The 223,326-nt window shown below is 37.8% G+C and overlaps 1 protein-coding gene, 1 long non-coding RNA gene and 2 pseudogenes across 12 annotated transcripts; 2 read left to right on the top strand and 2 right to left on the bottom strand.

Moving 5' to 3' along the window:
- Nucleotides 1-3,724: 3,724 nt before the first annotated feature.
- CDK19 (cyclin dependent kinase 19) lies at nucleotides 3,725-183,782 on the bottom strand. Of its 9 annotated transcripts, none has more exons than XM_082404792.1 (14): nucleotides 183,355-183,420; nucleotides 151,232-151,293; nucleotides 125,109-125,184; nucleotides 54,272-54,382; nucleotides 52,660-52,800; nucleotides 27,533-27,590; nucleotides 21,905-22,036; nucleotides 17,819-17,962; nucleotides 17,585-17,654; nucleotides 13,503-13,575; nucleotides 13,006-13,103; nucleotides 12,147-12,225; nucleotides 11,266-11,532; nucleotides 3,725-4,008 (listed from the first exon to the last, which is right to left on the bottom strand). In XM_082404792.1, exons 3-14 carry the CDS (start codon nucleotides 125,130-125,132, stop codon nucleotides 3,742-3,744), a joined length of 1,464 nt encoding a protein of 487 aa, XP_082260918.1. In that variant the 5' UTR covers nucleotides 125,133-125,184; nucleotides 151,232-151,293; nucleotides 183,355-183,420; the 3' UTR covers nucleotides 3,725-3,741. The 9 variants fall into 9 exon arrangements, 7 of the variants coding, with proteins under 7 accessions (XP_082260918.1, XP_082260919.1, XP_082260920.1 ...); XM_082404793.1 differs by lacking the exon at nucleotides 183,355-183,420 and adding an exon at nucleotides 151,653-151,703; XM_082404794.1 differs by lacking the exon at nucleotides 183,355-183,420 and adding an exon at nucleotides 151,648-151,666.
- LOC309634602 (proteasome maturation protein pseudogene) lies at nucleotides 39,040-41,134 on the top strand (annotated as a pseudogene). Its single transcript has one exon. The product of its transcript is annotated as a proteasome maturation protein pseudogene (transcript).
- On the top strand, nucleotides 71,122-74,047 carry LOC309634643. The gene is made up of 2 exons (XR_014248276.1): nucleotides 71,122-71,391; nucleotides 71,843-74,047. It is a non-coding gene; the product is annotated as an uncharacterized lncRNA (long non-coding RNA).
- A 14,205-nt stretch (nucleotides 183,783-197,987) lies between the features above and the next one.
- LOC309634588 (small ribosomal subunit protein uS5 pseudogene) lies at nucleotides 197,988-204,201 on the bottom strand (annotated as a pseudogene). Its single transcript has one exon. The product of its transcript is annotated as a small ribosomal subunit protein uS5 pseudogene (transcript).
- Between the last annotated feature and the right edge of the window lie 19,125 nt (nucleotides 204,202-223,326).

The raw sequence follows: 223,326 nt of genomic DNA, 5'->3' as shown, positions 1-223,326 counted from the left end.
AAATGGTTTTTTTTAAAAAAATATTTATTTATCTTACTCAGATTTTAATTTATAATATGTAATTAAGTTATAGAAATACAGTAACAAGTACACAGGCATAAATTGGTTCTGAAACAAGCATGACTTTCAGAGAGTATTCTCTACCTCCTTGATCTGAGTTACGTGCCCTTCTCTATATTTATTTATATTGTTGGTTGCATTGGGTCTTGTGGCACACGGGATCTTTCATGGCAGCACGCGGGCTCCAAAGTGCATGGGCTGTGTAGTTGCGGCACACGGGCTCAGTTGCCCTGCAGCATGTGGGATCTTAGTTCCCCAACCAGGGATTGAACCTGTGTCCCCTGCATTGGAAGGCAGATTCTTAACCACTGGACCACCAGGGTAGTCCCTGAAATGTTTAAGGTGCGTCTTCTTCCTCCTCAGTATGCCTTCCAACATGCTTTCTGTGTGTTGGACCTACCCAATCCATCTTCCCCACCACCGCAAGAGAGATCTTTTAAGAGCAATTTTGTTGCTCAAAAATTCTACCTTCTACAAAACACTAGAGCACAGTTCAGCTAAGTTCTTTGCCACTTTGTAACAAGGATTGCCTCTTCTCCAGTTTCCAATGACCTGTTTCTTATTTTCATCTGAGAGCTCACCAGAATGTCATTTAATGTCCATATTTCTACCAACATTCTGTTCATGATTATTTATGTTCTTTATCCTAAGAAGATGGAAGCTTTCTCTCCAGCTCTCTTTTCTTTCTGAGCCCTCACCAGAATTGCCTTTAACGCTTTTATATTTCTAGCATGCACACCTTCCAGCTTCTACCCACTACCCAGTTCCAAGGCCCCTTCTACATTTTTAGGTGTTTGTTACTGCAGCACCCTACTTCTTGGTCCAAAATATGTATTAGTCTGCTCAGGTTCCTATAACAAAATACCATAGACTGGGTGGCTTAAATAACAGAAATTTGTTTTCTCACAGTTCTGGAGGCTGTGAAGTCCAAGATCAGTCTGGCAGGGTTCAGTTTCTGGTGAAGACTGTCTTCCTGGCTTGCAGATGCCACCTTCTTGCTGTGTCCTGACATGGTGGGGCGGGGGGAGGGGGGGTCGGGGGGAGAGAGAAAGAGTAGGGAGAAGGGAGTGGGGAGAACGAACGGAGAGCATGAGCGCGTTCTCTTGTGTCTCCTCTTACTGGGACACTAATGTTATTGGATCAGGGCCCTACCCTTGTGACCTCATTTAACCTTAATTTTATGTCCATAAACATCCCATCTCCAAAATAGCCACACTGGGGATAAGGGCTTCAACATAAGAACTGGGGGGAGGACACAAACATCCAGTCCTTAATAGCATCTTTGTGTGAAAAAAATTCAGCAGTACTTTCCACAAGTCTGAAGAGCAGAAAGTGTGAAAAATCAGGAGGAATGTGCTAAATATATATTAATGTTTTAAGTCAGTATTTTCATTTCTTTCCCCTATATTATATTCTCTCATTTAGATCAAATGAACAAATTTTCCTGTTATGTTTGTGTGTTGCTTGTCCAAGCTCGCTTTCTACTGCCTGCTAGATAAATGCTATGTGAGGCTTTAAGATGCCCTCCTCTAGGAGGACCAAAGGAAAGATGGCATCTAAAGAAGATGGCAAGTATGACTAACTTGGTTTAATCTTTTATTCAAATGCAGTTTGAATTGTTTGTTCCTCTGGGGTGCTATTTTATTATGACTTTGCAGCCAAAAAATATAAGAAATGAACCTATTTTAAGAAAGTAATGCCCCAAGGGAACCCTGTACACTGTAAATTGGTGCAGCCACTGTGGAAAACAGTATGGAGGTTCCTCAAAAAGCTAAAAAATAGAACTACCTTATGATCCAGCAATCCCTCTCCTGTGTATATATCCAAAGAAAATGAAAATGCTAATTCCAAAAGGTACATGCACCCCAATGTTCATAGCAGCATTATTTACAATAGTCAAGATATGGAACCTAAGTGTCCATCAACAGATGAATGGATAAAGAAGATGTGATATATATACACACACGTATATATCCCATTATATATATATATAATGGGATACTACTCAGCCATAGAAAAAAATGCAATTTTGCCATTTGCAGCAACATGGATAGACTTGGAGGGTATTATGCTTAGTGATATGAGTCAGACAGAGAAAGACAAATACTGTATGTTATCACTTATATGTGGACTCAAAAAAATACAACAAACTAGTGAATATAACAAAAAAGGAAGAAACTGACTCACAGATATAGAGAACTAGTGGTTACCAATGGGGAGAGGAGAGGGGAGTAGGGAGGGGCAAGATAGAGGTAGGAGATTAAGAGGTACAAACTACTCTGTATAAAATAAGCTACAAGGATATATTGTACAACACAGGGAATATAGCCAATATTTTATAATAACTATAAATAGAGTATAACCTTTAAAAATTATGAATCACTATGTGGTACACCTGAAACTTATATAATATTATACATCAACTATACCTCAACAATAAATAAATTTTTAAAAAGAAAAAAAATAAAGTAATGCCTATTTCTAGCATTTTCATTATTCATGGAACAAAAATATATTGGTTCATCCCTGTCCATATACAAATACAGCATATCAAGGAATTCTGTGCCAGTGTACAAAACTGATGCTAATGACTCGCCATATTAATTGTCTGCTCTGTGTTGGGCACCATGCCAGGTGCTAGGAGTGCAGGAGGAATAAAACCCAGACCCTTCACAAAGAACTTACAGTTGGCTAGGGAGATAGACCCATACTTTCAAGCTATTTTCCCAGGAGTGGTAAGGGGTTTGTGCAGTCGTCTGCTTTCTCTTACCCAGGTGGCTGCTTAGAAAGGCAGCTGTGTGGTCAAAGAAGTTTTCCAAGAGAAGCTCTATCCTATAAGTATCACAGTATTAAATATACACTCTGTGTCAAGCAGTGAAGCATTTGGACATGTGCAATATCTATTTTAAATAGAAATGAAGTTTTGTGTGTATGTCACTTAAACATTCTTCAGTTCACTCCATGATGCCTTTAACCATTGGAATAACCATAGAAGATTCATCAAGTAAGTTGTAAGAAGGGGCAGCCAGGTACAACAGAATGTCCTTATAAAAGGAGAAACTCCGAATGCCACTCTACCCACAAAATGCTGCCTATTTGTTTTTTCTAAAACATTCTAATTTTCTTTTTTTTTTTTTAATTAATTATTTATTTTTGGCTGTGTTGGGTCTTCATTGCTGCACGTGGGCTTTCTCTAGTTGCGGCGAACAGGGGCTACTCTTCATTGCGGTGTGTGGGCTTCTCGTTGCGGTGGCGTCTCTTGTCGCGGAGCACGGGCTCTAAGCGCACGGGCTTAGTTGCTCCACGGCACGTGGGATCTTTCCGGACCAGGGCTCGAACCCGTGTCCCCTGCATTGGCAGGCGGATTCTTAACCACTGCGCCACCAGGGAAGCCCCATTTTTTTTTTTTTTAAAAAGGATATCTCCCCTAGAGATGTTTAAAAAACTACTTTTGCTTCTGAGGTATTTGCAAGCCTTGCCTCTTTGGTTTTTTGACGTCATAAGCATCCTGAATAAAATAACATACTGCAGCTCACAGGGAGACTCTGCATCTCTGCAGGACAAGTGTAATCTGAAAAGCTTCGAGGCACACACATAAAATTTTAACATTAAAAGTTGTTGTAACAGGAGTTTTTCCTATATTTAAAAAATCCACACTGAAACGAAGTCAATTAAATTTTATTACAACCAAGAATATAAAATAAATGCAATGTAATTTATTTTTGTCTTAACAGTCATTTCAGGAAGGATGTCAGGACAACTCAAAAGCGGGAAACACTCGGCTCCAAAGCAGCAGCTCATCCTGCAGCCCGCGGAGCGAGCCTCGCTGGAAGGCGGGGGTGGGGGGCGGGGGGTGGCTGGCTCTGAGTGCACACCTCGCAGCAGTGTGTGGAAAGCACACACAGTCATGTCTGTAGTCGTATAAAGAGGGACGCGTGCAGAAAATGACTGAAAAAAGAGACAACGACAGGTACACTTCACAAACAGGAATTATGGGAAATACAAACTAGGCAGTTTAGAGAAGATATGCTACATAACATATATAAAAAGTACTTTAAATTGTTAAAAAGGACATCTTCAGTCCAGATTTTGTGTAATACTTTTAGTGTCTACACAGACAAATCTTTAAAAAAATTAAATAGTATTAATTTACTAAATATTTAGGAGATAACAGTGCATTAAGGATTTTTTTTTCGTATAATACATACGTATCACTCCTTTGCAGTGATAGCACAGAAGAGTAAGTATGGCCTTAGGTACAACACATTTTTAAAAAATCCTAAAACAATGAACTTTGCTTTATGATATTTGTGACTATTCTTGAAGATTAAGGAAACCTAAACAGCTATGTTTTATATAAAATATTATTTATACTTGAATCCTTCAAGCCTCCTTTAGTCTAACTGCCATTTCACTGCCTTTCTCCATTCCCCAGAAAGATAACACCATAGAAGTTAGGATTCATAATTTTCATAGAATATTCCTTCATTGTATAGTTTCTGTTACATACAATTATTCAAAGCAGATTAAGCTGCAAGTCTTATTGTCCAACTATTTTTTCTTTTCTTTTATCTTTAGCAGAGAAAACGGCATCATTTTAGAGGCATACAACTAGCAGTTGCTTCACCAGGAATGAGGCAGTGAACACGTAAGCAAATGCCATCCCTTTCCATTCTTAAATGTAAATTGCGTTTACAAGAGCAAAAGAGTAGTGCAGAAGGCCAAGGTTCTAAGTACTAAAGTTTTAAAACCACACAGATATAAAAATATACATGTCCTTGGTTTTTGTGTGTTACTGCATGATCTACTTCATCATAAGGATTGTTTCAGCCTCATGGTATCAGTCCTGCCACCAGGCTACTTTACCCTTGACTCGGCTGTCTTGAAACCCTAGAATCCCTTTTCCCAAACACACAACTTACCAGAAAGCTGACTCGAAAGCTGATTTGTACTATGGAGCGCAGAAGACCTTCACTCTGATTCCTTCCTTCCTTCCCATAACCTCCCCTGCTTTGGAAGTCCACCCTGCATTCTCAGGGGACATTGATGGTAATAAATTTTTAAAGAGGAATGGGGTCATTTGGGGACCAAAAAGGTAAATTTTAACCTCAAAAAGTTTCACAGGTCTCCTTCGAGGTCCCACAGTTTTAGGGCCCACAAGTATGTTAAAGGCTTTGTTCCCCTTTACAGGGAAAAGGAAATTATGAACCAAAATTATTTCAAAGGGTAATGAGCACCAGTGGGCATCACCAACTCTCAGGCAAGAGCACAGGAGGAAAGGGCCAGTACCAGTGCAGTGACCAGAAACCCAGTCACATGTGTAATTGGCATATCTGGCTAGATCCTGTGTGGAGAACACTGGGAGCAACTGAAAAAATCCCCTCACAGTTTCTATATCAGTTCTGCCACTAAAATTCACTACATACAAGGAAAGCAGGGTAGTCCCATGATCATATAAGCGCATATCACAAGGATTTATATCAAAGTTGCTTATAAAGTATTAAGGGGCATGATATTTTGGTTCATGCACATATTTGGGTTCGTCTTTTACTAAATGTAAGCTCTCCTTGAGGGCAGGAACAGAGCTTCTATTTTCATCGTAATTTCCTACAAACACTTAGTTGTGTTCTGCCTACAAGGGCCACCCAATTGTTGAAAGGCTGCTGTGAACATTTCAAATATATATTAATGCCTGTGGTGATATTAATTGCTGGCTTTCTTGAAGGTAGATAAACATAGAAACCTCTCCATGACACTTGTTTATTACAGAGCAAAATTTGGAATAATAACTAACTCTCTCCAAGTGGGTTTAGAAGTAAACGAATAGACCTTCATGTTCTAAGATGGTTTCATTTATAAGCCTGTCATCCCAGGAAAGCTTCCTGTCATGGAATCAATCATAAGCTCTTCAAGGACAGGAAGTATGTCTTGCCCTTTGTGTCTCACCCCCCAGCATAATGCTGGGCACGAGGTGAGGGTGCAGTGAGCATCTGATGACAGTGAGGCTTCAGGTCACAGGACAGAACTTTACTTCGGTAGCTACATTATGCACAGGGCTACTAACTTCTCATTTGCAAAAATGGAAGGGGTAAATTACTATGGAGACAATCAGAAATTCCTTCCAGTGGAGCATGTCAACAGTTTCATCTTCAGTGTTGATGAGTGTCACTGTATAGTCTTTGTTATTAATAATAAGCATTATAATGCTGAGATCAGTAAGGTCCTTGCTGGCTACAGGATCACATCAATAGTGCAAAATATATACTGGCTTCTGTCTAAAACTTATTGTACTTGTATATGGACCCAGAGTATCATAACCAGGTAGATAAGTTCACAAAGAAGAGTTAAAAAATGCATATAACTTGCATATACAACAATCAGCTATTTCTTCTAGCTCAAGAAAACATTAAAACGAGGCTGGTGCTGCTAGTAGCATTTAGAAGAACACAAATTTCTTGCCCCTTACATTACAATGGGAGCTCTAAGTCTTTACATTTCCTTGTGACTCTGGGGAGCTTCCTTACGCTGGCTAAGAAAGAACTCAGCCTCTAATTCATAGATCATAGAAATGCAAATAGCACTTATCTAATATGTCGTATACTATCTGCCCATAGTTTAGGCACAATTATTAAGTTTTCTCCTAGGGGCAAAAGAAAGCATTCAGTGCAATGAAAAGATTCTTGATAGCATTAAGTTTCAGTAATAACAGCAAAATTATGCATACATAATACATACTTTAAACATGAACAAAACCTAAATTTTTAACATGCTTTAAAAATAGTCACTCTATGTCTAATGCAAATACGAATGGAGAACACTGCTGTTTATTTTAAAAGCAGATTAATTTGCAGGCTTCTATTTGAGTACCCTTGATTATGTAAGAAAGTTACTCAAACTGACCCAGATGTGAAGAAACCAACAGTTCTTTAGAGAAGCCCACTTTATGTACAATACACACTAAAAGCTTTTCCTTCCCTTTGATCAACATTACTCCTTAAAGAAATCCTAGTGCAGTTAATATTCTCTTCAGTTTTCTGGTGTGGGTCACCAGAGGACTGTATTTCATCAAAGCTCTTGAAACCCTTTTTAAAGTAGACGTAAGCTACATGAAGGTTAAAATTATAATTCTTAATTACTGGATACTATTCAGAATAAGGTGATTCTGGGAACTAAGTTCCATATGAATGGTTATATAAAAATTACCACATACTTTAGTTCTTCATAGCATAAAGCATAGTAGCTGCAAAGATCTAGGCTGTTTTTGGTTGCAGGTTCCCTCTGTACCACCACTTGTCTTTTTATTAGACCTTCCCTGAAACTAGAGAAATAAAAACGTAATAGTAAAGTACTGTGGGACAGTAACAGTTCCCATTTAAGACTTCCATGAGCAAAAGAGTTATATTCTGTGAAAACAACATAGTGCTTTAAAAGGTGCATATTTACCTGTGTTGCTAGATCAGTTCATGAAGTACAAAACTATACACCACTGGAATCCTGTTTCTAAAACATTAAAATCCTAGTAAAAGAGCTTTGAAAAGATAAATCATAGAGATTGCTACAGCATGAGAAAGGTGCACCAGGAAATCCTTCCCCAAAATGCTGAAGGTTACAGAAGTTAAGTGCTGGGATTAGATCAGACGCTTTATCAGAGAAGTCACAATGGAACACATGCAGGGAAAGGGTGCTGGGGAAACTTCACAAAAATCTTCTTTAAGTCAATAAAGACATCAGTCAGTCCTGCAAAATGCTCAGTAAATAGTTTTCCTCCTAAGTGGATGAGTTTTAAACAGCATCAGAGTTTGCAATTTTGGTTCTCTTCAATGCAGACGTCATATTGCTGGGGTCTGTGCTCTGGCTGTAGCGGGTCAGTAGCGGTGGGCCTGGTGAGATGGGTGGTACTGTGCGCTCTGCTGAGATGAGGAGGAATAGCCTAGTGAGCTCTGGGACTGAGAGGATCCCTGAACACTGCTTTGGTAATTCAGGCGCGAACTGGAGTGCTAGGAGAAGGAAACAGGAAAAGGGAGTGACTGATGGAGGAAGGGAACAGCTCAAGATGCTAATCACAACAGGACGGAGAGATGAGCCATTCTCATCAGAGGCTCCGGGTTCTGACCCATCGTAGCGACAGTTAATTTAGTTTGTTAATACATTTTGCTGACTTGACATCACAGCCTGCCACCACTGTTCTGGCATGCACGAAAGTTGGCTGGATTTCTTTGGGAGATAAGCTACACTGGCAACGAAAGGTAGAGGGGAAACTTAGGCTAATTCTGGTTAGTTTTTCTTTGCATGACTGAGATTTGCAAACAGGAATAATCAGTTTGGCATACTGAATCGGCGGTGTTCATAATGTACACTGACGTGCTGTTAGTTTTCTCATTATAAATAACAAAGTTGTTGTGATTAAGAAATCATCTTTTAGAGAAAAGAGTTTTCAGAGGGAGAGGCTACAGTGGCATCAGCAGCATCACCTACATGACAGAGCCAGGCAAGGTTGGGTAGGGGTGGCAGCAATAAGTGCTTTTGATAAACTTCAGGTAACATTTATTTATTTTTTAAAATTATTTATTTATTTATTTGGCTGCACAGGATCTTAGTTGCGGCACCTGGGATCTTTAGTTGTGGCATGTGGGATCTAGTTCCCTGACCAGGGATCGAACCCAGGCCCCCTGCATTGGGAGCGCAGAGTCTTAGCCACTGGACCACCAGGGAAGTCCTTCAGGTAACATTTAGAATTTTAAAAAATTTCGTATGTGAAAATTCTCTCAAGAGAAGGCTGAGACAAATGTATTTCAGTTCAATGTACTTTTACTACCTTAAATGAAACATTCATCTTCATAGTACCAAGGGCAAATATGAAAAAAATATGTAAAAGAAAAATTCACCTATAGAATAAGAACATGGTGCCTGGTTAAATATAAGCATAGCTGGAACCAGCGTCCTTGGCTATGCCCAGAAGGCTGGTTCTTCCTGTGAGCAAAGTGGGAAAGGTCATATGTAATAAAGCTACTACTTGGAGTTAAAAATGTAAATGACCTTGAGGTGGCACTGGCGGTTTACGGAAGGACAACTCAGCAAGCGTGCCCCACTCAGCGCACAAGAGGCAGCCAAGCTGGACTTGCAGCATCGGGTCCAAGACAACAGAGCAGTAAGGTAGCCTTGGTTAAAAATAATCCCACTTAACTCCTTTCTGTGTTACACAACTCTGACCAGTTGTGTTGTTGTAAGAAGCCTTTCCAGATTCTAACTATGTTTTATTGTAAGTTTATTATGGAAAAAAAAATGTTCTTTCCATTCACAAAGCCTACAATTGCTGGGCTGGCTACGACTGCTTTTACTTTAGCTGATTAGACTCAGCATAATAGCTCCTCCGTACTGGATAAAGAACAAATGTGTCGATAATATGAGAGTTGCAGACAGGTGCAATGGGACTCCCTCACCCCTCATGCTAGTCTTCCCGACTAACTAGCTGAGAAAGCCACCCATTTCACAGATATGCTATTTTATTTTTAAGTAGACAGCTCAGTATGGACAAAGAAAAGCATTTGAAGAACTCCTGGATTTGAAAGGAATAAATACAATAGCTAAGTAATCTGTCCATGATCGACTATAATCAGGTTAATATAACACAATCAGAGACACAAAGATGAGCCAGTATATAGTAGAGGTTTGTTGCTCATATAATAAGAATAAACTAATGTTAGGGGGAAAACTGACTTTATAGTAAAATTCAAATATGTTCATGACTACTACCCAAATAGCAAGCTGTTTTTAGCAGATCAAACTGATGCCTTGATTACTTTAATTGGAACCAATGGAAGTGCTATTATATACTCCTTTGCTTGCAGGGAATCTTCCAAGATAAGTTTTCAAAGTAGTTGTGCTGAGATATTCAAAATGTAAAGCCAGTTAGACAGCTATTTATTATGTCTTTCTTGTTAATGTTTCTCTTGTTTCCAGTTCCTAATCAGTGAGTTTATATCTTCCTTGCCCGTGGTTTTGTTTTCTGTTCTCTCTCTCCTATGTACTCCTTCTCCACCAGTTCCCTGAGGGACTGTGGTTCTAAACCTTTTTTTTTTTTAAACCTTTAAGTGTCTTTCCCTTCTTAGATCTTTTCTTACCTTGTTACTACCTTGAAAACTATTTTTTCCCCCAAGAATCCCTACAGTTTTCACCAGTATTTTTACCTCTCTCTCCAAATACCAATCCTTAGACTTTTTCCCTTTAATTTCCTGAATTGGTAATACAATTGTAGTTTTCTTTTAAATCTTAATAACAAAATGTATTTTCTAGTCTCAAGATTATTTCTAGTGAGATTTAACAGTTATTCCTGAGAAGTCTCAATCTTAGTCCCTTTCTCTTCTATGTTTATGTGGCTACTTACTGATTATTTCCTCCCAGTGATGGCAGATCCTTCTGAAGTATGCTGCTTACTTTTTTCAAAATAAGCAATTGAAAAGGGAGAGGAATGGCGGCTTATCTATCTAGGTATCTTTTTTTGACCCAAACCTGATAGGCAGCTGTAAGGGTAAAATGAGACATTTTCTTTGAGGAGGAGCTGCCTGCCTCACCTTCCCTCCTCAGGGTTTTAGGATAATCAAGTCAAGAAACAAAATATCTTGCAATTACATGAAATGACAACAATCTTCATTTTCATATAATGCCCTAGAAACAGGATTGTACAGTTTGTATAGTCAAACTTTAGAGTTAAGTACCACTTAATTCTAAAAGGATCTACTATAAAAGTCTACTTCCCATTTTATAAAATGTATTGTTAAAAAAGAGACAACAGGCTCAAAATGGAGTCACTTGTGCTAAGCCCACATCACCAAACTGAGACTTAGTGCCTAACCTAACTGCAGTTTCAGCTCCTCCCAGGAATGTACTCCTCCCCAGTCAGTCTGGAATCTCGTCAGCAGTAGAGAAGTAATCTACTTGGTAGACTCCTGTAGTCCCCAAAGAAAGGTGCCCGGGCCTGAAACAATCAGCTCTCTGTTAGAGCAGTGTCCTTGTCCCACCTCCTTCTGCCTATAAACGTCTTCCATGTTGTACAGCCCTTCAGAGCTTCTTTGTATTTGCTAGGGGAGATGCTACCTGACACATGAATCACTGAATATAGCCAATAAGACCTTTAAAGTTTACTCAGTTGCATTTAGTTTTTTAACAGTATATGAACATTAAGAAGTACAAAATTCAGGGGAGTACCTGATAATCTGACGGCATTACAGGCCCGCCTGAGTTTGTGCCTGAAGGCCCTAGCCGCGGTTTCTTGTTTGGAGGCACCTGATTAAGGCCGGAGTCCTGACTGTGCTGCAGCCCTGCTCCGGCGGCCCCGGGCCCCGCCCCGGCCCCTCCTGCAGTCCCGTTGGCCTGGGTGCTGTTCTGCTGCTGCGGGGCTGCCTGTGGAGGGGCTGCTGCCTGCTGCGGCGGGGCTGCGGGCTGCGGATGTTGGTTCTGCTGCTGTTGCTGATTCTTGTAGAGAGGAAAAAAAAAGCAAGCTTGCTGTGGAACTAAATTACATCTTCCATGACACGATATGCACATGAGACTGCTGACCGACCTGGGGAGGGGCCTCTGTGGGACACCAAAGTGACTGGAACGACCGGAGAATGGAGCAGCCAGGGAATACAGCAGCTCCAGAAGTCAAAGTCCTGAGCCCCGAACAGGACCCGTTCTCTGACGTTCATTTAGATTGCACAGTAACCCTCCAAATCAGTCACAGACATCCCACTGAAGAGCACAGGCACACAGGAAATAGCAACTCATTAAAACAGCTATAATAGTCTTTTCAATCAATTTGGAAAAGTAGGGCTGTGTGGGGAGGAGTCAACTGCAATCAAAGAATAGAGTGATGCTTTAAAAGCAGCCTGCATAAAGTGACGGCAATGACACTGAACAAACAAAAAGCAAGAATTAAGAATCAGGGAATAAGACAGGCAATAAAACAAATCAGGAAGTTCATTTATCTGTGAATGCATATTTCAAATCGCAAAGTACATCTACAGTAAAGTAAATACATAATTAAATAAAAGGCAGTTAAATATATAGGAATTATTAAATTATCCATTCCTAAGTGCAGTATATACCTTGTCACCTTTCTCTTCAGGTTCATCTTCATTAAGGAATTCTCGTTTGGGGTATGGAATCTGGCAGCCAGCAAACACACTAAAAACCATTAAAAGAAAAAAAAAGAATTCATGTCATGACGTAAAATCTACAATATCACTGACCTTGTTCATTTAAAATTCCACTTTTTTTCTTTAAAAAAGTTAAGAAAATTTTTTTCTTAAAATTCCACTTTTTTTTCCCTACTCTTCATCTGTGGCTGGTTGTGCCTCTCAACACAATTTAAGCAATAAGAAAAGAACAATTTGTCATCTAAGTTTTACACTAATTGCCACTTTCCATAACAAATCTTAACTGTGGTTAGCTAGTTGACATATATGACATAGAAATTTCTCCACACAAACTTCATCAGCACTAATAACTGAATGTGTATTTGCTTCAACAATGAAAATAATTTTCTCAAGAAAAGCTGCACCTCTGATAAATCCAAGCACAATTTATATGTGGGTGTAACAAGGATGGGGAAATGGAGGAGTCTGGTTGTACAGCAGACACACAGAATTTTAAAATCTCAGTTCCCTACTGATTTGGTGTGAACTGTTCTGGCTGACCAATCTATAAAAGTCCCATCTGTTCTCAGCTTTAGTTTTTATCTGTAAAACGGATTAATGGTCATTCCTAAAATTCTTGTTTTCATTCACATCTCTCTACAGCTTTGCCTGTTTCAAAATACAGGACCTCTCTCTTGACTAGTTTTTCTCGGAGGCGGTATTAACAAAGAAAGTAAAATACTTCAGTAACAAGTGCTTCTCTTGCTTTCAGCCTCCATCCAACATCCTCAGCCTGGAGCAAAGCACACAGAAAAGGAAGGATACATACTCTAATGTCGGCAAGGGGTCCTCCTGAAAATAGGGATCCTGCAGAGCCTGCTCTGAGGTAATTCTCTTGGTTGGATCCATAGTAAGGAGTTTCTGAAGCTAGAATAACACATAAGAAATTGACAGCACATGAAAAGTTTGTTTCCAAGTCAATGTTTTGACTTTTGTGTTAATGTCTAATAGAATTAATATCAAATGCCATTTTGTATAGCTCACCACGATATTAATACACTAGACACATTTATGTGAGACTAGCAGAAATCATTAGCATTAAAGCCCTTTTAGAATTTAAATTTTTTTCTGCTGATAAACCACTGGACAAGGCTAAAAGTCAAGGGTGACAGCTCAAAAGAGAAAGATTTAATTTTGCCCCAGCATCCACCAATTTCTTTTCTTTCTAAAAGAGGAGGAAGAGCTGGGACAATTCCGTGGTAAGCAGGGTCGGGTGAGGGCTGTGCTAAAGGATCCAAGTTCCCAGTCTGGGAGAGATGCACCTACCAAGAGGAACACTTTGCTGTCAGGCTTGACCTTGTGTTTCTCCATGTACTTTATGAGGCTACTGTTGGCGTACCTGCAAAGACATGAGAATCACACGCTATTAAGAACACTCACACAATTTACAATTTTTAATGGGAAGTTCCAAGATTGGTTTTCCTACATGGTATGTGTTAACTTAAGCCATTGTTTTTTCTGATTAAAAAGGAACACATAACCAAATGTTGGTAAATGTGTGAAGAAATAAGAATTGTTACACACAGCATGTAGGAGTTTATATTGTTACAATTACTTTGGAAGATAATGACTCATGAACTATAAGAGTTGAAAATGTGAGTATCCGGTGACCCAGCAATTCCTTTCCTAGGTACATACTCTATATCAGGAATATCAACCCCTCAGGCTGAAGGGTGAGTAAATGGGTATTCATTTTATTATTCTAAATAGACTACATATTTTCATCACATATATTCTTTCCTATATATGAAATATTTCAAATTAAAAAGGTCAAAAAATAGGTAATATATGTTCATGGTAGAAAATTTAGAGACTATAGAAAAGCATAAAGAAAAAAATTGAAACACTCATAATCAACCTAGCAGCAATAAAAAAACACTGTCATCAAGATTTTGATAATTTTCTTTTGGCATTTTTTCATGCATATATATGGTACAAACACAGAGGCATTTTTGTTTTGTTTTTATAAAATTAGAATCATACTATATAAATTGTACTTTCTTCACTTAATATTGTGTTTCATAAACATTTTTCCTTGCCAAATGCTCTTTAAACTTATTATTTGTACTGAATGTATATTTTCTACTGTTACTAATGATGTTTGTTTCACAGCAGTTGTAAAACGCAGGTTCTTGAAGGTCAATCCTAGTACACATTGTAGGGAGACAATACTGCATGGCAGGTGAGAATCAGAGACCCCTACCAGACCCTGGCACAATCATTTACCAATTGTGTGATCTTGGGCAGTTAGTTAACCCGTAGGAAAGCCTTAGGTGCCTCATCTTAGCTATGTGTGGCTGCTTTGATTGCCTTCTCAGGATAAATTCTTAGAATTATTAGGTCAAAGGGTATGTACAGTTCAAAGCCTTCTTGCTACACAAACCTGGCCCTCAGACCAGAAGCATGGGCACCAGAGAGCCTGCAGTAGGAATGCATATACTCAGGCCCTATCCCAGATTCTGAATCACAATCTGCATTTTTAACAAGGTCTCCATGTGATTTGTAGGTACATTAAAGTTTGAGAAGCATTCATTCTCACCAGTAGCATATAAGTAAGCGTGCCCATTTTATTATATACCCTTGCCAACACTAGGTATTTTTATTTTAAAAAATCTTTGCCATGTATATTAATTTAACAATTATTTTCCTCCAATACCAGGAACATTTTTATTGGCAAGGTAGCCATTAAGTTTGGTAATGGAAAGAAACTTGAAAGTTTATGTAGAAATGGAGTCTGTCAACATGGCTTTAGTCTTTATGTTGAATCAACTGATTTCTTGGGTTAACTCCAGATTCTAGGTTATTTGTTTCTATCATAATATAAAGGTCTTGAAGTTGAGATTGCTCAATTGAGCAATTGATATTGCTCAATTCCCATTTTGGTTTCTTATTTTTCCTAGTATTAAAGCTAAGATAAATTCTTTGTCATTTTCTGAATTATCTTCTTCCAGATTTGCTACAGTTTAAGAGCTGAACAGTTTTCAAAGTAATTCAAACTTTTTATATACATTATAAAGCATTTTATCAGACCATGTTTATTCGAACATTCAATTTTTAAAGTCAACTTACTTATTTCCTTTTAATTCTATTTTCACCTTGCCTTCTAATGAGCTAATAAGAGCTGACACATTGGAAAGATTACAGCATCTTCTGTTGTTATCCTTCACAGTTCACTTTAAGAGTAATTTTTTTGGTTCTTTTTATCTAATATAATGAAAACAAGTTATTATTCGTTTACTTTTTATGTCATTTGAAATAACATTTTCTGGAATTTTTTTCTTTATTATACTTTAGTGACATGTATGTATTGTATTAGATTTAGCTAATTTTTAATAAATTCCTTCTTGTCTTACGCATTAGTAGCCTGATTTTACGTGGATAAAATTGTCTGCTTAGGAAGTATGGGCTCTTATCTCTGAACTTTTCCTATTACCTTTCTAACTGAATTTCATTTATCTTTTTAAATTTCTCTCCTTTTATTTCTGGTTATTGTAAATACTATGATTTTATGTAAAATTCTTCCTCTCGCCTTTAAATACTAAGATAAAATGTTAAGTGCCTTCATTAATTTTCTCTATCTTTTATATTACTAGTGTATCGTCAATTACTTGAACCACTTTCAGTTAATACCCATTTGACAAGTAACTAATGAGACTGCACTAATGTACCAGGCCCTGGGGATACCTATAATGGTGTATAAAACAGGCACCATCCATATTCTAGAGGGAAAGACGGTAACTTGTTCAAAAGCCAACTGCAGAGCAAAGTGATCAGTGCCAAGAGAAGCAGCACGGGATATGCTATGGGAGTACAGAGGGGAAGCACCTAACTCAGACTAGAAGGTCAAGGGGAAATCTCGTCAGGACAGAAGGGAAAAATAAAGGAGTTAATCTGATGAAATGGGTGGGAGGAAGGTACATCCCAGACTGAAGGAACAGCATGTGTAAAAATCCAGAGGTCAAAGAAAACTTAGGGGTTTTGAGGCTCTTAAAGAAATTCATGATGTCTAGGCTATAGAGTACAAAGTGGACAGAGGTTTAGGAGATGAACTTGGTGATGTAGAAGCCAAGGCTCTGTAAGCCATATTAAGAAATTGAGAGCAATGGTGAATTAAGAGCAACTTGAAGACTGACATGCTCAAATGTGCTTCTGGCAATGACTGCAGTACACACAGTGAGGTGGAATGAAGACTGAAGGCAGAAATCACTTAGGAGGCCGCTGCAGGATTCCAGGCGAGAGACAGTGGTGGTCTGGCCTACAACAGTGGCAGGGTAGACGGAGAGAAATACAAAGATCCAAAGGATATTTAGAACAAAGCATTTACTAGATTTGCTAATTGTTTAGACACTGGGGGGTAAAATGGAAGACAGTGAGATAGAAGAAGGATCAGGGATATCTCTCAGGTCTTTGGCTTGAACAATCAGATGAATCATGGAGCCATTTCCTAAGATAAGAAATATAGTGGGAGGAGAGGTTTAGGAGGACAGATGATGAGTTCAGTTTTGGACATGTATTTTGAAGTATTTATGGGACATTCAAGTTGGGATTCCATAAGGCAATTAGATAAATGGGTCTGAAACTTGGGAAAGAGATCTGAGTAGGATGTATAAATTGGGAGCTATCAGCATGACTGATGGTACATTGTGGCCATCAAAATCACAGAGACTGCCTGGGGAAATGTCTAGAGTGAGAAGAGAGCCCAATTCAGACCCTTGAGCAATGTCAGTGCTCTCTTTAAGGGATGAAAAGAGGCAAGGACCCTACCAAGGACTGTGTAAAAGAGAGGCCCAAAATGATTAGTGCCATTCTCTGCTCCTCTTTATGATGTCTGCTTTTGTTCCTACAAGCCATCCTGTCCTGAAATTTTTCTGTTAAGTTGCCCAAGAGAGAACCTCTTCCATCTTTTCCTCTAGGTGTGCACATTTATAACAAACTCCTCTCACTTCTACTCAGCATACATGTCCCCACCAGTTTGTTTTACACAAATCCCAGGCCATGTGTTCTTCCTCCTGCCACCCTTCCTGGTTGCCTAGCCCAGCGTTTCAGTCACCAGTCATTACTTAGATAAAGACACAATCATAGTTGTGGCCTTGAACTGAGCCTTTATAAAGCTAAAACAGAAGAGACATTTAAACTATCCACTGACCCTTAAATTCTTAAAAGTTTTTAAATACTACAGCCTAAGCCTGGAATATATGTTAACATCTGGAATATCTTCTTTAAATCATAAACATAATTAATACACTAAAATCTAAGTTTCTGGTTTAAATAATCTCTATCTTTTTAGAAAAGGATTAATTTAAATATTCCCATTGAATATTACTTATATGTAATATGGAATTACTTACGTTGTTCTTCTAAAGTCTTTTTGAAGTGTGGGGTATTCTGGCATCTTTCTAATATCTTCCCAGTCTTTATCTTACAAAAAAATATTGAATGTTGTTATAGGAAATAATGTGTTACTTATCAAAAATCTAGTTATTTTAGCTTAAAAATATACATTAAAAATACTTAAAATATGCTTTTCAAAAAGAATGTTTTTGAACTATGACTCATTAATTTGAAATAAATAAATAAATTACCTGCAGGAAACCCCATGACACTAAATATCCGATCTAGTTGATCATGATGAAAGGGATTGCTTGTTTTTATATCTTCCTGACGACAGTGAAAAATAGGTTCTGAAGTCAACAATTCAGCAAATATGCAACCTATTGCCCATATGTCTATAAAGGAAGAAAAACAAGTTTTTGCACACATTTATTATATTTCTTTGGTTATAATTTCTGGGTATAATCACAGCCTACATATAAAAATACTTTTTGGGGTAGGGGTATGGACGAAATAGGTAAAAGGGATTAAGAGGTACAAACTTCCAGCTATAAAAAAGTCAGAGGGATGTAATGTACACATAGGGAATACAGTCAATATACTGTAACAAGTTTGTATGGTGACAGATGGTAACTGGACTTATTGTGATTATTTTATAATGTATAAAAATATCAAATCACTATGTTGTACATCTTAAACTAATATAACATCGTATATCAAGTATAACTTTTATAAAGAATCCCCAAAATAAAAAAATTTTTAAAAACTTTTCAGTGAAGCAATACACAAAATACAATAAGTATATTAAGAAAACATCTATATCACATGAAATAGCTGTATCATCACATAGCATATTGAAAGCCAAATAAAATACATTTTCTTGTAAATTTCCTGATCAAGATAAGCTTGGGAAACTCAATTTAGCAAGCAATGAATTTACTTTACATTTAGGCAAAAGCCTTTCAAACCACTATTAATAATTCAATTGCCAAAGGAGTCAACTGATAACCTACTACAAGGCATAATACTCAAGATCTGATAGACTGAAATAATATCATCGTCAGGTATGGTGATACATTTCTTTAAAGCAATCAGATGCATAATGACAGAGCAGAATTTCTGAGTTGTCAGTCTAGACAGACAGTACAGATCACACAAGATGATCTGGAAAAACTCAACTTTTGTCTGAAATACACCAAATTCAGTTTTGTCAACAAACAGTAAGCTCTAGAAGCTGATAAATACAAGTATATATAGACATTGCACGACACCAGTAGAGAAAGATGTGATCCGAACATATTCACTTAGATGGTGCCCCAACTCTCCAACGTGCCAAGATAAAATTAGGCATCTTTCAAAGTTTTATTAACTATTTCAAATAACCAGTTATGGATTATTCTATTTGGATTTTATACATTGAAAGACTATAATATAGTTTTAATTTAGATTCTGAGTATAATGTTATATTCACAATGTTTTGCCAAATGTACATGTGAATTAATTTTTGTGAGATGTATGTTCATACTCGCCCACTTAAATAAATGCTGTTTAATAAGTATTTTTTTTAAAAAGAACACACAGGACTTCCCTGGTGGCACGGTGGTTAAGAATCCACCTGCCACTGCAGGGGACACGGGTTCGATCCCTGGTCCAGGAAGATCCCACATGCCGCAGAGCAACTAAGCCCCTGCACCACAACTACTGAGCCTGCGCTCTGGAGCCCGTGAGCCACAACTACGGAGCCCACGTGCCATAAATACTGAAGCTCATGCACCTAGAGCCCGTGCTCCACAACAAGCCACCGCAATCAGAAGCCCGCGCACCGCAACGAAGAGTAGCCCCCCCCTCGCCACAACTAGAGAAAGCCCGCGCGCAACAACAAAGACCCAACACAGCCAAAAATAAATAAATAAATAAATAAACTTATTTATAAAAAAGAAGAATGAGTGAATGTGTGTATTTAATACGTCTGCTATGAATACATTTCAAGCCTAAAGATAACTAATGTAGGGATTACTCTTTTTCTATGTCTTAGGTTTTTTCTTAACTTCTATCCAGAATAAGTAATTGGGACTTGACTAAAATTAGAAATTAGCAATTATGTTTTTATCTTTAATTCGTAAATCTTATTTTTACTGAGTAAGTAAGTCGCAAGCTGGTTAAAATTCAATTTCAGTTCTCTTTACCCTGAGGAAATAAGAAATATAGTTGGTTTCCAATTCATACCCAATTACCTTTATTTCCAAAAAAACACATCTATTTTTTATTCCAACAGTAGAACAGTTAATCAGAAAATATTCATAAAACTATGCTTCTCAAAGTGTGGGGACCACATACAACAGAATCACCAGTGGCACATGTTAAACACAGGCCTCACTACCATGGGTTTGCTAAGAATCTCTGAGAGTGAGACAGATTTTGGTGGGGCATTATTTAGTTTAACAAGGTTTTTGGCTGAACCTGCCTTTTCTTACTGGAACTCTCCCTTCTAGACATAGACTGCATAGTGCTTGGTAAGAGCCCAATGCACATGGGTGTCTGCTGTTATCACACCCTGTACTCCCACCCTATGCCCTGGGTTATCTCACCATCAGTCCTGTTCTAAGGCACCACCTGTTGCTTCCAACTGACACTCCCCTTCTCTCTGGCTTACATTTGGTTTCTTCCTATCCTCTGGTGCCTTCTGAGATTGTCTAGATTTTACTGTTCTCAATAGAGAGACCTAATAACAGAAAAAGCAAACATAATTCTAAATGTCTCAAAAATATAGCCCCTCAGTAAAAGTCATTCACTGGAATGTAAATAGAGTCAGGGTCTGATTTTCACTCCTCATTCTAAGGACCGCTCCATCTCTTCCATTTGCTTTTTGTAGTTCTCCTTCATTCAAAGACAGCTGCCACTGTCCTTGGCAGACAGAGTGGCAGCCTCTGGTAAGGGGCCTTATTACTGTAAGCTCAACTGCCAGGGGACAGGTCTAAGTTCAGTCTCACACTCCTCTACTATCAAACACAAACTGGTTTTCCTCACAGTGCTGTGGCTACTCATAGCCTTTTTCACTAATTTAACAAAATCCTTTAGCAGTATTTATGAAGAATTATAATATTCCACACTGAGCTAGTGTCTCAATCCCTAGACAAAGAAAGTATAAATGTGTTCTGGGTATCTGAGTTTTGCAGAAATCAGACCTCCTGACGAATGAGGACATTACTATATTTTAATTTTTGTTTCCCTTTTTACCCATGAATAATAGGTTAATTATGAGTCTAATCTTTTCAAACGTGAGAACTTCATTTATAGTTCTTTGGCTGCCAGGAGGTTTTTCATAAGCTTAACAGAAAAAGGATTGAGCTTACTTGTCTATTTTTAATAATTTTATAGCTTAAGTGCCTTTATCAAATAGAACTCAACAAAAGCACCTAAATGTAGTCAAAACAGATATTAGTCTAATACAAGTAAACAGAAAATTCAAGAAAAGGAAAATTTAAAGAAACACACTTAGCAAATTTAAGTACCTTACAGAACTAGCCCTTCACATTAACGGTACTATTTACTCCCTCCCTACCCTCTCTTTTTACCTCCTTTAAAGCAATATCTAGGTCTGAGGACAGCTCTCTCTTCCTGACTCCCTCAATTAGCAGCTGGGACCTCTGAGGACACTGTAATGACAGGTAGCAAAATCTCTGATGCCTCTGTTCTGAAGGAGACTTAAAATTTTACGGAGTATGTTTGTAACAGGTTTTCTTACTCAGTTCTTTCACTTGGTGAGATGGCAAGATGCTGAGCACAGCTAATCTACCCAGGCTCTATTTCCTACCTTAATGGAGAAACTGCCATTCTGAAAACTGTAATGGCAAGAGAGAAAGATTAGTCATATTGTTTCTTGCTTAGGAAAGGACTGACTGACTAACTTTTCCCCAAATAGAAGGGGCTCTCTCCAATAACTACACTACTCCCGTTTTTCTGTTTTTCTTTTTGTGAAGGAAACAAGTCTAAACCTCTCTCCAGTTCTTCTGATCGATAGTAAGTAAAAAATAACATTTGCATGTTATCGTTTCTATAGCAACTCAACAAGATCAGATACTTCTATCCTCTGAAAGAAAATGATTTCTTTTTTTAAAGGAATCATATTCTATATAGTTAAAAATCCAAATCTACCAGAATATAAAATCTGGGAATATAAACAACAACAGGACTTTTACAAAGAAATTTAAAGTGGTTTTAACAAAGCAGCTTTATTATTATACCATTTAGTATTTATGATAATGCAATATCATATGATAATGATATGATAATGCAATACTTACCAATTATAAGTAAATCATTTTAGACTAACTTACCAATGGCCTTTGTATAATGCCTTGCACCAAGCAAAAGTTCTGGAGCCCGATACCAAAAAGTCACAACTACTGGATCCAAATCTGCTAGTGGCTTTAGAGGAGAATTGAATAATCTGGCAAAACCCATGTCAGCTAAAAAATAAAATAAGAAATCAGGTTGGCAAGCTATTATAACCATGCAAGGTTGATGACAATAGCCACTAACCTTATAAAGCAATCCTTTTTCCTCTCTTTTCAACCAGTGGTCTGTATCAGGCACCAGATCTCCCCTTCTGAGGTAGATACTATTATTGTGCCTATTTTACTGATGAAGAAACTGAGGCTTAGAGATATTCTGACTTGTCCAAGGTCATAGAACTAGTAACTACAGAGTCAGAATTAAAATCCAGGTCCTACTTCAGATTCCTGGCTTTCAGAGACAGAATAATATTCTTAAATATTTTTAAAATAGAAAATAGTCTAAAAGTTTCCATGATTCATTATGACTTCTGTATGCCTATATATCGAAAAAAACCTGACTATATCTTAGTTCAGTGTGTGCTAGAGTTGGTTGGCTCTTATGGACCCAGCAGAGCCGATTTATACACATCTTTTGAACTCAGTGTTCAGTAACGTCATGTTTGTGGCTTGAAATTGGCTATGGTGGGAGTATTTACATCATGGAAAACAGCAAATGCTACAAATTGGGGGTTATTCCCCCAGAGAGCCAGTTGTTGTATAGTTACCAGCACATCACATACATGTTTCCAAGAACATATATAGAACACATAAGAGAGAATGTTATAATTCAGCATTTAACAAAGGTCTGTACCAAAGCTAACTAAAATATTAGAGGTACACAAAAGTAGTAAAAAGACTATTACTATAATAAGGTGTTGGTGACTAATTTTCTTAAGATTTCCTAAAGAATAAATACCTTATACCTATAAAGCACTTCGGAGTTTACAAATGATTTTCACATACATCATAAATCACTTCGTCTAATCCTCATAAGAATGCTGGTTTAATAAGTACTGCCCCTGCCACACTTCTGTGATGAAGAATCTAAGGCCCAAAGCAGTTCAATGACTTGCCCAGAGTCACAGGGATAGGAAATGAAAATGCCAGTACAAACAAAAAGCATGTTACAATTTAGCAGCTACATTCTTAACCATGGAACTGATATCCAATAGATTATACCTATGATAACTGCATGTCACAAAGGCAAAAATCACAAAAATGATAAACCTCTACAATATGAAATATATAATATACACAGTATATTTTGATTGTTAAGGGTCGCTAGTATACTATACAATGCACAAATAGTACACTAAAGTTTCAACTACAAAGTATCATTTAATCTAAAACCAATATGCTATGATATACATTAAATTTTTAATTTACAGTGATTTTGTTTCTTTAGAGTTTGAATAATTTACAAGACTTTCTGAGAATGCTTTGGAGGACCCAGATCTTAAAAAATAAAGCTACTCAAGGATGCCTATGCTGATACCTACACTTTCTTAAGCAAATTTCCCTATAGCAAATGCAAATATTCGAAACCATTCTACCAATATTACACCTACCTCAAAGCACTGCTCTATATATTTAGTAGATGCTGATTGTTGCTGATGGCAAAGTAATATGATGGAATACTCTTTCATACATTGAAAAGCATGCTATTTTTAAGTAAAGGCTAAAGCCAGTATTTCTCCCCTTATTCTCCACCTTCTTAGTTTTATATAAGCCACATCTATTCACTGAAAAATGAAATCAAGGCCAAACGAAACAATAGATATTCTTAAAAACAATTCCCATCTATTGTATGAACTTTAAAGGAGTTTCAAACCATTTTTCAAATAATTACTAATTTAGACAAAAGGTAATTAGCCTAAACATTCCTAACACCTATTTTCCTACAGTTAGATATGAGTGAAATTGTTCAATTCAACAGACAGGGGTAGTAAAATTCTGATGTGGGTGCTAATTAGACAGTATCAAATGATAGAAAAGCAGCAGAAGGCAATGTCTACTGCCAAGGAGCTTACATGAAGGTGAGATGACAAAATACATGGAGTAGATAAAAATAAAAAGGATAAGTACTGTAAGACTAAAGGAGAGTTGCTGCTGGTTTCTACTAGACTTGAAGTCCCTTGAGGGAAGAGGTTATGTCTCCTTCACAGTTTTACCTGGAACAATGTGTGATAAACATTTGTAGGAGTGGACTAAATCGCAAGTGGAACTTGAGCTGGATTCTGAAGGATGGATCATTGTGAACAGTAAAGGCGGCGATGAGCATTTTAGGTAAGGCCTGAAAGTCTTCAGGTTGCTGGGGAGGGGAAGCCTCAGATACAGGGAAGGGTACAGTATGTTTTCCACTTGACTATACTTTCCCTTTCAGTCAAAAAAGAACTGTTATAAAGTGTGAAGCATAGACATCAGAGCATTACTGATTTTTTAAAAAAATAATGTGCTATTAAAACAAAATTTAAAAACAATTTAATCAACTAGATTAATTGTTCACTAGACCTTTAATACCAATTATTGCTTACTTTTAACCCTGATTTTATCTCTAATCTTGGATAGAATTATAATCCTAAAACTCTTAACAATAAGGCAATTAACTGGCCTGGCTAGAATACAGAGTTTATGTTGAGGAGTAGTAGGACTATTTGGGAGAGTAAGAAGACATTAAGTTTGGTGACTGGGATAAATGTGATGACTGGTACAGCATGGGAGAGTATAAGATGATGATGATGAATTTGGTTTGGAATTAATACAATATAGGTTGCCAGCAGAACATCCAAATAGAGATAAACATTTCATCTAGGGTGAGAGAATAGGATTTGAGATCCAGATCTTAGAATCATTTTCATAGAACCCAAGCTTTTGAGGCCACAACTTATCAATTCCCTAAAAAAGTAATTGTAGAGGGAGGCCATGTCCCAAGCCAGTGCCTAGGCTGTCTTGAAACAAAAGGATAATAGGAATAAGAGGCAAAAATGAATAAAATACAGAAGTAACAGCAAAAGTAGTAGATAGAATTACATGATGTCATATAGACCAAAGGAAAAGACGGTCACAAGGCCAGACTAGCCAGAAGAACAAATAACAAGACAATAAAGGAAAACAACAACTAAACACAGGCCACTAGATTTGGTAAGACAGAGATCATAGATGGCCTTTTAGAGAGCAGTTTCAATAGAGGGGCGGAATTAAGACGTCAGATAATAACAAATTAGGGTAACTGAAACCAATGCGTAAACATCATGTATTTTAGAAGTGGAGGAACAAGGGGAAAAACTGAACAAATGGTAAAGAAAACAAAATGGATATGAGAAAATTTATGTTAAACTGGGGTGAGGACTACGGAGAACAGTATGGAGGTTCCTTAAAAAACTAAAAATAGAACTACCATACGACCCAGCAATCCCACTACTGGGCATATACCCTGAGAAAACCATAATACAAAGAGTCATGTACCACAATGTTCACTGCAGCTCTATTTACAATAGCCAGGACATGGAAGCAACCTAAGTGTACATCGACAGATGAATGGATAAAGAAGATATGGCACATATATACGATGGAATATCACTCAGCCATAAAAAGAAACGAGATTGAGTTATTTGTAGTGAAGTGGATGGACCTAGAGACCGTCATACAGAGTGAAGTAAGTCAGAAAGAGAAAAACAAATACTGTATGCTAACATATATATATAGAATCTAAAAAAAAAAAAAAAAGGTTCTGAAGAACCTAGGGGCAGGACAGGAATAAAGACACAGACGTAGAGAATGGACTTGAGGACACGGGGAGGGGGAAGGGTAAGCTGGGACGAAGTGAGAGAGTAGCACTGACACACACACACTACCAAATATAAAATAGGTAGCTAGTGGGAAGCAGCTGCATAGCACAGGGAGATCAGCTCGGTGCTTTGTGACCACCTAGAGGGGTGGGATAGGGAGGGTGGGAGGGAGATGCAAGAGGGAGGGGATATGGGGATATATGTATACATATAGCTGATTCACTGTGTTATACAGCAGAAACTAACACAACAATGTAAAGCAATTATACTCCAATAAAGATGTTAAAAAAAAAATTGGGGTGAGGATTATGAATGTTTAAAGGTGAAGAGGAGAAACTTGAGTAGGGGAGAATGGAGATACTGTAATAGGAAGGGCTCAAGTACAGCAGGAGATACTTAGAAGCTAGGAAGGACATCAGATAGGACTTAGGAGAAAGAGTCACTCTCTCTCTGAGACTGTTTGAAAGGCAGAGCTGTGCTGACAAAAAGTGGTCAGTGAGGTCATACCAGATAACTCCGATATCACTAGGTAGCAGTGTTTGAAGGGAAAGAGACCCCAGACTTGGAATTCAAGTTCTTCCTTTGAAAGGCTGAGTAAGCTACAGTCTCTCTAAATCCAGCTTTCCTTATCTGCAGTATCTACCATAGAGGGTGGTTGTGTAAAGCAAATGAGATAACGTTTGAAAGTATCTATCTTAGTATCCCCCATAGAAGGACTATCCTTTATTTCCCTTTCATGAGGGTCTAGCAAAAACTAGGTACTCAATAAATGCCTCCAAGTAAAAGTGTGAGAGTGAAACAGAAAAGTGAGGAGTGGTAGAAAGGGGATGGGAGGGAGGAGGGAGGAGGAAGGAAAGTGGAAAGGGAAGGAAAGCAGCCACCTGGTTCTTAACATCAACAGAATTTTTTTATGACTCAATCTCAGTAAACTCAGAGTAGAGGTTTAAAGAAAGAAAAGTTGGTTTAGAACAGCTTCTTCAGGAACTGGGCTAGTGAATTAATTGAAGAACTAGAAAACCAAGCAGCAGGGCACGCTTGGTTGAAGCAGAACAGAATGAATTTGTAGTACGTCAAGTTAGCACAATTCCGCATCACTTCGAGCATGATATATTGTAACAGCAAAGAAAGCAGGTTGATGAAACAAAATTTACTTTAAGATCTTTCTAAAAAGCATTGGACATTCAATAAATGTTAAGTTCTATTATAAGAAATTAGAACAAAGCATTTCTTAGCTCATTTTCTCCCCAAATATGTCATAGGTATAAATGATGCCAATTTCTTTCAGAACTTTCAAGTTGCAAAGAAATTTTTAATACAGAGACAAGACTTCTGCCAGTGCCTTAATCTAAGACTGGCAAGCAAGAGAGTCTATAAACATATACATTCATTTGGAAAAGGTATGTTAGTACCTGGCACAGGACATGTGGTGGAGGGAGGGGAGGGCGGGGGGAGGTATCTGTGAAGATCTGTATGTACTAGGTCAGGGTGGGAGGGATGTATTCCGGGAAACAACATTTGGTAAAGCTGAGACAAAAGTAAGATTCAGAGATTATGTTTAGGGTGACTGTGCAGGACAGTAATAGTAGCATAAACACATGCTCGGGGTATTGTATGGGAATGAAGTTTTTGCTTGCTTCAGCTTAGAATTATAGAGCCTTATTTTGGGAATAAATCTGAGGGATTTTACAAACTATCTATCTACATTTCCCAACATCTTTTCTACAAATATTATGAGGAATTAATTTTTAAATTAACTACTTAAATAAGAGTATTAAAAAGGGAAAACATCTTTGCAGTCACTTCAATTTCTTAGTAAATTATTTTAGAAATAATTACCTACCTATTTTGACTCTCCCCCTCTCAGGACCTTCTCCCATTACTAGGATATTTGCTGGTTTCTAGAAATAAAAATAGAGCATTCAAATTACTATATTTATTCTTTTGACATGCTCTAAAATGGAAAAAAGTTCTTATAATATGAAAATATCACTTTTGGATTTTCATCAAAACTATAATTGAATATCAAGTACCCTCTATATAGTTAAAGCATTTGACATACTTGAAGTTAGCACTAACTTTCCAAAAACATCCTTGCTATAGAAACATCTTATTTTCAAAATCATATCATACCAAAAAATCACAAAGGAATTAAAGCTGTCATTTCTATTTACCCCACAAAAGTAATGAGTAATAATAATTCTTAAACCTGCACAAATTATAAGCTGTCCTATTGCTGCCCACAATAAAGGGCTTTTGTGGTTGAAAATTTTTACATAAAATTTCCAGCCACAATATAACTACCTTCATTTAAATGAATCAAGTGGAATATTCCTTGCTAAATATTTCTAAGCTACTATAGGAAAACATGGTCAACATTCAGCAGACTCCATTAAAATTCATACACATTTTCAGCCATAGTTCATGCAAAAGTGAGAAATTCCAAATATAATCTCAAGATGTAGGAAAATAAAAACCAAGGCTAATACAGAGCTATATAAAGAAAAGAGTAGGCTGCAAATGTATCCCGCGTCTTTTAAGTCATCCTTTTTTGTAGACATTTGGAAACAGAAAAACTGTGAAGATACACGCTTTTGGGCAAGTAAGTCTCCTCTGTAAACTCTTTGGAGAGAAAAATTTATGATTCATTTATTTAATCAATGAATATATTTTTAGTGTCTTCTAGGGAGAAAGAACCATACTAACCATACTAAGAATTAAGAGGAAAAATAAAAGCACAGTAAACCAAGTTCCTAACCTCCAGATGCTCACTACATAAGTAGAAAGAAATATCAGAAGTTTTGTATAATTCTAGAAGCTAATGCTAATTATGAGTTATGGAGAGGACTGAGATCTTGGGTTAGAGGTTAAACTAGATTACTTTTAAGATCTCTTCCAATTTTCCAGCTCTTTTTAAAGTTTCAATGAAAACAATAAGCATTAAAGAAAAAAAAGTTCAAAGAAGGAACTGATTAACAAGAGTTTCCATCGTTAAGGGAAATGTTCACTGGAGGTGGGGCAGCGGCAATGTCCATTATCCAGATCCTGAAAAATGAACAGAAGCTAGAATGGCAGAGCAGAAGAAAGGTAAGGGCTATGAATGAAGTAAGCTTAGGAGAGAGTAATAAGTCTGACTTGACAGAAGGCAGAGGACTCATGTTGGAGGTGGTAGAATGAACCTAGACCCTGCAGAGTCTTAATTGCCAGGTGAAGTAATCGGACCTTTATACGTATTACAGGCAGTGAGATTACAGGAAAGACGGAGGTATCAGAACTGGGTGTGAGGTGATAAGTACTTCATCCAAGGACTTCTCAGCTGAAATGAAGAGGGAGTTATGGAGCTGAGGAACATTTTAAAGGAGGAATTAACAGGACTTTGTGAATAGTTGAAGGCAGAAAATTAAGACAAAGGGTGATAAAGGTTTCATTAACGTTTTGAGTTTATGGGACTGGAAGAACGATGCCCTTGTGATAGAAAATTTATGAGAGGTACTGATTTGGGAGGGGGAATAACAAAGAGAAAGAGATGGCACATTGAGTTTGAGTGATGTGAGAGGCCTAGTTGTACTAGCCAGGGGAGTGGAAATAGGAAGATTTAGATTTTTTTAAAAATAAATTTATATTTTATTTATTTATTTTTGGCTGCGTTGGATCTTCACTGCTGCATGTGGGCATTCTCTAGTTGTGGTGCGGGGGCTACTCTTCGTTGCAGTGAGCGGGCTTCTCATTGTGGTGGCTTCTCTTGTTGCGGAGCACGGGCTCTAGGTGCATGAGCTTCAGTAGTTGCAGCACGCGGGCTCAGTAGTTGTGGCTCGTGGGCTCTAGAGCGCAGGCTCAGTAGTTGTGGCACATGGGCTTAGTTGCTCCATAGCATGTGGGATCTTCCTGGACCAGGGCTCAAACCTGTGTCCCCTGCATTGGCAGGTGGATTCTTTTTTTTTTTTTTTTTTAATTTATTTATTTTTATGGCTGTGTTGGGTCTTCGTTTCTGTGTGAGGGCCTTCCCTAGTTGCGGCAAGCGGGGGCCACTCTTCATCGCGGTGCGCGGGCCTCTCACCATCGTGGCCTCTCCCGTTGCAGAGCACAGGCTCCAGATGCGCAGGCTCAGTAATTGTGACTCACGGGCCCAGTTGCTCCGTGGCATGTGGGATCCTCCCAGACCAGGACTCGAACCCGTGTCCCCTACATTGGCAGGCAGACTCTCAACTACTGCGCCACCAGGGAAGCCCGGCAGGCGGATTCTTAACCACTGTGCCACCAGGGAAACACAAAGATTTAGATTTGAAAGTTATTGTCACTGGAGTGTGATAATTGAAGACATGAGACAAGATTAGTTTACTGTAGCAGAAAGAGAAAAATAAAATCAGACAAAAAAACAAACCTTCAAAATTCAAGTTTAACAACTATTTATCAAAGATCCATTATGTATAAAACACTGTCCTGCAGACTTTCAGGAAACAAAGAGAAATAAAACATGAAGCCCTTGACTTCAAGGAGCTTAATATCTAGTAGGGAAAGACAGACAGAATACTTTTTAGAGTACAAGGCAGATTACAGAAAGTACCAAAACAGCAAAATAAATTGCCAGGAATAGATCATTCTTCCCAGTGAGTATCAGGATAGTCTTTAGGAAGGAGGTGACTTTAGATGAATTTAAGAATGACTAAGATTTTGATAAGCATAAACAGAAGAATGACTTTTCAGGCTTAGAGAATCCTAAAAGTAAGAGCCTGGTCACAAAGAAAACCCATGGACATGACAGACGGGGAGAGCCTACAAGTATTTTGATTATGACTAGAGCATAGAATGTTCAGTATAGAAATAAGGCTAGGAACTATGTTGGAAATTAAACGTCACATTAAAGAAACTACAATTTACGCTATAGGCTAAGCCGAGACAAGACAGTGAGATAATCAGATCTATATTTAGGAAAAAACTCTGGTAGCACTGTGAAGGATGAACTGAGAAGGAAAGATGGACCACAAAGCAGAGACAGAGACCAGCTGGAAGTGGGCTACAATAGTCAAGGGAAAAGTAAGGGGTCCCTAACTTGTGACAATGGTCATGGAGCAACACATAAGAGCATTTCAAGGTAAAAGTTCAAGATTTGGTATTGCTTTTTTTGCACCGCCTTCACTACCCTCCACAGTCACTCATTCAACAAATATTGATTGAGTATCTAGCAGTGATTTAGATGCTAGAGATACAGTAGTAAACAAAACCAGGCAAGATCCTTGACCTCATGGAGCTTACATTCTAGTGGGAAGAGAAGGGCAATAAATAACAAATGTATAGTACATCAGTATTGGTAAGTACTGTGGAAAACAATTAAATAAGGAGAACACAAAGAGATTTCCGCATCTGGTATTATGGTTGAATAGGTGCTCTAGGAGACCCTGCCATTACAGAACAACAATATATATGCTGCCTAAGAAACATTCCTTGAAGGATCCTTGGTCTCACAAGAGATAAGGCAGGGGTCCCCAACCCCCGGGCCGCAGACCAGTACCAGTCCGGCTGCACAGCAGGAGGTGAGCGGCAGGCAAGTGAGCAAAGCTTTATCTGCCGCTCCCCATCGCTCCCCATCAATCCCCATCGCTCACATTACCGCCTGAACCATCCTCCCCACCCCAATCTGTGGAAAAACTGTCTTCCAAGAAACTGGTCCCTGGTGCCAAAAAGTCTAGGGAACCACTGAGATAAGGGATATCTACAACAACCCCGGCCACACCCCCAAATAAGGGCTGGAGAAGGAAGGAAAGGCAGGATGGACCTGGGAGCAGATGCCAGTAACACACTTCACTGGGGACACTGAACCCTGGACCACCAGCAAGGTGAAGAAACTGAGCCTGTTACCTGACAATCAGTCAAGACTCCCATGGGGACTAAAGTAAACCAGAAGAAGCAAAAGGAAACCCTCTCTGTAGGAAAAACTTCCTAACTTAGGCCTAAGGACTAAAACAATACATTTTCCTGCTAAAAGCATACTTTAATCCATTCACATACTATTTACAAGAGATCCATCTAAGTGGAAGGACCATAAAAGCTGAAAGTAAAAGGCTATTAAAAGATAGAGCAGGCAAACTGCTAAAAGAATCAACTATAGCAATGTCAGACAAAATAGCTTTTAAGACAAAAGCATTATTAGGAGTAGAGATGGTCACCATGTAATGATACAAGATCAATTCACCAGGAAGAGAGAACACTCCTAAAACTCATTATGTACTTGAAATATATATGTATTTGATATAATTTCAGGGAGGGAAAAGACCAAGGATAACAAACTTTTCTCAATAATTGATATGTCAAGCAGACAAAAGATTAGTAAGATATAGACCATCCAAAGGACACAATTAACAAAGTTGATCTAACAGGCATATACACAACTTTTTACCCAATAATTAGAGAATACACATTTTTTTTTCAAGCATACATGGAACGTTTACAAATGTTGTTAGTGTACTAGCAGGTCTCAAGAAGTTTCAAGGAATTGTTATCAAACAGACTATGTTCTCTGACCACAATGAAATTAAGTTAAAAGTCAATTACAAGGACTTCCCTGGTGGTGCAGTGGTTAAGAATCAGCCTGCCAATGCAGGGGACACAGGTTCGAGCCCTGGTCCAGGAAGATCCCACTTGCCGTGGAGCAACTAAGCTTGTGCGCCACAACTACTGAGCCCACGCTCTGCAACTACTGAAGCCCGTGTGCCGCAACTACTAAGCCCACGTGCTGCAACTACTGAAGCTCGCATGCCTAGAGCCCATGCTCCGCAACAAGAGAAGCCACCTCAATGAAAAGCCCACACTCGTCACAACTAGAGAAAGCCCACGCACAGCAATGAAGACCCAATGCAGCCAAAAAAAAAAAAAAAAGTCAATTACAAAAGTATAAATCTAAAACTCCATATATTTGGAAATGTAAAAATACCTCTAAATTATTCAAAGGTAAAAGGAGAAAGTATGAAGAAATTTAAAATACTCAGAAGTGGAATAATTAAAGTACGACCTATCAAAACCTGTGGAACTTACAAGGGAAATGTATAGCCTTAAATATTTATGTTAGGAAGAAAGGCTGAAAATAATTATGTGCCTAAGTTAAGAAGTTAAAACAAAACAAAACAAAATTCAACAGACTAAAACAAAAGAAAGTAGAAGTATAAAGATAAAGGTTAAGGGCAGGAATTTATGAACAAGAAAGGATTTATGAAGCCTTTAGGACAACTACATCAAAAGGAGAGAAGGTGCAAATAGACGATATTACAAATTAAAAAAAGGAACATAACTATAGATTCAGTGGAGGTTAGAAAGATAAAAGAACCCTATTAAAAAACTGTATCTATTAATTTAAAAATATATACAAAATAGGCAAATTCAAGAAACTGTAACCTACAAATTGACTCAAAATGAATTAGAAAACCTTAAGAAACCAAGAAGTAGTAAATAAATTAAAACTGTACTTAAAAATCTTGCTACCAAAGGGTAAGCTGGGACAAAGTGAGAGAGTGGTATGGACTTATATATACTACCAAATGTAAAACAGATAGCTAGTGGGAAGCAGCCGCATAGCACAGGGAGATCAGCTCAGTGCTTTGTGACCACCTAGAGGGGTGGGATAGGGAGGGGGGAGGGAGACGCAAGAGAGAGGAGATATGGGGATATATGTATATGTATAGCTGATTCACTCTGTTATAAAGCAGAAACTAACATACCATTGTAAAGCAGTTATATTCCAATAAAGATGTTAAAAAAAAAAATCTTGCTATCAAGAAAACAGATGATCACAGAGGCAAGTTCTCCAAATTTTCAGTGAAGATTGTTTCAATCCGATTCAAACATTTTCAGAGAATAGAAGAGGGAATACTCCCAACACATTCTAGAAAGCCAGTATAACCTTGATAGCAAAACCAAGCAAAGTATAAGAAAAACTTCAGGCCAACTCCACTCAAAAATATTAAACAAAATAGTAATAAGCCAAGTCCAGAAAAAGGAATGCCAGGATGGCTTAATATAAGAAAATCTAGGGCTTCCCTGGTGGCGCAGTGGTTGAGAATCTGCCTGCCAATGCAGGGGACACGGGTTCAGGCCCTGGTCTGGGAAGATCCCACATGCCGCGGAGCGACTAGGCCCGTGAGCCACAATTACTGAGCCTGCGCGTCTGGAGCCTGTGCTCCGCAACAAGAGAGGCTGCGATAATGAGAGGCCCGCGCACCGCGATGAAGAGTGGCCCCCGCTTGCCACAACTAGAGAAAGCCCTAGCACAGAAACGAAGACCCAACACAGCCAAAAATAAATAAATAAAATTAAAAAAAAAAAAAAAAAAGAAAATCTATATAAGTCCATCACCACAGTGTCAGATTAAAAAAGAAAAATAATTTAATTATCTTGATAGAGGCTGAAAAAGCAGCTCATAAAATTTAACACCCAGTCATGATAAAAACTCTAAGCAAGTTAGACTAGAAAAAACTTCCTTAACCTGATAATGGGTATGTATCAAAAACTAAGAAAGAAACATTGAAATCATTCCCTTTAAAATCAGGATTAATGTAAGAATACCCACTATTAACGCTTCTAAAATCAACACTGTACTATAAGTCTAGTATATAAAACAATAATTAAAGACATATGCATTAGACAGGTAGAAATAAAACTACTGTTATTTTCCGATAATATAATTATCTACATAGAAAAAAGTATTTACAGGCAAATTATTAGCAAAAGTAAGAGAGTTTAGAACATCTGGCTACTTGAACAATATGAACAAGCCAACTGTATTTCTGTATATCAGAAAAAAAAACGCTAGGAAATATAATTTTTCAAAGGCAGCATTTCTATAGCAACAACAACAAAAAACTATAAGGTGCCTAGGAATAAATATATCAAAAGATTTACAAGATTTTTATACAGAACACCTTGAAACCTTGTTTTAAATGATATTAAGAAGCTCTAAATAAATTAAGAGCTCATGTTAATAGATAAGAAGACTCAATATAGTAAAGACATCAATTCTCCCAGTACTTATCTGTATATTCAATGCAATTTCAATCAAAATTCCATCAGAGTTTCCTTGTGGAACTTGAAAAGCTGATTTTAAAATGTATGTGAAAGAGCAGAGAGCTAAGAATAGCCAAGATATTCACAAAGTGTTAGGGGTAGGGGATGAGGAGAGGAATCTGGCTCAAAACATTATATCAAGATTTATTTTAAAGCTATAGTGATTAAACAGTGTAGTTCTAGTACAGGGATAGACAAACTGATCAATGGGAGAGAATGGAGAACCCAGATGGAACCACGATACTGAGAGAGAACTTCAGGTCAGTGGAGAAAGGAAGAACTAATCAATAAATGGTGCTGGCACAACAGGTTATCCAAACGGGAAAAAAATAAGTAAAATGAATCCTCACCTCATATCATATAAACAACAATTTCAGGAGGATTAAGGAATTAAATGTGAAAAGCAAAACTTTAAAACTTTGGAGGAAAAAAAAAATTCAAGAATATCTTTCTGAGGTGAGGAAGAATTTCTTAAACAAGATACAAAGAATAACCATAAGAGAAAAGACTGATAAATTTGTCTATTAAAATAACTTCCAGTTATCAAAGATAAGGAAAATAAAAAGACAAAGCACAAACAGGCAGAAGTATTTGCAACACTTATCAGTAACAAAGGTTTAGTATCCAGAATAAAGAACTCCTACAAATCAATATGAAAAACAAACTAACAGAAAAATGGACAAAATGTCCGAACAGGGATTTAACAAAAAGAAGAAAATGTTTAACCACTAAGCTATACCTCATCAATAATGGGGAAAATGCAAATTAAAATCACAGTGAGATACCATTTTACACCTAGCAGATTGGTTAAAAATTAAGAACAGCTGAGTAGGAAGTAGGTCAGGGGAACTCCAATACACTGCTGGTGGGAGAATAAATTGGTACAACTTCTTTGGAAAACAATTTGGCATCATCTTGTAAAACTGAACAATTGCATACCCTTTGACTCAGTAATTCCGTTTTTAGAAACACCAAAGAATGTTCATAGCAGCACAGTTTGTAATAAAAAAAAAAATCGGGATGCAACCCAAATTTCTAGCCAATAGGAAAATGGAGAAATTAATTGTGGTGGAGTCACACAATGAATTTTAAAACAGCAGTGAAAATCACTGAATTACAAATAAAAGTAAAAAATGTTCAGATCTTGGAAGCATTATGTTGAGAGAAAAAAAAGCAGGTTTTAGAAGACTATATACAGCAGGATGCCATTTTCATAAAACTTAAAACCGAGCAAAGCTAAAAAATGTTCTGTTTAGGCATATGTACAAATGTGATAAACCTATTTTTTAAAAGGAGTGAATAATAGGTTCAAAATTCGGGATATCTGTTACCTCTTGGGAGGAGTTAAGAGGACAGGATGAGGGAAAAAACATATATAGAAGCAAGCTATTGGTAATATTCCAGTTATTGAGTTAAGTGATAGGCTCTTGACTGTTATGCTTTGTAAGATAATATATAAAGCAAGGAATGGGGATAGGTACTGTTGGGAGTGGGTTGGCAGGGTGTTATTTTCAACATTATTTAAGCATAATTTTAAATTACTTACATAATGCCTCTTTGAGAAGGTAACATCTGGGATAAGACCTGAAGAAAGTGTAGTAACAAGGGAAGAGCAACTTGAAAGGCTTGAGGCAGGTAAAGCAGAGACACGCTAAGGAGAACAGTGGGCATCGGGGAGAACAGAGTGATAAGGCACTGATGATTCTAAAGAGAAGGAAACCCTAGGTAGGGCCTGCTTGCTGTTTCCAGTGGTTCTGCTTTTGGCACAAGTCATTTGGGTAGCAGAACTGGATGGGTTCTTGAGCACTGTCAAGCCTGTGCTCTGAGAGCTGATGAGGGCTGCCACGAGATTTGCAGCAGAGCAAGATCATGGTGTTCGGAGCAGTGAGGAAAAACCTTGGTGAGCTGGCAGGCTGGCTCACTGGAGAAAGAGCAAGGAGGTCAATGCGGCTGCAGTCAACGTGAGAGGAGGGGAGTTAGCCCAGGGGCAGCAGAGGAGGGGTGGGGCAAAGGTTAGGGAGGGGTGCCGGTCATACAGAATGACGTGGGGACTCGGAAAGACTAGGTTTTTCATGACTAGAATTAGCATCGTTTTGTTATATTATCTATCTTACCCATAATTTTTACAAATTGCATAATTTATTTTATATATAGCCTGCCCAATCTCTGATAGCAGGGTTTGGAGAGATTATCATTTTCTACTACATTATATATTTCCATAATGTTTGATTTTGTATATTTTGGTATTGTTTACAATTAGATAAATGGTATTTTAAAAATATAAGAAAAAAATAATGCTGAGAGGAATAAAGGGTAGAAGAAAAAGAGCCAATGAAAGAACTGGTGAAACAGCATCCAAGGTAAGAAAACAGTCAGCATAGGGTTCTAGAAGCTAAGAGTTTAAAAAGGAAGAGGTAGCCTTCAGGTGCAACAGAATGAAAGCTGAGAAGAGGCAACTTTGGGACAATTAGAAGGTCATTGGTGACTCAGAAAAAATAATTTCTGTGCATCTACAGAAGCTAGACACAGTAAATGAGACCCAAATAAGTGGAAAAAAGGTAAAGGCAGATTTAGAGTACATTTTTCAAGGCCTTATTGAGAATGGGAATCTCTGGGATATAACAATTTTTTAAATTGTAAAATCATCAAATAAACCATTTTATGTACCATTTGTTACACTGTTCACAATTCCTAAATTTTGGATTTAGGAATTAAATCCTTTTAAAATAAAGATATAAGATAAAAGCACAAAGTATGATATAAGGGAACAAAAATTGCTTCATATAAGAAATGAAAATAGATTATGAGCTGCTGAATGGGAGAAAAGCAGGAAGTTCATCTTGGATCACTGTTAGCTCTTATTAGAAGTTCCTGCAGTCACACTATGTGGAAACAGAGAATATGAATATGAGCACCACAATGGAATGAGGATAGAGAGAGAGAGAGAGAGAAAAGAGGACCTAGCTAGTTCTGAAGTCAGTAGAGAATACCTTTGACGTGATCTACTTGAAGCCCATGGAAGCTCTAAGTGTAGGGCCTGAGATGAGAGCAGCAGTGGTGACATGGTTTAGGGGAGCAGCGACTGTGAGCTCTTTTGTACAGTCTGAGAAAGGAACCCAGAGCTTGGGCAGTATCCATAGGGAAGGGTTCCTGTAGTCAAGTAAAAATCTAGAATCACAGAGGGAATCATTTTTTAATGTACACCTCTTAACTGGGATTATCTGTCCCCTTCAGGACAAGTGAATGTGTTATGGTCATAAGATACTTGATGTTTCAAAATAACAATAATAACAAAATAAATAACATGATCACCATGAAAATACATTTAACTTAGGGAACTATATTCAATATCCTGTAATAAATCATAATGGAAAATAAAATAAATAAATAAAAATAAAATGCATTTAACTTTTCGAAGCATTTTCACATCGATTTTCTTCTTAAGGGAAATACTCAAGGACCTACAGGGCTAGGGGCAAGTCTCAGAACAACTCCATATAACCCTCAAGATTCCACACTGAGTTGTGTTTACAGATATTATGCTGAATTTTCAAAAGACTAACTTTGACAGTGATTAATTAAGTGAAGGTATATGCTATTAAAAAAACAAAGGAAACTGCAGCTCATGCACATACACCCACACCCACACATACAAACCTAAAAGAATGAAAAAAGGATACCAAAATTGTTCTGACCTAGTTACATCCCAGTTAACAGACTATGCTTTACTAAAACCCCTCTTCTTACTGTGAACACAAAATGCCAGCTGTGAAAGAAAGTGATACTGCTGGGTTTGCACACTTTAGTTACCATAGAAACAGTAGAAATGGCAGGAGTTGGATGTCTCATATTCAAGTTATCAGCAATAAAATTGGACAGACAAATCAAGGCTGCAGGATTCATTTTAGTTAAATTGTATTTTAAAGGCAAAAGTCAGGGAATTAATGTGATAAACAGTATGGTTACTCAGAAATTATTCTTGAAATATCTGTATTTTAGCAGAATTTAGTTAATTCTTGAATGTACATTCATGATGTTTTGCATGTATTCTAGATTTGCTTTTTCCTTTTATAGAATCAATTTTTTTCACAGGGTTAAATTTATTTCAGTTAATTGGCACATCATAAATAGAACAGCCTAAAGATATACAATTATCCTACTACATTTGCTTTACACTTCCTACACCAGGACATTTGGAACAAAAATATGAAACCCACAAGATGACTCTCATCAGCACCAGTAAAGAAGACAGAAAAACAAACACAACTGTCTACAATCCTGAATAATAGGAAAAAACCAATCAGATATCAACTGGACTAGTTTCTGAACAATGAACAGCGCTAGCCTAATATTAATGGCTACAAACTATTCTTTTCTTTAAATACAGAAGTGGCATGACTCTCCTCACATTTGATACAGAAGTACATTCCCAGGAGAAAATTTTTAGTTTATGTTCCTTTCTCTACACTGTTCTGCATTGTTCACCTTGAACAAATAAGATTCTGTATTGTAACAAACAGGACAAAGAACTAAGAGAGACATGCTTTTTTTCTTAAGCACAATAGTCATTTGCAAGTAGCACCAGTCTATCATAATTTTACCCCTTAAAATAACTTCATTGATAGTAAAGGATTGAAAAATATAGAGAATCTGATTATTGTGACTGCAACTTCCTAAAGGGCAGGGAAGATATTTCTATCACCACTTTATGTATCTGCTGAAATCCAGGCATACAGCGTTTAATAAATATTTGTTGAATGGGTTCGCAGAGCGAGTTGAAGGTGAATGCCAGAGGACTTGGATCTCAGCTAAAGGACAGTATTCCAGTTACTGAACTTTCAGCAAGTGGACCTTTTGAAAGTCATGATCTTCTTCAAAAAGGTTTTTCTTGTGTGAAAAATGAACTTTTGCCCAGTCATCCTTTTGAATTATCAGAAAAAAATTTCCAGCTCAACCAAGATAAAATGAGCTTTTCCACAATGAGAAACATCCAGGGTCTATTTGCTCCACTAAAACTACAAATGGAATTCAAGGCAGTGCAGCAGGTTCAGCGTCTTCCATTTCTTCCAAGCTCAAACCTTTCATTGGATATCTTGAGGGGTAATGATGAGACTACTGGATTTGAAGATATTCTTAATGACCCGTCACAAAGTGAACTAATGGGAGAACCACATTTGATGGTTGAATATAAACTCGGTTTACTGTAATGCAGTGTGCTGTTCATGGAAATAGAGGGGCTGCATCTTTATTGTCGTTTTTTACTATAATTCAATGTGCACAACATTAAAAGTACTAACACATGAGAATTTTTGCCTAAATAGTATCTGTGATCATTTGAAATTATTTGGGTCTTTGGTTTATGTGATAACTGAAAGCACTAAAGGGAGATGGTTTTAAAACTTCTAATTTATATTAAAACAATAGCCTTCTATGTCTTTAAAAAAATGTTGCTAATTAATATCGTAAAACTATCCACAGGTTCCAATTCAGCCTACTTTCTAGTTATTCCATAAATTTACTTTTGAATAACCATTATCAGTATTTGAGTATGCAAACTTCATAGTAGCATCTTTCAGAATAAACATCTGTTCAGTGGCAGCATTTCAAAGTAAGCACAAAATAAGAGTATTATATTTTACCTTCTTTCAGTATAGTCCATTAATACTCATAAGAATAACACTTGCTTTATTGATGCTACTTTAGAATTATAACTATATTCTTTGATTCTTTCAGGTTGAAAAGTGTAAGTTCAGAGGTTTTGATTTTGGTCTTGTCTTCAAAGTGAAAAATTAAATAAAACAATCAGCAGATGTCAATTAAAAAAAAATATTTGTTGAATGAATGAACAATTAAATGAATGAATGAAAATTGCCACTGGTCAGTATTCATCGTCCTTTGGTAGGCAAGTTCTCAATTTTGAAAGAAATTGTAAGAAACCAGAGTAAGCACTTACCATGAAATATGCCAAGCTCACTTCTGAATATAGATTTTTTTAAAGTCCTAATTTTAATTCAGTCCAGGGTTTCAACAATCACTCATATGCCAATGACTCCAAAATCTATACCTCTAGGTCTCTAAACTTCTATATATCTAGAGATATGTCAACTGTATGCTGGCTATCTCCACAATCATCTCAAATTCAACTTGTTCAAACTGAATCTTCACTGCCTCTCTTTCTGATAGTATTCCCTTCTCAGTCACTCAATCAACAAAAGCAGAAGTCTGAACACCTGTCCTTTACTCCTAAAATCTAACCAATCCTCAGGCCTGATTATCTTACCTCTTAAAGATTTATCTATCTCCCCCCCTCTCTATCTTGATTACCTCTGACCTGATTCAGGCCTTCATCATTTCTCAACCAGCTCATTACAACAGCCTGAGAAAGTTGCTATCCCTGCACCCTCAAACCAATTCTCCACATCCCTGTCTCAGTAGTGTTTCTTTTTTATTTTTTATTTATTTATTTTTTTTCCTTTTTTGGCTGCATTGGGTCTTCATTGCTGTGCGCCGGCTTTCTCTAGTTGCGGCGAGCAGGGGCTACTCTTCATTGCGGTGTGCGGGCTTCTCACTGCGATGGCTTCTCTTGTTGCAGAGCACAGGCTCTAGGCAGCGGGCTTCAGTAGTTGTGGCTTGTGGGCTCTAGAGCGCAGGCTCAGCAGTTGTGGCGCACGGGCTTAGTTGCTTCGTGGCACGTGGGATCTTCCCGGACCAGGGCTCGAACCCGTGTCCTCTGCATTGGCAGGCGGATTCTTAACTTCAGTAGTGTTTCTTAAGCAAAAACCTGACCAGCTCAGCTCTGACTGACCACAGGAAAAACCCATGCTTCTAAATGTGACAATTAAGATCCACTGTAATCTGGTCCCTACTTCTTTCTTCTTCCTCTTCTTTCACTACTTTTTTGCTTTGTCCCAGTAATATCAAAGTGCTCACAGTTTCTTACCGCATTCCCTTATTCATGCTGTCCCCTCTGCCTGGAATGCTCTCCCCACCCACGTCCCCCAAGTCATTCTTATAAATTTCTCCTCATCCTTTCAGATTCAGCTCAGTGTGAGTCCTCTAAGAGAGCCCCATCCCAACTGGGTAGGTATGCTTCTGTGCTCTCAGTACCTTATGCATAGCTAATCCCTGAATATACTTTACAATTTCTCTTTTAAACCTTACTATTTTATGATTATCAACTTATGTGTGTCTTCCCCCAGCACGCATTCATGAGGAAAGGGACTGTATTTTATCTATCCCTGTATTTCCAGTGCCCAGTATACTGTCTGGAACACCTTAGAAGGACGAAATATGTTTATAAAGCAAACATTCTAAGTCCAAAAACCAGTACTTCCCCCACAGAAATCCAGAAAAATGGACATTAGGTTCCACAGTTCTATTAGTGTCATACTTTAGGTGTATTGTGGGTTAAATAGGCCTTTGTATTCAGAGAACATAACCACTATTTAAAGTGCTCTTTCTCAGCGAAGATTCCTTCCCAGTTAGAAATTATGTATCAATAACTAGATGTAGGCTGTCTTAAAATGAGCAGTCTATAATATTAAATGCTGTGATTAATTTCATTTTACCTTAAAATGGTCTAGAGGTATCTGTAACGGGTACCTATGTTAATTAAACCTCGGTATTCATGGTAAACAGCTGCCAACCCAGCACTGCACAACAGTTAACAATGCACTTCTTTGTCTTTGCCTTTTAGGAGTGGTTACAGGCCTGAACAGCAGAGATAAGGTTTTCTTTTCTCTAACAAGAACCAATAAAAAGCAGCCTTTATAAAAAGCTTTATGCAAGACAAACACATGTATCTAGAAGGCAATTTACCTAACAAACTTCAAGGTCACCAACAGTATAATCAACATATATTCCACATTGACAGCAAGGCCAGGAAACAAGGCTACAAAGACATTCAGATGCTATCCTGTTCATTAACTAGTACAATCCATCTGCAGAGAAGCAACAGTGGTAGAAAGTAGTTTTCCATTTACATTTGTGACAGTCACATTCAAATCAAACAATTCATTCTTATTATCATGAGAAATTTAGAATGTCAGAGGTAGAAGTTATCAAACTGAGCCCTCTCATTTTACTCATGAAGAAACACAAAAAACCTATAACCTCAACTAAGTCCACTGTCCACAGTGGCAGACCCAGGCTTAGAACCTAAGTCTCTCAGAGATGCACTCCAGGCAAGGGTTATGAGAACAAAAGCACACTTGGCAAATAAACAATACTTAATTGACTTACAGTCCTCACCAATAGAAGACTTCTACCCAGATGTGTGCTTAGTTGAAAATACGATCACACAAAATAACCATCATAAATAATCTCCCAGTGAAACGAATCATCAGTGCTTAAATGCAAGATCCCCTCTTGATGAAGATACCACCATTCTCAGTAAGGGATCTTGAATCATCCTACAGTGCTGGTCAAATAGAATGCTTGTGGTAGCATACACATTTGTCCTAATTCATCAATTTGTAATTAAAATGGGTACATTTTATTGTATATAAATTCTACTTCAATAAAATTAATTTAATAAAACAGTATGCCTGAATTGATTCTTCAGTTTTAAACACAGGCCTCATAGTACTGGGGCTCCTTCTGTAGGCCTTGGCTCCTAACCAGTTCCTGCCATTGCTGTCACTGTGGAATATATCTTGACTCTATACCCTTTTAGGGACTATGAAGTTAACTTGGCAAATAGCCTTCTAGAAATGTGTTTGTCAGTACAGGCTAATAAAACTATACTGAAGTCAGGATCATCAAAAGAGCCCTGTCGCTGAGCTGAACCTTCAGAGGCCTCATAAGCCACTGTGAGTCAAACCACGTCCCCTTTGAAGCTGGCCCTCTTAGAAGTGTGATTCTTAGTGTGTATCACCTGCCTGTCAAACAGATGGCAGAGCACTATGCTCTAACTCAAACCGACAGATGTGCAGGACTCTGCTGCAAGCTCCGGTTACTGGGCCATGGGTATGGATGATGGAAAAACTGACATGCCAGAAAGAATCACAGCCCCGTATCCAGAAAACACTTCAATAATACCTTCTTACGTTTGTAAGATGTGTGTCACAGTATCCAGAGCATTGTAAGAAACATTACCATACCTATCTTTACAAGGCCTTGTATAGAAGCAGTAGAAGCATCTGTACACAGATGACATGACTACCATCAAAGGCCTTCATGCTGCCATCATAAGCAGCTGAGCCACAGACTGTGGAGGACCAGCTCTAAGGAACTAGTTAGGAACCAAAGGTCACCAGCAAAAGCCCTTGTGTGATTCTTCAGCATGACAAGATCTGTAATTGTCCAAAATCACCTAAAATTGAAGGTTAGAAGATAACCAGGCCATACTTAACTTTTTTCATTGTTAGCTCTGCATTCTGAAAGAAATTAGGGTGACTAAATCATATTAAAATAAATGCTGCTTTCTGTCACAATTCGTCAAGTAAAATGTTAATAAATCAAATGAAAATTATAGTCATTTGATTAGCATGGAATTGTTAGAATGAAAAGTTAAGTGAAACGCTAACTTTGATCTCATTTAAGCCAGTTTTTAAAAACTTTTTAAAATATAAAATATTTAGCAACATTTAAATATAAACCAGATGAAACATGGCCTACTTTTTTTTTTAAAACACCAAGAAGCATGTTTCACATATTTATAGTAGGACTCTACTCTTTAAAGCAGAAGTGGCTAGGAGGAGTATCAGGCTAAAGGAATTCTGGGGAAGCAAGTGGTTAAAAGAAAGGGCATCGCTACACTGCTGATGATATTCAGAAGAATGGACAGAAGCTTCTACAGAAAGGAAATCAGGAGGAATTCAGGAACTCTGGAGCTAAGACAATGGAATCAACAACAATATAAAGCACCTATCATTATTGCCATTTTACAAATGAGTAAACTGAGGCTTAAGTAGCAAGATTAACTATCTTGGAAATAATTTTTTTTTTATTTATTATTTTTGGCTGTGTTGGGTTTTTGTTGCTGCACGTGGGCTTTCTCTAGTTGCGGTGAGCGGGGGCTACTCTTCATTGTGGTACGTGGGCTTCTCATTGCAGTGGCTTCTCTTGTTGCAGAGCACAGGCTCTAGGTGCGTGGGCTTCAGTAGCTGTGGCCCGTGGGCTCAGTAGTTGTAGCTCGCAGGCTCTAGAGTGCAGGCTCAGTAGTTGTGGCGCACGGGCTTAGTTGCTCCGTGGCATGTGGGATCTTCCCGGACCAGGGCTCGAACCCGTGTCCCCTGCATTGGCAGGCAGATTCTTAACCACTGCACCACCAGAGAAGTCCAGAAATAATTTTTTTTTTTAATCTAGGATCTCAAAGCTCCCATATCATAAGAACTAAGCAAGGCTAAAACTCTAAAACATTATTAAAATGCTTGCAAAATGCTGCCATGATGGCTACAGTAAGATTTTAAGGGTTTCTTTGAAGTATAAACATTTGCCTTATCAGGCCCTGTTTAGCATAGACAAAATTAAAGACTTGATGCATCTCCTTGTCACACAAGTTATGAAGAGAAGCTGTGAGGCAAAGAGAGATTTCTAGACAATTCTCCAACAACCAAGCATTTATTTTAATCAAACTTTCACAAAGAAGAACAGCACAGCACTTTTTTTCCAGCTGAGTAGAAACCAGAGGGCCATCTTTGATTTCATATATTGGATTTTCATACAGTGCTGTTCCTAAAAAGTCTTCAAATGCTCTTTTTGGCTAAAGGACTATATTTCATGCTGTCCTTTCACTGCTTGTCAGCTAGCTGTTACAACTCAGCAGCATTACCAACCTTGGAAAACAAAGGTTTTGCTATTTAAATTTTCCTTTGCATTTTTACTTTTGCTTTACACAAATGTGTGAAAAAGAAAAATAGAAATAAAAAAGTAATAATATTAGTGATAAGCATATACCTCAGACTGCATAACAAAGAAAGAATCTCTAGGTATGTTCAAAGTGAAAAATCCTGGATCTCAATTGAACACACCCTCCAGATTTAAGTGGATTAAACTTGTGGTTCAATGCAGGGTGGGAAAGGAGGGAGGGAAGAGAAGAGGAGGGGAAAAGTAAGGAACATATACCAAATTCTGGGAATAAATCACTGAAGAATGTAAAAGGGAAGGAATAATTGGTACATTATAATGTTTTTTCACTCTCTAGAACTATCCCAAAACTCTTACTACACAAGCAACTTTTATACATGGAAAAAATTATATATGAAAGGAGGGGACTTCCTGCATTTTCTTTACTATATTATAACTAAATAAAAAGGACAATAACAGGATCCAAACATCATTTAAAAGCCTCTCAGACTCTATGGTAGGCAGCTTCAGACACGGTTTCCAATCATCCCCACCCCCAGTGTACACACTCTTACGTAACTACTCCTCTTGAGTGTAGGCTATACCTAGTGACTTCTAATGAACAGAATACAGCAAAAGTAATAAGGCGTCACTTCCATGATTAACTTCATGTTTGCCACTCTGGTAAAGAAAACTGCCATGTTTTGAGATGCTCTATGGAGAGGTCAACGTAACAAGGAACCAAGGAGACCTCCACCCATCAGCCTGTGAGGAAATGAATCCTGCAAATAACCACGTGAGTGAACTAGAAGTGGACTCTTCCCAATCAAGACTTGAGTTGACTGCAACCTTTTAGAGACGCTGAAACAGAGAATCCAGGTAAGCCACACCTAGATTCCTGACCCATAGAATCTGTGAGATGATAAATGTTGTTTAAAGATACTTGGGACTTGCTGATTAAAGAAAATGAAGCGACAGACATTCTAGCTACAGAGAAATGTATAATAAATGACTCTGGGTGATTTTGGCATATTAACTGGCAAAACTACATAGTTTTGGTTTGGTGATATTTTTTTTTCTTCCTATGACACACCGTTTGTTCAGGCAGAATTTTTACTGGATTTTCAACAGCGCTGTAGGTTGTTTATGACATGTTGGCTATGTATATTTTACGTGTCCATTAATAAAAAATTGCCCCCACATGTAGTATCTTTATTTTTTTAATTAATTAATTGTTTATTTTTGGCTGCGTTGGGTCTTTGTTGCTGTGCACGGGCTTTCTCTAGTTGAGGCGAGCGGGGGCTACTCTTTGTTGCAGTGGGCGGGCTTCTCATTGTGGTGGATTCTCTTGTTGCAGAGCACGGGCTCTAGGCGTGCGGGCTTCAGTAGTTGTGGAACGTGGGCTCAGTAGTTGTGGCTTGCGGGCTCTGGAGCGCAGGCTCAGTAGTTGTGGCGCACATGGGCTTAGTTGCTGTGCGGCATGTGGGCTCTTCCCGGACCAGGGCTCTAACCTGTGTCCCCAGCATTGGCAGGCGGATTCTTAACCACTGCACCACCAGAGAAGCCCAAGAAGCTCATAATTTTGAAAAAGAGATAAACTATATCTTGGCATTCTTCCAACCTACCAGAATAGTAATCTCATAAAAATGAGTCATCTTGTATTTCATCTTCTTACTCTTAGCTATATCCTGCTGTAAAATTAAAATACATCTTTCCTCCCTTGGTGTTTACAAGCTCCAAATATTTATAAACTTATGTCTCTACTGTCTCTCTGCTAAGATGAATATATTTAGCTCCTTTTCTCCTTTCCTTTTAAAGTAATTCCTCAATATAAGTCATCTTTTTGGTAACTTTATTTAAATTCTCTATTTCTGTATTAAATTCTAGGATCCAAATGACATAATTAAAATACTGTTCTAGATATGAAATCAATCACAATGAAAAACACCAGCCTCATGATGATGTAATGCTTCTTTGTGTGAAATCCAAAACACTGATTTTTATTTACTTTTTAAATTTGTTAGGTTATACTATTACTGCAAATTTATATTTACTCTAACACCTTTAATTGTATGGGTTTTCTAGGTTTCTCACACCAAATGAAAATTTAGAGATGGTATGCACTCTGAAACAGTTGTGACTAACAAATAGTGTAAAGCCAGATTCCCTATCGTAATAAGAAATGAAGCATTTACAAACCCTACTCATTGACTAAAACTGCAACTCTACTCTTCAGCTCACATACAAAATAATAATTTTTCAAATGTCTCCAACATATCCCTTTTAACCATATTCATACTTGATATACTCTATCTTTCTGTATCTACCACAGAATGTATCTATAAAGTAAATATACAGTTTAAATCTTCTACTCCTGAAAATACTTTGGTAAAACCATGACTATATGACAACATGGTCCAGATAGCAGGCCTCATGATCAGCGAAAGAATTGAGTAGGCTATCACAGACTATATTCCTACTGGTTTAAAGTTTCAAATCCTATTAGAGTTACTTACTTAAGCAGTAGAGGCACTAGGGGAATGTATAGGTAAAATACAAACAAGTATTATACTAGGTCAGAACCACCTTCAGAACACATCTTCAATATTGTATCCATGCTAATACAGATGGCCAATAGGCACATGAAAAGAGGCTCCACCTTCCCTGGTGGCACAGTGGTTAAGAATCTACCAATGCAGGGGACACGGGTTCAAGCCCTGGTCCGGGAAGATCCCACGTGCTGCGGAGCAACTAAACCCGTGCGCCACAACTACTGAGCCTGCACTCTAGAGCCCGCACGCCACAACTACTGAAGCCCGCATGCCACAACTATTGAAGCCTGCGCTCCTAGAGCCCATGCTCCACAACAAGAGAAGCCACCACAATGAGAAGCCCACGCACTGCAACGAAAAGTAACCCCCGGTCGCCACAACTAGAGAAAGCCCACATGCAGCAACGAAGACCCAACACAGACAAAAATTAATTAATTAATTAATTAATTAATTTAAAAAAAAAGAGGCTCCACATCACTAATTATTAGAGAAATGCAAATCAAAACTACAGTGAGGTACCACCTCACACCAGTCAGAATGGCCATCATTAAAAAGTCTACAACTAACAAATGCTGGAGAGGGTGTGGAGGAAAGGGAACCCTCTTATACTGTTGGTGGGAATGTAAGTTGGTGCAGCTACTATGGAAAACAGTATGGAGGTTCCTTAAAAAATTAATTTTATTAATTTTTTACCGTATGATCCAGCAATCCCACTCCTGGGAACATATCCAGACAAAACCATAATTCAAAAAGATACATTCACCCTTACATTCATAGCAGCACTATTCACAACAGCCAAGACGTGGAAACAACCTAAATGTCCATCAACAGATGAATGGATAAAGATGTGGTACATATATACAATAGAATACTACTCAGCCATAAAAAAGAATGAAATAATGCCATTTGCAGCAACATAGATGCAACTAGAGATTATCATACCAAGTGAAGCAAGTCAGAAAGAGAAAGACAAATACCACATGATATCACTTATATGTGGAATCTAAAGTATGACACAAATGAACCTATCTATGAAACAGAAACAGAATCACAGACATAGGGCACAGACTGGTGGTTGCCAAGGGGGAAGGGGTTGGGGGAGGGACGGAGTGGGAGGTTGAGGTTAGCAGATGTAAGCTATTATATATAGAATGGATAAACAACAAGGTCCTACTGTATAACACAGGGAACTATATTCAATATCCTATGAGAAACCATAACGGAAAAGAATATTTTTAAAAAGAATGTGTGTGTGTGTGTGTGTGTGTGTGTATAAGTAAATATAAATATAACTGAATCACTTTGCTGTACAGCAGAAATTAACACAATGTTGTAAATCAACTATACTTCAATTAAAAACATACATATTGTGTCCATGCTATGGATGAAGTAATAATAATCAATGGTGGCTTCTTCTTTTTTTTTTTTTAATTTACTTATTTTTATTATTTATTTATTTTTGGCTGTGTTGGGTCTTTGTTTCTGTGCGAGGGCTTTCTCTAGTTGCGGCAAGCGGGGGCCACTTTTCATTGCGGTACGCGGGCCTCTCACTATCGCAGCCTCTCTTGTTGCGGAGCACAGGCTCCAGACACGCAGGCTCAGTAGTTGTGGCTCACGGGCCTAGTTGCTCCGCGGCATGTGGGATCTTCCCAGACCAGGGCTCGAACCCGTGTCCCCTGCATTAGCCGGCAGATTCTCAACCACTGTGCCACCAGGGAAGCCCAATGGTGGCTTCTTTAATGGGGAAAAATAATTTCATTTGGGAAAAAAAAAAACCTTCATTCTGTTGCTCACAAACTTTTAGCACTTAAAAACAAACTCCCTAGCCTGATATTTAGGGCCTTCCTCGATCAGGCTCCAACCCATATCTTCCTAGTCTTACTTCATACTAGCCTAATTCAGCTTATCCATTTTTGAGCCAGACAGAACTACACACTCTTTCTGGGATAATTCAAGTGCTTTCTCACCTCAGAAATGTTACATCCAACACTCCATTAGGTTACCCTCATCTCTCAAATCTCTATTTAAATTCTACTCATCCTTCAAAGTCCAGCTCAAATGGCACCTCTCTGAAGCTTGTCTTTATTCCCCCACTCAGAACCTCTTCTAACCCTGAATAGCATTTAGTCTGTACTTCTCACATTGCCATGTTCACATTCTCTCTCGTCTATCGTATAGTAAAATTGTTTGTGTACATGTCATTATTTCTTCTCTCAGACTAAACTCCTGAGAAGGTCTTGATACAGTCATGTTTGTACTGTCCTCATCCTTTCATGCTTTGCATATACAAGGAAATAATAAAAATTTATTTGGGAAGTGTGCTGAATACATATGTTACCTGATCCAAAAACATTCCGTAGTAATTAATATTCTTACTGATATTCATTCACTAAGGAAATATTTACTCAGTACCTATTGTGTACCGGAGCAGTAGTGTACCAAAATGAGTCATAGACCCCACTCTCTCAATAAGTTTATGGTCTAGAACATCTTCTAGACATCTATATAAATTACTATAGTACTAATAGGCAAATGCCAGAAGAGAAGTAAAGATGAAGTACAACAGCAACCAACAAGGAGGAGAGATTATTTCTAGGTAATGACGGATATGAGGATAAGTTTTAACATTTGTGCAGGTCCTGAAAGACAGGTAATATTTGAATATGTAGAGATGGGGTAAGGAGTTTTAACAGGAGAAATAAAGGCCACTGAGGCAGGAACTCTCAGGAGGATCCAGGGAACAATCAATAGTTAAACAGTACAGTGTAAGTAAAAGATTACAGGGATATAGAAGAAAATTTTTAAAGGCAGTTGGAGCTATACCTTAGAAGACCTCAAAAGCCAAAAAAAGGAACTATAGCTTTAGTCTGTAAGCAATGAGGAACTGTTTCAAAGTTCTTAAGCAGGGGCTAAGTAATTATTCAGAAGATCTAAAGTGGACTGAAAAGGAAAGAGATTGTTGATAAGGAGACAAGTTAAGAGGCTAGCACCATACTACAAGAAAAAGATAATAAAGGCCTGAACTAGGAATGAGGCACTAGGAATGGAAACAGATGAATGGAAGAGATATTTTAGAGGTGAAACTGACAGGACTAGGCAAGTTCTGGATGTGGAGTACAAGGGTCTGCAAGTGGTAAAAGAAGTTTCTAGGCTAGGAGGCGGGTGCTGCCATAACCAAAACAGAGGACACTAAAGCAGCAGCAAGTTTGGATGGGAGAAAACTGAGTCCTGGTTATATTAGGTTTTAGTACCACTGGATATTCAGGCAGTGACATCACAAATAAAATGTGTTAATCTATGCTATTTAGAACAAAATATACAATTTTGTGACAAAAAGAGAAGAGTTGAGATCAGTTAATCTTCAGTAAAGGATTCTGATCAATGATTCAAACATGAATACGACCTCAAAAATATAACTCACAAAGGCTATGTTATATACAGCAAATTAAAATCTAAAACCATTTATGAAGGAAGGTTTGACCTAGAACAACTTCATGTACCCAAGAATCATTTTAAAACATGCTGATTCATGGGTAATAGTAACATGGATAAGTGGAAGGCTTTGAGAACCTTAGTTTAAAATTATGAGGTGAAATGCTTCTGTTGAAATGGTAAATGCATCTTTGTGGTCCCTGTCATTTGGCCCCAATGTAACTTCAATGCCACATCAAGAGATGCTCAAGCCAGAAGACTAGGCCTGACTGACAAGGTAGCAAGGGGTACTATCTAGATCCCCTTATGTATTCATTCCTTTCTATAATAAATACTTCTCCTCAATTAAAAAAATTGAGTCGACCTAGATCTATCCCTACTATATCCCTAGAATCTGCAAAAGCCTAAGCAAAATAAAACTTGCAACTATAAACTCAGTGGTATTACAGATATTAAGTACCCATATTTCTTAAGAACAAAAAATCTCATCAACATAAACTAAAATGATAACAGTGAAAAGATGAATAAAATAATTTGACATTAATAAATGTTATATGTGTACTGAGTAAAAAAGTAAAATCAAACATCAAACATTTGAATTATGGATAATATGCCTAATAAGTATTGATATATATCCTCTGTTAGATTTACTTATTTACCTATTGTTAATACTAATAACATTCTATTTACTGGATGCAGTGTCATTATTTCAGTTTAGCTTTGAAAACAATGTGAACTCAGTCTTTAATTATTAAAGTTTTATTAATGGTGAGCAAAATTACGAAAAACAAAATGGATCAAAAGGTACTTGTTTCACATATGGCCATCCCATTGAGATTATGCTCATCGTAAATCAACTATACTCCAGTAAAAATTAAAAAAAAAAAAAGATTATGCCAATCATTTGTTGAAAATCACAATGACATTTTATAGTTGTGCGTAAATGTATGGGAAGAACATACACCAAAAGTTAATAATGGTAATCTTTTGATCATAGGCTTATGGCGATTTTTATTTCCTTCTTTTTTGCTTATGTGTATTTTCAAATTTTTCTATAATTCATGTTCATCATAACTGTACCAAGAAGAAAAGATATTTTTGAAAAGAGAAAGACACATATTGAGCGATTTAAAAGAAACATACTTACCAGATCTCTGTGAAGCACCCAATTTGCATGGAGGTAATGGATACCGTCAAGAATCTGGTAAAGTAATGATTTAACCATAGATCTTGGCAACTGCATGGGCTTTTTATTTGCTTTTGATGCACGATGAAACTTAATAATATGCTAAAAATTAAAATATATATATTATAATAACATAGTCTTTGCCTGTGTCAATAAAACACAATCAAGGCTGCAATAAATTCTCTACATTTTAAGATTACTTATTAAAGGCCAATAATGACACAAAGAAAAATAATTTGAATAATAAGATCAAACCAAAACAGAATCTATATTGAGGGTAAATATGACAGTATTAATGTGGTTATAATGACTAGATTTACTGAAACCATTAAGATTTTCATTAAATAAAACCAAGAAGTAAAAAGGGTTGGTATTTAAAAACCTGCCTAACAAATAGTATTGGTTGTATTCTCTACTGACAGAAAGAGTAAACAAAAGAAAAAAAAACCCTGTAAATCTTTCCTATTCTATAAAAAGTTAGTGCATTTGTGTAACATCACTGGCTATATGTATTATTAGAATTATTGGAAAGTTCACCTTCTTTGGCACATAATGAAATTAGGATATATTCTTAGTAGTCAATATTAAATAGCAAATCACTACTAGAAAGGAGCAGGGAGAAAAAAAAGGAGAATTCAATCCCATTGAAATAAATACAACCAGATCATCATATTCAAATTTTTATGTACACATGTTACATTGTGGGTTATAAAAACTTTGTAATGAAGGGGAAGAAATTCTACCTGCGCCCACCTCTCACATCCACCTCCATCTCCACTCCACCCTTGTCCAAAACATGCCAAAATGGGTACTAAATATCCGCGGCAGAGGAGATTCTTGTCAATATCTGCTATAAGAGCATAAACTGAAATTTCCTTCAAGACCTATGAGTTTGCTAAAGTTATTCCTAAAAAGATTTACAATTTTTATAGATGACAAACCACACTATATTGAATCAAAATTTAATTATCCAAAATTTGAACTTACTGCCAAATTGGAATTTTTTTACTTTTGGCAATTCCTGGGATAAAATGTTTAAATGCCTTGATTCCTAACTTTAAACACTTGGAATTAAAAATTTTGGCTTCTTTTATATATTGATAAAAACAACCCTAATATTTGCAAAACCGTAGGTATTCTTCTATTTGGTGGAGTCCATTTTAAATGGCAAAATGCTGCAAGAGATTGACCTTAATTTAGACAGAGGAACTATTCACAAGTACATAACTGGTTAAATTTGAACTACTGTGTGGACCACAAAAGAAAGCAATTTTCACTACACATATTAGTAAACTGCCATTAATTACTTGCATAAAATTACAATTTCCCACTCAGTAAGATTTTTTGAAGTGAAATTTCTGAATGTTACAAATACTATCTTCTCAGTAAAATAGGATGTTAATGTTTATTGCTCTAATTCTTTTAAATCAAAATTTACATTTAGTATATTTATTTTGAACTATGGTCAACAGAGCAAGTTTTCCTTTCTGTGCATTAGCAGTATGCAGCACATACATTTGTTTCTTCATACCTATATAAAATTACCCTAAAAATAAAGTGAGTTTAGACTTACCCATAAATCATGCTCGGCATAATCAAACAGCAGCCACACCTTCCTGTCACTGTGAGAAAGGAACACCTTCTGCAGGGCGATCACATTAGGGTGCTTCAATTCTCGCAAAAGCTGAATGCAAGAGGAAGAGAGGGGTCACTATCCTGTTAGCAAGGGGAGGGGGGGATGATGCACTTCCCATAACTTCAAAATGAAATTTTTGAAAATTTAGACAATCCAGATAAGCAACATTAAACACACACACACACACACACGTGCACACCCAAATACCGCTACTCAGAGATAAGCTTTGTTAACATCTTGATGCATTTCTTTCCAATCCTTTTTCTATGTGTATGTGTGTGTTTTAAAAATGGGATCCTTTTACATGGTAAAACGTAAAATAGTAAAAGCAAAAGTAATATCATATTGCTAAATAATTAAATATATTTTGACATGCGCATATTTTTTTTTTTAAACTAGAGGAAAACTTCTTGGGAAGCAGAAATACTGTTTGTATCCACTCCAGCACAGTATGTGCTCAATAAATATTTGACAAAAGAAGGAAAGATATTTAACAATCCCTAACTTATCCATGCCTAGAGCATGAGATTGAGGTTTTTTAGAAGAGTAATGAGCATAAGGGAATGACTCTCAAACCCACTGATAAAAGTTGGTGTGGAGAAGAGGTCCTGTAAATAGGGAAAAGAATAGGCCTACACAAAGCAGAAAGCTTCAGGCTGGACTCTGATACTAAGAAGGAAAGACAGACCAGATCAGCACGTGAAAACTTAGTACTTGGCACATAACAGGCAGTTGCTTGATAAAATACTTAGCAATGATAACGTTAGCTGCTCAAGGTGAAAGCCTTATAAATATGCCTGCCTCACGCTGTCCTTAACCAGGGTTCAGACTTAATAGGTAGAAACATACTCAGTTTGATAAACATTTCAAATGCCTTTAAAATGTAAAGCTCTGTGGAAGATACAAAAAGGGAAAGTATATAAATTGTTTTTCTCACACTTAATCCTCCTAACAACACTATGATGCACACAGAAGCTGAGGTTCAGTGTAATAAAAATAACTTGAGCAAAGTTCAACATTAGAAAGAGAAGAGGTTTGGATTTAAATAGATCTGCCTGATTCCAAAGTCCATGTTTTTTCCAATCCAGCTAAAGTCCTTGTCTTCGATTCCTACGATGTGGTAGGGAAGACAGACATACAAATAGATCAATGAGGCAGAGAGAAATAAATCACTTAGCTATCCTAATAACTTTAAATGAGTAGCGCATACCTTGAATGCTTGTACTCGAATCATGTCAAAGTCATCTGAACTCCACCTCTGGAACTTTTATAGGCCACTTCCCAGTTGTGTATTTCTTCACTACTCTCAATGACAGATTTCTCAATTCTCTCATTTTGCCTCTGTCACTCAGCTCTTTCTCTTCACATACACCTTGACAACCTTGCTGGAAAGTGATCTACCAGCTATAACTTGGGCATGATTCCCAGATGGGACTCCCTGGGTTCTCCCTCCAAACCCTATGCCCTGGAACACAGCTAAGAAATTAAGGTAGGATGGGCTGAGCTGACCCTAGCAGGCCTTTACTTCTCACAGCCTGCCTCAGGATTCTACCTGTATTTCCTGTTGGATGTAGGTGGGAAAGGAGGAGCTGGAAGAAAAATGACCAGGGAAGATACAACAGTCCTACTCCCTTGCTGAGGGGTAGGGTTGGGGGGTGCAGAATTAGGTGGGTGCTCAGCTATCAGCTACCGTCTCTGCTCCCATGGCCTAAGAAATCTTAAGCAGTCCTGCTTCTGGCTTCAGATGCAAATGTTACACATCATATGTTCCTAATTAATGATGGAATCAGAGAAAGCGGCATTTTGGTGGAATGCAGAGCTATATTCAGACAGTTTCCTGCTTATTGAACGCTTTAGGCTCCTAGACTCAGTCAAATAATGTGTTTAATGATGACCCCACTTGCCATGGTCAACCTTGCTATTGATGAACTTAGAGAGTTTGATTTTATTAAGTGTCTACCCAGAATATATGTTCTCTTTCCTGCTTGCAGGGGAAGGAAAGGTGAAACTCACTTGTGCACCTAAACCAGGCTCTTGAAACACCAAACACTGGCACAGACCCCTGAACCCTGGACCCCACTTGTCTGGGAGAGGGCACGTCACATGTAGCAATATTTAACCAATACCTCTAAAAAACTAGGGTTTTTGTGACTACAAATTACTGATCCCTCTACAATGAATCTACCTTAAGTCCTATGTTTGAACATTATTTTGAATAGGTTATACATCTACATAGTTCAAAAATCAAAAGTACATAAAAGGAGATATACTGAGATGTCCCATTACCACTCCTGCCCCCAGTGACCACAGGCCCTCTTGCCTCCTAGAAATAACAACTTTTATTAGTTACTTGTTAATCTTTCCAGTGTTTGTTTATGCAAATAAAAGCAAATATGAGTATTTACACAAAAGATAGCACTTATTTTTTACTTTATCCTGTAAATCTCTCATTACCAGTACAATATTAGTTTATAGAAATCCTTCTGTTCTTTCTTACAGCTCCATGGTATTTCCAGGTCACTTTTTTTGTGGTAAAATATATATAACATAAAATTTACCATTTTAACTATTTTTAAGTATGCAGTTCAGTGGCATTAAGTACATTCATATTGTTGTGCAAGAACCACCACTGTATCCTTTCTCCAGAATGTTTTCACAAACTGAAACTCTGTGCCAGTATGCATCTCCCATTCCCAGCCCCTGGTATCTGCTATTCTATTTTCTGTCTCTATGAATTTGACTATTCCAGGTACCTCATATAAATGGATCTGTTCAATATTTTTCTTTTGCGTCTGGCTTTTTTCACTAAACATGTCTTCAAGATTCATCCATGTTGTAGCATGTATCAGAATTTCCTTCCTTTTTAAGGCTAAGTAATATTTCATCATATGTACACACCACATTTGCTTATTCATTCATCCCTCCTATCATCCCATGGACATTTGGGTTGATTCCACCTTTTGGCTATTATGAATAATGCTGCCTTGAAGACTGATGTACAAATATCTGTTTGAGTCCTTGCTTTCAATTCTTTTATCTACTCAGAAGTAGAATTGCTGGACCCTACAGTAATTCTATGTTTGATTTTTTTGAGGAATTGCCATTCATTCAGGTTACCTTTTAATATGACATACAGAAGGGAAGAGAGTAAAGTTTGCAACTGCATGCATTTACTAGGAAATTTCCCCTTACCCCCAAAATTGCATTATATAGCAACATACATTTTCCATTTCTGCATACCTATTATGCCTTTTCTACCCTACAGGTCTTTTTTTTTTTCGGCCACACCACACGGCATGTGGGATCTTAGTTCCCCAACCAGGAATCAAACCCGTGCCCCCTGCAGTGGAAGTGCAGAGTACTGACCACTGGACCACCAGGGAATTCCAACCCTTCAAGTCTTTATAAGTCACTAAATATCAATGGGAAGGCAGGCTGAGGCTAAGAAATAGCAAACTATGTCTGTTTCGTTCCCTCTCCTAATTCATTTTTCACTCTATAGCCAGAGTGGTGTTTCAAAAATACAGAGTTGCAGCCATAAAAAAAGAAGGAAATTTTGCCATTTGCAGCAACATGGATGGACTTGGAGGGTATTATGCTAAGTGAAATAGGTCAGACAGAGAAAGACAAATACTGTATGATATCACTTACATGTGGAATCTAAAATATACAACAAATTAGTGACCACAACGAAAAAGAAGCAGACTGGGGCTTCCCTGGTGGCGCAGTGGTTGAGAATCTGCCTGCTAATGCAGGGGACACGGGTTCGCGCCCTGGTCTGGGAAGATCCCACATGCCGCGGAGCAACTAGGCCCGTGAGCCACAACTACTGAGCCTGCGTGTCTGGAGCCTGTGCTCCGCAACAAGAGAGGCTATAATAGTGAGAGGCCCGCGCACCGCGATGAAGAGTGGCCCCCGCTCGCCGCAACTACAGAAAGCCCTAGCACAGAAACGAAGACCCAACATAGCAATCAATCAATCAATCAATCAATAAACCTTTAAAAAAAAAAAACATATATTCAACAACAAAAATAAAAATGATTTATTAAAAAAAAAAAGAAGCAGACTCACAGATATACAGAACAAACTAATGGTCACCAGTGCAGAGAAGGAATGGGGGAGGGGCAATATAGGGATAGGGGATTAAGAGGTACAAACTATTATGCATAACATAAGCTACAAGGACATATTGTACAACACAGGGAATACAGCCAATATTTTATAATAACTATAAATAGAGAATAACCTTTAAAATTGTGAAAGACTAATATTATACGCCTGTAACATATAATATTGTACATAAGCTATACTTCAATCAAAGAAAAAAAATCGATCATCTCTGTCACTAGGGACAGAACTGAGGAAGTAAAGCAAGAGATAATGCAAAGGGCAAATAAAAAGGAGGCTTGTAAGCCATGCAGAAGTGTCACCAGCGAGGTTCTCCAATATCACTAGAAACATGCTGGGTACAGTGGGTTAGTGGAGAAGTCAGCTGATATAAAAGGTACCATGCTGTGACTTTCTTCCGTGCACGTCTCATGGTTGGGCCACTGAACGAGTGACTTTGGGGGTGATGGAGTTTAGAATGACTCAGATTTGACTTCCCTGAATCATCTGTACTTGATATGTATTTATCTTAGTATACTTGATATGTATTTGTATTAGTATACTTTTATACAGTTTTAACTGTTTACATCCACCTCCCCTAGTAGACCATAGGCTCTTTGAGGACAAAGACAATTTTAAATTTATCTCTACAGGGACTAGCACAATGTGTGGCATGTAGAAGGAGCTTTTTTAAGCGATCTCATCCAGTTTGGAGGCTTTAAATGTCACCTGTACGTATCAACTCCCAAATGTTTATTTCTAGCCCACACATATTCCCTGAAGTGCAGCTACGCATGTATATATAACTGCCTCAACATCTCTCCTTGAATGGCTAAATGCCGATACTGAGGTTGTGATCTCCACCTCCCCTGCCCTCTTCCCCAACTGCTCTTCCCCAATCTCAGTTAGAAGCAACTCCATCATTCCAGTTACTTAGGCAAAAAAATCTCATCTCCTTTAGTTCAATCCTTAATATCACCTCCTCAAGTCTTCTACAGTCCTTCTATTTAAAATGATAACCACCCCTCTGCATCTTTATTTTTCTGCAAAGTACTATCACTAACAAATATACTATAGCTCTATATCCCTTATCTATAATTCTAGAGAGCTCAGAAAACCAAAAGCTTTCTAGTAACTCAGGTAGGAAAAAAAATTTACACTTCAGTGGAAAACATGCATTGTCGAAGGCACATCATTTCAGTTTATCTGATTCTGATTCTATGGAAGCTATTTTACAACTCTGTACATTATAGATAACTGACAATGATGCAGAATAAGTCATGTCTATCTACATGCAAATTCTGTCCTGTCCAGAAGATGTTCGTTGACTTCCCTCTCCCATTGTGGGAGGTGCTAGTTTTGCCTTAATTTGCACATCATTTTAATATTCCTGATCTATAAATGTGTCTGTCCTATGGATTCTTCTTTGAATGGGTTATAACATCTATTTAGTTCCTTCATTTAATAAGTTAAATAAAATCTTTAAAATGTGTTCATTTTACATCTGGATCACAGTCATAATTTTACCTATTTTGAAAACTACCCTTTAATACTCATTTTATAGAAGTATCTCATTTGCACTAACATGAAGCAGCTATAGTCTTTATTTAGTCCATTGAGTGTGAATGCTCATACTTTTATTACAAAAGAAATATTAATAGGTTTGGTTACTGCATCAGAATTCCCCCTGGGTGTTAGGTAATACATAATATATATACCACATTATCTTTCTAACAATAATTTACTTTATGTTGTTTATTGTCTGTTTCTCTCCATTAACATATAAACTCCATGAAGGCAAAGTTTCCACTGGTTTTATATCCCCACTGCTTAAAATGGTACCTAGCACACAGTAAGTACTCAATAAATATTTGTCAAAAGAATTAAATCTACTGAACTTACCTGGTTCTTACGAAATCAACCAGTAAATAGCTTGGAATATTACAAAACGTTTCTATCCTTTCAAAAGGCGTTTTGAGAGATTTTGTTTTTAATAAATTGAATAGACTGTGTCTAAAATAGTTCTTCTAGGGGCTCTAACTTTCCACAAGCTCCATTTACTTTAGGCTTAAAAAGGAATTTTTCTCTCAACTGGCACCCACTCTAGCAAAAGTATGAGTGCTGGCTTGATGTGAAGAGCAGAAACATAGCTCTTAATAGCTCAGGGTGAGATAGTTAACCTGGTACAGAACCGGAAGAGCCAAGGGGTACTATGAAGGCGTTCCTTGAAAGGGCTGTGAATGCAATAAATGGTACAAAATCCTGAAGAAAATGATACATAGGAACAGAGAACAAAGGGAGGCACACTGAGGAACTAAAGCACAGATTAATCAAATCACTGTTTACTTTCAAGGCTAGCAAAAATAAATATGCGAGGCCCTAGACAAATGCCACATGAAAGTGTAGTCTCTGTCTCTATTTACTGAAACAAACAAATAAAAAGTAAATTTCTCTACTGCTATTTACTGAAGAAACAAATGAACAAAAACAGTAAACAACACAAATGGCCAGCCAATAGTCAGAAAACTGATAATTATGGTATATCGACATATCACAGTCTCAAATATATATGCCAAGAGTTTTTAAATACATGAGAAAAGACTTTTGCTCTAATGCTATAATAAAAAGCCGTGTGGTGATCGTTTTGTAATGTACAGAAATATCGAATTACTATGTTGTGCACCTGGAACAAAGATAGTATTGTAGGTCAATTATACTTCAATTTTTAAAAATCAGAGAAAGGGAAAAAATGTGTTTTTTTCCCTAGCCAGGCACACTGGTACAGAATTTCCCATTTATTTGCCTTCATCAGATTTAAATTTCATCTTTTATTTTGGAGGAGGGTGAAGGGGATCAGAATATGCCACTCCAAAATATGACACTTTGGCATACGAATGATTTTGAGCTGAAGGCATTTGAGATTCAACAGATGCAGAAAGGAGCCTTCCTGCAGCTTCCCTTATCTGACTAAAAGTAGAAACTCTAAGAATTGAGGACTGCCATAAATCCCCTCTCCCAAGGAAGTTTTATGACCACGAAGAAGACAGAAAGTCAGCATTGCATTGGACCAGCACAAACAAACCATGCTAAGATAGCCCTTATCTTCCATTGGTTTCCCCTATACATTTACCTTCCCACAGTTTGCAGCCCCTAGAAGTCTAAAAACCCTTTCCTTTGTCTTGTAATGTCTCTGAAATTTATTGCTCTTTGTTAAAAATGACATCAGGTCTCAGGCCTACCCATTTCTTGGCATCTTCATTTCTTTTCTAGGAAAGCCCCTGTGTCACAAAAAACTTAACATTAAATAAAATTTGTATGCTTTTCTCTTGTTAAAAAATAAATAATTAAAATAAATCAAGGCTGCAAAATATAAAATATGTTTATAAACCAGGAAATATACCAAAACGTCAATGTAGTTATTTCTGGGTGGTGGGATTATGTGTGATTTTTCTTTCTTCCTATTTTTCTACTTTACAAGTTTTCTAAATGAGTGTTACTCTTATAATGTACACATACACGTGAGCACGCACACACACACACACACACAGAAAAGATAGCTCTTTCTCTCCAGAAATCTACCTGCTAAGAAATCAATACTATCATGCTAGCTAAGCTTCTTACACAGTTGATCTGAGAAGGGATAAATGAAAGGAGATGAAAAAAAAAAAAAAAAGAAAGGAGATGATCATGCTTGTACTTTTCTGAATTCTTGGCAAAATCAGATTTTACCAATGGAGTTTAATCTCTTGTCACACAAATACTTGTTCAACATGACATCATGCAACTACAAATATGCTTTAATCACATAAAGAGCAGTTAAGTACAGCATGATTTTCCTGTGAAAATCCCACACTAAGTGATAACATCCCCTGTGCCAGACACTTACAGAGTACTAACGTGATCCAAAAGAAGCCTAATGAAGAATGTGCAGTGGGCATGCCAAGACTTTTATCTTATCTCCCTTCCAAGGCATCTAAGTGACTATAAGAAGCGTCTACTTTTCACTATCCTAAACATAAAACAATCTAAAGCTATAATCCTAAACTTTTTTCTCTAAAGCACTATTTAGGATCCTGACTCCATTGAGCCTTGTGCTAGACTAACATTTACAGAATCCATTTGTATTTTTATCCACACATCTTTCTTTCTCTTTCATCTGTACTTTCTGTTCTCCAAGTCTCTGATGCCCCCAGGGCTTCCAGATTTTTCTTTTTCAGGGTATCTAATTGGAAAGGGTCCTCTTATACTTCAATAACTCACTTATCTCAAAGTAAATCCAATTTTTTATTCTTATTTGATCTGTTATAAGTAACGGTATGATTCATTTGACCATTGATCTTTATTTTTAGAAAACTTTATTTTAGAGACTTCCCTGGGGGCGCAGTGGTTAAGAATCCGCCTGCCAATGAAGGGGACACAGGTCCTGCCAGTGCAGGGGACACAGGGTGGATCCCTTGTCCAGGAAGATCCCACATGCCGCGGAGCAACTAAGCCCATGTGCCACAATGACTGAGCCTGCGCTCTAGAGCCCGTGCGCCACAACTACTGAAGCCCGTGTGCCACAACTACTGAGCCCGCATGCTGCGACTACTGAAGCCCGCACGCCTGGAGCCCGTGCTCCGCAACAAGAGAAGCCACCTCAATGAGAAGCCCACGCACCACAACAAAGAGTGGCCCCCGCTCGCCGCAACTAGAGAAAAGCCCGCACGCGGCAACGAAGACCCAACACAGCCAAAAATAAATAAATTAATTAATTATTTTAAAAAAAGAAAACTTTATTTTAGAAAGCACTCATGGAGTGTATCTTTTTTTTTTCTTTTTTAATGTGTAACCCTCCCCTCTCTGAAAAAAAAAAATGACGATAAATGAAGAAACGTAGTTTATGGCAAATAGGAGATTCACCTAACTTCAAAATGCCCCAGCATTCCTAAACTGAAATTTAAAAACTTACATTTTGAAACCTGACACTTTCACACCTGTGACAACCTTTTTGGAAGGACTTTACAAGCACGTAGATACATTATAACCTTCCAGCAGGTGGCACTCATACGCTGAACAGGGGTCTATAACACACTAAACCAGCCCCGGTTCAAGGTGGCCCTAAATTTTCTGCTTTATTTTACTCTAGTGACACTGCTTAGGTACCAGTCAGAAGCTTCAAGGAGGTCAATGTTCCCCATCGCCACCCGATAGAAGTAATAGTGAGGTAGCAGGTATAATGCAAGAAGTACAGATTTTAGAATTCAGAGACCTGAGTTTAAGCCCTGACCACAGCTGTATGACATAAAGCAAGTTGCTTACCCCCTCTAAGCGTTATGGAGGAATAAAAATATCTACTGACAAACATACAGTTTCTGTAAGGATTAAAAAAATGTACATTGGGGCTTCCCTGGTGGCGCAGTGGTTGAGAATCTGCCTGCCAATGCAGGGGACATGGGTTCGAGCCCTGGTCTGGGAAGATCCCACATGCCGCGGAGCAACTAGGCCCGTGAGCCACAACTACTGAGCCTGCGCGTCTGGAGCCTGTGCTCCGCAACGGGAGAGGCCGCGACAGTGAGAGGCCCGCGCACCGCGATGAAGAGTGGCCCCCGCTTGCCGCAACTGGAGAAAGCCCTCGCACAGAAACGAAGACCCAACACAGCCATAAATAAATAAATAAATTAATTAATTAAAAAAAAAAAAAGCAACCGTCAAAAAAAAATGTACATTAACTACATAACACAATGCTTAGAAAATATTAAATACTTGACAAATTATAGTTATTACTCTTATACCTACCACTATTGGCAAGAATGTTATGAGGACTAAATGAGATAACAGATGTAGAAGGCCTGGCATGCTACGAGTTCTTGACCAACAATAGCTGTTACTTATGCTGTACACGTAAGTGAAAAAGGTTAAGCACTCCAGGCAGTCAGAGATACGTGTTTGAGAGATGCTGCCACGGGAAATGCCATCTCATCTCCTTCCCAAAGTGCCTAAAACACTCCTCTAGTAGATTCTATAATAATAGTATAGCTATAGGAAAGTTATTTCGCTTTCCATTTGCAACAAACAATCTAGTTTCCTCTTCTCTGACTTCAAGTACTACATGTACTTGGTCTGAGAAAGATATGTGAAACCAAGTGCAGTCTGTAAGAAATAAGAAGTTTACATCCCCTTGACTACGAGAGCATATATGTTCTTCAAAAATATGAGTATTTAATCTTTTATGTAACATATTCCATATGAGAAAATTGGATACACTTCTTGGATACAGGAAACTGGTTGAATAAATTAAGGTCCATCCCTACAGTAGAATATTATATAGCCATTAAAAAGAATGCAGTAAGAATAAGATAGTTTGTATTTTTGGTTTGGAATGATTAGTAAGATATGGTACTAAGTGATAAAGATGGAACAGAATATATAGCATCCCTTGGAATTTTTAAAAGATATACATACATGCTGGTATATGCTTAAAAAGCATTGGTAAGGCCATAAGTCAGCTACAGTAGTTACTTTTCAATGGCACTCTGAGTATATAAACTTTAAATATAAAAAATAAAACAGATACAAATCAAAATAAAGAGTTTACAAAGTAAAACCTAAATTACCTGGAATTCTCAGGGGCATTCTGATTCATTGAGGGGTAATCAGAAAATCTTTTCTTGCTTCAATGATCCTTGCTGAAAACCTTCCCTACCTTCACAATTATCAAAACTAAATTTATCTTTGACTTTAGGCATATTTTTAGTGTTTTGGGGTTTCAGTAAATACGAACTCCTAACAAATGTTTATTTCCTCCTCATTTATCCTTTTTTCTCCTTGAAGTAAAATGAAGAGAAATAAAAAACTAACTTAAAACTCCTTATTTAGGTCCTGCCTGAAAAAGAAAAAAAAGTATTTTCTTATTCCCCTCTGTCTCTAGTCCTCTTTTCCTTCTCCTCTATTCTGCAGTCTCTTTTGATATCTTACCCATGTGTCTGAGGTTTAGCTACTACTTCTATTGAGAATCTCAAACCTCAATCTTTACCCCTAATCTCACCCCTAAACTCTGACATCAGTTTCCAACTGTGCATTCTACACATCCGTATGGAAATCCCACTGTACCTCAAAACCCACAGATCCAAAACTGAACATCACTTGCCCACCTCCACCCAAGAATAGTGGGTCCACAATCACCAAGGCAAATTCAAAACCTTAAAACCAATCAGTGTTCAGTTACTGAACAAGTGCTATATACTCCACCTTTTAAATATCACTCATGAATTCTCACCTTGACAATTAAAATAAACCTTTAACTGGTATTTATACATGTGCTCTTGTCTCTGCCTGGAAACATCTTCCCTATCCTCTTCACCTGATTAACGCCTACTTGCTTTTTAGAAAGGACTAATTTATCACTGCCTCTAAAAAGCCTTCCCTGAAACTCCTAGTCCAAGTGGGTGCCTCTCTCCTGCGTTTCCTTCGATTCTGTATTTCTCTTAACATGCCACTAATTAAATAAAATTATAATGTAGTTTAATTATCTATCTCCCCTAATAGATTGTAAGGTTCTAGAATGCAGGAACTATGTCTTCCATCTCTACATTTCCATTGTCTACAAGCCTGACACAGGGTATTTAACAAATGGTGGCTGAATTAATGAGTGATGATCTATCGCCTATCTTTTCATGCATTGACATGCATATCGCCTACATCTCATTCATTGACATCAAGATATCTTCCTAAAATGAAACGTCTAATAATGTTAATTCTCCCATCCTAAAATCTTAAATGGCTTCAAAGGTAAAACTCCCAAATAAAACATTCAAAACCATCCACTCCAAAAGCCTAAATCTATTTTTCCTGCAAACAATTTATTAGGGGGGGGAGACTGAGATTCAAGATAAAACTGCACTGTAAAGATTTTAACCAGAAATGAGGCAGGTAGGTAAGATCCAACTTAAGGACCAGTGAGCTTTGCCCTGATAAAGGGAGTGTCATAACTGGCATAAGTTGTGGCCTTCACCTTCGGAATACTCCCTTTACAATCATCATGAATGGGCTCCCAAGGTCTCCACTGCACAGAGTTCTACCCATTACCTATTGTCTCTTGTAAAGCCTTGCCCTGGGACATGGGGATGAGGCAGAAACATGATGGAAAGTACCCAGCAGGTAGCAATGACTTTAAAAAGTCAAAATTCATTAATAAACATTTAAGTGCCCAGCAAATTTCAGGCACAGGGAGCTTCAGGGAGTTTATGGCCTAATAGAGACCAAAGAGAAAGCAGATAAAGCAAATAATTTTAAAACTATAATTATGATGAGGCTATTAAGAAAAATACAGAATATGCATATACAGCAGACATAACCTAGGCTGGAAAGTCAGAGAAGGTACTCCTAATGAAGTATGTTTGTTGGAAAGAGTGAACTGAGAATTACAGAGACTCAACCAGCAAGAAAAGTGTACTAGCCGATATTCTCATCATGTCATGAATATACCGAATCTAAGAACTCCTTCATTACTCATCTTCTAGGAGTAAATATTAAATGAAATCCCTACTTTATTCTAAATTTGCTATGGCAGACTTCTATCATATGTAATAGAGCATAGCTCTCTTCTTTCCAGATGAATATTTATAAAACCACTTATAGCACAGGACCTGGCACAAAGTAGTAGGCATTCAACAAGTTTTCTTGAATAAGAAAATGAAAGCAATGGTACATGAATTGGTTTTCAAACACGTTGGTTAGATGACATTTATCCCACATTGAGAGAATATTGTTTTCAAAACTGCCATTATCAACAAGAAACTGACAAACAAAATTAAATAAGAATGTTCAAAAAAGTTAATGTCTGAAAAATAAATAACTTGAAATTGGTAATTAATTAATTCAGCAAAATAATGTAGTAGTAGTTTTATCTTAGATGCCCATAATAAACCTTATTTTTATCTCAGTGCACTCTCAAACTATCTGGTTTTACATCTAACCCATATCTTTATAACTTGGATTGGCCAAAAAGTTCATTTGGGTTTTCCGTTAAGATGTTATGGAAAAACCTGAATGGACTTTTTGGCCAACCCAATACACTTCTAAAATGCACAGTTTACATTTTCTTTAGTAAAAACAGGCAGCCAAGTAGCCCTGGAATTCATCTCTTCCCCCCCCCACCCCCCACCCCCCAATTCCTAGACAGTGCTGGCTGAGGATGTATAGGGAGAGGGAAATGCTTTTGCTTTCTGAAGGAACTTGTCTAATGCGTGTTAGATGTTCCACTTTTCGGAATGACTGGCATTATCAATGGTCTGACAACCCACCCCAGATGCTACAAGGAAATGTACTAACATTTACAATTTATAGCTAAGGGTTTTAATTAAGTATTAATGGCTAAATTATCAGTACCAATAATCCAATGTATTTCATATCACTGTGCTTCTAGAGAAGATAAATGCAGTGAAGTCAAGGCTCAAATAAATTAATCATTTATAGTTCCTGAAGACCTCACAGGAATTTTAACAGTAGTAATAAGGAAAGCTACTAAATGATCTAACCAAAATATAATCCAGGAAATGTCTACTGTATTGTTTCCATTAAATAGAAAATCTACTTCCTTCCTACTCTGCTAAGAAATCTTTATACGTATTATGAGAAAACACAGAGGGGGGATGAATTTCCACAATGAAATGAATTATTTCTTTTCTTTCTTTTAAAATTATTTCTTCTATTATTTTCTTTTAAATATCTACTAGATTTAATCAATAAATTCTATTTCTACTGAGTGTTAACTTTAATTTTTTTTAAAGAACTACAATGTGACATATGTGGTTTTTATGAAAATATGTTAAACATTGATTAGGAAAAAACTAGAAATCACTATAATAATTAAAATAGTTCACAATACTATAACTTTCCATAATTTTGTGTTTAGCAGAGCACATATGCAAAAAGGACAACATTAAAGCAAGCTTTCTGTGAATGATTTTGGAGTTTGAAACTTAATGCCTACTCAAGGCTGTTTGCAATGTACATATAAAATGTCAAATCTCACTAGACTGTCCTCTTTGAAATGCTCTTCTCCAATATAAGTTCTGATCACACTCTTTGATAAACTTAAAACAAACAAACATCCACTCTGGGGAAAGCTCCTTTTAAGTAAAATCCACAGGGAAAAGGTGGATTAATTTGACTACAAAACTATTTTGCACAGAAAATATATTCTAAACAAAGGCTAACAACAAACTTGGAGAATTTCACCAAATTGTAAGACATTAGAGGGAATTTGCTTGATTTATAGAGCTTATAAAAAATCATTAAGAAAAACACTTCAACAGTGGGTAGGGAATATGAATAGATATTTCACAAAAATAAATATAAATTTAAATAATCAAAAATTATATGAAAATATGGCTACCTCACTTAATTTAAGAATACAAATTGAAGCAATGGAGACCTATTTTTCATCTCTCAGACTGGGGAATTTTTTAAAAGCTTAACAGTATCTAAGTGGTATCAACAGGAAACTGATTGAATAAATTAAGGTCTATCCCTACAGTAGAATATTAAATAGCCATTAAAAAGAATGCAGTAAGAATAAGATAGATCTGTATTTTTGGTGATATTAAGTGATAAAGATGGAACAGAATATATAGCATCCCTTGGTGTTTTTAAAAGATATACATGTGCTAGCATATGCATAAAAAGCATTGGTAAGGCCAGAAGAAGTCGTCTATAGTAGTTACTTTTGTGCAGGAGGACTAGGTTGAGGAAAGTAGAAGTGTAAAATTTTTCATTTTAAATCTTTCTATATCTTTTGAATTCTTATTATGTCTATATATTCTTTTTTTTATGTTTATATATTCTTATCACTCATATTTTTCTTTAATATTTCTGAAATGTCAACAGGAGTTACCTAGAGGAACAAATTATGAATAATTTTGATTTGCTACCCTATAATGTTCTACAATTTTTAAAAATTGATTTTTATAAAAATCTACTCTAAGATATTGTCAAACTGCAACTTATAACCCATTAGTGGATTATGAAATCAGTTTAGTGAGTTGCAAACAGCATTCCCCACCCCCACTCCCCAAGTGAAATCACTGAACTGGACTGGAGTAGAAAATAATTGAAAACACCAGTGCACATCATAGGTTATGAGCAAGAGAGAGCGCCAGAGCAAGAGTGGATCACAGTCAAAAAGTTTGAAAACCACTGCTCTAGGATATTACGTTAAAAAGTATTTTGAATAGAGCGTTCAGGAAAAATCTTAACAACCTTATAATTTCCATTTCAAAACCAAGAATCGTTTTATACTAAACTGAGTTTTTATGTGTCAATTCTTACTTCGTACGACCAACTTGAAAAACAGTACTAGTTGAAATGGTAATGAAGAAAAAATATAATTTCCAAAAGTCACAGAGAAAACTCTAAAAAGAGGAAAAAGATGTATTAATAAGACACAGATGACATACGCTAAGACTTGAATGAATTCTAAAAAATCAATCTATATACATATATTTGGAATGGCCCCCCCATTGTAACTTATACACATTAATAATCTCTGGAATTGACAAGATTGAAATTAAAAGTTTAGTTAAGATCGTTTATAAAGAGATCACCAAAATAACAGATTTTTGAAAATGCTAGGCTATCTCAGAATTTTAGAATATTGACAAAAGACCACATAGCTCAAATACACGTACAACAGACCATGAGGGCATGTATTTTAAGTTGTTTTTTTGGTGTCAAAGGATGTGTTTGTCCTGGTTACAAACACAATCTATTGCCTAATTGCCTGTTTGATAAGAGCAGATAACTACAAAATGACTAGACAGGATTAGGAACATAGTCCAGTCCCTAAATTAAAGGACTACAGGGCAATGAAGTCAAAAGACTTTGTTTTCACTTACCAAAGGGGAAAGGTGGGGGGGAGGATAAATTAGGAGTTTGGGATTAACATATAAACACTACTACGTATAAAATAGACGATCAATAGGGACCTACTGTATAGCATAGGGAACACTATTCAATACTCTGTAATAACCTATATGGGAAAAGAACCTGAAAAAGAATGGATATAATGTATATGTATAACTGAATCACTCTGCTGTACACCTGAAACTAACACAACATTGGAAATCAAGTATACTCCAATACAAAATAAAAATTAAGTTAAAAAAAAAGACTTTGGTTTCACTAACATGGCAACCACACCATGTATTTTATGCAGCCAGAGCATCCACAGAAAGCTTGTTTTTTAATTTTACTAACTTCAGTTTCATGTATCTTTACTACTTACCTTACATTATCTTTTTCTCCCTTTTATCCACCCCCATCCTTCACTAGCTTTGCCAGCTGTCCACTTCCTTTGTTCCTTTCCATTCATTAAGGACTTTACTATTAATGATCTCATGCATTTCAAAAACCCCCTATGGCGGGCTTCCCTGGTGGCGGAGTGGTTGAGAATCTGCCTGCCAATGCAGGGGACACGGGTTCGTGCCCCGGTCCGGGAAGATCCCACATGCCGCGGAGCAACTAAGCACCTGCGCCACAACTACTGAGCATGCGCGTCTGGAGCCTGTGCTCCGCAACGGGAGAGGCCACAACAGTGAGAGGCCCGCGCACCGCGATGAAGAGTGGCCCCCGCTCGCCGCAACTGGAGAAAGCCCTCGCACAGAAACGAAGACCCAACACAGCCAAAAAAAAAAAAAAAAAAATCCTCCCCTCTGGCCAGTTTTAAAAAAAAAAACAAAAACCCCTATGGCAATTATAGGTACCACTCATTCGGAATTTAACAAATGACCTCTTGTATTATTTATATTTTTATACATATCCTAATGTTTTTATATATATATATCTATATTAACTACTTGGTAAACTGTATGGTCATTCCATATATGAGTATAGTCAGTATCAGTAAATCCTTTTAGTTATATTTTTAAGTTCTCATATAACCTAGAAGTCAAAAGTTGTTCAAGACACAGGTTCCGGGGCTTCCCTGGTGGCGCAGTGGTTGAGAATCTGCCTGCCAATGCAGGGGACACGGGTTCGAGCCCTGGTCTGGGAAGATCCCACATGCCACGGAGCAACTGGGCCCGTGAGCCACAATTACCGAGCCTGCGCGTCTGGAGCCTGTGCTCCACAACAAGAGAGGCCCGCACACCGCGATGAAGAGTGGTCCCCACTTGCCGCAACTAGAGAAAGCCCTCGCACAGAAACGAAGACTCAACACAGTCATAAATAAATAAATAAATAAAAGAACGTGAATTTCTTTAAAAAAAAAAAAAGCAAACTGGGCTATTCATTTCAGTAACAGTCAAGTGGTCTTAGTTTACATTCAATTTCCAATCAGTTTCTCAATCTATTTCATCTGAAGTCTTCACATTACCCACTACAAAAAATACCTATTTATTAAAAAAAAAAAAAAAGACATAGGTTCCATGACTAAATAAATTTAGATAATTTATATACGCCCCAGGAGTGTGGGAGCATAGGCCAAGGCTAATGCTGGAAGTGATGAGGCCAATAGGTCTAAACGAGAGAGGGAGGGAGGATAGTACCTGACATGGGTAACAGCAATAAGGATAGAAAGATGGATAAAAAGAGGGCAGGACAGAATCAGTAGGATTTAGTAACTGATAGGCTGATGGCAAATGATCTAGGATGCTATAAGCAAGTGAATAGATAATGTTACAAATTTCAGAAAAAGCATTACAGCTTTGAGGTGGAGAGAAATGTTGACTTTAGAACCAGACCTAATGAGTTTGAGATGTCCATGGGGCATACTGATGGTGGTCTTGGATACGGATCTGGAACTCAGTAGACAGCACTCAATTGGAGGCAAAAAAACTGGGGAGTCATTAGCACAGAGATGAAGTTGCCCAGGAAGTGTTTTCATGAGAAGATGAGAAGGTCAATCAGCAGAGAGCTCTTCTGAGGGAAAAACACACACACGCATTTAAGGGACTGAAAAAGAGGCATTTAAGAGAAAGAGGATCACACAAAGACTCAGAATATGTGCTCAAGAAGTAGAAGTCTCCTTCTCTGAGGAGAGAAAAGGTACTGTTATAAAATCCAAGAAGAATTTCCTTCCTCTCAGAAGGGAGAACAGATAATGATTTCAAATGTTGAGAGAAGTGTCTATTGGATTTGTCAACCTCTGTCAGAGGTATGGAGGAAGCTTAAAAAGAATAGTTTTCTCCACTGAAACTATAAATTCCATGAGGATAGATATCATGCTTGTCTTATTCACCGTTATTTACTGCAAGGAGAACAAGGCCAGTCATGTGGTGGGCACTCAATAAATACTTTTTGAACCAAGGTGGAAGGTGGAAACAAATCCAGACTACAACAACAGCTAGGCTGCCCTTGATAGTTAATGGTGAGGAGAAACCACTTGGTTACGAATGGAGGGGCACTAAGGGCTCAGAGAGGTGGTTTTATACTGTTTTGCTCTGTTACTATAGGAGAGACTTCAACATTTTTTAAATATAGAGACAGAAAAACCCATAGAGCAGTAAGAAAAAGTAAACATCTGCTCAGATGTTCGCATATGATCATTTCCAGAATTATTTGCTAATGTTAGCGCAAATGAATATCTAACTGGCTGAAGATTTGAATTTTTTTAACAAAAAAAGAGTAGAAGAAAAACAAATCAAGGGCTCCCCTGGTGGCGCAGTGGTTAAGAATCCGCCAGCCAATGTAGGAGTAACAGGTTCGAGCCCTGGTCCGGGAAGATCTCACATGCCGCGGAGCAACTAGGCCCGTGCACCACAGCTACTGAGCTTATGCTCTAGAGCCCGCGAGCCACAACTACTCAGCCCGCGTGCTGCAACTACTGAAGCCCGCACGCCTAGAGCCCGTGCTCCGCAACAAGAGAAGCCACTGCAATGAGAAGGCTGCACACTGCAACGAAGAGTAGCCCCGCTCACCGCAACTAGAGAAAGCCCGCGCACAGCAACAAAGACCCAACGCAGCCAAAAATAAATACATAAAGTAATTTTTTTAAAAAAGTCAAGCAACATAGGATTATGATACAGAACAGAACAGCCTCCTTATGAGCGAGTATGGTGAAATCAACTATTAAACCACTATACCTTTTCCCAGCTTCCTCCCTTCCTTTACTTGTAAACTCACAAATTCTTTAAAGATGTCCCTGTAACAGTGGCAACAAGATCTTGTGAAAGTCATTGGTTGGTAAGGCTGAGGTGGTGAGGAGGGGGCAGAACTAAGGGAATAGGGAAGGAAGAAGAAGGAGCTGAAAAATCCTTCAGGAAGGGTATTCTTAAGTCAGGTACTACTAATAACATAGTCTCAGTTGTCAATATAGTGATACGGTAAGATCCACACCATATAAAAAACAAAAAACAGGGCTCCCCTGGTGGCGCAGTGGTTAGGAATCTGCCTGCCAATGCAGGGGACACGGGTTCGCGCCCTGGTCTGGGAAGATCCCACATGCCGTGGAGCAACTAGGCCCGTGAGCCACAACTGCTGAGCCTGCGCGTCTGGAGCCTGTGCTCTGCAACGGGAGAGGCTGCGACAGTGAGAGGCCCGCGCACCGCGATGAGGAGTGGCCCCTACTCGCCGCAACTGGAGAAAGCCCTCGCACAGAAACGAAGACCCAACACAGACAAAAATAAATTAATTAATTAATTAATTTAAAAAAAAAACAAAAAACAAAAAACATGATCTCACATAAAATCCCATGGTTCAGAACACCTCAATTTTAAATCTATGCTATCTATTAAATGTGAGCACTTTCTTGAAAAATCTGATCAAACAAAATAATGCTACTTTGTCAGCGGTTTCTCTTACCCTAAAAATATTCCTGAAAATATCAATACTGAAGCTCCTTGACAATCCTGATTCTCCAGCTTTCTCACTGGCTGGCCTCTTGCTTGCATCCTACCTTAGCCACACCAAACTGCCTCTAGGCTACCCGATGCACCATGTGGCCTCATACCACAGCTCCTTCCTTGCCAGAAAGCAATTTACCCCAACCTGCAAATACTCAGACACTCACTTTCAAGAGTCAGCTCAAGCATCCTGTCCTTTTTTTTTTTTTGAATTTTTTTTTTTTTATACAGCAGGTTCTTATTAGTCATCAGTTTTATACACATCAGTGTATATATGTCAATCGCAATCGCCGAATTCATCACACCACCACTCCCACCCCCTGCGGCTTTCCCCCCTTGGTGTCCATACGTTTGTTCTCTACATCTGTGTCTCAATTTCTGCCCTGCACACCGGCTCATCTGTACCATTTTTCTAGGTTCCACATATATGTGTTAATATACAGTATTTGTTTTTCTCTTTCTGACTTATTTCACTTTGTATGACAGTCTCTACATCCATCCATGTCTCAACAAATGACCCAATTTCATTCCTTTCTATGGCTGAGTAATATTCCATTGTATATATGTACCACAACTTCTTTATCCATTCATCTGTCGATGGGCATTTAGGTTGCTTCCATGACCTGGCTATTGTAAATAGTGCTGCAATGAACATTGGGGTGCATGCGTCTTTTTGAATTATGGTTTTCTCTGGGTATATGCCCAGTAGTGGGATTGCTGGATCATATAGTAATTCTATTTTTAGCTTCTTAAGGAACCTCCATACTGTTCTCCATAGTGGCTGTATCAATTTACATTCCCACCAACAGTGCAAGAGGGTTCCCTTTTCTCCACACCCTCTCCAGCATTTGTTGTTTGTAGATTTTCTGATGATGCCCATTCTAACTGGTGTGAGGTGATACCTCATTATAGTTTTGATTTGCATTTCTCTAATAATTAGTGATGTTGAGCAGCTTTTCATGTGCTTCTTGGCCATCTGTATGTCTTCTTTGGAGAAATGTCTATTTAGGTCTTCTGCCCATTTTTGGATTGGGGTGTTTGTTTAATATTCAGCTGCATGAGCTGTTTATATATTTTGGAGATTAATCCTTTGTCCGTTGATTTGTTTGCAAATATTTTCTCCCATTCTGAGGGTTGTCTTTTCGTCTTGTTTATGGTTTCCTTTGCTGTGCAAAAGCTTTGAAGTTTCATTAGGTCCCATTTGTTTATTTTTGTTTTTATTTCCATTACTCTAGGAGGTGGATCAAAAAAGATCTTGCTGTAATTTATGTCAAAGAGTGTTCTTCCTATGTTTTCCTCTAAGAGTTTTATAGTGTCCGGTCTTACATTTAGGTCTCGAATCCATTTTGAGTTTATTTTTGTGTATGGTGTTAGGGAGTATTCTAATTTCATTCTTTTACATGTAGCTGTCCAGTTTTCCCAGCACCACTTATTGAAGAGACTGTCTTTTCTCCATTGTATATTCCTTGCCTCCTTTGTCATAGATTAGTGGACCATAGGTGCATGGGTTTATCTCTGGGCTTTCTATCTTGTTCCATTGATCTATGTTTCTGTTTTTGTGCCAGCACCATATTGTCTTGCTTACTGTAGCTTTGTAGTATATTCTGAAGTCAGGGAGTCTGATTCCTCCAGCTCCGTTTTTCTCCCTCAAGACTGCTTTGGCTATTCGGGGTCTTTTGTGTCTCCATACAAATTTTAAGATTTTTTGTTCTAGTTCCGTGAAAAATGCCATTGGTAATTTGATAGGGATTGCATTGAATCTGTAGATTGCTTGGGTAGTATAGTCATTTTCACAATATTGATTCTTCCAATGCAAGAACATGGTATATCTCTCCATCTGTTGGTATCATCTTTAATTTCTTTCATCAGTGTCCTATAGTTTTCTGCATACAGGTCTTTTGTCTCCCTAGGTAGGTTTATTCCTAGGTATTTTATTCTTTTTGTTGCAATGGTAAATGGGAGTGTTTCCTTAATTTCTCATTCAGATTTTTCATCATTAGTGTATAGGAATGCAAGAGATTTCTGTGCATTAATTGTGTATCCTGCAACTTTACCAAATTCATTGATTAGCTCTAGTAGTTTTCTGGTGGCATCTTTAGGATTCTCTATGTATAGTATCATGTCATCTGCAAACAGTGACAGTTTTACGCCTTCTTTTCCAATTTGTATTCCTTTTATTTCTTTTTCTTCTCTGATTGCCGTGGCTAAGACTTCCAAAACTATGTTGAATAATAGTGGTGAGAGTGGACATCCTTGTCTTCTTCCTGATCTTAGAGGAAATGCTTTCAGTTTTTCACCATTGAGAATGATATTTGCTGTGGGTTTGTCATATATGGCCTTTATTATGTTGAGGTAGGTTCCCTCTATGCCCACTTTCTGGAGAGTTTTTATCATAAATGGGTGTTGAATCTTGTCAAAAGCTTTTTCTGCATCTATTGAGATGATCATATGGTTTTTATTCTTCAATTTGTTAATATGGTGTATCACATTGATTGATTTGCATATATTGAAGAATCCTTGCATCCCTGGGATAAATTCCACTTGATCATGGTGTATGATCCTTTTAATGTGTTGTTGGATTCTGTTTGCTAGTATTTTGTTGAGAATTTTTGCATCTATATTCATCAGTGATATTGGTCTGTAATTTTCTTTTTTTGTAGTATCTTTGTCTGGTTTGGGTATCAGGGTGATGGTGGCCTCATAGAATGAGTTTGGGAGTGTTCCTTCCTCTGCAATTTTTTGGAAGAGTTTGAGAAGGATGGGTGTCAGCTCTTCTCTAAATGTTTGATAGAATTCACCTGTGAAGCCATCTGGTCCTGCACTTTTGTTTGCTGGAAGATTCTTAATCACAGTTTCGATTTCATTACTTGTGACTGGTCTGTTGATATTTTCTATTTCTTCCTGGTTCAGTCTTGGAAGGTTATACCTTTCTAAGAATTTGTCCATTTCTTCCAGGTTGTCCATTTTATTGGCATAGCGTTGCTGGTAGTAGTCTCTTAGGATGCTTTGTATTTCTGCGGTGTCTGTTGTAACTTCTCCTTTTTCATCTCTAATTTTATTGATTTGAGTCCTCTACCTCTTTTTCTTGATGAGTCTGGCTAATGGTTTATCAATTTTGTTTATCTTCTCAAAGAACCAGCTTTTAGTTTTATTGATCTTTGCTATTGTTTTCTTTGTTTCTATTTCATTTATTTCTGCTCTGATCTTTATGATTTCTTTCCTTCTGCTAACTTTGGGTTTTGTTTGTTCTTCTTTCTCTAGTTCCTTTAGGTGTAAGGTTACATCGTTTATTTGAGATTTTTCTTGTTTCTTGAGGTAGGCTTGTATAGCTATAAACTTCCCTCTTAGAACTGTTTTGCTGCATCCCATAGGTTTTGGATCATTGTGTTTTCATTGTCATTTGTCTCTAGGTATTTTTTGATTTCCTCTTTGATGTCTTCAGTGATCTCTTGGTTATTTAGTAACATATTGTTTAGCCTCCATGTGTTTGTGTTTTTTACGTTTTTTTCCCTGTAATTCATTTCTAACCTCATAGCATTGTGGTCAGAAAAGATGCTTAATATGATTTCAATGTTCTTAAATTTACTGAGGCTTGATTTGTGACCCAAGATGTGATCTATCCTGGAGAATGTTCCGTGCGCACTTGAGAAGAAAGTGTAATCTGTTTTTGGATGGAATGTCCTATAAAGATCAATTAAATCTATCTGGTCTATTGTGTCATTTAAAGCTTGTGTTTCCTTATTTATTTCCATTTTGGATGATCTGTCCATTGGTGTAAGTGAGGTATTAAAGTCCCCCACTCTTATTGTGTTACTATCAATTTCCTCTTTTATAGCTGTTAGCAGTTGCCTTATGTATTGAGGTGCTCCTATGTTGGGTGCATATATATTTAAAATTGTTATATCTTCTTCTTGGATTGATCCCTTGATCATTATGTAGTATCCTTCCTTGTCTCTTGTAACATTCTTAATTTTAAAGTCTATTTTATCTGATATGAGTATTGCCACTCCAGCTTTCTTTTGATTTCCATTTGCATGGAATATCTTTTTCCATCCCCTCACTTTCAGTCTGTATGTGTCCCTAGGGCTGAAGTGGGTCTCTTGTACATAGCATATATATGCGTCTTGTCTTTGTATCCATTCAGCAAGCCTGTGTCTTTTGGTTGGAGCATTTAATCCATTCACATTTAAGGTAATTATCGATATGTATGTTCCTATGACCAGTTTCTTAATTGGGTTTTGGGTTTTTGTTTGTAGGTTCTTTTCTTCTCTGGTGTTTCCCATTTAGAGAAGTTCCTTTAGCATTTGTTGTAGAGCTGGTTTGGTGGTGCTGAATTCTCTTAGCTTGTGCTTGTCTGTAAAGCTTTTGATTTCTCCATCGAATCTGAATGAGATCCTTGCTGGGTAGAGTAATCTTGGTTGTAGGTTTTTCCCTTTCATCACTTTAAATATGTCATGCCACTCCCTTCTGGCTTGTAGAGTTTCTGCTAAGAAATCAGCTGTTAACCTTATGGGAGTTCCCTTGTATGTTATTTGTCATTTTTCTCTTGCTGCTTTCAATAATTTTTGTTGTTAATTTTTGCCAGTTTGATTACTATGTGTCTCGGCGTGTTTCTCCTTGGGTTTATCCTGTATGGGACTCTCTGCACTTCCTGGACTTGGGTGGCTATTTCCTTTCCCATGTTAGGGAAGTTTTTGACTATAATCTCTTCAAATATTTTCTCGGGTCCTTTCTCTCTTCTCCTTCTGGGATCCCTATAATGCGAATGTTGTTGCGTTTAATGTTGTCCCAGAGGTCTCTTAGGCTGTCTTCATTTCTTTTCATTCTTATTTCTTTATTCTGTTCCGCAGCAGTGAATCCCACCATTCTGTCTTCCAGGTCACTTTTCGGTTCTTCTGCCTCAGTTATTCTGCTATTGATTCCTTCTAGTGTAGTTTTCATTTCAATTATTGTATTGTTCATCTCTGTTTGTTCTTTAATTCTTCTAGGTCTTTGTTAAACATTTCTTGCACCTTCTTGATCTTTGCCTCCATTCTTTTTCCGAGGTCCTGGATCATCTTCACTATCATTATTCTGAATTCTTTTTCTGGAAGGTTGCCTATCTCCACTTCATTTAGTTTTTTTCTGGGGTTTTATCTCGTTCCTTCATCTGGTACATAGCCCTCTGCCTTTTCATCTTGTCTATCTTTCTGTGAATGTGGTTTTTGTTCCACAGGCTGCAGGATTGTAGTTTTTCTTGCTTCTGCTGTCTGCCCTCTGGTGGATGAGGCTATCTCATCCTGTCCTTTTGAAGCCTTTTCCTGATGGCCCCTTTTTATCTTTCTCTGCCCACCACCCACCCTCTCTCAAAATACAACTGGACAAGCTTCACTGGTACCAAACTGAAACGGAGTCACTTATGTCAGGGATAAATTGGAGATGGTCAACCCAGGTGCATAAAGGAAACTTAACCTAATCTTACAGGAATTTAGAGCTCCTATCAGAAATCAACAGAGGACACCAGCCAATCCCCAAATGCCAAGTCTTTCATGCCACCTCTGGACTTCCTTGTTCACATGACTCAGCCAACCATCCAAAGTCAAGAAAGAAGACCACTAGGCAATCAATCAGCTGAAAAAGCCAAATAACTGCCACATCTAGCCCATAAAAATTCCTTAGTCTCTGAGCAACTCAGAACTCATTGCTCCTGTAGCCTTCAGTTTCCCAGCTTACAAGCTGAAGCCTCGCAATAAACTTATCTTTCTGCTTTGTTTTATTGAGTATGCAGAGTTTGGCTTTTGACATACCCCATTATTCTCACTTACCTCTATCATACCACTTATAACATCTGATTGTTTTATAGCATCTGACCAGACAGTCACCTGCCATTTTTCCAGGCTGGAACCCTCCTGTTTCATTCATGTTATTCCCCAGAGTCTATGACAGAACTTGACATATAACATGGCTAAGCAAAGTGAAATATAAAAGATTACTGCCCAAAATTTTGGAAATACAAAATTCAAGACTATCCACCAAAGCAACACCCTAACTAGATATCTATAGCTTTGCCAACAATCCACATCACCATTAGACCTACTGAATTTGAGCCCTAGAAATAAGCAATAACAAAACAGAATCATTTCCAAATAGAAATAAATGTACTATTTTTGCCCTGATTATGAAGGATGCAAGTTAAAACATAACTCAGTGCATACTATATTTCCTCCCAGATGTAAATGTGATTAAAACTATAATTCTACATGCAGAAATGTGTTTCAATTATATTGCTATGTTTCCATTGGCCTTAATTTTACATATTTTCTACAGCCACAAAAATGGTTGTTGCAGTTCTGAAAAGAGTGATGAAATCTATATTAGAAGTCATAAATCTTTCATTCACCTACCATGAGTCATTTTTGCTTAATTGGTATATCTTATGTTAATGACTTAGGGACATAGAGAGTTTTAAACATTTTTACATTGTAAAAGTAACACATGCTCAATTGCAAAATCCGAATCAGAAGACAAAGAAAAGCACAAAGAAGAAAATATAGATCACTGGTAACCTTACCAACCAAAGACAACTTGTTAATATTTTGATATGTATCTCCTAAACTTTCTCCTATGCACATATACATATGATAATAATAACAATCACCATGACCATGAAAAGGCTGCCATTTTTTATGATCACAGCATAATACAGGAACCATACTAAGAAATTCAGCAACATTATTTCATTTAATCTTCAAGAAAACCCAATGAGATAGGTTCTGTTTCTAGCTCTCTTTAACAGCAGAAAAACTAAGGAGGCTTAGAGGCTAAACAACTTACACAAAGTCACAAAGCTAATAAATGGCAGAATAAGAATTAAGATAAATCCTTTGATGCCTAGGTTCCAGATCCTATCTGTCTATCTATGTACATGTGTATGTACACTCACATACACACAGATAATATTTTCAAATATGTACACCAAAATATAGGAACACACTAACCACAGTTCTGTAACCAGCCTTTTTTCACTTAACATATTGGAAACAACTTTTCTGTCAATAAATGTCTATCTATATCAGCAGTTTTGATGGCTGCATAGCATTCCACTGTCTGGTTATGAAATAGACTGCTCTAAATAGTACATTTGTGTTACTCCAATATTATATATGCTTTTAATAGTATAAATATTAATATTATAAAATTATAATAATTATAATTATTAAAATTATAATTTATAAAAATTATAAATATAAATAAGCATTTATCAATGCTGTGATAAATAGCTTTGTACATTTGTCTAATTAACTCCTTAAGATAAAAATAACCAAAAGAGAAAAGCTCTTTTTTAAGGCTTTTGGTACTTATTCAGCTCCTAGCTACATTTCAAGTGCTCGAAAGTCCTACAACTAGTGGCTACAGTATTGAACAGCACAGCTATTTCCCTCATTGCAGAGAGTTCCACATGACAGCGCTGGTCTAGATTGTTCTAGATCATGCAGATCATTGTTCAATTCTTAAATAGTGCACAGCTTCCCCTCTCGACGTGAAGCTGTTTGGGGTAGGAAGCCCCTCTATATACACATACTCCTGAAGACCACCCTCCGCTCTGACCCTACGGCTGCAGCACAAAGGATGTGCTCTAGAGCAGTGGTCCCCAACCTTTTTGGCACCAAGGACCGGTTTCGTGGAAGACAATTTTTCCATGGACCGGGGGTGGGGGATGATTCAAGCACATTACATTTATTGTGCACTTTATTTCTATTATTATTACATTGTAATATATAATGAAATAATTATACAACTCACCACAGTGCAGAATCAGTGGGAGCCCTGAACTTGTTTTCACTTGCCACTCACTGCTAGGGTTTTGATATGTCTGCAAGCAATTGATTTATTATGGTCTCTGTGCAGTCAAACCTCTCTGCTAATGATGATCTGTATTTGCAGCCACTCCCCAGCGCTAGCATCACCGCCTCAGCTCCACCTCAGATCATCAGGCATTAGAGTCTCATAAGGAGCGCACAACCTAGATCCCTCGTATGCGTAGCTCACAGTAGGGTTCGTGCTCCTATGAGACTCTAATGCCACCGCTGATCTGACAGGAGGCGGAGCTCAGGCGGTAATGTGAGCAACAGGGAGCAGCTGTAAATACAGATGAAGCTTTGCTCCCTCGACTGCTGCGCACCTCCTGCTGTGCAGCCTGGTTCCTAACAGGCCACAGACTGGTACCAGTCCGTGGCCCAGGGGCTGGGGGCCCCTGCTCTACAGTGTCAGCTCCCTCCTCCTGCAGCTCCACCCAGGCTAGGAGATTGAGATTTTACCTACTGACATCACTGTTCCTATTCTTGTCTCCAGCCCTTGCTCCCAGCCTGAACATGTTACTAGATTTACACGGAGGAGCAGGCTTTCTGACCAGCCTTAGTAAGTTTCCCTTGAACGTGCTGGCTGGCAACTGGCAAGCTGATGTGTGCCCCCACTCTGCTCTTACCTTCACTGTTTCCTACCAAAGCTCTTCAATATGATGACACTGGGAATGAGACCCTTTTTTAATTTTCCAAGAGTGAAATAAATTCTTCTGAATTCTACCATTTGGGTTGTTTCAACAGAAAACTGGTAAGAGGGTGAAAGGTGAATCACTACCTTGAACTCAGAAATTAAAGCTTTTAAAATACATAGATATTAAAACAGTTTTCAATAACAACTTGATATCTACACTGGCTCTCTTTACTCTTCCATTTAAAATCTACTTAAGAAATCAGTACCTGGAAAAGGTTTCCCTTAGTAAAGTGTCAGAATATAATAAGCAAGAAACAGCAAATTGTCACAAATTTATTTTGTAAACAGCAACTGGACTTTACATAGTATCTTTACTCATGGAAATGCAATTTCCTTGAGGTAGAAAGGAAAGACGTATTGTCCAATTTTCTACATAAGAAAATAAATATCAGCTCCCATGTAATTACAGAATGAAAGAGCAAAGACAAAAAAATAGAAATTCTGGGAATGTAAATTGATACAGCCACTATGGAAAAGAATATGGAGGTTCCTTAAAAAACTAAAAATAGAACTACCATATGACCCAACAATCCCACTACTGGGCATATACCCAGAGAAAACCGTAATTCAAAAAAACACATGCACCCCAATGTTCATTGCAGCACTATTCACAGTACCCAGGACATGGAAGCAACCTAAATGTCCATCAACAGAGGAATGGATAAAGATGTGGTACATATATACAGTGGAATATTACTCAGCCATAAAAAGGAATGAAATTGGGTCATTTGTAGAGATGTGGATGGACCTAGAGCGTGTCATACAGAGTGAAGTAAGTCAGAAAGACAAAAGCAAATATCGTATAATAACACATATACATGGAATCTAGGAAAATGGTATAGATGATCTTATTTGCAAAGCAGAAACAGAGACACAGACATAGAGAACAAATGTATGGCTACCAAGGGGGAAAGGAGTGGGGTGGGAGGAATTGGGAGGCTGGTATTGACACATATACATTATTGATACTATGTATAAAATAGACAACTGATGGGAACATACTGTATAGCACAGGGAACTCTACCTAATACACTGTGGTAACCTAGGAGGGAGGGGATATCTGTATACGTGTGGCTGATTCATTTTGTTGTGCAGTGGGGGCTAACACAACATTGTAAAGCAACCATACTCCAATAAAATTAAAAAAAAAAAAACAAACAGAAATTCTAATTCAAATTCTAATTCACAATCATACCAGGAAGCCCATTTTAAGAAGCTGTATTATTCTTGAAAATTTTATACACCATCAAAAATATATATATGAGTACAATCTGACCAAAATTAATATTAAAGATAAAACCTCTTATGCACAATCATGTTATTTGTTAGCGATATACATCTGTACTGCATGATATTACTGTTTTGCGAAGCAGACAAATAGGATTTTGACTTAAGGAATTCACCATCACAAAAAAGATTACAGTATCAATTCTTATTTCATGCTCAAACTCACTCTAATTCAGTCAACAAAATACGTACAGAGTTGAAAATACTATGACATACAAAGTAGATCACATATAACAATGCAAAGTACATACTAGACACCATTTAAGAAGAAAGGATACTTGTGACCAGAAAAAGCAAAAAACAATAGAAAGAAATTAATTTCTAAACCAAAAAACAAAACTAGTCTTCAAGCCAACTCAAACAAAAACAGTTTTGTTATATACGCTTTCACTTCATGCTTTGTCTAAGTGCCAAGACTGTCTTGTGAGGGAAGATCTGTTCTGTCTCTTCAACAACTCACCTGGGAGTCATTTTATCTCATCTGGGAGAAGCTCTGAAACCACCATGTTCTATGGCTGCCAGACCTGGCTGACTTGTACATATGATCAGGAGCCAACCACAAAGAAACAACTCTGAACAGTACCCTGGGGCAACAGTCAAAAGATAGAGCAGGTCTGAATAGAAATATAACACACCCCTAAAACACACAAGAGGAATCTAATCCACAATGCTACAGACTTCACTTCCCATTAGATTCAAGTACTACATCCAAAAAACAAAAAAGGGGCAAGCCACAACTGATCTAATCTAATCCTGTCTATAGTAAGAGCTTCAAAATAATTTACAGCTATTAGGGGTGTCCCTTATAAAGTTCTCAACAGCAAGAAAGGCAACGTAAGAAATGAGTCATTTTATAGAGAAAAGAAATTCAAGTACATGAAAAAGCTAAAGCTTTTTAAACCTAAAATCCTACACCAATTAAACCTGATGAAAAGAGAAAAAATGACACCTACTATAGGTTTCTTAGGGATATACTGTGATACATAATATTAGTGTCTACATATTTATATGTTAATAATAGATAAACACTGAATGCCAGCTATTTGCTGTAGGGAAGTATTAACAAAGTAATGAATTGTACCTATTATTAATTATACCTTCTATATCCAAGGCTAATTACTTTTTTAAGGAAGGGCTTGTCTTGACAAAAATGTTTAGTAAGTGAAAACAGGATTTGGATTTCAAAAGGGTGTTTGAATTATACAAGTCTTACATTTTATACCGGGCTCAACAAACAGACTTTTTATGTACTACATCTTTAACAGAGGTAAGCAAATTTCATCATCAATTAAAACTGGGAAAGTCCTAGTGCTTTATTCATCCCTCAAAAAAAGATTTTGGTATGATTAAGTAAGAAGGAGCAAGAAAATCACTGGAAGACAACAATCTGACACTTGTAAGTAAAAGGAAAGAAAGTGAGATTTATCTTAATGGAGAATTTATAGGCTAACTAAATACATATATTGGATTGGCCAAAAAGTTTGTGTTTTTCTGTAACGTCTTAACAGGAAAACCCGAATGAACTTTTTGGCCAATCCAATCCAATAAGTTTATTAAATAGTTCATATGAACCGCAGGTATTTTTTGGTATTAGCTGGTAAGAGTAGCTACCTTTTTCTTCTTTTTTTTTTTTTTTTTTACTGCAGTTGTACAAATTTGCTATGCTCTGAGATGGTGTCTCCTCGACTGATGTTATTTAAGACTTTAATAGCTGTGCTCTCCCCTCTCTCCCCTGCCAAAAAAGTTCTGGGCTCAAATAAGTTTGGAAATCCTGAGTTGAACAGGTTTCTTGATTACATCTCAGAGCCCTTAACATGCTAAGGTATGCTATGGCCCTCCAGCAACCTTTCCTAAATATATTTGACCATGGAATCTTCCCCCTTCCAAAGTAGAGCTTCCAGTAATAGTTGCAGGTACCAGTATTCTGTGGAACATAATTTGGGAAAGAAATACTACTATCAAGACAGCCTAAAAAAAAAAAAAAGACAGCCTACATGTTCTATGTTGAACAGACACATACATTTACTAGATAAGCTATACAAAAAACATTAAACAGCATTGGATCTTTTGAAATAGCAGGCTTATATGGAACCATAGTGCTAACGTCTACGGACAATTTCTCTTCTAAAAGATTTCACAAAGAAGACAGGGCCTTTGCTTTATTAGCTCTCATTCTCTCCTCCTCCTTATCCTTGTCTTTAGGGTCCTTGCTATCCAGGTTTCCTTGGTAAGGCACAGGAAGCAAGGATGATGAAACATAAAAGGATCTATGTAAGTGAACAGGACCATGGGGAAGCAGGATAAACAAGATGTTTATCCACAGTGGCTGGAAACTGTCACTAGAGGAGTAGGTTAGTTAAAGAAAGGGAGCTAGATTAGTGCTAATCAAGGAGAACATAGTTTCACGTCAGAAAAGCATGCATGAAGCTCACAACAGCAGGAAGTCAAGCAGATCAAGAGTAAGATAGCAAGGGAAAGTGTAAAAGGTCACGAGACACTGTTCATGACTGAAAAGAGAGCCGGCTAGTTAAAAACCAACGTACTAGGCACAATATGCTGCATGAGACTGCCTTGTAGTGCTTTATTCTAAGGTTCTTTGTACCTAACGAAATTCCTTTGAATGAGGCCTAAAACAGACATATCTTTAATCGAAATCTCTAAAGAACGTTAATTTGACTTCATATATATTTCCACCAAACATAATGTTTTGTAATTTTTATAAATACAAAATAACAATGTTGAAATAAAGTTTCCTTTGATTTTAAAATTTTTACTTTGGTAATATTTTACTAAGAAAAGGATTATAATCATACTGCATATTCTTTTTTTTTACTGGGCTAAAATTTATATAACACAAACTTTACCATTTTAAAGAATATAATTCGGTGACTTCAAGTACATTCATAATGTTGTGCAACCATCACCACTATCTAATTCCAGAATATTTTCATCATCCCAAAAGAAATCCCATACCCATTAAGCAGTTACTCCCCACTCCTCCCTCATCCCAGCCCCTGGCAACCATTAACCTGCTTTCTGTCTCTATGGATTTGCCTACTCTGGACTGTTCATAAAATGGAATCATCTAATATGTGGCTTTTTGTGTCTGGCTTCTTTCACTTAATGTTATTAAGGTTCATCCATACTGCAGCAAGTATCAGTACTTTACTCTTTCTCATAGGTGAATAATATTCAATATATAGATACACCACATTTTGTTTATCCGTTAATCAGCTGGTAGACATGTGAGCTGTTTCCACATTTTGGCTATTATGAATAATGCTACTATAAACATTTGGTTACAAGTTTTTGTTTGAACACCTGTTTTCAGTCCTCTTGGGTATATACATAGGAGTGGAATTGCTGGGTTGTACGGTAATTCTATGTTTAACTTTTTGAAGAACCAACAAAATATTTTCCACAGCATCTACACTATTTTACATTCCCACCAGCAGTGTATGAGGGTTCCAACCTCCACATCTTCACCAACAGTTATTATTTTCCTTTTATTATTATTGTTGTTGTTGTTGTTATCATTCTAGTGGATATGAAATGGTATCATCTCACTGTGGCTTTGATTTCACAATATCTAACTTACCTAATAGTAGCTTACTAAGTGAGACTCAACATTATGTTAGTAGGTTAACGGGGTCAAAATTAACTTGGTCATTTAAACTCAGCCAATATTTTTTGAACATTCTTATATACAAGACAGTGTAAGCTTTAAGTACTTAATTAATTAAAAGTCTAATGAATCTTTAATGTCTTTACAATGGTGCTATCATTCATTTTGTGTGTTCAGCTCCTTGGCAAAAACTTTATTTAAATGATCATCAAATCTCTGAACCTTGAAATGTCATGCAATTTGCTTTTCACAGCATTTTTATATGATTAAGTAATAGACCAAAAACAATGGAACATTTTTCTTTCATAAGAATAATTTTTAAGTATTTTTGGATTGTAAATATTTTTATTTTAGCATCCTAAAATAGTTGGCACTACTCAGTGACATTCTTCATGAACAAAAGCATATTACATTTATTAAGAAAGCATACATTTTCTCTATGGAAGGAAGTGTAACAATACTAATTGTGTTTTTAATCCATGGGGACCATTAAGTTGAGTTACATAAATAATATTGTAACTTCTCTTCTCAGCTTGGGATAGGCAGATAATGAAAAATATATATAAGGTAATTAATTTACAGATGTAAAATGTTTCCTTAATTCCACATCTAACACTTAACTTTTAAGAATTTTTTAAAAATTTAAACAATACTAAAGTAAATTTGTGATTACAAACTTACCAACATATTTATCATTTTTATCAGAGTATTTAACATGATATTACACCATAGAATTAATAAGCACTCTCTCTGTATAAAAAAATAAGCCAAGTCATAAAACTCATACTTCATCTATTTATAAAAAGTATCCATCACTGGACCATCTGTGAGCTCAAGCATTTTATTAAACTTTAATTTGAAAATCATGACAAAGAAGAATATCTAATGAATGACGTGGGAACAGTGTGCACTGTGTGATCCCAGGTAATGCTGGTGCTGAGGATTCAGTAAGCACACTGTGAGAACCACTACCTTAGATCACTGCAAAGAGTCTTCCTACAGAAAGATCCATTTAGAGAAGTATAAAATAATCTTTCTAGAATATTTAGTCAGACATGCCTAGGATAGTCACAGGCTTTGACAGACTCCTCAAGTTAAACAGGAAACAGGGGCTCAAGTGTATCACTCCACAAAGGCTACATATTTCTCAAAACAACACTTTAAATCCTTTGGTGGAATAAAGCAGACAATCAATCAATAAGAACTTAGAGCTCTGTACATATTATACACTTCAACTAACATTTACAACAGCACTCTGGAAATCTGAGATGGAGAAATAAATCTTGTTTCAAGTCTTTGATTCCATTAGAAAATAACTCTTGTTTTCAAGACTCTCATTTTTTGATTCTTCCTGTTGAACACATTTTAAACATTGAATATGAAGAGACAAAAAAAGAAGATTCCCAGGTGCCAGGAACAAAGAGAGAAACTGAATCAGAGCCAAAAGAATGAGCTGATATGAAAAGCCCATGGGGATTTGAGACCTGGAAACAGGCCCTAGAAGCTGGGGTTCTAAATTCACACTCAAAAACAGAAGATGATGTCTTAGTTGTGTAAGTCTGAGGCACTGGAACGAGCCTCCTCCACAGAGCCTAGAGCCTATGAAAAACAACAGTGAGAAGTTGGTGAAAAGAGGACTAGAAAAACTCTATCCACTGGCCTCGTGAAGCAGTAAGAAGTGTGCTGTATGTCCTGGGCCTTGTGTTGTGCAGTATGTAGAACACATGAAAGGCAAAGAGAAACCGTAAAATCAGAGAGAAAACAGATTACCTAGAAAGGCAAGACTATTACACTGACAGCAGACATCACATCAGCAGTAAACAAGGCCAGAGGACCATGAATCTTCAAAGTGCTGAAAAAACTAACTTCTAATTCTATATGAGCTAAATTCTATTTCAAAAATGAGGGCAAAATAGACATTTTCGGTCAAAGACCCAACAAAAAATTGTCGTTAAACAAGCCCTTGATGAAAAAAACACTAAAAATATACCTCAATAAGGAGTGTGCACAAAAAAGAATTATGTAAGTAAATTTAAATAAGCCCTGACTGTAAAGAAACTAAAAATATACAAAGTTGGGTGGGGGGAGCTGTGGTTGAATTAAAAAAAGGTAGAACTAAAATAATAGAGAGAAATAACAGGAGGGAGAGAGCTGAGTTAAAGAGTTCTAAAGTTCTTGTACTACTTGGAGGAAGCTGGAAAAACTTGAGAATTTAAGTCAAATATGTATGTAAAAATGCAAGAGTAGTTATAATTACTAAATTAGAAAGAATATGTTATTTACAAATCAGAAGTCTAGAAAAAAAGGAAACAAGGAAAACTCGATCCATACTTCAGAAGTCAGAAAAGAAGGGGGAAAAAAATCAAAGCATGGAACATAGAAAACATGAGAATAAGACAGAAATAAATCTAAATATACAGGGGCTTCCCTGGTGGCGCAGTGGTTGAGAATCTGCCTGCCGATGCAGGGGACACGGGTTCGAGCCCTGGTCTGGGAAGATCCCACATGCCGTGGAGCAACTAAGCCCGTGCGCCACAACTACTAAGCCTGCGCGTCTGGAGCCTGTGCTCCGCAACAAGAGAGGCCGTGATAGTGGGAGGCCCGCGCACTGCGATGAAGAGTGGCCCCCACTTGCCACAACTAGAGAAAGCCCTCGCACAGAAACGAAGACCCAACACAGCCATAAATAAATAAATAAATCTAAATATACAAATAAGCACATTAATGTAAACAGATTAAATTCTCCCAACTCAAAAAGGATGCCTAGATTAGAAAGGATATTAAATTTAAAAGAGAATTAAAAATAATTCCACTTTAAAATTCGTGAATCACTATATTATACACCTGAAATGTATATAATATTGTATATCAACTATACCTCAATAAAAAAATAAACAATTTTTTAAAATTATAGTTCCACCAAAATCAATTTCAATTAGAAGGGTGTTACTGTTTCTCAGGAATAAAGAGCTAGAATAGTAAGCAGAATGGTTTTTTAACATGCCAGTGGTTTAACAATCTGATAGATTACAAGTGTTCTGAAAATCCTGATTCATGAAGCTATGTAGCAGCAAATGGAATCAGAATCCCCCAGTGCTTTGAGACTTGTTCTTTGGAGAATCAGTGAACTTCTCTGCAATAGAAAACCACCTTATACTGCACTCCCATTTCAAAAGAAGCTTTTGACAAGGCAGTGATTCAAGGCCCTGACTGGGATAAAGTGTGACTTTCAAGACACTGGACAAGACTTCTTTCAGGATCTTTGGCAGAGTCTCTGATGCTAATGTAAAAGCAATGATTCATAGAGACCTATGGAGCATCTTCCTTCACCAAAACAGCAAAACCAGATGTGTTACCAGGTACCCCGTCAGCTTTGATGGCAAGCCACTTTTCACTGTTTTATCTCTCAATGGTCTTTCCAGTTCCCAAAATGAGTTCACAAAACAAGAATTCTTGATGGCATCAGCATGCTCTTAAAGGACAAAAAAGAGAAACTAGCTTCACTAAGTATCATCAGAATTCATTCGGTTACACGCTGGAAGAAAATAGCATAGCTGCTGACTCTTTTAAAACCTTGTTTGAGGGACTACGAGGAAAAAAATGTCCATGATTCTAGAAGAGGCCCTCGTTGTTCTGCTCTTGCTCACAAACCATCCAGAGTTCAGGGGGCTTCACCCAGGCCTCTCCAATCTTACTGCTACTTTAGCTTACAAGATTTTTAAGATAAGGCTTTTGTGTTGGGGCAAATCCAAATTTAGGTAAGGTTCCAACCTTTTCAAATTAAGCCACCTTCTTGTCAAAACAATTTCACACTGTCCAGTAAGTTTTCTATCTGGGCAGACATAGGGGCCTCTCCAGCTTTGCAGGCTCCCGGCTTCCATTAGCAAGAACCTTGCCAGATGAGAGAAAGCTCAGCTCTGTATCCCTGCACCCTCAATCTTTTAGAGTAAGACCAAAAGACATGCAAGTTTTGCCCTACTTTCTTTTTCTTTTCTCTACTTTTTTTTCCCTTTTTTTATTGTAGTATTTTTTTTTCCATTTAAACTAGACTCTGCATAAATACAGATGACATAGTAAAGTTTCACTGATTCTTATCAATGGGAAACTGTTCAATATAGTCGCCTGTACATGAAGCAACAATGAAAACTGCACATAATCTAAATGGAAACACTAATGATCCATGAACCCTGTACTTGTGTAAAGTCAGGGAAGGGAAAAAAATACCTATACAATTTTGACTTAAGGGGAAAAAAAGCTTTAAGAAGGCAATTTTCAAAGTAACAGAAAAATGTATTTTTAAAACCCTTTTTTTGGTTTGTTTTCAACCTTCAGTTCACAAACTCCTAAAGTCCTAAAATCCATTCATGGATAAAGAATTCCTGATCTCTTACCTTGAAAGTCATAAAATATGGATTCGAAACCAAAAAAAATACTGGCAAATATTGGACTGGACTACAATAGGCAGAATGTATTTTCCAAAGATGGCCACGACAGTATCTCTGGTACTACATGCTCTTCTAGAACTTGCCACTCTCCCAGCAGGAGATGACATCTATCTGGGTGTGCATATGGTCACTTGTAACCGCCAATGCAGTGAGTGAAAGTGACAATGCATAGCTTTTGAGGCTACCATGTTGTGCAGAAGCAAGGCCACATGTAGGCACTGTGGTCAACAGTCCTAGCCTCTTCAAGTTCTCCCAGACCAAGTGCCAGACATGGTGGCACAAACCTTCAAATTATCAAATAATTATTCAAATTATTCCAGCCCAGGACTTCCCTGGCGGTCCAATGGTTAAGACTCTGTGCTTCCACTGCAGGGGCCTCGGGTTTGATCCCTGGTCAGGGAACTAAGATCCTGCATGTCTCGCAGCCAAAAAAAAAACAAAAAACAAATTATTCCAGCCCCAGCAGTTGATCCCAATCTTCAAGTCTTCCCAACCGAAACCCCAGCCATCATACAACTGAGAAAACCATCCCTACTGCGCCCTTTTGGAGTCCCCAACTCACAGAATCCATGTACATAATAAAAACGGTTTTTATGCCACTAAGTTTTGGAATGAGTGTTAAGTAGCAATACTAACTGGAATAGCTATCTCAGGGGGGAAAAGTTAATCCCATTTCTAAAATTGCATGTTTTTTTAGCCTAAACAAAGTTAGTCTCCCTGTCTTCCAACAAAAGATTGATAAAATTATATATGGGCTTTCTCTTGGGTCTAACCACCCAAAATTTTTAAATAACTAAATCAAACTTATACTAGCGACTCCTGATTTTCACAACTGACATGAAAGGCCTTTTATACTCTTTTTTTATACACTTTTTTTTTTTTTTTTTTTTGGCTGCGCTGCACGGCTTGTGGGATCTTAGTTCCCCGACCAGGGATTGAACCCAGGCCCTCAGCAGTGAAAGCGCCGAGTCCTAACCACTGGACCGCCAGAGAATTCCTATACTTCAACTCTTAAATAAGTCCCACAGAAATTATATGAACAAAGTCATGGCCACTGGCTCATGCTAGCTAAATTGCTCATATAAATTGTGATACTTCCCCCTGCTGAGTATTAGAGAAATATTAATCTCCTCATTATTTAGAAATAATGATTAACAAAGTCCAACAACTCCTAATATGTCTTTTTTACGTAGTCAACATTTGATGGTAATCATTCATTGCAAAAGCTAAGAAGAGAATAGAAAATATACAAACATTCTGAACAAACCAATTTTAAAAGGAAATAATAAAAAACTAGCCATTATAAATGCAACAAAGTACATGAAATTTTACTAAAGTGCAATCATTGACTCAAGGCAATAGAAACTGGTTCTGAAATACCCTCTCTAGCACTATTATTCAGAAGATCCCTTTTGCCTATTCCAGTATCTGGGAAAAGAGAAGAAAAAACACATATCAACAAAACAAGTACATAACCTTGTGAGAGGCGAAAATGTACGACTGCCCACTGATCCTCCAAGGGACAACAAGGTTGGGTAGCCTAGCACCCCTTCCTTACCAAAGCTTAGTGTAATGGTTCTCATTCTAGCTGGAAACATTCTGGAGCAGAGGAGTGATACAATCATATTTATAGTTTAAGAAGATTAATTCAGTGGCTATATTTAGGATAGGGTGGTAGAAAGGCAAGAACAGACTACTACTGCTAAAGTTTAGGCACAAAGAGATGATAAGGGCTTAGATAAAGGCAGTAAAAGTAAAATTGGAAAAACTAAGGATGAAATACTTCTTGAACAAAAAATTAACAAGATTTGGAAATCAAGTTGGGTAAATCTTGAACTATTACATAAAAGACTCCTTTCAATAGATGAGAGAAGATACATAGGTAGATAAGATTAATTTTTAGTTTCTGTGCCTGAATTAAATATGAAACTATAGTGCAACATCAGGAAATATTAATATACAGGCCCTTTCCTAGCTGGAAAATAAAATATACACAATCACCTAGACTTCTAAATTATACAGAATGAGGATGGTATCAGCCAGCGGAGTCTTTGAAAATGGCACTGTGAATATAGAGATGAATAGAGCCAAGTAAGCAAATGCAAAGGGTCTTGACAAAAGCATCCATAACAGTTAAATCTCCAGCTGATATTCATCCACTAAGTAAGCTACGTTAGGACAGAATTATTATTGTCTGTGTTTTTTTCACTACTGTATCTCCAGCATCTGGAATTTATTGAATGAGCCAGTAATTAAAGTACATTAAATACAACCTCCATAAAATATAACCTATGATAGCTTCAAAGGATTTCTTATGGATCCGTAGCTTTCAAAAATTCCAGCAAGAGAATGGAAACGAAAGAGAATGGTGGCCAAACTAGAACATATGGAATTAGTTCATGCTTTTAGAACCTTGAAAAAGCCAACAAGTCTGAGTTAACAGAAATTAAACCAAATTTAGAGGGAGAAAACTAAAGTAAATAGAAGAGGAAAACATAGGATTAATAAGCTTAATTATAAATATAATGTCTTTCCCAAACCCTCTTGAAAAAATAATGACTTAAATGCTGAGATGAAACAGAATATTACTGAAGATCAATAGTATTGTAATAGTGATAGTAAGAAGAGCTTAAAATGGATAATATAATTTATACAATTTAAATGTAAAAAGATTTAAAATATCTTGACATTGACTTTACAAAATTGGTAGATCAAATAAATAAATAATAAATAAATAAATCAGAGGAACAGATTCTGAACAAAATCCATCATGCAGCCTAAGAGGTTAGAACATCATTATAAAGGTATTATGGGCTTGCTCATAAGCAGCCTATAAACTTCGGGATACAGGCATTACATTTAAATAGAACTTAAGAATTATTTAACTGAAATTTGACAGGATTTAAATTTTCTATTTAAACTGTTCAAGTCTAATTATAAGGGGAAAAAATATTGATTTAATACAAATTCAAAAATGAACTTTTACATAAGCAAGAAAGTCACTGGGAAGCTCACTTTACATCAATGTGTAAAATCCTTGGTTACAGTCTGCTTAAAAATGCTTTTTAAAAAATAAACAGTTATGTTCCGTTGGCTTGATTTTATAAATAAACTCTTTCAGGAAGCATTTCTCTTTTTCAACGCAACTTGTAAAAGATGTAGTTTTTGCCATAAGAAATCGGTAGGGTGTTGCTATGGGAACAATATTTTAATATCATTTTAAAACACCAGTAGCTTCAGAGAACAATGAGGTAAAGAAAAGACAGGGGGAGAAGTATTTCACAATATTATTGTATTCCTAGTATTTCACAATACAACCATTATAATCATGCTGCAACAGAGCTTCACATACTTTTTTCATTCTGTACTTTAGAGAGAAAGTATTAGGAGATACTTTAGGAGCTAACAGGAGAGTATTAGCAAAGGCAAATTAACACCAGCTGTTTTGAGATAGAATAAAGAATAAACAGATGTAATGAGGTCCTTCTCTCAAGAGTTAAAGAAAGGAAAGGATTCTGATGTGAGGTAGAACTACTGAAGGACTATCCCCACGGATAATCCTGGAAAGCCCACAGAATCAAAATATAAGTGTTCTTTCAACTCAAGCCTGGAGAAAATGGGGAAGGGGGAATTGATTAAAAGAGGTAAGGCCCGAAAATGTTTCCCACTTATTGTTATAATGGTTTCCTCTCCCCTCCTCACTACTTATCCTTTAAAGCCCACCTTAACTATTTTCTTACCTATGAAACTTTGAGAACACCTGTCCAAAGTGGCCTCACTCCACTTACTGTACTACTCTTTCAGAATGTATTCATTCACATCACTATAGTACTAATTACACTTGAAAATGTGTCTTAGCTCTCTGACCAACATATAAGCTCTGTAACGGGGCTTCCCTGGTGGCACAGTGGTTGAGAATCCACCTGCCAATGCAGGGAACACGGGTTCGAGCCCTGGTCCAGGAAGATCCCACATGCCACGGTGCAACTAAGCCCGTGCACCACAACTACTGAGCCTGTGCTCTAGAGCCCGCAAGCCACAACCACTGAGACCATGCACCACAACTACTGAAGCCCGCGTACCTAGAGCCCCTGCTCTGCAACAAGAGAAGCTACTGCGATGAGAGGCCCGTGCACTGCAACAAGGGGTGGCCCCTGCTCGCCACAACTAGAGAAAGCCCGTGCGTGCAGAAACAAAGACCCAACGTAGCCAAAAATAAAATAAATAAAATAAATAAAATTTAAAAAAAAAAGCTGTGTGAGGGAAAGAACTATATTATTTGCACAATCTGTTGTACAATCATCTTCACCATCCAGATCATCGTCTCCTCTCCCTCCTTCTCCTCTTAGATGTCTCTAGGCATCTCAAATTCAACATGTTAAAAAAGAAAAATCCATCCCTCTGCTCTCCAACCTAGCTCTCTGCTAGGATTCCCCTCTCAAAAAGAGCCATCACCGTCTATTAAACTAGCTGCCAGAGCCAGAGAAATCTAGAAATTCTTGCCACCTACCTCTTTCTCACTACCCGTATGCAATTCATCAATTTCTATCAGTTTGACCTCAGAAATATCTCTCAATTTTTTCCACATCTTTCTATCGCCCCTAGGCTGAATTTCTGCAATAATTTTCTAACTACCCTCCCTATATCTTCTTCCTCATCTCCACTCTCATCTATTGACACTAGATGAGAGTAGTAATTTAAAAAAACAATCTGGGAATCCCTGGTGGTCCAGTGGGTAAGATTTGATGCTCCCACTGCACGGGGCCTGGGTTCAATCCCTGGTCAGGGAACTAGATCCTGCATGCCGTAACTAAGACCCAGCACAGCCAAATAAATAAATAAATATTAAGAAAAAAAAAAATCTGATCATGCCCCAAATCTTTCACATAGCCTACACAGTTCCAAGTGCTGGCCCTGTTAAGGAATTTTTCTCTTAGGTCATTTTCATCCTCACTTGTCATTCCAGACACACTGGCATCCTCTGTACCCTCAAATGTGCCATGCTACCTCATACTTCTACACAATGTTCCCTCTACTCTGCCTACTCAGTGCTTATTCATCCTTCAAATCCCTGCACAAGCATTACTTCCTTGGGGAAATCCTCCTTGATGCCCTAACTTCAGCTGATATTCTCTTGTTATTCTGCCATGTACTTTTCCTTAGCTCTTGTCAAACTGTACAAATACTTGTTTGTGTAAACATTTGTTTGTTAACTATTTTCCCCAACAGGCTTACAGGGCCTAGGCCTAGCACACAGAATAGCCAAAATATACTTACTAAATGAATAATAATAATAGAATCAAATATTTAATGAACCCTCTATACCAGACACTATGCTAGATCTTTCCATAAATTAGCTCATTTCATCTTCCAAATCCTTATTAGATAAATAATATTATTATCCCTATTTTTTAAAGACGAAGAGAGATTAGTAATTTATCCACGATCACAGGGCCATTAAGTATTAAGAGCTAAGACGGGAACCTCAATCTCTCAAATACAAAAACTCATCCTTTTTACCATTAATTGAATTTGCCTCCCTCAAACCACTGCCTATAGGACTCAATAAATACTTGTTGATTATTTTAAATGTCTACTCAAACTAAGCAGATAGATATTAAGATACTTTTACACTAAGATAAAGAGTAATGGCAAAAAATATTTAACCAGAATTTCTTTTAATTTGGAGATATTAATCCACTGAGTTAACCCACATAGCAGGGTTACTAACTGGGTCCCAGAAATAAAGAGGTAGTTGTCCTGGAACTAAATAGCTGGGGAGACAGGCCTCTGCTGATGTGGAGCAAGGCTCTGTGCTAGTGTAACATGAGCCTTGCTATGGGCAACTAAGCCCCTACTTCTGACTTCACTAGGAGTCAACAACCAAATCCAAGGACCCTTCACGGGATTTATTATACCCCAATTAACTGGGGATTAGGGAAGAATCTTAATGAATTCTCAAAATATTTTTCTGTGTTCAGCTTAACCGGGCTAACTTACCAAAGGAGGTAGCAATTACAGTTGTTTTACTTCCTGGCAAACCTAGTCAACCCAAAGACAGTACAAGGAAACCCAGGTCTACCCAGAACTGGACGGACAGAGAACTTGATTTGAGTTTGTCAATAATCTACTAATATGAAATTTGTAAGAAAGCTTCTTTCAGAAAGAAGTCAGAGCTGAGTATCAGAAGATGTTTAAACAAGAACAGAGTCATACTTACAGAACAAGCTATAATTCAGCTTTCTTAACTATTTGATTTCATTAACCTAATTATGGGTACAAATAAGGCCAAGGCCATAATAAAGCTGTCTCATACATGAAAACAGTCAGGATGTACAGAGAAATCACTTTCAAAGATAACTGACAAAGAAACACTACTAAGTAAACTCAATATATTAGAATATTTCCCCTAGATTCGAGCCAGCTGCTATTTAAAAATTCACTTACATTTAGAGTTCAATTTCTTCTGATTCTGAGACATCTTTGAGCCTTACTACTCAAAGTGACATCTTTGGACCAGCAGTATAAGCATTCGTTGAGAGCTTGTTAGAAATTCAGAACATCCAGTTCCACCCCAGACTTACTGAATGAGAATCTGCATTTTAACAAGATCCCCAGGTGATATGTAGGCTCATAAAGTTTGAGAATCTCTAGATTACAGAATGACCAGCTGTGATAATGTTGTAGACAGCTAATATAAAAAGAATATAGGATAACCGATTCACTTTGCTGTACATTTGAAACTAACACAACATTGTAAATCAACTAAACGCCAATAAAAATTTAAAAAAAAAAAAGAATATGGGAAATCCATAAAGACAGAAGGTAGATTACTGGCAGCCAGGGTCTGAGGGGAAGGGGGAAGGGGGAAAGGGAAATGTGTCACTGCTCGGTACAAAGTTTCTTTCTGGGGTGATGAAAATGTTCTAGAATTAGACAGTAGTGACCATTGCACAACTGTGTGAACCAATGAACTGTATACTATAAAAGGATGAATTTTATGGTACATGAATTATATCTCAATTTTTAGAAAAGAAGACTATAATAGCACTGGGCCCTTTGCAGTCTCCCCCATGAAGGAGTCTAACTGGTTATTTCAATACTTTATGGTTGGCTGGTTTCAATACTAATGGTTGGCTATTAAAATTAAATATAGAGGGGGGACCTTCAAGATGGTGGAGGAGTAAGACGTGGAGATCACCTTCCTCTCCACAAATACATCAGAAATACATCTACATGTGGAACAACTCCTACAGAACACCTACTGAATGCTGGCAGAAGACCTCGGACTTCCCAAAAGGCTAGAAAATCCCCACGTACCTGGGTAGGGCAAAAGAAAAAAGAAAAAACAGAGACAAAATAATACGACGGACCTGCACCTCTGGCAGGGAGCAGTGAAGGAGGAAAGGTTTCCACACACTAGGAAGCCCCTTCACTGGCGGAGACGGAGGGTGGGTGGGGGGACGCTTCGGAGCCACAGAGGAGAGCATGGCAAAAGGGGTGCAGAGGGCAAAGCAGAGAGATTCCCGCACAGAGGATCGGTGCCGACCAGCACTCACCAGCCCGAGAGGCTTGTCTGCTAACCCGCCGGGGTGGGCAGGGGCTGGGAGCTGAGGCTCGGGCTTCGGTTGGATCCCAGGGAGAGGACTGGGGTTGGCGGCGTGAACACAGCCTGAAGGGGGCTAGTGCGCCACAGCTAGCCGGGAGGGAGTCCAGGAAAAAGTCTGGACCTGCCTAAGAGGCAAGAGACCATTGTTTCAGGGTGCGCGAGGAGACGGGATTCAGAGCACAGCCTAAACGAGCTCCAGAGATGGGAACGAGCCGCGGCTATCAGCGCGGACACCAGAGACGGGCATGAAACGCTAAGGCTGCTGCTGCAGCCACCAAAAGCCTGTGTGCAAGCACAGGTCAATCTCCACACCTCCCCTCCCAGGAGCCTGTGCAGCCAGCCACTGTCAGGGTCCCGTGATCCAGGGACAACTTCCCTGGGAGAACACACGGCGCGCCTCAGGCTGCTGCAACATCACGCCGTCCTCTGCCACCGCAGGCCCGCCCTGCATTCCAATTATAACGACCGTACTCCTCCCTGCCCCCAGCCTGAATAAGCAAGAGCCCCCTAATCAGGTGCAGCTTTAACCCCATCCAGTCTGGGCGTGGAACAGACACCCTCAGGCGACCTACACGCAGAGGCGGGGCCAAATCCAAACCTGAACCCCAGGAGTTGTGTGAACAAAGAAGAGAAAGAGAAATCTCTCCCAGCAGCCTCAGGAGCAGTGGATTAAATCTCCACAATCAACTTGATGTACCGTGCATCTGTGGAATACCTGAATAGATAATGAATCATCCCAAAATTGAGGCAGTGGACTTTGGGAGCAACTGTAGACTTGGGGTTTGCTGTCTGAGACTGATTTGTTTCTGATTTTTATGTTTATTTTAGTATAGTTCTCAGCATTTGTTATCATTGGTGGATTTGTTTATTGATTTGGTTGTGCTCTTATTTTTTTATTTCATTTTATTTTTTTTAATATTTTTTTTCTTTCTTTTTTTCTCCCTTTTCTTCTGAGCCGTGTGGCTGACAGGGTCTTCGTGCTCCGGCCTGGTGTCAGGCCTGAGCCTCTGAGGTGGGAGAGCTCAGTTCAGGACATTGGTCCACCAGAGACCTCCTGGCCCCACATAATATCAATCGGCGAGAGCTCTCCCAGAGATCTCCTTCTGAACACTGAGACCCAGCTCCACCCAACAGCCAGCAAGCTCCAGTGCTGGAGGCACTATGCCAAACAACTAGCAACACAGGAACACAACCCCACCCATTAGCAGAGAGGCTGCCTAAAATCATACTAAGTTCACAGACACCCCAAAACACACCACCGGACACAGCCCTGCCCAGCAGAAAGACAAGATCCAGCCCCACCCACCAGAACACAGGCACCAGTCCCCTCCACCAGGAAGCCTACATAAGCCATTGAAACAACCTCACCCACTGGGGGCAGACACCAAAAACAATGGGAACTACGAACCTGCAGCCTGCGAAAGGGGGCCCCCCAAACACAGTAAGTTTAACAAAATGAGAAGACAGAGAAATATGCAGCAGATGAAGGAGCAAGGTAAAAACCCACAAAACGAAACATATGAAGAGGAAAGAGGCAGTCTACCTGAAAAAGAATTCAGAGTCATGATAGTAAAGATGATCCAAAATCTTGGAAACAGAATGGAGAAAATACAAGAAACGTTTAACAAGGACCTCGAAGAACTAAAGAGCAAACAAACAATGATGAACAACACAATAAATGTAATTAAAAATTCTCTAGAAGGAATCAATAGCAGAATAACTGAGGCAGAAGAACAGATAAGTGATCTGGAAGATAAAATAGTGGAAATAACTACCGCAGAGCAGAATAAAGAAAAAAGAATGAAAAGAATTGAGCACAGTCTCAGAGGCCTCTGGGACAACATTAAACGCACCAACATTCGAATTAAAGGGGTCCCAGAAGAAAAAGAGAAAAAGAAAGGGTCTGAGAAAATATTTGAAGAGATTATAAGAGATTATCTTGCCAACTTCCCTACCATGGGAAGGGAAATAGTCAATCAAGTCCAAGAAGCACGGAGAGTCCCATACAGAATAAATCCAGGGAGAAATACACCAAGACACATATTAATCAAACTATCAAAAATAAAATACAAAGAAAAAGTACTAAAAGCAGCAAGGGAAAAGCAACAAATAACATACAAGGGAATCCCCATAAGGTTAACAGCTGATCTTTCAGCAGAAACTCTACAAGCCAGAAGGGAGTGGCAGGACATATTTAAAGTGATGAAAGGGAAAAACCTACAACCAAGACTACTCTACCCAGCAAGGATCTCAGTCAGATTCGACAGAGAAATTAAAACCTTTACAGACATGCAGAAGTTAAGAGAATTCAGCACCACCAAACCAGCTTTACAACAAATGCTAAAAGAACTTCTCTAGGCAGGAAACACTAGAGAAGGAAAAGACCTAAAAAACCAAACCCAAAACAATTAAGAAAATGGTAATTGCAACATACATATCGATAATTACCTTAAATGTAAATGGATTAAATGCTCCAACCAAAAGACACAGACTGGCTGAACGGTTACAAAAACAAGACCCTTATATACGCCGTCTACAACAGACCCACTCCAGACCTAGGGACACATACAGACTGAAAGTGCGGGGATGGAAAAAGATATTCCATGCAAATAGAAATCAAAAGAAAGCTGGAGTAGCTATACTCATATCAGACAAAATAGACTTTAAAATAAAAGACTATTACGAGAGACAAAGAAGGACACTACATAATGATCAAGAGATCAATCCGAGAAGATATAACAATTGTAAATATTTATGAATCCAACATAGGAGCACCTCAATACATAAGGCAAATGCTAACAGCCATAAAAGGGGAAATTGACAGTAACACAATAATAGCAGGGGACTTTAACACCCCACTTTCACCAATGGACAGATCATCCAAAATGAAAATAAATAAGGAAACACAAGCTTTAAATGACACAGTAGACCAGATAGATTTAATTGATATTTATAGGACATTCCACCCAAAAACAATAGAATACACATTTTTCTCAAGTGCTCATGGAACATGCTCCAGGATAGATCATATCTTGGGTCACAAATCAAGCCTTGGTAAATTTAAGAAAATTGAAATCGTATGAAGTATCTTTTCCAACCACAACGCTACGAGACTAGATATCAATTACAGGAAAAGATCTGTAAGAAATACAAACACATGGAGGCTACACAATACACTACTTAATAACGAAGTGATCAATGAAGAAATCAAAGGGGAAATCAAAAAATACCTAGAAACAAATGACAATGGAGACACGACGACCCAAAACCTATGGGACGTAGCAAAAGCAGTGCTAAGAGGGAAGTTTATAGCAATACAAGCCTACCTCAAGAAACAGGAAACATCTCGAATAAACAACCTAAACTTGCACCTGAAGCAATTAGAGAAAGAAGAACAAAAAAACCCCAAAGCTAGCAGAAGGAAAGAAATCATAAAGATCAGATCAGAAATAAATGAAAAAGAAATGAAGGAAACAATAGCAAAAATCAATGAAACTAAAAGCTGGTTCTTTGAGAAGATAAACAAAATTGATAAACCATTAGCCAGACTTATCAAGAAAAAGAGGGAGAGGACTCAAATCCATAAAACTAGAAATGAAAAAGGAGAAGTTACAACAGACATTGCAGGAATACAAAGCATCCTAAGAGACTACTACAAGCAACTCTATGCCAATAAAATGGACAACCTGGAAGAAATGGACAGATCCTTAGAAATGCACAAACTGCCGAGACTGAACCAGGAAGAAATAGAAAATATGAACAGACCAATCACAAGCACTGAAATTAAAACTGTGATTAAAAACCTTCCAACAAACAAAAGCCCAGGACCAGATGGCTTCACAGGCGAATTCTATCAAACATTTAGAGAAGAGCTAACACCTATCCTTCTCAAACTCTTCCAAAATATTGCAGAGGGAGGAACACTCCCAAACTCATTCTATGAGGCCACCATCACCCTGATACCAAAACCAGACAAAGATGTCACAAAGAAAGAAAACTACAGGCCAATATCACTGATGAACATAGATGCAAAAATCCTCAACAAAATACTAGCAAACAGAATCCAACAGCACGTTAACAGGATCATACACCATGATCAAGTGGGGTTTATCCCAGGAATGCAAGGATTCTTCAATATACGCAAATCAATCAACGTGATACACCATATTAACAAATTGAAGGAGAAAAACCATATGATCATCTCAATAGATGCAGAGAAAGCTTTCGACAAAATTCAACACCCATTTATGATAAAAGCCCTGCAGAAAGTAGGCATAGAGGGAACTTTCCTCAACATAATAAAGGCCATATATGACAAACCCACAGCCAACATTGTCTTCAATGGTGAAAAACTGAAACCATTTCCACTAAGATCAGGAACAAGACAAGGCTGCTCACTCTCACCACTATTATTCAACATAGTTTTGGAAGTGTTAGCCACAGCAATCAGAGAAGACAAAGAAATAAAAGGAATCCAAATCAGAAAAGAAGAAGTAAAGCTGTCACTGTTTGCAGATGACATGATACTATACATAGAGAATCCTAAAGATGCTACCAGAAAACTACTAGAGCTAATCAATGAATTTGGTAAAGTAGCAGGATACAAAATTAATGCACAGAAATCTCTTGCATTTCTATACACTAATGATGAAAAATCTGAAAGTGAAATTAAAAAAACACTCCCGTTTACCATTGCAACAAAAAGAATAAAATATCTAGGAATAAACCTACCTAAGGAGACAAAAGACCTGTATGCAGAAAATTATAAGACACTGATGAAAGAAATTAAAGATGATACAAATAGATGGAGAGATATACCATGTTCTTGGAGTGGAAGAATCAACATTGTGAAAATGACTCTACTACCCAAAGCAATCTACAGGTTCAATGCAATCCCTATCAAACTACCAATGGCATTTTTCACAGAACTAGAACAAAAAATTTCACAATTTGTATGGAAACACAAAAGACCCCGAATAGCCAAAGCAATCTTGAGAATGAAAAATGGAGCTGGAGGAATCAGGCTTCCTGACTTCAGACTATATTACAAAGCTACAGTGATCAAGACAGTTTGGTACTGGCACAAAAACAGAAATATAGATCAATGGAACAGGATAGAAAGCCCAGAGATAAACCCACTCACATATGGTCACCTTAACTTTGATAAAGGAGGCAAGCATATACAGTGGAGAAAAGACAGCCTCTTCAATAAGTGGTGCTGGGAAAATTGGACAGATACATGTAAAAGAATGAAATTAGAACACTCCCTAACACTGTATACAAAAATAAACTCAAAATGGATTAAAGACCTAAGTGTAAGGCCAGATACTATCAAACTCTTAGAGGAAAACATAGGCAAAACACTCAGTGACATAAATCACAGCAAGATCCTTTTTGACCCACCTCCTAGAGAAATGGAAATAAAAACAAAAATAAACAAGTGGGACCTAACGAAACTTAAAAGCTTTTGCACAGCAAAGGAAACCATAAACAAGACCAAAAGACAACCCTCAGAATGGGAGAAAATATTTGCAAACGAAGCAACTGACAAAGGATTAATCTCCAAAATATACAAGCAGCTCATGCAGCTCAATAACAAAAAAACGAACAACCCAATCCAAAAATGGGCAGAAGACGTAAATAGACATTCTCCAAAGAAGATATACAGATTGCCAACAAACACATGAAAGGAAGCTCAACATCACTAATCATTAAAGAAATGCAAATCAAAACTACAATGAGATATCATCTCACACCGGTCAGAATGGCCATCATCAAAAAATCTACAAACAATAAATGCTGGAGAGGGTGTGGAGAAAAGCGAACCTTCTTGCACTGTTGGTGGGAATGTAAATTGATACAGCCACTATGGAGAACAATATGGAGGTTCCTTAAAAAACTAAAAGTAGAACTACCGTATGACCCAACAATCCTACTACTGGGCATAGAACCTGAAAAAACCATAATTCAAAAAGAGTCATGTACCCCAATGTTCATTGCAGCACTATTTACAATAGCCAGAACATGGGAGCAACCTAAGTGTCCATCGACAGATGAATGGATAAAGAAGATGTGGCACATATATACAATGGAATATTACTCAGCCATAAAAAAGAAATGAAATGGAGGTATTTGTAATGAGGTGGATGGAGTTAGAGTCTGTCATACAGAGTGAAGTAAGTCAGAAAGAGAAAAACAAATACCGTATGCTAACACATATATATGGAATCTAAAAAAAAAAACAAGGTTCTGACGAACCTAGGGGCAGGACAGGAATAAAGACGCATACATATAGAATGGACTTGAGGACACAGGGAGGGGAAAGGGTAAGCTGGGACGAAGTGAGAGAGTAGCATGGACATATATACACTACCAAATGTAAAACAGCTAGCTAGTGGGAAGCAGGTGCACAGCACAGGGAGATCAGCTTGGTGCTTTGCAACCACTTAGAGGGGTGGGATAAGGAGGGTGGGAGGGAGATGCAACAGGGAGGGGATATGGGAACATACGTATATGTATAACTGATTCACTTTGTTATAAAGCAGAAACTAACACACCATTGTAAAGCAATTATACTTCAATAAAGATGTTTAAAAAAAATTATTCTTAACACCAATTTTTTGTTTCAACTTTGGACAATGCCTGTATTATTCACACATTAGTGAAGGTAATCCTAGCTGCTGCAGTAAATAAATACCCAAATTTCAGTTGCTTAACACAACAGAAATTTACATATTGTTGCTGTAATAACTAAATAATTTGGTAAGCTTGAAAGTACTTAAAACAGCACACTCCTCCATAGTTGTTCATAAATCTAAGAGTACCCATGCCCTCTCTCACTTCTGGGCCTTCCTACATGTGTTTCCTCGGGCCACATGCTCTCCCCCACTTACTTCCTTCTCCTTCACCCAGCCAACTCCTATTTGTCTTTCAGACTTGTAGTACCTCAAAATGCCCAAGGAGTCCTCCCAGACTCCCAAGAATGGGCTAGCTGCTCCTCTAGCACTCTGTGCTTATCTCTTGTCTTGGCCTTGATTATAGTGTTGAAATTGGTGTTTTCTTATCTGTCTCCTCCAAAACTATAAACTTCTTGAGGGAAAAATTTTATTCACTACTGTATCCTTAGCATTTAACGTAATGCCTGGATTATAATAGATACTCAAATATTTCATGAAAAAATCAACTTCTTTGAATAATTATTCATATAAATATTATTTCCACTAGTTATTCTTTAAATCATACATGGTTATGGGAATCAGAATGGATCTAAAATTTTAGATAATGAAAACAGTTCACAAAGTTTAATATTATATTTCAAATAATAATTTGCCCAAACAGAATGTTTAAAATCTTCTAGTATTGAAAGAACTTCAGCCTTTAATTCTTGTTAATATTGTTAAAATAACAAATTCAAATAAACTGTTGCATTTATTCAATAATTAATTAAGAGCCCACTTTGTTCCAAGCACAGTATTAGACAGATTCCAAGGATTCAAGAGCGAATATATCAGACACAATCCCTGACCTAAATTTTATGAAGGCAGAGTGAATCTACACTAAAAGTATTTTTTAAATGCTAATGTATGAACAAAAACAAAAAACCTACAACAATGGAAATCTCAATTCCATAAAGCCCACTGGACTGTTAATTTTTGTTTTAGAGAAAAATGAAAGCATTTCAAATTGTGAATTAATAACTTAGTTGAGCAATTTTTTATGTAAAAAAAAATGTCCTTATGCTTCTGGGGAAATTCTGCATATAAAGCTACCTACCATCTGAGTATGAACCTACATACCATGCATAACTGAATAGATAGGAAGACAGTCCCAGATAAGAAGAAGAACAGATAACACAAGTACAGACATTCTTTGTGGAATTACAAACAGCTACAGTGATGGAACAGACCTACTTTTGGCAAATGGTAGAAAAAAAGACAGAAAATACATAAGACATAAGGAAGAAACAAGAAGAGAAACAACAAACAGGATAAGCAATTGGAGAAAAAGAAGTGAAATGCAAAATCAAACGACAAGATAAAGATATTACTTAGGATAGTAATAAGCTTCACACTGTTTTGAATTCAAGGTAAGAATTTGGGGAACAATTAGAATTTCTTTTCCGAATCTCCTACTGACTTGTGAAGCCCACAAGCTCATCAATTCACGTATATCACAGTATAGATTTAGCACAACACACACACAAAAAATGATAATGCAACACTACCCAAACCACACACTGAGTGTCAAGTCGATTACATGTTCCACAATTAGGTATGCATCTATGACCTGATTAGCATTAGATATTATAATCAAAATGTCTGATTCTTACATATTTAAATATGTTATTTCATTATAAATTATTACCTTTTTATTTTTTATAATATATTAAGGGATTATGGTGACTTTTTAAATTATGCATATCATCTATGAATTTCAGTTCAGGATAATAAAGGGGACTAGAGATTAATTATTATAAAATGGGAGATTGGGTCCAGTGGGGCTGAGAAGCACTGCTACAGCATAGATATCTAGGAGTGAAGTTGTTGGGTAAAAAGGTATGTGTATCTTAACTTTGCTAGATAAACAAACTGTTTTCCTCAGTGTTGCAATATAATAATTTACAATTCCACTAATACTACATGCCAGTTCCAGTATTCTACATCATTGCAAATACTTGATACTGTTTACCAATCTGGAGGGCAGAAAAGTATATCTTACTCTGGTTTTATATTTCTCTGACCATTAATATAATTGAGCATCTTTTTTATTTATTGGCTATTAATGTTTCAATTTTTTAAAAGTTCCTGTTTAACTCTTTAGCTTGTTTTTCTACTGGATTAAAACAACCTAACTTTAAGAATTCTTTCTGAGGAGGAATAAAGTATAAATACCATGCCAGCAACATCCAAAGACCAAAGCCACAAGTAAAGTTAAGCTTATTAATCAGATTAATTTAACATAAGGTGGCAAAATTATCAGAAAGGCTGGCAATCCAGATTAAAAAAAAAAACTTCTGCTTAAAATTAGAATTTACTTACAGAGAAAAAAGGTGACAAAACAGCTTGTACCCATAAATCAACTATACTTCAATAAAATAAATTTTTAAAAAAACAAATATACAAATCAATTTTCACGGCAAAGTAAAGGAGCTGTTACAGTGGAGGATTACTGGACTGAATGTCAATATTATGACATAGTATGAGTGTGTTTCGTGTTTGGTAATTGCAATCATTGTTGCTTTTGTTGTGGTCATCCATTTGCAATGTTTGGTGTCAGTCTATCTCTTGTAAAAATAAAATACAGTGTGTGTGTGTGAAAAAAAAAAAAAAACAGCTTGTACCTAAACCTTAGTTACTTACTACTCTGCAAATAAGATTTTCAAATATCGTTTTCTTTTCTGATATTATTTTACTGTCAAGAATACCTAGCATTATCTTAAGCAAACTGTAATCCGCTGGCAGTCATTTTGTTTTAAATGCTAATTTTCTTCAACTATTTGAATGCTATATTACCCAATAACATCACCAAAATCTAAAAACTGTAAAATTTCCAATTAATTAGAACATTCTTCTAAGAAAAATAGCCCATTCAAGCTTTGAAATTACTGAGCTGCTGAGTATACTAAGAAGCTTGTAAACCAATACAGTAAGTCCTTCTACATACAAACAAGTTACATTCTGAAAGCGTGTTTGTAAGTCTAATTTGTTAGTAAGTTCAACAAAGTTAGCCTAGGTACCCAACTAATACAATCGGCTATATAGTACTGAACTGTAATAGGTTTATAATACTTTTCACACAAATAATACATAAAAAACAAACAAATATAAAAAGTAAAGAAAACATTTTTAATCTTACAGTACAGTACCTTGAAAAGTACAGCAGTACCAGCTACATCACCGCTGCTTTTACACTTGCTTCTGGACATCCTGGGCTTGAAATAAAGATACTGTACTACTATACTCTATACAGTACTGTACAGTAAACTACACAAAAGCACAACACTTGTAGAGGATGCATGCATGCCAGACCCGTGAACTAACTTAATGTGACTGGACATGCGAACACGGGTTCACATCTTTGAAAGTCTGCAACTTGAAGGTTCGTATGAAGGGGACTTACTGTATCTATGTTTTATCAGTTTATCTCATTCCCATTATAATATATAACTGTCCATTATAATAAAATACAATTATCTGGTTTTGAACTATAATCTTCATCCTTTCCAAATGCAGTCTATTAATTCTAGTTTGTATCTGTTAAAGTTCTACTTCATCTTGACTTTGCACTGTTCTGATGGGTTATTGTTTGTTTGTTCACTATTTTATTTATTTATTTATTATTTACATTTGGCTGCATTGGGTCTTCGTTGCTGCATGCGGGCTTTCTCTAGTTACGGCGAGTGGAGGCTACTCTTCGTTGTGTTGCATGGGCTTCTCATCACGGTGGCTTCTCTTGTTTCGCATCACGGGCTCTAGGTGCGCGGGCTTCAGTAGTTGTGGCACGCAGGCTCAGTAGTTGTGGCTTGCAGGCTCTAGAGCACAGGCTCAGATGTTGTGGCACATGGGCTTAGTTGCTCCATAGCATGTGGGATCTTCCCAGACCAGGGATCGAACCCGTGTCCCCTGCACTGGCAGGCAGATTCTTAACCACGGCACCACCCGTTTGTTCATTATTTAAGTCAAAGATCCATATTAAAAATGTGAACAGCTTATATCACCAGAAGTCACATAAGGCCAAAGTAAGAGAAGAATAATACGTGAGACTATGTAATTATGATAATCTACTGGTACCTAAAGTAACTAAACTCCTTTTCCCAAATAATCTAAATTCTCTGTTATAAGGTGTTATTGTACCAAAATCCTAATTACAGGCTTTCCCTGTTTGTGATCCCTATCACTTTAGACTTCCCTGTCCACTAGCTCTCTCCACTGACTCAAGATGGCTACTGATTGGCCAAGTGCCTCCATTCCTCGTTTTCCTGGTTACTACCTGAAACCCTACCAGCTACCTACGAGGTCCCCCAGCCTGCTTTAACTCCCTCATTATCTACTCCCTACTATTTTTCTCCCAGGTAAAGACCTATCCCTTAAACCCACTGCTTGGATAATACAATTTCCATTCCATACTTCTGGGTGCCATAAAACCACCTATCCTCTGACAATATGGCTTATCTCCCTCAATCCCTACTCTAATTTCTAATGCCCTGAACCCCTGGCTGGTGACCTGAACCTGAAGAGCCTGTTCCCATTTAAAAAACTATGACAAGGCAAGATGTATCCTAGCATGTAAGATTTTAATTCTGAATGTGTTCTCCATAGAAACAATGTTATAAGTAGTCCTCAAGTACTACAGTATTAGAGTACCATAACTCAGTTACCCATAGGCCAAATAGGTTTTGGTGGCGGAGACCAGTAACCTGGGCATCATTTATATCAATGTTTCCTGAGGGAAAAGACATTTCACATTCCAAACAACTGATTTAAAAAGACTGCCACCTTCCTGAAAATACTGCTCTGTATTCTCTCAGCAAGCAACACTATGTGTTCCAAAGAGTAGTGATCAATATCTGTTAACTGACTGATATATTTGAGGAAGGGGCACACTGTATCTGCCGCTAAAGTACATTTTAAATATAACTTAGCAAGCTCTACCCACCACCAGAGCCTCCCATCAAGCCTCTTAGATAGACTCAACCACCAGAGGGCAGACAGCAGAAGCAAGAAAAACTATAATCCTGCAGCCTGTGGAACAAAAACCACATTCACAGAAAGAGAGACAAGATGAAAAGGCAGAGGGCTACATACCAGATGAAGGAACAAGATAAAACCCCAGAAAAACAACTAAATGAAGTGGAGATAGGCAACCTTCCAGAAAAAGAATTCAGAATAATGATAGTGAAGATGATCCAGGACCTACAAAAACAAACCCAAAACAATTAAGAAAATGGTCATAGGAACACACATATCGATAATTACGTTAAACGTGAATGGATTAAATGCTCCAACCAAGAGACACAGGCTTGCTGAATGGATACAAAGACAAGACCCATATATATGTGGTCTACAAGAGACCCAATTCAGACCTAGGGACACATACAGACTGAAAGTGAGGGGATGGAAAAAGATATTCCATGCAAATGGAAATCAAAAGAAAGCTGGAGTAGCTATACTCATATCACATAAAATAGACTTTAATATAAAGAATGTTATAAGAGACAAGGAAGGACACTACATAATGATCAAGGGGTCAATCCAAGAAGAAGATATAACAATTATAAATATATATGCACCAACATAGGAGCACCTCAATACATAAGGCAACTGCTAACAGCTATAAAAGAGGAAATCAACAGTAACACAATAATAGTGGGGGACTTTAACACCTCACTTACACCAATGGACAGATCATCCAAAATGAAAATAAATAAGGAAACACAAGCTTTAAATGACACAGTAGACCAGATAGATTTAATTGATATTTATAGGACATTCCATCCAATAACAGCAGATTACACTTCCTTCTCAAGTGTGCACACAACATTCTCCAGGACAGATCACATCTTGGGTCACAAATCAAGCCTCAGTAAATTTAACAAAATCAAAATCATATCAAGCATCTTTTCTGACCACAACGCTATGAGATTAGAAATGAATTACAGGGAAAAAACGTAAAAAACACAAACACATGGAGGCTAAACAATACATTACTAAATAACCAAGAGACCACTGAAGAAATCAAAGAGGAAATCAAAAAATACCTAGAGACAAATGACAATGAACACAAGACGATCCAAAACCTATGGGATGCAGCAAAAGCAGTTCTAAGAGGGAAGTTTATAGCTATACAAGCCTACCTCAAGAAACAAGAAACATCTAAAAAAAATGAACTAACCCTACACCTAAAGGAACTAGAGAAAGAAGAACAAACAAAACCCAAAGTTAGCAGAAGGAAAGAAATCATAAAGATCAGAGCAGAAATAAATGAAATAGAAACAAAGAAAACAATACCAAAGATCAATAAAACTAAAAGCTGGTTCTTTGAGAAGATAAACAAAATTGATAAGCCATTAGCCAGACTAATCAAGAAAAAGAGAGGACTCAAATCAATAAAATTAGAAATGAAAAGGGAGAAGTTACAACAGACACCGCAGAAATACAAAACATCCTAAGAGACTACTACAAGCAACTCTATGCCAATAAAATGGACAACCTGGAAGAAATGGACAAATTCTTAGAAAGGTATAACCTTCCAAGACTGAACCAGGAAGAAACAGAAAATATGAACAGACCAATCACAAGTAATGAAATTGAAACTGTGATTAAAAATCTTCCAGCATGGGCTTCCCTGGTGGCGCAGTGGTTGAGAACCTGCCTGCCGATGCAGGGGACAAGGGTTCGAGCCCTGGTCTGGGAGGATCCCACGTGCCACGGAGCAACTAGGCCCGTGAGCCACAGCTACTGAGCCTGCGCGTCTGGAGCCTGTGCTCCGCAACAAGAGAGGCCACGACAGTGAGAGGCCCGCGCACCGCGATGAAGAGTGGCCCCTCTTGCCACAACTGGAGAAAGCCCTCGCACAGAAACGAAGACCCAACACAGCCAAGAATGAATAAATAAATAAATAATAATTAAAAAAAAAAAAAAAAAAAATCTTCCAGCAAACAAAAGTCCAGTACCAGATGGCTTCACAGGTGAATTCTATAAAACATTTAGAGAAGAGCTAACACCCATCCTTCTCAAACTCTTCCAAAAAATTGCAGAGGAAGGATCACTCCCAAACTCATTCTATGAGGCCACCATCACCCTGATACCAAAACCAGACAAAGATACTACAAAAAAAGAAAATTACAGACCAATATCACTGATGAATATAGATGCAAAAATCCTCAACAAAATACTAGCAAACAGAATCCAACAACACATTAAAAGGATCATATACCACGATCAAGTGGGATTTATCCCAGGAATGCCAGGATTCTTCAATATATGCAAATCAATCAATGTGATACACCATATTAACAAATTGAAGAATAAAAACCATATGATCATCTCAATAGATGCAGAAAAAACTTTTCACAAAATTCAACACCCATTTTTGATAAAAGCTCTCCAGAAAATGGGCATAGAGGGAACCTACCTCAACATAATAAACGCCATATACGACAAACCCACAGCTAACATCATTCTCAATGGTGAAAAACTGAAAGCATTTCCTCTAAGATCAGGAACAAGACAAGGATGTCCACTCTCACCACTATTATTCAACATAGTTTTGGAAGTCCTAGCCACGGCAATCAGAGAAGAAAAAGAAATAAAAGGATTACAAATTGGAAAGAAGTAAAACTGTCACTGTTTGCAGATGACATGATACTATACATAGAGAATCCTAAAGATGCCACCAGAAAACTACTAGAGCTAATCAATGAATTTGGTAAAGTTGCAGGATACACAATTAATGCACAGAAATCTCTTGCATTCCTATACACTAATGATGAAAAATCTGACAGAGAAATTAAGGAAACACTCCCATTTACCATTGCAACAAAAAGAATAAAATATCTAGGAATAAACCTACCTAGGGAGACAAAAGACCTGTATGCAGAAAACTATAAGACACTGATGAAAGAAATTAAAGATGATACCAACAGGTGGAGAGATATACCATGTTCTTGGATTGGAAGACTCAATATTGTGAAAATGACTATACTACCCAAAGCAATCTATAGATTCAATGCAATCCCTATCAAATTACCAATGGCATTTTTTACAGAACTAGAACAAATCATCTTAAAATTTGTATGGAGACACAAAAGACCCCGAATAGCCAGAGCAGTCTTGAGGGAAAAAAACGGAGCTGGAGGAATCAGACTCCCTGACTTCAGACTGTACTACAAAGCTACAGTAATCAAGACAATACGGTACTGGCACAAAAACAGAAACATAGATCAGTGGAACAGGATAGAAAGCCCAGAGATAAACCCACGCACCTATGGTCAACTAATCTATGACAAAGGAGGCAAAGATATACAATGGAGAAAAGACAGTCTCTTCAATAAGTGGTGCTGGGAAAACTGGACAGCTACATGTAAAAGAATGAAATTAGAACACTCCCTAACATCATACTCAAAAATAAACTCAAAATGGATTCGAGACCTAAATGTAAGACCGGACACTATAAAACTCTTAGAGGAAAACATAGGAAGAACACTCTTTGACATAAATCACAGCAAGATCTTTTTTGATCCACCTCCTAGAGTAATGGAAATAAAAACAAAAATAAACAAATGGGACCTAATGAAACTTCAAAGCTTTTGCACAGCAAAGGAAACCATAAACAAGACGAAAAGACAACCCTCAGAATGGGAGAAAATATTTGCAAATGAATCAACGGACAAAGGATTAATCTCCAAAATATATAAACAGCTCATTTAGCTCAATATTAAAGAAACAAACAACCCAATCCAAAAATGGGCGGAAGACCTAAATAGACATTTCTCCAAAGAAGACATACAGATGGCCAAGAAGCACATGAAAAGATGCTCAACATCACTAATTATTAGAGAAATGCAAATCAAAACTACAATGAGGTATTACCTCACACCAGTTAGAATGGGCATCATCAGAAAATCTACAAACAACAAATGCTGGAGAGGGTGTGGAGAAAAGGGAACCCTCTTGCACTGTTGGTGGGAATGTAAATTGATACAGCCACTATGGAGAACAGTATGGAGGTTCCTTAAAAAACTAAAAATAGACTTATCATATGATCCAGCAATCCCACTACTGGGCGTATACCCAGAGAAAACCATAATTCAAAAAGACGCATGCAGCACCCCAGTGTTCATTGCAGCACTATTTACAATAGCCAGGTCATGGAAGCAACCTAAATGCCCATCGACAGACGAATGGTTAAAGAAGTTGTGGTACATATATACAATGGAATATTACTCAGCCATAAAAAGGAACGAAATTGAGTCATTTGTTGAGACGTGGATAGATCTAGAGACTGTCATACAGAGTGAAGTAAGTCAGAAAGAGAAAAACAAATATCGTATATTAACGCATGTATGTGGAACCTAGAAAAATGGTACAGATGAGCCGGTTTGCAGGGCAGAAGTTGAGACACAGATGTAGAGAACAAACGTACGGACACCAGGAGGGAAAACCACGGTGGGGTGGGGATGGTGGTGTGCTGAACTGGGCGATTGGGATTGACATGTATACAGTGATGTGTATAAAATTGATGACTAACAAGAACCTGCAGTATAAAAACAAACAAACAAACAAAACAACTAATATTAAACTTTCATTGGGTTATTTGCATGGAAATATGTTAATATAAATGTTTCAGACATTACATGAAATTTCTAAAAAAATAAATAAATATAACTTAGCATTCAGAGACCACAACAAAGTGACTGAATTTTTAAAAGACATTTACCGGCCCCCTATTTATTATTACTGATCTAAGCTAAGGCCACCCACAATTTACTTTTCCATCACACTAACAAATTCAACTTAAAAGAAAGGAGGAAAGCTAACCTTCACTGGGAACTGAAGGTTATAAGCCAAAAGGCTTACATACTTTAATTTATCCTTAGTACAATTCTGTGATATTAGGTACTATTAATCTAATTTTAGACATGAAGAAACTAAGGTTAACAGAAATCAGATATGTTGATAGTTGGTTTACAGGATTAATAATTCTTATTAGGCAAAAAAAATAAAAAAAGAGACTGCACAGACTGAGAAAAATGTTTAATTCCAAATCCAGATAAATCAGAGTAAGTAGTCTGAAAGATGAACTAGAAATAAGAGTGGAAATTAGCCATATTTTAACCCAAGAACTTAGATGTAGTATGTACCACTAACATATATGCAAGGGTCAGACTCTCTTCTCACATGCAACTCCTCCCTCCTAAGAACTTATATGATTCTTGAACATATTTGAAAAGAAGTGCTTTGTCAAAATATTTATGAGATTTAGTTGATAGTCTGGTTATAAGGTGAAGCTGAGAATGACCTGGAACATCAGCAAGTTAAGCGGCTCAGGGATTCTGAGAATCCGGGCAACCTGTGGACTGCTGCATGTCCTGCTTCCTTGGCATTTCCAGCGCTCGAAGCAAATCAGGTACAACCTGATTCCCCCTGAAAACACCTTCATTTCTATAGCCACCTAGAAAATGGGTCCTTGCTCAAGGTATGGAGAAGTAATGGTGAAGTCCAGATACAACCTCAAGTCTATCTGATACCGAAGTCCATATTCTCTCCCACTTTACAATCTGAAACCTAAGGCATATTTTTTTTCAAACAAATACTTTGTTTTCCCACTTCAGTCTCTTATTTTGAATCTAGAATTACCAAGTTTGTTAAATTTTATAATTCAGTATCTTCTATAATAATAAACTTTAAAAATTAAATGTATAGTTGCTTAAAAATAATTTACTTTGACCACAGAAAACAATTTTAACTAAAAATTATGTTTTTTTAGTTAGAGTTTAAATAGGAAAAGGTTACTATCAATAATAATAATAAAACAACCATTCACACACACACACGAGAAACTGGTGAGCAAAACCAGTATTATCTCTTCTCAGACTGTTCCTTCTCACATTTGTCACCTTTATACAAAACCCCAGTAACTTACATGGCCCACCTCTTTTCTACCACTGGCAACAATAGGTATTTAAATCTGCTGCTGAGAATACAAAGATTGGTCACTTAGTCTTCTCAGAGAAAACATAAAGCAGCTTGAAACATACTCCAAAAGGTGCATGCATGCACACACACGTACACACACACATACACAAATAATAATAACTTTGAAGAGACTCATGATCTACAGTAAGGTAGACAGATACACCAAAGGACTGGAGAATCTATCTGCTTGCTGACTCCTTCTACCCACCCCCTTGTACCTTTTCAGCTTTTGAAAGGATTTATTTTCCATCCTATCATGGTTCCTCCCTTTGTGCTGACCCTATATCCATCTCCCAGACTCATCCTAAAATAACCCCAAACCCTACTCCCCAACTCATACAAGGCTTCATTTTTCATTACAAGAGTCAGCAAGAATATACTCATTTAAATGCCAAACAAACTAAATATATTATCCTCATGAGAAAAGTAGTAACTATCACTATCCAATGCAAGGGGGGAAAAAAACACCACATTTTAAAGAAGAAAAAAAATCTATGCTGAGTCTTCAATCCCAAAAGTAAACTTCTGTTTGTCTCTAAGGAGAACACAAAGATCATACCAAAGAACAGATTTTGCTCCAAGAAGATTTCATACATGATTGATTTAGTTCTAGTTGCTGACTAGAACTAGTTCTCCCAAATCATGCCAAACTTTTTATGAAAATAATTATTACAGAAGACCATGTTAAAAGCCTACTGAAAAAAAGAAAACTTTTTATACCTTTAGTATTTCTCACAAAAATCTTAATACTATATTTTGATTTTGTCCCTTGCATAGAAAGGGTAAATTACCTGAATCACAGATTTATTTCCACAGATCTATATTCTTAGAAAGTTGGACACATACTTAAGAAAAAATTCTGCACTCAGTGCAACATAAAAGCAATTGAGATACAATTAAATAATCTTAATGAGAATAAACAGACATTTCTCAACTTTCAATTCATGAAATTTAACAAAATAGTTTTAAGGTTGATAAAAATAAACGTATTAGTAAGAATTAGAGCTTTCAGACTTCCCTGGTGGCTCAGTGGTTAAGAATCCACCTGCCAATGCAGGGGACACGGGTTCGAGCCCTGGTCCAGGGAAGATCCCACATGCCGTGGAGCAACTAAGCCCATGCGCTGCAAATACTGAGCTTGCGCTCTAGAGCCCGCAAGCCACAACTACTGAGCCCGCATGCCACAACTACTGAAGCCCACGTGCCTAGAGCCCATGCTCCGCAACAAGGGAAGCCACCACAATCAGAAGCTCGCACACTGCAGCAAAGAGTAGCCCCCACTTGCCACAATTAGAGAAAGCCCGCGCGCAGCAATGAAGACCCTACTGAGCCAAAAATAAAATAAATAAAAATAAAAAAAGAATTAAAGTTCTCAAGGAATCCAAAGCAAACACACATTTTACCATTTCCATTTCATAAATAAAAAAAAAAAGGGCTAATTCCTTGAAGACAAGGGAAAGTTCCAAGCATTCCACTTAAGTTTACATAGCGGCCTGCTATGCCACCAAGGTGGCAAGACGGGGAAAAAAAATAGTAGCAAATAATGTTTTAACTGCCACTCCACCCTGCCTGCTCTGTGCTATGCAGAAAAACGGCAAGCGACAATCCATTACAACTGATCCCACCTGTCACCATGGGAGCATCGATGCTGGGATGCTGGCAGATACATACACTTGGCAAAACTGAGCAGACGTGACTGAGGAAGTGGCTTCTCAGCAACACAAGGCAAAACTGAGGAACACGCAATCTGACATGAAGTCAGGTTTTCTCTATTTCTCCTCCCTCCTCAACCTATGCCCTCCATCCTTCTTCCCTTGACTAATTTTCTTTCCAGTCTGTCTTCACTTTCTTTGGGACCATCTCAATTTTTTGAAGAGTACTCCAGAGTTACAATTTTTCTTATATCACAGAACTAGCAAAATTATTATTTTGATAGTTAAAATTTTACCTTTGTATTACCCCAGATGAAATTACATTTTATAAAAAATTGATGGGCTCCTCACTCTTATGGGAAAAAAATCCTCTGTATTTTTGCAAAGAAAAAAGTCTAGAAGACCATACACAAAATATTAATAGTGATTATTTCTAAGTGTTAGTGTTAACAGATGCTCTTAACATGCTTTTTCCACACTCTCTGAGAATTTTATAATAAACATTTTTGAATTTCATAACCAGGCAACAAATTAATGGGATCTGAATTAATGGTGTTTACCACTTTTCCAACCTAGCAACCTTATGATTACACAGGCCACAAAGGTAAAAAAAACTTTATATTAGAACTCCCCTGTAACCTCAAGCTAAAAGGGCTCATGTTCACACGTTCCTAGTATGTTCATCACCCAGAATTATTCCCTGTTATGGCATATTGTAAACTGGAAAGCACTGTACAAAGATATGGGGTTATAATTCACCTGTGATCAATAAGGTCCAAATGAAATTAAAATATGATATGATTTTCTTTATTGGTGACACTTGAGGTGGTAATGCATCTTAGTTCTTAAACTTCTTCCCATCCTGTACACATTCTTCCAAGTTCACTCCAAGGCTACAAGTTCTTTGACTTCTTTTCTGATCATCCAACCCTGCTCTCAGAAGGTGTCCTGCAGTCCCATCCTTTTAGAGTAATGAGTGAAATTGTTCCTAATTTTCTCCAAATCAAAAGCCTCTTACCTATGTGTCTATATATGAACGAGAAAATGCCAGGAGGTAGATAATATTATGGGATACGGAAGGAAAAAGGCAAAGAACAAGTTCTATCTGCTTTTTCATTTATGATGTTGTCTACATTCTCCCCAACCTATCAGTCCCTCCTAACCTCTCTGACTCTCTACCACCTTACATTTTCTGTCCTACTGCATCAGTCAAAAAAAATTCGAATTCTCCCTTCTTACACTGGGCTTATAATGAAGAAAACAGTACAGTCATGCAGACAGGTGCCATGACTGGTCTCCTACTTCAGGTGGACTATAACACTTCTATAACCTTATTTTTGATCAGCAAATTTTCACATAGTCTTCAATAACTTAAAACATTCACCACATTAACATTCACACACACAAAAAAGAGGCACACAAGAATGTAACTACCTCATCATCTCCCTAGCAAACTGACATATGTTGACACCATCCTTTCTTCTGTCACTGTAGTTTCACAGGATAAACTATCTGTTTCATTTCCTATTCAAGGCCAATCCCTCCAGCTGCGCTTGTGATCCACTGATTCTTACAAATTCCTCTTTCACAGACCCTTGATCCACTAATAATCCCATATGCCTTTACTGATTTCCCCCTGAATTTACTGAGGTATAAGTGCATACCATTTTCGAGTTTTATTATTGATACAAACCCATGAAACCATCATGACAATCACAATGATGAAGACTTACATCATCCCCAAGAGACTCCTCATGCTCCTTTGTAATACATCCCTGTTTCTATTCCCATCCCCACACAGTCAATGATCTACTATCTACCACTACAGATTAGTTTTCATTTTCTAGAATTTTCTATAAATGAAACTAGGTAGTAAAGACTGTGACCATGCCAATATGCAAAGCTGTGGGTATGTCCAGGAAATATCTGAAAAGACTCTAATCTCACACCTCTTAATGCCATACAAGCAGGACTTAAAGGCTAAAGCAGAGTTTCATTAAATAACAAGATACCACTACACACCTATTAGAATGGCTAAATCCAGAACACTGACAACAACAAAAATATTGATGAGGATGTGGAGCAACAGGAACTCTCATCCACTGGTAGTGAGAATGCAAAATGGCACAGCCACTTTGTAAGACAGTTTGGTGGCTTCTTACTAAACTAAACATACTCTTACCATGCAGTCCAGCAACTGTGCTGATATTTGCCCAAAGGAACTGAAAAGTTATGTCCACACAAAAGCCTACACACAATGTTTACAGCAGCTTTACTCATAATTACCAAAACTTGGAAGCAACCAAGATGTACTTTAGTAGATGAATGTGTAAACAAACTGTAATACATCCAGACGATGGAATATTATTCAGCACTAAAAAGAAATGAGCTATCAAGCCATGACAGATATGGAGGAATTTTAAATGCATATTATTAAGTGAAAGAAGCCAATCTCAAAAGGCTACATACTGTATGATTCCATCTATATGACATTCTGGAAAAGGCAAAATTATGTAAACAGTAAAAAGATCTGTGATTATGGGGAAGGGGGGTGGGGAACGGGTTTAGGATGAACAGGTGGGGCACAGAAGATTTTTAGGGCAGTGGAACTACTCTGTATGATACCATAATGGTGGATACATGTCATTAGACATCTGTCCAAACCCATAAAATATACAATACCAAGAGTGAACCCTAATGTAAACTATGGTCTTTGAGTATCAACATAGGTTCATCAGTTTTAACAAATGTACTACTCTGGTGGAGGATGTTGATAATAGGTTAGGCTATGCATGTGTGGGGATAGGGAGTATACAGGAAATCTCTAGAACTTTCATTCAATTTTGCTGTAAACTTAATACTGCTCTAAAAAGTAAAGTCTATTAAAAAAAAAAAGAAGAAGAAGAAGAAGAACCATATAGCAATTTTGGAATCGAAAAGTAAAATAACTACAATGAAAATTTCACTAGAGGGGGGCTTAGCAGCAAATTCAAGCTGGCAGAAGAAAGAATCAGCAAACTTGAAGATAGGCAATTGAAAATATCCTGTCTGAGCAATAAATAGAAAAAGAGAATTAGAAAAAAATCAACAGAGCCTCAGTGACCTTTGGGACACCATCAAGCCTATAAATATACTCATAGTGGCAGTCTCAGGAGGAGAGGAGAGAAAGAAAAGGGCAGAAAGAATATCTAAAGAAATGATGGCTGAAAACTTCCCAACTTTGATAAAAAAAAAAAAATTTAACCTCTACATCCAAGAAACTCAACGAATTCCAAGTAGGTTCCACACCTACACATATCATAATCAAACTTTCAAAAGACAAAGACAAAGAGAGAATCTTGAAAGTAGCAAGAAAATAACTCCTCATGTACAAGAGATTCTCATGGATTAACAGCTGACCTCTCATCAGAAAACATGGAGGCCAAAAGGCAGTGAGATAACATAGTCAAGGTGAAGAAAGAAAAAGACTGTCATTCAAGAATTCTATATCCGTCAAAACTATGCTGCAAAAAACAAAGGAGAAACAGGTGATGAAGGAAAAAAAGAAGAAATTAAGAGAGTCCCAAATACAAAAACTGAGAAAATTCATTCCTAGAAGATCTGCTCGACAAAAAAATACTAAAGGGAGACCTTCAGTTAAAATCAAAGAACTATATGACAGTAACCCATATCTACACAAAAAATAAAGAGCACTGGTAAAGGTAACAACATGGGTAAATAGAAAAGACAGCATAAATGTATTTTTGTTCTTAACTCTTTTTTCTTCTATGTGACTTAAAAGACAACTGCATAAAGCAATAATTATAAAACTGTGTTCGTGAACTTATAATTTACAAAGAAGTATGCACTTAGCCACTGTGCAATAACATACATGCTAACCTTCTGTCAAAATCCCTATCATGTTGGAGCTAAGTCATTCAGGAAATGATAAAACAAATTATTCAATCCAGAAACTCTGCATACTTCCTAAAGTTCTATTAGGCAAACCCTCAATAAAAATACAGAGACTGTGAATGAGTTTAAGAGTTAAGTTTTTCCAGCTTCTGCACAGCAAAAGAAGCAATCAACAAAATGAAAAGGCAACCTACAGAGTGGAAGATATTTGCAAACTATTTATCTGATAAGTGGTTAATATCCAAAATATATCAGGAATGCATACAACTCAATAGCAAAAATCATCAACATCATCATCCAATTAAAAAATGGGCAGAGGGACTGAACAGATATTTTTCCAAAGAAGAAGATATACAGATGGCCAGCAGGTCCATGAAAAGGTGCTCAACATGACTAATCATCAAGGAAATGCAAATCAAATCCACAGTAAGATATCACCTCACACCTGTTAAAATGGCTATTATCATAAAGACAAGACATAACAAATGCTAGTGAGGATGCTGAGAAAACAGAACCCATGTATTCCTCAGAAGATATGTCTCTGTTTCAAAAAGAACATCTAGAATTGGGTTTTCATTTCCTAATAATACCTTAAATTTCAGCTATTAACCCAATTAACTCACAGAAGTTGAATTAATGCTATACTAAATTATGGTACTCTAAAATAGCAAAATTCCACACCAGTGATATTCATATTGGTTGAAATAATAATGTTTATGACTTTCAGGGAGTTAAAAATCACGTATCAAATGCTTATTCTGGTAGAGCATTATAAACACCAATTTACAGTTAATGGAAAACTGCCAAAATGAAAATTTTAAATAATAAACTTATATTCTAAAGCAAACTTAGGATCATATAGAACTTTTTTGTTCTGTTTATTTATTGATTTATTCAAAAAACATTTATGGGGCACCTGCTACGTTCCAGGTAGTTATGCTAGGAACTAGGGATAAAAAGACAAGGTCCCTGCCCTTCAAACTGTGCACAGTCTAGTGAGAAGCTCCCATTCTGAAATCAAAGAATTTATGACTAGAAGGGACCTTATAATTCCCTTATTTCACAAATAAGGAAACTGAGACTCATGGCTAGCTTAGCCACTAAGGCAGACACTCAGGTGTAAAGAAATCCTGCCTCATGTGTTCTTTGCATCATTCTTTTTCTTATGATTAAGAGTGATGATGGAGTGCTTCCATGTGAGTGAAGCAGAAATATGGAACCGTGGGCAATATATGTAACAATTACCAAATGAGAGACAGAAATATCTAATGGATATGGACAATATATTTAATAATTTAGAGACAGAAATCCCTTATAGATGTGATATCATGATAAAGCCCCAATAAGAAACTAAAACACTAAAATAAGAAACTGAAGAACTAAAATAAGGGAACATAATATTAAGACTTCTAAGCCATAATTATGATTTTGCCTCTGTTTACTGATCTGTAAAATGGGGATATTAAAAGTACTTATTTCATGATTGTTGTGAAAATTAAATTCATTAATACTTAAAAGCACTTAGTAAGCCTGGTACCTGGTAAATACTCAGGAAATGTTAGGTATTCTTATGGACAATCATTTCTTAAATGTACAAGTATGCCATATAAAGACAAAAAAAAAAATGATCTTTCTTTAAGGAATTCTCCTATTATTATGATAGTCTTATTTTTCTAGCAACTAGTAAAATGTAACACCAAAACACTTATTTCAGAAAAAATACTTTATATGCATAGTATCTAACAGTATCACCCTCTTCTCTATAAAGACATATATCAGTCCTAAAACTACAGGAAAGACAGATATTAATTAAATTACTAATTTAAATTAATAATTATACTCAATCATAATTCAAATTAATTAAATAATCATTTAGCTCCGTATTCCTAAGATTATAAATCCTAAATATCATTAAGAGAATGTTCAATGATGACTTTCAAGTAAACAAAAAGTTTATGCAACTTTTCTCATCTTATATAAAATATCCTTAAACTAATTAACATCTTTGAAATAACATGCATTCTATATATTAGTGAAGCTTTTATATTAATATCAATCATCATCCAATATCATAACAAAATAAATAATGTATTTATGTCCACTTACTGCAATCTCTCTACAAGCCGACATGGATATTCCTGTGCCTTCAATTTGCTTCAATGCATATTCCTTTTCATCTTTTCTGCATATGAACAAAAAAAATTATTTTTTTCTACACGTTATTTTCAGATTCAAAACTATAACTACAAAACAATGAAATGCACAACTCTCAGTGATATGTAAACACCCTCACTATGCATGCATTGCTTATTATTTCTGATAATATTTCCATTACAATAATGTGAAATACCAAAACAATTCATGTCACAATGAAAACACTAGACAGAGCCAAAACACAAAATACAAAATTGAAACAGAATAGGATACTAAACACAGCACTAGTTTCAAAAAGTAAACAAGCATAAATATAAACTCAAGCATATTGCAAGATAATTCTACTGTTTTAATTATCTGGAGTCCATGAAAGCATTCTGTTATAAACATTAATTACAAAAATAAATGACAGATGTAAACTTCCATATTTGTTTAAAGTAATTTCACAGTATAAGACCCACTTAATAAATGGGGGAGTTATAGAAGAATGTTTACCCACTAAGACACGCTAGTTTTCACCTAGGACAGGGGACATTCAAAATCCCTAAGACCTCAACCAAAAGCCTTGGAAACACTTCAAAACTGGCCACCAACACCTCATTCTCAAGATCTCTAGGAAAAACTCAGTAGTTACAGTGAATTTTCCAATTAATGGAGGTAGAATTAGGAATTCTGGGAAACCCCGGTAGTTACCAGGGTGCTTAACCAAGGGAAGACAACAGCTCAATAATGGTGATACAGTCCATAGAAATAGTAATAGTATCAGATGAGTGTCTAGTGCAACACTGTATCCTCAGGGTACTAACACCAGAAACAGCCATAGCAAGGCCCCAGCTGAATGTCACAAATGTGATTCCTATCACTGGTTATTCTGACAAGAGGAGTATAATCCATGCCCTCTGAGTTTTGCCTTTTGATTATATTAGAGCCTCAAGAGGGTATCACCATGTCATGAAGGTTTTGTCCAATGATAGTACCTAAGTAGTGCCACATCTGTCCTACTTACCTATTCCTCATTTTCCCCATTCTGTGTTTACTAGCGGATAAAGCAGTTTAAGAGGTTACTCATAATATGCATTTTAAAACATCATTTTAGGTGCATTTTGAGGATTTTCACAATCATCTATGTTTTGAGCAAATAACTGAGTTATGGTTACTTTTTCCCACAGTCTGAAAATTGTATCTATTTTTCTTCCAATATATGACATTCAGGAAACAATTAAGCAGCATTTTGATAAACAGAAATTGTACCACATATGTCAACAGGATAGACTGTTATGCAATTATTAAAATAATCATGAAGATCATTAGAAACATGGAAAATGTTTACCATATGTTGCTAAGAAAATACATAAATCATACCGTATAAAAATATATACATTTAGACATATGTTGAAGGTGATATAAAAAAAGAAAAACAGTTGTGTTAAGATGTAGAAATTTGGGCTTCCCTGGTGGCGCAGTGGTTGGGAATCTGCCTGACAATGCAGGGGACACGGGTTCGAGCCCTGGTCTGGGAAGATCCCACATGCCGCGGAGCGACTGGGCCCGTGAGCCACAACTACTGAGCCTGAGCGTCTGGAGCCTGTGCTCCGCAACAAGAGAGGCCGCGACAGTGAGAGGCCTGCGCACCGCGATGAAGAGTGGCCCCCACTCGCCGCAACTGGAGAAAGCCCTCACACAGAAACGAAGACCCAACACAGCCAAAAATCAAAATAATAAATAAATAATAAATTTTAAAAATTAAAAAAAAAAAAGATGTAGAAAGTTATGTTAACTACCTTAATGCCAATATTATATTGTCTTTTAAATTAGAATTAGAGGGAAAAAGAAAAAAAACAAAATAATTTGATACTCTGAAAACAGTCGCCCATTAAAACAATCTTTAGTATTTTCAAAGTGATATCTTAGGCATGTTTTAAAGAGCAAAGTGTTCCTTTTTCTCCATCCTGTTTCCTCCAAACATAAAACTACACGTTTTTCAGACCACCCAGAGGCCACTAAGAAGTACAAGCAGCAGGTGAAGGTGACTGAATGTAATTAAAGCCAAATATCCCCCCTACCTTGAAAGTATGTGTGGGTATGTGTGTGAAAGCATTTGTGCCTGAGATGCTTAACACAATGCTTACAATGTAAATTTCATACAATTAATAATTAAATTAACTACCAGGTATCTACTACTAAATATTTAATTGAATAAATTCTTAAAGTTATACATGCTTTCTGATAAAACTTTCATATGAAATTATAATTTTCTTTTAAACAGAAATATTTCAATCCCCAGTTCCCCTAAATGAAGTGCTCCAGAAGCTCATGTAATTGCATAGTTTTATTTTTAATACTGTAAAGAATATTACACAATCTGGATAGGTTATTGTTGCTATGGAAACTATAAGATTTTTGCAGTAAGTCAAAAAGTGCAAAATTAACACATCACATTAATGACTTTTGAATTTCACATCCAGGCTGTCAAAAGAATTTGAAAGCTTGAGCAGAATAGACTGAAGCATAGGCCTCTTACTCTGAATTATATGGATAGGATCTAGGAACAAACCCAGTAATTATTTCACTTAATAAGTTTAAATATAACTTCCATCTGCTAAATTAATAAAATACTCAAAGATCTGCAAACTTAAGATTTATCTGCAGCTTTTGCATTGAGAATGAAATAAAGTGCATATATCATTACCAGTTCTCTTGTATATTAACTGTTGGATGATAAGCGATGATGTGGCACCTCTGAGGTTCACCATATGAAGAAGTGGCAGAATCCCAGCGGGCATATGGACTCACTTTCATCACTGTGCTATGTCAATGCCAAGCTGTGGTCAGATGCCAATACCTTAGTTATGAAAACTAAAGATTTGTCCTTTCCCACAATGCCCACAAATATTTCAATGACTGGCACATGGGGCAGAGAAGCCTTATTGCTCTCATCCCATGTGAGAGCCCTTCTCCAGGAGCTCGTGTGAAAATTCATACCCCATGGCTTATATGTTTCAGGCACACATAATATTAAGTATCATAAAGGTATAATTTGTTCTTTTACCTGACAAGGCTGAAAAGGAGGTGAACCTGGCCTCCATGGCTATGATAACCTGGCTTTTAGAGGCAGCCCAGTTCTTCCCTAAAACTATTTTATTTCTAAATTACTTTTATCTAAATAAAAGAAGTTTATTATTTACTACAATAAAGACAGAGCAATTCCAAAGCCTTCAGGGAAACTGCTTTCTAAATTTTAGTGCATATTAGATACTACTGTTAGAGCAACTGCACATTGAAAATAATTAAAGGAGTTTACTAAATAAATCCAGGTGAATTAAAAATAAATTTATAGTATAAACGTGGATTTATTTAATATAGAATGTTTTGAATTTAAAGACATTTCTCCTATACATCTGTAATATGTATCAAAACCATGCCAGCTTCCCTCTCAGCATTCATCACAAAGAAAAACAAGTGTTCAATGGGAACATTATATAACTACAAAATAGAAAAATTAATTTGGCAGAGACTGGGATTCTATTACATTTTCCATCTGAGACACTATGTTCTGGAAAACTCTTGATGCAAGCAATTCTATAGATAGCACAAAAAATAAGAAGCACATATTTGTGCAAATTGTAGAAATCACTGCCTTAAAATGAAAGCATTATCTCAGGCAGAAAACTAGGCTCAGTGGTAGAATTTAAATGTAATTCAGGGAAGAATTTCTCAAGCCTAAAGACGCAGTTTCAGTAGGAACATCTTTTGAATGAACTATTAGGAACTGGTCTAATGAAAAAAATAGTCTTATACCTTTCAAAAATGTCCAAGCTTGATGACCAGCCTCCAGTCACGTTTAGCAAGGTGAAGCACCATTCAGCAGCTCGTATGCACAAGTGTAGTTAAGGTTTGGCCAAACCCCACTCGTTACAATCATAATTAGACAGGTTCAAGGCTTTTTGGCTCCTATTAATACTACTACCAGGTGTCCAGATCAGCCCTGGGCCATCTTTGGTCCCAAGGACCTATGACAGACAAAAAATTTAGAAGAATCTTTTAAGAAAAGATGAAGGAATTCAGGCTCAAGCAAAACCGAGGGGAAAATTTTAGTCTTCAAACTAATAGGGTTAAAATCCTTTTTTGTTTCTAAGGAAAACAGAGGGTCCTTACTATTTTATTTTACATCAAGCAACAAACAAACAGAGTCAATATTTTATGTTCCAATACTGTGCCAAACTCTGAGGATGAACAAAATTAAAGACTAGCTACCCTAGATATCAGAGTTCACAATCCACCTGGAAAGAGATTGTGAGTGGGAAATATAAACAGATAACTCTGATATGACTCCCTCTGCACCGAAGACGTATGCATAACAGGCACAGAGAGAATGAGACTAGTATTTCTTCTCAGAGCTTTAAGGAAGATAACTACATAGTGATGCCTTTGAGGGAGGAGTTTCCCAGGCAGAAAAGGGACGAGAGGGTCAGAGAATTCCAGGTAGAAGTAGGGCATGAGAAAAATAACCAGGAAACCACTGGTATTCAGTATGGCTGGAAGCTGGGGGCATGATGACAAGGTGCAAGAGATGAGGTTAGGTTAGAAAAGTAAAGGGAAGGGACCAAGTGAGTTCAGCAAAGAAACTTGTACTTCATATGTAAACAGTGTGGATCAAATGGTTTTGAGAACAGAAAAGGTACATAACAGATCTTTGCTCAGGGAGATAAATCTGGTAACTATAAACTGGTGGCAGAGCAAACATCTGGGAGGTTGCTCAAACGTCCAAAGAAGAGAAGATGAGGACTAGATTAGAATAGGCAGAGGAGAACAAATATGGACTCAAAAGACATTCCTGCGTCAGAAGTGATATAATTTAGTAACCAATTTGATTCTGTAGGTGAAGGAAAGGAAGGCTGTGAAGATGGGTGAAGCTTCCACTTTGCCTAATCGTGCCAATGATAACGATTAAGCAGAGAAATGATGACATGAATAAATGGAGACCAGGAAATATAAGATTTTATCCTAAAGGCAATGAAAGTTACATATAAAGACTAATCTCATTAGGAAGGACTGAGATTAGAGGTGTGAAAAACAATTAGGAGTTACTGCAATGAAAGGGTGAGAAGGGAAGACCCTGGATTAGTATAATACAATGTTAGCTTCCAAAAGGGGCTTGCGACAATCCTGTTACAACCTCCTCATGAAGATGAAGAAGGTAGACCATCAGCCAGAAGCAGAGCTCAGATGAAATCTTCCAAGTGCAACATTCTCCATAATAGAATGGTAACTAACAATAAGACTGGAGAGAAGAAATACTTGTGACAGTCATTTTTAAATAGGAATTGGCAGGACCAAATGAACAAATAATGAAAATCAAGAAGGCTGAATCAAAGATAAGTCTGGGGTTTTGGCTTGGTTGATGGGGTGGATGATACTATTGAGAACAAAACTCAGGTCACATCTCAGAAGGTTCTTCAGCTTGTAAATGACTCCTTCAGATAGAAAGAAACTCTAACCAAAAATATCTGAGAAGTTCAAAAAGAAGATGCCCTAAAGATGTTACCAGGCCTATTGTGGTGGATCATTTCACAATACATACAAATATTGAATCATTACAATTTTTTACACCTGAAACTAATATAATGTTATATGTCAATTACACCTTGATTTAAAAAAAAAAAAAGTTTACTGAGGGCCTGCCATAGGAGTTTCAGATTTAAAGGACTTGAGCTTACAGACATGATATTGGATTGGAAGAAGTAGCACGTAGATAAATAACTTTTTTGGTGCCCAGGAAAGAAGTTGAGGCAACATGGGAAGGAGGAAAGGAGAACAAGAGACAGGGAAGAAAAGAAGAAAGACAGAACAATTTCTGAACACTTCTCTCTCACATCCCTTAAGAAGACAAACAATTCTATGAATTCGTCCTTTAAGTTTTCTTTTCCAAACCTTAAAACTAGAATTCAAATTAATGGAATCATCAGAAATATAGTACTCAAGATGGCACAGTATGACCATATGCAGATTTTATAACCAGGTGTTACCAATAAGACTTTATTCAAACAATATGACACCTGAGTCTTGCAAACTTTTTTTTTTTTTGCAGTTTTTTAAAATTGAAGTACAGCTGATTTACAATGTGTCAGGTGTACAGCAAAGTGATTCAGTTATGCACATATATAATCTTTTTCAGATTCCTTTCCCTTACAGGTTATTACAAGATACTGAATATAGTTCCCTGTGCTATAACAGTAGGTCCTTGTTCTTTATCTATTTTATATATAGTAGTGTGTATCTGTTAATCCCAAATCCCTCATTTATCTGTCCCCCCTTTATGTCTGTGAGTCTATCTCTGTTTTGTAATTAAGTTCCTTTGTATCATTCTTTTAGATTCTACCTATACGTGAAATCATATGGTATTTGTCTTTCTCTGACATACTTCACTTAGTATGATAATCTCTAGGTACATCCATTTTGTTGCAAATGGCATTATTTCATTCTTTTTTATGGCTGAGTAATATTCCACTGTTTATATATACCACATCTTCTTTATCCATTCACCTGTTGACAGACATTTAGGTTGCTTCCATGTCTTGGCTACTGTAAATAGTGCTATGAATATTGGGGTACATATATCTTTTCAAATTAGAGTTTTCTCCAGATATATGCCCAAGGGTGGGACTGCAGGATCATGTGCCAACTCTATTTTTAGTTTTTCAAGGAACCTCCATACTGTTCTCCATAGTGGCTGCACCAATTTACATTCCCACACCAACAGTGTACGAGGGTTCCTTTTTCTCCACACCCTCTCCAGCATTTGTTATTTGTAGACTTTTTCTTTTTTTTGGCCATGCCGCACAGCATGTAGGATCTTAGCTCCCCGATCGGGGATCGAACCCATGCCCCCTGCAGTGAGTGGAAGCACGGAGTCCTAACCACTGGACTGCCAGGGAATTCCTGTAGACTTTTTAATGATGCCCATTCTGCCTGGTGTGAGATGATACCTCATTATTGTTTCGACTTGCATTTCTCTAATAATCAGTGATACTGAGCATCTTTTCATGTGCCTGTTGGCCATCTGTATGTCTTCTTTGGAGAAATGTCTATTTAGGTTTTCTGCCCATTTTTTTACTGGGTTGTTTGTATTTTTTCTATATTAAGTTGCATGAGCTATTTGTATATTTTGGAAATTAGTCCCTTGTCAGTATCACTGTTTGCAAATATTTTCTCTCAGTCCGAAGGCTGTCTTTTCATTTTGTTTATGGTTTCTTTTGCTTTGTAAATGCTTTTCAGTTTAACTAGGTCCCATTTGTTTACTTTTGGGTTTGTTTTCCATTACTCTAAGAGATGGATCTAAAAAAATATTGCTGTGATTTACATCAGAGTTTTCTGCCTTTGTTTTCCTCTACGAGTTTTATACTGTCCAGTCTTACATTTAAGTCTTTAACCCATTTTGAGTTTATTTTTGTATATGGTATTAGATAATGTTCTAATTTTATTCTTTTGCATGTAGCTGTCCAGTTTTCCCAGCACCACTTACTGAAGAGACTGTCTTTTCTCCATTGTATGTTCTTGCCTCCTTTGTCATAGATTAATTGACCACAAGTGCGTAGGTTTATTTCTGTTCTTTCTATCCTGTTCCATTGATCTACGTGTCTGCTTTTGTGCCAGTACCATCCTGTTTTGATTACTGCAGCTTTGTAGTACAGTCCGAAGCCAGGGAACGTGTTTCCTCCAGCTCTGTTCTTTCTTCTTAAGATTGTTTTTGCAATTCGGGGTCTTTTGTGTTTCCACACAAATTAAAAAATTTTTTGTTCCAGTTCTGTGAAAAATGTCACTGGTAATTTGAAAGGGATTGCACTGAATCTGTACATTGCTTTGGGTAGTATAGTCATTTTCACAATATTAATTCTTCCAATCTAAGAACATGGTATATTTCTCCATCTGTTTGTGTCATCTTCAATTTCTTTCATCAGTGTCTTACAGTTTTCAGAGTACAGGTCTTTCACCTCCTTAGGTAGGTTTATTCCTAGGTATTTTATTCTTTTTGATGTGATGGTAAATGGGATTGTTTCCTTAATTTCTCTTTCTGATATGTTGTTGTTAGTGTATAGAAATGCAACAGATTTCTGTGTATTAATTTTGTATCCAGCAATGTAACTGAATTCATTGATGAGCTCAAGTAGTTTTCTGGTGGCATCTTTAGGACTTTCTATGTCTAGTATCATGTTATCTGCAAACAGTGACAGTTTTACTTCTTCCTTTCCAACTTGGATTTCTTTTATTTCTTTTTCTTTTCAGATTGCTGTGGCTAGGACTTCCAAAACTATGTTGAATAAACATGGCGAGAGTGGGCATCCTTGTCTTATTCCTGATCTTAGAGGGAATGCTTTCAGCTTTTCACCATTGAGTATGATGTTAGCTGTGGGTTTGTCAATAATTGTTTTCTTCAAGAAGAATGCTGCCATAAATCAATGTTATATCGCTTTCACTTAATATGTGATGATTTGGCTTAGCAGATTAAGAGGCTTCCATATCACATAGAAAATAAGAATAGGGCTTCCCTGGTGGCGCAGTGGTTGAGAATCTGCCTGCCAATGCAAGGGACACGGGTTCGAACCCTGGTCTGGGAAGATCCCACATGCCGCGGAGCAACTGGGCCCGTGAGCCACAGCTACTGAGCCTGCGCGTCTGGAGCCTGTGCTCCGCAACAAGAGAGGCCGCGATAGTGAGAGGCCCACGCACCGCGATGAAGAGTGGCCCCCGCTTGCCACAACTAGAGAAAGCCCTCGCACAGAAACGAAGACCCAACACAGCCATAAATAAATAAATAAAAATAAATTTAAAAAAAAAAACCAATAGAGCTGAACACAGATTTAAAAAAAAAAAAAAAAAAAAGAAAAGAAGAATAAAAGAGTATGGGGGTGGGGCTAATGGCAGACTCTGGGAAAGCTCACGCCAAGGAGTACTTCCCAGAACTTCTGCTGCCAGTGTTCTTGTCCTCATGGTGAGCCACAGCCACCCCCCTCCTCCCCACCTTTGCAGGAGACCCTCCAATAATAGCAGTTTTTCAGGGGAGAAAAAGCTTATATTTGAAAATGAAGCACAGATATCTTCAGCTTCTCCAGTGAACAGAGCAACTGAAATCAGATGTTCTAATAAGAGTACTCTTAAAATCATAACAGGTATTCTGATAGAGGTGAAAAGATAAAAATAGCCTGGATCAGAAGATCTTTTTAAAATTTCAACAATTCTTCCACAAATGTTCTTCATAACAAAAGAAAAGAAATTTTCCGACAAGACAGCAGACAGCAGAAGCAAGAACCACCCAATCCTGCAGCCTGTGGAACAAAAACCACATTCACAGAAAGATAGACAAGATGAAAAGGCAGAGGGCTATGTACCAGATGAAGGAACAAGATAAAACCCCAGAGAAACAACTAAATGAAGTGGAGATAGGCAACCTTCCAGAAAAACAATTCAGAATAATGATAGTGAAGATGATCCAGGACCTTGGAATAAGAATGGAGGCAAAGATCAAGAAGATGCAAGAAATGTTTAACAAAGACCTAGAAGAATTAAAGAACAAACAAACAGAGATAAACAATACAATAACTGAAATGAAAACTACACTAGAAGGAATCAATAGCAGAATAACTGAGGCAGAAGAACGGATAAGTGAACTGGAAGACAGAATGGTGGGATTCATTGCTGCAGAAGCAGAATAAAGAAAAAACAATGAAAAGAAATGAAGACAGCCTAAGAGACCTCTGGGACAACATTAAACGCAACAACATTCATACTATAGGGGTCTCAGAAGGAGAAGACAGAAAGGACCCAAGAAAATATTTGAAGAGATTATACTCGAAAACTTCCCTAACATGGGAAAGGAAATAGCCACCCAAGTCCAGGAAGCACACAGAGTCCCATACAGGATAAACCCAAGGAGAAACACGCCGAGACACATAGTAATCAAAGTGGCAAAAATTACAGACAAAGAAAAATTATTGAAAGCAGCAAGGGAAAAATGACAAATAACATACAAGGGAACTCCCATAAGGTTAACAGCTGATTTCTCAGCAGAAACTCTATAAGCCAGAAGGGAGTGGTATGACATATTTAAAGTGATGAAAGGGAAGAACCTACAACCAAGATTACTCTACCCGGCAAGGATCTCATTCAGATTTGACAGAGAAATCAAAAGCTTTACAGACAAGCACAAGCTAAGAGAATTCAGCACCACCAAACCAGCTCTACAACAAATGCTAAAGGAACTTCTCTAAGTGGGAAACACAAGAGAAGAAAAGGACCTACAAAAACAAACCCAAAACAATTAAGAAAATGGTCATAGGAACATACATATCGATAATTACCTTAAACATGAATGGATTAAATGCTCCAACCAAAAGACACAGGCTTGCTGAATGGATACAAAAACAAGACCCATATACATGCTGTCTACAAGAGACCCACTTCAGCCCTAGGGACACATACAGACTGAAAGTGAGGGGATGGAAAAAGATATTCCATGCAAATGGAAATCAAAAGAAAGCTGGAGTAGCAATACTCATATCAGATAAAATAGACTTTAAAATAAAGAATGTTCCAAGAGACAAGGAAGGACACTACATAATGATCAAGGGATCAATCCAAGAAGAAGATATAACAATTTTAAATATATATGCACCCAACATAGGAGCACCTCAATACATAAGGCAACGGCTAACGGCTATAAAAGAGGAAATCGACAGTTACACAATAATAGTGGGGGGCTTTAACACCTCACTTACACCAATGGACAGATTATCCAAAATGAAAATAAATAAGGAAACACAAGCTTTAAATGACACAACAGACCAGATAGATTTAATTGATCTTTATAGGACATTCTATCCAAAAACAGCAGATTTCACTTTCTTCTCAAGTGCGCACGGAACACTCTCCAGGACAGATCACATCTTGGGTCACAAATCAAGCCTCAGTAAATTTAAGAAAACTGAAATCAAGCATCTTTTCTGACCACAACGCTATGAGGTTAGAAATGAATTACAGGGAAAAAAACGTAAAAAACACAAACACATGGAGGCTAAACAATATGTTACTAAATAACCAAGAGATCACTGAAGACATCAAAGAGGAAATCAAAAAATACCTAGAGACAAATGACAATGAAAACACAACGATCCAAAACCTATGGGATGCAGCAAAAGCAGTTCTAAGAGGGAAGTTTATAGCTATACAAGCCTACCTCAAGAAACAAGAAACATCTAAAAAAAATGAACTAACCCTACACCTAAAGGAACTAGAGAAAGAAGAACAAACAAAACCCAAAGTTAGCAGAAGGAAAGAAATCATAAAGATCAGAGCAGAAATAAATGAAATAGCAACAAAGAAAACAATAGCAAAGATCAATAAAACTAAAAGTTGGTTCTTTGAGAAGATAAACAAAATTGATAAGCCATTAGCCAGACTCATCAAGAAAAAGAGGGAGAGGACTCAAATCAATAAAATCAGAAATGAAAAAGGAGAAGTTACAACAGACACTGCAGAAATACAAAGCATCCTAAGAGACTACTACAAGCAACTTTATGCCAATAAAATGGACAACCTGGAAGAAATGGACAAATTCTTAGAAAGGTATAACCTTCCAAGACTGAACCAGGAAGAAACAGAAAATATGAACAGACCAATCACAAGTAATGAAATTGAAACTGTGATTAAAAATCTTCCAACAAGCAAAAGTCCAGGACCAGATGGCTTCACAGGTGAATTCTATCAAACATTTAGAGAAGAGCTAACACCCATCCTTCTCAAACTCTTCCAAAAAATTGCAGAGGAAGGAACACTCCCAAACTCATTCTATGAGGCCACCATCACCCTGATACCAAAACCAGACAAAGATACTACAAAAAAAGAAAATTACAGACCAATATCACTGATGAATATAGATGCAAAAATCCTCAACAAAATACTAGCAAACAGAATCCAACAACACATTAAAAGGATCATACACCACGATCAAGTGGGATTTATCCCAGGGATGCAAGGATTCTTCAGTATATGCAAATCAATCAATGTGATACACCATATTAACAAACTGAAGAATAAAAACCATATGATCATCTCAATAGATGCAGAAAAAGCTTTTGACAAAATTCAACACCCATTTATGATAAAAACTCTCCAGAAAGTGGGCATAGAGGGAACCTACCTCAACATAATAAAGGCCATATATGACAAACCCACAGCAAACATCATTCTCAATGGTGAAAAACTGAAAGCATTTCCTCTAAGATCAGGAACAAGACAAGGATGTCCACTCTCACCACTATTATTCAACATAGTTCTGGAAGTCCTAGCCACGGCAATCAGAGAAGAAAAAGAAATAAAAGGAATACAAATTGGAAAAGAAGAAGTAAAACTGTCACTGTTTGCGGATGACATGATACTATACGTAGAGAATCCTAAAACTGCCACCAGAAAACTCCTAGAGCTAATTAATGAATATGGTAAAGTTGCAGGATACAAAATTAATGCACAGAAATCTCTTGCATTCCTATACACTAATGATGAAAAATCTGAAAGAGAAATTATGGAAACACTCCCATTTACCATTGCAACAAAAAGAATAAAATACCTAGGAATAAACCTACCTAGGGAGACAAAAGACCTGTATGCAGAAAACTATAAGACACTGATGAAAGAAATTAAAGATGATACCAACAGATGGAGAGATATACCATGTTCTTGGATTGGAAGAATCAACATTGTGAAAATGAGTATACTACCCAAAGAAATCTACAGATTCAATGCAATCCCTATCAAATTACCAATGGCATTTTTTACGGAGCTAGAACAAATCATCTTAAAATTTGTATGGAGACACAAAAGACCCCGAATAGCCAAAGCAGTCTTGAGGGAGAAAAACGGAGCTGGAGGAATCAGACTCCCTGACTTCAGAATATACTACAAAGCTACAGTAAGCAAGACAATATGGTACTGGCACAAAAACAGAAACATAGATCAATGGAACAAGATAGAAAGCCCAGAGATAAACCCATGCACCTATGGTCCACTAATCTATGACAAAGGAGGCAAAGATATACAATGGAGAAAAGACAGTCTCTTCAATAAGTGGTGCTGGGAAAACTGGACAGCTACATGTAAAAGAATGAAATTAGAATACTCCCTAACACCATACACAAAAATAAACTCAAAATGGATTCGAGACCTAAATGTAAGACCGGACACTATAAAGCTCTTAGAGGAAAACACAGGAAGAACACTCTTTGATATAAATCACAGCAAGATCTTTTTTGATCCACCTCCTAGAGTAATGGAAATAAAAACAAAATTAAACAAATGGGACCTAATGAAACGTAAAAGCTTTTGCAAAGCAAAGGAAGCTACAAACAAGACGAAAAGACAACCCTCAGAATGGGAGAAAATATTTGCAAATGAATCATCAGAGAAAAGATTAATCTCCAAAATACATAAACAGCTCATGCAGCTCAATATCAAAAACACAAACAACCCAATCAAAAAATGGGCAGAAGACCTAAATAGACATTTCTCCAAAGAAGACATACAGATGGCCAAGAAGCACATGAAAAGCTGCTCAGCATCACTAATTATTAGAGAAATGCAAATTAAAACTACAATGAGGTATCACCTCACACCAGTTAGAATGGGCATCATCAGAAAATCTACAAACAACAAATGCTGGAGAGGGTGTGGAGAAAAGGGAACCCTCTTGCACTGTTGGTGGGAATGTAAATTGATACAGCCACTATGGAGAACAGTATGGAGGTTTCTTAAAAAACTAAAAATAGAATTACCATATGACCCAGCAATCCTACTACTGGGCATATACCCAGAGAAAACCATAATTCAAAAGGACACATGCACCCCAATGTTCATTGCAGCACTATTTACAATAGCCAGGTCATGGAAGCAACCTAAATGCCCATCGACAGACAAATGGATAAAGAAGATGTGGTACATATATACAATGGAATATTACTCAGCCATAAAAAGGAATGAAATTGGGTTATCTGTAGAGACGTGGATGAATCTAGAGACTGTAATACAGAGTGAAGTAAGTCAAAGAGAAAAACAAATATCGTATATTAACGCATATATGTGAAACCTAGAAAAATGGTACAGATGAACCAGTCTGCAGGGCAGAAATTGAGACACAGATGTAAAGAACAAACGTATGGACACCAAGGGGGGAAAGCGGTGGGGGGTGTGATGAATTGGGAGATTGGGATTGACATATATACACTAATATGTATAAAATGGGTAACTAATAAGAACCTGCTGTATAAAAAAATAAATTAAAAAATTCCAAATTCAAAAAAAAGAATAAAACAATATGGAATAAAAATTTTGAAAAACAGAAACCAAAAAATATCATTTAGTTTTACATTGGTAATTCTGAATTATTCAATATCATGAACTCTATATTCATTCAGCCTAGCAGCAATGATTCCTTATTTGGGGACTCTTTCCTTTATTATACAATACCATAATGTTTTTTAATTTATCATGAAATTTTCCAAAAATGAACAAACAAAAAATCAAAATAAATGACAGTGATACTCTATGTAACTCTCACACAGCTTCAACAATTATCAATATGCGGCCAATCTTATTTCTACTGCCTCCACTTTTCTTGATTATTTTGAAACAAAATGCAGACGTCATATCATTTCATTTGCCGTAACAATTCAACACCACAGCATTTTTAATTATCAGGATTTTTTCATTTAAATGACAATAGTCCTTTAAAAATAATTCTGAAATATTAAAAATCTTGTACCAGAGGGTACTGTTATTATTTTGCACTCCCCTTATTAACAAATAATGTCAAATAACACTAGCACCTTCTTTATGCTTTCATCTACCATATATTTCATCTACTCGTTCTCTATCACCGATGTACAGTAATAGTCTCCCTTATTCAAGTTCAGTATTCCCTTGCAACATGGAAATCTGACAGTTTATCTTTTTGCCTTCATTCTTTAGAAAGACTGCTTTTATTTAGTCTCTTTTCTTAAAAACTGATTTATTAATTAATATATCTCTCTTTCTCTAAAAAACGATCTTCATTTTATACTATTTCTTTTATTCAGAATTCTAATTCAGATAAACATTTACTGTTTTAAAAGCTCTAAAATAATAAAATTCCAGAAACTCCTATTATGGCAAATTCTTATTGCTCAGAAGTGATTTTAATTAAAACAAACATATCTGCAGTAATGCTTTAAGAATTCAGGTATCAAAAGTGTTAAGTTTAAAACATATATAATTAAGGACTGTATTACACAGAAAGTAATCATTAGCAAATATTTAGTGTAAAACAATTATTTTATATAAACTATTATCTTCCTTTGAGAATTCATGATCTCAAGTTAGACTTACTTGCTACAGAAGGTAATGTAACAAGTAACGCCAGACATTCCTTTCAGAAATATTTTACTAAGCATGTGCTACGTGCCAGGCCTTGTGCTCTAAGAAAAATAAGAAGAAAAAGAGGATCCTTTCCCTTGTGAACCTTTACAATGAGAGACACACAAGCAAGGGATACAATCTGATAAGCACTATAAGGGACTTCCCTGGCGGTCCAGTGGTTAAGACTCCGAGCTTCCACTGCAGGGGGCACAGGTTCGATCCCTGGTTGGGGAACTAAGGTCCTGCATGCCATGTAGCGTGGCCAAAAACAAGAAACACAAGCACTATAACAGACAAATGTGCAAAGTACATCAGATAAAGAATATTAAGAAGGGTTTGGTTCTGGTGCAGGCAGTAGATAAAGAGGGCTATTAGGTAAATAATTTTCAAAGGGAACGTGCCAAGTGTACCTTGAAAGATAAGCAGGATTTCATTAAGCAAAGAAGGGTCAGAGCCTTATGGACACCAGAAATGTGTGAATAAAGTTTGAAGATTAAAATCCATGCTATATTCAAGAAATTAGCAGAAGACAAGTATAGCTAGAACACAAGAGATGAAGTAATACGTAAAAAGAGCAAAGAAGATGGAATTACCATAGTCTTGTATGGTATGCTAAAAAAGCTGGCATTTTTCCTGTATAATGGGAAGCCATCAGAGGTTTTCAAGCAAGAGAAATATATGATCAAACAAGTATTCTCAGTAAGCAGACAGTATGCAGAATGAATCAGAAGGTTTAAAGCCAGAGGTAGGGAGACAATTGTAAAAGTTCTGGGAAGGACTGCTGAAGGCCAAAATTAGAGTAAATAGGGTAAGAATGGAGGGAATGCATTCAAGAGGCCATCCAGATATAGACTTATCTACTGTGGTCAAATATATATAGAAACACTGTAGGCATTAAAGAAGTATTTGATGAATAAATGTGTATGCACATATGTGTACATGTAAATAAGAGAGTGCTAAGCAGACAGCCAGAGAAACAGCTGATGACTGAGGTTTCCAGTCAGTGAAAGCAAGGTTATTTACACCACACCTTCTACTACCCCTGCCCAAGAAAAGAATAATACTGACAATGAGCCAGCTAGCAAGTAAAGAATAAATTCATTTTGGATGTGTAGATTTTGAAGTGACTACTGAATAGCCAGGAGAAGATGAACAAAAGGAAATAAAGTGCAATTTAGAAAAGAAAACATCACTACACAGGCAACTGTTAAAATCACAGAAGTAAACGTGATCACAAAGAGAGCACAGAAGAAAAGAGCTGAAGATGGTAGCCTAGGCTCTTTCACATCATGGCACCTACCTAATGTTAACAATTATATTGCTTACCAGAGTCAACTGACAGTGCTCATGGGCTTCCACTGCCCCAAACTCCACCAGTGGCCGAAGAACTTAGAGGATTAATAATAGGACCCATAACCTATTCACAGTAGCCATGCCACAGGGGTTGGGAAGCCCTTCTCTGCTGAATGCCACTACCTTCAACAGGCTGCAGGAGAAATATTTAAACGTCCTTGATAATAGGCAAATCTAGATGTGAGACACTACAAGAAAATTGGTCTGACTTCTTAAAAAAAAAAAAAGACTCATAAAAAAGGTAGGGTTGGGGGATAGTCTACTCAAGACATGTAACAACTAAATATTATGCATGAAAACCTTATAGATTGTAGTTTATATAAAAACAGCTACAAAAGTTTATTTGTCAGACACTTGGGAAATTGTGACAATACACTAGATATTATACAATATTATTTTACCATAGTTAATTTTATTTTTTAATTTTTATTTTATTGTCTTAAATGTAGGATAGTGGCATTATGGTTATGCAGGAGAATACCCTTATTCTTAGGAAATGTAGAAGTATTTTGGGCTGGCATGTCATGACAGTGGCAACTTAATTTCAAATGGTTCCATAAGAACAAAAACTACATTTATATACATACAGAGTGAGAGAGGAAAAAAATGCAAAAACGATAACAATAGTTAAATCTAGCTGGAGGTTATGTGGGTATTCATTGTTCTAGAGTTTGAACTTTTCTGCTTTTACAAAACATTTCTAATAAAAAAAAATTGAGGGAAGTAACTAATAAACAGTAGTTAGAGAGTTAAAAGAAAAATAATAAAAAACAGTATTAAAGGTAAGTGGGCAAAAGCATCAAATGCAGAAGCGAAGTCAAACTGGAAAGAATGGAAAAGAGCTTGTCATATCTGACATTTGTTGATGCTTTGCAAGAACATGATTAGTAGAGCAAACACTTTGTTCAAAATTCTGTCAAGAACTGTACCATACTCTATTTTGCTATTACAATTACTTATAATTGACTCAGGCTTTTTTTCCCCATCCCCAAAAGAAGAAGGAGACTATCTTACTCATTTTTGTAATTTTTTTTTTTTTTTGTGGCTATGTTGAGTGTTCGTTGCTGCACGCAGGCTTTCTCTAGTTGCAGAGAGCGGGGGCTACTCTTCGTTGTGGTGCGCAGGCTTCTTATTGCGGTGGCTTCTCTTGTTGCAGAGCGTGGGCTCTAGGTACGTGGGCATCAGTAGTTGTGGCATGCGGGCTCAGGAGTTGTGGCACACGGGCTTAGTTGCTCCGTGGCATGCGGGATCTTCCCGGACCAGGGCTCGAACCCGTGTCCCCTGCATTGGCAGGTGGATTCTTAACCGCTGAGCTACCAGGGAAGCCCCTGGAAAACCTTCTTTTAAAGATACATATTCTAAAGATAAAAATAAAATATTCTGGGGAATAAAATTCAAATGACAGTAATAATCAAACACCAATATTTTTATTGGAAAAGTATTCATATTTAAAAGTTCACCAGAAAGCAGCGATCTCCTTCTAGGAGGGAAGGAGAAAAATATAAATATTTTGTCATTCTCTAGTCTAGCACTATCAGATCAGATAGAACTAGATCATCAACCTGTTCCTTTAGGTACACTTTCAGATTTCAGTCCTCATGAAATCATCTCAAATCATAAGTATCAATGAAAAAACAAATACTCAAAAAAGAAATCCACAAGTCAAGATATCAAAATCAACACTTAAAATTTAAATATATACTAGTTTTTCACCATACTCCTGAAAGTTCAGCCAAACCTAGACCACTGAGGAATCTTCTTTTGATAAAGTTTAAGCTATTACATGTTTTTCCTGGCTGATCTTAAGTACTATGATAACAGAGAATGTGATACTGTGATATAATAAGAAAACATATTGTGGGGTCTTCCTCGGGGGTTCCTGGCTCACAACTCCTAAAATCCTTGTAATTTCCTAAGTGATTAGAGCATATGAGCATCTTTTCTTATAATATTTGGTTTTTATTCTTGGAATAGCTTCAGAAGGATAAAAATAAAAGAAGCTCTTTTGTTATTCATAACAAGCCCCTTTCAACCACACCTGAGTTTATGTTACTGAAGTGATTTTTGGAAAGTCCCTAGAGAGCCACTGCATGGGGACTGGTTGCCAGGGGAACAAACCAAGTAATCAGAACTTTCAGCATGCCCACCACCACCCCAGCCCCAAATGGGGGCCTGGGGATTTAATTATTCACCAATGGTCAAGGATTTAATCAATCATGCCTACATAATGAAGCCTCCATAAAAATCCCTAAAGTACAGAATTCAGAGAGCTTCTGGGTTGGTGAACAAGAACACATCCACTTGCTGGGATGGTGGTACATACACCCCAAAACTCCACAGGGATAGAAGCTCTTGTGCTTGGGACCCTTCTGGACATAGACCTAGCCCTATATATTCTTCATCTGACTGTTCATTTGTATCCTTTAATATATCCTTTGTAATAAACCAGTAATCTAGTAAGTAAACTGTTTTCCTGAGTTCTATGAGCCATTCTAGTAAATGACTGAACCTGAGGAAGGGGTCGTGGGAACCTTCAATTTGTAGCTGAGTCAGAGGTTGTGGGCAACCTGGGGGACCCAACACTTGCCACTGGCATCTGAAGTGAGGGGTAGTCTTGTGGGACTGAGCCTTTAACCTGTGGGGTCGATATTGAGTTAAATTGTAGGATACCCAGCTGGTGTCGGAGAATTGGCCAGTATGGGAAAAAACCTGCACATCTCTGGTGTCAGAAGTAATTTGGGTAGTGTTGGGTGTAAGGAGAGTTGTGAATAGAGAGATAAACAGAGTTTTTCCTTTCAGATAGTCTATTTCCTAATATAGTAAGTATCCTTGCTAGAATCCGAACCATTTGAACCATTATAATCCACAATCTCTGAAATACACTTGAAAAAGCGAATTCCTTTAAAGGACTTTACTTGAAACTTTAATCAACATGACATATATCATAAAGTAAAAAGTCAGCTATTAGCTATAAAGAATTAATTTTTTTTTAGAAGTTTCCATATAGGTTAACCTGGATTAGTCTGTATAAAAATTCAGGTAAACCTAATGTTGTCAGATGATCCATTTCATAGGAATATCAACCTAAGATCAAATTCTAGTCACTAAAAAGCTGAAAAACAAGAAGTTAGGAAAATAAAGCTGTTGTCCAGACAAGAACAAAGTTAAATACCAATAACAGGGACTTCCCTGGTGGCACAGTGGTTAAGAATCCACCTGCCAATGCAGGGCACACAGGTTTGAGCCCTGGTCCGGGAAGATCCCACATGCTGCGGAGCAACTGAGCCCGTACTCCGCAACAAGAGAAGCCACTGCAATGAGAAGCTCGCACACCGCAACAAAGAGTAGCCCCTGCTCGCCGCAACTAGAGAAAGCCCGCGTGCAACAATGAAGACCCAATGAAGCCAAAAATAAATAAAATAAATATATTAAAAAAACAATAATAATGAGTCAATCAAGTCATAATTTATGAGAAAAAAAAGCATTTTTCTTTAATCATTAAATCACCTTTAAAACATAAAAATTTATGCTATCCAGTACCACAACACATTTATAATAAGAGTTATAAAAATAGCTACATTTATATAGTACTTAGTATGAGGCAGGTATCGTTCTTTGAGCCTCAACCACATTAACTCTTTTAATCCTCACAACGTGCTGCTAGGAAGCAAGTACTATACTCTCTCCATTGTACAGATGAGGACACTAAAAGCAGAGAGGTTAGATCACTCTAGATCACACAGCTAGTTAAGGGGCAGATCCAAGATTCACCAGGATCTAGGAAGCCTGGCTCCAGAGTCTGTGCTTTTGGTCACTACGGCTTCACTTCTTCTTATTCCCCTTCTGCAAAAGGGAACAGCACGGGTCAAGGCTCAGAGGCAAAAGAGAACGATGAATTTGAAGTCTGGTAAAGCTGGTTTAGAATAGGGGAAAGCAAGTTAAAGCTGAATGAAAAGAAGGCAGGGCCAGTTCAAACAGAACAGGTAAGCCACATTAAGGAAACTGGACTTCATTCCAAGCAGAAAAGGATTTTAATCAATCTGTGTTTTTGTGAATAGTTTGGAGATGAAGAGGGAACAAGGAGACTAACATTAAAAGGCCTTTGCAGTAATTTAAGAGATGACTACAGTCTAAATTAGAATGGTGGCAGAAGAAATAAAAAGTAGATGGAACTGAAAGATAATAAGGAAACAGTATCAACAGAACATGTGGTTAAGAAACAAGAGAAAGTAAAGGAAGAATGATTCTCATTTTTTGACTTGGACAACTGGGTGACAGTGGTGTCATTCACTGAGCTAAAAAGAACAGACTGGGGAAGTTTTTGTAAACTGAAGTTGAGAGGACTGTGGTCTTGTTTAAATGGAGATGTCGAAAAGGCATTTGGATAAACCTAGAGCTTAGAAGGAAGATGTGGGCTAGAGACAGAGTGTGAAAAAATTTAGAAATGAAACTCATGATAATAGCAGAGAGGACAGAACCCTGAAGAACATCATTTAAGGAGAAGAACCTCCACAGTATTAACAGTGGATACTACACTACATGATGCTAAACACTGCTCAGTGGTTTCTAATTATGTTGCTGTACTCTGGTCTTCCCAACTAACACGAATGTCACTGAAAGCAAGGACGCCTTCTATTAGGGCTTTGCAACTCCACAGCTTTTAGCATATTAATGGCTAGTTGTGGGGTACTTAACCAACTGAGATATGGGAAAGGGATACATAAAATATACTTGACTTTAGGAAGCTCCTTTTTTTAGGGTTCCTCTGATCTTCCAATATGCCCCAGGCTTTTGCTCCCCTCCACACTTGCTGCACTGATTGCTCTAACTCGGCAAAGAAGTTGTTGGTAATTGATGATGTGGGACTTACACAATGGTTCTGTGGTGGACTCTCTCGTACTCAACACCTATAAGCAAATCCAGATGAAATTAAGAGAAAAATGGAGGCGTTCTTATTTAATATAATAGACACAGTTTGTTCTATTGCATTTTACTACAACAGCAGAAATTTTTATATTTTTATATTATACTGTCAAATCACAAAATACTTGTTGTGTTTGGCCCTTGGTCTTTTCCACACTGACTGATCTTCCTGATCTCTCTTTCCCTTTTTCTTCTCTACATCAGACAAGGTTGACCTTTCTAGAAATTTTGTGAACATTCTACTCTAGCCTGAGGTCAAAGCTCTCTGCTCTGCATTCACCAAGTACATTTCTGTACTATACACGTGACATTCATCATATACCACTTCGTAAGGTAACTTTTCCATAGTATGTGATTTAAAGAGCTTAGATGATGGAATTATACACCTCTTATATTGATACTAAGTCACACAGCTAAGAAATTACTTATACCCTCAGAGTACCAGTTTTTGCACCTGTTAATTAGGAATAATAATACTAACATTGCACAATTTTCAAGATAAATGAGATCACATATGTAAAATATCTTGCACAGTGTTATAGTTGAGACATAGTTTTTGCCCTACAGAAGTTCACCAGAGAGCAGAGGAACTAAGTAATGTGCACAGTTACTAAATATAAGGTATTATGTGAAAAAGTGCCTGAATCCCATCATTTAAAATATTTTTATAACCATCAATTTAATCTTATCTTTCTCAAAGAAGTTTAGGTGAGGGAAAAGGACTGCAGGGTGGGAGAAGAGTCCTCTTATGACCTGATATGAGCAATACTTCACATCTTTTATATCACTAATTAGGATAATCTATTGAGATTATCATAGGTCATGAAAAGAAACTAGATGGTTTCCCCGATAAGATCAGGAACAAGGCAAGAATATCTGCTCTCTCTACTCCTGTTCAAAATCATACTGGAAGTCCTAGCCAATACAATAAAATGTGGAAAGGAAATAAAAAGTACACAGATTAAGGAAGAAATAAAATTGTATTTGTATAACTGTCTGGAGAAAATCCCAAAGAACAACAAGAGAACTCCTGGAACAAATAAACAATGATAGCAAGGTTGCAGGATACAAGGTTAATATACAAAAGCAATTGCTTTCTTATATACCAGCAATGAAAAGTTGGAATTGAAAATTAAATACACAATAACATTTACAACAGAACCCCAAAAAATGAATTACTTAGGTATAAACCTAACAAAACATGTATAAGATCTATACAAGGAAAACTATAAAACTGAAAAATCAAAAAATATCTAAATAAAGGGAGAGATATTCCATGTACGTGACTAAGAAAACCTAATATTGTCAAGATGTAAATTCTTCTCAATTTGATGTATAGATTCAACATAATCCCAGTCAAAATCCAAGCCAGTTATTTTGTGGACACTGACAAACTGACACTCAAGTTGATACGGTATAATCACGTTGGAAAACAGTTTGGCAGTTTCTTACAAAACTAAACATACTCTTATCATACGATCCAGCAATTGCACTCCTTGATATTTACCAAAATGAACTGAAAACTTCAGTCCCCACAAAAATCTGCACACAAATGTTTATAGCAACTTTATTCATAACTGCCAAAACTTAGAGGCAGCCAAGATATCTTTCAGTAGGTGAATGAATAGATTAACTGTGGCATATCCAGATGGTGCGATGTAATTCAACACTAAAAAGAAATGAGCTATCAAGCCATGAAAAGGCATGGAGGAAGCTTAATGCTTATTACTAAGTGAAAAAAGCTAAACTGAAAAGGTTACATACTGTATGATTACAACTATGACATTCTGGAAAGGGAAAACTATATAGACAAAAAAAGATCCGTGCTTGCCAAGGGCTCAAAGGAAAGGAGGCAGGGATAAATGGATGGAGCACAGGTGAGACAGGAGGGAAGGGAGCAGGGCAGAACCATTAAAAGAATGACACAGCTGTTGAGGATATGACAAATACTGGTTAGAACCAACTAGGCCCAAGATGGAGGAAGATTCTACTTCCAGTAGATCTTGAGCCTCATTATACGCTCATTGTAATACACCCACAGGTGCCATGACAGTTCCAAGGCTGACCCTAAAAAGCCAAAAAGTGGGCAGTGGCCCAATTCCTAGAAATCCCCACCCCTTCTCCAAGATAGAATATTCTTCCCACTTGTTAGCCTATGAAATTACCCAGCCCATAAAAACTAACCACCCCACAGCACGGGGCCACACTTGCCTTTGGAGACATCTGCATTGTGCCTATGGAATGTGTATCTCTCTAAATAAACTTGCTTTCACTTTACTATGGCTTGCTCTTGAATTTTGCCCTGCGCGAAGCCAAGAACCCTCACTTGGCTGCCCATCCCAGGAACTCGCCCAAGACCTGTGACATGACCAACCTCTTGTGCCCCATTCTCCTGCAACAGGGGGTATGTTTAGAGCAGTAAAATTATTCTGTATGATACTGTAATGGTGGATACATGTGATTATGCATTTGTCAAACCCACAGAATATACAACACAAAGAGTGACCCTTAAGGTAAACTATGGATTTAGTTAATAACAATCAATAATAATGGCTCATCAACTGTAGCAAACATACCACTAAAGCAAGATGTTAATCATAGGGAGATGGGGGTGGGGAGGATGGGGTTGAGGCAGTAAAAGCGTATATAGGAACTCTCTGTACTTTCCACTCAATTTTTCTGTAAACCTAAAGCTGCTCTAGGGACTTCCCTGGTGGTGCAGTGGTAAAGAATCCGCCTGCCAATGCAGGGGACATGGGTTCAAGCCCTGGTCCGGGAAGACCCCACATGCCGCGGTGCAACTAAGCCCGTGAGCCACAACTACTGAAGCCCGCGCGCCTAGAGCCTGTGCTCTGCAACAAGAGAAGCCACCACAATGAGAAGCCTGCACACCTCAACGAAGAGTAGGCCCCGCTCGCCGCAACTAGAGAAAGCCCGCGCGCAGCAACAAAGACCCAACGCAGCCAAAATAAATTAATTAATTAATTAAAGAAAGAAAGAAAGAAAGAAATCACTTCCAATCTACTGTTGGTAAATAGAAAATATCCTCCAACTGGCCAGTGAAAAGACCAAAAGAGGGACTTCCCTGGCGGTCCGGTGGTTAAGACGCCGTGCTTCCAATGCAGGGGGGTGCAGGTTCGATCCCTGCTTGGGGAACTAAGATCCCACATGCCGCGTAGCGTGGCCAAAAAATTAAAAAAAAAAAAAAAAAGGGAGAAAGGAGAAAGGGCATAGGAGGTAAAATTGCAGCTAACTCAATAAAAAGCCTGAAACTCTTCTAGTTAAGAAAAGCAGCTTCTCTGAATAGAAGGAAAGTGAAAGAAATAGTGAAACTGGGTTGATTGTAAAATGGAGTGATCCTTTGTAGGGCACAGAGTAGAAACTTAATAAATATATACTCCCCTAACGTCACATAAGGTGTATATCCTTAATATACAGTATAATATGCAGCCACTTGATATCAATACAAATATAATTTCCAGAAGACATAAGAAAACCATTCCTCTAATTCCCATTCAGAATCTATCTGAAAACTAGCCACGTTATTAATTTTAAGAATACAACACTGTTAGCTGCTATAGGTCTTAAAAAAAAAAAAAAAAAACCCTACTCAAGTATCATCTGAAGAAAGTTCATAAATGGTTTCATAAATTCAAAGAAAGTAATATCTGTAATATCTGGCACCTAAATGGCAAAATATTTGTATTTTTTTAAAAAATCGAAGTATTACCCAGGAAAGTTATGTCATATTATTTTCTGAAAAATAACTCATTAAGAAAGTCTCTATAAAAACATATTTGACAAATGTGTGGGATCTGTTTCTCTACTGAAACAAGAACTAAATTGAGAGAAGAGCATATTAACAAGTTCTGCAGAGAGGTAATTAGCATATTGGAAACTAAGATTTTTGGCACATGGGTCTGTCCTCCAGTCCATGAGTCATGGACTAGGCTGCCTATTTATTGTGAAGCAATCTTTCAGTAAAAGGAGCAGCAAGGAAGAATACAACATGAATAATGACTTGGATAACTTCCAAGGAAGAAGTCATAGTGAAATTAGGTCTGAGAAAGTTAGATAGCATATACTGTACATTATGCTAATGCTCTTTTCCTTTTACTCTTACTGTTTAGTTAACAGCAGAGAAACTGAAATTTAGTCCTTAGTTCTATTAAAAGTTTTCTATTTTTTATGGATTTTAGTAATACTGAATAAAATTATTCAAGTATTAGCTTGGCTTTACGTTTTGTGAAATGCACCATTATAAATTATTTTGTGATGACATTCGTGAAAACCTCTCGCCTGTCACATACCCACTCCAGCACACACACACAATGACACCAGAAGGCAACACTCTGCTTTACCTTCTGCTGAAAAGTCTGCTACCTCCAACGCTTGAGGTCCATACACGAAGCCCTCCTGGAATCTATGAACACAGCAGAGGCAAAAGGCAGAGAAGTTTATGTAGATTTAAAGTTACACTGCCCAAAACATAAAATGCCAAACGCCTATCACAAGTCTACATATCTACCAAGGATATCAGATTTTGGATTTGACAATGAGTAAATCAACAATATACTGATATCATTCAGAGTTCATTATACATTATGCAGCTAATTACATGAAAAAAACAAAAGTTGAGCCTTAACTAATTTATATTCTCACCAATATAGGTGATTTACACTATCAAAAATGCTAATGACAATTAAATTTTTAAAATCATGTGAGAGAGCCAATACATATATAAGGAATATATAAGAAATTAAGTAGAAAAATATACTTCACTTAATGAAGTGTGATAGACTCTACAGCTCAAGGTACATTCTTTCTTAGGACGGGAGACTGCTGGGAATATAGGAGAAAAACAATTAGAAACAGACATGCAGAGGGGAAAGGGAAAAGTAGAACTGTAAAGATATTCTAATGCCAAGACTTAATTTAAGTCTGACAGCAATGTTGAAATGAGCCAGATATTACATATGCTAAGCAGTATAAGGGAAATCTACCTTGTTCGAATCATATAAAATAAATATAAGCATGAAACATGAAATGCTTTTCAGAAAACATTCATGTAAAAAAATTAAGAATTTAGGGACTTCCCTGGCAGTCCAGTGGTTAAAACTCTGCGCTCCCAATGTAGGGGGGCAAGGGTTCAATCCCTGGTCAGGGAACTAAGAAACCGCATGCCCCACAGTGCGGCAAAAAAAAAAAAAAAATTAAGAATTTAATCAGGTGTATAGCTGATTCACTTTGTTATAAAGCAGAAACTAACACACCATTGTAAAGCAATTATACTCCAATAAAGATGTCAAAAAAAAAGGAATGAGATACAAATAAATTACACTATATAGCAAAAAAAAAAAAAGAATTTAATCAGGTAAAACATTTAGATCTCAGATTTCATTTCATTCTTTGCTGATGTTGGGCTTAAAGACTACAAAATGCAGCTAGTATATGAGAAAAGGAGTCAGATAAATTTTACTAGCTATTAAATTTAAAAGAGGGAGGCATGCTATCTTTATGTAATATCGAGAAATCATTAAACATACCATCAAACAATTAGGAAAGAAAGAACGAAGCACTGTCTTAAAATGTGATGATATGTCAAGAAAGAAACATTGCCTTGAAGTCAGGTGGCTTGAATTCAAGTTCCAGCTAAAGTTCTCAATTGCTCTGTGACATCAGGCAGGTCACTTAATCTCTGGTATAACGAGAGTTGTTCAATGAGGACTTTACCATATCTCAGATTTATACTGACTATCAAATGAAATATGGTATTAATAATCACAGAATGTGGACTTTCCTGGTGGCACAGTGGTTAAGAATCCGCCTGTCAATGCAGGGGACTCGGGTTCGAGCCCTGGTCTGGGAAGATCCCACATGCCCGTGCGCCACAACTACGGAGCCTGCACTCTAGAGCCTGTGAGCCACAACTACTGAGCCCACGCACCACAACTACTGAAGCCCTCACACCTAGAGCCCGTGCTCCGCAACAAAGAGAAGCCACCGCAATGAGAAACCCACGCACCACAACGAAGAGTAGCCCCCGCTCACCACAACTAGAGAAAGCCTGTGCTCAGCTATGAAGACCCAACACAGCCAAAAATAAACTTATTTTTAAAATAATAATAATCACAGAATGTTATATTTTGCAAAAATTTAAATCAGTGCATTTGACATAAATTAACAATTTAATAAATTTGTTAACTAAGAAACACAGGGAATATAGAGTGCCAAGCCAAGAAATCTGGGGAGGAAACCCAAAGAAGCAAAGCAAAAGGCTGAGCTGGTCAAAAGAGCCTAGAGTAGCTGACAGGACTAAATGGCAGCGAGCAAGTCACAGTCTCCAAGAGATGGTTGTATCATGTTACTAATTTAGCAGTTTGCCCAGTACTCTCTGCCTTGGGTGTATCTTAATCCCCAAAACAACCTTATAGACTACACCCTCCTCTAACGTAGTGCTTGTGACATTTTAAGCTAAGGACCTGAGACACAGTAACTACTTGCATATTGCATATATTTTTAAAAACCAGAGATAAGATCCCACCTAATAAAACAATAATGGAGCAAAGGCTTATCTTGTATGTATGATGTGCCAGGCACAGTTCTAAAGCTCTACAAGTACTAGCTCACTTGGTCTTTACAACTCTGAGATAAGTTCTGTTATTATCCTCACTTTACAGATGAAAAATTGAGACACAGGGAGCTTAAGAAACTTGCCTAGGGACTCCCCTAGTGGTCCAGTGGGTAAGACTCCACGTTCCCAAACCAGAAGGCCCGGGTTCGATCCCTGGTCAGGGAACTAGTTGCACGCCGCAACTAAGAAGTTCACATGCCACAACTAAAAGATCCCGCATGCTGCAACAAAGATCCCGCATGCTGCAACTAAGACCCGGTGCAACCTAAATAATTAATTAATTAATTTAAAAGGGGGAAAAAAAAAAAAATCTTGCCTAAACGCACAAAAGTGGCAGACCTGCGATTCAAACCCAGACTGTCTACTTCTAGACCATACTTAGTCACTATATCATCCAGACTATGGAATTAAAATCACACAAACCAGGGCTTCCCTGGTGGCGCAGTGGTTGAGAATCCGCCTGCAGGGGACACGGGTTCGAGCCCTGGTCTGGGAAGATCCCACATGCCGCGGAGCAACTAGGCCCGTGAGCCACAACTACTGAGCCTGCGCGTCTGGAGCCTGTGCTCCGCAACAAGAGAGGCCGCGATAGTGAGAGGCCTGCGCACCACGATGAAGAGTGGCCCCCACTTGCCACAACTAGAGAAAGCCCTCACACAGAAGCGGAGACCCAACACAGCCAAAAATAAATAAATAAATTAATTAATTTAAAAAAAATATGTACTTAAAAAATGTTGCGGATACTTTAAAAAAAAAATCACACAAACCAAGCACTTATCTATAGGTAAAAAGTAAACAATTAAAAACTGTTCTTAAGTATTCAATCATGTTATATATATTCTTCAGCATTTGCAACATTTCCTTGGAAAATTCAAATTCAAATGATTATTGTACAAAACATGTTTAAAAATGAGAAATGCTTACAATACAAAACCAAAAGAAAAAAATTTTAAATTTAAAAACAAAAAAAGGCCCTAAAAAGACTAAAGAACATATATCCAAATAACATTCAAATAATATTGGTGTTAGAGTAGCAAAATTGAGTGATTCCATTTCCATTTATTAAAACTTGCTGTCATATGATTACACAACTAAAACATTTTTAAACCTTCAAAAAATATCAACACAATGGATACTACCACATACCAATTAGGATGGCTACTATCAAAAAAAATTTTTTTAAGGAAAAAAATAACAAGCATTGGCAAGGCTGTGGAAAAACTGGGACCCCTATGTACTGTTGGTGAGAATGTAAAATGGTGCAGTTGCTATAGAAAATACTATGGCAGTTCTTCAAAAGATTAATAATAGAATTACTACATTATTCAGCAATTCCACTTCTGGGTATATAGCCAAGAGTTAAAGGCAGGGATTCTCAAAGAAATATCTGTACACCCATGTTCACAGCAGCCTTATTCATAACAGCCAAAAGGTGGAAGCCACCCAAGTCTCCATCGATGGATGAATGGATAAACAAAATGTGCTATATACATACAACGGAATAGTATTCAGCCTTGAAAAAGAAGAAAATGCCTGCACATACTAAAGCATGGCTTAACCTTGAGGACATTATGCTAGATAAAATAAAGAAGTCCCAAAGGGACAAATACTGATGATTCTTCTTATATGAGGTACCAGAGTCATCAAATTCATAGAGATAAAAAGTAGGATGGTGGTTGCCAGGGGCTGGGAGAAGGGGAAAAATGGGAAGTTATTCTTTAATAGATACAGGGTTTCAGTTTTACAAAATGAAAAGGATTTTGTGAATAGATGGTGGTGATGGTGGCACAAAAACATTAATGTATTCGATGTCGCTGAACAGTTCACTTAAAAATGATTAAAATGGTAAATTTTATGTGTACATATGTTGTCACAATTCTTTAAAAAAGTAATAGGTGTTAAGTGTATAACATACAAAAAGGTATGTATAAAAAAAGATAAAGAAAATTGTTATTTCATTTTCCAGAAAAACTACTGTAAATCCTTTTTTTAAAATTTATTTATTTTATTTATTTATTTTTGGCTGTGTTGGGTCTTTGTTGCTGTGCACGGGCTTTCTCTAGTTGTGGTGAGCAGGGGCTACTCTTCATTGCAGTGCGCAGGCTTCTCATTGCAGTGGCTTCTCTTGCTGCAGAACACGAGCTCTGGGCTCATGGGCTCTAAAGCGCAGGCTCAGTAGTTGTGGCGCTCGGGCTTAGTTGCTCCGCGGCATGTGGGATCTTCCCAGACCAGGGCTCAAACCTGTGTCCCCTGCATTGGCAGGCGGATTCTTAACCACTGCGCCACCAGGGAAGCCCTATAAATCCCTTTTTTTTTTTAAACATCTTTATTGGAGTATAATTGCTTTACAATGGTGTGTTAGTTTCTGCTTTATAACAAAGTGAATCAGTTATACATATACATATGTTCCCATATCTCTTCCCTCTTGCATCTCCCTCCCTCCCACCCTCCCTATCCTACCCCTCTAGGTGGTCACAAAGCACCGAGCTGATCTCCCTGTGCTATGTGGCTGCTTCCCACTAGCTAGCTATTTTACATTTGGTAGTGTATATATGTCCATGCCACTCTCTCACTTCGTCCCAGCTTACCCTTCCCCCTCCCCACGTCCTCAAGTCCATTCTCTACCTCTGCATCTTTATTCCTGTCCTGTCCCTAGGTTCTTCAGAACCATTTTTTTTTTTTAGATTCTATATATATGTTAGCATACGGTATTTGTTTTTCTCTTTCTGACTTACTTCACTCTGTATGACAGACTCTAGGTTCATCCACCTCACTACAAATAACTCAATTTCGTTTCTTTTTATGGCAGAGTAATATTCCATTGTATATATGTGCCACATCTTCTTCATCCATTCATCTGTCGATGGACACTTAGGTTGTTTCCATGTCCTGGCTATTGTAAATAGTGCTGCAATGAACATTGGGGTGCATGCGTCTTTTTGAATTATGGTTTTCGCTGAGTATATGCCCAGTAGTGGGATTGCTGGATCATACAGTAATTCTATTTTTAGCTTCTTAAGGAACCTCCATACTGTTCTCCATAGTGGCTGTATCAATTTACATTCCCACCAACAGTGCAAGATGGTTCCCTTTTCTCCACACCCTCTCCAGCATTTATTGTCTGTAGATTTTCTGATGATGGCCATTCTGACCTGTATGAGGTGATACCTCATTGTAGTTTTGATTTGCATTTCTCTATGATTAGTGATGTTGAGCATCCTTTCATGTGTTTGTTGGCAATCTGTGTATCTTCTCTGGAGAAATGTCTATTTAGGTCTTCTGTCCATTTTTTGGATACAGTTGTTTGTTTTTTAGATGTTAAGCGGCATGAGCTGCTTGTATATTTTAGAGATTAATCCTTTGTCAGTTGCTTCGTTTGCAAATATTTTCTCCCATCCTGAGGGTTGTCTTTTTGTCTTGTTTATGGTTTCCTTTGCTGTGCAAAAGCTTTTAAGTTTCATTAGGTCCTATTTGTTTATTTTTGTTTTTATTTCCATTTCTCTAGGAGGTGGGTCAAAAAGGATCTTGCTGTGATTTATGTCATAGAGTGTTCTGCCCATGTTTTCCTCTAAGAGTTTGGTCTTTTTTTTTTTTAATTATTTATTTATTTATGGCTACATTGGGTCTTCGTTTCTGTGCGAGGGCTTCCTCTTGTTGCGGCAAGTGGGGGCCACTCCTCATCGCGGTGCGCGGGCCTCTCACCATCGCGGCCTCTCTTGTTGTGGAGCACAGGCTCCAGACGCGCAGGCTCAGCAGTTGTGGCTCACGGGCCCAGTTGCTCCGCGGCATGTGGGATCTTCCCAGACCAGGGCTCGAACCCGTGTCCCCTGCATTGGCAGGCAGATTCTCAACCACTGCGCCACCAGGGAAGCCCCTGGTCTTTTTTTAATATAAATTTATTTATTTATGGCTGTGTTGGGTCTTCGTTTCTGTGCGAGGGCCTTCTCTAGTTGCGGCGAGTGGGGGCCACTCTTCATCGCGGTGCGTGGGCCTCTCACTGTCGTGGCCTCTCTTGTTGCGGAGCACAGGCTCCAGACGCACAGGCTCAGTAGTTGTGGCTCACGGGCCCAGTTGCTCCGCAGCATGTGGGATCTTACCAGACCAGGGCTCGAACCTGTGTCCCCTGCATTGGCAGGCAGATTCTCAACCACTGCGCCACCAGGGAAGCCCCCTTCTAAGAGTTTTATAGTGTCTGGCCTTACATTTAGGTCTTTAATCCATTTTGAGTTTATTTTTGTGTATGGTGTTAGGGAGTGTTCTAATTTCATTCTTTTTACATGTAGCTGTCCAGTTTTCCCAGCACCCCTTACTGAAGAAGCTGTCTTTTCTCCGTTGTATATTCTTGCCTCCTTTATCAAAGATAAGGTGACCATATGTGCGTGGGTTTATCTCTGGGCTTTCTATCGATATCCTAATTTTATACATTTTGCTTCCTCTGTGTAGAACACAGAAATGTAACAATAATCTTGAGTCTGTTCCTAATAAGCAACCTGCCTCCCACTAAGAGCAATGTCATTAATCTAAGAAAAACAGACTTATCTCATCTTGCAGCACATTATTTCTAATTGTAGCCCACAGTACCACAGTTGTACCAACATACTAAATTCTTTCCTTCTAACCAGGGAGAAACTGGTGTTTTTAAAAGGATAAATTAAGAAGGCACTCTGCATCCATAGCCAAAGAGATGATATGGGAAGAGGCACAATGCAGAGTGCTCAATTTGGGTAGGGGATTGAAGAGTAGAGAAAAATAGGGCAAGTACCCTGGATAAACTTGCAGCACAACTTTTCACAGAGTGGAACAGCTTTATCTGAAGTGTTATAAATTTTCATCAAGTAAAAGCATAATAAAGTTAAATTGGAAAATAGTACGAATATTTATATTACTTTCCCTCATTCTTTTAGCATGAAAACTCAAAAGTTGGCCACTTTTTCAAAGCACATCATTGGTTTCACCTTCCTTCAGTTTCTTCTGCTACGTAAACAAGTACAAACAACCATATGGAAATTACAGAGACTATGTGTAACAATGAAATCTCTTCTTCTGATTATAAATTACACACAGTTCTCTCTTTCAAACCACATTAAATACAGAAACAAAACCAAGATCTTTAAAACTACAAACCAAACACATAAAAACAAGTCAAAACATTCCTTTCATTTGATTGTGTAACTGGGTAAAATAAACCAGCAAATTGCATTGCCCAATACAGATTTCTACCTAAAGAAATACATCAAGAAAAAGATAGGGCTTCCCTGGTGACGCAGTGGTTAAGAATCCGCCTGCCAATGCAGGGGACACAGGTTCGAGCCCTGGTCTGGGAAGATCCCACATGCCACGGAGCAACTAAGCCCGTGTGCCACAACTACTAAGCCTACGCTCTAGAGCCCGCGAGCCACAACTACTGAAGCCCACGCACCTACAGCCCATGCTCTGCAACAAGAGAAGCCACTGCAATGAGAAGGCCGCCCATCGCAACAAAGAGTAGCCCCTGCTCGCCGCAACTAGAGAAAGCCCACGCGCAGCAACGAAAACCCAATGCAGCCAAACATAAATAAATAAATAAATTCATAAAAAAAGAAAAAAGAAAAAGATAGGGAAAGAGGGATGGGGACAAGGACAGTTTAATAGGTTACAATGGCTGAGGAGCAAGTCTAAGGATTTTCATACTTTTTGTGCTACATTATATAATCTTCATTCTATTAAAAGAACAAAATTACAATGTTCTTACCTGTAATAATGGTATTATGGTTATGCAGGAGAATGTGTTTATTTTTAGGAGAGGCATGCTGAAATATTAAAGGCTATAGTGCCATGATGATTGCAACTTAGTTTCAAGTGTCTCAGAAAAAATATATATGTATGTGCAAACATATTTACAGACAAAGCAAATATAGCAATCTGTTAACTATTTAAGCTGGACCTGAGAATGGCAAACTACACCCCAAGCCAAATCCAGCTGAGCCTGTTTTTGTAAATAAACTTTTACTAGAACACTGCCATGCCCTTTCATTAACCTGCTGTCTACAGCTGCTTTCTCTCTACAACTCCAGAATTAATAGTTGTAACAGAGACCATATGGCCTCCAAAGCCTAAAATATTTACTGGCCCTTTACATAACTACAGAAAATATCTGGCCCTTTACGGAAGAAATTTTGCTAACTCCTATGTAGACAGTGGATATACAGGTGATCATAGAACCAAGTCTTTAAGCTTTTCTGTATGTTTGAATTTTTTTACAATAGAAAGTTGGAAATACATACACTTTTATACACAAATCTTTTGATTTCTTCAGAATACAGACAAATACAGAAACAGATCATTGAAAAAGAGAGCTTGGACACAATCATAATACTGATATGATACTAAAAAGAGTTATGCAGTTTTTAGTGCAAAAGGAGCAACTTTTTAGGACAGCAATTTGGTGATATCTAATTTTAAACACTCCTACCCTATACCTATCCTACAAAAATACACAAGTGTGAAAAGATTAGTAGCAGTGCTTGTTATCTGTCAGGCCCTTCACATGTCATGCAATCCTCACAACAACCCTATGAGGTAAGTAAGGACCACTATTCTCCCCATTTTACATATGAGGAAACTAAGACATAGAGTTAATTTGCCCAAGTCACACAGCTAATGGTATCACTGGGATTATGAATTCAGATAAAACTTCAAAGCTCAATCATAATCACCATACAACACTGCCTGTTGAAAAAAAGGACAAAGCAAGTAAATGCAAAATAACCAAAAGATGAATACAAAGAACCAATACACAATGAAGACATTCAACCTCCCTGGTAATAAAATAATAATAATATAAATGAAAGCAAAATATCATCTGCCTGTCAGCTTAGATAAGCAGAAAAAAGCTAATGTGGGCAAGAGTAAGGAGAAAGAAGCAGCACCGTGCCCTTTTGATAGACGTGTAAGTAAAGTCAACCTACTTGGAGAAAGAGTGTGGCAATATGTTCCTAAATTCTAAACGGGCATACCCTGTGATCCAACAATTCTGCTTCTAAGAATTTATTCTAAAGGGATAATCAGACAAGTGGGCAAACATAATAAACATTATTTGCTACAGTAAAACAAAAATAAAAACCTAGAAACAACATAAATGTTTATTAATAATAGAAAAATACAGACAATGGAATACCATAACGCAGTTCAAAATGATTATATAAATCTGTTACTAACAGAAAGATACCAACATATAGCATTTAGATATTTAAAAAGAAGAGATTAAAACCACATATGGAGGATGATCCTACTTCTGTAATTTTTTTTTTAAAGGTGAGTATGTTTGTTTGTATACAGACCACAAATGGATGAAAAGATGTCAGGAAGGAAATGCACCAAAATATTAAGTAATTATCTCTAGATGGTGGGATTTTGAGTGTTTCTTACGTCCTCCCTTATTTCTTTCCTTATTATCTAATTACTTCTGCAGATTGTATAACTTTTATAATTATTTTTAAAAACCAGTCAATTTTAAATATTTGTTTACAGCTCAATAATTACTATTTCCTTATTTATAACATGCAGTGCGTATTTAATTAAGGAGTTCAGAACAATTTGTTAAGGACTTAATGACACTCCAGAAATAAAGAAATACTAAATAGCCAATGATCACCAAAATTTCATGTTAAAAAATTAATGGTAATAGGATTAACACATACATTTTTGATAGTATAAAAGCATCATCTCCTTTATTCCTCACAACTCATTCCCCATTTTTACATACTTCTCTTTTCAGACCCTAATCCTTTCCAGTTCTTCCCAAGCTATTAAAAAAACTTTTTATACACGTTTAGAATTTATCTTGCCCAAACACCTCCAGATCTCTGAGTTTATTATTTCTTTCACCTCTACACTATGTATTCACCACTCATCCTACTAAACTAAAAATCACTTCTCTGTCTGGCTCACTCTTCATCCTTCAAAACTCAGCTCTCATAGGCTTTCCCTGCTCTTGGAAGCTTTCCAAATCACCTGCACAGTCCTAGGTCAGTTCAGTTCAGTGTCCCTCCTGGTTACCCCCACAGCATCCTGTGCACACCTGTAAAACAGAATTTATAGCCCTGTATTGTAATTTATTTCATTCTCTCGCTAGATTGTAAGAAAAGGAACTATGTCTTCTATCCTTACACTCCTAATTCCTGCATAGGGTTATTCAGTAAGAGTCAAATAAATGAGTGAATGATATTGCATGTTATCTTTTTTCACTGTATATTTTTAATTTAGCCCAATATACTATAAATCCTTAAAGGATGGAACTTTGTCACATGTCCCTTTGCTTTAAAAAAATTTTTTTAATTGGAAAAAAAAAAAACACTATCAGACCTAAATATAAGACCTAAAACTACAAAACTCTTAGGAGAAAACAAAAAAGTAAATCTTTGCAACCTTAGATCAAGCAGCAGTTTCCTAGTACAAGCAACAAAAGAAAAAGAGACATAAATTGGACATCATCAAAATTAAAACCTTTTGTGCTTCAAAGGACACGATCAAGAAAGTGAAAAGGCAATCCACAAAATGAGAGAAAATATTTGCTAATCATAAATCAGATAAGGGCCTAGCATCCAGAATATATAAAGAACTCTTACAACTCAACAACAACAAAGAATAAAAAGACAGCCCAATTAAAAAAATGGGAAAGGGATTTGAACAGACATTTCTCCAAAGACTATACACAAATGGCCAAAAAGCACATGAAAAGATGCTCAATATCATTAGTTATTAGGGAAATAAAAATCAAAACCACAATGAGATACCATTTCATACTCACTAGGATGGCTAAAATAGAAAAGACAGACAATACCAAATGTTCACAAAGGAATTGGAACCCTCACACATTGCATTTGGGAATGTAAGATGGTGCAGCGGCTTTGCAAAAGTCTGGTAGTTCCTCAAAAGGTTAAATATAGAGTTAACATACAACCTTAGGTTCCACTCTTAGCAATTCCACTCTTAGGTATAGACCCAACAATTTAAAACATATGGTCAAACAAAAACTTCTACATAAATGTTCATAGCAGCATTATTTACAATGGCCAAAAAGTGGAAGTAACCCAAATAACCATCAACTGATGAATGCATAAACAAAATATAGTATATCCATACAATGGGATAATCTTCGGCCACTTACAAGAGTGAGGTACTCATACATTCTACAACATGAATGAACTTTGAAAACATTATGCTAAGTGAAAGAAGTCAGAAATAAATCACATATAGTATGATTTCAATTATATGAAATGTCCAGATTAGACAAATCCGTAGAGATAGAAGAAGATTAGTGGTTGCCAGGAGCTAGGAGAATGGGGAAATAGGGAATATCGCTAATGGGTAAAGGGCTTCTTTTGGGGGTGATGAAATGTTCTAAAATTAGATACTGATAATGATTACACAACTCTGTGAATATACTAAAACCACTAGGTTGTCAAAAAATAAATTAAAAGCCTCTGCTATGATGGACCTAAATAAATATTTTACTGATGAAAAATACAGTAACTTATCAATCAATCAATCAGTATCTTAGAAAGTTTATGGAAAAGTGCACCCTGACAACTGACAATAAGTAATTTGCCTTCATCAATCTCTTCAGTAATCATCATGGATGCTCCACAGGCAAATAGTTCTCATTACATTTATATTAGACATCTTGTTACAGATAAGAATGTTGGGGTAGGAATTAGAAAAGGACACCAATATATTAGAAACTAAAACATACTATGTGATCTTAAGGGAGGTATTTAGTGTTTCTGGACTTCTTTTAAGGCAAGCAATTTAACAAGATATAAGATTCCATGATTTTTTTTTTTTTTTTTTTTGACCCTGCAACATGTGGGATCTTAGTTCCCCGACCAGGGATTGAACCTGCACCCCCTGCACTGGAAGCACAGAGTCTTAACTGCAATCACTACCTTTAAGTACATCTGGAAAGAGATTTTTTTTTTTTTTGAGATTTTTAAGTTTTTAATTAAATTATGTTCTTAAAACACCAACTTTATGCAGATCAATATAGTAATACTAGGCAACACTAAGAAACACCAGTTCACTTTGAAGTTCCTAATCATAATCACCACTTTAAAGTCAAATATTGTTGAGCACAGTTTGATTTATGTACTCTCTCCTCTTTTCACTTTATATTTTTCACTTTAGAAATTCCCTCTCAGGGACTTCCCTGGTGGTGCAGTGGTTAAGAATCCTCCTGCCAATGCAGGGAACACGGGTTCAAGCCCTGGTCTGGGAAGATCCCACATGCCACAGAGCAACTAAGCCCGTGTGCCACAACTACTGAGCCTATGAGCCACAACTACCGAAGCCTGCACACCTAGAGCCTGTGCTCCGCAACAAACAGAAGCCACCGCAATGAGAAGCCCGGACACTGCAATGAAGAGTAGCCCCTGCTCTCACAACTAGAGAAAGCCCATGCATAGCAACAAAGACCCAGTGCAGCCAAAAATAAATCGATTAATTAATTTTAAAAAAAAAGAAATTCCCTCTCTCAGAAAAACAAAGTTTTAACTAAATATCTGTTGATCACAGTGCTACCTGTAATAATAAGAAGTTACAACCTAAGCATCAATCAACAAAGTAAAATAGTTAAACAAATAATGGCACATCTATATGGAGAAAGTCATTTAAAACGTAGAACAGTGACTTTCTGAGGAAAGAAGGTCAGGAAACAGACTTTTAACCCAAACCCTCAAGAATAACTGCATATAATTGATGCTATTATTGATGGAAGGTTTGTATATGGGAATGGTATAGATTTTCTTGAAAAGAAAACCACTGCTGAAAAAGAACATTTAATGAATTGAGACAATATCCATTATATATCGTTAAACAGAAAACACAAGTTACCAAAAATCATGTAGAATATGATCACATTCTTGAGAAAAGCATATATTTGCTCAGAAAAACATGTATAAAAATATATACTACACCATTCAGTGTTCATCTATGAATTATTTGAATCCTTTTGCTTATCTTTATTTTTTTCCAGCTTTGAGAATTATATAAATTTAAGGTGTACAGTGTGATGATTTATGTGTATATACTGATTATCACAATAGGGTAGTTAACACATCCATCATCTCATAGTTAACAATTTGTGTGTGTGTACTTATCTTTGTTTAGTTTTTCTTAAACATGTTCTATTTATAAGAAGAAAATTTTAATTAAAAAAAAATAAGACTCTCCTCTTTCATTTATTTTCTTTATTTTGAAGGCTTCAAAGTAAAACAGCCCATCATGGAATCCATTTTTCTTTCCTAATGTAATAAAGTTTCTTATAACAATTAATTGTAGATGGGGGAAAAAAATTCTATCTTCCTGCTGAACCTAATATGGTTAATCCTCATTTTCAAAACTACAAGGTGACTATAGTTTTTACTCAATACCTACCCTTTTTATTTGCTAATTTAAGCCTCAGGGAAATTTACTGTGGAAACCCCCTTATATTTTTGGAGAAAAAATAAACCAATACTTTGGTGGGGACTTTTATATTCCTCATAGCAACCACATGAGATGGTAATTTATCATCGTATAAATTTTACAGGTGGAGAAACTGAGATTCAGATACATTTTACCAAAATACCACAGCTAGAGAGTATCAGCCCAGATTTGAAATAAGAGTTTCCAATTCCAAGGTTTCCTTATACCACAGTTGTATCTTTATATCTTTATATCTTTATCTTTAATTGAGAATCAGAAGTAAAAATCCCTCTCTGAGAAAGGAAAATTCAAGTGGTTCTTTAAGAAGGAATAAACTTTATTTAAATCATTTGAACCCAAAAGTACTTTGTTTATTTAAAGGCCTTTGTGACTGGAAAATGTCTTTCTGATAAAGGCACTGAATTTACAACCTCAATAAACTGGACCCAAAAGCTTAGTCAGTTGGTGTGGAGCAAGGGTCATATGTAAAATTTAATATGTCTAACTCCTGTTCTCTTACAAGCACCAAATTTCTCTGTTGTGTTTTCCTTTCATTTGTACAAAAAAGATAAGGACCCCCATAATGCAATATGGCTTTATTTAAAAGCCCATCTTTACCCATCTAAATTTTAAACCTTTATATTTATATGGATTTAAAGGTCTACAAAATTTGTATTGGTTAATTATGTAAAGTCTTTACATAGTGTGAGAGACAGTGATACTTCATTAACTGTATTTATCATTAAGCACTTTGGTAATAACTAAGTTTTGTAAAAAATAAGACAAAAGGCCCAAAACAGAGGCACTTATGCTAAGCCCCACACTAACAAACCGAGACTTAATTACAATTTTGCCCCCCCAACCCAGAAATGGAATCTTAAACTAGTCAATCAGGAATCACTTGATCAGCACTAGTTAGGTAATCTGCCTGAGGGACCCCTGCCATCCCCTAAAGGAAAGCGACCTTGCCATAACCAATCTGCTTACTTGCCTAGTATAACGTCCTTGTTCCTGCTCCCTTCTGCTTATAGAAGTCTTTCATTTTGTACAGCTCCTTAGAGCTCCTTTCTGTTAAGATTGAATGCTGCCCAATTCATGAATCATTGAATAAGTCCAATAAGATTTTTAAAATATACGCAATTGAATTTTGTTTTTAAACAAGTTTGGTGGCAGTGATGGGATCCAAAGGAGACTTCTGATTACTTCATGGATGAGAAACACAGGCATTGGTACTGTGAACCCTTTGAGTTCTGTGTCTTTCCAAGAGCCATCGGTAAGCTCCTCTTGGTTCTGAGCTCTTTTCTCTTTGTGTTGAGCTCCCAATCTAATTGGCTTCCCAGTCCAAGGCTTGGAGGGTCAGCTTGAGCTGCCAGACAGTTCCACCTGGAACCCGAGTCCCTAGCCCTTGGTTAGTCCACAGTGCCCATTTGTTGGGATCTACTGGTTCAGTCCAAAATTCTACTTTAGGAACTACCGACAGTTGCACTTAGGAACATCTAAGGCCTTCTCTTGGCAAGTCCACAATACCATCTATTTGGTTACTGCTGGTGTCCACAGTTCCATTTCCTTGGTTACTGTTGGTTTCTGTTACTATGCACATGAGGCAAAGGAATAATAGATCTACTGTGAATGGGAATCTCAGAAGCCAAAGTGACAACACTGATGGGTACAGGTCAGGTACTTAAAAGTTGTTAAGAGTACTCACTGCTCTAAGACACCCATGCTAGAATAAGTTGGTCATGGAACAGGTTAGATTAACACTAGGTCACCCACCAACCTCAAGAAAATTTCTGTGCAACAAGATACACTGTAAAACATCACAAAATCCCCAACCAAGCAGCACATCCCTCTTAGGTATTAATTTGCTCCGAGAGACCCAAAGTATAGGTAAAGAAATAGGATCCTCAAGTTTCAAAGGATTGAGCACATCACCTTCTGATACAACTGCTTATTTTAATTCTAAGAACTATGGTCCTGGAAGCTGTTGATATCTACAAAAATGGCAAAATCTTACTAAGACAACCTAGAATTATAATGGTCATTAAGGGGAACATTCCAACTAAACAAGATCAATCATTTAAAAAGTGCAGTTGAAAGCAAGGACTCCAAAGCAAACAAACAGAATGGGATACCTATTTTAATTAACATGCAGAAGCTTCCAAAGGGCTTCAAGATTCTAAAATAGCTTCATTGAGGGGACTTCCCTGGTGGTCCAGTGGCTAAGACTCCATGCTCCCAATGCAGGAAGCCCCAGGTTCAATCCCTGGTCAGGGAACTAGATCCCACATGCCGCAACTAAGGAGCTTGCAGGCCACAACTAAAAGATCCCGCGTGCCGCAACTAAAGATCCTGCAGGTCACAACTAAGACCCGACGCAGCCAAATAAACAAATACATAAATGAATAAATATTTTAAAATAAATAAGTAAAACAGCTTCATTGAAAGACTTATAGTAAAATGCTAATGAAAAATTAAATACACAAGAGGTACCTAAAACAAGACTACAAGACTTACATGACTCCTACTACTCCCCTCTATCCTACTTTACTTGAGCACTCATTCTACTAATCCTCTGTCTGAATCATCTTTCCACTCTGAAGAGACTACAAGACCATAAACAAAAGTCTCCCCATTAGTGGCCTTACAGACACCCCCATATTTACCCTCAAAGGTGGGCCCCCATGTGGGCCTCTCTCAGGGTTGACAAGATCCTGGGGGATTTTCTGGTTATTCCCTTAAACATCCAATGGGAAACTAAAATTAAAATTAATGGAAAACCTTGCCAAATTCTGGTAGATACCAAAGGTACACTCTCTACTTTAACCCCCACTCTGAAGTCTGCAGATGGGATCCTGGGGAAATCGTCAGAACCTGGCAAAGGATGAGAATCTTACCAGAGTCAGCTCTCCTGAATATATGCTTGTAGTGCCAGAGAGAGAAAGGTAAAATTTCATGTTGTCCCTTCCTTTCCAAATCCACACCCACTGGTTATTAATCCGTTCTCTCCTAGAGACACCTATTGCCTTCTTGTGTGTCTCTTTTTTGTCCTGAGAATTGTCTAAGTCTTTCTTTCTTTCTTCTGGGTATCTTTGAGAGTGACTCAGGCTCTTGAAAAGGTAGTATATTTTGCATCCTCTTTGGAGATGCCTCTTGAGTCCAAGGGGTTGTCCAACACTGCCAGGAATATTTACTGTTAGTCCCAATTGAAACCTGGTAAGATATTTGAAAGGATTTTTTTAAAGTAGCTCTGTGGTCAGAAGTTGGCCAAATTGTAAGCTGATATTCAAAGCCTGACAGGAACTTTCTTTTAGGCCTTCTCCCCTTAGCTGAAACGAAAGGAAACTATGTCCACAGAGTGGGGAAAACTACTCCAAAGACAAATAGGTCTAGATCTAGAACACAGGAATCTTTTGATTTCTATCTTAGTTGAAGATCTCCTCCCTGACATAAAGAAGCAAACTGAAAATAATGCAGTCAGATGGGAGGGTCAGCCCTTTGAAGTCATTTTGGTTGCAACTCAATTCTTCAAGAAATTAAAAATAACTGTCCTCATCTTATAAATGCAGCTCTAGAAGAAATTCAAAACCTACCTATCCTTTTTAACCAATCCCAAAACCTCCCCTATTCATCTCAAAAGGTTTATAGGTATTATTAACATTCTGGCCTTAGGAAACAAAAGTCCTTCTAGGAGGAACTTTCATTCTTTCTCTGTGCCTTCAAGATATAAATGTTCTGCCTGGTCTTCTCTAGAAACTGAAGGCCCTGTCTTTGAAATGCGAACTTCAGGGAGGTAGTTCTTATCAGAAGGAAAGAAAAAAAGGGGGTGAAATGTTATCTGGAAACTAGGCGAATGAAAAATTGTTAAGTGTCTTCACCACAAATATTAGTGAAAAATTTAAGCATCTGAGCAGGTAACCTTAACTTATTCCATCTGCCAGAAACGCAATTTGGACCCAACTGTTCTTTTATAATCTACTGATTTTTGCATTATCATACCTATCTCATAGCTAAAATGTTGGAACGGAAGCTACAAGATCTGTTTGCAGTCTGAATGTTTATGAATGTCCATGCGTGTATGTTATAGATGGGTGATATTTTCCTACCTTCAGATGATATTGCTAAAATTAATTTGTAAAAAGCTCTATTTAATTGGCTTAAAAACAAACAAGTGCTATGTAAATCAAGTATGCGTTCAGAAATTTAAAAACCCACTTTTTTCAAGTTCATGTGATCTAGAATAAATCTTTAGTAAATAAAAGCCAGTGTAAGTTTGTTGGTTTAATTAAAACAGGCAAGTCCTTAGAGTTATCAACATTAAATATAAAACTTACTCTACAAAGGTACCAAAAGTCAAGCTCATGTTATCTGTTACAGAATTTGTCAGCAACAAAGGTAACTTAAGATGATAGTTAGCTGTTAATGTCTCATGAAATTCTCATGAGTAATCTAAACTTAATTGTTAAGAACAAGTGACATAAATAGATGTAAGTTTGTAAATAAACTTCAACAATAATTGTGCTTTATGGTATATGTACTTAAAAATAGTTTCCAAAATCTTTTCGGTAACTAACACATTGTAAAGCAACTATACTTCAATAAAAATTAATAAAAATAAATAAATAAATAAAAATCTCTTTGGTTACTTGAAACCTTAAAGATATACTGAGATAAGTTAAATGATGGATATTCATTGAATATCTAGACCATTTCCAAATAAGATAAAATACTAAAACATTAGCTACTGAACACAGGTTTACCAACTTTGGGCTTCCTTTCACAGAGGAACTAAAAATATTTGGGTCTTTTATTAAAAATGTTTTGTGTCACACTGTAAAATTTAATATGAGGAGGAATATGCTTAATTAAGAAATTACAAAATGTATTCATAAATTTGCCAGTAACAGTTCACAATTGTTTACTTCTTAATTTTCACTGGAAATTAGGTTTTTAAGGATTAAAAATTCTAATATAAGTAATTAAAATGACTAGAAATAATAAGGGAAACATCTCTGTATGCAAGGAAAGTAGGATGTGTGCTTTCAAAAAGACAATGTATGAGAAAAGGAGATATATTTTGGTTAAAAGAAGGTAATGTTGTCCTAAAGTATAGATGGTTATTTCAGAATGGGAAAGAAAAGAAAAAGGGACAAATTATGGACACAAAAAGTTGAGGAGAGAGGGAGACAGACAAAGAGGGAGAGAGAACAGGGATCTTGTGTGGTCAAACTGGCTAAAAAATGAATTATAACAGTTTAAAAATAAGCTTTAATACCTATACTGTACTTATATTTAAAACTAAAACTTAATTTTCTTTCATCTGCTAAAAAGAGAAAGCTTCATTGGACTAATGTTCTGCTTTTGATAAGCTACTGTGAAAGGTTTCCGTTTTTAAGTAATCTGCCTAGAAAGTAACAATTTTGTGTTTTATCAAAATAATTTCCTGTGCTTCGTGTTATCTTTATCACCAGATCTTTGATTACTTGAAAAAACCTAGTTTTCTCAATATTAAAGTTTTTCTCAGAACTATGTAGTCTTCTGTATTTGCCTTTGAAAATCCTTAATTGTCACTTTGATTAAATGGATAATTAATTATTGTTTCATAATGATCTGTGATCTTTTTTAGTCAAGTGTTCAAAACCTTTTGATATTTTGACAAACTTCCCAATATTGAATTCTAAATGAAGTCTTTTTGACCTCCAACTGACTTTGGGATTTTCCAGAGGGCCCCTGGATCATCTCAAAAAAATTTGTTCTCTCTCCTCATAAAAAGAGAGATATTAAACTAGTTAGGCTTACTTGATATGTTAAATTACATGGGAAGCACTGTCAAGTAAGAAGTAATGCTAAACTTTGTATCAATATAAGTGTTCTAGAAATTGTATGAAATTCCTAGAAACCTGATATGCCCTGGTAGAATAGTATTAGTCGTAAGATTATAGTTCTAGTTATAATCTTAAAATGTTTTGTGTCACAGAAATAACCAAATTTCCTTGTCAATAATGAACTCTCATCAGATCTTCAGCAATGGACATTTTAAAGTCTTTTGTCATTTACAGACAGTTATTGTTTTACTCTGATGCTTTTGCAAAAGTGAGACTCATGGAAAAGACCCTACCAAGAACTCTTTACCACTGACACCACTGTAAATTATAAGGTGTCAAACCTTGGGTACATATTTTACAACTGAAGAAGGTTCCACCTGACACCTTGTCCTGTGCAAATGCTGGAGGCTTCGAAATCAAAATGACTAGGGAATGAAGTAGCCAACATCTATGTAGACTGCTTCCTCCTAAAATGTCAGATCAGGAAAGTTTCTTTCCATTCCTCCTTCCCTCTCTGACCATCCTTTTCCTAATTCTTACACTATGAAGGTATTTACGATTCTTTTGTACACTTTTTACCATGCTCTGGACTGGAAATAAAATGCCATTGTCTACATACCCCAGGCCACTGCAATCCAACTTCCAAATGACTGTTGAATTTGCCATGATTCTGGTGATCCTATAGTTCTGCCTGTCACAAAATTCTCCCTGATGTCCAATGCCTCACTTTCTTGGAACATACTCAGTCCCCCTCTATCATGTCATACTCCCTAAATCTGGGGGTCTATTTCCCTGTCTCTGGTTAACCCCCCATTTGTAAAGAGCCTAAATACAGGGAAACCTGTATTTAGGCTCTTTACAAAGAAGGGGACACAAGGGAAGGTAACCAGAATAAAACTGCCTGTGTGGTCTACAGAAACCTTAAATTTTAAATTATCAGGAGGCATTCATGATTCAAATTCACTTCCTTTGGCAGATCCCTTCTCCCTTGGCTAGGAGTAAGTGCAAATGAGGCTATGATCAAGAACCTCTCCTTAACTGTTAAAGATACTGCAGAAACTACTGCTAAAGCAACAGCTGCCCAACAAAAATCTCTAGACTCTCTGGCCAGGTTGTTCTTGATAACAGAATAACCCTTGATTATCTTTTAACTGAGCAAGGAGCTATCTATGACATGGCCAAACACCACTTACTGGACTTGGATTGACACTTCCAGGAAAATTGAGACCCAGCTACATAAGATCACTAAACAAGCCAGTTGTCTTAAGAAAGTTACTTATTTAATAGAGTCTTTCTTTGACTTACTTGATTCTGATTGGTTTGGGTCTTGGGGACCATGGGTCTGAAGTACACTCCAGACATTGGGAATTATCCTGCTTATATAAATAACTATAGTAGTCTCCGTGGAGCACTGTATTCTCTCAAAAGTTTTAAATACATGTTTGCAGCCACTACCAGCAAGTAAATGATCTCCTCAGCTAAGACTAGAATGTCAGAAAAGGAACAAAGAGGGAATTCCCTGGTGGTCCAGTGGTTAGGACTCCGCACTTTCACTGCTGAGGGCCTGGGTTCAATCCCTGGTCAGGGAACTAAGATCCCACAAGCCGCAAGGCACGGCCAAGGGAAAAAAAAGTGTTAGTCTTTGCTAACTGACATTTCTAATGGTCCCTTTCCCCTTTCAGCAATCCCTTATACTAGTGCATCTGCCTATCCTGACTGACCTCTGTTGTGCCCTTCTTGATAGCTGTTTGGGTAAGAAAATTTTTAAAGAATTATAACCAGCTTTTACAAATTTAGGAAAATGTGAACCAGAGATTTTGTTTCAATCCTTCCAACTATATTATAAACACAGGGGCCTCAAATTTGCAGCTAGCACAGCATCAGACACAAAGTAGAATTCAATAAGTTATTATATTGATTATAATCCCCTATACATTGATAAGTAAAATATAATTTCTCTATGAGTGAAAACAGAAAATGTTCCCATTGTCTTGGTCTAGCACTCAGATTATAAGAAAAATAAGAAGGAAAAGCTAAAAATAGCAAAAAGAACCAAAAAATCACTGAAGAACTGCTTATTATGGTGAAACGTTAGAAACAACCTAAATATAAATAGGGAATTTATTTATTTTATTAAAACAATGCCTTGTTGAATTCAGGCAGACTCCTGAATCCAGTTCGTGCTGAATAAAAGAATAGCAACCCCAACTGAAGACCAAATTGGTAATCTAGAAAATTAAATAAAAGAAATCGTCCAGAATGTAGATGGGAAGGAGTTGAAAATTCTGAGAATGAATTTAAGAGACAGGGAATATAGTGCATAAAAGGTCAACATTTCTTAATAAGCATACCTGAAGAAGAGAACAAAAGAGGCAACAGAAGAAGAACTAAATAACAGGAGATAAAAATTGCCCTAAACCAAAGACAAAAGAAAGGGCCCACTTAAAAGATCCATAAGAAACTGGCAGGATTGGAAAAGGGAAGTGACGGCATGAAGGTAGGAGGAATGCTACTAAAGCTATTGAATATCACCTTTTAACTTTTGAAGTTGAAGTTATGTTCATAGATCATCTATTCAAAAAATAAATAATGTGTAAAAGACACAAGAAACAAAGCTAGATAAATGAAGGGGAAAAAAAAAAAAGACTTACACTTTCAAGGCAGACTTTGGTGAAACTTTAGAATGCATGGATCAAGTGAAAACTCCTAAGAGTTCCATAGAGGGGAAAAAAACACGTTTCCAGAAAGAAACTTCCCATGAGCAACAAGAAATGCCAGAAGCCATGAAGCAACAGCTTTGGGTTCTGAGAAAAAAAATATTCTTAATATAGAATTCTATATTCAGCCCAACTATCAATCAAGTATGAGGACAAAAAACACTATCAGACATGCAAGAACTCAGAAAATCTATACATCCCATATGAAAAAGCTACTTAAAAACATATCCTCAACTAACCAACAGCAACAAAAAAGAATCCAAGAAAAACCAACCATGGGGGCTTCCCTGGTGGCGCAGTGGTTGAGAATCTGCCTGCCAATGTAAGGGACACGGGTTCGAGCCCTGGTCTGGGAAGATCCCACATGCCGCGGAGCAACTGGGCCCGTGAGCCACAACTACTGAGCCTGAGCGTCTGGAGCCTCTGCCCCGCAACAAGAGAGGCCGCGATAGTGAGAGGCCCGCGCACCGCGATGAAGAGCGGCCCCCGCTTGCCACAACTAGAGAAAGCCCTCACACAGAAACGAAGATCCAACACAGCCAAAAATAAACATAATAAATAAATAATAAATAAAAATTAAAAAAAAAAAAAAACCAACCATGGGATATAAAGAAAAACTGCTAGCTGAGTATGACCCAGAAGACTTGAAAAAAGGGCAAAATAAAGAAGATCCATTGGACATTAATACCTGGAGGACTGTTTCAAGCAGCACTTATTTGGTACACAAGCCTACATTTCCTTCTCTATGGGTCTCAATATACTAATTCATTCAGCAATAAGTAATTTCATAATCATAATATTTTAAAGCTGCTGAATGGTTTCCAGTGTTCACTTTTTTAAATCAATCCATAGACAAAAAGCTATGGATAAACTAGAAAGCTATAAAAATTATACTCTAAAAATCAGGAGATGGAGAAAAAGAACAGGAAAAAAATGTGTTACTTCCCTTAACATTCACACGAGGAAGACCACAGATAATATCTGAATCGACAAACCAAGAAAAAGAAATTTAAGTTTATAGTTTAAAGTCATAAAAGTATTCACCACAAAAAAAATTTAAATAACAAAGGTAATAAATTTGAAGGTTGAGATGGGAAAAAGGAAAACAGGGGATAGTGAAATCTCACAAAATTGCTCAGCTTTTCTGATGGAAAGTCAACAGAAACTGCCTAAAGTTGATAAATCAAGACAGAATTATACATATGCTACTTAAAGTTATAATGATAAGCAGCAGCAAAACTTAAAACGGAAACAGTTAACACTGGTTATCTCTGAGAAGTGAAGGCGGCTTGGGAGTGGACAGTGAGAAGGAAATACTGTTGGAGTTTTTTAATCATGTGCAACTATTAATTTATTTATTTATCTATCTATTTATTTATTTATGGCTGCATTGGGTCTTCATTGCTGCACGCAGGCTTTCTCTAGTTTTGACGAGCAGGGGCTACTCTTCATTGCGGTGGCTTCTCTTGTGGTGGAGCACGGGCTCTGGGAGCACAGGCTTCAGTAGTTGTGGCACAATGGCTCAGTAGTTGTGGCTCGCAGGCTCTAGAGCGCAGGCTCATTAGCTGCAGCGCACGGACTTAGTTGCTCTGCGGCATGTGGTCTCTTCCCGGACCAGGGATCGAACCTATGCCCCCTGCCTTGGCAGGCGGATTCTTAACCACTGTGCCACCAGGGAAGTCCAATTTGATAAATATTAATAGCATAAAAATAAAAATAGTTCCACTTTGATACAAATATACTATAAAGATGAAAAGATTGCTGAGAACTTAGTTAATAGAACTTTGGTTTTTTAAATTACACAAGCTCAAATTACATATAAATTTCCAGAAGAAAGGAAGGTCACAAACAGTTTTTTAATTTGCACCAAAATCCAAAACAATAGGATTCACTCAGGTTCAAGTCACTCTTAAAATGCAAATATAATTAGGGACTTCCCTGGTGCCGCAGTGGTTAAGAATCCACCTGCCAATACAGGGGACACGGGTTCCATCCCTGGTCCGGGAAGATCCCACATGCCGCGGAGCAACTAAGCCCATGTGCCACAACTACTGAGCCCGCGCTCTAGAACCCGCGAGCTACAACTACTAAGCCCGCATGTCACAACTACTGAAGCCTGCATGCCTAGAGCTCATGCTCTGCAACAAGAGAAGCCACCGCAGTGAGAAGCCCACGCACCGCAAGGAAGAGTAGCCCCCGCTCGCTGCAACTAGAGAAAGCCCGCACACAGCAACAAAGACCCAATGCAGCCAAAAATAAGTTACTTAATTAATTTTTTAAAAAGGCAAATATAATTGTAAAAGGGAAAGGGGAAAAGGAAACTAACTTTTGTAAAAAGCAACAATAGTTTGTGCCTCAAACTGCTTAGGTCTCTCACCAATGAGCTTATTTAACAATCATAACTGAAATAACTTTTCTACAGAAAGATGCAACTAACCCACCTATGAAGCCAAAGTTCTACCTTATTTTTCCAGCAGCCATAGACTTACCTTTGTGTCCAATTGAAATATCTATAGATATCTGCAAAAGTTTGCCATGACAGGGCTTTGGTCTGTGATCACAGAACAAAACAAAGTTAGCTGGCCTACCTGGTAATTAAATCCATATGCTGACCACATTCATCTTAGTAACTGAGATCAACCACAAAGTCTCACTGAAATAATATTTTTAAATAGAAAATATACAAGTTCAAAGCCTCTGTAAGGAGGGTATATTTTTCCTTTAGAAAGGCTGACTCTATTAGAAATTAAAGATATTTTATAAGGACATAAATTATTTGAGGACTTTACAGGTTATTTCTCTTTGATCCATCAACCACTTCTGTATAAGAACTCACACCCTCAATAAAAAACTACTGCTGCACGCTTGTATCTTGAATTACATCCTGTCCTCTCTCTCGAGATTCTCTTTTATCCTGCACAATGCATGCTCAAAATGGCTATTACAGGAAGTGTTGGACTATCAGCTATTTATAAATGGACAAAAATCTTTAAATATCTCTGTTAGCTACCTCTTTATGGTTCTAGACCTTAAAAACTACCTGTTTTCAAGGAACTAGTCATGCTGGTAATTCAAAATGTTCAAAGTGTCCTTTAATTTTGGAATCCAAAGCTGCACTAAATTATATAGTTACAATATCACAAGATAACAAACAAGTTGATCTTTAAAAACACATTAGTCGAATACTCTTAGTCTAATCATTTACCACCAAGAAAATTCCAAATTGCAATATATTGCCTTCAAGCCTTCTATATTGATGTCTAACCCACCCTATACTACTTCAGAATTTTGCAAAACACACAATTTAACATCACATATTAACTTTTTATCCAGTATATCCAGTTCAAAAATATAGTACACAAAAGTAAAAATTCTTAATTCATCAATATTGACATCCATTGTACTAAAAAAATAAACGCTTTCCATTGATCTACTTTTTTCCTATCTAAAACTGACATGTCTTTCCCATGCTGCTAAAACAGTAACTTGCATTTCCTATGCAAACTAATAATTTAGAACTCATTTTGTATGTATTAATAATTATTATTTTTAAAGCCTTAACATTTCTCTTCCTTATTCTCAGCCCTCCTGTCTCCAGTCTTTAGAGATTTATATCGGGTACATCACCATATTTGCAGATCATTTCAAGGCATTACTTCCAAAAGTAAGCAGCTTTTAGAAACTTAACTTACAGCGATACTAATATGCACAAAATACTGTACCTACTAAGGATATTCACCACAGTGTACTAGCAAAAGACTGGAGACAGGCTAAATGTCCATCAAGAGGGATAGTTAAATAAATTATGTAAGTCAATACAATGTAATATAATGAAACTATTATAAGGAACTAGGCATCTCTGTACATAAGATATGTAATGATCTTCAAGGTTATATACAAGGTTAAAAAATATACAGCAGGAACAGTACAGCACACTACCATTTATCATTAAACACACACACCCCTGAGAAAATCTCTCTAAAAAGGAAAACCAAGAATGGTTGCCTCTAGAAAGGGAAAAGGGTGACTGGGAAAGGGAAGGCTTACAGTACATTGTATAATCTTTTTTTTTTTTTTGCCATTGAAGAATTTATTGAAGCATCAGAATACTCGGAACAAACACATTGAATGTATCACAAATTACAGATTTGGCAAAACATGGAGGGTGGCAACCAGATTATATAAGCTTTTTTATGCACACACATTTACTACTTACTAAACACATATGCTCTTTTTGTAAAATGAAATATTTTTTGAAAAGTAATCAAATATCATTGATTGATTCCATTCACAAATTGACAGCTTTTCAGTTCAAGTATTAGTTTGCTTTATCAAACTATTTCAGCCTCAAATTTTCTCCTATTACATGAAAGAAAAAATACAAACTTTCCTATTTCATTTGTCCACACCATCATTTATACATTTTTATTAAAAGGTCACTTCATGGATTTACGAATTGTGTTGCTAAGCCACTTGTTCCAAAAAACTCTAAACCTGAGAAGTCCAATATCATAGCTACTAGCCAATTTCTCGGTCACACTAACTGTATTTCTTGAGACACATGTGGCTAGTGGCTGCCATACTGGACAGCACAGATGCATTTTCATCATTGCAGAAAGTCCTACTGGACATCACTGCTCTAGACTAAGGGCTGGCAAACTAAAGCCTGTGAGCCAAATACAGCCCACCACCTTTTTTTTTTCTTCCTCCTGGAACACATTCTAATTTGTATTCATTTATACATTGTCTGTGGATACTTTGGCACTACTATGACAGATTCAAGTAATTGTGACATAGATGGTAGGTATGGCCCACAAAACCTGAAATATTTCGTTTCTGCCTCTTTCCAGAAAAAGTTTGTCAGCCAGTGCTCTAGACAATCAGATTTCATTGAAAAGAACATTCCCCTGGGCCCCAAAAACAAAGTTTTGAAGGCTTGCAGTGCATAAAGAACCAATTAAACAAGCTGATGTCCACCTGATTTACTAAGTGATAAAAGTATTTAGTTTTTTTAACATGAATCCATAATACCAAAAAATTTCCTAAAATATGTTTGAATGCTGACGTTTTCTAAGCATCTCTATAACATCGCTAGTAAAAGCAGAGAAGACAGATTACTACAGTCTAGCAATTTTAGAAGAACTGGCCTAAGAGGAAAAAAAAGTGCTTAATAATTCAAAAAATTACCCATGTTACTTATCAAACTATTAAAAGAAAAGTATCAACTGTCTTGGAAAGCAGCACATTATTTCTTACAGAAAAAATTACACTAGACCTAGTTAATGTTACATATTTACATTGAACTGCTTATCTCATGTAGCATCCCCATATTTCAGGCTTTCAAAACAATTACTGAAAACACCAGTTAAGTATGTTTACCAGAACAGAAAAAATATATATATGTTTTCCAATTTAGGGCATTTTTTAAAAAATTTAATACAATTTTTGAGTGTGCTTACATACCCAACCCTGTACAAGTTGCTGGAAACAGGATGATGATGATCCGTTTGTAGTTAATAGTTTATGGCGCAGACTAGTATCACAGCGATATTATACACATAAGACCAAGAAGGGCAGAAGCACAGATAATGAGTACACTGGGTAACTAAGGGAAGACTTCTAGAAGAAAAGCTATCTGAACTGGGTATTGAAGTGGGAGCAGGAGTTTCCCAGGTTTGTGGGAGGGGGAAGGAAGAGAGAGGAATTGGCAGACCAACACCATTCTGGTTTGAGTGCAGAAAAAGAAAATGAGACATGAAAAGGACTTAGCAAATCTTAGGAAAAAAATGAGCAGTTGAATGCTACAGAAGCATATGGCTTGAACACACTGGGAAAAAAGGAGGGAGGTGGTGGCAGGCGTAAAGGCTGTAAAGACTAAAGACTTTAAGATCCAAATGCAAATGGCTTTACACGCCAAACTAGGGAATTAAGATCTGATGTAACCGTATGAGCCACAGAGAATCTACAGCTTTACAAGAAGAGATATGACATGATTGATTTTATTTTGTAACACTGGCAGCAACTTGGATCTTGGACTACAGTGAGGCAAGACTAATGGCAGAGACCAATTCGGCTATTATGCAAATCAGAGATGATGGCCAAAAGTAATGAGACTGAAGATGAAGAGAAACCAGATGAAGAGAAGCAACTGCATGTGGTAGAATCTCCAGGCCTGAACTCCTACGTTTTTAAAACGCCCCTCATATGTGATACTTTCCCTTTTCCATATTTTTCGGTACAGATGTAGTATCCTTTGCATGGAAGAAGTTTATACAATAAGATTGTCAAAAGTGGAAGCAATGTGGTCTTTTTTGTTTTTTCTCCCAAGGTATTAGGAGGGAAAACACATTAGGAAATACAAGAGCTCAAGAGTCAAGAGATCTGGATTACAGGCTTGTCTTTGCCAAGACTATGGGCATGACAACTTCTAAAAGCTCTGGTTTTCTAATTTGTAAAAAGAAGAAATTAGACTAGATGATCTGAAACTCTTGAAAGCTCTAAAATACTACGATCATAGCGATACATCTTTAATCTTTGGGAGGTCTCCAAAAAGATGCAAATACAATTACCTATTTTAACTACGAACAAAATGTGAAAAACCCGTTAAAAACATACTACATTTATTGTGAAGGATTCATGACAGACATTAAGACATGTAGTTACCAACTACTCATCTGAAACCCTAAGGCAAAACTGAAACTCAGTAAGATAACTCTGTCAGCCATTTCACTTTCAATTACTATATTTCAAAATAACTCCAAAAAGCAGCATTCTTTTATTGGAGTGGTTCAAAAGACTAAATGAATGTTGCAAAGTTCAATGGTAATATTGTTGGGTACAACAGTTTTCAGACATAACACTAGTCTATGGAATCATGTTTGCCTGAACCTCTTATTCACAAAAGAACTTTTTAACAATAGTCCTTTATCAATCAAAACAAGAAGTGTTTCAAACTTGATAAATATGGTCTTGAGGTTTGTAACCATACTGTTATGTGACTTTTTCCTAATGCTGAAAACTGTATTACAAATTCTTGCTCATAAAAAGCCTAGAAATATTCTAAACTGGTTTCTCTTCAAGAATAACTTCTAAGCCTGATTTAAAAAAAAAAAAAAAAAAAAAGGATAGTTGGGTCAAAAGACCCCCTTCCTTCAAAACAAAAAGATGGAACAAATAACATTTTTATTAAAGGTGAAAAACCCAGATGTAAATCTTGCACTTCCAGTCCATTATAAATTTATGTAGCATAATTAATACAGCCTAAGTTAAAGTCATATTTCAAGGGAAACAACATTCTAAGGTTCTGTAAACTCTAGTATTAAACTATAAGCAGAGGTTTTTCTAATGATGTTTTATGTTACATTACTTCTTCCAGTGTTTCTTCTAGAGACCTGAACAATTTTGGGGTTATATGCTACATTACATACACCAGAATAGTTCCTCTTTAAGGTACTCACGTGATTTCTCTCTTGCTCCCTAAAATAGCATTATACATCTTTCTGAGTTAACCAAAATAAATTCTGGAAAGAGCTATACTGTAATTTACCATGATCAGAGTGTAAAATCCTTTACTATGCGAATCTGTATCAGCTTAGAACCATCACTAAAAACTTTCTGTTCTTTCAAATCGCCGGTATCAATGAACATAAAACTAATCCTGCTACCAACCCACAAGAAATGTGGGTGTTTACTATAAAGCTTTAAATCTCAACTAGACTCTTGGTCCAAGAAAAAGAAGCTTTATACCGATTTTTCTTACATGTAATTTAGTGATTTAAAATAATGCTTTCAGATCCTGAAAGTTTATTTTAAAAGCATGTATTTTGAAGATATACAAACTGATCCTACTCTACTAAAGAAGCTTTATTAATTCTAATTAAACAAATTTCACTCAAGAAGGAAGTGTATTCAAATCAAGAATTTTAGTAGAGGGGAAAATATTCAAAAAGAACAAATATAAGCGGGAATTAAATTATCTGTTCTTTGTTGTAGCCCGTGCTATTCAAAATACAATTCAGAAGCAGAATTTAACTTTTCTTAAAAGCTGCTTGCTAAAAAAAAAAAAAAAAAAAAAAAGCTTTTTTTAAAAACAAAATTAAAATACATTTTTAAAATTCCAGTCCAAATATATTATAAAGTTAGCATGCGGAGTATGAAAAACAGCACCTCTGATTTGTTTTGTAATGCTAGTGCCGAAATAGGAAAGCTAGATGTGCTTTCCCCAAATATATCTGATAAGATTCTCACAGGAACACCAGTATAACAAGTAGAGTGGATATTCCAAAAACAAAACACAAGTTAATTATAGTACTTCACATTCCAAGACACTCATCCAAGGACACCTGGCAATTAACTAAGGAATTATGAGAAAAGTTTACAAACAACTGAGTACTATGGGGCCCGTTCACTTACAAGACAAAAAATTATTTGCAATAATAATAATCCTTTACACTTGTAAAGTACCTTGTAGTTTTCACCATACTTTATGATAAAGGTTTATAAAGTTGTGCTTGCTCCTTCCCTGTATAAAATTAGCAAGCGCGCGCACGCGCGCGCGCACACATACACAAACCCCTCTACCTACTTTGATCCTAGAGTTCATCAATCAACCCAGAGAGTGTGCAGAACGATAAGCAGCACTTCAGGTCTTACTAATGTCACTGTGGCTGATATTCAGTTCATTCAGAAATGTTTCGCTACGATCCTAAAAACTCTCATCCACATAGTTTGATCGTCTTTAAAGTTTAAGCGGGATAGGCAGATGTTCCCGGGCTCCCCAACTCCGGGGAAGGGGAACTCCTGCCAGGATGGGCCCTGAGGTGACGAATGGTTTTAACCCACCCTTCGCAGGCAGAGAACTGGTTCCACCTGTCCTGGAGTACGAGCCGTGTGCCCTCCAGTACGAAGGATAGGCATTCTCAATACAACGTCCAGCTCTCCTCCTACGAGAACAATCAGTAAGGGCTTCCTACGGGGTTCCTACGATTCTCCCTCAACTCCCAGGAAAACAAAGGTTCAGGCCCAGCTCTGTGTTACTCGAATTCCTTTCTGGATAATCTAGGTGCCCCATAAACCTCAGCACGCAGTCATTTGGCAGAGGATGGAATGGAGGACCTAAGAATACCCAAGGTGCGGGGAAATGAGTTACCAGAGCGAACTCAAGTTCTGCGAGCAAAACGCGGTTAATCTCTCAGAAGGTCCTACATTCGAGGAAAGGTGCAGAATTGAGAACGTGAGAAATCGAAATCGGAGGCAGGCGAAGCGGCGTGGAGAAGTGGCCGGGTATACGACTGGGATTGAGGGACTGCGCGGAGGGGCCATCGGGTTGGCTGGCCCCAAGGGCGAAGGTGCCCAACAGCTCAGACCCGTGAGGCTGGCGAGGACCCAGACGCACGGCAGTCCGACGGACTCCTCGGCTAGGTTTCAAACCGCCGCCCCCGGGAGGCGCTCAGCCGATTGGAAGTTCCACCACGACCGTCACCAGCCCAAGGCCGGAGCGGCAACTCCTCGGCGGAGCTCTCCCACCCCTCCGCGTCTCCCCTGGAGACCAGACACCCACAAACTCCACCTCCCACCGAGGTCCCAATTCGAGTCCCGCCGCCAGCTCCATGCACGCGGAGGGTGCCCCGCAGGACCGGACCTACGCCCCCCGACCGGGCTGCGCCGCGGGAGTTCAAGGGGTGCGACGGGGTCGCGCGGGGGGCGAGCAGAACCCACGTCCCTCAGAGTCTGCCCCGGGACGCGGCCCCGCGACCACCTCCGCCTCGCCCCCCGGGCACGGCCCGACCCGGCTCCGACCCACCCATCCCGCGCGGTCTCGGGCAGAGCTAGGACCCGAGCAAGCCTACTCCCCCCGCCCCTGCTCTTACCCATCTTTTCGCCTCGCCTTGTAGACGTGCCCGTAGGTGCCGCGTCCCACTTTGCACCCTTCGTACTCAAACAAATCCTCCACCCGCTCCCGCTCCGCCGCCAGCTTCGCCTTGAAATCATAATCCATTGTCTGCTTTCCCCATAGAGGCACCGGAACGCGGGGGCCGCCGCCGCTCAGTCCCTCCTCCTCCTCCCCCCGCGACCGCCGCTCCACTTCTCGGGCCACCTCTCGGGCGCGCGCGCGCGTCGCCCGCCGCCCCGCGATCCGCCTTCAGCAAGGGACTCCTCGGCGGCCGCGGCAACCACCTCCTCCACCTCCTCCTCCTCCGCGGCAGCGGCGGCGGCGGCTCCCGCAGGAACCCCCAGTCCCGCCTCCCCCCTTCATTTCCTTGTTTTGGAACCTGGTGGGCCGCGCCGCGGCTTCCTCGAGCTCATTAACGAACCAGCCCGCCCGCCCCGAGATCGCGGAGACTCCTGGGAAATGTAGTTTCTCAGGCCTCAGGAATGGTTTGAGTTTTGCGGCTGAAGGAAATACAACTCCCAGGCTGCCGTGGGCCACTACAGCCCCACCTTCACAAGGCGTGCACGCCTGCGCACTGAGACCGCCCCCCCTCAGGTAGCGTTGGACTACCACCAGTTCTTGTGAAGGTAGAAAGCTCAAAGTTGCAGTGTGCTTTCTCCGAGTCTGTGGGAGCTGGTGGAAAGAAGGCGCTTCTTCTGGTGCAAGGAAGGTACTCTATTATAATTGCCCCCGTGCGAGAAGGAGAGTGGAAAGTGTTTAACAAGCGCCTTGCCCAGCAGTTTGCTCCAGCGGTTTACGAGGGAAGGACTGTGGTTAGGGCAGTTGTACTGAAGATTGTTGTTTGTTTTTTTGTAGCAATTGTCCCGCCTCTTACCCCGCCCCCATCCAGCCGCTCATTGGCGGAGAAGAGAGAATGACGTCCCGTTGGTGCGTGGGTATCCCCAGGCTTTGGCTTCTTTCCGACTCTTGATTGGTAATTGCATGTGCTAGGTTCTTCCTGATAGGATAATCTTTTTTCTTTACGATGCAAAAACCGTATTTCAAAAGCTGAACATTCAGCGGTTTCCTACTTCTAGCATCGGCCAGAGAACATGTAACTTCTGCGCCCTAGTCAGCCAATCATCCCTTTTCTTGGCGCTCTAGTCATGGTCTCCTCTTACCATATGTGATTCCCACAGCCAAGCTTTTGGCCATCTGTCTAAAGACAATTAAGGTGCCTGCGGAACGCAGCGTTTTGAAAACAATCATTTGGGTTGGATTGTAAAGGAATTTTTACGGTTTATGCATAATGGTGACGTTGTCCTAGAATGTTTAAGAGAGTCTCCTTTATCAAGGTGAACGTTGATTCATTATTGCGTGCATAAAACATAGCAAATGCTTGGGATGCAATCTTAAACATGGTTGGTGCTGGGATGGGACTTACATACCACATTCAGTGGGAGCATAGAGCAGGAAATAGTCAATTCTACCTGAAGTGGTAAGGAAAGTTAATAGTAGTGACCCGCCTGCTAGGTTTTGGAAGAAACCTGGAAAACTAGAGATAGGCGTGGGGGTGGGGTGGGGGGAATTGTTTACTTACTACAACAATGTTTCCTGGGAAACTTCCTCAGATCTTGAAGTAAATCATGAAGTATCCGAGTTTCTGTTATTTCCAGGCACTATGATAAGTGCTGGAGATACCAGATGAAAATTGGTCTTTTCCATCAGGGACTAAAATGTATTGAAAAAATAAACATGCGAACAAATTAAAAACTATGTGGGTACAAAGAGCAATAATAGAATAGGAGGACTTCCAGAAGAGTCAGGGTAGGCGTCATTAAGGGGGTAGTTTTCAGCCAAAATTTAAATAATCTTATTTGAAGGACACGTGGGGAAGTAGCAAAGAATTATTTCTGGCAGAATGGCATGTGTATATATCATTGACAGAACCTGATATATTCTGACAAATGCAAATAGCTTGAACATTACAGATTAAGGCAGGAAATAGATGATGGCTAAGAAGAGACTGGAGAGATAAGCAGAGGTCAGAATATGAAGACCTATATATGTCAAGCAGAAGCTTTAGATTTCCTCAGTCTATAGGCAATAAAAAGCCATTGAAGACTTTTGAGCCAAGAAGTAATCGATATTGTATATTCAAAAAAAAAATACTTCTGGACTTCCCTGCTGGCGCAGTGGTTAAGAATCCGCCCGTCAATGCAGGGGACACGGGTTCAATCCCTGGTCCAGGAAGATCCCACATGCCGCGGAGCAACTAAGCATGTGTGCCACAACTACTGAGCCTGCAGTCTAGAGCCCACGAGCCACAACTACTGAGCATGCGTGCCACAACTATGAAGCCTGCGCACCTAGAGCCTGTGCTCTGCAACAAGAGAAGCCACCGCAATGAGAAGCCTGCGCACGGCAAGGAAGAGTAGTCTCCGCTCACCGCAACTAGAGAAAGCCCGCGCACCCCAACGAAGACCGAGGCAGCCAAAAGTAAATAGAAATAAATCTTTAAAAAAAAAAAAAAAGTTTGACCACACCGTTGTTACCAAGGATGGGGGAAACAGACATTCTCCTGCATTGCCAGTGGAAGTATATATTCACAAAATATGTACCAACACATACATTAGATTTTGGTTTGGCAATATCTATCAAAATTACATAATAGTATCCTACAATTATACTCCTTGTGGCGGATGCTCTGATAAGCCTTCCTAGACACACCCCCCTTCAGGACTAAGGGATGTACTATTCCCCCAAGCTGCTGGGAGTGCTGCCGCAAACAGCCTTCAGCTGTCAGCCCTCTTCAGGAATTGCCTTGTCTAAAGAGCCGCCTCATCTCACCTCACCTCACCATTTTCCTGGAGCACCTTACATCCAATGACTGATTAATGCAGGGATATAAAGGCCCAGACCTCTCACCCCACTTCAGGACAACTCTGATCCTATCTTCAGAACTCCCTGTTGGGCTGACTCAGGCCGTCACTGAGAATGTTCTCAATCTCCCCCATCCTGCTTTCTTCCTTTTCCTTCCACAAGTATTGATCCCATCAACATTCTGTAATAAACTGATTACATGTTAATCTCCATATCAAGGTCTGCTTCCCCAGGAGCCCAGTTTGTGGAGTTCCCCATGTGTGCAAGATGATATAACTTAAGGTTATTCATTGAGCATTGTTTCTACTAGGAAAGGACTGGGAAACAACAAAAGTGTTCATTAGAAAAGGACTGGATAAATAAATTATGGCACATGCACCAATGGATTATTATGCAGCCCTAAAAATAATGCAAAAGCTAAGAAATATGCCTCTCAGATCTCCTCCTTGCAAGAAAGCCCCAGTTGCTAAGCTCTGGATCTACTACTGCATTTGCAATGAGGCCACAGTCCCCAACGGTTGCTCCTAGCCTATGACTGACCATAGCAGGATGCTGGGAGTGCTGCATAGGCAGGTCCATTCCTGCAAGATGCAGAGTTCCTCTGACAGGTGAGTTGAGCTTAAGGACTCCCCAGGCATAAGCCTATCTGGCACTTTCTTCGAACTCTGTTGCAGTCTGAGTCACTGCCTACCCAACCCTCCTTCCTTCCCTCTCTCCTTCACGGGGGCAGATTAGCATCATGATCTGACAGCTCCTTCAGCTCCCTCCTTTCTCTTCCTCACAGGCATTTCCTCCAGTAAGTGTCTTACAGGTCTAATCCCATCTTGGCATCTACTTTTCAGAAGACCTGATCAATGAGGAAATTGTTTAGGTATTGAAATGGAAAGACCTCCAAGATATCAATATATTTTTAAGTGGAAAAAAAAGCAAGAATCAGAAGAGTGTCCATAATATGCTAACATTTTTATACAAAAGAAAAAATACATACTTTCTTGTGTATGCATGACTTATCTGTAGAACGACCACAAGAAACCGTTTGCTCAGGGAAGGAAAACTGTGCTTGAGAATTGGAGGTAGGAGGGAGAATTTGTACTGTATACCTTTCTGAATTTTGATCCATGAAATACTGCCTTTTCAAAAGGTAAGTAAATAAAATTTAAATGAAAAAAGCGTAGAAACTTGGCTAAAAAGGAAGGAGAAAGATAGATAGGATTGTAGCTACCATGGTCAAGGGAGGTTCAGAGTTTTGTTATTAGTTTGTGTTTAATAAGGGGAAGGAACTTTTCATATATATTTTTTTATTGGAATATATTTGCTTTACAGTGTTGTGTTAGTTTCTGCTATACAGCAAAGTGAATCAGCTATATGTATACATATATCCCCTCTTTTTTGGATTTCCTTCCCATTTAGGTCACAACAGAGCATTGAGGAGAGTTCCCTGTGCTATACAGTCAGTTCTCATTAGTTATCTATTTTATACATAGTAGTGTATATATGTCAATCCCAATCTCCCAATCCATACCACCCCCTCTTCCTCCCTTGGTATCCATACATTTGTTCTCTAAATCTGTGTCTCTATTTCCACTTTGCAAATAAGTTCATCTATACCATTTTTCTAGATTCCACATATAAGCATTAATATACAATATTTGTTTTTCTCTTTCTGACTTACTTCACTCTGTATGACAGTCTCTAGGTCCATCCACATCTCTGCAAATGGCAAAATTTCATTCCTTTTTATGGCTGAGTAATATTCCATTGTATATATGTACCACAACTTCTTTATCCATTCCTCCGTTGATGGACATTAAGGTTGCTTCCATGTCCTGGCTATTGTAAATAGCTGCAATGAACATTGTGGTGCATGTATCTTTTTGAATTATGGTTTTCTCCAGGTATATTCCCAGGAGTGGGATTGCTGGATCATATGGTAATTCTATTTTTAGTTTTTTAAGGAACCTCCATACTGTTCTCCATAGTGGCTGTATCAATTTACATTCCCACCAACAGTGCAAGAGGGTTCCCTTTCCTCCACACCCTTCCAGCATTTATTGTTTGTAGATTTTTTGATGATGGCCATTCTGACCAGTGTGAGGTGATACTCATTATAGGAACTTTTCATATATTGAAGGAAAAGAGCTGGTGGAAAAAGAAAAGATGAAACCAATACTCTTCAGTACAGTGTTCAATAAATTACATGAGATATTGAACACTTTGTTAAAATAGGCTTTGCATTAGATGATTTTGCCCAACTCTAGGCAAATGTAAGTGTTCTGAGCATATTTAAGGTAGGCCAGGCTAAGCTATGATGTTCAGTAGGATAGGTGTATTAAATGCATTTTCAACTTAACAATATTTTCCATTTAACGATGGGCTTAATGGGACATAACCCCATCGTAAATCAAGGAAGATCTGTAATAACTTTTCATTTCTATATGACGTGGGAAGCACGATGAAATGCAGAGGAAAAAAAGCGGTGGGAGTAAGGGCAGGGGGCTTGAAGAAGGAATGATGATTTTGGCAAGTAAGTGGAGTGAGAATGAGAGCTAACATTTACTGAATCCTAGGCATTTTATATAAGCTAGCTAATATATAATCCTTATAACCACCATGTGAGGAAGGTATGCATTATCTCCATTTTACAGATAAAAATACTGAGGCTCCAGGAGGATAGTTTGTGTAGTCAGTCAGTGATAGGATTTAATCCCCCGTCTCTAAGACAATAGAGAACAAAGACTGCACTGCCAAGTGTCAGTGTCATTTATCAAGATCAAATTATCCCAATGAGACATTTATCCTCTTTGTCGCACTCTATATGTTAAAATTACCGCCTCTGCTTTTTTTCCCTTCATATTTGGTTGATATCAGTCACTAGTTCCCCCTTCTCAGTTCATGGAAGAGTCATAGGGCTTATGAAATACAGAAAATTTATAGTTGCCACTGCCACTGAGATGTTCATTGTCTCAGTATGTATAAGAGGCCTTCCTTGCCTTTGCTCTTTCCACTCAACCAGCAACAGTTCTCTGGCCAATCTGATTTTACATGTAAATACCTGCTATTCTTCTGGGAGGCATATTCATTTTACTTAAACATTGATTTAAAGTCTGAGAACAAAGCTCCTTTTAATAAGGATGGTCTAAGCTTAAAGGCTGTTGGGGAAACAGATTCTGGTCTCTTCAGTACAGAGTCATGTCAGGGAAGCTGAAGAAGAGGAATGGGAGGCAATGGGATTAAGAATCAGACCTCTCTCCCTACTGGATGAGGATGCAGGCCAGACTAAGGGAGGGATGCCCACCTGCTGCTGATAGGGTGTAGGAAGAGGTTGATGCCTGTGTCAGTTTCCTAGCGCTGTTGTAACAAATTACCATAAACTGTCATAAAACAGAAGAAATTTATTCTCTCACAGTTCTGGAGGCCAGAAGTCTGAAATCAAGATGTACAGAGGGGGCTTCCCTGGTGGTGCAGTGGTTAAGAATCCGCCTGCCAATGCAGGGGACACGGGTTCGAGCCCTGGTCTGGGAAGGTCCCACATGCCACAGAGGAACTAAGCCCGGGCACCACAACTACTGAGCCTGCGCTCTAGAGCCCGTGAGCCACAACTATTGAAGCCTGTGTGCCTAGAGCCCGTGAGCCACAACTACTGAGCCCGTGTGCCACAACTATTGAAGCCTGTGTGCCTAGAGCCCGTGCTCCACAACAAGAGAAGCCACAGCAGTGAGAAGCCCGCCCACCGCAACAAAGAGTAGCCCCCGCTCGCCACAACTAGAGAAAGCCCGTGCCCAGCAACAAAGACCCGACTCAGCCAAAAATAAATAAATAAATAAATAAATAAATTTTTTAAATTAATTAATTAATTTAAAAAAAAAAAAGATATACAGAGGGTTGGTTCCTTCTAGGGGCCCAAAGGGAAAATCTGTTCCATGCCTCTCCATTAGATTCTGGTGGTTGCTGGTAAGCCTTGACATTCCTTGGCTTGTGGCAGCATAACTCCAATATCTGGCTCTATCTTCACATGGCCTTCTTTCATCTGTGTCCGTGTCCAAATCCCCCTCTTCCTAAAAGGACATCAGTCATATTGGATTTAGGCCCCAACCTAATCCAGTATGTCCTTGTTGTAACTTGTATGCATCTACAAAGACCTTATTTCCAAATAAGATCACACTCAGATTCCAGGTGGACATGAATTTGGGGCGGACGCTATTCAACCCAGGATAGTGCCTGAGCTTTGACTCTGTCTCTGAATGAGGGGCCATCCTGAAAAAGGGAAGAAAATGGTCCTTCACTTAACCCACACCACATTCAGTGGGAGTGAGAGAGAATCTTTGAGATCCCCAGACTGGGCTTTCTTTTTTGTTTTTGTTTTTTTTTTTAATAAATTTTATGGTACGTGTATTTTCTTTTAAATAATTTGATTTTTAAAATTTATTTATTTATTTTGGCTGCGTTGGGTCTTCGTTGCTGCACGCGGGCTTTCTTTAGTTGCAGAGAGCGTGGGCTGCTCTTCGTTGCGGTGCACGGACTTCTCACTGCGGTGGCTTCTCTGCAGAGCACAGGCTCTAGGTGCGCGGGCTTCAATAGTTGTGGCTCGTGGGCTCTAGAGCACAGGCTCAGTAGTTGTGGCGCACGGGTTTAGTTGCTCCGCGGCACGTGGGAATCTTCCCGGACCAGGGCTTGAACCCGTGTCCCCTGCATTGGCAGGCGGATTCTTAACCACTGTGCCACCAGGGAAGTCCCTATCCTTTCATTCTTTAAACTTCTTAGCCCCACTATAGCATGAATTGTTCCCTGACACCAGAATGCAGCCTGCCCTAGATGTTAAACAAAAAAACAAATAAATGATAACCACCCAGAAATTAATAAGGCCTAATCACATGCCAGTAAGGAATTTGAAAAGTTTGATCTAAACATTTAAAAAATGAGTTTATTTGACATAGGTAGAGAATGAAAGAATAAAGTGATGGTTTCAACAGTTTGTTCAAGTGAAAAGGAAAGGTCGGATTTCCCTGGTGGTGCAGTGGTTAAAAATCCGCCTGCCAATGTAGGGGACACGGGTTCAAGCCCTGGTCCGGTAAGATCCCATGTGCTGCAGAGCAAGTAAACCCGTGCGCCACAACGACTGAGCCTGTGCTCTAGAGCCCACGAGCCACAACTACTGAGCCCACGTGCTGCAACTACTGAAACCCGCACACCTAGAGCCCGTGCTCCGCAACGAGAGAAGCCACCGTAATGAGAAGCCCCCGCACCACAACAAAGAGTAGCCCCCGCTCGACGCAACCAGAGAAAACCGGCGCGCAACAACGAAGACCCAATGCAGCCAAAAATAAATAAATAAATAAATTTATTTTTAAAAAAAGGAAAGGTCGGTTCGCCCAGCTTCCAATGGGTTAGTCGTGAGGAGAACTGAGCTGCAAATCTTGCATATCACACTGCATATGTGATGGGATTAGTAGGCAAAGTAGTGACTCTTTTAATGCTTACGCCCTTAGTCATGACCAGTTTATAAGCTATGTGGAAGTCAAATTTGAATATGGATAAAATTTCTCTTAACAGCCGTATCTAAGTCAAGGAAATTTATTGAAGAGATTTACTAAGTTGTTTCCTCATGGTTTAAGGCTCAACTCAGGATCATCTCTTTCAGGAAGTCTTCTCTTCCCTCCCCCAGACTAGGTTGGGTGCCCCTCATCCATACTGGTAACATCCTGTGAGACCTCTCTGCACTTTGCTTATCTTATGCATATCATGTTTATCTGTCTTTCTTCCCAGGTAGTCTATGAGCTCCTCAATGAGCAAGAATTAGATTGGTTGCTTTCCACATTCTTATATTTGATTATTTTTTTTGTCTGGGTATACAATTCCAAGTTAAAAATGAATTTTTCTCAGAACCGTGAAGGCATTACCCCCACTACTTTCTAACATTCAGTGGTTCAGATGTGTTATAAGACTGTTTTACCCCTTTTTTTAAGTGTCCTATTTTTTCCATAGAAATGTTTAGCATCTGTTCTGTAATCTTGAAGATATAATCTTTCATAGGGATGTGTCTGGGTGTGGGTATTTTTCATTCATTTTGCTCTGTCATTTCCTCTGGTATTTTCCTTCCTCTTCTCCAATGCTGTCATGTCACTACCCCTTTTTGCACCCTTTGGCTGCAAACTGAATCACTGTGCTGTACACCTGAAACTAAGACAATATTTAAATCAACTATACTTCAATTAAAAAAAAAATCAGGCAAGCTAGTGTCTTTGGCAGGTGATTAATATACATAAGCAATGATACTAATCAGTCTTAACACTTCTGAAATGTTACTTCTTTATTAGTTGAACCTAAAATAAATCAAAAAGAGTACTGAAACATAATAAGGATGAAATCCAAAATTTGTTGAACAGGAACAATATCAATGGTATGTCATATGTGAAGATTATTGTGTGTGATCATTTGGTTTTATGATTATGATATGTTTTAGTAAATGCACTAGTTATATCCTTGCTGATGTATTTTTGCTAATCTTTCATAAAGAGAAAGTTTTGTTGTAATGATACATATCAGACTGTATTCAGTGTTACAGAATCAGTATTCTGCGGAGAATGAAGAAATAAAGCACTAACTTAACTGGAAAAAAAACGAAAAGAATCAGGCAAGTGTGCAAAGTTATATGTACAAAGATGAACGTGACTATGGTTTTTATGATAAAAGTTAGAAACGGTTTAAATAATGGTTAAATAAATAATAGCATATCCCTTCAGTGGATTACACTGCAGCCATTTAAAAGAATGGTATAGATCTAATTTGTATTAATAAAAAGGGATATCCATTTATAGTGTGGAGTAAACATCAACAAAAAAACAAAAAACCTCACAATAGTTTATAGACTATGGATAATTTGCCATAATATTTTTCATATAGGGTATCTCCCAAACATTTCTGATCATGCATTTTTGTTTTAAACTGTTAGGGAATTCATAGGAATTCTATGCTAATATTTTCATTTTAAAATCATAATAAAACATAAGATATCAACTGGCTTAAGTTGGGAGGTTTTAAATATCTATATACATCTTCATTTATTTTACTGAGAGTGAAGCTCATGGGAAGAGTAAGTTAATAATATTTATAAGCTGATGAAGGGTTGGTCCCTATTGGTAGGTACAAAAGAATATTTTCTTCCAGTTGTCTACATGCCTTCTATAGAGATTAGAAGAATTCTGGCGGAAGTTTTAGCATCCCTGTCTGTAACTGATACATAAAATATTCCTCTGATTGTGTAAATTAAGTCTTCTAAGAATTAGAGATAATCCATTTCTAAAGAGCTTATTAAGAATTTTTTTCAGCCTCTGCTGGGTTTTAGTAATTAAGGAAGAAGAAAAAATTCAGTCTATATTCCATCTGTATTTAGTCTGCAAGTATAAAGAACCATAGACCCCTTAAAAGTCACATTTTCATTATCTTAACAACTACTTTCTAATTGCACCCTTGAAATATATCCCATTAAATTGTTTGATGCTCCTTGGAAAAGGACCTATGTGATACATTCCTTTTGGACCTTAATACCAAAGAAATTGTCTCTGGAATAATTTCCTTATGTAATTTACTGAGTTTTCCTTTTTGATTTGGTGATTAGGAAGCTCAGTGTTAATATTTCAAACTCGCCTATAGTAACTGCGTTAGGCTATGTGGTAGGTGTTTTCCTATTCTTTCACTGATTCTAATTTGTTTAAACTTTTCTGTATGTGTCTCATAAGCTATTTCATTCTTTATGGAAACTTTTATAATTTATATCTTACCTATTCATGAAGAACTGGTCATTATTTTAATACCTATCATTTCTCATGGATTTATAAAAATGGTGTCTCCTACACACTTGAGTGATACAGGGAAAAGTTATTTTATTCTCTCCAGGCAAGACATGAAAAAGGAAAGTAAATAAACTAGCATTACTGCATACCTACCATGTGATAGGCACTGTCATAGGCACTTTTTAACATACCTTATCTTTTTATCCCTTTAACAATCTTGTGAAATAAGATCCTACATTTAGATATGTTAAGTGATTTGCTGTCACACTGTTATTTAGGAGTGGACCTCCAATTCTGATTCTTTAAATCATGCTTTCTCCGTTGTATTATAACCACCTCCGAATTTTATTACTGCTAGAGTCATCAGCAACTGCACCTTGAGAGCATTTTTCTAGGGCAGTACTTCTCAAACATTAATGTACAGATGAACAACCTGAGGATCTGGTTAAAGTGCAGATTCGGATTCAGTAGGGCTGGGGAAGGGCCTGAGCATCTGCATTTCTAACTGCACGCAGTTGGTGCTGCTGATCCTGGGCCACACTGAGTAGCAGATTCTCAGAGTGTGTTAACACCACAGCGATCTAAGTAGTTACTATGGCAAAGGTATGAAATTGAACAGACACAGCATTTCTAAAATTGCCAACAATATAATCAACGAATGCAGCTGAAACCTCACACCTAGTCTCACAATGGGACTCAAACCCAATCACACCTCTCACATGGGATTCGAACGTAGCCAAAGTCAGACTGGGACTTGAGCCCACGGGCTGGGACTCAAGCCCACGTCTTTTTTTTTTTTTTTTTTTTCACGTGGTGTCCGGACTTACTGAAGCTCAGGTTCTTTTTTTTTTTTTTTTTTAATTTATTTATATATATATATATATTTTTTTTTTTGGCTGCGTTGGGTCTTCGTTGCTGTGCGCAGGCTTTCTCTAGTTGTGGCGAGCGGGGGCTACTCTTTGTTGGGGTGCACGTGCTTCTTATTGTGGTGGCTTCTCTTGTTGCGGAGCATGGGCTCTAGGCGCGTGGGCTTCAGTAGTTGTGGCACATAGGCTCAGTAGTTGTGGCTTGCGGGCTCTAGAGCGCAGTCTCAGTAGTGTGGCACACGGGCTTAGTTGTTCCGTGGCATGTGCGATCTTCCCAGACCAGGGCTCGAACCCATGTCCCCTGCATTGGCAGGCGAATTCTTAACAGCTGCGCCACCAGGAAAGTCCTGAAGCTCAGGTTCTTTATGTCTCAACACAGAAGGAATTCAATGAGAGGCAAAATGATAGGCAAGTAGATTTATTAATATAGGACACTTGTGAGGGATACAAGCAGGCAGGCAAGGGGACTCTTCCCTGAGAACTAAGTGGGAAAGCAGGTTTATTCAGGGAGATACACACTCCATAGACAAGACTGTGGGCCATTTTTATGGGCTGGGTAATTTCATAGGCTAACAAGTGGGAGAATTATTCCAACTATTTTGGAGAAGGCACGGAGATTTCCCCGTGGGTATTGGGCCACCGCCCACTTTTTGGCCTTTTATGGTCGGCCTTGTAACTGTCATGGCACCTGTGGGTGTGTCATTTAGCATGCTAATGTATTACAATGAGCATATAATGAGGCTCAAGGTCTACTGAAGGTCAAATCTTCCGCCATCTTGGGCCGAATCAGTTCTAACCAGTTTATGTCTTATCCTCAATGGCTGTGTCATTCTTTTAAAGGTAGTGCCCTGCCCCCTTCCCTCCTGTTTCACAACTGTGTGCAGTGACTATATACAACTTAGAGAATCCTGAGGCTTTGCTTCCTGTGTATAACAGCCTTAAGTGGGGTGGTATTACTCCCAAAGCAGACGATTCTTCAGATAACTAGAGGAAAAATGTAGTCAACTAAAAAGCCTCATTTCCTAATCATGTTGGTTAAGTATATTCTTTTCTAAGCCTGCCAGATTTCTGGATGACTCCAGCATTCATACAGATGACTCCAGCATTCATACAGATGACTCCAGCATTCATACAGATGACTCATGATACCCAAAGCTCCAATCATTATTATCTTCCCTCCATTTCAGCCACCATGGCAGTATGGGAGATTAGAGACACAGAATAACCCTCACACACACACACACACACACACACAAACCTGCATAGAACATGAGAAACATCTGTTCAGATACATTACTGAGCTAGCAAAAAGTTAAGGAACATTCAGAGGCCAAAAGCCAAGTGAAAGCAGGAATTTGGAGAGGAAAACAAGCACAAAAGGAAGATTTTATGGGGGGTGGAGGGTATCTTCTAAATTCTGGTGACCTTGAACTAGAGTTCTAATGGCCATGAAGGATATGGGAACAGGAAACAAGGCCAAGACCTCAGCCAAGGTAGGGAGTCTAATAGGAGATCCTCACAAACAAACTAGGACACCTTACCTGTCTTGACCTTGGCTCTAGATAGAAGGGAGGGAAAAGCTACCCAAATAATTTGCAAATACAAGCAAAGATTTGTGGCCCAATTCAACTACCTCTTGTTAGGAGATAATTCTTCATGACTCTGTCAAGTTTCTGCACATCTTGTGAGCAGAGGTACTGACTGTCTTTTCAACAGTTTATATAGTGAGCAGTCTTGGAGGATAATGATGGCACCTCCCTCTGGAGACAGATTTGCTTACAACCTTGGAAGATAGCCATAATGTACCTCTGGGAAAAAAGGCAGGCATGCTTACTGCCCATTATAAAATATCCATGTTCTGTAAGTTCTGTGTTCCTTTCCTGTAGTGAGATCTACTGCATGTATAGATGTCACCTAGCCGGCTTTGTGTGCCCTGTGGGAATTGGGACTTGGGGAACCAACACAAATGCTGACACTCTAGCTACTGTTATTGGTTTGAGTAATAACCTGTCCTTAGTCTCTGTCACAAGAGTAGCATGTCTTCTGCTAAAATCCATGCAACTATGGCAGGCTAACTGTGGCAGGTAAAATCTCAGACCTTTCACAGTTCTTAATGTCTAGGTGGCCCCAAACACTTTATGCTGAAATTTTATTTTAAATTGGTCCTAGGTTGGTAGTACCCATAGACAGCTAGTATAAGCAAAAGAAAATCCTCTCTAGAGAACACCCTTCAACTCAGGCCTCAAACATTTCCCACAGATAATGTAAAGGAACCATGAGCTTTTAGTCAATTTATAAAACACAAGAAAAAAAGGTATGATGAATTAGAAGCAATTTCAGAAAAGCTTCAGATATTAGAATTGTTACAGAATATAAAATAAATATGTTTAACATCTTTAAAGAAATAAAAGATAAGGTTGAAAATTTGAGTAAGAAACAAGAGGTTGTTAAAAAATGACCAGTCAATTTGCAAAGGAACCAAATAAGACCTCTAGAAATGAAATATATAATTGTTGAAGTGAAAATTTTAATGAACGGGTTGAACATCATTAGAAATGTAGCTGAAAAGAGAATTAGTACACTGGGAAATCGATCTAAAGAAATTACCCAGAATGTAATAGAGAGCAAATATGAAAGCAAGATTACAAGCCATGAAAGATAGAGTAAAAAGGTTGATATATGTTGAATCAGAGTTCCAGAAGAAAAGAATGAAGAGGCAATATTAAAGTGATAATGGCTGAAATTTTTCCAGAATTGGTGAAAGAAACTGTTAGTTTCCTACCACAATGTAACAAGTTACCATAACTTAATGGCTTAAGACAACACAAATTTATTATCTTACAATTCTGTAGGTGAGAAGTCCAATTCAAGTCTCACTGGGCTAAAATCAAGATGTTGGCAGGTCTGTGTTCCTTTTTGGAGTCTCTAGTAGAACACCTGTTTCCTTGACCTTTGCAGTTTCTAGAAGCTGCCTATATTCCTTGGTTCCTGGCCCTCTTCCTCCATCTTCAAAACCAGCAACAGCAGGTCAAGTTTTTCTCATATCACATCATTTCTGACCCTTCCTTTTCTGCCTCCCTTTTCCATAATGAAGGACCTTTGTGATTATATTGGGCTCACCTGGATAATCCAAGATCATCTCTCTATTTTAAAGTCATCTAATTAGCATTCTTACTTTCATCTGCAACCTTAATCCATCTTTGTCAGGTAACCTAACATATTCATAGGTTCTGAAGATTAGGACATGGACATCTTTGAGGGTTTATTAATCTGCCTACCATAGACATTAATCTACATGTCCAAGAATCCCAATAAATTTTAGGTAGAATAAAAAGAATCTATGCCTAGTCAAAATCCATACTTATTCATGTCATAATGAAACTTCAGAATGCCAAAGACAAAGAGAATATATGAAAATAGCTAGGGAGAAGAGAGATTTCCTACAAGTGGACAATAATTATACTAATAGTTGACTTAATGCAACAACTAAAGTCAAAGACAAAAGAATATCTTTATTCTTTTAAGAACAAATAGTCAACTTACACTTATTTACCCAAAAATTGTATTTTAAGAACAAGTGATGGGGGGGATGAATTGGGAGATTGGGATTGACATATATACACTAATATGTATAAAATAGATAAGTAATAAGAACCTGCTGTATAAAAAATAAATAAATAAAATTCAAAAAACAAAAACCCTTCGGGTGACTTTGATTGTTTGCTGATTTTCAGAAGTGTTTTGTGTGTGTTTTATGGGGGAAAGAGAAGGAACTCTTAAATAAATCTAAAAAAAAAAAAAAGAACACGTGATAAACAATTTTCTAACCAAGTGTAAACTCAGAGAATTTTCCACTCAAAGACACTCAAGATCTTCTAAAGGGCACACTAGGCTGAAATTAAGCACACATGGATCTGAGATGCAAGAAAGAATGATGAAAAAAGAAACTGCAGAATATGCATTAGCCAGACTTTTACTACAGTATGCTGCATAATAAACCACACCATAAATTTACCAACAATAAGCATTTATTCTCATGCTTACTGGTCTGCAGGCCCACTATGGTTTAGCTGATCTAGGTTGCCTCAGCTCTGCATCAAGCTTCAGGCTGCAGATTGGGCTCAGGCTTGCTCTTCTTGTCTCATTCTGGGTGCAAGGGCTGAAGGGGAAGTAACTATTGCTGACCAGTGTGTGTATCTCCCACTAGATTGCAAGTACTTTGGGGAATGGCGAGGAGCATACTTTATTTACTATGGAATTCCTGGTAGCTTGTACTTTGCCTAATACCAAGTGGGAATTCAAGAAGTTTTTGCTAAAGAGATGCATAAATCAACCATAATTGCCATTATGAATTGTAAGTATTTTACAGTTATGAATTGCGTTCATAATTGCCAAAGAGCCCAGCAAGTGTTAGTACTTAGTACATGTCCAATAATATATTTCAGCACTTTAAAGGAAAGAGAGAGGCACTTCCCTGGTGTTCCAGTGGCTAAGACTCTGCGCTCCCAATGCAGGGGGCCTGGGTTCGATCCCTAGTCAGGGAACTAGATCCCACGCACTGCAGCAAAAAAGATCCCGCGTGCCACAACTAAAAGACCCAGCACAGCCAAATAAGTAAGTGTTTAAAAAAAAAAGGTGGGCTTCCCTCGTGGCACAGTGGTTGAGAGTCTGCCTGCCAATGCAGAGGACACGGGTTCGAGCCCTGGTCTGGGAAGATCCCACATGCCGCGGAGCAACTAGGCCCGTGAGCCACAACTACTGAGCCCACGTGCTACAACTGCTGGAGCCCTCGCGCCTGGGGCCTGTGCTCTGCAGCAGGAGAAGCCACCACAATGAGAGGCCCGCGCACTGCAATGAAGGGTGGCCCCCACTAGCCGCAAATAGAGAAGGCCCGCGCACAGCAGCAAAGACCCAATGCGGCCAAAAATAAATAAATAAATAAATTTTTTTAAAATTAAAAAAAAAAAAGTGGCCTTGGTGAAGTTGCCTAGTGTGGTGGTGCAGCTCCTGGCAGAGGTGTAGCAGTCATTAATTCTGGCCATCATCAGTAGCTCCTTGGGCACAGGGGCTGAGATGATGCCACTGCCCCTGGGAGCAGGGATGAGGCGCACCAGCACAGAGCGACAGTGGCCAGTCACCCTGCAAGGGACGGTATGGGGCTTGGCTGATTTTGTTCCCTCAGTAGCATCGCCACACATGGACGATGGAGAGCTTGGCCAGAATGATGGCCTCATGGGTGGCAGTGGCTACCTCCTTACAGCACTTGACACCCAAACCAACATGTCCATTGTAATTCCCAATGGCGACAAATACCTTGAACCTGGTCCGCTAGCCAGCACGGGTGTGATTTTGCACACGCATAATCTTCAAAACCTCATCCTTGAGGGATGCCCCCAAGAAAAAGTCAATGATCTCAGATTCCTTGATGGACAGAGAGAAGAGATAGATCTTCAGGGACTTGATCTTCATGTCCTTGACCAGGCAGCCCAGCTTGGTGACGGGGAGCCACTCCTTGTGGCTCCTTGTCCTCAGCCTTGCCTCCGTGAGCTCTGCAGTCTCTGCCCCCACCGAGACCCGGGCCCAGACGCTGCTACCAAAGCCTCTGCGGAAGACACTGGGGCCTCTGATTCCAGGGCCCCGGGGCTTCTGGGCCCTCCCGCAGCACTGCTGTCATCCACCATTTGGTATTTTTACAGCGAAGAAGCTATACCACATCTTCTTTATCCATTCATCTGTCGATGGACATTTAGGTTGCTTCCATGTCTTGGCTATTGCAAATAGTGCTACTATGAACATTGGGGTGCATGTATCTTTTCGAATTAGAGTTTTCTCCAGATACATGCCCAGGGGTGGGATTGCAGGATCATATGGCAACTCTGTTTTTAGATTTTTAAGGAACTTCCATAATATTTTCCATAGTGGCTGCACCAATTTACATCCCCACCAACAGTGTAGGAGGGTTCCCTTTTCTCCATACCCTGTCCAGCATATTTTATTTGTAGACTTTTTAATGATGGCCATTCTGACCAGTGTGAAGTGGTACCTCATTGTAGTTCTGATTTGCATTTCTCTAATTATTAGTGATATTGAGCATCTTTTCATGTGCCTTGTGGCCATCTGTATGTCTTCTTTGGACAAATATCTTTTTATTTCTTCTGCCCATTTTTTGATTGGGTTGTGTTTTTTTTTGTTATTGAGTTGTATGATCTGTTTGTATATTTTGGAAATTAAACCCTTGTCAGTTGCATCATTTGCAAATATTTTCTCCCAGTCCGAAGGTTATCTTTTCATTTTTGTTTATGGTTTCCTTTGCTGTGCAAAAGCCTGTAAGTTTGATTAGGTCCCATTTTGTTTATTTTTGCTTTCATTTCTGTTGCCTTGGGAGACTGACCTAAGTTGGTACAATTCATATCAGAGAATGTTTTGCCTATGTTCTCTTCTAGGAGATTTATGGTGTCATGTCTTATACTTAAGTTTTTAAGCCATTTTGAGTTTATTTTTGTGTATGGTGTGAGGGTGTGTTCTAACTTCTTTGATTTACATTGGCTGTCCAGCTTTCCCAATACTACTTGCTGAAGAGACTGTCTTTTCTCCATTGTATATTCTTGCAGAGGTATTTTTTTAATTCATAAGTTATCTATCTGCTTTTATATTTGAACTTAAAATGTTTTTTTTTTAATTAATTTATTTATTTTGGCTGTGTTGGGTCTTCGTTTCTATGCGAGGGCTTTCTCTAGTTGTGGCAAGTGGGGTCCCCTCTTCATCGCGGTGCGCGGGCCTTTCACTGTCATGGCCTCTCGTTGCAGGGCACAGGCTCCAGACGCACAGGCTCAGTAGTTGTGGCTCACGGGCCTAGTTGCTCCGCGGCATGTGGGATCTTCCCAGACCAGGGCTCGAACCCGTGTCCCCTGCATTGGCAGGCAGATTCTCAACCACTGCGCCACCAGGGAAGCCCCTAAAATGTTTTTTAAAGTTTTATAAGAAGTTCTGAAATGAATTTTATAAATTTACATTGAAACATGACTATTTATGCCTGAAAGTTCTTTTGAAATTAAAAAAAAAATTAGAAAACCTTATTTTAATTTTCTTTAATTTAGGGTTTTTAAAAAAATTTTAGTTTAATATTTTTATAATATCTAGATTAAGGCTACTTGATTTCTAAAGGAATCACTGGGTCTGAAGGTTTTCCGTGTCTACTCCTGTTCCCCCTCCTTTTATCTTTCACAGACATTGCCCTAAATAAATCTATTGTGCTCCTAATTCCTTCTTGACATCTATTTCCTACAAGACCCAGTCTTCACAAACACTGATCATATATTCCTTTTTCAGTAAACAGACTCTCAAGAAGAGAATTTGGGGATTGGATTGCTTACCTAGCAATAGCATAGCATAAATGAAGTGAAATTAGAACACTAGTAAAACATGCAGGGCTGCTTCATGGGCCTCTGGGCCTCACTCTCAGAAAGGCCTTATACGTAATTTTATCTTTGAACTTGTGTTTTGTAAGTGAAGTTCAACAGGACAATAAAGTAGTCCTTTGAGTAAGGGAGATACACTTGGGGAGAAAGGAGGCAGCACATGCAGACACAGGTTCAGACCTGTGGGCATAGCAGACAGCCTGGGTGTTGAGCAATTGGTCTGACAGCCCAGCACACTTGCCTATGCCTGGGCCAGGGTCTGGGTCCAGACTGGTATTGGTGATGGTGGTAGCAGCAGCACAGAAAGCAGAGGTGGCAGCATCTACATAAATACTAACTCTCTGGCCTGAGTACCAGACAGAAACTGCCAGTGATCTGGCAATAAACGCTGTCAACAAATTATTACAAATTATTATAAAATGAAAGTGTACACATGGATATTGTAATAAAACATATATGAGAGTTATTAAACTCACTTCAGTGAGTTTAGATTCTGTTAAAAAAGAGAACACAGGCCCAAAATGGAGTCACTTGTGCTAAGTCCTATGTGAGCAAACCAAGATTTAATGCCTAACCTAACTGCAGTTTCAGCCTCTCCCAGGTATGTAACCTTTCAAATTACCTGGTCAGCACTAGTAAGGTAATTTGCCCTAGAGACCCCATCCATCCCCTATAGGAAAGTGACTTGGCATGAAACATCCACTCTTTGCTAGAAACTTCCTTTTCCCACCCCCTTCTGCCTATAAAAGCCTTTCATTTTGTACAGCTCTTCAGAGGGAGCTCCTTTCTATTTGCTAGATGGAATGCAGCCCAATTCATGAATCATTGAATAAAGTCAGTTAGATCTTTAAATTTAGTTAGTTGAATTTTGTTTTTTTAACAATTCCAAGAGTTTACAAATAAAAACTGAATTTAAACATTGTCACATTTAACAGAAAAGAATACTGTTTTCATACAAAGCTTCAGGTGAACAAATTATTAAGAAAGTAGACAATTTTAAATTAATTTTTCCTTTTAATTGAAGACAATTATAGAATGCATAGATGGCCATCTTGAATTTATACAAATCAGAAAACCACTTTCAATTTCTTATGACTGTTACAATTACAGGAAATGTCAGAGGAAACATTAAAATTCCATTGCATAAATTTTCATTTACAATGAAATTCAGGCTTAAATGAAACCGATGTATATGCAGAGTTGTCTTTTTAGAAAAATTATTCCATCTGAATTATTAGCTCTATACAAATTAAAAGATATATTTTAAAATAATTTATCAGAAACTTAGCCCAATGTTTTCATAGTCTGTATAATGCCTTTTTTTCTATAAAATACTCTTAATAGCTCCAGTAACAGTTGCATCAGCAGAAAAGTCCTTTTCAAATTTTAAAATTATCAAAAATTATTTGCCATCTGGCATTTACCAAGACCACCTGGTGTAGCTGTCAATTACATTGATTGAAAATGAAGTTGCTAAAACTATCATGATGGCCTACCATAATGAATTTGCAGACAAGCAAGCCAGAAAAATCTTATGATCAATCAAGATATCACATTAATAAAGTATTATTTATTAAACATTATGACACAAAAATCAGTTTTTAGTAAGTTTATGTTGTGACTCACCTCTGTATGTTTTATAAATAATAAAAAATTTTTAAAAGAAAAAGTTTTATATTTTAGTACCTTTAATAGCACTTGTTTCCTGCTTTTTGAACAAGGGTTCTCATGTTTTCATTTTGTACTGGGCCAAGCAAATTACGTAGCTGGCCCTGAATCCATGGCATGTGTATCAGTCAGGGTTCTACCAGACAAACAGAACCCATCATATATATAACATATACATATATGTACTGTTTCTCTCATACATATATATATATATATATATATATATATATATATATATGTATATGTATATTGCAAAGAATTGTTACCTTAAGCAATCTTGGGGGCTGGCTAGGCAAGACTGAAGTCTGTAGGGCAGGCCCTCAAGCTAGGAACTCAGGCAGAAACTGAAGCTACTGCCCATTAGATGGAATGTCTTCCTTAGGTGTTTTCTTAAGGCCATTGAACTGACTGGATGAGAATAATCATCTAATTAATAACAATAATAGAGGATAATCTCCTTAAAGTCAAAGACAACAGAAATTAATCCCATCCCACCTACAAAATTCCTAATAGCAACATCTGGGTTAGTGTTTGATTGAATAACTAGGTGCTATAACCTAGCCAAACTAACACATAAAACTAAGCATTACAGGATGGGACAATGACATGATTCCTTAAAATGTAATCTGTTTAGGATGAAGGGTCCAAAAAAAGCAAGGCTTTGAGAATTCAAGTATGGGCTAGCCTAGTATAGTAATAAAGATGACCACAAGGTGAGATTTCTTTTAGTTGTACTGGAGAATAAAAGAATATTCAGGACTTCCCTGGTGGCGCAGTGGTTAAGAATGCAGGGGACACGGGTTCGATCCCTGGTCCAGGAAGATCCCACATGCTGCAGGGCAACTAAGCCCTGTGCCACAGCTACTGAGCCTGTGCTCTAGAGCCCGTGAGCCACAACTACTGAGCCCGCGTGCTGCAACTACTGAAGCCGATGTGCCTAGAGCCTGTGTTTTGCAACCAGAGAAGCCACCGCAATAAGAAGCCCGAGCACCGCAACGAAGAAGAGTAGACCCTGCTCGCCGCAACTAAAGAAAGCCCGCGTGCAGCAACGAAGACCCAACGCAGCCAAAAATAAAAAAGAATATTCAGTAAGAATAAGAAAATGTCAGGGTGTTGAGCTCTGAGCTCAAGGAATAGGTAGAGAACCAGAGAAATTCTATGATAACCTTAAAAGAACTGATCTCGCAACTGCCTGGCAGACAAGGCCCCAAATTTAATTTTGCAGATAGAATTACAACAGAATACACAACCTCACCAAGTCTTTTATGTTAAGATTAGGATATTAGTTGGGAAGGAGGGAAATTCTTGAGACTTGAGTTGGGGATATTTGGATGGACTCAGACAAAACTGGGAATCTTGTACCTTCAAATTTCCCTGCACCTGCCTTGCAGGTGAAGACAGAACCTCCTTCCCTGCCTGAGTTTAAGGAGCTATCAAACCTTGCCTAAGGCAGTAATCTTGCTCTAGGGCAGCAGTCCCCAACCTTTTTGGCACCAGGGACTGGTTTCGTGGAAGACAGTTTTTCCATGGACGGGGTGGGGGGAGTGGTTTCAGGATGATTCAAGTGCATTACATTTATTGCGCACTTTATTTCTATTATTATTACATTGTAATATATAATGAAATAATTATACAACTCACCATAATGCTGACAGGAGGCAGAGCTCAGAAGGTAACGAGAGCGATGGGGAGCAGCTGTAAATACAGATGAAGCTTCGATCGCTTGTCCGCCACTCACCTCCTGCTGTGCAGCCCAGTTCCTAACAGGCCACGGACTGCTATGGGTCCGTGGCCCGCGGGTTGGGGACCCCTGCTCTAGGGGATGCCTAATCTCCTGAAGACCCACTCCCACCTTCCTTTCTGCCTCCAGAAGCCAGTTAGCTCCCAGGATGCCTTAAGGGGGAAAGCGCACAGTGTTCCGAAGAGATATGCAAACGTGTATTAATAGGAAACTGGAAACTTGTGGGAATGGATTCTAAGAGTTTTAGAGCAAGGAAGATGGAACATAACACCAAGTTGGGCAAAATTTATCAATATAAAGGTTCTGACTTGTGAGTCTGAATTCAACATTCAAACCGGAGCAGCTGAGATTAGTTTGCTTGATTAGCAACTAACAGCTTGCTTGATTAGTTGACTGAAACCTAGACTGAGCAGTGATTTGAAAAGAAGACATCCTGGTTTAAGTTCTATTTGTGATTGATTTTTTAAATATTCAAAGTAGTTTTTGAAATGCAGAGGAAACATATGATCATTGTAAAACCATTTATCTAATAAAAAGGTATCTAATATAAAAAATTAGTACCCAGACTGGAGATTTCATTCCCGAGAAGTAACCACTGTTAACTGTTTGGTGTGTATCTTCCAAATCTTTTTTTTTATTGTGTATGTAAATATGTTTATTCTTTTTTTATATTGTATGTGAATATAAAGACATACTTTTTAAGGACTGAGAGTAGGAATAAATCACATTACTACCAGGAATGCAGGAAAGAATTCAAGGAGTGTTGAAACCCTGCAACTCAGACAGGGACTTGAACCTGGTCTTTTAATTGAGATCACACACCTGGTCCCAGGACTTAATGAAGCTCAGGTTCTTGATGTCTTGTCGCAGAGAGAATTCAGTGAGAGACAAAGTGATAGGTAAGAAGTTGGATTTATTTAGAGAGAAACACACTTCACAGAGTTTGGGCCATCTCAGAAGGAGAGAGGCCCCGAAATATGGCGTGGTTAGTTTTTATGGGCTGAGTAATTTCATAGGCTAATGAGTGGGAGGATTATTCCAACTATTGGGGGGAAGGGGCAGAGATTTCCAGGAATTGGGCCACCACCCACTTTTTGGCCTTTTATGGTTAGCCTCGGAACTGTCATGGCGCTGGCGGGTGTGTCGTTGAGCATGCTAAGGTATAATGAGCATATGATGAGGCTCAGGGTGCACTGGAAGTTGAATATTCCGCCATCTTGGACTTAGTTCTAACCAGTTTTTGTCACGTCCTATGGCTATGTCATTCTTTTAAAGGTTGTGCCCTGCCCCCTTCCCTCCTGTTTCAGTGTCATCACTACAAGGACTCTACATCCTAAATTTTCTAAGCTGAAACTGATTTCAATATTCTACCCCCTTATTGGACTATCAATCAAATCAAATGTCTCAAGCTTAGATTTGGAGAATATGGTTATCATAATTAGGCCTCAGAAACTAGATACATAATGATCTGACTATGCAGAGGGAGTAGATAAAGGTGTATCAGATGAATAAGATTAGGTAAGAAAAGACAAGGCAAGGCAATGAAATTACAGGCTCAAAGGAGTTTGTACTTGATTTATTTTTGATTTGGATTTGGAACTGTTAACAGATCTGACAAAGGATGTATCCTGCAAACAGTTATGAAATATTCCCTGTGTCCTGGCCTTCATATGACAAACAGATCCACCTCATGAAATCCTGCAAATTCAGCCTTCTAATTAGGGCTCAACTAATACATTGTGAAGTTTCCTTTTTTTTTTTTTTTTTGGCCACGGTATCTTATTTCCCCGACCAGGGATCAAACCCATGCCCCCTGCATTGGGAGAGCTGAGTCTTAACCACTGGACCACCAGGGAAAACTTCCCCATTGTGAAGTTTTGAGTAAATTTTTCACCTCTCTAAGCCTCAATTTCCTCCTTAATAAAAGAGGGCTAATAACACCTACCTCACAGGATTAATGGAAGGAGCAAATGAAAGGATATTTATATGAAGATGGATTTAAAACATAAATCATCATAGAAATAAAGGTCATTATTATCTCAATATTACTTTATGTAATAATAACTTCCTATGTGCAGGCACCCTTCTAAGGGCTTTACATGTATTAACTATATCAATTAATTAAAACAAGGTTTAATAAGATGTACAACAAATAATTATTCATTTTACATACTGTGAAGGCTTTAATTATTTCATTTAATCTTCAAAACGACTCTGTAGGAAGTTACTACTAACACAATCTCCATTTTGCAGATGAGGAAGCTGAGGAATACAGAGCTTAAGTAACTCGCATGAGGTCACTTACCTGGAAAGTGGCAGTGCTAGGATTTGAATTCAAATGCTACAGTACCTATCATTTTGTGAGCAAATTATGTGAGCCAGAAATCTTGATAGTTTTTTTCTTTATTTTATATTGTGCTTAATTTTGTAATATTTCTCTTAAGTAATCTATTTGGAAGTATTAGGAAAACAAGCCCAAATTTCTTTTTCTTTTTTTTTGGCCATGCCATGAGGGGATTTTAGTTCCCTGACCAGGGATCAAACCCAGGCCCTGGTAATGAGAGTGCAGAGTCCTAACCACTGGACCGCCAGGGAATTCCCCAAGCCCAAATTTATTTATTGGATGTCATAATACAAAGCTAAATTTCATCCTAAATTTTCATGCACAGCTATAATAAAACATGTTTTCTTCATTATTTCTGGTGAAAGACAATGTTTTTCCAAGTTCCCCAAATGGTGAGGCATATCAAAGACATTGTTAGCAACAGATTCCTGGGCCCCAGTCAAGACTCAATGAATCAGGATGTCCAGGGTAGAGACCTGATAATCTGCAAATTTGACAAGTGGCCCAGATTCTAGGGATGTTTGGGAAACTAAAGTATAGAGGAAATGGGCTCCTGAATCCTAATCGCCCTTAGCTTTGCTTATGATTTTTTTGACTATCCCTTTCATAGAAATATGTAATCTTATCACTCCTTAGAAATTTAAAAAATTATTTCACGATTTTATTATGGTCCGTGATGAAGAGCTGATTTTAACTATAAAATACTTTAGAACTATTATTAAAAAATGTCAGTTCATTTTAATATGTTGTTTAATAATATCGATCACACACATGTTTGTGTCTGAGGGAACCCAGTAAGCATTACCCCTCTTCCTCACCTGCGATCTGAATTGAGAGATAAGACAGAGTAGGTATGTGAAGAACCAAGTTATCCTCTTTATTAATAATAAAAGCGGATATTAGAGAATATGGCTTACATCTGTGGGCATGAGGGCTTCCTAATTCTGAACTCCAATGTAGGCATATTTGCCTGTCTTGTCACAGGTAATGCTGAAAAACCACAGGCTACACTTGAAGAGATCAGCCCCTTTTCCCATATGACATTAGTCAGGATACACCTAGAGGCTGCCAGCTCTCAGGAGAATGGAACTGAGTGGGATACACAAACCTGGTTTCTTCCCCCAAATTCATTAATCAAATTATTTACCTTAGCTAAGAGGCATAGGGGAAAGTAGCTTGGATTGTTAGGCTAGCGAATCCCTCTTCACAGAAAAGGAAACATTTCCCATTTCACAAGAGAAATATGCTGTTTAATTTACTTTAAATTCATCGTGTTAAAAAAAAAAGCATAGTTTGTTGATTTTTTAAAATCTTTGGCGTGTTCTTGTTTTTAAGACAAAATGCTTGGGCTTCCCCGGTGGTGCAGTGAGTAAGAATCCGTCTGCCAATACAGGGGACACAGGTTCGATCCCTGGTGGGGGAAGATCCCACATGCCACGGAGCAACTAAGCCCGTGCGCCACAACTACTGAGCCTGCACTCTAGAGCCCACAAGCCACAGCTACTGTGCCCGCGCACCACAACTACTGAGGCTGCATGCCACAACTACTAAAGCCCGCGTGCCTAGAGCCCATGCTCCGCAACAAGAGAAGCCACGACAATGACAAGCCCGCGCACCGCAGTGAAGAGTAGCCCCCGCCCGCTCACCGCAACCAGAGAAAGTCCACGTGCAGCAAAAAAGACCCAATGCAGCCAAAAATAAATAAATAAAATAAATTTTTTTTTAAAGATTTATTTATTTAATTGATTGATTGGTTGCTATGTTGGGTCTTCGTTTCTGTGCTAGGGCTTTCTCTAGTTGCGGCAAGCGGGGGCTACTCTTCATCGTGGTGCGCGGGCCTCTCAGTATCGCGGCCTCTCTTGTTGCGGAGCACAGGCTCCAGACGCGCAGGCTCAGTAGTTGTGGCTCACGGGCCCAGTCGCTCCGCGGCATGTGGGATCTTCCCAGACCAGGGCTCGAACCCGTGTCCCCTGCATTCGCAGGCAGATTCTCAACCACTGCGCCACCAGGGAAGCCCAAAATAAATTTTTAAAAATGTTTTTAAAAAGATAAAATGTAGGCTGAAATTAAACTTCATGTTATAGCTTCAAGGGCAAATAAATACAAACAAACAAACTTTCTTTTATGTCCTGATATATGAATTCATGAATTTTGCCCTTAAAAAGTAATGTAGTTTATTTTTATAAATTTTGGTGCTTTGTTTCTAAATGCTATAAGAGAAAAGGTTTTAGGCTGCTATTTTTAAGCACTTCTCTGTTATTAACACATTGTGGATACAGGTGGATTTTATTCTCAATAAATGAGAAGTCAAACCGCATTTACTAAACTATAGGTCTCTAGTTCAACACTTTTAAGTGTTAGAAACATCTTGATGTACCATATGAAATTTTTTTTTTTCTTTTTTAGCTGCGTTGGGTCTTCGTTGCTGCACGAGGGCTTTCTCTAGTTGCAGCGAGCCCCCTCTTTGTTACGGTGCGGGGCTTCTCACTGCGGTGGCTTCTCTTGTTGCAGAGCATGGGCCCTAGAGAGTGCGGGCTTCAGTAGTTGCGGCGTGTGGGCTCTAGGGTGCACTTGGGCTTCAGTAGCTGTGGTTCGCAGGCTCTAGAGCGCAGGCTCAGTAGTTGTGGAGCACAGGCTTAGTTGCTCCGTGGCATGTGGGTACTTCCCAGACCAAGGCTCAAACCCATGTCCCCTGCATTGGCAGGTGGATTCTTAACCACTGCGCCACCAGGGAAGTCCCTACCATATGAAATTTTGATCAGGAAATGCAAAGAAGCTCATGGGGAGTTGTATAGCATAATGATTAATGGGGAGGGTCCTGGAGACAGACTGCTCAGATTTGATTCTGTAGTTCAAGCTGTATGACTTTGGATAGCTTACTTAACCTTAGTTTTACTATCTGTAAAGTGGCAATAATGACAGTATCTACTTCTTAGAATGTAAAGGAGATGAAGCATGCAGAATTAACATCTCTCCAACTTGTATAAATTAGGTGCTCAATATTAGCAGTGCCAGAAAAAAAAGGAAAGTTATCCTACACATAGAATAGGGGATGAATATGCAAAAGTAAATAACAAGCACAGGTCACTTTAGATAATAATATGCTTTTATTTAAAAATGTGTGTAAACTGAATTAAAGTCAAACCAAGAGTTTCTTGTTCAAAAGGGAACTCTGGTAAATTCTTCTGTAACAATATATTTTCCAATGTGTATTATGTAGCTATTGGTGTTTGGATTTCCTCTCTACCTTCCATAATAATTGGGAAATAACTGTTTTGTAACCCATAGTCATATCAAATAAAAGCATATATTCTAGCCTTATCTTAAAAATAAATAATAAATATTATTGCAACGATAATAAATATTTCAAGGAATTGCTGATTTTGATCTTTATGCTTTTTCATTTTGATAACAAACTTCTGATGGAAACCTCATGATATCAATATGAGTCTCAGTTTTAGTACTTAAGATGTAACAATGCCGTAATAGGTTCTGGATGGATCGTTGTTGAATGAATAAATGATTGAACTAATTCATGAGTTCATGAATACAAAAAGATGATACCTAACCCTGAAAGTGTCCAGGGAAAAATAAGACTAACAAGAAAAATTCAAAGGTATAAGTAACCATATCATTCTTAAACTACCTGATCTTTTAGAACTAACAACTGAGGTTAGGAATTCTCTATTTTGCCTCTCTGTATCTATATAATATTGCAGCTCTTTTATTATATTGTGGAAAGATCGTGAACCAGCAGAAGGCTCAAGGTTGTGCCATCTGATAGGCCCACTACACAACTGTACCCCATGTGTTACTTAGCAACATTTCCCTGCCCCTCATCTCTCATCTACTGTTGGGAAACCTGCTCGGAGGCTGTGGAACTTGGCAGGGATGCAGGAAAATCCAGTGACTGATATAGATGACTTTTGGTTTTTGGATGGTGTTTTTTCTTTTTTCTTTCTAGCTTTTTCCCTTTATTTAAGGATTAGAACATATATATTAGAGAGTTTACTGCACAGTGGAAGATGAGGAGCAGGAACATGTTTGACTGGAATTGGGTTATTTAGTACCGGTGGTGCCACGCCTTAATTGCTAAAGACGTTGCTGTTGGGAAACGCTGACACTCCCCTACTCACACTTCGGGTTACAGCTCTGTTGAGTTAAGCAATACCCTGCTTCACATTGGAGACTTGCATTGAAATAAGTGACAACTAACTTTTTTGTTGTTTGTTTGTTTTAATTTTTGAATTTTATTTTATTTATTTTTTTATACAGCAGGTTCTTATTAGTCATCAATTTTATATACATCAGTGTATACATGTCAATCCCAATCGCCCAATTCATCACACCACCATCCCCAACCCCCCGCGGCTTTCCCCCCTTGGTGTCTATACGTTTGTTCTCTACATCTGTGTCTCAACTTCTGTCCTGCAAACCGGTTCATCTGTACCATTTTTCTAGGTTCCACATACATGCGTTAATATACGATATTTGTTTTTCTCTTTCTGACTTACTTCACTCTGTATGACAGTTTCTAGATCCATACACGTCTCAACAAATGACCCAATTTCGTTCCTTTTTATGGCTGAGTAATATTCCATTGTATATATGTACCACAACTTCTTTATCCATTCGTCTGTTGATGGGCATTTAGGTTGCTTCCATGACCTGGCTATTGTAAATAGTGCTGCAATGAACATTGTGGTGCATGTGTCTTTTTGAATTATGGTTTTCTCTGGGTATATGCCCAGTAGTGGGATTGCTGGATCATATGGTAAGTCTATTTTTAGTTTTTTAAGGAACCTCCATACTGTTCTCCATGGTGGCTGTATCAATTTACATTCCCACCAACAGTGCAAGAGGGTTCCCTTTTCTCCACACCCTCTCCAGCATTTGTTGTTTGTAGATCTTCTGATGATGCCCGTTCTGACTGGTGTGAGGTGATACCTCATTGTAGTTTTGATTTGCATTTCTCTAATAATTAGTGATGTTGAGCAGCTTTTCATGTGCTTCTTGGCCATCTGTATGTCTTCTTTGGAGAAATATCTATTTAGGTCTTCTGCCCATTTTTGGATTGGGTTGTTTGTTTCTTTAATATTGAGCTGCATGAGCTGTTTATATATTTTGGAGATTAATCCTTTGTCTGTTGATTCGTTTGCAAATATTTTCTCCCATTCTGAGGGTTGTCTTTTCGTCTTGTTTATGGCTTCCTTTGCTGTGCAAAAGCTTTTTTTTTTTTTTTTAATTAATTAATTTATTTATTTTATTTATGGCTGTGTTGGGTCTTCGTTTCTGTGCGAGGGCTTTCTCTAGTTGTGGCAAGTGGGGGCCACTCTTCATCGCAGTGCGCGGGCCTCTCACTATCGCGGCCTCTCCCGTTGCGGAGCACAGGCTCCAGACGCGCAGGCTCAGTAATTGTGGTGCACGGGCTTAGTTGCTCCGCGGCATGTGGGATCTTCCCAGACCAGGGCTCGAACCCGTGTGCCCTGCATTGGCAGGCAGATTCTCAACCACTGCGCCACCAGGGAAGCCCTGTGCAAAAGCTTTTAAGTTTCATTAGGTCCCATTTGTTTATTTTTGTTTTTATTTCCATTTCTCTAGGAGGTAGGTCAAAAAAAGATTTTGCTGTGATTTATGTCAGAGAGTGTTCTTCCTATGTTTTCCTCTAAGAGTTTTATAGTGTCTGGTCTTACATTTAGGTCTTTAATCCATTTTGAGTTTATTTTTGTGTATGGTGTTAGGGAGTGTTCTAATTTCATCCTTTTACATGTAGCTGAGTGACAACTAACTTTTATGTAGGAAAATAAATGAGTACAAAGGAGAAAGGAATCACTCCTTTTTATGTAACTCCTTAGACAAAAGTATAAATCTGAGTGGATAAAGTAAATATTCCTTGAGTGTAATTAGAATTCTGAGTGGATAAACTATATACAGTTGACCCTTGAACAACACAGGTTTGAACTGCATGGGTCCACTTATACACAGACTGTTTTCACTAAGTACACACTTCAGTACTATGTGATCTGCAGTTGACTGAATCTGTGGATGCAGAACTGCAGATATGGAGGGCCAAGTGCTCAAGGGTCAACCGTACATCAACACCCGCCTATTTGGACAAAGCTAGGCTAAATTTACTGCAAGAGAGTTTGGGGGTTTTGAGCATGAACCACCCATTCTCCTTGCTTGGCCCTGCAATAAAACTTCCTCTGCTCCGAAAAATAGAATAGAATAGAATAGAAAGAACAGAATAACTGCAACACTTTGTTCACATAATTGCTTTCTTTAAAAAAAATTAAGCTTTAAAATATCCAATGGAAAATTAAAGTGATAATTAGGTAAATTGAATATTGAATCACTATGTTGTACACCTGAAAATAATATAATATTGTGAATCAACTATACTTAAATTTTTAAAATTAGATAAATTTGGGACTCCCCTGGCAGTCCAGTGGTTAAGACTGCCCTTCTAATGCAAGGGGTGCGGGTTCCATCCCCGGTCGGGGAAATAAGATCCCACATGCCACATGGCATGGCCAAAAAATTAAAAAATAAAATAAAAATAAAAAATAAAAAAATTAGATGAATTGAAGTGATGACCTCCTTAAATATTGTTTTTCTTAGGAAAAGCTTATATCCTTTATTTATTTATTTATTTATTTATTTTTGGCTGTGTTGGGTCTTCTTTGCTGTGCACGGGCTTTCTCTAGTTGTGGTGAGTGGGGGCTACTCTTTGTTGCAGTGTGCGGGCTTCTCATTGTTGTGGCTTCTCTCATTGTGGAGCATGGGCTCTAGGTGCGTGGGCTTCAGTAGTTGTGGCTCATGGGCTCAAGAGCACAGGCTCAGTAGTTGTGGCGCATGGGCTTAGCTGCTCCACGGCATGTGGGATCTTCCCGGACCAGGGCTCGAACCCATGCCCCCTGCATTGGCGGGTGGATTCTTAACCACTGCACCACTAGGGAAGTCCCACTTATACCCTTTTTAAGGTTAAGTGAAAATAATGCTTGATATAAAGTAGGTTGTAGAAATATCAAGGTGAATGGGAAAGTTTCACGTTTCCTTTAGGTATGAAACTAAATAAACAGTATCGTGACTTCACTATTCAGAGTAGATAAGAATTGTCATATATAGTTAAGCATGTAAAATATTCTAATTTTTAATTAACTATGGATAAAATTAACTTATTTCCTTTCATCCAAAATTATGATGATTTTCATTTTTGGTCTTCCCTACTGTCATAAGAATTTAATGATTGTAAATAGTGTGACCAATTTATAAATAAACATATGGTTTTTATTATCTCAGAATTTGAAAGTCATTTAAAGAGGAAGCTGCTTTAAAAGTTCATACTTTGTGATATGACCCCATACAAAAGTATACATAATTATCTGATGTTTACCCATACATATTTTACACACTTTACTACTCATAACAGTGGCATCTCCCCTACTTCAAATTTTTGTAATTCTTACACTCTGTGGAATAAAATTCATTAGTTGAGTTTATACTGAAATGTATAAATTCCTAGTTTCATGCATTTTATGTATAGTCCTTTGAAGGGTCCTGATCTTATGCTTTCACATAGTATGAAGCACACAGGAGACAAAACAAAGTTTTGCTAAGTTGAAAACTACAGTTGTGGATTTTGAATGTGTAATACCAAACTGGTTCTGTAAAAATTATGAAGGTTAGGTTTGTTCACGAATATCAGAGAATGTTCTCTTCACATTCTCTGAATACATGGCTGAAAATTGATAATTTCTCAGCAGAGGCTTTCTCAAATAGAGATATCAATACCACATAGTTTGTTAAAATAAAGTTTCAACAAGGAACCAAGAAGGAAACTGCATCCCCACCAAAAAAAAAAAAAATGTGATTTTATTTTTTTAATTTTTTGGCCACACCATGCAGCTTGCAGGATCTTAGTTCCCTGACCAGGAGTCAAACCCATGCCCTCGGCAGTGAAAGAGCCGAGTCCTAACCACTGGACTGCCAGGGAATTCCCCCCCACAAAATGTAATTTTACTTTTTTTAAAACAACAAAAAAGGGACTTCCCTGGTGGTCCAGTGGCTAAGACTCTGCACTCCCAATGCAGGGGGCCCAGCTTCGATCCCTGGTCAGGGAACTAGATCCCACATGCTGCAACTAAGAGTTGGCATGCCACAACTAAAAGATCCCACATGCCACAACTAAGACCCAGCACAGCCAAATAAATAAATAAATATTTTTTTAAAAAGTAACTATCTTGGGCTTCCCTGGTGGCGCAGTGGTTGAGAGTCTGCCTGCCAGTGCAGGGGACATGGGTTCGAGCCCTGGTCTGGGAAGATCCCACATACCGCGGAGCAGCTAGGCCCGTGAGCCACAATTACTGAGCCTGCGTGTCTGGAGCCTGTGCTCCGCAACAAGAGAGGCCACGATAGTGAGAGGCCCGCGCACCGCGATGAAGAGTGGCCCCCGCTTGCCGCAACTAGAGAGAGCCCTCGCACAGAAACGAAGACCCAACACAAGCCATAAATAAATAAACAAATAAATAAAAATTAAAAAAAAAAAAAAAAGTAACTATCTTGACTGATGTGGAGCAGTGTTTTCAATGTCTGGAGGTGAGGAGCTGGGAGTATTTTTGTCCAGCAAAGCATTGTCAGTTCCATTAATTATGTCAATGTATAAAGGAGAGTTTTTAGACTTTAATTTACTGAGTGTCTTAAGGTTATAATTTTAAACAATAACTTTCTCCATTTTTTTAGAATCTGCTCTCTCTAGCAGATAAAATCTATCTTGGTTGATAGTTTAATCAAATTCATTTCGGTTTTTGCAAAATTCCTTTTTTTTTTCAGATTTTTAAGAATCCTGAGATCAAGGAAATAAATGAAAAATTTCTAAAAATGTTCATGTATACTTAAAATACTGTAACTACATGTATTAAATCTATAGAAAAACTGGTGGTAGCAACCTGCAACTAAGATTTAATAGCTTTATTTTACAAACCATAATAAATTTAATAACTTTATTACAACATTTACTTATAAATTACAGTTTGACATAATTATAAATTAATAAATGGCATCAGATTATATGGATTATTAATCCGGTGGCTGATCATCTGGTTTCTTCTAGCATCTACCAGAACTACTGAAGAGCAGGCTGAGTCTTGAAGAAGGTGATCCTTTAAGCACCTATGAATCCCTGTGACTAGAAGGATCCGGGCATCTCTTCTGTAGGACATTGCAAAGGAAGTCTTCTCCTCTCCGATATTTCCCTGCCCCCAACCAACATAAAATATATTACAAGAGAGGTATGAAAATGTAGAAGTGTGGGGTTCCAAAAATCCACTTTCTTTTTCATTTATTTATTTATTTATTTGGTTGCACAGGGTCTTAGTTGTGGCAGGTGGGCTCCTTAGTTGTGGCTCCAGGACTCCTTAGTTGTGGCATTCGAACTCTTAGTTGTGGCATGCATGTGGGATCTAGTTCCCTGACTAGGGACCGAACCCGGGCCCCCTGTATTGGGAGCGCAGAGTCTTATCCACTGTACCACCAGGGAAGTCCCCCAAAAATGCACTTTAAAAAACTGTTGAGTCAAGGATTCTTTGGTTATAAGCAAAATGAAGCTATCCAAATTAACTCAAGTAAAAAGCATGAGGTTAGAAATCCATAGGGAAATCTCATGGATCCCAAATACAAGTATAGGAATCGTCAAAGCTATCAGACCACTGTTCTCTCAGTCTCTCACTAGGGCTGTATGATTCCTGCTTCCTTTAGCACATCTAGGTTATGACTTATTTCTGAAGAACGGTTTTCTCAGTTTATTTGTATGCATACAGCAAAAAACGGCGCCTGTCCTGAGTCTACCTGACCTTACAGCTCTACAGCCTCTATGGAGTTACTGACTCAGTATCTAGGTCTCTGGTTAAATAATCAAACAGAAGAATCTGATTGGGCTAGGTTTCTCCCCTGGTCCAATCAGCTGTGGGTCTGGAGACAAAGTCTAATGCCAGTAGGGCTGCCGCTACCAGGAACTGTGGGTGGGGCAGATTCTCTGAGAAGGGCATGTGGGTGGGAATGAAACAATTACTATCTCAAGTTCCCAGATACAGGATATGTTGAAGTTGGACTTTCTCAGTTGGTTTCTCCCTCCCTCCCTCCCTCCCCCTCTTCTTCCCCCTCTTCCTCCCTCCTTCCCTCCCTCTTCCTTCCTTCCTTTTTCTTTCTTTTCTTTTTTGTTGGAAGTTCAGGCTATGGAAGACAGAAGCATATTCTCCTTAGAGAATATCAGCATATTCTCCTTATTTCAAAAAAAGGCAGGGTTTTGGTATGTGGCAGGTATACCTTAGTCTATTAAAAATGGGTGAGGACGGACTTCTCCGGTGGTCCAGTGGTTAAGATTCCGCGCTTCCACTTCAGGGGGCACGGGTTTGACCCCTGGCTGGTGAAATAAGATCCCACATGCCAGCACTACGTGGCCAAAAAAAAGGGAGAGGGGTATACTAAGGCTACTGGTTTCCCAAGTAATTTTCTAGTGTCCAGGTCGAGAGGAAGCTTTGAGTAACCAACTAAAACCTGTTTCCAGATGCCAGAATAGTTTTTGTTCTAAAGCTCCAAATAAAGATATCCTAAGAGACTGGCATCTCCCTCGTGGTCCAGCGGTTAAGAATCCGTCTTGCAATGCAGAGGACGACGGTTTGATCCCTGGTGGGGGAACTAAGATCCCACATACCGCGGGGCAACTAAGCCTGGGCGCTGCAACTACTGAGCCTACACGCCACAACTAGAGAGCCTGTTTGCCTCAACTAGAGAGCCCACATGCCACAAACTACAGAGCCCATGCGCTCTGGAACCTGTGCACCAGAACTAGGGAGAAGCCCACACACTGCAAGGAAAGATCCCATGTGCCGCAATTAAGACCCGACACAGCCAAGAATTAATTAATTAATTAATTAATTTTTAAAAAAGACATCCTAAGAGAGATAACATATTGATACTGATAGTTTATTGATCCAATTATTCCTTTAATTAACTTTCTCAAACAAGAAGATTACAAGAGAATAAGCCACGAACAGAACTTAATTCTTTAATATTTTGGTTCCATTGCCCTAATTTTAATACCATTGTATGTGTGATGAAAACAGAAAAATCACATTTTACTTCTGATTTTTAATAGTTTGAGGGATCACTTCCTTTTATTAATTAATTGTTAATAGGTTATAATAAGTTGTAGTGACAATTTGCTTTTACTAGTGCTTTGCATAGAACATGATACATTCAGTTTAGCACAGTGCCTATCCAGAAACCAAGGTAATAATGTACAGCATGGTGACTGTAGTTAATAACACTGTATTCCATATTTGAAAGTTGCTAAGAGAGTAGATCTTAAAAGTCCTGATCACAAGAAAAAGAAAAAGAAAAAAATTTTTGTAACTATTTATGGTAGCAAGTGGTAACTGGACTTATTGTGGTGATCATTTTGCAATGTATACAAATATCGAATCATTATACTGTACACCTGAAACTAATATAATGTTATATGTCAATTATACCTCAACAAAAAAATAAATAATTGACAAAGAAAGAAAGAAAGAAAGAAAGAAAGAAAGAAAGAAAGAAAGAAAGAAAGAAAGAAAGCCTAGGTATAGAGTTCTCAGGTAAAAATACTTTTTTCCTCAAAATTTTGAAGATATTGCTCCCTTGTCTTTAAACTTCCAGTGTTGCTGCTGAAAAGTCCAGTGCTCTCTGATTCTTTTTTTTTTTTTTAATTTATTTATTTATTTTATTTATGGCTGTGTTGGGTCTTCGTTTCTGTGCGAGGGCTTTCTCCAGTTGCGGCAAGCGGGGGCCACCCCCCATCGCGCTGCGCGGGCCTCCCACCATCGCGGCCTCCCCTGCTGCGGAGAACAGGCTCCAGACGCGCAGGCTCAGCAATCGTGGCTCACGGGCCCAGCCGCTCCGCGGCATGCGGGATCCTCCCAGACCAGGGCTCGAACCCCCGTCCCCTGCATTGGCAGGCAGACTCCCAACCACTGCGCCACCTGGGAAGCCCCTCTCTGATTCTTTATCCTTTGATTTTGACCTTTTTTTTTTCCCCCCGCTTGGAAGCTTTCAAAATCTTTACCCAATGTGTTCTGAAATTTCACAGTTATATGCCTTGCTTTGGGTCTTTTTTTTTTCTTTCTTTCTTTCTTTCATTGTGTGGGGTACTGGGTGAGTCCTTTCAATCACTATCCTTCTGTTCTGAAATTTTTTATTATATATTTTTTTGATAATCACCTCCTCTCTCTTCTTTCTTTCTCTTATTATTTGGGTATGGGGACTCTTGGACTGATCAACTAATTTTCCTATCTTTTCTATCTTTCATCTCTGGCTTACCCTGCGTTCTCAGGGATTTCTTTAAATTTATCTGCCACCTTTTTTTTTTTTTTTTAATCACTCTCAGCTATCCTATTTTTAATTTCCAAGTACTCTTTCTTGTTCTTTGAACGTTTCTTGTTTATATATTTTATGTAGTATTCTATTTTTGTTTGTTTTGTTTAGTTTTTATGGATAGACTCTCTTCTCTTATCCCTATGGAGTATAATTATGGTCTTTTTTTCTTAGAAGTTTACTTCTACTTCCTATTATTATTTGTTTTTTCTGGCTTCCTTTTTTTCCTATTTACTTTGATCTCTCGTCAAACACTGAAGGCTTCCTTCAATCTGATACTTGGCTATTAGTATTTAAGCATGAAGCACAACAGAACAGATTGTAAGCTGTTGGATTCTGGACCTCACCATAGGAAGACCAGGTTGCATTTTTTAAAATTGAAATGAGCCTCAAATGTCAGTATGTAGATAGAGCTCTTTCATTTGGAGCTACTCAGTTTCTACAGAGCAGAAGCCTCCAAACTCTGGGATATAAACTTGATTCTGGTTTCTGATATTAAACATTAGCACTGGGGGGAGGGGGAGAATAGGGCTAATTTTCTGTAAGATTTATAAATTAAATACTCAAAAGAACTTACTTCCTGTAGTACTTGACTTAAAAATTTACCATAAGCAATAGACACAATAACTAAATTTCTCTAAATATTTGTCCTTAGAAAATGCGGACTTTTAAATTTCAATCTGACAGGTTTTTTAAGATGGAGTGGACAGTGGGACCCAAAAGATTAAAAACCTCTACTCTAAGAAAACTTTATGTTTGCCAGCGGCATTGGAAGACTAGAAGAGAACTGGGGGTTGGGGGCTTTAAGCCACAGTTATAAAAGGCTTTTAGAAGCCGCAATCTAGAAATAACAATTCTGTGAACTTTCTGGAACCAGTACCTGAGACCCAGGTGGAAGAGCCCTGCCCTGGACCCAACATGTCACAAACATACCTAAAATGAACTTATTAAATAACACACAGGCACCTCTGATACTTGGAATCCAGTGCATATTGCTGGTACATTGTGACTCATAAACATCCATTCCTGGAAATAACACCATTTAGTCCCCAAGGAAATAATTCTCCACATCTTTTGCCCTATGTCTACAATACAAAAGGCAACTGAATACAAATACCATGGAATACGGTTTATGGTGCGGTTGACATAGGAGAAAGAACTTGCTTTGGAATGTGGGGAGGATTTGAGTAGCAGAGACAGATACGAGAAAAGACAAAATAATTAACTTGTCAAATTCTTCCTCTCATTGTGAATGCAATAGCTTTTGGCCTAATGAAGTATCTTCCCTAGTGCCAAGTATCCATTTTCTTGCTTCTCTCAGGACACCAGAGATACTCACAAATTAAGGTAAAATTTCAAGCAGTTGAACATAGTGGCTGAGGAACATTTTACAATACTGAACACTTTTATATTATTCTTCAAATTGTGTGTATGTAGGTGCAGACATAGCATACATGAAGTGTGATACAAACTCTACATTAGGAAAATGGACGTGTTATACTAGAATTGCAGATAGTTTGATTTTCATAAAAATATGTAATAAGGTTTCATTAAATTTTCAAAAATTAAATTAAAAAACTTTATAATTGTGAATTTGAGTTGTTAATATTAAATAAAATTCATATATTTATTGTTTTTAATTTTAACGGGTAATTATACGTTTGGTAGGAAAATAGCTTTTTGAGGTATCTGAAAATAATTTTAATTTGTGATTTTTTTTACATTTACTTTAATTTATATTTTATACACATTCAAAATAATCACTTTTTTAATCCTTTGGATGACAGAATGAGTACAAGTTGAGATCATGACAGAAAAAGAAGATAGAAGAGTGGAGCTCAAAAACAGTAAAAAAAAAAAAAAATCTCAAAAGGAAAAATAAATTAAAAAACCTTCAAAGAGGCTACCTGCTCGAATATTTAAAAACTGAAACAATGAAAGTGTTCATGAACCACGTGAAATTTGCAAACAGCACATTACAAATTCTTTGCTTACTGAATATTTAATTACTGATGAAAGTGACTAAGAAACTTATGTTAACATATTTTGCCAGGACACTGGTCAACTACACTGTTTATAAATGACTTTGTCCTTTTCCATTAAGGTCATTGTATATCTTTTCTTATTTTTAACTTTACATCTACTGTTAAATATTTAATTCAGCTTAGGAAACACCATCATCACTAAATTTGTTATATTCTGAGTTTCTTATTCTCTCTTAGTAGTTTCACTTTCTTCTATTACTTGTCTTTCCCCTGTGTCTGATAAGTTGAATACAATACAGAAGATGAAGGGGAGTCATTCCAAACAAAACTGCTTTTCGACTTTTGGCATATCTCCTCTTATCCATGTTAGTCACACCCAAGAAGTCAAATAGCTTTTGGGACAGATTACATCTGGGCACTTTTGTTTCACGATTTAATGTAAAACATCTCAGGCATTGCAATATTGTTCCTTTCTTCGGTACTTTTGCTTCTGTATTTTGTAGTAATAATACCATACCTTATCTACAGTTTCCAAATCACTTTTATTACTTGTAATGCCAGTGAAGCCCCACAACAGCCATGGGTGGTAGAACTCACATTTACCTTAGAGAAAACCATGTTTTCAACACCATCAAAGTGACAGATTTGTGACAACCAGTGGTATACTGGTAAATGTTTAACAACTGTCTCTTGGAGGATATGGAGAGCCCTGCTTGTAGAGTTTACCAATTTCCTTGAAGTGACTGCTCCCAGCATGGCCAATGTCAAGCTACCTATGTGATGTCAACTGGCTCCTAAAAGTTCTGAAAAGTTAACAAAGGGCTCTTGCAAACAAGAGGAAGTGAGCTCCAGCACACCAACAGT

The sequence above is a fragment of the Balaenoptera borealis genome (assembly GCF_965194805.1).
Source record: "Balaenoptera borealis genome assembly, chromosome: 9".
Classification (NCBI taxonomy): domain Eukaryota; kingdom Metazoa; phylum Chordata; class Mammalia; order Artiodactyla; family Balaenopteridae; genus Balaenoptera; species Balaenoptera borealis.
This window is presented reverse-complemented; position numbering and strand designations above follow the sequence as displayed.

Bases quoted from the DNA above. Each gene is read 5' to 3' on its own strand.
- CDK19 (XM_082404788.1), bottom strand. From the start codon at position 183,482: ATGGATTATGATTTCAAGGCGAAGCTGGCGGCGGAGCGGGAGCGGGTG. The intron at 54,383-125,108 runs GTAAGTGGACAT...TCTTGCATTCAG, and splicing joins CGGCTTGTAGAGAGATTGCA to CTTTTGCGAGAATTGAAGCA. The intron at 4,009-11,265 runs GTACTCCCCTGA...CTCTTTTTTCAG, and splicing joins TAATGCCGTCAGATTATCAG to TCATTTTCTGCACGCGTCCC.